Raw genomic sequence first — 288,358 nt, forward strand, 5'->3', positions numbered from 1 at the left:
TGCTCTGGGGCCCAAACAGGGATTGTCCATACCCGAGAGAATATTATGGCCGGTCTCGGAAAGGAATTCCTCCACACTTCCCCCTTTCTGTTTTTGGACAATCCATAGTCCTGGCATTGCTTTAAGGAGGACCCGAGAGGTGCACTTCAGGACACACCCTGCTAAGAGAATCATAAACAGCAATGCAACTAATATCGTTATGCCTTGTATGATTAATCCTTTTATCCAACCTGGTATGTTCCAACTACCGAACCAGTTTGAGAACCGGTCATCTTGTGTCGTGATATGATGCATGTTACTTTGAAGGTTTGCAAGTTGCTTATGAATGCTTTGAGAGTGGTCAGGTAGGTCCATACAGCACATGCCTTCAAAGTCAGTACAACCATGGCCTTGAGCTAACAATAAAAAATCAATAGCAGTGCAATTTTGCAATACAGCATGCTGGATATCATCTACATCAAGCAATAGAGAAGTGAGAATATTAGAGGTAAGATTAAATTGTTTCAAGGCCCAACAAGCAAGCCTAGCTAACTGATTATTAGCAATGCCGTCAGAGGCTCCTAGAAGGAAGACAGATAGTGCTGCTATTTCAGCTGGATTCAGCAGCTGCACGTTGTCATTACAAGTGCCGTCAAATTCTTTTAGGCTCCTCTTACCCCGACTTGTTCGGGTTGTTTGTTCAACTAGAAAATCATGAATGCTAGGGGCAAAGAGAGTTAGGCGACCCAAATAGCAAGGACCACCGATAGCTCCTTGTGGTATTCCGGGCCAGGCACGATCTTCACAGATCAAAAAAATTCAGGGGGGCAGGAGCGTATCGTGTGTAAATACTTTCCCAATGAGTGCTCCAGTTTTTACATCTCCCCAGATCGATGTGCCGGACACACTGAAACGCGGTTTGTCTTGGAAGAAAAAGCTGCGTCCTAATTTAGCCTGATAGGCTTGCTTCAGCGCTCAGAACCGAACCACTCCAGAGCCATTTAGAAGTTGCATAGGAGGGCGAATGATTTTGCATATGGCATCATGACTCATCAACTGGTTCCATAAACCAGAGACATTTTTCCATGTTCCTAGTAACAGGCTACCTAAGAGATCAAGTTCTTGCAGTCCTGCGGGGAATGGTCACATTGAGTGATCTAATCAAGGCGGCTTGATTAGCCTACATCGAAAGGCCAATCCCACCCACTGCAGATCCGTCTCATGCCACTGGGTTGTTGGTATGAGAGGGCAGAGGTATTGACGAATCTTTGAAACTCTGTTATGTTAGTGCTATTATTTGGCCAAAGTATTGGCACACCAATAAGGCACGTGCGAAATGGGTCAGAGGCACTTTGCATAGATAAACAGAATTGTGAGACGTTGGTTTTGTTAGCCCAAGTGACCCAACTTATTCAGTGTAGTTAACGTCTGTGCCACTTCAACTCCTGGTGCAAATATTGAAGCTGCAATGATTTTAGCTGGTTTCCCAAATTCTGCTCTGGAATCACACTAGCTATCATAAGCATGCGTGCTTTGCCTATTCCTGGTGTGTCTATGACTTAGGATCATGGTGGTATGAGGTAAATACATTCCTAAAGTCCCTATAGTACATAGATCTCCCCTTATATGCGAAGGAATACCCTAAGCTCTACTATAGCTCTGCAGAAGCAGTTACTGGCATATTGTTTTGGTACAGCCTTGCAGAAGCAGTTACTAGCATTTTGTTTTGGTACAGCCTTGCAGAAGCAGTTACTAGCATATTGTTTCCCTTTCTGGGAGTCTTACCATCTCGACTATGCCCAAGATTCCGCTGAGCAGGAGGGTAACAATCAGCAGGGTCATCGCGGAGAAGGGAGGCAGACACAGCACCTTCAGGGCGTCCCCTGTTTATCCACACAGTGTGCTCTGCAGCCTCCTTCAGCTCCGCTCTGAGCCATCCCTTTTACACCCTCAGCAGAGTCTATGACAAAGGTACTGACACGGCGTTGCTGCACGCGTGGCCAGTGCGTGCAACAAGGCTGCCCAGTATGTGCTCTGCTGGCTAACAGCGTTTTTTTGCGAATCGCAACATATTGTTCAATAACAATCCTCCTAGCTTCCTTTTTCAAAGTTACGCGCTCACAACTAAGTCCAGTTAGTAATTCTTTGTCATTAATTTGGTACCAGTCAATTCTTTTCCTTCCAGTAGCTACGGGTGGAATCCATACACCTTCCGATCGGAGAAAACACACAAAGCATATATACAAGCAACTTTCACACACATAATATACCTAACAATGAGAAACATAAGAACAGTTGATATATTAACATGAAATCTTCTATTACGAGTCTGTCCATTTGAACCATTCTCCTCATTCGGTGTTTCTGTGATCTCTGCTTGCTCTGCTAATTCTTGGATCTCCCCTTCTCTATTTGTAGCTTCAAAAGTCCTGGTTGGCTTTACGTTTCTTGCTGGTAACCAGTATGGACCTGTGGGAAGAACACAAACATACCCTCTTCCCCATGTAAGCAGAGGCGCAGGGCCATCCCATGAGTTGAGTCCAGTTTCTTATAACATGCTGTTGATTTTTCTGCAAAAATGGCACTGGGTTTAAAATTGTGATCCACAGCCATAGTATGTTGCCTAGAAGCAGACAAATTAAGAAAATTTAAAACATATGTGGCTTTGTCCAAGGATTCTTGCAGGGAAATATACGGAAGACTCCCCCTTTTTTGTTTATCAAGCATTTGTTTTAACATTAAATGAGTTCGTTCAATAACAGCTTGTCCCGTACGCAAATGAGGGATACCGGTAGTGTGAGTCACTCCCTGATCCTGTAAAAAGGTACTATACCGGACCATTGTCTGTCCCGAGTTTCTTCGGTACTCCCATGGTTTTCTCCAGTGTGAACAGTAGCAACAACAATGGCAGAAAACATATCAACAGTTACATGGGCATATTTAGATCAAAGAAACGATTGAATATAAGTAATATCAGTTTGCCATAATTCATTGACACATAAACCTTTTGGATTTACTCCTGCTGGATTATTTGAAGGCACAATACGCTGACGGTCAGGGCAGGCGTGTACAATCTGCTGAGCTTGATCTGCTGTCTGACCTGATGGGAAGTATCATCAACCACCAATTGACAAACTGTAGGACTAATCATCATTCCTTGAGGCAGTACAATCCAATGATATTGTTGCGTGGGTCATTCATTGTTAAGCACTGGAAACCGAAAAGGCAAATCTAGGACAATCGTTAGGGTGTAAATAAATAAAAAAGTAAGAAAGTAAAAAAAACCAGTCTTTTAAATCAATCACCATCAAATGCTAACATTCTGGAATCATAGTAGGATTTGATACACCCGGTTGTAATGCACCCATTGGTGAAATGATTGCATTAATAGCTCTTAAAACTTTTAACGTAAATCTCCATTTTCCTGATTTCTTTGGGATAACAAATATTGGAGTATTCCATAGGGTAGTGGAGGGAATTATATGTCCTAATTTGAGCTGTTCATCGCCTAATTTCTGAGCCCACATTCTGACACCCTTTATTAAATCTGCAATTGTTTTTGCCCGATTTCTGATAGGATCAAGAGCTCGCCTGTGCAAAAAGTATTCATTTGATTCATGTCAATATGGGACAATGGATGTGCAAATAGGTTGCGAGGAGTAGGGTGTGCCTATTCAAGATAAGTGATTGTCTTAGCTTAAGATCTCTGTGAAATACAAAAAACGGAAACCTGCGAAATGCCTCATGATGCTGCTAACCACCAGAGTGATACACAGAATGCTCTGTCACTACAGAGCAGAGAACTCTGGTGACAGTTCATCATGATGCAAAACGAAATAAAACGAAATTGTAAAAAGGTAGAAAAGGATGGAGAGCATAGATGCTGGGAAGCACTCTTTAGATGGTCACCTTCCGCTTCAGGATTTTTCAGCCATTTAAAACATCCTGTTATAACACTGCCAATAGCTACAGCTGCCCCAATATTGTCACCAACACTGCTGTATACATGGGCTTGGCACGTGCTTAAGAGGATATCTTCAATTACTAACTGGAATAGCAAGACATCTGCAGCAGCTGGATTTTCTGTTTGTCTCTGAACTGCTGTTTGCAGCCGATCAAGGAAATGTTCATAAGGTTCCTGTGCTCCCTGCCGAATGGAAGCAAAGGAAGCCTCCTCTGTCCCAAAAAATCAGGGACACGTCTTAATGCTCTCATAGCCAATTCAGTCAGTTGTTGGAAAGCCACTTGCTGTAACCCTGCCTGTGCCTGATTTTGACATGTGTGACATTTTATTCATCCCAAAATGTTTAGCTCTCGATTTAAGAAATTTAACACCTATAACACTTTAGCTATTGTTTCATTGGGAGATTTCCCTGTCATTCCCCCTTTTTGTTTTAAAAGCATATTCTCCCAAGTGCCATGTGCGTGTTCTATGATCGGTTGCCCAGCAGGATTGTAAGGAATACCAGTAACATGCTCAATACCTTATGATGACAAAAATACATATGTTTGATAAGAAGTGTATGCCAAAGTTCCTGCAAGCGTAAACCACAAGGATTAACACCATTCATTGGTGGCATGATCATATTTTAACAGCTAGTACACAATTGTACGATTGAGTGGGCTTGTTGTCGTGTTAAACCAAATTGTTACCTAGTAGCGTCAGCATTCTGATGGTAGAAGTCATGCAAGATTTTTGCCTGTATTAACGAGTTTGGTACCAGAGCTGCACTCGTGAGAGGCTCAACTCGCCTGTTCCCTTCTGCTATAGGCCTTGGAAGCGTGGTGTGCGCTTGCAGATGTACCATGGAATATGCATGTTTACGGTTTTGCAACACTGATATTAACTGTTCAAATTGCTGGAACAAAGGAGGATTAGTTATTTCCCGCGATGTCGATCGAGACGATCCAAGTTAAGATGTGCTGTCTCGTGGTAAAACCTGGGCCACGGGCAGCGGCGAGGCGGCCGCTCTCCAGGCTCGGCCTGCAGGGGGGGGGTTGGGTGGCGCGGGGGCAGCGGCGGCAGTGGGGGGCCAGCCCTGCCTCGCCTCAGCCGGGCGAGGGGGCGGGGGGGCGGGGTGGGGACGACGACCCAGCCGCCCTGTGCCGGCCGCCCCGCTTGTTGTTGCTGTTGCTGTCGTTGTTGTCGTTGTCGCGGCTCCGGCCGCTCGCGCTCCGTAACTGCTGCCGACCCCTCCCGCCGAGGACCATCAGCTGCAAAAGAACTGGCACGCCAGAGGAGGGCAAAGCAGGGTTAAGTTTTGGGTGGCAGGACGCTCTTCCTTGGCCCGACGACAGGGATGACGAAGCCGTACAGTCACCACCCCCCGAGTTCCCTTGGGCTGGCACTTCCGCTTTGTGCCCAGTTGGCGCTGGAGGGGCGGCGGGCACTTCCTCTGTTGTCCTTGAGCAGGCTGGGGGCCCCGTAGGCTCTTTAGACTCAGTTTTTTGTTCTGACACAGTTTCTCCCAGCCCCTCGGCTTGTTTCCGCACCTCAGTGATAGTAGAACAGGTGGGAGCTCGCATGCCTTTTGTTGGGTGTAAATGTCCGACTCCAAAGAACTGCGCAATACGGGAGGGTGGCGGCGGCGGTTCGTGCGGCTCGCCAGAGGTGTTATCCGGCTGCAGGGCTTCTATGGCCGCAGCAGCAACTTTTCACTCAGCTTTGATCTCCCGTAAGGTGTTAATTACGACACGCCACGTCCGTCCTACTTCTTTTGCTGTTTTTTCCTCTTTTCCTCCCGCTAAGGTGGTCTCCCAGAGATGTTCCCCCACTTCACGCCATTCGTCAACATTAAAGAGTAGCGGAGAGGTTTTACAATGTCCATTTGCTTTCGCCCACTTAATGAGGCTTTCTATCTCCTTAGGGTTAACCGTTTCTCCTCTCTTAGAGAGTATAATGGTTAACGACTTGATTGCCGCATCCGTATCCGTTTCCATCGCGGTCTTACCTTGCAGGGGTTCTCTCGGCCGCTGCGAAACTTCCAGGCTCCGGCGATTCTCTTCGTCCCGTGCCCTTCCATGCTGCACGTCCACAGGCTCCCAATACCGTATTCACGATGCTATGGAGACTTCCGCATTTAAGCGAGTTTATCCGCATTTAAGCGCTTTTTCCGCATTTAAGCGACTTTTTCCGCATTTAAGCGAGTTCAGGGTCCCTGCTCATGCGCCACTTGTTGCAGGAGCCCTTCTGTGGACGGCCCAGAGTCATGAACATACACCAATATGGTTAGAAGATCATGCTCCGTTTATTACAAACAACACACAGGTTATATAGCGGAATGTGGTGTGACACGACTACATACTACAATTGGCTTGCTTAGCGTAAACACATTCTCGTGGGCTATAGTGATAGGGCAGCGCTAGCAGAACACAGGTAATAAGCTCATCCCTTCAGTCTCCTCATTGCGGTCATCGGAGAGGCATCCAGGAGGCGTGCATCTTGGCAGGCTATCAGTCTACATTTCCTTTTAAGGCCATTGAGATAACTTGAAGGACAAATGTGGAGAAACCTTTTGGCTGCTGCAGCATCCTGTGAAAGTTCTTTCCCTATGCAGGCTAACTAAGAAACACCTGTAGCTCGTTACACTGGGAAAGTTACCTTGAAACAGGTGCTGTAGCATTCAGCCAATCACTCTGGGAGATGGATGGTCAAGTGACCAATAGCCTTGACCCATCTAGCAAACCATGTGACTCCTGACTATTTAAGGCGGGGTGTTTACTCTTAAGGGTGAGGCATTTCTTCCTGAGTCTTGGAGGAGTGTGGGCCTTCCTTAGAGTAAGCCTGAAGCCTTTGCATTAGGGCATTGGTCTACTTGGAGCCACCTGAAGCCTTCCAGCTGTGACAACTGGTGACCCCGACGTGATCCAGCCACAACTAAGATCTGAAGGTACGTGCTTCTGTACACGGGGCTCCAAGGGACGAACTGCAAATTAGAATGATGGGACAAAGCTCCACAAAACAAAGCATGATGTTCTCCATTCTCAAACCTGCAATGACAATCGCAGGTGCCAAAATAAGTGATGAAGCTTTCTGTGAGCTGTTAGATTGGGCGGCAGAGCATGAATGCCTGACCGACCTCAACACCCCCTTTAGCTCAGAAGTGTGGAAGCAGCTAGGGGATAAGCTCATCTATGAAACAGTATTTGGACGAAAGAACCTGACTGGTCTGCTACGTATTTGGGGAACTGTATATGATGTAATGCAGACATGGATGGTAGAAAGGAAGGAAAAAGTATTGCCAGATTCTGATGAATCCACAAGTGAAGTTTCTGAAGGGGACGATGAATTATCTGAAAGGGGACTGACCACGGGTAGTGCACCAGTTGTGCCCCCGCTGTCCTCAGATATGGAGAAAGTTGTGGGGACTGCACAGAAGCTTTACCCCTCCCTGTGACATTATGTCCAACCCAAGTGTCGTCCTCGTGATTTTTTGATGCGGGAATACTCCTCCGGACAAGACAAAGCATCGGAGCGTCCCCCACCCTTTGCCCCAACAGCCTCCCCTTCTTCTGCATCTCAACCGGCTACTTCAGCCATTACAGCAGAACGTGTTCTTCCTACTGCTCCGCCATTGGCCCCTCAACCAGACCAGGCACCACAAGGACAGTTCCCGGGCATGGCACCCTGGTTTACCGCAACTTCATGTCCTGCAGCATCACCCATAGCGCCCGGCTATCTGCCACGGGCACAAATGGAGCAACCCCGAACAACGCATTTCATAATACAGCAGGTTATGGCAGGTTTGCAAGGAATGTCGCAACAACTAACGGCATTGATGGAAATGTTGCGGCAGGTTATTGCTGCCGAATCTGTACCAGGACAACCTGGGCTGGCCGTGCCAACCGGCCCAGCAACGACCCCGGAAGTGGCGCCAAGTATGCCACTGACAACAGCAGTGGCACCTTCACAGACAGTGGTGCCGACACAAGTTTCTGCAACCCAGACTGCATCTCCATGGACTGTTCCACAACCGGCCACAGCCTCCGCCTTTACACGACCCGTTGGCCCAGCGTCTGCATCCTGTCAGAAGCCATTGGACACACCCCTGCCTGATAATGTTTCATCACTGCAGGAAGCCGTGGCGACAGTCAGACAACAACAAACATGGCCAGCCCACAACCGTCCCTGGACGCTTCCCGAATGCAAGGTGACTGTGCGTCCAAAAAATTCAAAACGGTTCTGGGAAGAAGTCAAGAGGCGGGCTCTGGAAGCTGGTGACTGGGATCTAATAGAAAAAGTTGGGTTGCCTGAAAAGGGGTCTGAGCAGATTGTTCAGGGAAGTAATGAACGAACAGAGGATCTGATCCAAGCCTTTCCAGTACAAAAGGCGCTTCCCAACTCAGGTCAAATTGACAAACACGAAACCATCGCCTGGAAGGTAGTCCAAGACCTGCAAACCAAGGTAGCACAATACGGGTTAGATTCTCCTCAGGTCATGCAGATCATCAGGATATTAAATACTGACCTACTCTCCCCATTCGACATTAAACATCTAGGTCAGGTATTATTTCAACCAGTACAATATACGGTCTTCGAGGCCAATTGGAGAAGAATGGCTGAGAGAGCTGCAGCCGGAAACATGCAATTACCCCCAACTGACCCCAGATACGGAGCTCCAGCAGATGCTCTACTGGGAGCCAATGCTTTCGCTGACCCCGATTTTCAAGCTACATGGCACCCCCAAGTTCTTGAGCAAGCCCAAAAGATCGGCGTGGGAGCTCTATTAAAGGGCATAGATATGGCTGCCCCAAAAACACGGTACGTGAAGATTTATCAGGGGCAGAAAGAACACTTTTTATCTTTTGTAGAGCAAGCTGCTGCAGCCCTCGAAAAACAGGTCGAAGATGAAAACCTGAGACAACTACTATGTAAGCAGCTGGCAAAAGACAATGCCAATGAAGAATGTAGAAAAATCATAAATTCCATGCCAGGGGAGCCTACACTAACAGAAATGATTGAAGCATGCTCTAAGCTAGAATCTGAAAGCTATAAGTCTGCTCTGGCCACAATTCTACGGCCTATGCAACCCAAAAATGCTGACCAAGAACCGAAAAGACAACCTAAGAGGGACAATAGACAAAGACAGACGAGACAAAGAAGAAACAAGGATAACAGGAGACCTGCTCGCTGCATAAGATGCGATAAGCCAGGCCATTCTGCAAGATATTGTGAATCGTTATACCATGCCAATGGCCGACCCCTGACTTGTTCGGGAAACTTCCCCAGGAGCGCAATGGGGATGTGGGCTCAGACAGAAATGTTTCCCCAGGGCATGATACCAACCCAGGCTTACTCAGCCAGCTTTCAGCCAGCACCCAGGGATCAGCCGGGGTGGATGTATGCACCGCAACAACAGTCGTCTTAGAATCCTGTCGGGTCTATAAGGTCCTCTTGGATGCATTTGGGCCTCTAGGACATGGGCTAAGTGCATTATTGGTGGGAAGATCTAGTACCACCATTCAAGGGATCTTTGTTCACCCAGGAGTTATTGACGCTGACTTCACAGGACAAATTTGTGCGATGATTTCCACGCCCACCCCCCCTGTCACAATACCAGAAAAGACTCGGATCGCTCAACTTGTACCCTTCAAATCAAGTGTCCCTAAGGCAAAACGACAGAGTCGTGAAGGTGGTGGCTTTGGTTCCACAGGACTTCCGCAAGTTTACTGGACTGCGGATATCTCCAGCCAAAAGCCACAGATGACTTGCACCTTAATATTGCCAGATGCCCAGCCGTCCAGGATTCAGCTCTGAGGTTTGATTGACACAGGGGCTGATGTGACAATTGTCTCCTTCTCTGCATGGCCTCCTACATGGCCTTTAGCCCCCGCAGGGTCAGCCATTGCAGGACTGGGAGGAACCGCACAGAGTTATCGAAGCGAATGACCTGTGGTGGTAAAGAACGCAGAGGGTCAAACAGCTACAATTCGGCCCTATGTCACTACAGCTCCACTCAACCTCTGGGGGCGAGATGTCTTGGCAGCCTGGGGAGTACATATCGGGACAAATTTTTGATGGGGGCCACTGTACTGAAGGGCGCACAATATCCTACGTTGCCTTTGTGATGGTTAGCAAACAAACCCATCTGGCAACCCCAGTGGCCCCTACCAAAAGAAAAATTAGTCGCCCTTCATCAACTAGTTAAGGAACAATTACAACAGGGACACCTTGAACCTTCTACCAGTCCCTGGAATATGCCTGTCTTCGTAATTAAGAAGAAATCAGGAAAATGGAGATTACTGCATTGATTTTTCGGAGATCTTGTAGCAATGGAAAGCATGGGGGCATTGCAGCCTGGTATGCCCTCACCCACCATGATTCCAGCAGGGTGGGAAATCTTGATCATTGACTTGAAGGACTGTTTTTTCACGATCCCCTTAGATCCTAATGACAAACCAAAATTTGCCTTTACTGTACCTGCGGTTAACAACGCTGAACCTGCAAAGAGATATCAATGGAAGGTCCTACCTCAGGGCATGAAGAACAGCCCGACTATCTGTCAATGGTACGTTGCTCAAGCTTTGTCCGGAATCCGTAAGCAGTTCCCTGAAGCATACTGCTACCATTACATGGATGATATCCTGGTAGCAGCACCCACCCAGGACGAGCTGCTGAAGATACAGCCTCGGCTACTCACTGCTCTGCATTCTTATGGATTGCAAGTGGCTCCGGAGAAAGTTCAACAGCATCCTCCTTGGAGATATTTAGGAGTCAAAATTTTGGACCAAACTATACAACACCAAGAGGTGCAATTCTCGAGTTCTATTAAGACCTTGAATGACGCTCAAACTGTTGGGCGTCATCAATTGGTTACGTGCCTATCTAGGGCTAACCACGGCGCAACTTGCGCCGCTCTTCAATATTTTAAAGGGGGACCCCGAGTTGAATTCACCTCGAAAATTGACTCCTGAAGCGCGACGGGCACTAGAGGAGGTTCAACAGGCAACATCCAAATGATGGCCAGAACGGAGATCATCCATCAAATGACCCTTCTAATGGAAATAATGACATCGGCCATCAACCTGTTCCTTCCACGAGTAGAGAATAAATTTCAAGTCTCCGTCGGAGTCAGAATGTTAGAATTAATAACTAAATGTATGACTGGTTTGCTAGATGTATCTCCCATGGTATTGCTGAAAAATCTCCCTGCTTGATTTAAACTAATCTTAAAACAAAGGGGGAATTGTGGAGAAACCTTTTGGCTGCTGCAGCATCCTGTGAAGGTTCTTTCCCTATGCAGGCTAACTAAGAAACACCTGTAGCTCATTACACTGGGAAAGTTACCTTGAAACAGGTGCTGTAGCATTCAGCCAATCATTCTGGGAGATGGATGGTCAAGTGACCAATAGCCTTGACCCATCTAGCAAACCATGTGACTCCTGACTATTTAAGGCGGGGTGTTTACTCTTAAGGGTGAGGCATTTCCTCCTGAGTCTTGGAGGAGTGTGGGCCTTCCTTAGAGTAAGCCTGAAGCCTTTGCATTAGGGCATTGGTCTACTTGGAGCCACCTGAAGCCTTCCAGCTGCGACAACCAAAAGTAATCTAGTTGGTAACCTTGTGCTCTGGGGCCCAAACAGGGATTGTCCATACCCGAGAGAATATTATGGCCAGTCTCGGAAAGGAATTCCTCCACATGCTTCCTTTTTGTGGGTTGGTGGGGGCATAGCTGTTATTTTATTAATCACATCCATCGGAATTTGACGATGCCCATCTTGCCATTTTGTTCCCAAAAACTGAATCTCCTGGGCAGGTCCCTTGACCTTACTCTGTTTTATGGCAAAGCCTGCTTTCAGAAGGATTTGGATTATCTTTTCACCTTTCTCAAAAACTTCTTCTGCCATGTTGCCCCATACAATGATGTCATCAATGTATTGCAAATGTTCTGGGGCATCACCCTGTTCCAGTGTGGTCTGGATCAGTCCATGGCAAATAGTGGGGCTGTGTTTCCACCCCTGGGGCAGTCGATTCCAGGTATACTGGGTGCCCCTCCAAGTGAAAGCAAACTGTGGCCTGCATTCCGGTGCCAAAGGAATTGAGAAAAATGCATTAGCGATATCAATTGTAGCGTACCACCTGGCTGCCTTTGACTCCAGTTCATACTGAAGTTCCAGCATATCTGGCACGGCAGCACTCAATGGTGGTGTAACTTCATTCAAGCCACGATAGTCTACTGTCAGCCTCCACTTGTCATTGGACTTACGTACAGGCCATATAGGGCTGTTAAACGGTGAGCGGGTCTTTGTGATGACTCCTTGACTCTCCAGTTGACGAATCAACTTATGGATAGGAATTAGAGAGTCTCGGTTGGTACGATATTGCCGTTGGTGCACTGTTGTATTAGCAATTGGCACCTGTTGTTCTTTGACCCTCATTAATCCCACAGTAGAAGGGTCCGTTGAGAAACCAGGCAAAGTAGACAGCTGTCTGCCTTCTTCTGTCTCTATTGCAGCTATGCCAAAAGCCCACCGATACCCTTTTGGGTCCTTGTAATACCCTCTCAAGATAATCTATGCCAAGGATGCACGGCGCTTCTGGGCCAGTTACAATAGGATGTTTTTGCCACTGCTCTCCAGTTAGCTAACACTGTCCCAGCTAAAACTAGGACACTATGATTCTATGGTTTGTTCTATAAATATTCTCTTTAGTATTTGCTTATAGAGTTTTTTGCTTAGTATTTGTCTTTTAGGTATTCTGCTTGGTATTTCTTTTAAGTGCTTTGTTTGATAATTGTCATTTAAATATTTTTTCGTGATATGGCATCAGGACTTGTAGAATTGTTTAAGAGCAAAAGTTCTTGGAATGATTTATAGGTGTCATGGTTTGATGGTGGGGGGGGTGTTTCTGGTGGCAGGAGAGGGGCTTTGCTCCCTGTGACCTCCCTGGTTTTGGAACCGGGTTAGACTTGGTTCTGGCCACCAGATCAGACTCCCATCCCCCTCAGGGTTGAGCCAATCGGCGCCTCTGCGAATTGCCCTATTTAAGTCGGGACAAAGGAACCGGAAAAGGTGCTTTGCCCAGGAGCAAAGAGAGAAGGGAGGAGGGCACTGCCCCCGCTCCCTGGCTCCCGGCCGGGCAGCTGCCTGCGTTGGGCCAGCACCACCCACTGAGGATGGCGGCGGCGGAGCCGGCTGGGGAACTCGGGGAGCACCCCATTCCTGGGGTGCCCACTGGGCTGAGTTCATCCAGAGAGGACTGAGATCTGAGAGAAACGGCCACATCGACACCAGGTCAGTGAGGATGGAGCGGGAGGAGGTGTGCCAGAGCTGAGTTTCCCCTGCAGCCGGTGGTGAGATGACAGGCGGCCCCCCTGCAACCAGGATGGCCTCGGTGGAGTAGAGACCCACTCGCAGCCCATGGAGAGGAGATGCCTGAGCCTGAGGACGGTCGTGTTGGTATGCACAACAAGGTAGAGAGGCATCTGGAGTCCGCGTGACGACCCACGCCAGAGCGAGTGGCAACAATTCCCTAAGAATCCGAGACTGTGGTAAAACCCTCACTGGAGCAATCCGATGGGGAAGGATTGCATCCTGCGGATAGGACTCATGCTGGAGAAGTTTGTGGATATTTCCTTGTGAGTAGGGGATCCACTGGAGCAAGGGAAAAGGGTGTAAGGACTCCTCCTCCTTTAAGAGAGAAGCGGCAGTAACAGCATGGGATGAACTGACCTGCACTCCCCCAGTCCCTGCCCCCCTGTGTTGCTGGGGTGAGGAGTTAGAGCCAGGAGAAAAAGGAAAGGGGGGGGGGGGGGTGGGAAGGAAGGTGTCGGTTTTAAGATCTGGCTTTGTTTCTTTTTACCCTCTCAAGTATCCGGTTTTGTTTCCCTTTGTCCTTTTAAGTAACCATTAATAAATTCTTTTGCTTTAAGAAAGACGAGTCTGTTTTGCCCGGGACCATGGTTGGTGGGTGCTCCCTCTGTTCTTGTGTTGACCCTCAGTCCCTTTATTACATTTTTCTCCTCTCCATTTACTCGAGTGAGAGACTGGCTGTGTGGAGTTTAGTTGCCGGATCGGCCTAACCCACAACAATAGGTAATATTGGAGAACTTGTTAGACAGTACTGAAAAGCAGATAGTGTTAAATACCGGAAAAGTACAGACAGAGGCAGTACTTATGATTACTATGCTTTCTGGAACTTTGGAACAGGATTTTCCTTCGGGAGACCCTGAGTGGGACCCGAATGAAACAGAACACAGGAGAAGATTAACTCGATACCAAAAAAACAACAACAAAAAAAAGAATCTGCTAAAAAAAAAATACACTGACTTGAAATTGGAAAGGGAAGCAGAACAACAACAATGCGATCCGATTTTTTTTATGGGGCAGTTGGCTCCTGATATAAGGAGAATGTTCCAAAAATTAAAAGGATTGCCCTAAATTGAAAAGTCAGTGAGAAGCTGCAAGAATGATGACTTTAGATCAATGAAGGAAACTGGAGGGAAACCCAGCTGATCCTCTGGTTACAATTAAGCTGAGAAATAATAAAGTTGAATTTTTAGTAGATACTGGAGCAACATATTCTGGTTTAAACACTTGTAGAGGAAAATTGGAAAATAAAGTGGCTAATATAATTGGAGCAACTGGGAAACAGGAAAATAGACCATTCCTTCAACCCCTAGATTTGAAATTCAGAGATAAAGTAATTACACACAAATTCTTATATGTACCAGAATGTCCAATACCTTTGTTGGGACGAGACTTGCTATCCAAACTAAATGCTCAAATAGTTTTTGAAAAAGGGGAAATCCTTTTAAAAATTCCAGAATCAAAAACAGGAGAAATATTGATGATACAAGAAAAAGTCAAAGGAGAAATACCACAAGAAGAGATAGAGTAGATGAGGCTGTCATACCTATGGTCTGGAACACAGACATACCTGGTAAATCAAAGACAGCGCAGCCTGTAAAAATAGAATTGAAAGAACAGACAAAGCCAATAAAAATCAAACAGTATCCGATTAAACCTGAGATTAGACAAGGAGTTCAGAAATTAATTGATAAATTTTTGGAATATGGAGTTCTTGAAGAATGTGAATCAGAATATAATACTCCAATTTTACCAGTGAGGAAACCCTCAGGAGAATATAGATTGGTTCAGGACTTAAGGGCCATAAATCAGAGAGTTAAAGACACCCATCCTGTAGTTGCAAACCCATATACACTTTCAACAACACTGAGAGAAAATGATCAGTGGTTTACAGTGCTTGATTTAAAAGATGCTTTCTTTTGTATACCCTTGGAAAAGGAAAGTTGAAAACTGTTTGCTTTTGAGTGGGAAAATCCACAGACTGGATGAGAAATGCAGTTAACATGGACAAGACTGCCACAAGGATTCAAGAATAGTCCAACAATTTTCGGAAACCAACTGGCAAAGGAACTTGAACAATGGAAACAAAATGACACAGACCCTAAACCTGGACACCTGCTTCTGCAATACGTGGATGGCATCCTGATTGCTACTGAAGAACGATCAACCTGTATAAAGGTAATAATAGATCTTTTAAATTTTCTTGGACTAAATGGGTATAAAGTGTCTAAAGATAAAGCTCAGATAGCGAACCCGACTGTGCTATATCTGGGCTTTGAAATTTCTGAAGGACAACGACAGTTGGGAACAGACTGTAAAGAAGCAATTTGTGGCATCTCTGAGCCAAGAAATATTCATGAACTGAGAGCCTTCTTGGGAATGGCTGGGTGGTGCCGACTCTGGATCATGAATTACGGTCTGATAGCTAAACCGTTGTATGAAGCCCAGAAGGTGGCACCATTTGCATGGGGCCCGGAACAACAAAGGGCCTTTCAGGACCTTTCAGCAGCTGCACTTTTAGATAAAGACGAGGTCACGCAGGTGGCGTAATCACCGATACCAAGTGCAGCTGCTCACTCGCTCCTTCCCCCGCCCTGGTGGGGTGGAGAGGAGAAAAATGTAACAAAAGGTTTGAGAGTTGAGATAAGAACAGTGAGCGGCTGAGTGGTAGCTTAGCTGTCAGCTGGGCTAAACCACGACACTGGGCAATTACATAACATGGGCCATAGAATTTCACCTAGCAATTCCTGTAACTAGATTAATTCAGTCTTAATTAAGCATATCTACCTCCTTGTATCCTATAAAGGAAATAACTAAAAATTGGTTTTAGCACACTGCATTTAAACATTTTGTTTCTTCTTTCTACTTTAAAAACATTTCATAAATTAAAAAATTATCCTAGGATGGAGGACATATAGGAACTAACCTGTAGGTAGAAAAACTGGACACCTAAATTATCCCTATGTAATACTTGAAGGAAGTTGTTTCATGGGAGTATAAACATACCCATATGGGCATAGGAATCTTCATATACAGAATGGACACTTTAGATGTGTAAATATGACCTTACACACAGTCACCAATTTTGAAAATACATTTTGTATGCCTAACATGCAAATATTTGTTTCTGTACATTCAGTAGGTGTATACACAAATTTTATTGGCACTATGTAAGTAGTCATCTTGAAAAATTACTGGCTATATACATATTTGATGTCCATTAAATTAGATCTAGCTACAACTTCTTGCTGCACTTTTAGATAAAAGCGAGGTCACGCAGGTGGTGTAATCGCCGATACCAAGTGAGAGCTTCCTGGCAGGCTTCTCTGTTACAATGAGCTGGCTGAGTTTATCCTGTAGCCAAGGAACATGTGCAACACAACACAGGCCTGAAGTCCAAGTTGTACATGCAGCACGACATAGCACAGGCCTGGGCCTACTCAGATTAACTATTATATGGATCACTAACTCCTAAGCGTGCAAGGCTCTTTGGTCAGGATCACTATATTCCACCCCTTGATCCACATACAGTTTACCTTTCCCAAAGATATACTATGTTTCATATTATATCAATAACATACAAGCTTCTCAAGCCCAAAGTACAAGGCCCAATAGAGCAGACATGGCCTGTTCAAGATCACTAACTCCTTGAATACAATGTCTTCCACAAGGCTCCCAATACACTCCACCCCTTCTTGATCATGGTCCTGCCTGCTATCTATCAAAGAGCCATTTTGTTATGGATATTAACGAGCTGCTTAGTAATACAAATAATACAGCTATACAGGGTAATATAATAGTAATAACAATAGTAAGCAACACTGTAGTTGAAAGCAGTACAATAATAGGGTGCATGATCAAATGTATGACAGCATTAGCATTGGAACTTATTTCCTTAAAGATATCCCACCATCGAGTTTTTGCAACATTATCAAAATGTTTGGTCATTTTTATAATTTGTTTATTTTGATGGAGCATGGATATTTCAATTGTATCATGTTCACTGATATAGTTGTGGCATCATTTGTCCAATACAATATGTTACCACCTTTTACTTGCTGTAAGGTCCATATCCCCAGGTCTTCATCACCTTCACAATGCAGGCATAAGCATTGACCTTGAGACCCTACCAGCCTTTGGGCACTTGTACTGGTTTTGGCTGGGACAGAGTTAATTTTCTTCATAGTAGCTTGTATGGTTCTGTGTTTTGGCTACTTTATGAATTTTCAGATTTGTCAGTTAATTAAAACATAATACTGACACCTTCAAGTCAGTACTGACCCAAGCCTGTTTAAAACCACACAACATAGCACTTTGAGAACAAGCCAGCACAAGTGTAGCTGCATTTGACTATGCTATGTCTGAACTAATAAGCCTGATCTCTCAAATGTTTTGCTTTTGTCAATATATTTTGCCAGATACAAGGTGACAGTTATTGAGGAGTAACAATTGCAATAAGTAAATCTAAATATAAGAACCAGTAAAGTTTTCATTATCTCTGTCTATTTTTAAACCATCTACTGCAGGAGGTTTATGTGAAGTGCTAGGACATCAATCTAAACTTAGCACATAAAATGGGTCTGGCAATCAAACCACAGTGGCTTTTCTAAAAAGCAAAATCCTGCAAAGTGGTAAAAAGCTGTAGCATGGCCATCGATTAATGTGTATTTTCACAGGCACATATAGAAATTACAGAAAAGTATTTGGGCACAGGAAAATAAGCTAAGACAATTTGAGTATCCTGACATACTACTTCATTGGTTTTGTTTTACACAATTTATTTATTTTTGTATTCTCTTGTGCTATATATAATCCAAAAGGTATTAGCCCTTCCAGATACATTTTCACAGCACTTAGGATTCAGGAACAAAATATTGTAAGCTTCGTTGCTATAGCTATATTTTTAGAAGGTCTGAGAGAACAAAAAGTTGGGCACTGGCTTAACAAGCAAAGATCAGCAACAAACAAAGCTTCTGACTCTCTGTTAGTATGGACCAAGGTGTGGCCATGAGGCTGTGCAGTGCATCCAAACAGATTGCTTCTGAATGGTGGTGTTCTTGCTTAAAATGGCTGGTTTTGAATAATTCACTTATTGATATACTATATTTTGGTTTGGTTGCTCAATGCCTCATCCAACCTGGCCTTGAACACTTCCAGGGATGGGGCATCCACAACTTCTCTGGGCAACCTGTTCCAGTGCCTCACCACCCTCAATGTAAAAAATTGCTTCCTTATATCTAATCTAAATCTCCCCTCTTTCAGTTTAAAGCCATTGCCCCTTGTCCTATCACTACACGCCCTTGTAAAAAGTCCCTCTCCAGCTTTCCTGTAGGCCCCCTTCAGGTACCGGAAGGCTGCGATAAGATCACCCCGGAGCCTTCTCTTCTCCAGGCTGAACAGTCCCAACTCTCTCAGCCTGTCTTCATAGCAGAGGTGCTCCAGCCCTCGCATCATCTTAACCTAACCCAGACAGGACATCATAACCCTCGCATCATCACCCTAACCCAGACAGGACACACAAAACAGGACAAACAAATACCAAAACCAAATACTCCAAGGAGTTAACAACCAAAGTGCTCAAAGAGTCACCAAACAAAGTCCAACCCAGCATTAGCTTTTGCCTTTGACTTACAGGCAGACGCCGGGGCTTCAAATGCAACCCAACAGGTACTCTCTGAGCCCCAACCCTGCGTAGCTTTCACTGCGCCTTACGGGCAGGCTATGCAACCCAATTCTGAAACAAGTGCCTTACCCTTTTCTGAGGAATGTTGCAAAGAGCTTTATGGGTTGAGGGTGATGGTCCTCCCCGAGAATTCCTCGGCGCCAGCCGGAGTTCGATCAGCTCTCGATCCCTTCCAGTCTCACTCGCAAGTTCCCATCTGGGTCGTCAAAACTGTTACCAGCCCGGAAGAAAATTCATCTACACAAGGCAGATAAACAGGCACTCCTTTATTCCAGCGCTGGGGACATGGGGGATAGCTGTGTCCAAGCGTGTCTGCCTTAGCATCAAAATCCATAGGTTTTTATACACTTGTTTTGTTGAATCATTGTTACATAAGTTCTTTTACATAAAATTACATATTATTGGAGTAGCCTGATCTAGTTGAGAGGTGTCCCTGCCCATGACAGGGAGGTTGGATTAGATGATCTCTAAGGTCCCTTCCAGCCTATGCCATTCTATGATTCTCGCTCTTAAATTTGACCTTTAAAATGATTGGTTTCATTAGTTACATCATCTTATCAATATTCCTATCCTATAACAATCATTGGCTAATTCTACTTATTTTTACTGATTATATTCTTTGATATTCAGATGGGAAGAGGTAACGAAGAGGGGGGGGTTTCCAAGCAGCAAAACTGGTGTCCGTGACCACTTCATTTGTTTCTTAATACAATAAAAGAACTCCCAGTGGTCAGCTGGTAAGAACTCCATGGTTCTCTTGCTTAAAACAATACACATAGAAATCCAGCAGCTGGCTGGCGGAGTCTTTATGGTCCTTGGTTTAAAACATCCAGTAATTTTCTAGTGAGGCCTCTATAGTTACTTATTAAACTTAACAATCCTAACTTACACACTTTGCTTTTTAGGGTTGTTTTTTTTTCTATTTTACTTTTCTACTTGATTATTTTATCAAAGTTTTGTAATGAAGTGTTGTGCCGAGGCTGCGTATCAAACTGTAATATCAATTTCTTCCTGAGAGAAAAATACGGGGATTACAGTTTTTAATTCGTGCTTAATTTGACTGAACTGCAGTTTACATTTAAGTACTTATTTGAAGGGACATCAAACTATAAGCGAACGATGTCAATAGGAACAAAAGTTTATGGAAGAGTTTGGAGTTTGACAGAGATCATTTCTCATGTGACAAAGATGTTCTTGAAAATTAATAATAAATTAGAAGTCATTTAACAAAAATGCCACTTGAAAACTGTTGAGATTTTCCAGTACTTAAAGGGGGCCTACAGGAAAGCTGGAGAGGGACTTTTTACAAGGGTGTGTAGTGATAGGACACGGGGCAATGGATTTAAACGGAAAGAGGGCAGATTTAGGTTAGATATAAGAAAGAAATTTTTCACTCTGAGAGTGGTGAGGCACTGGAACAGGTTGCCCAGAGAAGTTGTGGATGCCCCATCCCTGGCAGTGTTCAAGGCCAGGTTGGATGAGGCTTTGGGCAACCTGGTGTAGTGGAGGGTGTCCCTGCCCATGGCAGGGGGGTTGGAACTAGATGATCTTTGAGGTCCCTTCCAACCCTAACCATTCTATTGATTCTATGATTCTAATATTTATAAATATGTAAAGGGTGACTGTCATGAGGATGGAGCCAGGCTCTTCTCAGTGGCATCCAACGATAGGACAAGGGGAAATGGATATAAGCTGGAACACAGGAGGTTCCACTTAAACATGAGGAAGAACTTCTTCCCAGTAAGGGTAACAGAACACTGGAACAGGCTGCCCAGAGAGGTTGTGGAGTCTCCTTCTCTGGAGATGTTCAAAACCCGTCTGGACGCGTTCTTGTGTGATCTGATCTAGGTGGTCCTGCTCAGGCAGGGGGATTGGACTAGATGATCCTTTGAGGTCCCTTCCAATCCCTAACATTCTGTGATTCTGTGATTTTAAAATGGAGATAATTTAAAAATAGGCTCATCATTAACCATATATTCAGAGATTCAATGCAAACAAAACATTTGATACAAAGAAACGTTTCTAATTTGTACCATGAAAATGGAAGAATTGCCAACGTAGACCCAAAATTAGATATGCAGGAAATAAGGATGGCTGTTCAATTATTACCTTATGATAACCATTCTGGGAATAGTCAGCTTTATTTAATAAGAACTAAAAGAAAATTGAAACATGACAGAAGTATTAAGAAAATATGATTCCACTTGTTCCTTCATCCAAATATAGTAATGTAAAGCTTGTATAATGGAAGCCAACTTGTATGCCTAAACAGAGGAAAGAGGAAATGCATGGGTATTAATGTTACCTGCAATGCAAAGCAACCTGGGACAGACAGCTTTGCCTGTAAAATGAAAAGAAACGGTGTGTCGGGGCAGAGATGCAACAATTTAGCTGATGCAACAATTTAGCCCAGCGGGCAACTAAACTCCACATAGCCGTTTGCTCACCCTCTCCCACCCCCAGAGAATGGGGAGGAGAATTAAAGGGGAAAAGGGAAGGAGACTCGTGAGTCAAGATAAGAACAATTTAATAATAATAATAATATGAATCTATATATATGTATAATGACAATAATATATACAAACAAGTGATGCACAGTGTAATTGCTCACCACTCGGTGACCAACGCCCATCCTGTCCCAGCAAAGGATTCCGAAAAGGATAAGTCCTGACACCACAATCCCGGATGAGCGAGAAGCCCAAAAAAAAACCGAGAGAAAGAGAACACTCCAAGAGAGAGCCCTCCCAAGAGAGTTCCCGGAAGAGCAAGAGCACTTCTTTCCGGTCAACACTCATCTATATACTGGGCATGATGTTGCACGATATGGAGTTCTTCATTGGCCAATTCAGCCCTCAATCCTAAGACTAAGTTCAAATCATAAGAGGAATTGTGGACCCTTTGTCCCAGCTATGTTCCCCCCCAGCCTGTTGTGCTCCTTCAGGCTGGCAAAACATGAGAAGCTGAAAGGTCCTTGATGTCTCAGTACCAAATATAAATATCAGTGCGCTGTCAACATTCTTCTCATAGCGAATCCCAGACTAAAACCAAAACATAGAGCTCTTCTAGCTGCTAAAGAGAGAAACTAACTCTGTCCCAGTCAAAACCAGGACGCTGAAAGCACTCCAGAAAGCCAACTGCATCCTGGGCTCCATCCAAAGAAGCAGAAGGATACAGGCTCTTTAGGAAGGACAGGCAGGGGAGAAGAGGAGGAGGGGTTCCCCTCTATGTCAAAGACCAGCTGGAGTGCATGGAGCTGCACCTGGGGATGGATGAGGAGCTGACTGAGAGCTTATGGGTCAGGATTAAAGGGAGAGCAGGGACAGGGGACATAGTAGTGGGGGTCTGCTACAGGCCACCTGACCAGGAAGACCGAGTGGATGAGGCCCTCTACAGACAGATAGGAGCTGCCTCACATTCACGAGCCCTGGTCCTCATGGGGGACTTCGACCACCCCGATATCTGTTGGAGGGACGACACAGCAGGGCAGAAGCAATCCGGGAGGTTCCTGGAATGCATCGATGATAACTTCCTTCTCCAAGTGATAGAGGAACCAACGAGAAGAGATGCTATGCTGGACCTTGTTCTCACAAATAAGGACGAGCTGGTGGGGAATGTGGAGCTCAAGGGCAGCCTTGGCTGCAGTGACCATGAAATGGTGGAGTTCAAGGTTCTTAGGGAGGCAAGGAGGGTGCTCAGCAAGCTCACTACCCTGGATTTCAGGAGAGCAGACTTCGGCCTCTTCAGGGATCTGCTTGGTAGAGTACAATGGGATGAAGCCCTTGTGGGAAAAGAAACAAAATTGGGGAAATGGAGAAACGCTGCTTTGCAAAATTCATCTCAAAAGCTGTAATATTAACAGTAGCTCTGAGGCAAGGCACAGCTGCTGCTCCCAGGAACACAATGCAGTTGGCACGGACAAGGCCAGTCTTGGCCAAACAGAACGTATAATGTCCTTGAAATGGGGAGCAGAGTGGTACGAAGGTACCACAGCTCGTCCCTGTCCTCAAGGATAAAAGAATGGCTGGCAAAGGTAACCGCACAGTGTTGCGGCCGAGGACGGGGAAGCAAGACGCATCAATATGATGAGTAAAAAGACTTCAGCTTTATTCTGTGACACTGCTCTTTTTATAGCATAGCTCGGTTCTGTGCACGCTTTCATGCGCTGTACTTAGCAAGTTAATTGGTCTAGCACTACTGTTCACGCGACAAGCACGAGTATGATACACACTGTGATTGGATAGAGATTTCTACGTTTGTTACAATATTTTACTATTTTTGCAGTTAGTATGTTTTGCTCAGAATCTTGTTTTTCATAGTTTCATCCTTCTTGTTTTTCCCAGGGACAGTGTGTTTTTCACAGCTTCAACCTACCTTCTTATCTCAAGGACAGTGCTCTTTTTATATTCGCTGATACACATTCCTTACTGTTAACACTTTAGCTGCAACATCTCCCCCTCTTTTTTCAAAAACGGCGTGCGCTATAGCTGACAAGCGTTGGGTCACACATTGCATTAAGCATGGTCCAAAAAGCAAGAGAAAGCCTAACAACAAAAGAGGCCCCAAGCACGTTTTGATGAGATCTCTCACCCAACCATCTATTCCCCAGGAAGTCAACCATCCATCGATGCCATCTACCTCTTTCAAGGCATGTAGTTTGTCCTTTAGTTGTTTAAGTTTTCTATGCACTGACTCTCCTGGACCTGTTAAATTCATACAACACATTCCTTCGATCTCTTCATAACCATGCCCATGGGCTAAAAGCAAATAGTCAATCGCTGCTCTGTTTTGCAATACTGCATGATTGACACTTTCTACATCTTTCGTTAATTCATCTAGAATGCTGGATGTTAAGTTTATCTCGTCACGAGCCCAGCAACCTAGTTGTTTTGCTAAGGTGAGCGCTTTTGCTGCTGCTAACCCTGGGAAAAGCGTGGAGGCAGCTACTCGTCCAAATTCACTCCAAAATGTGGGATTGCCTACACTGCTACAGTCTAGATCATGTAGGCTTCTTTTTCTCCTGGTGTGATTTTCACTCCATTCTCTTAATAGGGATATATTGGGATGGAATAAGGCTAGTTGGCCTAAATAACAAGGACCTTCCTTCTGGTTGTTTTGGAATGCCATTCCATGCCCTGTCTCTACAAATTAAGAAAATTCCTTCGGGCAACCTTCGAGGTTCAGTAATGTTGCTGCCATTGCAGCTCGAGTATAGAAAGCGAAGTACCGATGCGCTGTCAAGATTAGAATCTAAGGTTGCCCATAGTTTCCTGTTTTTATTCAAGTTGTTTGGGTCTAATGGCAAAAATGAAAACCATCCTCCTATTTTCCCAGCGGTAGTGTTTGCATGCATACTACCAAGCAGGTCTAGTTCTTCTGGATTAGACTGGAGGGAAGCATTAAGTGCATGAATAAGCCGGCATTGTACTGCTCCGTCATACTGTTGAGGGGTCGCTCTATAGATCGTTGTGGTATTGAAGTTGCTATATGTTAGGTTAGTGGTGTTTACTAGCCCTCTAAAGGCTGCCACTTTCCATGTTGGTACTCCTATGAGACAGGTACGGAATGGGTTTCCAATACCACCCAGGGCTAGGCAAATTGATGACTGGTTTGTTTTGTTAGCAATGGTTACCCAAATGTTGTCTCTCGGGCTGATGGAGTTGATTCCGTAGGTCATTTGGCACCAAACTAAGATTCCTGTTACTATAGGTATTGTCTTACCAATAAACTCCTCCATCCTTGTCATGATGTCTACACTGCTTCTGATATCTGGTACCCATCACTTGTGTCTTTTGTGCTACTTCTACAACAGTCAGTAGTTTTTGTAACCTAAAGGCTGCGTGTGCTAATATAGCTTCTTCTGCACTTTCAAACAACGCAGTTAACCTTTGTCGTGAAGCGTTCTCTATTTTAAGCCAAGCAGCGAGCGCCTGGTATGGGTTAATATCTAAAGCGCGTCTACAATCTGCACAGCCTTGCACTGCATCACGTTGCAATTCATGACATATGCGACTACAACCTCCACACTCTATAGTTATAACCTGTAAATTTCTACATCTACACCTACAGTGCATTAGCGGGTATAATTTTGCAGCTTTGCGCGTGCGTATCAGACTACGGATAAAGGCAAAATCTATCTCATCTGGATCAGAGTCGTCTAATATGTTCTTTGGAAGATTTAGCACTTCTTCTATTCTTCTGCAGAGAGGTCCGAGTCTTTGGGAACTCCTGGATTGCCTCCGCCTTCGCCTTTCAGTTCGCGCGTTGGGGGACATCTCCCCCTCTTTTTTCAAAATGGCAGCGAGTCGCTTTACATCTTGATGGCACCGTTCAATAATAGCCTGACCCGTACTGTTGTACGGAACACCTTTTCTATGTTCAATTCCCCAATCCGCTAAAAATGCAGCACATGTTGTTCCTGTGTATGCAGGAGCATTGTCTGTTTTGATGACTTGTGGTAAGCCAAGGGCAGCAAATGCTGAAAGCCAATGTTGTTTTACACATCGGAAGGCGGTAGAAGGCGCTGGTGTCGCCCATACAGCTCTGCTGCAAGTGTCCACGGTGACGTGGATATGGCGCAGTGGACCAAAGGTGGGAAACTCAGTTACATCAGTTTGCCACACTCCTCTTGGTTGCAATCCTCGAGGGTTGGTGCCTTGCAGCGACGATGGCACGGGCTTGTGCTCGCGACAGTGCAAACTCTTTCTGAAGAGGTCGAGCAGATTGGTGAAAAAATTTGTGTGATCGATCAGTGACAGCGTTGCCCCTTTTTCTTTTCTCGCACGAATAAAACTCTGTGTAGGAGACTGGCAATTTCAGTTACTAGCATATTGTTTTGGTACAGCCTTGCAAAAGCAGTTTCTAGTATACTACTTCCCTTTCCGAGGGCCTTACTATTTCCACTATACCCAAGATTTCGCTGAGCAGGAGGGTGTCAATCGGCAGGGTCGTTGTGGAGAAGGGAGGCAGGCACGGCACCTTCAGGGCGTCCCCTGTTTATCTACACAGTGTGCTCTGCAGCCTCCCTCAGCTCCGCTCTGAGCCATCTCCTTTCACCCTTAGCAGAGTCTACGACAAAGGTACTGACACGGCGTTGCCGCACGCGTGGCCAGTGCGCGCAACAAGGCTGCCCAGTATGTGCTCTGCCGGCTAACAGCGGTTTTTGCGAATCGCAACATGTTGTTCAATAACAATCCTCCTAGCTTCTCTTTTCAAAGTTACGTGCTTACAACTAAGTCCAGTTAGTAATTCTTTGTCATTAATTTGGTACCAGTTAATTCTTTTCCTTCCAGTAGCTACGGGTGGAATCCATACACTTTCCGATCGGAGAAAAGACACAAAGCATATATACAAGCAACTTTCATACACATAATATACCTAACAATGAGAAACATAAGAACAGTTGATATATTAACATGAAATCTTCTATTACAAGTCTGTCCATTTGAACCATTCTCTTCATTCGGTGTTTCTGTGATCTCTGCTTGCTCTGCTAATTCTTGGATCTCCCCTTCTCTATTTGTAGTTTCAAAAGTCCTGGTTGGCTTTACGTTTCTTGCTGGTAACCAGTATGGACCTGTGGGAAGAACACAAACATACCCTCTTCCCCATGTAAGCAGAGGCGCAGGGCCATCCCATGAGTTGAGTCCAGCTTCTTATAACATGCTGTTGATTTTTCTGCAAAAATGGCACTGGGTTTAAAATTGTGATCCACAGCCATAGTATGTTGCCTAGAAGCAGACAAATTAAGAAAATTTAAAACATATGTGGCTTTGTCCAAGGATTCTTGCGGGGAAATATACGGAAGACTGCCCCTTTTTGTTTATCAAACATTTGTTTTAACGTTAAATGAGTTTGTTCAATAACAGCTTGTCCCATAGGTGAATGAGGGATACTGGTAGTGTGAGTCACTCTCCAATCCTGTAAAAAGGCACCATACTGGATCACTGTTTGTCCCAATTTTCTTTGGTACTCCCATGGTTTTCTTCAGTGTGAGCAGTAGCAACAACAAGGGCAGAAAACATATCAACAGTTACATGCACATATTTAGATCGATTAGACAATTGAATATAAGTAATATCAGTTTGCCATAATTCATTGGCACATAAACCTGTTGGATTTACTCCTGCTGGAGTATTTGAAGGCACAATACATTGACGGTCAGGGTAGGCACGTACAATTTGCTAAGCTTGATTTACTGTCTGACCTGACAGAGAGCATCATCTACTACCAATTGACAAACTGTAGGCCTATTCATCATTCCTTGAAGCAGTACAATCCAATGATATTGTTGCGTGGGTCGTTCATTGTTAAGCACTGGAACTGAAAAGGCAAATCTAGGACAATCGTTAGGGTGCAAATAAATAAAAAAGTAAAAAGGTGAAATAACCCAATCTTCTAAATCAATCGCCATCAAATGCTAACATTCTGGAATCATAGTAGGATTTGGTACACCCGGTTGTAATGCACCCATTGGTGAAATGATTGTATTAACAACTCTTAAATCTTTTAACATAAATCTCCATTTTCCTGATTTCTTTGGGATAACAAATATTGGAGGGAATTATATGTCCTAATTTGAGCTGTTCATTGACTAATTTTTGAGTTCAGTCCAGTCGCTCACCTTTTAGTGGCCACTGATCAACCCAGACCAGCTTGCCAGTCAACCAGGCCAGCTTGAGTCGGGGCTGGACATCAGTGACCTGTGCCAAAAATTTGAGGTTAGCCTCACATTCCACTGATTCAACAAATCCCGACCTCATAATGTACATGGGACATCAAAAACATATGGTTTCAAAACAGCTTGTTTGTTACCTGGGCCTACTACTAACAAGGTCTGTGCACTCTGCTGTGGGATCTGTGTTCCACCTACTCCGATCACAGCTGCCAGGGCTGTATCAGAGGCCGAGAGGGCGGCCAGTCAGGATTTTTCATTATAGATACATCAGCCCCTGTGTCAACTAGGCCAGAAAAGCCTTCCCATTAATGATTACTGTTAAAGGAGGCTGTGCAGCTGTGATTGTCTGTGTCCAAAATTCTTTTGTGATAGCAGAGTGGCCTTTATTGTTGTTATACACGCAGCTTTTATAGATTATTACTCAGGCCACGATGTGTCCATGCGGCTCTCACCCAACTGTGATTGATTACAAACAATAGTGCACGCACCTATTTTAATTTTACTATTGGCTATGCCTAAAAAGGAGCTATTTTTTACTTGCTAAACTAAACATCATTTTCTCACACACTCTATATCAACTTCCAAACTCCTCATGTCAACTTCTCACACTCCCTGCACCAGCTGTTCACACTCCCTTTTCTTTCTCATCCTCTTTATCGGTGTTTCCCAACTTCAGAAAAGAGCACAGGCTTAAATCATCAAGGTCAAACCTCAACTGTAGCTGTGTGTATGATGCCACAACAACTCCCCCCTTTTTTGTTTTTCTGTGATCATTACTTGATTAACCGTACTCTGTACCGTCTGCTGGGAGCGTGACAATAGGCAGGGGGTGATTATTGCTATGCATAAAAGAACTACTAGCAATATAATGTCTGCTTTATTAAAGATTTTAACCATCCTGTCAATTAAGAGCATTGATAAAGCAGAAGCTGTAGCATTAGTTTGTTTTGCAAGCTAACAACCCAACTTATTCAGTGTAGTTAACACCTGTGCCACTCCAACTCCTGGTGCAAATATTGAAGCTGCAATGATTTTAGCTGGTTCCCAAAATTTTGCTTTATAGTGTTCCGAGCCTACATTGTGACACACCTTTACTAAATCTGCAATCGTTTTTGCCCGATTTCTGATAAGATCAAGAGCTTGTTGGCAGTCTGTGTTAGCATTTTGAATGGCTAACTGGAATACCAACACATCTGCAGTAGCCGGATTTTCTGTTTATCTCTGAACTGCCATTTGTAGCTGATCAAAGAAATGCTCATAAGGTTCCTATGCTCCCTGCCGAATGGAAGCAAAGGAAGCCTCCCCTGTCCCAAAAATCAGGGACACGTTTTAATGCTCTCTTAGCCAATTCAGTCAGCTGTTGGAAAGCCACTTGCTGTAACCCTGCCTGTGCCTAATTTTGACATGAGTGACATTTTATTCATCCCAAAATGTTTAGCTCTCGATTTAAGAGATTTAACACCTATAACACTTTAGCTATTGTTTCATTGGGAGATTTCCCCATCATTCTTGTTTTAAAAGCATATTCTCCAAAGTACCATGTGCGTGTTCTATGATCGGTTGCCCAGTAGGATTGTAAAAAATACCAGCAACATGCTCAATACCTCATGATGACAAAAATACATATGTCTGATAAGAAGTGTATGCCAAAGTTCCTGCGAGCGTAAACCACGAGGATTAACACCATTCACTGGTGGCACGATCGTATTTTGACAGGTACTACACAATTGTACAATTGAGCGGGCTTGCTCTCTTGTTATACCAAATTGTCACCTAATAGCATTAGCATTCTGATGGTAGAAGTCATGCAAGATGTTTCCCTGCACGAGCGAGTTTGGTACCAGAGCTGCACTCGTGAGGGGCTCAGCTTGCCTGTTCCCTTCTGCTATAGGCCCTGGAAGCGTGGTGTGCGCTCGCAGATGTACAATGGAATGTGCATGTTTACGGTTTTGCAACACTGATATTAACTGTTGAAATTGCTGGAACAAAAGAGGATTAGTTATTTCCCGCAATGCCGATCGAGACGATCCAAGTTACGATGTGCTCTCTCTTGGTACAACCTGGGCCACAGGCAGCGGCCGGGCGGGGGGGGGGGGGGGGGGGGGGGGGGGTCAGCCCTCCCTCGCCTCAGCCGGGCGGGGTGGCGATGACGACCCAGCAGCCCTGTGCCGCCCCCCCCCTTGTTGTTGTTGCTCTTGTTGTTGTTGCCGCAGCTCCGGCCGCTCGCGCTCCGTAACCGCCGCCGCCCCCTCCCGCCGAGGGGACCATCAGCCGCGAACGAACCGGCGCAGCGGGGCCCGCAGCACGTCTCCGTCCTTTCCAGCCGCGGTTCGTTCCTGCACACGAGCGGCAGCGCCGAGGCAAACGCCGCCCGCGGCCCCGGCCGGCAGCAGCAGCGGCGTTCCCGGGGCGCCGCCGGGCGCGGTGGGCGGCGCGGCGCGGGGGTGCCGGTGTACCGACTTCGTTGGAAGAGGGGGAAAGCAATAAGTCTGTCTTTCGTTCGGGGCCCTGGATTAAAAGATTCGATGATGACTTTTCCAGGCCAGCAGCATCCCCACAGGTGGCTGCACGCCAAAGTTTAACGTCTATAGTGTCCCAAGTCCTTGTCAGGCCTCCAGTACATGGGCTGATACCCAAACCAGGAGTACCGGGAGTTTTATCAAGTTAGAACTGTTAGTAGTGCTGGTTTCTGTAGCACTTTGTCCCAGTCGCTTACCTCCTCCTGTTGAGGCAGTTGTTGCTTATTTGTGTGTGGGTGGTTTTTTTTTTTTTTTTTTTTTTTTTTTCAGTCGCTTACTTCTTCTTTCCTTTGGTTCCTAATTCTTCGTGTTTCTGATAATGTCTTTTGCATACCCCCCTGCAATCAGGGGCCAATATCTTTTTCTAAGTTTTAATCCACGCTCCTCTAAGAAGCTTCCCAACAACGACAATGCAACGTCCCGTTCCATCATCTCATTCCCAGGCTGTCATTGCAGCATTCCCATCCCGAACCAGACCTTGGTCTGCCTGACTCACTGGTCAGTCCGTAGCGCTACGATTCCGCCTCTCTCGGACGATCCGCCTCTCGGGCTATCCGCCTCTCTCGGGCTATCCGCCTCTCTCGGGCGCCGGGATGGCCGTCCTCTCTCTCGTCCGCGTTGTGGTCGTTGAAAACCCTCTTGATCACGTCGGGGTCACCAGATGTTGCGGCCGAAGACGGGGAAGCAAGACGCATCAATATGATGAGTAAAAAGACTTCCGCTTTATTCTGTGACACTGCTCTTTTTATAGCATAGCTCGGTTCTGTGCACGCTTTCATGCGCTGTACTTAGCAAGTTAATTGGTCTAGCACTACTGTTCACGCGACAAGCACGAGTATGATACACACTGTGATTGGATAGAGATTTCTACGTTTGTTACAATATTTTACTATTTTTGCAGTTAGTATGTTTTGCTCAGAATCTTGTTTTTCATAGTTTCATCCTTCTTGTTTTTCCCAGGGACAGTGTGTTTTTCACAGCTTCAACCTACCTTCTTATCTCAAGGACAGTGCTCTTTTTATATTCGCTGATACACATTCCTTACTGTTAACACTTTAGCTGCAACAGCACAGCTGTCAAGAAAGATGGATCGTGGCCCTGGCCTCAACAATGGTGATGGATAGAGTCATTCACCTAAGACATTTAGGCATGTCGATATTCAACAAGTTGCCAAATGGCTGGCCTTTTGGGTGACCTTTGCTCATTATAATATCATTATAATACCAAAACACACCTCCATCCCAAAAGCTACGCGCCTCCAGGTAGCGACCACCCCCCTACCGAGCATGCGTCCTGAATTTCTTCTTGTCTATACCTTTAAATCGAAGCGAGGAAAGTTTGCACCAATCCTGACAAAGATACGCTTGACTAGAGTCACCCAAGCCTCATCAAAAAAGTATAAAAATGGCTTAAGGGAAGGGGGATGTGGGCAAAGACCTCCATCAGAACGTCTGGGATCAGTCGACGGGCTGGACCTCTCTTCTCCCCCCCACTAGGGATGCTTGTTGGGTAAGAACTCTGTGTTACGCGCACTCAGTTACTAACACCTTGCTACCTATTTAGAATTATTATTTATAAGTTGTGTTTTCGCAGTCAGTCCCTATCACCGGCTATCTTCGAATCTGTGTTCTGTCACGAGCAGATGTAATAAAATTTGTCATATATATACAAATACAGATTTCCAGAAACTTCACAATTGATACAGAGAACATAAGGGATTTGGCCCATTGCGCTGCCCGTGGGGTCCCTGAACAGGTTAGGCGAAAACCCTCCGACTTAGCGGGCTGCCCAGGGGGGGCAGGCGGGTCGGGTACAAGGGTCTCGTCTTTCTTGGGAAGCTGGCAGACTGGTCAAATTGCTCCCTGACCTCTATTGACCTGACCTTGTGTCATAACGTGACAGACCTGGAGGGAAGAGGGGCCCAAGAAAGCTGGTTAATATTCAAGAATCACCTCCTCCAAGCTCAGGAGCGGCGCATCCCAACAAAGAGGAAGTCAGGTAGGAACACCAGGAGGCCTGCATGGAGGAACAAGGAACTCCTGGACCAACTCAAACACAAAAAAAAGGCCTACAGAGGGTGGAAGCAAGGACAGGTAGCCTGGGAAGAATACGAAGAAATTGTCCGAGCAACCAGGGATCAGGTTAGGAAAGCTAAAGCCCTGATAGAGTTATATCTGGCCAGGGACATCAAGGGCAACAAGAAAAACTTCTATAGGTATGTCAGAGATAAAAAGAGATCTAGGGAAAATGTAGGCCCTCTCCGGAAGGAAATGGGAGACCTGGCTACCCGGGATATGGAGAAGGCTGAGGTACTCAAAGACTTCTTTGCCTCAGTCTTCACTGGCAAGAGCTCCAGCTGCACAGCCCAAGTCACAGAAGGCAAAGGCAGGGACTGGGAGAATGAAAAACCGCCCACTGTAGGAGAAGATCAGGTCCGAGAAAATCTAAGGAACCTGAAGGTGCACAAGTCATAGATTCATAGATTCATAGATTTCTAGGTTGGAAAAGACCTTAGAGATCATCCAGTCCAACCGTCCCTAATCCCCATTAAACCATATCGCTAAGTAGATCATCCACCCTATTCTTAAACACATCCAGGGATGGGGACTCAACCACCTCCCTGGGCAGCCTATTCCAGGGGCTGACAACCCTTTCAGAGAAGAAATACTTCCTAACATCCAACCTGAATCTCCCCTGACTAAGCTTATACCCATTTCCTCTTGTCCTATCACCCAACACTAATGTAAAGAGCCCTTCCCCTACCTCCCCACCATCTTTTCTCAAGTATTTGTAGGCTGTAATCAGGTCTCCCCTCAGCCTCCTCTTCTCCAGGCTAAACAGCCCCAACTCCCTCAGCCGCTCCCCATAAGTTTTATTTTCCAGCCCCTTGACCAGTTTAGTCGCCCTTCTTTGGACTCGCTCCAGGAGCTCAATATCTCTCTTAAAGCGAGGGGCCCAAAACTGGGCACAATATTCCAGGTGCGGCCTCACCAGTGCCGAGTACAGGGGCAGGATCACTTCCCTATTCCTGCTGGTCACACTATTCTTGATACACGCCAGTATCCCATTGGCCTTTTTGGCCACCTGGGCACACTGCTGGCTCATATCAAGCCGGTAGTCAACCAACACCCCCAGGTCCTTCTCCGCCAGGCAGCTCTCCAGCCACTCTTCCCCGAGCCTATAGCGATGCTTGGGGTTTTCATACCCCAAGTGAAGGACTCTGCACTTGGCCTTATTAAAGCTCATGCCATTGGCCTCAGCCCAACGATCCAGTCTGTTCAAATCCCTCTGAAGGGCCTCCCTACCCTCGAGCAGATCGACACAGCCTCCCAGCTTGGTGTCGTCTGCAAATTTACTGAGGGTACATTCAATCCCCTCATCCAGGTCATTGATAAAGATGTTAAACAGAACTGGACCCAGCACTGAGCCCTGGGGAACCCCACTGGTGACCGGCCTCCAGCCGGATTTAGCCCCATTTACCACCACTCTTTGGGCCCGGCCATCCAGCCAGTTTTTAACCCAAAGGAGGGTGTGCCTATCCAGGCCAGCAGTTATCAGTTTCTCAACCAGAACACTATGAGAAACTGTATCAAAGGCTTTACTGAGGTCAAGGAAAACTACATCCACAGCCCTTCCCTTGTCAACCAGGCGGGTCACCCTGTCATAGAAGGTGATCAGGTTTGATTGGCAAGACCTGCCTTTCATAAACCCATGTTGACTGGGCCTGATCACCCGGTTAACCTGTATGTGCTCATTAATAGCACTCAAGATAACCTGTTCCATGACTTTGCCCATCACCGAGGTCAAACTGACAGGCCTGTAGTTCCCCGGATCCTCCTTCCGCCCTTTTTTGTAAATGGGGGTAACATCTGCCAGCCTCCAGTCCAGCGGAACTTCCCCAGTGAGCCAAGACTGCCCAAAGATAATGGACAGGGGTTTGGCAATGACATCCGCCAGCTCTCTCAGGACTCTCGGGTGGATACCATCAGGCCCCATAGACTTGTGGGCATCCAGCTGAAGAAGCAGATCCTTGACCCGTTCCTCTTGGATCACAGGAGCTTCGATTTGCTCTCCCTCCCTGCTCTCAGACACCAAAGGCCAGCTCACCTGGGAACTACTAACCTTATTATTAAAGACTGAGGCAAAGAAGGCATTAAGGACCTCAGCCTTGTCCTCATCCCTAGTGACTAATGTACCCCCTGAGTCCAGTAGGGGCTGGAGGTGATCTTTAGCCTTCCTTTTGTTGTTAATATATTTATAGAAAGACTTTTTGTTGTCCCTTACGGAGCAGGCTAGTCTAAGTTCCAGTTGGGCTTTTGCCCCCCTGATTATCTCCCTACATGCCCTAACTTCTTCCCTGTATTGATTCCTGGATGCCTGCCCATTCTTCCAAGACTTATAGACATCCCTTTTTCTTTTGAGATGTTCCCAAATCTCCTTGGTCATCCAAGCTGGTTTTCTACCCCAGCGGCTCGATTTCCGGCACACAGGGACAGCTCGCTCCTGTGCCTCCAGAATTTCCTTTTTGAGTAGTAACCATCCCTCCTGCGCCCCCTTACCCTTGAGAGCTGTCTTCCATTGGACTTTATTAACCAGACTTCTAAACAGTCCAAAGTCAGCTCTCCCAAAGTCCAGCTTGGCCGTTTTAGTGTTCCCCCTCCTAACTTCCCCTAGAATTGAGAATTCTATTATCTCGTGGTCACTATGCCCCAGGCGTCCTCCAACCTTCACATCTCCCACAAGACCTTCTCTGTTCACAAACAGCAGGTCTAGGGGAGCACCTTCTCTAGTCGGTTCACTGACCAGTTGTGATAGGAAGTTGTCCTCCACACTCTGCAGGAATCGCCTAGACTGTTTCCTGACTGCCATGTTATACTTCCAACAGACATCAGGTAGGTTAAAGTCACCCATAAGGACAAGGGCTAGTGAGTGCGAGACTTCCCCCAGTTGTTTAAAGAATAGTTCATCAGTCTCACTGTCCTGATAGGGTGGCCTGTAGCAGATTCCCACTACAATATCCGCCTTCATAGGCCCCCCTTTGATTTTCACCCACAGACATTCTACCAAGTCATCCCGCACATTTAACTCTAAACAGTTTATACCTTCCCTTACATACAGGGCAACCCCACCACCCCTCCTACCTCTCCTATCCCTCCTGAAGAGCTTGTAGCCATCCATGGTAGCGCTCCAATTATACGAGTCATCCCACCATGTTTCAGTGATGGCAACTATGTCATAGTTTCCCCGGATAACAAGGGCTTCCGGTTCCTCTTGTTTATTGCCCATACTGCGTGCGTTCGTATAGAAGCACATAAGTTGGGCTTTCGACCCCACTGCACCCCTAGGGGGGGCAGCTTTATTTCCTGAGCTGTTATTTTTGGGATTTTCTTTTACCTCCAGGCAACTTGTGTGTTGCTCCTAACTACACATATCACCCCCTACTATCACTGAGGCAGCAGGCCGAAGGCACCTGCCTACACTCCTCTCATCAGACACTGGAGGGCCGTCCTTGACTGTTAATCCTCTAAGTCTGACAATACCCCCCACCCCCTTCACATCTAGTTTAAAGCCCTATTGACGATCCCAGCTAGTTCTGTAGCAAGCAGCCTTTTCCCCCATGGAGACAAACCCGCCCCATCCCTGGATAGAAGGTCTGGCATTAAGGTCAGCCCGTGGTTAAAGAACCCTGGGACCTGATGAGGTACATCTGCGGGTCCTGAGGGAACTGCCAGATGAGGTTGCTAAGCCACTATCCAGCATATCTGAGAAGTTGCGGCAGTCTGGTGAAGTTCCCACTGACTGGAAAAGGGGAAACAGCCCCCATCTTTAAAAAGGGAAAAAAAGAAAACCCAGGGAACTACAGGCCAGTCAGTCTCACCTCTGTGCCTGGCAAGATCATGGAGCAGATCCACCTGGTGACTGTGCTAAGGCACATGGAAAATAAGGGGGTGATTTGCGACAGTCAACATGGCTTCACCAAGGGCAAATCCTGCCTGACTAATTTGGTGGCCTTCTACGATGGGGTTACAGCTTTGACGGATAAGGAAAGAGCAACTGACATCATCTACCTGGACTTGTCCAAAGCATTTGACACTGTCCCACATGACATCCTTGTCTCTAAACTGGAGAGACAAGGATTTGACAGATGGACCACTCGATGGATGAGGAATTGGCTGGCTGGTCGCACTCAAAGAATTGCGGTCAACAGCTCGATGTCCGAGTGGAGGCCAGTGACGAGTGGTGTTCCTCAGAGGTCAGTACTGGAACCGGTGCTGTTTAACATCTTTGTCGGCGATATGGACAGTGGGATCGAGTGCACCCTCAGCAAGTCTGCTGACGACACCAAGTTGTGTGGTGTTGTGGACACGCTGGAGGGAAGGGATGCCATCCAGAGGGACCTTGACAGGCTGGAGAGGTGGGCCTGTGCGAACCTCGTGAAGTTCAACAAGGCCAAGTGCAAGGTCCTGCATGTGGGTCGGGGCAATCCCAAGCACAAGTACAGGCTGGACAGAGAATGGATTGATAACAGCCCTGAAGAAAAAGACTTGGGAGTGCTGGTGGACGAGAAGCTCAACATGAGCCGGCAATGTGCGCTGGCAGCCCAGAAAGCCAACCGTATCCTGGGCTGCATCCAAAGAAGCATGGCCAGCAGGTCAAGGGAAGTGATTCTGCCCCTCTACTCTGCTCTCGTGAGACCCTACCTAGAATACTGCATTCAGCTCTGGAGTCCCCAACACAAGAAGGACATGGAGCTACTGGAACGAGTCCAAAGGAGGGCCACGAAGATGATCCGAGGGCTGGAGCACCTCTGCTATGAAGACAGGCTGAGAGAGTTGGGGCTGTTCAGCCTGCAGAAGAGAAGGCTCCGGGGTGATCTTATAGCAGCCTTCCAATACTTAAAGGGGGCCTACAGGAAAGCTGGAGAGGGACTTTTTACAAGGGCATGTAGTGATAAGACAAGGGGCAATGGCTTTAAGCTGAAAGAGGATAGATTTAGATTAAAGGAAGAAATTTTTTACATTGAGGGTGGTGAGGCACTGGAACAGGTTGCCCAGAGAAGTTGTGGATGTCCCATCCCTGGAAGTGTTCAAGGCCAGGTTGGATGAGGCGTTTAGCAACCTGGTGTAGTGGAGTGTGTCCCTGCCCATGGCAGGGGAGTTGGAACTAGATGATCTTTGAGGTCCCTTCCAACCCTAACCATTCTATGATTCTATGATTCTATGAAAGTGCAGATGTAGTCGCTACTCTTATAAGATAAAGAATATCTTCTAGACTCTGGTATGTATTTTTATTGTTATTGCTGGTATACCAGGTCTTTGTAAAATTTTGTAATACTTTACAAAGGAAATGATCGTTCTTTTTGGTTTGGTTTTTTTTTTTTTTTTAAGTGGATTTCTCTGTGTATTGGGATTATGTGGCAAGGTTTTGGTAGTGGAGGGGCTGCAGGGGTCGCTTCTGTGAGAAGACACCAGAGGCTGCCCCCATGTCAGACAGAGTCAGTTCCAGCCGGCTCCAAGATGGACCTGGTGCTGGCCAAAGCTGAGTCAGTCGGTGATGTTGGTAACGCCTCTGTGACAACATATTTAAGAAAGGGAAAAAACTGCTGTGCAACAGCAGCCAGAAGAGAAGAGTGAGAATATGTGTGAGAAACAACTATGCAGACACCAAGGTCAGTGAAAAAGGAGGGGGAGGAGGTGCTACAGGCACTGGAGCAGAGATTTCCCTGCAGCCTGTAGTGAAGACCATGGAGATGCAGGCTGTCCCCCTGCAGCCCATGGAGGTCCATGGTGGAGCAATGTCCACCCTTCAGCCTGTGGAGGACCCCACGCCAGAGTGACGTGCGGAAACAGACTTCACAACTCGGAAAGTTGTAAAGTAGGTATGTTTATTGCAGCGCTGGGTGCACGGGGGATCGCTCCACCACAAACGTGCACACCCGCCGTAGCAGTTTTCTTGTATTTATACAGACATATTCGTAACCCCCTCCCCAAAAGGGCAGTCTCTCCCAGGAGATCATTTCCATAGCCCCCGCCTCAGGCTCCTCCTTGACACGCCTCCTGGTGGTCGTGGGCAGGGGTCTTTGGGATGAAGGCCGTAGGTCTTCCTCGCTGTGTGTTTTCACTTCTTCCCTAAAATTCCTGTTTTGGCTGGGCTTGCAGAGCCAAACCGGTTCCCAGCCTGGCCTGGCCTTGAGTGGACACCTGGTTGTGTGAGGACTGCACCTCATGGAAAGGACCCACACTGGAGCAGGTCTTGAAGAACTGCAGCCTGTGGGAAGGACCCACGTTGGAGAAGTTTGTGAAGGACAGTCTCCTGTGGGAGGGACCCCATGGTGAAGCAGGGAAAGAATGTGAGGAGGAAGGAGCAGCAGAAGTAACGTGCGATGAACTGACCGCAACCTCCATTCCCCATCTCCCTGCACTGCTCAGAGGGGAAGGAGGTAGAGGAGTCGGGAGTGAAGTTGAGCCCAGGATGAAGGGAGGGGTAGGGGGAAGATTTGTTCTTATTTCTCATTATCCTACTCCATGTTTAATTGGCAATAAATTAAATTAATTTCCCCACGTCAAGTCCATGTTGCCCATGATGGTAATTGCTGAGTGATCTCTCTGTCCTTATCTTGACCTGCAAGGTTTTTGTTGTATTTTCTCCCTGTGTTTTTGATGGAGGGGGAGTGATAGAGCGGCTTGGTGGGTACCTGGCAGCCAGCCAAAAGCCCATCTCAGTGAGCAGTGTTGCCATCCTGTGTGAAGACAGTCAGGTCCAGAAGTGTTGAATTAACACTAGATATTTTGAATCGCTCAGTTGTTTTTGCATCTAGGCTCTTATGCAGTATTTTCAAACCACTGTACAAGCACAGCAACTTCCAGTGTGTTGAGAAAGTCTGGATCCAAGTACCAGAGCATCACCAAAGACTACCCCTGACTAAATCCTGTCAGAACACTACCCAATTTTACCCAGAAACTAACCCACCAGGAAGGCCCCACTTGCGGCTCGAAGCACACCACCGTCTGAATAAGCACGTGAGTAGCCAGCGAGACCTTCATCACCGTGCATACGGCGGCTAGGCATGAAAACCCATTTCCTCTCGATCCCCTGCCCCCCCCTCCTCCTCTAATGGCTGGAGCCTGTGGCACCGCCCCCTGCCTGGATCTGCTCCCCCCTCCCCAGCCCCCGCCGAGCATGCTCGCCCTCCCCCTCGCACTTGCAGCATCCGGGCTACGGTGCCTCACTAGACTTGTTCACCTTTAGGCAGCAGCGTAGCACTGAGCAAATTCCTGCTTTTATTTTTTTTTTTTCTCGCGCTGGAATGACCTGCGAGCCACCCTGCTTTCCCTACAGACCTACGCGTGTATTTACTGCTTCATTTTTTGGTAGTGCAAGGGGCTCGCACAGTTGTTCTCAACTTCGATGCCGTAACTCGGGAGAAGAATAAACTTTGGCATGATGTGAGGAGATCCGCCTTTTCCTGTTTGGTTGTTGTGGCGTTATTTTGCTCCCCCTCCCCGAGGCGAGGATGATGGGGGATTCTTTATTCTTCTCTTCCCTCCCTGTAATCCCTTACACCTCTCAGAAGGGAGCAGGAAACCTGCCCCCATCTTCTCTCCCGGCTACCTGGTGCTCCGCGAGCTGCCGCCTACACATGACGACATGACATGACATGACATGACATGACATGACATGACATATGAGATACTAAACGCGCAGGTGCAGCTCACGAATCTGCTCTTTTCTCTGTCTCTAGCTAACTCGCTTCCTCCCTCTTTTCTTCTTTGCCCCGCCCATGCAGTCGCGCGCTCTCGCTGGCTCTTGGGGGAGTGGGATGAGAGTGCGATGCTGTGTCTCTGCAGGAGTTGCTCCCCTCGCGGCCGCAGGGGAATAAGGCAGCAGCACTGGGGCCTTGTGGAGTTGCTTTAGGTGCTCGGACGGTTATTGTTCGGAGCTCGTCTCTGGTGGAGAAATCTTCCCTTCGTCCCGGCTCAGCTCCCTGCAGGCGGAGGCACGGGGAGGGGGAAGTCGTCGCCACCTCCCTGGCGTGCAGCGGTCGGCGGGGAGGAGAAGGGAGGTAGGAGGGGCTCAACATGATGGCGGCCGAGGCCGGGACTGAGGAGGGCGGCCCGGTTACTTCTGTCAGGATAGTGGGAGCCGTTGGCGGAGCTGAGTCAGAGCACTACCCCACCTTATGCCGGGGCAAGGAGCTGGGACTGCATGGCCCCTTCCTAGTGGGCTCTGGCGAGGACAGCCCGGGCGCTGGCGGTCCGGCTTTGTGCTCGGCGCTAGGGCTCCTGGCGCTAGGTTCTGGGCCTGCCCCTCTGGTGTCCGGAGGCGGTGGCGCCGTGACAGCAACTGGCCAGGGCCAGGGGCCGGAAGTGTCCGGAGGGGTGCTGCCCCCACACGAACCCAGCACTGTCGCCTTTTCCCCGCTGCCACCGCCACAGCCACCTTCTTTGGCGGGGGGGCTGGGGACCGTGGACGAAGGCGACTCGTTGGATGGGCCGGAGTATGAAGAGGAGGAGGTGGCCATCCCGCTCAACGCTCCCCCCACGAACCAGTGAGTAGCAGCGCTTCCGTGCCCCGCAGGGCGCTCGCCATCCCTGGGCGCTTTCCCCGCGAGGAGGGGGGGCGCCGCAGCGGGGAGCGTGGCGTCGGGCCTCCACTTTTTCTCAGGGGAAAATGTGCGTCAAACTCCTGTGGGAATGTCGCAGAAGTTTTTAATTAGGTTATGTTTGGAGAGAAGAGGCAATTGAAAAAAGAAACTGCAGGTCTTCATTAAGGTTTTTACTATATTTATCCTTCCGTTAGGTTAATTGTGATTCCTACAGTGCTAGTTATATAAAGAATCTCGCACTAGAGGCGGAGCAGTTCTGTGTTTGTTTTGTGAAATAAAAAAAATCAGATAATGTTATATAGAGTTCATGTAACTAGCGAGTGCTCTAAACACAACCTTTGGATTTAACAATGAACTAACTCTAGGAAATCTGCAGATTTACATAAAAAGGTTGCAAGGCTTGTATTGGAACAGCCCTCAAGCAGGTACCTTGTTCTCCCCAAAATGAAACAGTTTCAAAGGCTTAACATATTTCTAGATACCAACATAAGCAATTTATTCCTGAAGTTATAGTAAGTATAGAGGATAATGGAGTTTCAAGATACAGGATGGCAGATATGTTCAAGGTATAGGTCAAAGTTAATCTGAAAACCCATCTGAATTTAGGTTCATTTTTACCTTCTCTCATAACTCCAGTGTCAGAGAGTTAACTTCTGCATTAGTTCAGGTATTTCCAAGATTTCAGAACCCATTGCAGTTGTAAGGAGGAGGTAAACTGTAATATTAAATGATTAAAAAAAAATAATCTCTAACCTTGATAGGCTATCTACTAATAATCCTTTCCTCTTTTAACTTCTTGTGGAAGTTGATAAAGAATAAGACTGTTTTGTGAAGACAGTGTTTGAATAGTCTTAAAGTTGTACACTTCCATAAAGAGCTAGCAATAGAATCAGGCAGTTTAGATAAAGGCTGAGGAGGGAAATGGAAGCACACAAAGGTGAAGTTACTTCTTCAATATTGTGTGTTATGTCAGAGAGATACAGAATTCTGGTCGTCTAGTTTTCTCTCTGAAAGATCAGACTGCTTTTTCTGTTAGAACTGGTTATTATGTTTCTCAGAAAGTAGGGTTGTTTGGGGTTTTTTTTTGAAGTATTTTTAGAAAGGGGGGTAATTCTTGATGAATGATCATGTATTTGATACTAAGTAATTATTACTACTTTCACAAATGTAAGTGGATTTTGCTGTCAGAGTATTGTCTTGTAACTTGTATGATAGCATGAAGGTTAACTTTCATAAAAGAGGATATGAAATTTCTGACAAAAAGCATGTTCCAGGGGGAAGACTGTGAAGGCCCTAATTTTCTGTATTGGTTGATGAGGCTACTTACCTTATTAAGACAAAAGGGATATTAAGTCTTTGCAGGACCAGCATAACTGTGTAGTTGAGTATTTGCTCTTGCAGATACTTTACTATAAAAGCATCTAAGCAGTAAAATAGATTTAAAAAAATTGATTCAGAAATTTATACCTCCATCGAGTTAACTGTTTTTACATAGAATGGTTAGGGTTGGAAGGGACCTCAAAGATCATCTAGTTCCAACCCCTCTGCCATGGGCAGGGACGCCTTCCACTACACCAGGTTGTTCAAAGACTTTTCCAACCTGGCCTTGAACACTTCCAGGGATGAGGCATCCACAACTTCTCTGGGCAACCTGTTCCAGTGCCTCACCACCCTCAGAATGAAGAATTTCTTCTTTAGATCTAATCTCAATCTGCCCTCCTTCAGTTTAAAGCCATTGCCCCTTGTCCTATTGCTACACGCCCTTATAAAAAGTCCCTCTCCAGCTTTTTTTGTAGGCCCCCTTTAGGTACTGGAAGGCTGCTCTAAGGTCTCCCCGGAGCCTTCTCTTCTCCAGGCTGAACAACCCCAACTCTCTCAGCCTGTCTTCATAGGAGAGATGCTCCAGCCCTCGGATCATTTTTGTGGCCCTCCTCTGGACCCACTCTGGCATCTCTATGTCCTTCTTCTGTTGGAGACCCCAGAGCTGAATGCAGTACTCCAGGTGGGGTCTCACGAGAGCAGAGTAGAGGGGCAGAATCACCTCCCTCGACCTGCTGGCCACGTGTCTTTGGATGCAGCCCAGGATACGATTGGCTTTCTGGGCTGCAAGTGCACGTTGTCGGCTCGTGTTGAGCTTCTCCTCAACCAACACCCCCAAGTCCTTTTCAGGGCTGCTCTCGGGTGTTTCTTCGTAACCTATCCTTTTTGTGACTTAAAAAAAAGAAAAAGAAAAAAAAAGAAAAGAAGTTGTTGGCTAAATAAAAATAATCAGAAACCTTTTCCTCTTTCATGCATCTATTTTAATACAAAGTCAGTTTTTTACCATTCTCAGTTAAGTCATTTAAGTTAGCAGTATGCTGATAGTAAGTTGTATCCTTTCACTCCTGATGTTTTATTTTGTAAGCGTCCTTTCTTTGTAGTCATACCGTCTGCTTTTATAGAATTGAACTCTTGATCTTTTACCAGAACAAAGATCTGTCACCTTAATATTATAAGCAAATACCTAATACACTTAACTTCCTCTTCTCTTTTCCAAGTACCTCAGGAAGATGGGGAATACATTTTAATATGATATCTTTAATTTTCTAGCAGTGGGAGAAGTTTGTCAATATGTAACAGATTCTTTTTATTAAAATACTCAAAATCCCAAAATATGATTGATATTTATCTTTATCCTTGTAAGGGCCTAAGGTGGCACTGCCAAATTATAGGTTCAGGATACAGTAACGGATGCCAGACCAACAGCTTTAGGGATAAACAAACTATTGCTAAATATAGGTACAGTAATAATTTTTAATTTGAGTATAGAAGTAGCACGTTTATGCTGTAGCTTAATGGTAGATGGGAGGCACAGGATGCTAGGGAATAGAGTGGGCAATTCTGTGTGTGTTTTGGTCTTTTTCTCTGCACACGCTGCCCCATCTGCAAAGCTTGCTGCCAGAGGTCGATGGCAGTCCGAAATGGTGTTGCAGAAATGTCTACAAAAATAATGAATGAATGATACTTAATTTAGTAGTAAACCAGTGATATGTGAAATAGTTTAGTTGTTTATGTATTTGAATAAAAATCTTAGTTGGCAAGATATATCTTGGTGTTGCATTAAGATGGCAGAAGCAGTTCTAGTATATTCCAACACAATTCGTGTTTTCATATGGTGTTTCTTTAAACAGTGATTATCACTTTGAAATGGAAATCGGTTGAAATCAAAAGATATTAGCCTTACAAGATGAAACAGGTTGTCAAAATACTGTCTTGTTCAGACAAAAATCCTACCCACAGTAGATGTATTCTTACAGTCACTCTTGGTATCTGTTGAGGCAACATATTATTGAGAAAAAACAGTTGAAGATAGTTGGGTAGAGAAATAGTAAATAAACATGATTTGAGTGAAAGTAAAAAAATGTTTTGTCTTAATGTAGTGTGAAGTTATAGTTTCTTCAGAGGAGTCTGTCAGAGGTAGCAAGTCCAGAGTTCTACAGCATTTGTTTATTTCAGTAGCTAATAAGAAAACTTTTTCAGAAAAAAGTGCATAGTTTTACAATAATTATTGAAGGCCATACTCCATACCAAAGAATAAATGTGTGTCACATTGAAAACTGAGGGGAAATACTATTGGCATGTTTGGACTCTACAACCTCTCTGGGCAGCCTGTGCCCAGCGCTCAGTCACCCTCACAGTAAAAAAGTGTTTCCTTATGTTCAGACAGAACCTCCTGTGTTTCAGATAGTGCCCATTGCTTCTTGTCCTGTTACTGGGCACGACTGAAAAGAGCCTGGCTCTGTCATCTTTGCACCCTCCCTTCAGGTACTTATATATGTTGATGAGATCCCCCCTGGGCCTTCTCTTGGCTAAACAGTCCCAGCTCTTTCAGCCTTTCTTCATAGGAGAGATGCTTCAGTCCCTTTTTCATCCTCGTGGCCCTTTCCTGGACTCTCGCTGGTATGTCCGAGTCCCTCCTGTACTGGAGAGCCCAAAACTGGACACAGGGCTCCAGGTGTGACCTCACCAGTGCTGAGTAGAGGGGAAAGATCACCTCCCTCGACCTGCTGGCAACACTTCTAATGCAGCCCAGAATACTGTTAGCCGCCTCTGCGGCAAGGGCACATAGCTGGCTCATGTTCAACTTGGTGTCCACCAGGACCCCCAGGTCCTTTTCTGCAAAGCCGCTTTCCAGCTGGTAAGCCCCCAGCACAGGTACTACTGCCTGGGGTTATTCTTCCCCAGGTGCAGGATTTTGCACTTCCTCTTGTTGAACTGCATGAGGCTCCTGTCAGCCCACTTCTTCAGCCTGTTGAGGTCACTCTGAATGGCAGTGTGACCCTCTGGCGTATCAGCCGCTCCTCCCAGTTTGGTGTCATAGAATCATAGAATCATAGAATGGTTTGGGTTGGAAGGGACCTTAAAGATCATCTAGTTCCAACCCCCCTGCCACAGGCAGAGGCACCTTCCACTACACCAGGTTGCTCAAAGCCTCATCCAACCTGGCCTTGAATACCTCCAGGGATGGGGCAACTGCAACTCCTCTGGTCAACCTGTTCCAGTGTTTGACCACCCTCATTGTAAAAAATTTCTTCCTTAGATGTAATCTCAATCTATCCTCTTTCAGTTTAAAGCCATTGCCCCTTGTCCTATCACTACACACCCTTGTAAAAAGTCCCTCTCCAGCTTTCTTGTAGGCCCCCTTTTGGTGCTGGATGGCTGCTATAAGATCATCCCGGAGCCTTCTCTTCTCCAGGCTGAACAACCCCAACTCTCTCAGCCTGTCTTCATAGGAGAGGTGTTCCAGCCCTCGGATCATCTTCATGGCCCTCCTCTGGACTCGCTCCAGCAGCTCCATGTCCTTCTTGTGTTGGGGACTCCAGAGCTGAATGCAGTATTCCAGGTGGGGTCTCACGAGAGCAGAGTAGAGGGGCAGAATCGCCTCCCTCGACCTGCTGGCCACGTGTCTTTGGATGCAGCCCAGGATACGATTGGCTTTCTGGGCTGCCAGTGCACATTGCCGGCTCATGTTGAGCTTCTCGTCCACCAGCACTCCCAAGTCCTTTTCCTCAGGGCTGCTCTCAATCCATTCTCTGTCCAGCCTGTACTTGTGCCTGGGATTGCCTCGACCCACGTGCAGGACCTTGCACTTGGCCTTGTTGAACTTCATGAGGTTCTCACAGGCCCACCTCTCCAGCCTGTCAAGGTCCTTCTGGATGGCATCCCTTCCCTCCAGCGTGTTCACAACACCACACAGCTTGGTGTCATCTGCAAACTTGCTGAGGGTGCACTCGATCCCACTGTCCATGTCGCCGACAAAGACGTTAAACAGCACCGGCCCCAGTACTGACCCCTGAGGAACACCACTTGTCACTGGCCTCCACTCGGACATCGAGCCGTTGACCGCAACTCTTTGAGTGCGACCAGCCAGTCAATTCCTCATCCACCGAGTGGTCTATCCGTCAAATCTGTGTCTCTCCAGTTTAGAGACAAGTATGTTGTGTGGGACAGTATCAAACGCTTTGGACAAGTCCAGGTAGATGATGTCAGTTGCTCTTCCCTTATCCGTCAAAGCTGTAACCCATTGTCGAAAAAGCCAAAATTGTGGTGATGACACCAGCCACGGATCCACATTTTAACAGACTGGACACATCTGCTTCTTCCAGTGTCACTGCTCACAACTGGAAGGACAGAAGAAAAGATAACCTGTGCCCCAGATCCCCCTTACCAGCTTTCCCAGGGCCCTGAAGTCTCTCTTGATCGTCTTTGGACTTTGTGTTGCAACTTCATCACCACCCACATGGAAGAGGAATAACGGGTAGTAGTCCGAGGGCCGTACCAGGCTAGGAAGTTTCCTAGCAATGTCCTTAACCCAGGCTCCAGGGAGGCAGCAGACTTCCCTAAGAGGAGAGTCTGCCTGGCATATCGGTCCTTCTGTTCCCCTCAGATGGGAGTCACCTATAACTATTACCCATCTCTTCTTCTTTGTGGAGGCAGTCGTGATACAGGGGGTAGTCCTTTCTGACTCTGGCAACACCTCCAGTGCAGATGGACCATCAGCCACATCGTCCATCGATGGGCCTTCCGCTTCCAGAGCGTCATACCTGTTGTGCAGAGGCACCTGGGAAGGAGGGGGTTCACCTGTTGCCCCGAGCACGGACTTGCTTCCATTCATTGCTTTCCTTTAAGCTACTGCCTTCTGCCTGGTGGGGGGAGGATACTGAATCCCCTTTGTCTTGGGGTTTATTTTGTGGCTCTTCCTGGTGCTGCCTCAGGTTGGACAGAGACTGACACCACCAGTCTCTCTCTTTTTCTCGGACTCCCTGATTCTCCTTAACCTTTCTACTTCATCTCGCAGCTCTGCGACCAAGCTGGGCAGATCGTCCACCTGGTCGCACCTCTGACAGTTGTTTTCACCACTTCTGTCCCTTACCACTGAAAGGCTCTGGCACTCCCTGCAGCCTGAGACCTGGACAGCCGTGTCTTTCTGTGGGAGCTCTGTCTGCGCTCCCACATCCCTCCTGCTGGGTGCAGAGGCCTTTGCCTTCCACCGGGTGGTCACCATAGCTGATCACCTTCTGAGAGGGTGACAGCCACCAACTAAACTCACCTCTCAAGCTGGCAGCCTGACTGCACCCTTCCCCGCACCCTTCCCCACACCCTTCCTCACGAACTGCTGCGCCACGCCCTGCTTGCCCACTCTGTTTGCTGCGCTCCTGGTCCCTTGTGCTCCCTGGGCTGATTTTTGTAGGGGTGGGAGTGACCGCCATTGCTCTGGCAACGCCCAGGCCACGTCAGTGTCTCCCACGAGAGATGCCGGCTCCTGGGGGGGGTCTCTTCGCTTCCCTGGCGTTTCCTGGCTTCTTCAGGAAAAGCCCCTGTGCGCCGAGATCGGCCGCTCCGCAGCGGGTCGAGCCGGCTCTGGAGCAGCTCCCTTCAGCAACTGACTGTTAGTGACGGTTACATTGCGTCATCTGCAAACTGGCTGGGGGTATGCTCTGCCCCATCATCCAGATCGTTAATGAAGATGTTGAACAGGACTGGACTCAGTATTGACCCCTGGGGTACACTGCTAGTTACTGGCCTCCAACTAGACTTCATGCCGCTGACCACCGCCCTCTGGGCCTGGCCGTTCAGCCAGTTTCCGGTCCACCTCACTGTCTGCTCATCTTGCCCATGCATCAACAGCTTCTCTATGAGAATCTTATGAGAGACGATGTCAAAAGTCTTCCTGAAGGCTAGGTACACAATATCCACTGCTCTCCCCTCATCTACCAAGCCAGGCATTTCATCATAGAAGGTTATCAGGTTGGTCAAGCAAGACTTCCCCTTGGTGAATCCATGCTGCCTACCGCTGGTGATTTTTTCTTGTCCTTCACGTGCCTGGAAGTGTTTTCCAGGATTAGCTGCTCCATCACCTTCCCCAGGGATTGAGACGAGGCTGACTGGCCTGTAGTTCCCTGGGTTCCTTGAAGACAGGGGTGACATTGGCTTTCTTCTAGTCTTTGGGCACCTCTCCCAGTCGCCATGATCATTGAAATATTATCGAGAGTGGCCTTGCAATAGCATCAGCCAGCTCCCTCGGCACTTGTGGGCGCAGCCCATCAGGGCCCGTGAGCTTATGTATGTCCAGTTTGTTTAAGTGTTCCCTGACCTGATCTTCTTCCACCAAGAGTACATCTTCCTTGCTCCAGACTTTCTCTCTGGGACCTGGGATTCCTGAAGGCCGGTCTTGCCAGTAAAGACTGAGGCAAAGGCGGCATTCGGTACCTCAGCCTTTTTCCATGTCCTATGTCACCAGGCCCCCCGCCCCATTCAGCAGCAGGCCCACGTTTTCCCTAGTCTTCCTTTTGCCACTTGTGTACTTATAGAAGCCCTTCTTGTTGCCTTTGGTGGAGGTGATCCTTGAACGTTAACCAGCTTTCTTGGGTTCCTCTTCCCTCCAGGGCCTTACTCATGGAACTCTTCCAAGCAGATCCCCGAAGAGGCCAAGACTGCTCTCCTTAAGTCCAGGGTTGTGATTTTGCTTTTTGTGTCCTGCCCCCCCCCCCCCCCCCGCCAAACCTCCACCATCTCATGGTCACTGCAGCCAAGGGCCAAGGCTGCCTTTGACCTTCACATCCCCAATGAGCCTTTCCTTGTTTGTGGGTATGAGGTTCAGCAGAGCACCTCTCCTCGTAGGCTCCTCTGTCACCTGTGTCAGGAAGCTGTCATTGATGCTGTCCAGGAACCTCCTGGATTGCTTATGCCCTTCTGTGTTGTTCCTCCAGCAGATATCGAGGTGGTTAAACTCTTCCTCCCCTCCCCCCTTCTGTGGATGTGAGGCTAATTCTAGCTATCTGCAGCTGTGATGTAACTTGATTATAGTGTATGAGGTTTCTCTTCTGTTTCACAGTTAATGTGGTTAGCAGGTTGTGGAGAAATCTTTTGGCTGCTGCAGCATCCTGTGAAGGTTCTTTCCCTATGCAGGCTAACTAAAACACCTGTGGCTCGTTACACTGGGAAAGTTGCCTTGAAACAGGTGCTGTAGCATTCAGCCAATCACTCTGGGAGATGGATGGTCAAGTGACCAATAGCCTTGACCCATCTAGTAAACCACATGACTCCTGACTATTTAAGGCAGGGCGTTTGGTCCTAAGGGTGAGGCATTTTCTCCTGAGCTTTGGAGGAGTGTGGGCCTTCCTTAGAGTAGAGCCTGAAGCCTTTGCATTAGAACATTGGTCTGTTTGGAGCCGCCTGAAGCCTTTTTGCTGCGACAACTGGTGACCCTGACGTGATCTAGCCGAAACTAAGATCTGAAGGTACGTGCTTCCGTACACGGGGCTCCAAGGGACGAACTGCAAATTAGAATGATGGGACAAAGCTCCACAAAAGAAAGCATGATGTTTTCCATTCTCAAACCTGCAATGACAATCGCAGGTGCTAAAATAAGTGATGAAGCTCTCTGTGAGCTGTTAAATTGGGCGGCAGAGCATGAATGCCTGACCGACCTCAACACCCCCTTTAGCTCAGAAGCGTGGAAGCAGCTAGGGGATAAGCTAATCTATGAAACAGTATTTGGACGAAAGAACCTGACCGGTCTGCTACGTATTTGGGGAACTGTATATGATGAAATGCAGAAATGGACAGTAGAAAGGAAGGTAAAAGTATTGCCAGATTCTGATGAATCCACAAGTGAAGTTTCTGAAGGGGACGATGAATTATCTGAAAGGGGACTGACCACGGGTAGTGCACCAGTTGTGCCCCCGCTGTCCTCAGATATGGAGAAAGTTGTGGGGACTGCACAGAAGCTTTACCCCTCCCTGTGACATTATGTCCAACCCAAGTGTCGTCCTCGTGATTTTTTGATGCGGGAATACTCCTCCGGACAAGACAAAGCATCGGAGCGTCCCCCACCCTTTGCCCCAACAGCCTCCCCTTCTTCTGCATCTCAACCGGCTACTTCAGCCATTACAGCAGAACGTGTTCTTCCTACTGCTCCGCCATTGGCCCCTCAACCAGACCAGGCACCACAAGGACAGTTCCCGGGCATGGCACCCTGGTTTACCGCAACTTCATGTCCTGCGGCATCACCCATAGCGCCTGGCTATCTGCCACAGGAACAAATGGAGCAACCCCGAACAACGCATTTCATAATACACCAGGTTATGGCAGGTTTGCAAGGAATGTCGCAACAACTAATGGCATTGATGGAAATGTTACGGCAGGTTACTGCTGCTGAATCCGTACTGGGACAACCTGGGCTGGCCGTGCCAACTGGTCCAGCAATGACCCCGGAAGTGGCGCCAAGCATGCCACTGACAACAGCAGTGGCACCTTCACAGACAGTGGTGCCGACACAAGTTTCCGCAACCCAGACTGCATCTCCATGGACTGTTCCACAACCGGCCACAGCCTCCGCCTTTACACGACCCGTTGGCCCAGCGTCTGCATCCTGTCAGAAGCCATTGGACACACCCCTGCCTGATGATGTTTCATCACTGCAGGAAGCCGTGGCGACAGTCAGACAACAACAAACATGGCTGGCCCACAACCGTCCCTGGACGCTTCCCGAATGTAAGGTGACTGTGCGTCCAAAAAATTCAAAACGGTTCTGGGAAGAAGTCAAGAGGCGGGCTCTGGAGGCTGGTGACTGGGATCTAATAGAAAAAGTTGGGTTGCCTGAAAAGGGGTCTGAGCAGGTTGTTCAGGGAAGTAATGAACGAACAGAGGATCTTATCCAAGCCTTTCCAGTACAAAAGGCGCTTCCTAACTTAGGTCAAATTGACAAACATGAAACCATTGCCTGGAAGGTAGTCCAAGACCTGCAAACCAAGGTAGCACAACACGGGCTAGACTCTCCTCAGGTCATGCAGATCATCAGGATATTAAATACTGACCTACTCTCCCCATTCGACATTAAACATCTAGGTCAGGTATTATTTCAACCAGTACAATATACGGTCTTTGAGGCCAATTGGAGAAGAATGGCTGAGAGAGCTGCAGCCGGAAATATGCAAGTACCCCCAACTGACCCCGGATACGGAGCTCCAGCAGATGCTCTACTGGGAGCCAATGCTTTCGCTGACCCTGATTTTCAAGCTACATGGCACCCCCAAGTTCTTGAGCAAGCCCAAAAGATCGGCGTGGGAGCTCTATTAAAGGGCATAGATATGGCTGCCCCAAAAACACGGTATGTGAAGATTTATCAGGGGCAGAAAGAACACTTTTTATCTTTCGTAGAGAAAGTTGCTGCAGCCCTTGAAAAACAGGTCGAAGATGAAAACCTGAGACAACTACTATGTAAGCAGCTGGCAAAAGACAATGCCAATGAAGAATGTAGAAAAATCATAAATTCCATGCCAGGGGAGCCTACACTAACAGAAATGATCGAAGCATGCTCTAAGCTAGAATCTGAAAGCTATAAGTCTGCTCTGGCCACAATTCTACGGCCTATTCAACCCAAAAATGCTGACCCAGAACCGAAAAGACAACCTAAGAGGGACAATAGACAAAGACAGCATCTACGTTATTTGAATTAATTGCTTGTCTGATAATCAAATGCCGTCAGCGCTGTCTACAATTGATGGCAGCAGATCCTGCAATAATTGTTCTGCCAGTACAGCAGGAATACTTTGAGTGGAGCCTTACTAACAGTGCTCCTCTCCAAAGTGCGCTGGAAAATTTCTCAGGACAAATTGCATACCATCTGCCTAGCCATAAATTGCTTCAATTGGCAAGATTGACAAGCTTTACCTTGCGGCCAAAAAATAGCCGAGTGCCAGTACAAGGACCCACCGTCTTCACTGATGGGTCTGGGAAAACTGGGAAAGCTATTGTTACCTGGAAGGAGGAATCTGAGTGGCAGGTGCTGGAAGGCCATGAGTCAGGCTCAGCCCAGTTGGTTGAACTAAGGGCTGTTGCCATGGCCTTTCAACGGTTCTCGCAGGTACCTTTGAATTTGGTCACCGATTCTGCTTATGTGGCTGATATAATGCAAGGCTTAGATTGTTCACTTCTGAAAGAAGTGAATAATGCGGCTCTGTTTTCTCTGTTAAAAACCTTATGGTGTGCAACTCAAGATCGAGTTCACCCATATTACATCCTGCATGTCCATAGTCATACTAATTTGCCAGGCTTTATAATGGAAGGCAACGCCAGGGCTGACATGCTAGCTAACCCTGCATGGGTAGCACCTCAGCCCGATAAAATCGCACAAGCCAAGGCATCGCATAATTTCTTCCATCAAAGTGCACATAACCTGCAGAAACAGTTCCACTTAACGCCCACTGAGGCTCGGGACATTGTCAGTGCTTGCGCTGACTGCCATGGGCTTGCGGCACCTCTGCCATCGGGGGTAAACCCCAGAGGCCTAAAGGCCCTGCAGCTTTGGCAGACGGATGTAACGCATGTTCCTGAATTTGGCAGGTTTAAGTATGTGCATGTGTCTATTGACACTTTCTCCTCAGCTATGTGGGCAACTGCTCATACTGGGGAGAAAAGTCACGATGCCATTGCCCATTGGAAACTCGCTTTTGCGGTCTTGGGCATGCCTTTTTCTGTGAAAACCGATAATGGCCTGGCCTATGTCTCACAGAAGACACGGCAGTTTTTACAACTATGGGGTGTAAATCATACTTTGGGTATTCCACATTCTCCTACTGGCCAAGCCATTGTTGAACGCGCTCATGGCACCTTGAAGCGTGTTTTAGAAAAACAAAAAGGGGGAATGCATGGAGAAACCCCACAGAGTCGCCTAGAAAAGGCGTTATACACATTTAACCATCTTACGGTGCCATCAAATTCAAATAATCCCATTATTTTGAATCACTTTCTTTCATTGCAGTCTTCAGGCGAGACGCACCGGCCCCGAGTGAAAGTCTGGGTACAGGACCTACTCACTAAGACGTGGGAAGGCCCATATGAGCTTATTGCTTGGGGTCGTGGGTATGCTTGCGTTTCCACAGATACTGGGATACGATGGCTACCTGCAAGATGCGTCTGCCCTGACCTGCAACATCAGAAACAGAACAGGCAACGTCCGAACGATGGCCAGAACGGAGATCATCCATCAAATGACCCTTCTAATGGAAATAATGACATCGGCCATCAACCTGTTCCTTCCATGAGTAGAGACTAAATTTCAAGTCTCTGTCGGAGTCAGAATTAATAACTGAATGTACAACTGGTTTGCTAGATGTATCTCCCATGGTATTGCTGAAAAATCTCCCTGCTTGATTTAAATTAATCTTAAAACAAAAAGGGGGAATTGTGGAGAAATCTTTTGGCTGCTGCAGCATCCTGTGAAGGTTCTTTCCCTATGCAGGCTAACTAAAACACTTGTGGCTCGTTACACTGGGAAAGTTGCCTTGAAACAGGTGCTGTAGCATTCAGCCAATCACTCTGGGAGATGGATGGTCAAGTGACCAATAGCCTTGACCCATCTAGTAAACCACATGACTCCTGACTATTTAAGGCAGGGCATTTGTTCCTAAGGGTAAGGCATTTCCTCCTGAGCTTTGGAGGAGTGTGGGCCTTCCTTAGAGTAGAGCCTGAAGCCTTTGCATTAGAACATTGGTCTGTTTGGAGCCGCCTGAAGCCTTTTTGCTGCGGCAGCAGGTAACCTTTTTTCTTCAGTTAACGAGTGTCTTTTACTAATGCCTGCTCTTGAATTGTAGAGGGAAGATAGAGAAACACCTTTTTTAATTTTTTTTTTTCAAGTTGCTGGGTATTTTGCTGATTTGTCCAGATCTTATAATTTATGTACTTACACAGTAGAATTGTACATAAATCTGGCTTTATTTCTGTTTGAATAGACGGTGTTAGAAATGTTATTTTAAAATAATGATTAGGAGCAGCAGACCAAAATTGTACTTTAACCTTATGTTGGGAGTGAAGCAGTAAGTAAACTGAACATAAGTAACATATAAATGGAAGCTTCAGATTTGGAAAACCAAAAGTGGAACAACATTTGATGCTGGAAAAAGTTTGAAGAGGAAGGAAAAAGTTTGAAGAGGAATCTTCTGGTGGGTTTTTTTTGTTTTGTTTGTGGGGTTTTTTTGGGTTTTTTTTTCAGTCAGTACTTCTAATTAACATCAGTCAAAGGTTATTTAATCTAAACAGTGAACAGAGACTCTTAACCTGTACTTTATCAAGTTTTTCTTTTGTTTTATGTTGTCTCCCAGAACTTCAACATGGGACTTATGCACTTCACCTACTGGCCTACCCTCTTGAGAAGCATGCTATCATGCCATATTTCTTCACCTTTTGTCTTCCTTTTGGACTCGATGATCTTAAAGGTCTTTTCCAACCTAAGTGATTCTATGATTCCTTTTTTTCCTGGTGACTGGGGAGGAACACTAATTTAGCTGTTAGGGGGCATAGATCTCTTCAGCATAGGACCACATCTGTTGTTTCAGCCATAAATTCTTAGGATTCTTGCAGTAGTTTTCCTGTTTCCCCCGTATCTTCCTTTTTCCTTTAAAAAAGCAAACAAAAAAACCCTCTTGGTATTTATCTGGCTAGTGGGGAAAAAAAAAAACCAACCCAAAACACCAACAAACCCAAGAAAAACAAGTGATGCAAAAGAAAACAATTGTTCACTGCCAACTGACTGATGCCCAGCCAGTCCCTAAGCAACTGCAACCCCTGCCAACCTCCATCCCCCCAGATTTATTGCTGAACACAATGTCATATGGTGTGGAATATCCCTTTGGTCAGTTGGGATCAGCTGTCCTGACTGTGTCCCCTCCCAACTTCTTGTGCGCCTCCAGCCTACTTGCTGGCAGGGCAGTGTGAGGAGCAGAAAAGGCAGAAAAGTGTGAACACTGCTCAGCCATAACAAAAACATCTCTGTGTTATCAACCCTATTTTCATCACAAATCCAAAACATAGCCCCATACAAGCTACTGTGAAGAAAATTAACTCCATCTCAGCCAAAACCAATACAGTTATCATCTCTTAAAACTTGGAAAGTGAATGTTGGAAATACAAAAGTGTTCCTAGTTAGAACTAGGCAAGAAAATAAGAGGTGACTAGATATTATAGGGATCTTGTCCTTGGCAATGATGAAGGGTATAAATCTTAGTAGTAGTGAGTTACTGTTTGGAATGAGTACATTTGATAAGAGTCATGGCCAGAGGGCCAGCTTTCTTTTTATGACTAGCTAGGCAAGTTTTTTTTACTTTGATACCCTCCTATCCAAACTTTAATTATTTTCATGAGACTAATATTATAGTACCCTGTAGGTAAGACAACGTTTTGCATCTCTTCAGGAAAAAAATATGTTTGGTGTAAAGTTGAGAGATGTTAAGCATTGCTTCTAACTGAATGCATTGTGTTTGGCAGTTGGAACAGCATCAAACTTAAGTTATTGATCTTGACCTATAAAATTATAAATGGTACAGAACTTTCTAAGAGAGTGTCCTGTGACTGGCTGGGCTGGAGTTAAATTTCTTCATAGCAGCCCCTGTGGTGCTTTGTTTTGGATTTGTGGCCAACACAGCGTTGATAACACACTGGTATTTTGACTGTTGCTGAACAGTGCTTGTACAGTGTCAAGGCTTCCTCTGTTTCTCACTCTGCTCCCCCTGCCCTCCAGCAAGTAGGCTAGGGTGGGCAAGAAGTTGAGAGGAGAGACAAGCCAGACAGCTGATGGAAATTGGCCAAAGGAGTATTCCATACCATATCGAGTCATGCTCAGCAATAAATAAAAAAAAAAATGGGGGGGGGGGAGTGTTTGTGTGTCTTCCAAGGTAGCCATTGCTCAGAGACTGGCTGGGTGATTGATCTGCTTGTGGGAGGTAGCGATTGCCTTTGCATTGCTTCTGTTGTTTTGTTTTCTGTTTCCCCCAGCCCCCTTCCTTCATTCTTCCTTCACTTGTTAAAATTTATCTCAACCCATGAATTTTCTTGCTTTTGCTCTTCCTATTCCCTGCTCTGTTCTGCTGGGGGTTGAAGGGAGTGAGCAAGCAGCTGTGTGAGTGGTTAGATGCTGGCCGGGATCAACCCACCACAGACATGATCTTTCTAACATTGCCTCAAGTGCTATACAGTTGTACAGACAAAACAACTTTCACTGGTTTAACTCATTTTAATCAGGATGAGGAGAAGGAAAGGAGAGCGCTATACTAACAAGACTGCAGCTTTGCCAATGTAAACTATCTATGCAGGTACTGCTTCTACTGGTATATGTGATCTGTATAGTCTATTTGACTTTCGTTCTGATAGAAGTTCTCAAAGCCAAGTTTCACTTCTATTTCATAGAAAAAATGTTTCTGGCAAGATTTTTATCAATAGCTAAGCTGTTCTTTTTTTTTTTTTCTCTAAACTTTGCAATTTTTCATTTTGTCTTGTGTACGTTAAGCCAAAAGATCACTTTCATATCTCTTCCAAAATGCTTTTTTTTGCAACTCTTGCAAGACATGTGTGAACTGGTAGAATCAATAGGTGAATGGTCTGAAATAGTTGATAATTTAAATAGTATAAAACAGTAGCTGTATAAAAGTTTTCCTTTTTTAAGAGGTTTTGAGAACAACACTTGGCAACACTTGGCTTTGCTTCAATTGCTCCCTCCACTGCTGCTCCACCCCCACCCCCCTGTCCTGGTTTTAGCTGGGACAGTGTTAGCTCTTCTTTTTAGCAGCTAGAAGAGCTCCATGTTTTGGTTTTACTCAGAGGCTCGCTCTGAGAAGAATGTTGATAGCAAGTTGATGTTTGTGGTTGGACGTGAGACTCCAAGGACTTTTCAGTGTGCCGGAGTGCAGAAGCACGGTGGGACAAGGGGGACACGATTCCCCTTGTGATTTGTGGTGGAACTTAAGATTGAGGGCCAAACTGGCCAATTAGTATTCCATATCATACAGCATCATGCCCAGTATAAAAGTGAGGGTCAGCCGGAAAGAAGGGCTTTTGCGCTTTGGCTCTTTCGCCGCTTTTGCTCTTTTGCACTTGCTGCGCTTTTGCTCTATTGCCTTTTTTTTCCCCTCACTCTTGGAGTACTATCTCTCTCTGCCCCTCTCTATTTTGGGGCCTCGTGTTCGTCCAGGATTGCAGCTTCGGGACGAGACAGGCTGTGGATAAGAGGGGGTGGTGAGCATTTACACTGTGTATTACTTATCTGTATTAAATTGTTCTTATCTCAACCCACGGGTTTCCTGTTTATCCTTTAATTCTCTCCCTCATCCCTGGGGCTGGGGGAGGGTGAGTGACTGGCTGTGTGTGGGGTTCAGTTGCTGGAGCGGCCTAACCCACAACACCCCCCCACCCCATTTGATTGTTTAGAGTAGAAAGAGGTCTGACTAGAGTTTGGTAAATAAAAGAAAATTGAGGTAAGGGTAGGGAATGTTTGAATGATGAGTCTAACCTTTGCCTTAAACCGAAGAGTTCTTTTGTCATATTTTGCAGTCTGTGAGTTGCTGTGCATCTGTATTTGCTTTTAATAGGCTGGTGGTTTGGTCTGGAGAAGACTTTTTTTGGCTGAAATATGGTCTGATGACTGCTGTTGTTTTGTTTAGGTGTAGGCTTTGATACCATGATCTGTGTTTGTCATTTGAGAAATAGGTTATAGCCTGAATTGAAGCCTGAGTAGGCTTAAAATACAACAGCCTGAGTCAGATCAGTTACATCTGGTTCTGCTTGTTTATTGAAAATGAGCAAATTGGGGAGGAAAGAAAAAGCTGGTTATAAGAGAGCCTTTGTCCCTTTTGGATGGTTCAGAGTGCTTTCCTCCAGTTTGAGTTATTTGGGGAAACAGGTTATCTGAACCTGTGAAGTTTTAAAAATTCTGTGTATTGGAAATAAGTAATTTGAGAGAGGTGAGACATGTAAATATCTGATAACTTTATTTGAAACAAATGTTTGGAATTGCATCAGTTTTAACTGAGAACTTTCATTAGTTTCACAGGTCTGTTCTGTGAAAATAAACAGAAGCCTTAAATTCTAAGGATACCCATTGTTATATTCTTTTTTAGGTGGTATCATGGAAAACTCGACAGAGCAATTGCAGAAGAACGTCTTCGGCAAGCGGGAAAACCTGGAAGTTATCTTATTCGAGAGAGTGATCGGAGACCAGGTTCATTTGTGCTTTCATTCCTTAGTAAAACAAATGTCAATCATTTTAGGTGAGAATTAAATGTTTTCTTTTAAAACACTGTAACCTGTTTATTTGTGGTTTTAGAACTTAGTACAGTATAGAAATCAATTGTATTATAAATTGAATATTTTTTTACTTTTTATGCATGTATGGTATAGCTCTTTACTAGAGTTTAATTGTTTTTAACCATCTACTTAAAAAGTCCTTTAAAGACTAAAGAATGAAAATGTGAGGAAACCAACATCATCAGAATAGAGAAGCTTGTCTAAAGTGGTTGTGACTAAATTTACGGTAACGTGCAGGCTTCTTTTTTTAGTAATCTGAAGAAATTGTTTTGAGTCTATTCCTCAGTTATTGCAGCTCGCAGGACATACTTGAATGTCAAAGTCGTAGCAAATCTGGGTGCTTCCTTTATAAGAAAGAAATAACAAGGAGAAACAAAGAGGTTATGTATTTAATAATATGAGGATTTGCTGGAATCAGCTTTCAGTATGTGTTAGAATTAGTTGTTCTAAATACAAATAGCCCTTTATCTGAAGTTGTAACCAGGATTGTTTTACCATTAGCAGGTTATATAGAATCATAGAATGGTTAGGGCTGGAAGGGACCTTAAAGATCATCTAGTTCCAACCCCCCTGCCATGGGCAGGGACACCCTCCACTACACCAGGTTGCTCAAAGCCTCAAAATAGATCACTCTGGAATAGAAAAAAAGTGGTTTTGGTTTTTTTTTTTTGCATGGGTCTATCTTTAAATTATGTTTTGTATATTTATAAATATACTGTTTATAGTTGAGGATAGTTATTAGGAGACCTGTTTTCTTAAACTTGTTACTTGAAGTAGTCTGGGATTATGTCAGTGGGAATAGCTATTAACAAAGGCTTTGAAGAGAAATACAAGAAAAGCTGAGGTGGATAAACAGTATTTTATTATTTTCTGTGTAGACAACTTTCCTCCTAATTTCTTCTATAGAAGCTCAAGAATCTATTGTCTTTTTTTTTAAAATTCTTTCTAAGGCAGCTAACAGCATTGCTTAACTTTTTAAAAGGTACACATTACAAAATGATTAAATATTTATCTTTCTATTAATTATTAATGCATAGAAACCAATGTTGCTAAATAAAGTTGTAAGCTGCGGTAGCATTTGAGGAAAGGTGTAGCCAGCTTGCTAGGGCACTCAGTGTACCCATTCAGTGTTCTGATAAGTTAGTTAGAAGTCTGATTCTTGCAATGATCGGGTTCTAAAAAAACTCATTCTTGTCTTAATGTTCAACTTTATAATATTTTCAACAACTTCTTGGGATCAATTTCACATAGAAACTTTTTTTTTTAATTAAAGGTTGGTTGTTTCATTTTGTTAACACTGAAATTGTAATACTTGTTCATCCTTAAGTGGGATTTGAGTTTATATAAGTATAAAGTTTCCTCAGGTTGGAATATGTATGTTAATGTTAAGGTATTTTAGCTATATGTAATGGCATTTAAAAAAGTTGAGTATGTAACTATATGGAAATATTTAAAATCTTAGTTTGCTGTTAAGGAATCCTGTCATTGGCTCAGCAGGGGTGGGTATATGATTTTTCTCTCGTTAATACCTGCTTATAGATATTTGGAAAAGGATTTCTTTTATGAACTTCCCCATGCAGAGTACATTGCTTTATTTTTCTGGGATGGTTTCCAGAAACTGAGGTTAATGATGCGTTTAGATTTAGCTAACATTTGATAATCAGCTCGGGAGTCTATAGTAATTCTGTGTATTTTCTATAAGCAGCTTTTCTATAAATAAATAAAAAATTAAGTCTACCTGTTTTTTCTGTAAAATTATGCATATGTATATACACGTTCCCCCATATGTAGTATCCCCCCAAAAGGATATTCTGTCTGTGGCTTACTCGTTGGATTTTGTTTGGTTATTTTATAGATAACATTTATATATAGAAAGCTTGGTGCAATTTAAGAGGAATCATAAATCAATTGATTCCTTTTCCATACATCCATCTGTTAGTAGAATAAATAACATAGGGGAATTTGCAAGATCCAAGCTTGAATATTTGCTTAGTCCAGAAGATTAAGGAATGGCTTGCATTGTCTTGTTCAAACTACAGCTGGATTTCTACACTTCTTACAGAGATTTCTGTACTTCCTGAGCATCTGTGGAGAGAGGGTATTTTTTTGTTATTCTTTCTATTCCTTGGCAATCTAAGGGATGCTACAGAAATGCCTTTATCTTTCCAAAAGCAGAATGTGACAAATAACCTCTGTAGTAATCATCTTATTCTGTATTCAAGTCTAGAAACAATGTTTTATTTATACCCATACCCACACACACACTTAATAGAATGGCGAGGTTGCAAGTCATTCAAAACAAGCATTATGAGTTGGATAGTTTACATCCTATTTCTTCTTTTAACACACTTTTCTTAGTTTTACATGCAATTCTTTTGCAATTTTCTTTTTATTGAATTCAGTGTGTATATGACTCGTAATCTATAGACAATTCCCACCTGTTCCTATTGCAGGTGTGAAGCGTTGGGCGTCTATCAATTTAGACATTGTTTCCATCTTGGATTTTAGTGTATAAAGCTTAAAATTTCAGAGTTTTCTCATTAGAGAAAATTATAATTCACAAAGGGAGCATTTACATTGTCCTCATGAGTTTTGCTGGAAATTATTCTGGATACCTTTAATTCAGATTTTGCCAGTGTCACTTTTAACCTTCATCCAGACAAATCTGTCCTCTTCTGGATAAATCTGTGAGACTTAATGATTAGACCTTGCAAACCCCAGTCCTAATCCTAATCTTAGTGCCACTAACACATTTCTTGGATTCTGACAGACAGGATCTATCGGGTAAAGCTACATTTACAACACTTGCACTCAGATGGCTGTCCTGCTCATTCACAGGATTTTACTGTTCCCACAACAGTGACAATTGAGCAAGAAGCAGGTCGAGGGAGGTGATTCTGCCCCTCTGCTCTCGTGAGACCCCATCTGGAATACTGCATTCAGCTCTGGAGTCCCCAACACAAGAAGGACATGGAGCTGCTGGAGCGAGTCCAGAGGAGGGCCACGAAGATGATCCGAGGGCTGGAGCACCTCTGCTATGAAGACAGGCTGAGAGAGTTGGGGCTGTTCAGCCTGGAGAAGAGAAGGCTCCGGGGTGATCTGATCGCAGCCTTCCAGTACTTAAAGGGGGCCTACAGGAAAGCTGGAGAGGGACTTTTTACAAGGGTGTGTAGTGATAGGACAAGGGGCAATGGCTTTAAACTGAAAGAGGGCAGATTTAGATTAGATATAAGGAAGAAATTTTTCACTCTGAGGGTGGTGAGGCACTGGAACAGGTTGCCCAGAGAAGTTGTGGGTGCCCCATCCCTGGTAGTGTTCAAGGCCAGGTTGGATGAGGCTTTGGGCAACCTGGTGTAGTGGAGGGTGTCCCTGCCCATGGCAGGGGGGTTGGAACAAGATGATCTTTGAGGTCCCTTCCAACCCTAACCATTCTATGTTTCTGTTATTCTATGATTCTAAGCATTTCTGTACTACAATGATCCTACTTTACATCCTGATTTATATAAAATGTCAAAAAAGTGGGCCTGTGTTTATAGATTGGGCTAAATGGAAGCATCGATACATGTCTCATTTTGCCCCTTCAGTTATGAAAGTGATAATACCTAGCAGAGAAGTAGAGTAGACACCTGGGTGTGGTATCATCTTAAACTGCCTCTGTTAAATGAGACAGTCCTTGAACAGAGGCTGAGCTTAGATCTGGAATTTAAGAGTAATCTTTGTCATCAAAAAAATAGTAAGTTCACTTATTTGATGTCTTCACTAGATGGAGATATATCAGTCTACTACTCTGTGGGCCCACATTCAAAATGGAAAAACATTAGTGTTTACTAATCAAAATTAAAGTTGAGTTCCCAAGAATCAATTGCTTGAAATTAGTGTTTTGTCTACGTAGGACCAATAGGCTAGAATTAGGACAGGCAGCACCCAAAGGCACCTAGCAAGATTTGTGTCAAAACTGGCATGTACCACTAAAGTGACAACTAGGGTTTAAGTTCAAGGTAGCAAGTTTTGATAGGTCAGCAGCTAACCTGGAGCTGGGAGAAGTTACCAGGGCACTTTTAAGGCCATAGTTGGTTTTGGGGTCCCCTGTCAGGTGTCAGTAAGCTGGGATCAGTTTTGTTTCAGAAGATGTTTTAGGACATGTTTAGGATTGGTGCCAGCAGGGATCACACAGCAGTGTCAAACCATAAGCTGCCAAACAGCTGCCACATTTATTTAGCTCGTTTGCCACATCTCTAAAACTTAAGGCTTGAAATTGGACCCATTCACACATTTCCACTCATATGACTTATGACAGCAGTGCTAACAGCTAAGCAAGGTATATGGCGGGTTCTAGAGTTCAATGAATGGAGAGAAATTTGCTTTAAACATTTGTAAATATATTGTAGAAACTCATTATTTAAAATCTGGATTGGAACCTTTCTAACCTGTCTGAACATATTTTGTCTTTAAACTGTAGTAAAAAGTAGAAATGTGACTCAGTAATAAGTTTTCCAAAATGCGCTATTGGACAAATAATGTCCTTCATAATTCTGGAGACTGTAAGGGAAGATAAACAAGATTATGAATTAATTCTACTTTCCTTTGCATAGGTCACGTATGTTGATAGTGTAAGATACACATAAGACACTTCTTATATTTTACTCTTATTAAAAGTATCTTTAAATAATTTTGTTGCTAATTTATTATAGAATCATAGAATCATAGAATGGTTTGGGCTGGAAGGGACCTTCAAAGGTCATCTAGTCCAACCCCCCTGCAAGGAACAGGGATATCTCCAACTAGATCAGGCTGCTCAGGGCCTCATCCAACCTGGCCTTGAACATCTCCAGGGATGGAGCATCCACCACCTCTCTGGGCAACCTGTTCCAGTGTTCTATAACTCTCATGGTAAAAAATTTTTTCCTAATATCCAATCTGAATCTACCTCCCTCTATTTTAAAACCATTACCCCTTGTCCTATCACAACAGGCCCTCCTGAACAGCCTCTCCCCATCTTTCCTGTAGGCCCCCTTGAGGTACTGGAAGACCGCTATAAGGTCACCCCGGAGCCTCCTCTTCTCCAGGCTGAACAGCCCCAACTCTTTCAGCCTGTCCTCATAGGAAAGGTGCTCCAGCCCTCTTATCATCTTCGTGGCCCTCCTCTGGACCCTCTCCAACTGGTCCATGTCCTTCTTATGTTGGGGGCTCCAGAACTGGACGCAGTACTCCAGGTTATTAGCTAGTAAAAAGTATTTGTCTATTTTAGGGTGATTTCAGTTCAGAGACTGTTCTCAGCAGGTGTAGGATTGTGAGTGGAGCTTCAAAAAAGAACCATCTCATCATACAGGAAAGCAATGCTTCTAGTCTACACAAGTGATACTCATTGATTCCAATAATTTTTAAAATATCAAGGTTGCTCATTCAACTTGTGACTAAAATAAAATTATTTTGGTGTTTGGAAAAATTTTGAACAAATGAAATATACACTATGACCAAATTTTTCAGAAAATTTGATGCAAATTTGTGAATAGTTTCCATCAACCTGAACCTGAAAACCATAGAAAGAGTAGTAGCGAGAAATCAAAATTTACTAATGCGGTTCCTGTGTCAAGCAACAAACTCTTCTGAATTAAGAAGACAAGCATGCCATGCTGTTACATGAAGATATTATTTTTCCAATGTATTAGTCTGAGAGCAACCAAGGTCTGAGAGTAGGTTGCTCTCTCAGGTTAAATGTTCAGTAATGAAAGCTCTTGAAGATTATACACCAAGAAAGGTCATGACACAATATGATGCACGCTTCCATAATGCAGTAACATAGAACCTTTCACCTAGAAATACACTTAATCAGGAAACATAGAGGATTTTTTTACTAGTTTTTGCATAGCAATATCATATCAGTAACTTGGAGTAGATCAAAGAACTGCCTATATTACTTCCTTTTTCTGATAATGGAGATGTTATGGAACAAAATGCATAATTTATGTACTAGGAATGCCTCTAATCTTTTGTTGCTTTGTAGGTGTTTTTTTTCACTTGAAAAAAGAGTAGCAGTAGTTGCTTAAGCAATCGCAGCAAGCTTTTAGAAAAATATTCTTACAACCAAATAAGTCTTCTGTGGAGGTGGTTCATCGCTTCCTTTGGCTGCCATGGAGGAACTCGTTTAGGAGAGAAGATAAAAACAAGAGCTAAATGCAGAATAATTAGACACCAGAGATGACTGGATCAGGATTTTTTGTATACTAGAGACTGACATGTTCAGTAGTTTGTGATGCATATATAAGATGCCTCACATTTGTCATTGTTAATTCTGAATTATTAATTTTTCTTCAGTATAATTTTGGTTTTATGATGTGCGATTACATTAGTTTAATGTAAGACTTGTACAAATTTCAGCAGAAAGTAATATCTTAATAGATCACTCAAATAGGAGTCACAGAGATAAAAGAATGTTTGCATAAATATTTGCCTTGCACTCAAACAAAATATTAGAACTTGGAATTCTAAATATTAGTATTTTTAGTACCTTTTTGGTTCTTTTCATATCATTTCATTTCCTCTTCATGCTAGAACGTCAATTGAGGACAACAGCTGAAAAGCCATTCAAATGGTGTTTCTGTTCAGGCAAAACCCAAAATATAATGTTTATATCTTGAAGGCAGCCTATGCTTGTAGAGTTTTCAGTTCAGACACTCAAACAAAATGAGAATCAGTTCTACAGATGTTCTTTAAAAGAATATACTGAAATCCTATGAAAGACTATAAAAGAAACAAAATAAACATCATTTGGAGAAAAAAAAATTAATGAAAGACCTTGAGATATAGAGGACAGGAGAAAACCACGTGCAAATAAAAGGGTCTGAATCCCTTTTGTAAGGTCAAACCAAAGGTTCCGGTTCAGCAAAGAGCTTATGCTTCACTCATTCACTGTAGCTTCACTGACTTCATTGGAGATAAGGTGGAGCTTAGAGTTAAAGGGTAAAGATGAGATAAAGTTTAATGTAAGACTTGTACAAATTTCAGCAGAGAATATTCTGGTATTTTCCACCAGTTGCGCAGGCCCTGAACTTGCTAGATTTTAGGGTTTCTGATATCACCCTTTCTGGGCCACAGTCCAGGTACAGATGAACCAGGTCGAGTGATAGGGGAAGCAGGAGCCTGGCACGTTAAGGAGGTGCCTTAACGCTCTGGTCCGCTGCGTTTCACAGTCCACATCCAACTTGTTCTAGGTTGGTGTGTGGCCCGGAAAAAGGGGGAGAATCACACTGAGCAGCCCAGGATGTGGAAGGTTGCACCACCACAATCCGCCCCGTGACTAAAGTCAATTTATCTCATCCATAGAGTGGCAGTGTGGTTGCCTCTTGCCTCTCTGCCTATAAACAGAAAATACCGTAATCCAATTAAAATTTGAGGGGAATTTTGTGTTTGATTAGCCTCTATCAATTAATTAAATTTTTGTTAGGCACAGTTACGTGGTATTATATATGTGGGGAAGTTTCTGCAGTAGTGTAACTTGCTTAGCCATCTTTCAAACCCTAATATATTAAAAATGTTTAACATCAAACATAATATAAAAGCAGTCAGTATAATCACGATGAGGTGTAACAACAGGTTCAGTGTCCCAGTTGCTGTTGAAGACCAACCAAACAGGACTTCTCACCATTGGTGTTCTCCATCCCTTTTGACTCTTTTTAATACTCGATGTATTTCTTTAACATCATGATGTACCATGATAAGAGTTTTCTGTCCTGTTTCACGTGCTCATTGTAGAAGGCTGACCAAATCAGGGTGGTGGTGGATTTGTTTGATTATAGTCAGATTCATTCATGGGATGTAGGTCGTAGCTCGCGATATAACATGTAATCAAAAGATAAACCATTGTGGGTAGTTATTGGCACAGAGGAATTAAAATCACAACCGACAATCATTGAAAAATTACCTCCCCATAGATCGAGTTGATTTGTTATGTTGTAAATAAGGCCATCTATTAGTAAAGATTTACACAACGTCCGCATGCAAACGCAGCCTTTTCCAACATAAATGACTATGGTTTCAGGAGATTCATTTGGATGGATTTCAAAGTGGCAAACGTTTTTGTTCTGTGTCCAAACAAATGTCTTGAGCTTCAGGAGTATTACTTTCACAAATGAAGCTTTGCTGTTCTCTAACAATGCATGCATTTACATTGATTGTTTGCCACTTTCCTTCTTTCTGATGGGCCCACACTCTATGCTCTAAGGGATGGAGCATGGTTCCATTGTGATTCAGTCCTAACGCAATAGTTGGGTATATGTTGTATATCAAAGCATTGTGTATGGTGAGGACAAAGGCAACAATCTTATCACTTTCTGCGTGATATGTGAAGTTGACTAATTGCCACCATGATTGAAACTCTTTTTCAAACTCTGAGGCGTTTTCCCAAATCAATTTACGAATCTCAGTGGATAGGGTTCCTCCTTCTCTAATAATAGCTGCTGCTATAGATTGTGTCTACAATTGCGCTTGGATACAACTCAAGGCAAGAGAGAGGTATCACCTTGGGTTGCTCCGAGGGCTTTTACCATTAATTGATGATTGCTTTCTTCAATTCGTTCCCAATCATGTAAAAAGTCTGATAGGAGCTATTGGTTTGCCCCTTAAGGCTGATAAAGAGGACTTTAGTGGGCGTTCCAATTTGGTTAGGTCGTCTGTAGTAGCAGTTAGTTTGTTCATTAGGGCTTCAGTGTCTATGCTGTTTAGCACTCCTAATCCTGTTCCCAATAACCCTATGATGTCCCGTTGCATACGTCGGGATTGTTTTAAATATCATCCATGTAGCCGCACTACCCAGCCAGTGTTTGCAACTCCCCAAAAGGCAGAACAATCTGGTTTAGTTGCTGACGTATTGATGTGCAGTGCTAGCTCTGCTCTTTTTAGAGACCGACTAGGGTTAAAGAAAACTTACTGTTGCCCTGTATTCTTGATTATATAAGGACCTGTGTTATAGATGTGAGGAGACAGTTTAATAGGAGACTGAGTTGGTAAAAGTGGCTGTTGAATTTTGATTTTGAGCTGTGAGCCATGCTGGAACGGAACTAAGGGTCAGCCCAAAAACACGTTATGAGTGCTGAGCGGAATATGGTAAAAATGTACCAACGTTTGTGTCCATAAGGACAGACATGTATGTGTTCAAAATTGTGTTTGGGCTCACTTTTAATGTATTCTACAGTAATGTGTAAGGCTGTCGCACAATCGGTGCAGTTTTCAATTTGGCATCCTATTGAAACAGTGTCTCCACTTGTTCCTTTTAGAGACGGAATTTGCCAATCTCTGTCTTCTTCTTTTGTAATCCATTTGTTTGTGGAAGGCAAAATTATTGCATACCACTACTATAGACAAATTTAGGGATGTGACAGGAGAAGTATTGGGTACATATTCATTATAGCCTATATGAGCATGGATCCATGGCCATCCTGTTGTGCACAAGTTTCATATATTGCATGTGTGAATCATGAAATCAAATAGTAGGTCTGTGTTTTTATAGCCTCAAATACAAAATGCAATTATAGGCTTGGTAAAGGTGAAGTTGTACCAACAATCTAAATTTGGTTCTGTTATTTTGTAACAATCATTATTGTTGTTTTTCGGTTTGGAGAAATCGGTATAGAATATTTTAATTTCAGTCGGCCTATGGTAAGTGGATCCCTTGATTGCTCGGCACTCAATTTGTATTTTCTTTCCTGGCATGGCTTGGAGTGGAGCCATACATTGAGAGTCATCCCAACTCCACTCATCTTTTGAGCATGTTTCATTCCCATGTAAGACTTAGGTGGAAAGTTTTAGGTTTTCCTCGCTTTATGGTGTTTTAATGCTTCCAGTGTATCTTACTAGTGCATGGTCCCAAGGATCTTGTGCTTGAGCCATTGTGAGTATATTTATTCCAATAAGCAGGAAAAGAGAAAGTGGGGAAGGGGTGATACCTTGCCGTTGTTGTTGCCATTGATGCATATCCCAGCAGGTCAATGCAGTGGGAGAGAGGAGCGGAGATAATCCAATTGCTTCCACAGTGCTATTAGTGGGATCGTTAAATGTGTTGTTTGTTCCCACAATGTCATTGGTGAAGTTCATTATGTCTGTTAAAGAGAAAGAAAGAACAGTCTCGGTGGGGAAGGCCGAACAGCTTATCCCTTTTATGATATCGGAAAAACTTATCTGGTACTGATTTTGTATTCTGTTCCATTATTGTCTATAGCGTCTCATGCTAGAAATCCTCGTGGTTTCATTAGGATTACAAGTATTGTTCCCACAGATGGTATTTTTGCCATCACAGGCTGTCCCAGTTTTGTTGAAGCCTAGGCATACCTGTTGTTTAGGGGCTTTTCCAGAGGAGATGTTAAAAAGGCTCGAGTAATTGGACTTCCATAGGGACCATACCGATTGTTTAAATGTTGTACAGTTTTAGAAAGATGGATGTCCCATCGCCCTTCATGCGGTTTGAGATGTTTTTTCAGTAGTCCATTAGCTTGTTTGACTATACCATTAGATTGTGGGTAATAAGGTGTGTGAAATACCCATTTTATGCCTTCTTGTTTTGCCCACTCTTGTACTTTGCTAGTAAAATGTGAGCCATTATCACTCTGGATAGACTCAGGAACAGGTAAGATTGAAAACCATGAGGAGAGGCTTCGGATGGTATTTTGTCTGTTAGGCTTTTGGCATTTGGTAGCTGTAATGAGTCCAGATATTATCTCTGTACCTGTTAAGATATATTTGTACCCGGCAGAAGATTTTAAAGGATCAATGTAATCAATTTGCCAAGTAGACTATGAAGTTTTTCCTTCGCTAATGTGCAAAGATGGTGCTTTAGCAGAGTGATTTGTTTGTAACTAATTTACACTGGATGCACTCGATAAGGATGGTTTCACATGTTTTTCTACTGAGAGGCCAGCCTCAACTTTGAGCTGCAAAATAAAGTGCATCTCGGCCCATGTGACCTAATTTTTGATGTAACCATTCTCCCAATTGGTACCATGTAAGGTCTAAGGAATCTTCAATCTCTATTTTCCTAATTTTTGTCAATCCATCTACTTTTCGGTTCCAGTTTATGGCTGGCTTATTGCCGTTGGCATGAGCTTTCACCCATCCTATTTGGAACGGTGCTTTCCTGGCGATGTTTAGTAGTAATTGCTGGTCTTTGGTTCTCCAGATTGGGGATATATTTATTTTCCAATTTAGGGCTTCCCATTGACAAAGCCACTGTGTGGCACCTGCCCAAAGAGCATAAGAGTCCACATATATAATTTTTGCTTTGTTTTGTGCTGCTAAAACAACTGCTCTTGATTCTCCTACTTGGATGCTGCCCTCCCCCTCTTCGATAACTTGTTTACCAGTTTTGATTTCTCATGTGACAGATTTATATTGCCATTTACTGTCCACTCTCTTTGCTGAGGCATTGGTAAACCCAAACGCCTTCAGTCAGTGTATCTTAAGTGAAGGAGGGTGCATTTAGGATTAGTGAAGGTTTAAATGGTTGTTGTAATGCTAGCGAGTCAGTGTTAATAGGCATCTGTAACTTAGAAACTTTTGTGTGCCCTTCAGTCAATTGCATTTCATCTGCTATTCCCACTAGATAGGCATACCATTTCCTGATCCTAGATTTTTGTGCAGTTCCTTCTGGAGGAACAGTCCCTTTTAGAATTGTGTCTAATAAATTAAATGGACCTCTAATTTGAAAGGCTTGTTCTTGGTGTATTTTCTCAACTTGTTTAATTGCGCGGACTAAAGACAAAAGGCCTTTTCCCCACTCAGAATACCTTTGTTCTGTTTCTTTAAATACAGTTGAGCTAAACAACAGAGGTCATTTTAGCCCCTTAGGGCAGGTTTGAAATATATTACAATAAGCACCCTGTTCTGCAAAACCCCATTCTGCTATAATAGGGTCGTGAGGATGAACGGGTCCTAGAGGTTGATATGTTTTTAATTCCTATAATAGGGTTGTCGTGTGTTAGGCCGACCCCCCCCACACGCAGCCGGTCACTCACCCTCCCCCCACCCTCAGGAATGAGGGAGAGAATTAAAGGAGAAAAGGGAAACCCGTGGGTTGAGATAAGAACAATTTAATACAGATGATTTAATACACAGCGTAGATGCTCACCACCCCCTTGTATGCAAAGCCCATCTCGTCCCAAAACTGCAAATCCTGGACGAACGCGAGGCCCCGAAATAGAGAGGGGCAGAGAGAGAGGTAGTACTCTGAGAGTGGGAGTACTGGGAGAGAGAGGAAAAAAAGGCAATAGAGCAAAAGCGCAGCAAGCACAAAAGAGCAAAAGCGGCGAAAGAGCCAAAGCGCAAAAGCCCTTCTTCCCGGCTGACCCTCACTTTTATACTGGGCATGACGCTGCATGATATGGAATACTAATTGGCCAGTTTGGCCCTCAGTCTTAAGTTCCACCACAAATCACAAGGGGAATCATGTCCCCCTTGTCCCAGCTATGCTCCCCACTTATCCCGCCATGCTTCTGCACTCCGGCACACTGAAAAGTCCTTGGAGTTTCACGTCCAACCACAAACATCAACTTGCTATCAACATTCTTCTCAGAGCGAGCCTCTGAGTAAAACCAAAACATGGAGCTCTTCTAGCTGTTAAAAAGAAGAGCTAACACTGTCCCAGCTAAAACTAGGACAAGGGTCTTGACTGCCTCTTCATGTCCCAATTCCATGGTTTTCCCTTTTGTAGAAGTGAATACAGTGGATGGGCAATGACGGAGAATCCAGGCATGTGTTTTTTCCAGTACCCTAAGGTACCCATTAATTGTTTTAATTCATTCCTAGATTGGGGCATCTGTGATTATTCTATTTTGTCTAGTGTCCAGTGGGATTGCTACACTACCAGCAACCCACCAAGTGCCCAGAAATTTTACTTCTTTGCTTGGTCCCTGACATTTTTCAGGTGGAATTTCAGCTTTTGCTTTATGCAATACTTGCCAAACTGTTGCTGCTGCTTCCCCCACCTTTTCAGGAGAATTTCCTCCAATTAGGATATCATCGATATACTGATATAGTTCTACCTCTTCAGGGAGTGAAGTTGTCTGCAAAAATTCAGCAAGCACAGCATGAGCAATTGTGGGTGAGTGTTTGTATCCCTGTGGGAGTCTATTAAAGGTATATTGGATACCTTCCCATGCAAAAGCAAATTTTTTTTTATCCTCCTCCTGCAATGGGACCATGAAGAACATATCTTTTATATCTAGTACTGCCATCCAGGGATGTGTGGCAGCTTGTAATGTAGCTGTTAAAGTTGCAGCATTGGGGACTGCAAACATCAGTGAAGCTGTATTGGCATTTAAGTGCCAATAATCAATTGTTAAATGCCATATCCCGTCCAGTTTATGGAACTGGACAAACTGGAGAGTTATATGGGGAATGAGTTCTAGAAATGATTTGTCATTTTTCTAAATCTTTAATTACTTTAGAAATTCCAGTCCGTGCTGCAGCAATAATTGGATACTGTGAGACATTAATAACTTTTGATTCGGGAAGTACTGAGGCTGTGTGGAGCACTCGTACTGTGGCAGTTTGTTGATTTTTATTCAGGTTTTTATTAAGGTTAAGGTTGGCATTTTAACCAAACGACCACAGGCTGCCGTCTGGTAAACACCAGGTTTGGCCGTTCAAGGCATTGAAACCGAGGATATTCTCATCGTGATCTTTAACTGCGAAGCAAAAAGATGTAATACACTTTTTGCCAGGGAGCCATAAACTTTTGTGGTTTGACACACAGTACAAGTTCCTGTAACTCCAGTAATTTTAACTCTTTGCCGTCCAGGTTGCATGCCTAGCTTATCGACATCTTGTTGTGTAATTATTGAAATTTGTGCTCCAGTATCAATTAAAAATTTTGTTAATTGTTGTTGAGGACCAACTGGAATTAAAATGTAAGGACCATTTTCATTTAACCATTGATAGGCTTCTATTCACCAGACAGGCAGGCCCAATTGCCATCCAGGCACTACTATTTTTTTGATTTTTATGTCTTGTAATTCATCACCATCAGGAAAGAAAGGGTTACCTCTCTAGGAGCCGGTGACAGAGGAGTTGGAGCATTTGGAGTGTTGCATTTTTGAAATGCTTGAATTAGGCTCGGAATAATGTTAGTAGGCTGTCTGAGTTGTGGCTCTAGGAATTCCTAGTGCCCATGCTCGTTTCCACAGATCATTTCTCCACTCCTGGACCTTTAATTGTTGGTCAGAGGATTTTGATTCCTGGGAGCTGTTCTGATGTGATTGTTTAATTTGCCTAACAATGTGACCTGTATTTTTCGTTTCACTGGGAATTTAATTCCATTGCATTTCTCACGCATGTTTTATATTTTCATGTATTAACACTGCCCAGGTAGGGATCTCTCTTCACTTTAACGCTTCTTCCTCATCACCTCTAATAGCCTGTGTTAGGTTTAAGAATTCATTATGGTTTAAATCTCTTTGGATTTCTTTTCGCTTTGTAATGAAAAAATGTTTGAGTGTGTCAGGCCCAGGAGGGGGAAGGTTGCACCACCACAATGGGCCAAGTGAAGAGTAAAGTCAGAACACTGAATTTTAGGAGAGTAAAGTTTCAGTTGTTTAAGGAATTAGCGAATGGGACTCCTGGGGAAATTGCCCTCAGGAACAAAAGAGCTGAACAGAGCTGGCAGCACTTTAAGGACACTTTTTAGAACGCAAAAGCTCTCGATTCACAACATCCCGGGCAAGGAAGGCAGGAGACCAGCATGGCTAAGTAAGGACCTCCTGGTCAAACTAAAGTGTAAGAAGTAAATGCACAGGCAGTGGAAGCAAGGACATGTATCCTGGGAAGAACATAGGGAAGCTACCCAGATGTATAGAGATGGGATCAGGAAAGCTAAGACACAGTTGGAGCTCAATTTGGCAAGGAATGCAAGGAATAACAAGAAGGGCTTCTACAGGTACATTGACCAGAAAAGGCAGATGAAAGAAAATGCACCTTCCTGTTAAATAAGAAAGGACAACTGGTAACAACTGACATGGAGAAGGCTGAGGTACTCCACAGTTTTTTTTGCCTCATTTTTCAATGGTAATCTCTCTTCCCACATCTCTCAAGTCCCTGAACTTCAAGGCAGGGACTTGGGGAATGAAGACCCTCGTATTGTAGGAGAAGATCAGGTTCGAGACCGCTTGAGGAACCTGAACATACATAAGTCTATGGGACCTGACAAGATGCATCCTAGGGTCCTGAGGGAATTGGCTGATGCAGTTGCCAAGCCACTTTCCATCATATTTAAAAAGTCATGGCAGTCAGGCGAAGTCCCCAGTGACTAAAGAAAAGGGAAACACCTCGCTCATTTTTAAAAAGGGTAAAAAGGAGGACCCTGGGAACTACTGAACAGTCAGCCTGACCTCAGTGCCCTCTAAAATCACGGAGCAGACCCTCCAGGAAGCTATGTCAAGACATGGAAAACAGGGAGGTGATTAGAGACAGCCAACAATACCTCACCAAGGGCAAATCCTGCCTGACTAATCTAGTGGCCTTCTATGATGGAGTGACTGCATCAGTGGACAAGGGAAGAGCTACAGATGTCATCTACCTGGACTTCTGCAAGGTCTTTGACACAGCCCCCCACAACATTCTTGTCGCTGAATTGGAGAGATATGGGTTTGATGGATGGACTGTTAGATAAGGAATTGGCTGGATGGCTGCATCCAAAGAGTCAACGGCTCAATGTCTGAGTGGAAACCAGTAAGGGGCGTTGTCCCTCAAAGATCCGTACTGGGACCAATACTGTTTAATATCTTCCCACATAGACAGTGGGATCGAGTGCATCCTCAGCAAGTTTGCAGATGACACCAAGCTGAGTGGTACAGTTGATATGCTGGAGGGAAGGGACGCCATCCAGAGGACAGGCTTGAGGAGTGGGCCCATGAAGTTCAACATAGCCAAGTGCAAGGTCCTGCACCTGGTTCAGGGCAATCCCCAGTATCAATACAGACTGGGGGATTAATGGATTGAGAGCAGCCCTGCAAAGAAGGACTTGAGGATACTGCTGGATGAATAAATGGTCATGAGTTGGTGTCCTGGTTTCAGCTGGGACAGAGTTAGTTCTTTTTAGCAGCTAGAAGAGCTCTGTGTTTTGGTTTTAGTCTGAGACTTGCTCTGAGAAGAATGCTGATAGCGCACTGATGTTTATAGTTGGCACTGAGGCCTCAAGGACGGAGCTGCCGTGTTCTTGCCAGTGTGCAGGAGCACAACAGGATAGAGGGGCATAGCCGGGACAAAGGGTCCACAACTCCCCTTATGATTTGAACTTAGACTTAAGATTGAGGGCCAAACTGGCCAATGGAGTATTCCATATCATGCAACGTCATGCCCAGCATAAAGATGAGGGTTGACCGGAAAGAAGGGCCTTTGCTTTTCTGGGGACTCTCACTCTCAGACTGCTCTCTCTCGTTCTCTTTTCGGGACTCTCGCTTGTCTGGGATTGCGGTGTCAGGACTTATCTGTTTCGGGATTGTTAGTCTGAGCCGGGCCTTGGTCAGCGAGTGGTGAGCAATTACACTGTGCATCACTTGTTTGTATATATTATTATCATTGTACATGTATATATTCATACAGTAGTAGTATTAAATTGTTCTTATCTCAACCCACGGGTCTCTTTTTCTTTTCCCCCTTTAATTCTCTTCCCCATCCCCTGGACGTGGGAGAGGGAGAGTGAGTGGCTGTATGGAGTTTAGTTGCCGGCTGGCCTAAACCACAGCTGTCGGCAATGTGCACTTGCTGCCCAGAGAGCCAACCGTATCCTGGGATGCATCAAAAGAAGCGTGGCCAGCAGGTTGAGGGAGGTGATTCAGCCCCTTTACTCCACTCTGGTGAGACCTCATCTGGAGTACTGCATCCAGCTCTTGGGTCCCCGTCATAAGACAGACATGGACCTGTTAGAGTGGGTCCAGAGGATTGCCACAAAAACGTTCAGAGGGCTGGAACGTCTCTCCTATGAGGAAAGGCTGAGAGAGTTGGGGTTATTCAGCCTGGAGAAGAGAAGGCTCTGGGGAGACCTTATTGTGGCCCTTCAGTACTGAAAGAAGACTTATAAGAAAGATGGAAAAAGACATTTTACCAGGGAGTGTTGTAACAGGACAAGGGGCAACGGTTTTAAACTGAAAGAGGGTAGATTTAGTTTGGACATAAGGAAGATTTTTTTTTTTTTTTTTTTTTTTTTTTTTTACAATGAGTGGTGAGAAAGTGGAACAGGTTGCCCAGAGAAGTTGTGGATGCCCCATCATTGGAAGTGTTCAAGGCCAGGTTGGATGGGGCTTTGAGCAACCTGGTGTAGTGGAGGGTGTCCCTGTCCATGGCAGGGAGGGTTGGACTAGATGATCTTTAAAGGTTCCTTCCAACCCAAACCATTCTATGATTACATGCTAACTCAATATCATCACCAAAGCAGAAGTTAAACCCATGATTAACTGAAGTTAAATCTTGGGCATAGGAGAGGATCTGGAGATGTGCTCACAGTGCATTTATTCAAGGAAAGTTTAGTGTCAGCATGAAATACTGTGATTGTATGAGGCCTTGGACAGGCTACTCTGTCTCTGGGGCACTCCAGAACAGGCTGAGCTTTATCAGTACACCCTAGCTGGCTCTGTCAGTGTTGCTGGAAGGATGACAGAAGTATTGAGTTCTACACTGCTCTAGCTATGAAAATACAATCCAGCTGTTTATTGAAGCATTTTTGTAAATCCTTTACATATAACCCAGTGGTTCAATATGGTTAGATATCACAGAAGATTAGCATTTACCCAGAATTGGGGTGCGTTTGAGAAAAGAACCTGCCAGTATTTAATGAGATTTCTATAGATTTTTATCATTATTTCTTCAAGGCTGAATGCTTTGAATGCTTTTGAATTGGACTCGGAGAGGTGTAGTTCCAAGTTAGAGACTTTATCACCCACATCAAACTTAATTTTGAACCTGAGATGACTTGAAAAATCTTGTCCCTTTCTTCTGTTTACTAGAATGATCTCAAAACTGGCTCTATCATGTCTCTTTTTCTTTAAAACTTTAATTATCCATGTGACTAATTATAATAAAGAAAGAGTTATTAAACATTGTTAAAACTGTTACATTTACTAAAATGGTATAATTTCATTGCTGATATTTGAGATACCATTCTCTATATGCCATTACATTACATTCAGAATCCCTGGATAAATATTACTCTTGGAAATATCTTGGTAAAAAAATCAAGTTTAAATACTAGCAAATAGTTTACCATGCTGCTGACTCAGAGTCATTGAAGACTCTGAGTTTATACAAAGAAGTGGGAGGCACTGAAGTGTTCATTTCTTGGCAAAGCACCCAACCTAGCTTCTTCAGTAAACCTACCAAGAAGGATGAAACTCTCTCAAAAGGCAAATTTTATTTAATCTGCCTAGTCTCTGCCATTTGAGAAAGTGTACTGGATTAATCAAATTACCAGTGTGACCTTTTATGACAGTTCGGTGGATTGACCCTGGATGGTGGCCAAGTGCCCACTAAGCTGCTCTATCACTCTCCCTTCTCAATAGGACAGGGGCAAAAAATATGATTTAAAAACTCATGGGTTGAGATAAGGACAGGGAGATCATTCACTAATTACTGTCACAGGCATGACAGACTTAACCTGAGGAAATTAATTTAATTTATTGCAAATTAAACAGAGTAGGATAATAAGAAATAAAAGCAAGAGGAAAACCACCTTCTCCCTACCCCTCCCTTCTTCCCAAGCTCAACTTCACTCCTGACTTCTTTACCTCCTCTCATCAAGCAGTGCAGGGGGATGAAAAACAGGGGTCATGGTCAGTTCATAACAAATCACCTTTGCCATTCCCTCTTCCTCACGCTCTTCCCCTGTTCCAGCATGAGGTCCCACCCATGGGAGACAGTCCTTCACTAACTTCTCTGGCATGGGTCCTTCCCATGGGATGCAGTTCTTCATGAACTGCTCCAGCGTGAGTCTCTTCCACGGAGCACAGTCCTTCAGGAACAGACTGCTCCAGTGTGGGTCCCCCACAGGTCCTTCCAGTAAACCTGCTCCAGCGTGGGCTTTTCTCCATGGGGACACAGGTGTGAGCTCTTCATGGAGTCACATCTTCCTTTGGACATATCCGCTTGCTCCACTGTGGTCCTCCATGGGCTGCAGGGGGACAACTTGCTTCACCATGGTTTTTACCACAGGCTGCAAGAGAATCTGCTCCAGTGCCTGGAGCACTTTCTCCCCCTCCTTCACTGACCTTGGTGTCTGCAGAGTTGTTTCACATATTCTCACTCCTCTCTCCCAGATGCTGTTGTGTAGTGGGTTTTACCCATTCTTAAATAAGTTATCACAGAGGTGCTACCAACATCACTGATTGGCTCAGCTTTGGCCAGCGACAGGTCTGTCTTGGAGCAGTCTGAAACTGGCTCTATCGGACATCGGGGAAGCTTCTGGCGTCTTCTCATAGAAGCCACCCCTGCAACCCCACCACTACCAAAACCTTGCCATGTAAACCCAATACAGACAGAAAACTGTTTTCATAGAATCATACACTGTAGGGCCTAGTTTAATACCAATCAGTTTTAGACTTCCAAGTCTTCCAACTGAAAGTATTCTATTCTATATTGATTGTTGAGAATTCCACACTTGAAAGTTTCTTAAAAGCTTTTTCTTAAAAATCATCTCAAAATAAAGGATTGTAATGAATTATTCCTGCACTAGTTCTGATATTCTTGGGGAAGCAGTGCACTATTCTGTAAGTAGTCCTAATGAGAAGTACAGTGTATCACAGTAGAGTATACTTTATGCAGATAACAATGACATTTTATTACTTCAAGTTTAAGTTAGCAGATACAAAGCAACTATCAGGAAAAAACCATATTAAAAGAAGTATAACTAAACAAACCTGTCTCGGTTTGAAAAGACAGGGGTCTGCTAAGGAAGGCAGGAGCCTCCCTTGAAATGGAAAATGTAAACCTGTCGTGAACTGCCTGTATCTTCTCACAGTGAATCGCAACCAAACAGTTATTGCGATCACAATGTATTCCACAATCAGAAGGCTGTTTTAATCTCAATGTTATCTCAATCAGAAATCTATCCAACGGAGAGCTCCAAATCACCACTCTCTAAGGGCTCCTACCTCTCCAGTACCCAGGAGGGAAATGCCTCCCTCCCAGGAGGCGGTGCCCCACCTTTAACCATCCATGGGTCACGTGGTTTCTGGCTGACCAACGTGACTCACCGCACCTGTTTTAACAAAACACAGGTGCTTTCTATTCAACCCATACAGCAGCCAGAAGACTTCCCCGACATAAACCCCCCTCCCTCCAAATTACTAAAATTTTGAAATTAAGGGACTCTCAGGCAAAGATATGGGAGTAGGAATAACAGTTCTTTACTGGGAAGATTAAAAAGAAGGGAAAACACACACACACACAAAAATGCAATAGTACACAAAAAAAACCCACCGACAGAGTCAGAATACGACCTGACACCCTGCTGGTCAGGGTGTTGGCAGCAGTCCTCCTGGAACGGCAGACGTGGCTCTGCTGAAGCAGCGATCCTGCCGAAGGGCGCAGGCCTCCTCCGAAGGTCCAGCGGTGCTGCAGATGGGCCTGGTCTTCCTCCGGGAATGCAGCGGAGAAGAAAAACTGCTCCTCTGCAGTGTCAATGCCGACTGACCCAGGCCTCCTAGGTCTGAGAGGAAGGCACACAGCAAGCCTCGAGTGGCTGCTCTGTTCCAACTAGTCAACCAGCAGCGAGAAGTGCCTGTCTTCCCCGGTGACTGCAAGAGCCCACCCACCCGTCGCTTTCCCACACGCGGGCACAGTCGCGAGGCGCCCCCCTCCCCTCCTGGCTGAAGCATCTCACAATGGGGCTGATGTTATTCTGTGAGTCTTGGGGTAGATCCTTGATTGCCCATTAAACAGAGATAGCTCCTGGAGGGAGTTATCCATGAGTCATGCGGCAAGGCATTGATGGGCCCATTAACAGAAGATAGTCTGGAAGGAGGAGGCAAGGAAAACTGCCCCACCTGGTCTCAACAGCTCATGAGGATGGTGATAGAATACATACTTTTGGGCACATTTTACATTGTAACCTAGGACATAATCCACCCTTTATTCTATTACCATCTATATCATACTCAAATCAATATCCTCTTACAGATATATATATATATTTATATATAGAATGAAAAAACCTTACACACAGTTCTCACTTAAAATCAGGTCTCCTTGTGGTACACAACGGGTTTCCCCATCTTTCTGCATTACCCACCAAGTGTAACCAGGTCCTTGAGCAAAAACAATCCCACGGATGGGTTTGCCTTTGCCTGAGGTGGGATTAATCCAAACAGTCTTTCCTAACATACCTCTCATGCACCACAGGGACTTTATCTCCATCCACTGTGTGCAAGGGTTCAGATTGGGCAGGACCAGCTCAATTGATGGAGCCTCGGGTATTGACTGTCCAGGTGGCTTTTGCTAAGTTCATTTCCCAGTTTCTGAAGGTTCCCCCACTAAGTGCCTTCAGGGTAGTCTTAAGTAGTCCATTACACCGTTCAACCTTCCCGGCAGCTGGTGCATGGTAAGGGATATGATATATCCATTCAATACCATGTTCTCTGGCCCAGGTGTTTATAAGACCGTTCTTGAAATGGGTCCCGTTGTCTGATTCGATTCTCTCAGGGGTGCCATGTCTCCACAGGATTTGCTTTTCCAGGCCCAAGATGGTGTTACGGGCAGTAGCATGAGGCACAGGGTAGGTCTCCAACCATCCTGTGGCTTCTACCACGGTGAGCACATAACGCTTGCCTTGGCGGGTTTGAGGCAGTGTGATGTAATCAATCTGCCAGGCCTCCCCATACTTGTATTTGGACCACCGCCCACCATACCATAGGTGTTTCATTCGCTTGGCCTGCTTAATTGCAGCGCATGTCTCACAGTCATGGATAACCTGGGAGATACTGTCCATGGTTAAATCCACCCCTCGGTCTCGTGCCCACTTATAGGTGGCATCTCTGCCCTGATGGCCTGAGGCATCATGGGCCCATCGAGCTAAGAACAACTCGCCTTTATGTTGCCAATCAAAGTCTATCTGGGACACCTCTATTTTCACAACCTGATCTACCTGTTTGTTGTTACGATGTTCTTCATTAGCCCAACTCTTGGGGACATGGGCATCTACATGGCAGACTTTCACAGGTAGCTTCACTACCCGAGTGGCAATGTCTTTCCACTCATCAGCAGCCCAGACTGGTTTTCCCTTACGCTGCCAGTTTGCCTTTTTCCACCTTTCCAGCCAGCCCCACAGAGCATTGGCTACCATCCATGAATCAGTGTAGAGGTAGAGCTTTGGCCACTTCTCTCTTTCAGCAATATCCAGGACTAATTGGATGGCTTTGAGTTCAGCAAGTTGGCTCGATCCACCTTCTCCCTTGGTAGCTTGTGCAACTTGTCGTGCAGGGCTCCATACAGCAGCTTTCCATTTTCGGCTAGCGCCTATGATTCGGCAGGAACCATCAGTGAAGAGGGCATATTGTCTTTCACTCTCCAGTAGCTCGTTATATGGGGGCACTTCCTTGGCACGTGTCACTTGCTCCTCCTTTTCTTCAGAAGATAATCCAAAAGTCTCACCTTCCGGCCAGTTCGTAATTATTTCCAAGATCCCAGGGCGATTTGGGTTTCCAATACGGGCGCGCTGTGTGATGAGGGCAATCCATTTGCTCCAAGTAGCATCGGTGGTATGATGCTGTCCTGGTTTTAGCTGGGACAGAGTTAGCTCTTCTTTTTAGCAGCTAGAAGAGCTCCGTGTTTTGGTTTTACTCAGAGGCTCGCTCTGAGAAGAATGCTGATAGTGCACTGATGTTTATAGTTGGCACTGAGGTCTCAAGGACTTTTCAGCTTGCCGGGTTCTTGCCAGTGTGCAGGAGCACAACAGGATAGGGGGGAGCACAGCCGGGACAAGGGGTCCATGACTCTCCTTACGATTTGTACCTGAACTTAAGATTGAGGGCCAAACTGGCCAATTAGTATTTCATATCATGCAGCGTCATGCCCAGTATAAGAGTGAGGGTCAGCCGGAAAGAAGGGCTTTTGCCCTTCCAGGACTCTCACTTTCAGACTCTCAGAGTGCTTTCTCTCTCTCTCTCTCTCTCTCTCTCTCTGTCTCGGGGCCTCCCGTTTATCCGGGATCACGGTATCGAGTTTTATCTGTTTCGGGATTGCAGCTTCATAACGAGACGGGCCTCGGTCAAGGGGTGGTGAGCAATTACATCATACATCACTCGTTTGTATATGTTTATCCTTGTGCGTATCCGTATATATATATATTGGTAGCGGTAGTAGTAAATTGTTCTTATCTCAACCCACGGGTCTCTTTTCTTTTTCTTCTTTGATTCTCTCCCTCATCCCTGGGGATCTGGCTGTACTCGGGAATGTGCATTCTCCAAAAACCTATGGTGCCTAGGAAAGCTTGCGTTTCCTTCTTGTTGGTCGGTGGAGACATCGCAGTGATCTTATTGATGACCTCGATGGGAATCTGACACCTTCCGTCTTGCCACTTTACCCCCAGGAACTGGATCTCCCGGGCAGGTCCCTTGACTTTGCTCTTTTTGATGGCAAAGCCGGCTTCCAGGAGAATCTGGATGATCTTCTCTCCTTTCTCAAATACCTCCGTTGCTGTGTTCCCCCACACAATGATGTCATCAATGTACTGCAGATGTTCTGGAGCCTCACCCTTTTCCAGTGCAGTCTGGATCAGTCCATGGCAGATGGTAGGACTGTGCTTCCACCCCTGGGGCAATCGGTTCCAGGTGTACTGCACGCCCCTCCAGGTGAAGGCAAACTGAGGCCTGCATTCTGCTGCCAGAGGAATGGAGAAAAAGGCGTTGGCAATGTCAATAGTGGCGTACCACTTCGCTGCTTTGGACTCCAGCTCGTACTGGAGCTCCAGCATGTCCGGCACAGCAGCGCTTAATGGTGGAGTCACTTCATTCAAGCCACAATAGTCCACTGTCAATCTCCATTCTCTGTCAGACTTGCACACAGGCCAAATGGGGCTGTTGAAGGGTGAGTGGGTCTTGCTGACCACCCCTTGGTTCTCCAGCTCATGGATCATCTTGTGGATGGGGATCACGGCATCTCAATTCATCCGGTACTGCTGGCGGTGCACTGTTGAGGTGGCAATTGGCACTTGCTGCTCTTCCACCTTCAGGAGCCCAACTGCAGAAGGATTCTCCGATAGTCCAGGCAAGGTGTTCAATTGCTTAATGTCCTCTGCCTCCACAGCAGCTATTCCAAAAGCCCACCTGAGTCCCTTTGGGTCTTTGGAATAGCCGTTCCAGAGGAAGTCTATGACTAGAATACACGGGGCCTCTGGGCTGGTCACAATGGGATGTTTCTGCCACTCCTTCCCAGTCAAGCTCACCTTGGCTTCCAACAGTGTCAATTGCTGCGATCCCCCCGTCACCCCAGCAATGGAAACAGGTTCTGCCCCCATGTGTCCCGATGGCATTAAGGTACACTGCACACCAGTATCAACCAACGCTTCATATTTTAGTGGCTCTGATGTGCCAGGCCATCGGATCCACACCATCCAAAAAACCCAGTTTTCCCGTGTATCTCCCTGGCTAGAGGCAGGGCCCCTCTAGCCTTGGTTGTAATTTCTTTCCTGAGTATACATACTAGAGGTTCCTTCAAGGGGATCTGACAGATCATACCCGGCAGCTTGGTTATAGGAGGTTGAGGCTACCTTCACTTTAGTGGAATTCCCTTGGTTAATGTTTCCCTCCTTGAGTTGACGCACCCATGCTGCCAGAACAGAAATGGGTTTCCTGTCCCACTTTCCCACGTCTTCCCCATTGTCGCACAGGAAGAACCACAGGTTAGCTTGTGGGGTGTACCCTCTCTGTTGGGCTCTGACTCTGGGGCCTGTAACTTGCACTGGTGCCATATGAGAACTGTTCCTCCTCATCTCCTCTTTGAGGTCCTTAATCACGTCAGAGACATGAGCCTGCATCGGGCCATTGATCATAATTTCATAATCATAATTTCTAAGCTTGTTGGCTACAGAGCCCACTGTCTCTCAGTTGTTATCGGCATTAATTGTTGCAATGAAGGTGGTGTATTGAGATGGCCCTAGATTTGCCAGACTCCACAACATTTGCCCTGTGCACCTGACCTTGTCGGGGTCATTATCATGCTGTCCATCCTTCCCAAAGAGTACCTCCAATACCACCACTTCTCTCAGCTGCTGGATCCCTTCCTCAAGGGTCTTCCAGCACATTCTATGATGGTGCTCCTGCATTCTCTCTCTGTGGACAAACCTCTCTCTTACACTCATTAAAAGCTGCTCCCAAAGGGAAAGGGACCCTGGCTCCCTTACAAATACCTGATTCATATCTGAGTCCTGGGTCAAGGGTCCCAAATTCCTTGCCTCAGTACCATCCAGTTGCACGCCTGTACCCATAAGGTCCCAGACCCGAAGTAGCCAGGTTGTATAGGCCTCACGCCCTCGTCGTACAATGTCTTTGTGCAGATTATGGAGACTTTCATATGTCAGGGACTCGGTGATGATCTCAACTGTTGGCTCCCCTGCAGGTTGTGAGGGCCCTCCTTTCTTATCCTTATCTGGGTGCTTTGATTTTTATCTTAGACTTCCTCGTTTCCACAGGGGCGACGGCTGCTGGCTGTAGCTGCCCTTGCGGTTCAGCTGGAACCTGAACAGTTGTAACATCTGTGGGTTCCACTGCTGCACCATCAGGCTCCCTCTCCTCAGGGCAGGGAGAGGGTTTCCCATCAGCTGGGGAGGTGTATTCCCTCAGCACCTGGCATATCTTCTCCTCCATTACCCCCATCCAATCCAAGTGGTTCATTTCTGAGGTGGGCTGTGGGGCAGCATCCCTAGTCTCTGGGGCAGTGTCAGGCTCTGGGGCAGCATCCCTTCTTTCTGGGGCCATGTCAGGTTCTGGGGCAGCTTCCCTATTCTCTGGGGTAGGTATCAGGGTAGTTATCCAAGTCAATCTTCCCTTATCTCTGAATGCTAAAAAGAACAGGCATATCAGCAGCACCAACCACTGTATGATATCATTAGCATTTAGAGAAGATTTGAATCCTTCAAAAACTGGTGGGGCAGACCCAAAGACCTGGGTGAAGGGTTGGGAGAAAATTTTTCCCGGTGTCATTTCCTCACAGTAGGTACCATTAAGAAAGTAACCCGAAAAACATACAGTTAGTGTGTGATAGCTCTGAATCCATGTGCCTGCCTTCCAGAGGAAGTTAAAAATCCATGAATTCCCCACCTTATTAACCCATAAAGCGAACTGGATAACAGCCACAGTAGCCTTAGTTATAGGACCCATGTTTAGATAAGGGCCTGCAAATGGGAGAAATACAGCCACGACCACGTGCCACACAAACCAGGGTAAGCCAGACCACTTGGTGACACAAAAATTAGGTCACTCAGGAAATGTTATTCCTTTTTCTCTCGATGCCCTTGTGCCCCATGTTGAGTGCCAAAGTCTGTCTCGGTTTGAAAAGACAGGGGTCTGCTAAGGAAGGCAGGAGCCTCCCTTGAAATGGAAAGCGTAAACCCCCCTCCCTCCGAATTACTAAAATTTTGAAATTAAGGGGCTCTCAGGCAAAGATATGGGAGTAGGAATAACAGTTCTTTACTAGGAAGATTAAAGAGAAGGGGAAAAAAAAAGCAATAGTACACACACAAAAAAAAAAAACCAAAACCCTGACAGAGTCAGAATACCGCCTGACACCCTGCTGGTCACGGTGTTAGCAGCAGTCCGATCAAAATGGTGGCTGCAGTCCTCCTGGAACGGCAGACGTGGCTCTGCTGAAGCAGCGATCCTGCCGAAGGGCGTGGGCCTCCTCCGAAGGTCCGGCGATGCTGCAGATGGTCCCGGTCTTCCTCCGAAGGTCCGGCGGAGAAGAAAAAAAAACCCTGCTCCTCTGCAGTGTCAATGCCGACTGATCCAGGCCTCCCAGGTCTGAGAGGAAGGCACACAGCAAGCCTCGAGTGGCTGCTCTGCTCCAACTAGTCAACCAGCAGCGAGAAGTGCCTGTCTTCCCCGGTGACTGCAAGAGCCCGCCCACCCGTCGCCGATTTCCCCCGCGCGGGCACAGTCGCGAGGCGCCCCCTCCCCTCCTGGCTGGAGCATCTCACATGGGGCTGATGTTATTCTGTGAGTCTTGGGGTAGATCCTTGATTGCCCATCAAACAGAGATAGCTCCTGGAGGGAGTTATCCATGAGTCATGCGGCAAGGCATTGATGGGCCCATTAACAGAAGATAGTCTGGAAGGAGGAGGCAAGGGAAACACTGCCCCACCTGGTCTCAACAGCTCATGAGGATGGTGATAGAATACATACTTTTGGGCACATCTTACATTGTAACCTAGGACAAAACCTCTGACAGAATAAAATGTTGTTAAATTGTTGTTAAAAAGTAATGACAATGTCTGAATGAAGAGTGTGGGAAAGCATCCTTATCTATATGTAACTGATGTGTATTTTAGTGCAGTTCAGTGTAATCCTGACTTTAGAAGCCTTTTGCTTTTGGATTAGGCAAAAAGCCTAATCTTTCTACCCAGTCCTTGGGTTTGTGACTATACAGTAGATGAATTATTTTTTTAAGTATTTTTTTTTGTGCTGGCATTGAGAAAATGCCCTACCAAAATCATGAAAACAATTTATTTAAAAGGAAACTTAACCCCAACAAGAATAAACAGCAGATTACATCAGAAAATTGCAATATATTTCTAAAATATAGATGATAACTAGCATCTTTATTCCAGAGGTGTGATATCTACTTTCCAGAAATAGTTTCTATCCTGTCAGTAGCAAATTTCTAGTTCATTGTCTAAGCAATCATTTTTCAATAATGTAATGACCTATCTTTAAAGTTCAGCCTTTGGGATATGGGTAGCAAGGAAGGCCAATTTTAAATAGTATTTAGGTATTAATCTAGTATATTACCTGCATCGTTTTCTTGGACAAATGAGAAGATTTTATAATGATTATTTAAAGCTCAAACTGGGAGACAGATCTATGCTATTTTTACATTCTCATGAGAATGCAAAGACTACAAATTTATAGTCTGATTCAAGGTCTTTTAAAACCTGTGAGAACACTTTGGGTGAAATCAGTAGGTTTGGATCAGACTCTAATTAGGGAGAATATTTAAAATCTTCTCAGATCCAGTAACATACTACAGGGAAATCCATGAATGATTCTTATGCTCAAGCACTTTTCACTAGGCAAGAGATCGACAGTGGTGCTAATTTGAAGAGGTGCAATGCTATGCATCAGGACTTTCTCAGAACAGTAAAGTACAAATGTTACAACTGTGTGACAACTCTAAGTAATCATTCTTCTAAATTCTAGATCCTGAGAGCCAGCAAGTCAAAGTCCTAGTGTTAAAATAACAGATTGCCCTTATCCCTGCAGCTTAATAACTGATGATGTTCTTTTATGGGGGTGTAAAAATGTACCTTCTAGATAAAGAGTGTGAGCAGGCCTCTGCCCTAATTACAGTGCATTTGAGTAGACTGTGAAATCACCCTTTTCATTCCTCCTACTAAAGGTTTGCTAGGTAATGAACAGTATATACACTTACAGTGAAGTGGATCGTTGTATTATGGAGACTAAAGATTTTTCTCATTTGTCTTTTAAACCTCAAAGACATTCTTCCTTCTTAGAGACATTTACTTTTTTATTAGCATATAAAAAGTATCCTATAATATTTAAAACAAACGCCCTTTTGAAGCTTTTACATAGTATTACTGCCATCTTACCAAATCATTTTAGAAATTAAATTATGTTTCATCCTTGGTCTCAATCTGTAATACTTCTTATAGAGTTGTTATAGTGCCATGAGAGGGAATTTATATTTTAAAAAGAAGACTTAAGTCTTATGCACCCCAAGCAATAATGTGGTCACAGTTGAAAAATGCATGATTTTGTAATATTATTCATTTTGGTTTGGAAAAAAAGGAAGATCTAGGTATCTTCAGCTATCCAGCTTGCACAAGCATGTAGGCTTATAGAATGTGAAAAGTTACATTCAATCACATTAACTTGCAAGTGTACTTAACTTTGATATGAGAGGATTGAGAGAGCTTATAGAGGGACTTGCTCTCCAGAAAGGTACAGTGAATTAAATATTTAGAAATTCAAGTGGGAATCTTACAAATTCAAAATTCTCATGGGAATGTTCCTTTTTTAACCAGACTGCTAGTACAAACTTTATAGATCTAGTCAAAGAGAATTTTGCTGCTCTACCACAAGAACTTAAAAAGAAGGACAAGCGAGGTTCAGCTTTTATTAATGATGAAAAAGTCTCAAAGAACATGATATATTGAATTGGATGTCATTTGAATACTTCCCTGGCTAGAAGCAGTGAGATGCAAATAAATGTTTCTAACAGTAGTTTAAAGTTCTAGTATATAAAGTTTTTGAAGACCAGCCACAAAGAGGGAAGTAGAAGGATTTTTAAGGGAGGTATACTGTGAGAAGAAGTGCTACTCAGGGATGAGTGTGCAATACTGAACTGAAAAGACTTCACAACTGAGATATAAAGTTAAGGGGGACTACTTGAAGAATATGCTTGAGTTTCCAAAGATCATGAGATAGCCATTACCTAAGAGGTATCCATACTTTCAGAGAAGATAAATTAAATAGTTCACAGTTTGTACATCTAAAGCAAAGTGATTGTATGTTTTTCATTTACTCTGAAAAAATATCACAAGTGTCAATGGTTGTTAGACATTCATTGATCCGTTTAATCAATAGAGAAGCAATTCACTGAAAAGCTGTGGTAGGTTGATCTTGGCTGGCTGCCAGGTGCTCACCAAGTCACTCTATCACTCCTGCTCCTCAACAGGACAGAGGCAGAAAATATGATGAAAAAGCTCATGGGTCAAGATAAGGATGGGGAGATCACTCACCAATTGCTGTCACAGACAGAAAAGACTCAACCTAGGGAAATTAATTTAATTTATTGCCAATTAAGACTAGGATAGGGAGAAATCAAAGTAAGACTAAAAACACCTTCCCCCTACCCCTCTCTTCTTCCCAAGCTCAACTTCACTCCTGACTCTTCTTGTGGAGGCCAGTGATGAGTGGTGTTCCTCAGGGGTTGGTACTGGGGCCAGCGCTGTTTAACATCTTTGTCGGCGACATGGACAGTGGGATCAAGTGCACCCTCAGCAAGTTTGCAGATGACACCAAGCTGTGTGGTGTGGTCGACACGCTGAAGGGAAGGGATGCCATCCAGAGGGACCTTGACAGGCTGGAGAGATGGGCCTGTGAGAACCTCATGAAGTTCAATAAGGCCAAGGGCAAGGTCCTGCACGTGGGTCGGGGCACTTCCAAGCACAAGTACAGGCTGGGCGGAGAATGGATTGAGAGCAGCCCTGAGGAAAAGGACTTGGGAGTGCTGGCTGATGAGAAGCTCAACTCAATGTGTACTGGCAGCCCAGAAAGCCAACCATATCCTGGGCTGCATCCAAAGAAGCGTGGCCAGCAGATCGAGGGAGGCGATTCTGCCCCTCTACTCTGCTCTCATGAGACCCAACCTGGAGTACTGCGTTCTGCTCTGGAGTCCCCAACACAAGAAGGACATGGAGCTGTTGGAGTGAGTCCAGAGGAGGGCCACGAAGATGATCCGAGGGCTGGAGCACCTCTGCTATGAAGACAGGCTGAGGGAGTTGGGGCTGTTCAGCCTGGAGAAGAGAAGGCTCCCGGGTGATCTTATAGCAGCCTTCCAATACTTAAAGGGGGCCTACAGGAAAGCTGGAGAGGGACTTTTTACAAGGGTGTGTAGTGATAAGACAAAGGGCAATGGCTTTAAACTGAAAGAGGAGAGATTTAGATTAGATATAAGGAAGAAATTTTTCACTCAGAGGGTGGTGAGGAACTGGACCAGGTTGCCCAGAGAAGCTGTGGATGCCCCAGATGTCCCGGTGTTCAAGGCCAGGTAGGATGAGGCTTTGAGCAACCTAGTGTAGTGGAAGGTGTCTGTGCCTGTGGCAGGGCAGTTGGAACTAGATGATCTTTGAGGTCCCTTCCAACCTTAACTATTCTATGATTCTATGATTCTTCTACCTCCTCCCCCGAGTGGTACAGGGGGATGGGGAATCAGGGTTGTGGTCAGTTCATAACAATTCGTCTATGCTGCTCCCTGCGGAGAAGGGATTTGGAGATGTTCCTGAGACGACTCAATATGAGTTAGCTGCAAGAAGTCTCGTTTATTGTGCAGTTCTTATTGCTTATATAGACAGTTTTTGCCAATAATCCTGAGACCACACCTTTTCTACACCATTATTGGATGATACATACGCTTGTCATGTTTAACAGCCTATTTCAAACAGACACCCGCTTGGCGAAGCTCTGCTCTAAGCAAACACTACTCTCTTATCATACAGCATAGTTTTCTTATCCTATACTTCAAGGGCATTCTGCCCTTGAGGCCTAACTTTTGAGCTCCAGTCCTTATTTACACAGGGTTTTCGTCGTGCAGTCTCTTTAAAGATCCACGCTCCAACAAATTCCCCCTTTCTTTTCTTGCACGAAGAAAACCCTGCGCACAAGGCCGGCAACCCCAGTTACTAGCATATTGTTTTGGTACAGCCTTGCAAAAGCAGTTTCTAGCATAGTACTTCCCTTTCTGAGGGCTTTACTGTTTCTACTATGCCCAAGATTCTGCTGAGCAGGAGGGTGTCAATCGGCAGGGTCGTCGTGGAGAAGGGAGGCAGGCACGGCACCTTCAGGGCGTCCCCTGTTTATCCACACAGTGTGCTCTGCAGCCTCCCTCAGCTCCGCTCTGAGCCATCCCTTTTACACCCTCAACAGAGTCTATGAAACAGATACTGACTGGGCGTTGCTGCACGCGTGGCCAGTGCGTGCAACAAGGCTGCCAGGTATGTGCTCTGCTGGCCAACAGCGGATTTTTTAAGTTGTAACATATTGTTTAATAACAATGCTCCTAGCTTCTTTTTTCAAATTACGTGCTCACAACCAAATCCAGTTTGTAATTCTTTGCCACTAATTTGGTACCAGTTAATTCTTCTCCTCCCAGTAGCTCCATTCTGATTGGAAAAAACACACAAAGCATATATACAAGCAACATATACAAGCAACTTTCACACACGTAATATACTAAATCATAATAAACATAAAGATAGTTTACATATCAATATACAATCTTCTGTTACAATTCTTCTGAACCATTTTTCGCGTTCTGCGTCTCTGTCATCCCTGTTTGATCTGTCAAATCTTGGATCCCTCTTTCTCTATCTCACTTTGCTGGAATTTTACACATTTACACAATTTACACATTTATACATTTACACGATTTACACATGGCTTTCTTCATACAGTCTAGTAGTAATTGTTCTAAGATTTGAGTGATGACATTTGCTTGTTTTTCTGACCAGCAAGCTAAGTTTTCAATTTGTTTCAATGCCTGGGCTGCCGCTGCTCCAGGCGCAATTATAGATACAAAGACTTCACGCTGTTACAGACCACAGCCACACTTCATCGTTGCAGTCAGACATAAGACCTGTACTTCTTTTTGCTCGGTGCAATTGGCGTGACACATTTAGCCATTGCCTATAATTAGGGGCCAACATTGTTAGCTGGCCAAGATAGCAAGGCCCTCCATAAGCATTTTTTGGGATACCTTGCCAAGCACGGTCACCGCAAATCAGAAAAGCATTGGGGGGTAATTCTTTGGCAGTATCGTTATTCCATAACAGTAAAATTTGCTGGCTTCGATTAAATGACGACCGGGCACCATAAGCGCCGAGGCTAATTTTTGATTAGACTGTAATCCAATTTTTCCCAGGCCTGATCCGCAATATCTGTCTACTTTAAACACAAAACTTTTGTATTGATCATTAGTTGGGGACACGGCTGTCCAGCTGCCATCTTTGGAGACGTTATAGGGGAAATGCCATCCCAAGATTTGAGCAGCTTGGCTTGGAGGCTTGCTATGCTGGCGTGCTTGTCGCTAAAAACAACACATGTTTGTGTAACGTGGTTGTTGCTGGCACTACCTACAAATTTTGATCCTAATAAATTTAACTCTTATGGGGAAATATACGGAAGACTCCCCCTTTTTTTTTTTTATCAAGCATTTGTTTTAACGTTAAATGAGTTCATTCAATAACAGCTTGTCCCGTAGGCGAATGAGGGATACTGGTAGTGTGAGTCACTCCCCGATCCTGTAAAAAGGTGCTATACCGGACCACTGTCTGTCCCGATTTTCTTTGGTACTCCCATGGTTTTCGCCAGTGTGAGCAGTAGCAACAACAAGGGCAGAAAACATATCAACAGTTACATGCACATATTTAGATCGATTAGACAATTGAATATAAGTAATATCAGTTTGCCATAATTCATTGGCACATAAACCTTTTGGATTTACTCCTGCTGGAGTATTTGAAGGCACAATACGTTGACGGTCAGGGCAGGCACGTACAATCTGCTGAGCTTGATCTGCTGTCTGACCTGACAGAGAGCATCATCTACCACCAATTGACAAACTGTAGGACTATTCATCATTCCTTGAAGCAGTACAACCCAATGATATTGTTGCGTGGGTCGTTCATTGTTAAGCACTGGAACTGAAAAGGCAAATCTAGGACAATCGTTAGGGTGTAAATAAATAAAAAGAAATTTAAAAAGTAAAAAAAACCCAGATCTTTTAAATCAATCACCATCAAATGCTAACATTCTGGAATCATAGTAGGATTTGGTACATCCGGTTGTAATGCACCCATTGGTGAAATGATTGCATTAATAGCTCTTAAATCTTTTAACATAAATCTCCATTTTCTGATTTCTTTGGGATAACAAATATTGGAGTATTCTATGGGCTAGTGGAGGGAATTATATGTCCTAATTTGAGCTGTTCATCGACTAATTTTTTGAGCTCACTTCAGCCGCTCACCTTTTAATGGCCACTGATCGACCCAGACCGGCTTGCCAGTTAACCAGTCCAGCTTGAGTCGGGGCTGGACATCAGTGACCTGTGCTAAAAATTTGAGGTTAGCCTCACATTCCACTGATTCAACAAATCCCGACCTCATAATGTACATGGGACATCAAAAACATATGGTTTCAAAACAGCTTGTTTGTTACCTGGGCCTACTACTAACAAGGACTGTGCACTCTGCTGTGGGATCTGTGTTCCAGCTACTCTGATCACAGCTGCCAGGGCTTGTAACAGAGGCTGAGAGTGTGGCCAGTCAGGATTTTTCACTATAGATACATCAGCCCCCGTGTCAACTAGGCCAGAAAAAGCCTTCCCATTAATGATTACTGTTAAAGGAGGTTGTGCAGCTGTGACTTTCTGTGTCCAAATTTTTTTGTGATAGCATATTGTTATACAGGCAGCTTCTATAGATTATTACTCTAGCCACGATGTGTCCACGTGCCCCTCACCCAGCTGTGATTAGTTACAAACAATAGTGCACACACCTATTTTAACTTTACTATTGGCTATGTCTAAAAAGGAGCTATTTTTCACCTGCTAAACTAAACATCATTTTCTCACACACTCTGTGTCATCTTCCCAAACTCCCCATGTCAGCTTCTCACACTCCCTGCACCAGCTGTTCACACTCCCTTTTCTTTCTCATCCTCTTTATCAGTGTTTCCCAACTTCAGAAAAGAGCACAGGCTTAAATCATCAAGGTCAAACCCCAACTGTAACTGTGTGTATGATGCCACAATTCCCCTTTTTTGTTTTTCTATGACCATTACTTGATGAACCGTACTCTGTACTGTCTGCTGGAAGCATGACAATAGGCAGGGGATGATTATTACTATGCATAAAAGAACTACTAGCAATATAATGCCTGCTTTACTAAAGACTTTAACCAACCTGTAATTCGTCAACTCTTGAACAAGCTACCCAACCAATCCTGATGAACCTGAAATTCATTCACCCGATCTTTCAATTTCTGTATTGTCTCATGAATTGATTCTGAGTGATCAGACAAATTCATACCACACATTCCTTCTAGTATTTCACAACCATGCCTTTGCATTAGCAATAAGAAATCTATGGTAGCTCAATTTTGCAGCGTAGCATGTCTAATAGAATCTACATCAATTAAGAGCATTGATAAAGCAGAAGCTGTAGCATTAGTTTGTTTTGCAAGCCAACAACCCAACTTATTCAGTGTAGTTAACGCCTGTGCCACTTCAACTCCTGGTGCAAATATTGAAGCTGCAATGATTTTAGCTGGTTCCCAAAATCCTGCTCTGGAATCGCACTAGCTATCATAAGCATGCGTGCTGCACCTATTCCGGGTGTGTCTATGACTTAGGTTCATGGTGGTGTTAGGTAAATACATTCTTAAAGTCCCTATAGTACATGGATCTCCCCTTATATGCGAAGGAATACCCTGCTAAGCTCTACTATAGCCCCTCATAAGGTTCCTGTGCTCCCTGCCGAATGGAAGCAGAGGAAGCCTCCCCTGTCCCAAAAATCAGGGACACGTCTTAATGCTCTCTTAACCAATTCAGTCAGTTGTTGGAAAGCCACTTGCTGTAACCCTGCCTGTGCCTGATTTTGACATGTGTGACATTTTATCCATCCCAAAATATTTAGCTCTTGATTTAAGAAATTTAACACCTGTAACACTTTAGCTATTGTTTCATTGAGAGATTTCCCCGTCATTCCCCCTTTTTGTTTTAAAAGCATAGTCTCCAAAGTAACATGTGCGTGTTCTATGATCGGTTGCCCAGTAGGATTGTAAGGAATACCAGTAACATGCTCAATACCTTATGATGACAAAAATACATATGTCTGATAAGAAGTGTATGCCAAAGTTCCTGCGAGCGTAAACCACGAGGATTAACACCATTCACTGGTGGCACGATCATATTTTGACAGCTAGTACACAATTGTACGATTGAGCGGGCTTGCTGTCATGTTATACCAAATTGTCACCTAATGGCATTAGCATCCTGATGGTAGCAGTCAGGCGAGATCTTTGCCTGCATTAACGAGTTTGGTACCAGAGCTGCACTCGTGAGAGGCTCAGCTCGCCTGTTCCCTTCTGCTATAGGCCCTGGAAGCGTGGTGTGCGCTCGCAGATGTACAATGGAATATGCATGTTTACGGTTTTGCAACACTGATATTAATTGTTGAAATTGCTGGAACAGAAGAGGATTAGTTATTTCCCGCAATGCCGATCGAGATGATCCAAGTTAAGATGTGCTGTCTCTTGGTAAAACCTGGGCCCCGGGCCTCAGCCGGGTGGGGGAGGCGGGGGGGGGGGCGGGGGGCTGCGGCGGGTCAGCCCTCCCTCGCCTCAGCCGGGCGGGGGGGCGGGGTGGCGACGACGACCCAGCAGCCCTGTGCCGGCCGGCCCCCTTGTTGTTGCTGCTGTTGCTGTTGTTGTTGCCGCCGCGGCTCCGGCCGCTCGCGCTCCGTAACCGCCGCCGCCCCCTCCCGCCGAGGGGACCATCAACTGCAAACGAACCGGCGCAGCGGGGCCCGCAGCGCGTCTCCGTCCCCTGTAGCAGCGGCTCGTTCCGCACACGAGCGGCAGCGCCGAGGCAAACGCCGCGCCCGCGGTCCCGGCCGGCAGCAGCAGCGGCGTTCCCGGGGCGCCGCCGGGCGCGGTGGGCGGTGCGGGGGTGCCGGTGTACCGACCTCGCTGGAAGAGGGGGAAAGAAACAGGTCTGTCCTTCGTTCGGGGCCCTGGATCAAAAGGATTCGATGATGACTTTTCCAGGCCGGCAGCATCCCCACGGGTGGCTGCACGCCAAAGTTTAACGTCTATAGTGTCCCAAGTCCTTGTCATGTATATATTTGAAGAGTTTGCCTCCGGTACATGGGCTGATGCCCAAACCAGGAGTACCGGGAGTTTTATCAAGTCAGAACTGTTAATAGTGCTGGTTTCTCTAGCACTTTTGTCAACACCTTAACTACAGACTTATGTTCTTTTAAAGCCGTGCTTCCCATCATTCCCAGTCGCTTACCTCCTCCTGTTGAGGCAGTTGTCAATTTTTTTTTTTTTCTTCAGTCGCTTACCTCCTCCTGTTGAGGCAGTTGTCGCTTATTTTTTCTGGTCTTTAGATTCTTACTTCTTCTTTACTTTGTTTCCTAATTTTTCGTGTTTCCCGATAATATCTTTTGCATACCCCATTGCAATCAGGGGGGCTAATATCTTTTTCCAAGTTTTAATCCACGCTCCTCTAAGAAGCTTCTCACCAATCGCGACAGTGGATCATCCGGCTTTCCTCTATAGGCCGCCTGTAGATCCCGCGGATCGTCCGGCTTTCCTCTATAGGCCGCCTGTAGATCCGCCCGGCTTTCCCCTATGGGCCGCCTGTGGTCGCCGTCCCTTCTCCGCTAAAATAACACTCGTTCAAAACAAGTAATAGATGTCCCGAGCGAAACGATAGTGAGTCCAGCTCATTCTTCCTGTCCCTGTTCGGGCGCCAAATTGCGGAGAAGGGATTTGGAGATGTTCCTGAGACGACTCAATATGAGTTAGCTGCAAGAAGTCTCGTTTATTGTGCAGTTCTTATTGCTTATATAGACAGTTTTTGCCAATAATCCTGAGACCACACCTTTTCTACACCATTATTGGATGATACATATGCTTGTCGTGTTTAACAGCCTATTTCAAACAGACACCCGCCTAGCGAAGCTCTGCTCTAAGCAAACACTACTCCCTTATCATACTGCATAGTTTTCTTATCCTTAACTTCAAGGGCATTCTGCCCTTGAGGCCTAACTTTTGAGCTCCAGTCCTTATTTACACAGGGTTTTCGTCGTGCAGTCTCTTTAAAGATCCACGCTCCAACAGCTCCCTGCTTCTCACAGTGTTCCCCTGGGGTGCCTCCCATGAGAGACAGTCCTTCATGAACTGCTCCAGCATGGGTCTTTTCCATGGGGTGCATTCCTTCAGGAACAGATTGCTCCAGGGTGGGTCCCCCACAGGCCACAGGTCCTGCCAGAAAACCTGCTTCTGTGTGGGCTCCTCTCCACAGGCCACAGCTCCTGTGTGGGCTCTCAGTGGGGTCACAACTTCCTTCAGAGCACATCCACCTGCTCCAGCATGGGGTCCTCTATGGGCTGCAGAGGGACAGCCTACTTCATTGTGATCTTCACTACAGGCTGCAGGGGAATCTCTATTCTGGCACCTGGAGCACTTCTTCCCCCTCCTTCTTCTCTGAACTTGGTGTTTGCAGGGTTATTTCTCTCACATATGCTCACTCTTTTCTCTCACAGCTGTTGCGTAGTGTTTTTTATGCTTTCTTAAATACATTATCACAGAGGCGCTATCAGTGTTGCTGATTGGCTCATCTTTGACCAGCAGTGGATCTGTCTTGGAGCTGACTGGAACTGGCTGTGTCCAACACAGGGTCAGCTTCTGTGTGTTTTCACAGCAGTCACCCCTGCAGCCTCCCTCCACTATCAAAACCTTGCCATATAAACCCAATAGAAAGCTAATGGCACATCATGGGAATACAAAATCTTTTGTTTCTTTATTTGTTTACAGTAGGGATTTCTCTGAAGATGAGCTTTAGTAAGTTGCAGTTCTGTGTTTGTCAATGTCTGAGAACTGCCAGAAGCCCAACAGACTTTTTGAGGGAATGTCTTCCGCTTAGAGACTAGAAAAAGTGCAAGCAACTTCACAGTAGAATGTCATGCCTGAATCAGAATTGAGTAAGCACTTATTATTCAGATGAAATCCTATGGCTAATTGAGTTTATAAGAGATTGAAGGATATCTGTGAATGATAGAGAATCCACAGTTCTGCTGATATGGTCTTGATATGTTTCTATTAATGAACAATGCTATAAGTATATATTGCTAATATCATTACAGTTATAACTTCTAGAGGCAGATGGAGAAAATATGTCTTGCAGAAAATAGTGTCAGGATAAGGTGATCAGTGTGCATGAATCATAGAATCAAAGAACCATATAAACATAGAACGGTTTGGGTTGGAAGGGACCTTTAAAGATCATCTAGTCCATATGGCACCAATCATTCTTATCCAGCTGGACTGAGTTGAGATAATGAACTACTAATTACCAATCAACTCAGGGTACCTATCCTGCCTACAAGAGGCAGGCCATTTCCTCCTGCCTGTGGAGGATGCAACAGTGTCCTTGGTGCTGCAGCCTAGGCTGGTGAGCAACAGCTGGTGACCCCGATGTGATACATTGATGAGACCCTGGGAAGCCCCGACTCCCTCGCCGAGAGCCCTGGCTGCAAAGGAGCCTGAGCCAAAAGAGCTGGAGCCGGGAGCTTGAGCGAGAGTCCTTCGGAGAAGAAGGTAAAGCTGCAAGCCCTGATGTGGTATTTGTGGGAGGGAAGTGTGCTGGAGTTGGATGAATGGGCTGGGTCTCTGCTCACCTTAAAGCCTTTGTGAAAACAAAAAAAAATACTAAAACAAAAAGGGGGAATTATGGCACCAATCATTCTTATCCAGCTGGACTGAGTTGAGATAATGAACTACTAATTACCAATCAACTCAGGGTACCTATCCTGCCTACAAGAGGCAGGCCATTTCCTCCTGGCTGTGGAGGATGCAACAGTGTCCTTGGTGCTGCAGCCCAGGCTGGTGAGCAACAAGTCCATCCCCCTGCCATGGACAGGGACACCTTCCACTACACCAGGTTGCCCAAAGCCTCATCCAACCTGGCCTTGAACACTTCCAGGGATGGGCATTCACAACTCCTCTGGTCAACCTGTTCCAGTGCCTCAACACTATCATTGTAAAAAAAATTCTTCCTTATGTCCAATCTAAATCTCCCCTCTTTCAGTTTAAAGCCACTACCCCTTGTCCTATCACTACATGTCCTTTTAAAAAGTCTCATCCAGCCAATTCCTTACCTATCTAACAGTCCATCTGTCAAATCCATATCTCTCCAATTTACTTGTGAGAATGTTGTGGGGATCCTTATCAGGGCCTTGCAGAAGTCCAGGTTTGGTAAACCCTATAGCACAAACTGTGATGTTTCCCAAAGACTGTATGACTGGATACATACTTAATTTAAAAAATATTAAGAAATGAAAAGGTGGAATATCAACATGCACTTCCACAGTCTAGGAGCACCTAATACATGCTGTGAAACCTAAATGCCTTTGTTTTGAATGCATAGGAGGCTTCTTATTCACAAGGGTTAGGCTTAGTAGTCCTGTCAAATGCCATCTTCTGGTTTTATGCTTCTTTCCTTGGAGGTCCACTTAGACAGTGGTTCTGAGCAGGCACTGCTAATACCACAACCACTATTAATATTCAGTGGCGTTTAGATGCACAACTTTTTAAGCTTTACTTATAAAAGAGGAACCTAAAAATAATAAGGTGTTGTCAGTCTTCAGATTTCTGTACTCTATACCTTTATCATATAGAGTAGATGTATCTAAGCTAGCTTTGAATGAGTTGTCAAGATAAATTCACCTGTAGAGAGCTCTGTGTTTCTTGATGCTAATCTTCAGTGTGTCTCATAGCATATCGCTATGTCACAAAGCCACTTTGTGTTCTCTGGATTTCTCTGCAAACAAATACTGTATGAATACTTTCCAGCTAATGCAGTACGAACAGAGCTCAGGCATCTGCTACTCACTCTTTTTTATGCCACACAGCTATTAATCATAGAATCTTTTTTTTTTTTCAAGCAAGCTAAATGCAAGCTGAAATGTTCCTGGGGCAATGGGAACAGAAGGGACATAGCAATCCACAAAACAACAGACCTGAAGTGGAATCCCTTTGAGCATAGGCATGTAAAGAAGGAAGTGCCTGCAGAACAGCCTTATGGGGAAAGCTCTCAAATCTTTCCTGGTGGAATCAATATGCTTGGGTGATCCTCTGAAATGTCTGTACACTAATACATGCATGTCCTGGTTTCAGCTGGGACAGAGTTAGTTGTTCTTTTTAGCAGCTAGAAGAGCTCTGTGTTTTGGTTTTAGTCTGAGACTTGCTCTGAGAAGAACGCTGATAGTGCACTGATGTTTATAGTTGGCACTGAGGCCTCAAGGACTTTTCAGCTTCTCATGTTTTGGCAGTGTGCAGGTGTATGGCGGAGGGGGGGAGCATAGCTGGGACAAAGGATCCACAACTCCCCTTATGATTTGTACTTAGACTTAGGATTGAGGGCTAAATTGGCCAATGGAGTATTCCATATCATGCAGTGTCATGCCCAGTATAAAAATGAGGGTTGACCAGAAAGAAGGGCTTTTGCTCTTCTGGGGGCTCTCACTCTCAGACTCCCAGAGTGCGCTCGCTCTCTCTCTCTCTCTCTCTTGTTCTCTTTTCGGGCCTCTTGCTCGTCTGGGATTGCGGTGTCGGGACTTATCTGTTTTGAGATCACTAGTCCAGGATGGGATGGGCCTTGGTCAGTGGGTGGTGAGCAATTACACTGTGCATCACTTTTTTGTATACATTATTCTCATTGTACATGTATTATTCATATATTAGTAGTAGTAGTATTAAATTGTTCTTATCTCAACCCATGGGTCTCTTTCCCTTTTCTCCTTTAATTCTCTTCCCCATCCTCTGGAGATGAGGGAGGGTGAGCGAGCGGCTGTGTGGAGTTTAGTTGCCGGCCGGCCTAAAACAAGACAATGCAGCATAGGGAAAAAACAGTCCATGTGCCATTACTAGGATATGACCTCATTGGGATCATGAAGACATGGTGGGATAGCTTTCTGGTGGGTTGACCTTGGCTGGCTGCCAGGTACCTACCAAGCCATTCTATCACTCCCCCTCCTCAAATGGACAGGGAGCGAAAAACACGATGAAAGGCTCGTGAGTTAAGGACAGGGAGATCACTCAGCAATTACCATCATGGGGAAAACAGACTCAACTCAGGGAAATTAATTTATTGCTTGTCAAAATCAGAGTAGGATAATGAGAAACAAAACCAAATCTTAAAACACCTTCCCCCCACTCCTCCCTTCCTCCCAAGGTCAACTTCATTATTGGTTTTCTCTACCTCCTCCCCTTGAGCAGCATAGGAGGATGGAGAATGGAGGTTGCGGTCAGTTCATTGCACATTGTCTCTGCCACTCCTTCCTCCTCTTCCCCTGCTCCAGCTTGGGGTCTTACCTGTAGGAGACAATCCTCCATGAACTTCTCCAATGTGGGTCCATCCCACGGACTGCAATTCTTTAAGAACTGCTCTAGCATATGTCCTTTCCATGAGGTGCAGTTCTTTAGGAACAGACTGTTCCAGTGTAGGTCCCCCATGGTGTCACAGGTCCTGCCAGAAGACCTGCTCCAGCGTGGGTTCCTCTCCACGAGGCCACAGGTCCTGCAGGAGTCTGCTCCAGTGTGAACTCTCCACAGGGTTTCAGCTTCCTTCAGGCACATCCATTTGCTCTAGTGTGGGGTCCTCCATAGGGTGCAGTTGGCTATCTGCTCCACTGCGGTCCTTTATGGACTGCAGAGGGACAACCTGTGTCACCATGGTCTTCACCACAGGCTGCAGGGAAGTCTCTGCTCCAGCACCTGGAGCACCTCCTCCCTCTCCTTCTTCCCTGACCTTGATGTCTGCAGAGTTGTTTCTCACACATATTCTCACTCTTCTCTTCTGGCTGCTGTTGCACAGCAGTTTTTTCCCTTTCTTAGATATGTTGTCACAGACTTCACAGATGGACTGCTCCATTGTTAACCTCCATGGGCTGCAGGGGGACAGCCTGTCATCTCACCACGGGCTGCAGGGGAATCTCTACTCCAGCACACCTTCTTCCCCTCCTTCACTGATCTTGATGTCTGTATATTTCTTTCTCTCACATCTCACTCCTCTTTTCGCTGAAGCCGCGCTGGGTACAACTTGTGCCACGAAGTCTGGTGGCCTTGGTGGAATGAGTTCTGCTCAGCGGGCGCTCCGGGAGCAGGGAGCTTCGGAGCATTCCAAGTTGCTTCAGGCTGCAACTGCCACTCCCCACACCAGGGAAGGGTGCGTCCCAGTGCAGAAAGCTGCCTGCGCCTTCTCCCTCTCTCCGCTGCAGGTCTTGCGTGGCACATGTTTCTTTGTCCATTCTTAAATATATGTTATTCACAGAAGCGCTGATTGGCTTGGCTCTGGCCAGAGACGGGTCCGACTTGGAGCTGGGGAAGCTTCTAGCAGCTTCTCAAAGAAGCCATCCCTGTAGCCCCTCCCCTGCTACCAAAACCCTACCACACAAACCTGACACAATGGGGAACTACAGGTCATCAGCCTCACCTTGATCCCTGGGAAGGGCATTTAGCAGCTAATCCTGGAAACCATTTCCAGGCACATGAAGGACAAGAAAGTCATCCTGAGTAGTCAGCATGGATTCACCAAGGGGAAATCTTGCTTGACCTGCTTGATAAACTTCTACAATGAGATTATAGGCTTGGTAGATGAAGGGAGAGCAGTGGATATAGTCTATTTGGACTTGAGGAAGGCTTTCGACACTGTCTCCCATAAGGTCGTCATAGAGAAGCTGATGAAGTATGGGCTGGATGAGCAGATGGTGAGGTGGACTGAAAACTGGCTGAACAGCTGGACCCAGAGGATGGTGATCAGTGGCATGAAGTCTAGTTGGAGGCTAGTCAGTAGCAGTGTACTCCAGGGATCAATACTGAGGCCAGTAGTGTTTAACATTAAAGGCCTAGATGATGAGATGGAGCGCACCCTCAGCAAGTTCACATATGATACAGAGGAATGGCCCTTGTTCTCGTGGGGGACTTCAATTTACCAGATGTCTGCTGGAAATACAATACAGCAGAGAGGAAACAGTCTAGGAGATTCCTGGAGTGTGTGGAAGATAACTTCCTGACAGGGCGAGTGAGCCAACTAGGGAAGGCAACCCACTGGACCTGTTTACAAACAGAGAAGGACTTGTGGGAGATGTGATGGTTGGAGGTTGCCTTGGGTACCTTGAGGTACCCTGCCCCCTGAGCTGGAAAACAGGGACAGGGAGCAGAATGAAGCCCCCAGAATCCAAGGGGAAATGGTTAGCAACCTGTTACACCACTTAGACACACACAAGTCTATGGGACGGGATGGGATCCAGCCAAGGGTACTGAGGGAGCTGGTGGAAGTGGTCACCAAGCCACTTTCCATCATTTATCAGCAGTCCTGACTAACCAGGGAGGTCCCAGTTGACTGGAGGTTAGCAAATGTGATGCTCATTTACAAGAAGGGCCAGAAGGAGGATCTGGGGAACTACAGGCCTGTTGGTCTGACCTCGGTGCCGGGGAAGGTTATAGAGCAGATCATCTTGAGTGCCATCACATGGCACGTGCAGGACAACCAGGTGATCAGGCCCAATCGGCATGGATTTTATGAAAGGCAAGTCCTGCTTGACTAACCTGATCTCCTTCTATGACAAGGTGACCCACTTAGTGGATGAGAGAAAGGCTGTGGATGTTGTCTACCTGAACTTTGGTAAAGCCTTTGACACCATTTCCCACAGCATTCTCCTGGAGAAACTGGCTGCTCATGGCTTGGATGGGTGTACTGTTCGCTGGGTAAAAAAACTGGCTGGATGACCAGGCCCAAAGAGTTGTGGTGAAAAGAGTTAAATCCAGTTGGTGACCAGTCACAAGTGGTGTTCCCCAGGGCTCAGTATTGGGGCCAGCTCTGTTTAATATCTTTATCAACTATATGGATGAGGGAATAGAGTGCATCCTCAGTAAGTTTGCAGACGACACCAAGCTGGATGGGAGTGTTGATCTGTTTGAGGGTAGAAAGGCTCTGCAGAGGGATCTGGACAGGCTGGATGGATGGGCCGAGGCCAATTGTATGAGGTTCAACAAGGCTAAGTGCCACATCCTGTACTTTGGTCACAACAACCCCATGCAAGGCTACAGGCTTGGGGAAGAGTGGCTGGAAAGCTGTCTGGTGGAAAAGGCCCTGGGGGTGTTGGTCGATTGCTGGCTGAATATGAGCCAGCAGCGTGCCCAGGTGGCCAAGAAGGCCAACAGCATCCTGGCTTGTATCAGAAATAGTGTGACCAGCACGATTAGGGAAGTGATTGTCCCTCTGTACTCAGCACTGATGAGGCAGCACCTTGAAGACTGTGTTCAGTTTTGGGCCCCTCACTACAAAAAGACACTGAGGGAGCTGTGCCGAAGCTGGACCGACACGCTGCGGAGCGGCAGATCTCGGCACACAGAATCACAGAATGTTAGGGATTGGAAGGGACCTCAAAGGATCATCTAGTCCAATCCCCCTGCCAGAGCAGGACCACCTAGATCAGATCACACAAGAACGCGTCCAGGCGGGTTTTGAACATCTCTGGAGAAGGAGACTCCACAACCTCTCTGGGAAGCCTGTTCCAGTGTTCTGTTACCCTTACTGGGAAGAAGTTCTTCCTCATGTTTAAGCAGAACCTCCTATGTTCCAGCTTATATCCATTTCCCCTTGTCCTATCATTGGATGCCACCGAGAAGAGCCTGGCTCCATCCTCATGACAGTCACCCTTTACATATTTATAAACATTAACGAGGTCCCCCCTCAGTCTCCTCTTCTCCAAGCTAAAGAGACCCAGCTCCCTCAGCCTTTCCTCATAAGGGAGATGCTCCACTCCCTTCATCATCTTTGTGGCCCTGCGCTGGACTCTCTCAAGCAGTTCCTTGTCCTTCTTGAACTGAGGGGCCCAGAACTGGACACAATATTCCAGATGCGGCCTCACCAGGGCAGAGTAGAGGGGGAGGAGAACCTCTCTCGACCTACTAACCACACCCCTTCTAATACACCCCAGGATGCCATTGGCCTTCTTGGCCACAAGGGCACATTGCTGGCTCATGGTCATCCTGCTGTCCACCAGGACCCCCAGGTCCCTTTCCCCTGTGCTGCTCCCCAACAGTTCAGTCTCCAACTTGTACTGGTACATGGGGTTGTTCTTACCCAGATGCAAGACTCTACACTTGTCCTTGTTGTATTTCATTAAATTTCTCCCCGCCCAACTCTCCAGCTTGTCCAGGTCTCTCTGAATGGCAGCACAGCTTTCAGGTGTGTCAGCCACTCCTAGTTTAGTGTCATCTGCAAACTTGCTGACCATGCACTCTATTCCCTCATCCAAGTCATAGATGAATATGTTGAACAATACTGGTCCCTGTACTGACCCTTGAGGGACTCCACTGGATACAGGCCTCCAACTGGACTCTGTCCCATTGACCACTACTCTCTGGCTTCTATCCTTCAGCCAGTTCACAATCCACCTCACTATCTGATCATCCAGACCACACTTCCTCCGTTTAGCTGTGAGGATGCCATGGGAGACTGTGTCAAATGCTTTACTGAAGTCAAGATAGACCACATCCACTGCTCTACCATCATCCACCCACTGGGTGATGTCCTCATAAAAGGCTATCAGGTTTGTCAAGCACGACTTCCCCTTAGTGAAGCCATGTTGACTGCCCCTAATGACCCTCTTATCCTTGATATGCCTAGAGACTGCACCAAGGATAAGTTGTTCCATTATCTTTCCAGGGATGGAGGTGAGGCTGACCGGTCTATAGTTACCTGGGTCTTCCTTCTTGCCCTTTTTGAAGACCGGAGTGACATTTGCTTTCCTCCAGTCCTCAGGCACCTCTCTCGTTCCCCACGATTTAGCAAAGATGATGGCGAGTGGCCTGGCAATGACATCCACCAGCTCCCTCAGCACCCGTGGGTGCATCCCACCAGGACCCATGGACTTATGGATGGCCAGGTTGCTTAACTGGTCCCTAACCAAGTCCTCATCAACCAGGGTAGACTCCTCCTCTATCCTGACTTCCTCAGGAGCCTCAGGGTTCCAGGGCTCATCAGGATAGCCTCCAGCAGTATAGACTGAGGCAAAGAAGGCATTCAGTAACTCTGCCTTCTTCTTATCCTCTGTCACCAGGGCACCCTCCTCATTCAGCAGTGGGCCTACATTGCCTCTAGTGTTAGTTTGATCTGCAATGTATTTGAAGAAGCCCTTTCTGTTGTCCTTGAACAGGGGCTTTTCCTGAAGAAGTCAGGAAACACCAGGGGAGCGAAGAGACCTATGGTATCCTGTTATTACCCAGCTGGCATGAATTGAAACTAATGAACTAATTAACTAAGGTATAGACCCTGCCTACAAAAGGTGGGCCATTTCCTCCTGGCTGTGGAAGATGCAATGGTATCCTTGGAGCTGCAGCTTAGGCTGGTGAGCAGCATCTAGTGACCCTGATGTGATATGTCTGAGGACTGAGACTCCCTTGCTAGAGCCAGAGGAGCTGGAGTGAGAGTCCTTTGGTAAAGAAGGTAAAGCTGCAAGCCCTGATGTGGTATTTGTGGGAGGGAAGTGTGCTGGAGTTGGAATGAATGGACTAGGTCTCTGCTCACTGTAAAGCCTTCACTTTCCTCTAAAAACAAAAAATTCTAAAACAAAAAGGGGGAATTATGGTATCCTGTTATTACCCAGCTGGTATGAATTTAAACTAATGAACCAATTAACTAAGGTATAGACCTTGCCTACAAAAGGTGGGCCACTTCCTCCTGGCTGCAGAAGATGCAATGGCATTCTTAGAGCTGCAGCCCAGGCTGGTGAGCAACAGAGACCTGCCCCCAAGGAGCCAGCGTCTCTTGTGGGAGATGCTGATGTGGCCTTGGTGTTGCCAGATCAATGGTGGTCCCTCCCACCCCTATAAAAGACCAGTCTAGGGAGTGTGAGTGACCAGAGTGGGCAAACAGAGTGTGGTGCAGCAGTCAGGGTGTGGTGTGGCAGTTTGTGAGGAAGGGCACCAGAGAAGGGTGCAGTCAGTCAGGCTGCTGCTTGAGAGGTGAGTTTAGTTGGTGGCTGTCACTCTTTCAGAAAAAATTCAGCCATGGTGACCACTGGGTGGAAGGTGAAGACCTCTGCACCTGGCAGAAGGGATGTGGGAGTGCAGACAGAGCTCCTACAGAAAGATGTGGCTGTGCAGGTCTAAGGCTGTAGGGAGTGCCTGAGCCTTTCCATGGTAAGTGGTGAGAACAGCTGTGTGAGGTGTGACAGGTGGATGATCTGCTCATCATGGTTGCAGAGCTGTGGGAGGAAGTAGATGGGTTAAGGAGCATCAGAGAGTCTGACAAAGAGAGAGATAGGTGGTGTCAGGCTTTGCTTGACCTGAAGCAAGACCAGGAAGAGCCACAAAAGGAAACCTAAAATGAAGGGGATTCTGGTTCCTCACCCCACATGGCAGAAGACAGTAACTCAAAGGTGAGCCACGAATGGAAACAAGTCTGTGCTTGGGGCAACAGGTGATTCCCCCCTCCTTGCCTACCTCAGCTCCCCAGGTGCCCCTGCACAACAGATAGGAGGATCTGGAGGTAGAAGGCCCATCAATGGATGACATGGCTGAGGGACTATTGGCACTGGAGGTGTCACCAGGGTCAGAGAGGACTACCTATTGTATCAAGACTACTACCCTTCTTTTCTTCCCTGTGGAGGCAGTTATATGCAACTCCCATCTGAGGGGGACAGAAGGTCCAATATGCCGGGCTGACCCTGCTCTGAGGGAAGTCTGCTGCCTCCCTGGAGCCTGGGTTAAAGACGTTGCTAGGAAACTTCCTACCCTGGTACAGCCCATGGACTACTATCCTTTACTGCTCTTCCATGTGGGTGGTGATGAAGCTGAAACAAGGAGTCCATGGTGGATCAAGAGAAACTTCAGGACCATGGGAAAGCTGTTAAGAGTATCTGGGGCACAGGTTATCTTCTCTTTGCTGCTTCCAGCTGCGAGCAGTGACACTGGAATTAGCAGATGCATCCAATTGATTGATACATGGCTCTGTGGCTGGTGTCATGGCCACAATTTCAGCTTTTTCGATAATGGAATGGGCCACATGGCACCAGGCCTACTGGCATCAGATGGAACTTGCCTTTCTCAAAGGGGAGCAAGGGTCTGTGCACAACAGCTAGCAGGGCTCATTGACAGGGCTTTAAACTAGATTCGAAGGGGGAGGGGGGGAATATCAAGAATGATAAAGATATGCTGGAAGCACCTGAAGAACAGAAAAAGGGAATTTCAGCTGCTCCAGCCAGGAAGTCAGATTCATCTGGGGCCAAAATTAAATGCCTCTATGCTAATACACGCAGCGTGGGGAATAAGCAAGAAGAGTTAGAAGTGTGTGAGTGCCTGTTGGAATATGATCTTATTAGCATCACGGAGATGTGGTGGGATGAATCCTATAACTGGAGTGTCAGAAGAGAAGCTTACAGGCTCTTTAAGAAGGACAGGCAGGGGAGAAGATGAGGAAGGGTTGCCCTCTGTGTCAAAGACGAGCTGGAGTGCATGGAGCTGCACCTGGGGATGTGTGACGAGCCAACTGAGAGCTTATAGGTCAGGATTAAAGGGAGAGCAGGGACAGGGGACATAGTAGTGGGGGTCTGCTACAGACGACCTGACCAGGAGGACTGGGTGGATGAGGCCCTCTACAGACAGATAGGAGCAGTCTCACGTTCATGAACCCTGGTTCTCATGGGGGACTTGAACCACCCCGATATCTGTTGAAGGGACAACACAGCAGGGCATAGGCAATCCAGGAGGTTCCTGGAATGCATGGATGATAACTTCCTTCTCCAAGTGGTAGAGGAACCAACGAGGAGAGGTGCTTTGCTGGACCTTGTTCTCACCAACAAAGAGGGGCTGGTGGGGAACATGATGCTCAAGGGCAACCTTGGCTGCAGTGACCATGAAATGGTGGAGTTCAAGATTGTTAGGGAAGCAAGGAGGGTGCTCAGCAAGCTCACTACCCTGGATTTCAGGAGAGCAGACTTTGGCCTCTTCAGGGATCTGCTTGGTAGAGTACAATGGGATGAAGCCCTGGAGGGAAGAGGGGCCCAAGAAAGCTAGTTAATATTCAAGGATCACCTCCTCCAAGCTCAGGAGTGGTGCATCCCAACAAAGAGAAAGTCAGGTTGGAACACCAGGAGGCCTGCATGGATGAACAAGGAGCTCCTGGATCAACTTGGACACAAAAAGGCGGCCTACAGACGGTGGAAGCAAGGACAGGTAGCCTGGGAAGAATACAGAGCAATTGTCTGAGTGTCGTGGGTTAGGTTGAAAACTACCCCCCCCACACACAGCTGGTCACTCCCCCTCCCCCACCCCCAGGAATTAGGGAGAGAATTAAAGGATAAATGGGAAATCTGTGGGTTGAGATAAGAGTGATTTAATACAGATGATTTAATACAGTGTAGGTGCTCACCACCCACTCGTATGCGAAGCCCGTCTCGTCCCGAAGCTGCAATCCCGGACGAATACGAGGCCCCGAAATAGAGAGGGGCAGAGAGAGAGAGAAAAAGGAAAGAAAAACAACAGAGCAACAGCGCAGCAAGCGCGAAAGAGCCAAAGCGCAAAAGCCCTTCTTCCCGGCTGACCCTCACTTTTATACTGGGCATGACACTGCATGATATGGAATACTAATTGGCCAGTTTGGCCCTCAATCGTAAGTTCCACTACAAATCACAAGGGGAATCATGTCCCCCTTGTCCCAGCTATGCTCCCCTCTTATCCCGCCGTGCTTCTGCACTCTGGCACACTGAAAAGTCCTTGGAGTTTCACTTCCAACCACAAACATCAGCTTGCTATCAACATTTTTCTCAGAGTGAGCCTCTGAGTAAAACCAAAACACGGAGCTCTTGTAGCTGTTAAAAACTCTGTCCCAGCTAAAACTAGGACAGTATCCACCCCTTATTCCATACCATGCATGTCATGCTCAAACCTTACATATATACTATTCCCTTAGCCATGGGTCATCCCTCCAAAATGTGTCTTCATCTGTTACAGCAGTCTCTCAGGGCAGGAAAGATGATGTGGAATTTGCTCAGTCGGTAGAACGGATGACACGTAGTCTTTGTTGTGTGTGGCATCTGGAGCTCGTAGTTGGTGTATCCAGCTGCCGTCTGCAGGTTGAAGATGTTGATCTCAAGGAAGTTGCTGGGTGTTTGGATTCTGACGAAGTTCATTCTTCATTAACCTGGATGATTCTTAATATAATGGCATTAGTACAATGTGACAACCATAGCAATGATGGTATGCAGGGACAGGGTTATTCAGCAATTAATATCACACAATTCAATTCATTTTATCATCTATTTTCACCCAACATCAAATCCCCTTGAGGTACACATTGGACTTCCCCGTCCTTTTGCATCACCCACCAAGTGCACCCAGGTCCCTGAGCAAAAGCAATCCCACGAATGGGTTTACCTTTACCCGAGGCAGGAATAACCCAAACTGTCTTCCTGAGTATATTCCTCATGTGCACTACAGGGACTTTATCTCCTTCTACAGTACGTAGAAGTTCTGATTGGGCAGGACCAGCTCGATTGGCAGATCCTCTAGTGTTGACTAACCAGGTGGCTTTTGCTAAATGTGTATCCCAATGTTTGAAGGTTCCACCACCCATTGCTTTCAGTGTGGTTTTTAGCAATCCATTATATCGTTCAATCTTCCCAGAAGCTGGTGCATGATAGGGGATGTGATATACCCACTCGATGCCATGCTCTTTGGCCCAGGTGTCTATAAGATTGTTACGGAAATGAGTCCAGTTGTCTGACTCAATTCTTTCTGGGGTGCCATGCTGCCACAAGACTTGCTTTTCAAGGCCCAAGATAGTGTTCCGGGCGGTGGCATGGGGCACAGCATAGGTTTCCAGCCATCCAGTGGTCGCTTCCACCATTGTAAGCACGTAACGCTTGCCACTGCGAGTTTGTGGAAGTGTGACATAATCAATTTGCCAAGCCTCTCCATACTGATATTTCAACCAACGCCCTCCATACAAAAGAGGTTTTAACCGCTTGGCTTGCTTGATTGCAGCACACGTTTCACATTCATGGATCACCTCTGCAATAGTGTTCATAGTTAGGTCCACCCCTCGATCGCGAGCCCATTTGTATGTGGCGTCCCTTCCTTGATGGCCTGAGGCATCATGGGCCCAATGAGCTAGAAATTTTCACCTTTATGTTGCCAGTCCAGATCCACCTGAGCCACTTCAATCTTAGCGGCCTGATCCACCTGTTGATTGTTTTCATGTTCTTCTGTGGCCCGACTCTTGGGTACATGGGCATCTACATGTCGTACTTTTACAACCAGCTTCTCTACTCGAGCAGCAATGTCTTTCCACAACGGGGCAGCCCAGATGGGTTTACCTCTGCGTTGCCAGTTGCTCTGCTTCCATTGCCGTAGCCATCCCCACAGGGCATTTGCTACCATCCAAGAGTGGGTATAGAGATAGAGCATTGGCCACTTTTCTCGTTCAGCAATGTCTAAAGCCAGTTGGATGGCTTTCACCTCTGCGAACTGACTTGACTCGCCTTCTCCTTCGGTAGCTTCTGCGACCCGTCGAGTAGGACTCCATACAGCAGCTTTCCATTTTCGATGTTTTCCTACAAGGCGACAGGATCTGTCGGTAAACAGAGCGTATTTCTTCTCATTGTCTGATAGTTCATTATAGGGTGGAGCCTCCTCAGCACGTGTCACCTCCTCCTCCTCTGGTGACATTCCAAAGTCTTTACCTTCAGCCCAGTTAGTGATCACTTCCAAAATTCCTGGATGATTGAGGTTTCCTATCCGAGCTCTTTGTGTGATCAGCGCGATCCACTTGCTCCATGTGGCATCAGTTGCGTGGTGTGTAGACGGGACGCTCCCTTTGAACATCCAGCCGAGCACTGGCAATCGGGGTGTCAGGAGCAACTGTGCTTCCGTACCAATCACTTCAGAAGCAGCTCGGACTCCTTCATATGCTGCCAGTATTTCTTTTTCAGTCGGAGTATAGCAGGCTTTGGATCCTTTGCATCCTCGACTCCAAAACCCAAGAGGTCGACCTCATGTCTCCCCTGGTGCTTTTTGCCAGAGACTCCAGGTAGGACCATTCTCCCCGGCTGCAGTGTAGAGCATGTTTTTGACATCTTGTCCTGTCCGGACTGGTCCCAGGGCTACCGCATGGACTATTTCTTGTTTAATTTGTTCAAAGGCTTGTTTTTGCTCTGGGCCCCATTCAAAATTGTTCTTCTTCCGGGTTATTTGATAGAGGGGTTTTACAATCTGACTGTAGTCGGGAATATGCATTCGCCAGAAACCCACAATGCCTAAGAAAGCTTGTGCTTCCTTTTTGTTGGTTGGTGGGGACATAGCTGTTATTTTATTAATCATGTCCATCGGAATCTGACGACGCCCATCTTGCCATTTTATTCCCAAAAACTGAATCTCCTGGGCAGGTCCCTTGACTTTACTCTGTTTTATGGCAAAGCCTGCTTTCAGAAGAATTTGGATTATCTTTTCACCTTTCTCAAAAACTTTTTCTGCTGTGTTGCCCCATACAATGATGTCATCAATGTATTGCAAATGTTCTGGGGCTTCACCCTGTTCCAGTGTGGTCTGGATCAGTCCATGGCAAATAGTGGGGCTGTGTTTCCACCCCTGGGGCAGTCGATTCCAGGTATACTGGATGCCCCTCCAAGTGAAAGCAAACTGTGGCCTGCATTCCGGTGCCAAAGGAATTGAGAAAAACGCATTAGCGATATCAATTGTAGCGTACCACTTGGCTGCCTTTGACTCCAGTTCATACTGAAGTTCCAGCATATCTGGCACGGCAGCACTCAATGGTGGTGTAACTTCATTCAAGCCACGATAGTCTACCGTCAGCCTCCACTCGCCTTTGGACTTATGCTCAGGCCATATAGGGCTGTTAAAAGGTGAGCGGGTCTTTGTGATGACTCCTTGACTCTCCAGTTGACGAATCAACTTATGGATAGGAATTAGAGAGTCTCGGTTGGTACGATATTGCCATCGGTGCACTGTTGTATTAGCAATTGGCACCTGTTGTTCTTCGACCCTCAGTAACCCCACAGTAGAAGGGTCCGTTGAGAGACCAGGCAAAGTAGACAGCTGTCTGCCTTCTTCTGTCTCTACTGCAGCTATGCCAAAAGCCCACCGATACCCTTTGGGTCTTTGAAATACCCTCTCTTAAGATAATCTATGCCAAGGATGCACGGCGCTTCTGGGCCAGTTACAATAGGATGTTTTTGCCACTGCTCTCCAGTTAGGCTCACTTCAGCCTCTAACACAGTCAGTTGTTGAGACCCCCCTGTCACTCCAGAAATACAGATGGATTCTGCCCCTCTAAAGTTCGATGGTATCAAGGTGCATTGGGCACCAGTATCCACTAGAGCCTTATACTTTTTGGGGTATGATGTGCCAGGCCACCGAATCCACACAGTCCAGTAAACTCGATTATCCCTCTCCTCCACCTGGCTGGAGGCAGGGCTCCTCTAGTGCCTATTATCATATTCATCACAGGAATCAGCAGGATTAGAGTTAGGGTGGCTAGGAGGATCAGCCCTCCCATTTTGACTAGTGGACTGCTCACTGTAGACTGGGTCAACAGCTGTCCTGGAGGAATTGGAGAAAGTTCTATTTCTGTTGGTTCTTCCTCCCAACTGGCGTACCCTTGACTCTAAGACTGAGGTGGGTTTTCCACCTCATGGTGGAAAAATGATCATTTCCATGATCACGGAGTTAGAACCACAGCTCACCCCGTGATCTGTACCGTCTTTCTCGAGGAGGGTAACGCCTGGTTCTGACAGCTGAAATTCTAGAACGTTCAGGTGGTGGGAAATCTACTTTTTCTCTTAATTCTTGGACCTCCTCAGACAGCTTTTCCACAGCCGCAACACAGGTTCATATAGAAGTATTATCATCATATCGTCGGAGGTAGGTGACCAGATTACCTACGGATAGTGGTGTATCATCGTCTCCGAAGTCCATTATTGCCAATGAGGTGGAATATGCTGCTGGCGCACTCCGTAGAATCTTCTGCCACATTGGTCGTGTGCACCGGACGTCATCTGGATCTTCAAGTCTTGGTCCGCTTCTCAAGTCAAGATAAATCAACTCTCGCACAGCCAGTTCTCTCAGATACTGAATAGCTTTTTCTATGTTGGTCCACTTGCTTACATTACATGGCACCTTGTCCTTGTAGGGATACCTTTCTTTTATAGCTGCCAGGAGCCGTCTCCAGAGGCTGTGGACTTGTGTCTGCCTTCCAATTGCTTTATCAATGCCTCCATCCATGGCAAGGGCTCCCAGCTGCCTGGCTTCATTACCATCTAACTCCAGACTATTGGCTCCCATGTCCCAGCATCTGAGCAACCAAGAGACAATGGGCTCACCCCTAAGACAGCCGTAATCTTTTTGAATATCTCGCAGCTCGCTCATTTTTAGAGATCTGGTGGTTATCGTCTCATCTATGATGTCACTCCTCCTCCATTGAGATTTTCTCTGGGGTGAAACAGAATGCTCCAGCTTCATTTCTTGTGATGGCCCTGGTCGCTCTTCATCATCATCATCATCCTCTCCTCTGCGTTCTGACTTTCGCACACATTTCCTGGGTTGCTCTTCCTCCAATCGTTGTGATCGCCCTGGTTGCTCTTCTTTGTCTGGTTGCTCTGATGGCCCTGATTGCTCTTCCTCATTTGGTTGTTGTGATGGCCCTGATTGCTCTTCTTCATCTTCTAACTTTTGTATACATTTTCTTTTCCTTACGGGGGCAACTGATACCGTTGGAGTCTGAGTAGCTATAGTGCTTGTCATGGGAGTTGAGATGGCAAGCACAATAACCCGAGAAATAAATTGATATACACCCCTAAATGGCCGATTGATTTTGAATATATAGATAATTAAACATATATTCAGGAGACCTTGCAGGACAATCAAACCGGTTAAATTATTCCAATGATGTTCGGCATTATCAAAATCAACGTAAGCTTTTGTGAATGAAAAGTCACCGGTATAATTGGCGATGATATCTGCCAGGTGACGCTCAAAATTAATAAACGAGCTCCACATCACCATCCCCCTCTGCACCGCCGAATACAAAGACTGAGCCGGTCCCAGCACCGATGATCTTATCAGTGCTACACTGTACAGCATAGCAAAACCCTTGATTACCGATAACATACTTTTCATGCCGGTCCAATACCCAGAGCCAGAAAACCGCATAAACATTCCGCCTAACATCATATAGGGTAAATAAGGCAATAAATTATGAATGTCCGGTAACATGTATGCAAGCATAACAAACAGCATTCTGGCCAGCAACATCGTTATCTCAACCCCTTTGGGCCCCACGTTGGGCGCCAATTAAGACTGTCGTGGGTTAGGTTGAAAACTCCCCCACACACACACAGCCGGTCACTCCCCCTCCCCCACCCCCAGGAATGAGGGAGAGAATTAAAGGATAAACAGGAAACCCGTGGGTTGAGATAAGAATGATTTAATACAGTGTAGGTGCTCACCACCCCCTCGTATGCAAAGCCCGTCTCGTCCCGAAGCTGCAATCCCGGACGAATACGAGGCCCCGAAATAGAGAGGGGCAGAGAGAGAGAGAGAGAGAAAAAGGAAAGAAAAACAACAGAGCAACAGCGCAGCAAGCGCGAAAGAGCCAAAGCGCAAAAGCCCTTCTTCCCAGCTGACCCTCACTTTTATACTGGGCATGACGCTGCATGATATGGAATACTAATTGGCCAGTTTGGCCCTCAATCTTAAGTTCCACCACAAATCACAAGGGGAATCGTGTCCCCCTTGTCCCAGCTATGCTCCCCCCTTATCCCGCCATGCTTCTGCACTCTGGCACACTGAAAAGTCCTTGGAGTTTCACTTCCAACCACAAACATCAGCTTGCTATCAACATTCTTCTCAGAGTGAGCCTCTGAGTAAAACCAAAACACGGAGCTCTTCTGACTGTTAAAAACTCTGTCCCAGCTAAAACTCGGACACTGAGCAACCAGAGATCAGGTTAGGAAAGCCCAAGCCCTGATAGAGTTAAATCTGGCCAGGGGCATCAAGGGCAACAAGAAAAACTTCTATAGATATGTCAGTGATAAAAAGAGATCTAGGGAAAATGTAGGCCCTCTCCGGAAGGAAACAGGAGACCTGGCTACCCGGGATATGGAGATGGCTGAGGCACTCAATGACTTCTTTGCCTCAGTCTTCACTGGCAAGAGCTCCAGCTGCACAGCCCAAGTCACAGAAGGCAAAGGGAGGGACTGGGAGAATGAAGAACTACCCACTGTAGGAGAAGATCAGGTTTGAGACCATCTAAACTGGGAACTGGCAGATGAAGTTGGTAAGCCACTATCCATCGTATTTGAGAAGTCGTGGCAGTCTGAAGTTCCCACTGGCTAGAAAAGGGGAAACGTAGCCCCCATCTTTAAAAAGGGGAAAAAAGAATACCCAGGGAACTACAGGCCAGTCAGTCTCACCTCTGTTCCTGGCAAGATCATGGAACAGATCCTCCTAGTGACTATGGCACATGGAAAATAAGGAGGTGATTGGTGACAGCCAACATGGCTTCACTAAGGGCAAATCCTGCCTGACTAATTTGGTGACCTTCTATGATGAGGTTACAGCATTGATGGATAGGGGAAGAGCAACTGACATCATCTACCTGGATTTGTATTTATCCAAAGCATTTGATACTGTCCCACACGACATCCTTGTCTCTAGACTGGAAAGACATGGTTTTGATGGATGGACCACCTGGTGGATAAGAAATTGGCTGGATGATTGAACTCAAAGAGTTGTCGTCAAGGTTCAATGTCCAAGTGAGGCCAGTGATGAGTGGTGTTCCTCAGGGGTCAGTACTGGTCAGTTGGGGCAATCCCAAGCACAAGTACAGGCTGGGCAGAGAATGGATTGAGAGCAGCCCTAAGGAAAAGGACTTGGGAGTGCTGGTCGAGGAGTAGCTCAACATGAGTCGGCAATGTGTGCTTGCAGCCCAGAAAGCCAACTGTGTCCTGGGCTGCATCCAAAGAAGCATGGCCAGCAGATCAAGGGAGGTGATTCTGCCCCTCTACTCTGCTCTCGTGAGACCCCACCTGGAATACTGCGTTCAGCTCTGGAGTCCCCAGTACAAGAAGTACATGGAGCTGCTGGACCAAGTCCAGAGGAGGGCCACGAAGATGATCCAAGGGCTGGAGCACCTCTGCTATGAAGACAGGCTGAGAGAGTTGGGGCTGTTCAGCCTGGAGAAGAGAAGGCTCAGGGGTGATCTTATCGCAGCCTTCCAGTACTTAAAGGAGGCCTACAGGAAAGCTGGAGAGGGACTTTTTACAAGGGTGTGTTGTGATAGGACAAGGGGCAATGGCTTTAAACTGAAAGAGGGGAGATTTCGATTAGATCCAAGGAAGAAATTTTTTAGAATGAGGGTGGTCCAACGCTAGAATGGGTTGCCAGAGGAGTTGTGGTTACCCTGTCCCTGGAGGTATTCAAGGCCAGATTGGATGAGGCTTTGAGCAACCTCGTGTAGTGGAAGGTGTCTGTGCCTGTGACAGGGGAGTTGGAACTAGATGATCTTTGAGGTCCCTTCCAACACAACCATTCTATGATTCTGTCTTCAAAGAAGGGCTACGAAGCTGGTGAAGGGTCTAGATCACAAGTCTTATTAGGAGCTGCTGAGGGAACTGGGGTTGTTTAGCCTGGAGAAAAGGAGGCTCAGGGGAGATCTTATCATTCTGTACAACTACCTGAAAGGAGGTTGTAGCAAGGTGGGTGTCAATCGCTTCTCTCAGGTAGCTAGTGATAGGATGAGAGGAAATGCTCTGAAGTTGCACCCGGAGAGGATGAGATTGGATATTGGGAAAAACTTCTTCACTGAAAGGGTTATCAAGCTCTCCTGGTTTCAGCTGGGACAGAGTTAAATCTTTTAGCAGCTAGAAGAGCTCTGTGTTTTGGTTTTAGTCTGAGACTTGCTCTGAGAAGAATGCTGACAGTGCACTGATGTTTACAGTTGGCACTGATGCCTCAAAGACTTTTCAGCTGCCATGTTCTTGCCAGTGTGTAGGAGCACAACAGGATAGGGGGAAGCATAGCCGGGACAGAGGATCTGTGACTCTCCTTATGATTTGTACTTAGACTTCGGATTGAGGGCTAAACTGGCCAGTCAAGTATTCCATATCATGCAGCGTCGTGTCCAGTATAAAAGTGAGGGATAGCTGGAAAGAAGGGCCTTTGCTCTTCCGGGACTCTCACTTTTGGACTCTTGGAGTGCTTTCTCTGTCTCACTCTCTATTTTTGGGCCTCCCGTTCGTCTGGGATTGCGGTGTCGGGACTTATCTGTTTCGGGATCATTAGTTTGGGACAAGATGGGCCTTGGTCAAGGGGTGGTGAGCAATTGCACCGTACATCACTCATTTGTATGTATTTGTCTTTGTACATATATGTATTCATTTATTATTATTAGTAGTAAATTGTTCTTATCTCAACCCACAGGTCTCTTCCTTTTCTCCTTAAATTGTCTTCCTTATCCTTGGGAGTGGGGGAGGGTGAGTGAGCAGATGTGTGGAGTTTAGTTGCTGGAGTGACCCAAACCACCACACAAGCTTTGGGAGTGGCTGCCCAGGAAAGCCATTGAGTCACCATCCCTGGAGGTATTTAAAAGATGTGTAGCTGTGGTGTTTAGGGACATGGTTTAGTGATAATCTTGGCAGTGTTAGGTTAAGGGTTGTACTCATAGATTCATAGATTTCTAGGTTGGAAAAGACCTTAGAGATCATCCAGTCCAACCGTCCCTAATCCCCATTAAACCATATCGCTAAGTAGATCATCCACCCTATTCTTAAACACATCCAGGGATGGGGACTCAACCACCTCCTATTCCAGTGGCAGCCTATTCCAGTGGCTGACAACCCTTTCAGAGAAGAAATACTTCCTAACATCCAACCTGAATCTGCCCTGACTAAGCTTATACCCATTTCCTCTTGTTCTATCACCCATCACTAATGTAAAGAGCCCTTCCCTACCTCCCCACCATCCCTTCTCAAGTATTTGTAGGTTGTAATCAGGTCTCCCCTCAGCCTCCTCTTCTCCAGGCTAAACAGCCCCAACTCCCTTAGCCGCTCCTCATAAGTTTTATTTTCCAGCCCCTTGACCAGTTTAGTCGCCCTTCTTTGGACTCGCTCCAGGAGCTCAATATCTCTCTTAAAGCGAGGGGCCCAAAACTGGACACAATATTCCAGGTGCGGCCTCACCAGTGCTGAGTACAGGGGCAGGATCACTTCCCTATTCCTGCTGGTTACACTATTCTTGATACACGCCAATATCCCATTGGCCTTTTTGGCCACCTGGGCACACTGCTGGCTCATATCAAGCCGGTAGTCAACCAACACCCCCAGGTCCTTCTCCGCCAGGCAGCTCTCCAGCCACTCTTCCCCGAGCCTATAGCGATGCTTGGGGTTTTTATACCCCAAGTGAAGGACTCTGCACTTGGCCTTATTAAAGCTCATGCCATTGGCCTCAGCCCAATGATCCAGTCTGTTCAAATCCCTCTGAAGGGCCTCCCTACCCTCGAGCAGATCGACACAGCCTCCCAGCTTGGTGTCGTCCGCAAATTTACTGAGGGTGCATTCAATCCCCTCATCCAGGTCATTGATAAAGATGTTAAACAGAACTGGACCCAGCACTGAGCCCTGGGGAACCCCACTGGTGACCGGCCTCCAGCCGGATTTAGCCCCATTTACCACCACTCTTTGGGCCCGGCCGTCCAGCCAGTTTTTAACCCAAAGGAGGGTGTGCCTATCCAGGCCAGCAGTTATCAGTTTCTCAACCAGAACACTATGAGAAACTGTATCAAAGGCTTTACTGAGGTCAAGGAAAACTACATCCACAGCCCTTCCCTCGTCAACCAGGGGGGTCACCTTGTCATAGAAGGTGATCAGGTTTGATTGGCAAGACCTGCCTTTCATAAACCCATGTTGACTGGACCTGATCACCCGGTTAACCTGTATGTGCTCATTAATAGCACTCAAGATAACCTGTTCCATGACTTTGCCCGTCACCGAGGTCAGACTGACAGGCCTGTAGTTCCCCGGATCCTCCTTCCGCCCTTTTTTGTAAATGGGGGTAACATCCGCCAGCCTCCAGTCCAGCGGAACTTCCCCAGTGAGCCAAGACTGCCCAAAGATAATGGACAGGGGTTTGGCAATGACATCCGCCAGCTCTCTCAGGACTCTCGGGTGGATACCATCAGGCCCCATAGACTTGTGGGCATCCAGCCGAAGAAGCAGATCCTTGACCCGTTCCTCTTGGATCACAGGAGCTTCGATTTGCTCTCCCTCCCTGCACTCAGACACCATAGGCCAGCTCACCTGGGAACTACTGACCTTATTATTAAAGACTGAGGCAAAGAAGGCATTAAGGACCTCAGCCTTGTCCTCATCCCTAGTGACTAACGTACCCCCTGTGTCCAGTAGGGGCTGGAGGTGATCTTTAGCCCTCCTTTTGTTATTAATGTATTTATAGAAGGACTTTTTGTTGTCCCTTACGGAGCAGGCTAGTCTAAGTTCCAATTGGGCTTTTGCCCCCCTGATTATCTCCCTACATGTCCCTAACTTCCTCCCTGTATTGATTCCTGGATGCCTGCCCATTCTTCCAAGACTTATAGACATCCCTTTTTCTTTTGAGATGTTCCCAAATCTCCTTTGTCATCCAAGCTGGTTTTCTACCCCGGCGGCTCGATTTCCGGCACACAGGGACAGCTCGCTCCTGTGCCTCCAGAATTTCCTTTTTGAGTAGTAACCATCCCTCCTGTGCCCCCTTACCCTTGAGAGCTGTCTCCCATTGGACTTTATTAACCAGACTTCTAAACAGCCCAAAGTCAGTTCTCCCAAAGTCCAGCTTGGCCGTTTTAGTGTTCCCCCTCCTAACTGCCCCTAGAATTGAGAATTCTATTATCTCGTGGTCACTATGCCCCAGGCGTCCTCCAACCTTCACATCTCCCACGAGACCTTCTCTGTTCACAAACAGCAGGTCTAGGGGAGCACCTTCTCTAGTCGGTTCACTGACCAGTTGTGATAGGAAGTTGTCCTCCACACTCTGCAGGAATCGCCTAGACTGTTTCCTGACTGCCATGTTATACTTCCAACAGACATCAGGTAGGTTAAAGTCACCCACAAGGACAAGGGCTAGTGAGCGCGAGACTTCCCCCAGTTGTTTAAAGAATAGTTCATCAGCTCACTGTCCTGATAGGGTGGCCTGTAGCAGATTCCCACTACAATATCCGCCTTCATAGGCTCCCCTTTGATTTTCACCCACAGACATTCTACCAAGTCATCCCCAACATTTAACTCTAAGCAGTTTAGACCTTCCCTTACATAGAGGGCAACCCCGCCACCCCTCCTACCTCTCCTATCCCTCCTGAAGAGCTTGTAGCCATCCATGGTAGCGCTCCAATTATACGAGTCATCCCACCATGTTTCAGTGATGGCAACTATGTCATAGTTTCCCCGGTTAACAAGGGCTTCCAGTTCCTCTTGTTTATTGCCCATACTGTGTGCGTTCGTATAGAAGCACTTAAGTTGGGCTTTCGACCCCACTGCACCCCTAGGGGGGTAGCTTTATTTCCTGAGCTGTTATTTTGGGATTTTCTTTACCTCTAGGCAACTTGTGTGTTGCCCCTGACTACACATATCACCCCCTACTATCACTGAGGTCAGCAGGCCGAAGGTACCTGCCTACACTCCTCTCATCAGACACTGGAGGGCCGTCCTCGGCTGTTATTCCCTCCAAGTCTGGCAATGTCCCCCACCCCTTTCACATCTATTTATAAGCCCTATTGACGAACCCAGCTATTCTGTAGCAAAGGAAGCCTTTTCCTACCATGGAGACACATCCGCCCATCCCTGAATACACGGTCTGGCCTTGAGAAGGTCAGACCGTGGTTAAAGACCCTAGGTTGTGTTCCTCACACACTTATGTAGCCAATTATTTAAATCCTCGCTCTTTGTTTTCCATCCTGTGTCATACTCAATGATCTTTAAAGGTCTTTTCCAATCTAAATGATTCTATGATCCTAAAAATGATTGTTTTGACACTTTGCAACAAGAGCTCTGGTGAAAAGTATTATGTTTTTCCCATTTACTACATAATTTATTGGAAACTAGCATTCTGCAGGTTTCATGAAACTGCTGATTTCCCATTTTTTACCAAAAATTATAGTATTTGAGTAGATCAAAGATCTCGTTTACTACTTTTTTTCCTATGTATAGCTAAAGGAATAGTTCAATCCCTCTGTCAGTTTTTTTTTCCTTCTCCAAGTTGCTTTTCCAGATAGATCTTCACATTTTTAAAGAAGTGTTATTACTCAGGACTACTGTCCAACTTCTGCATTGCTGGAAAAATTCAAGTCCTCTGATGCCATCACTTTACATAACATTGTTTCTTTGGATTGTCTGCTCAAAAATATTGTTTCAACTTATGTACTTTTTTCCTTGTACAAATGACTTCTGTGTAATACAAACATTTTAAAAGCTGTTAACTCTCTTACCTAAATCAATTATTTCTGACTGTTTTTAGAACTTGTATTGGATAGCATGTGAACAGATATATTTTCCATTTTTGATATGACAAGTGTGTTCACAAATCTGAGTACTAAAATATGCACCCCCCCCCACCCCTTCAAAAAACTTCAAACCAAACCTGAAACAAACACCCCCCCCACCAACTACTTAAGTTAGTGAGATGAGCAATTTGTTAAGCATTATCTTTTGTGTTAAACTATTGAAATGGTTTTTTAGGTGTTTTTCCTATTTATTAGCAGGTTTTTAAATTTAGTACATAATTATTACAAAGGTATTTTTTTTACCATGGATACTGGACTAACTGTAGAAAAGTGACTAATTTTTGAACGTATTTCAGTATTCTGCACTGGATAGTTAAGTGCAGTTATTTGTTACCAGAATATATTGATACTTTGCCAAATTTATATAGGCCTATCATATAAGCTGTGTTTTCTGCGTAATAGAAGTATTAATGCTGTTACCTACTAATGTAGTATGTCATTTGTCCAGGACACTGGTAATTACATTTTTCTGTTAATTTCATTTAGTTCTAGCAAATCTGCTTACTTTTCTGTACATCTACACCTCCTTTACAGTCTTCAAATATTTTTATGTTGTGATGTTTATCAGTAGTTGCTGATGAAATATTCATTAGTTAAGGAGGGGTGTGTGTGTGTGTGTATATGAGAGAGTTTGTAATATTGCATTTTGTTGAACATAGCCTGCTTTAAAAACTCAACACTATCTTAACTTCCTTTTGAAAAATCACAAAACCAACAAAAAAACACCGCAATGATTTGTAAGCAAAAGATTTTCTTCTGTCAAGCTTCCTTTTCTTTATTAACAGGATTATTGCCATGTGTGGAGACTATTACATTGGTGGACGTCGCTTTGCTTCACTCTCAGACCTAATTGGCTATTACAGTCATGTGTCATGTTTGCTGAAGGGGGAAAACTATTCTTTCCAGTAGCACCTCCAGAGGCAAGTAGTAAAATTTTATATGTCGTTTACTTTAATGTTAATATCAGTAATCTTGCATTTGATATTCATAGTTTTCTATGAAAAAAGCATTGTCGACAGCTTCCCCTAGTTCTAGAGCTGTCACAGCATATGGTGAAGTATAAGGAATATATAAGCATGTTCTTACTGATAGAAAGTAATGATAAAAAATTGGTTTTTAATGAAAATCTGTAATGAGAAAGTTAGATATCAGGTATTGCAGTTATCTCCAAATGTAGTAATAACATTGTTTTAAGCTGAAATAAACAAGAAAACGTGTGGTTCTTGGCTAGGAAAGAGCACCATTGTAATGTAGCTAGCCTCTAGGGTTTTACACTGGCTTAAATTATTTCAAAATAATATTACTATTTTATAGCAAAGATTTCAAAATACGCATCCTGGAAATAACCAAAGTTCCTGAAAGCTGGGCTTCTTTCAAGTGACTGTCATTAAGACAATATCAGTAATTAAAAAAAAAAACCACCAAACAACCCAAGCAAAACAGCCCCCTGCCTCAAACACCTGCAGACTGTGCCCCTCCCCAGAATAAAGATGTTTCTGAATGTTAAGCTTTCATAAGTTTCCACTAAGTGGAAGCAAGCTCTAAAGTATTCTTTCATGGGAATACATTATTGGTAATTTCATTTTTGGAGATAACGTGACCCATAATGTTACAAGGCTAGAGACAAAATGAGAGCTTTTGTAGATAACTTTAGGAATTAAGGATTTCCAGCTCTTACTATTTTTGACCCTTTGAAAACGTAAAACTAGCAAGGGATACAAATGACTATTACCAGTCTTTTGACTCAGAATAGCATAATGTTAGGGAGAGGAAGTCTACACTAGAATGAAAGGGAAAATTAATATTTGCACTTCTCTTAAATTGAAGCCTGTGGAGGATAGAAGGAGAGTTCGAGCAATTCTACCTTACACCAAAGTGCCAGAAACTGATGAAATAAGGTATGGTTTAATAATAAGTAGAAGCAGTTGTGAAATTCTTGGAGTATTTATAAATACTAATGATTTCAGTATATGTCCACTATATGCAAATACTTTCCAATTGCAGCTTAGACTTAATGCTCTCAGAGGTTAAGGTATGATGCCTCTTTTTTTTTTTTTGGTCTCAAGTCTTGTCATATCTCCCCTTGTCTTTTTTCTCTTTTTCTCGCCCCCCCCCCCCCAATATTGCAATAACACTGTATTAATGTAAGGGGAGTTACATTTAATTGCTAGAACTATGAAACTTAGTTTAGAAGTAGAACATTACTAATTTCAAAGGTTTACTCACTTTGAGAAAAATGTAACATTTTGTATGAATAAATTCTGTGTGAAAATTTACAGAGAGGGACTGGTGGGAGATGTGGTGGTTGGAGGCCGTCTTGGGCTTAGCAACCATGTAATGATAGAGTTCTCAATTCTTGGTGAAGTAAGGAAGGGGGTCAGCAAAACCACTACCATGGATTTCCGGGGGGCAGACTTTGGCCTGTTCAGGACACTGGTTGAGGGAATCCCTTGGGAGGCAGTCCTGAAGGGCAAAGGGGTCCAGGAAGGCTGGACATTCTTCAAGAAGGAAGTCTTAAAGGCGCAGAAGCAGGTTGTCCCCATGTGCCGTAAGGCAAACTGGTGGGGAAGATGACTGGCATGGCTGAACAGGGAGCTTTTGCTGGCACTCAGGAAAAAAGGAGAGTTTACTGCCTTTGGAAGAAGGGGCAGGCAACTCAAGAATCATAGAATCATAGAATGGTTAGGGTTGGAAGGGACCTCAAAGATCATCTAGTTCCAACCCCCCTGCCATGGGCAGGGAAACCCTCCACTACACCAGGTTGCTCAAAGCCTCATCCAACCTGGCCTTGAACACTTCCAGGGAAAGAGCATCCACAACTTCTCTGGACAACCTGTTCCAGTGTTGGACCACCTCATTGTAAAAATTTCTTCCTTAGATCGAATTGAAATCTCCCCTCTTTCAGTTTAAATCCATTGCCCTTGTCTTGTCACTACATGCCCTTGTAAAAAGTCCCTCTCCAGCTTTCCTGTAGGCCCCCTTAAAGTACTGGAAGACTGCTATAAGATCACCGGGAGCCTTCTCTTCTCCAGGCTGAACAGCCCCAACTCTCTCAGCCTGTCTTCATAGCAGAGGTGCTCCAGCCCTTGGATCATCTTTGTGACCCTCCCCTGGACTTGCTCCAGCAGCTCCATGTCCTTCTTGTGTTGGGGACTCCAGAGCTGAATGCAGTATTCCAGGTGGGGTCTCACGAGAGCAGAGTAGAGGGGCAGAATCGCCTCCCTCGACCTGCTGGCCACACTTATGTGTGTGAAGAAGAGTACAAGGATCTCATTAGGTCATGTAGAGAGAATATTAGAAAGGCAAAAGCCCAGCTAGAACTCAACCTGGCCACTGTCATAAGGGATAACAAAAAATGTTTTTATAAGTACATTAACAACAAAAAGAGAGCGAAGGAGAATCTCCACCCTTTATTGGATGGAGGGGGAACATTGTCACCAAGGACGAGGAAAAGGCTGAGGTACTTAATACCTTCTTTGCCTCAGTCTTTAATAGTCAGACCTGTTATCCTCAGGGTATTCAGCCCCCTGAGCTGGAAGACAGGGACGGAGATCAGAATAAACCCCCCATAATCCAGGAGGAAGCAGTCAAGGACCTGCTACGCCACCTGGACACTCACAAGTCCATGGGCTGGATGGGATCCACTCGAGAGTACTGAGGGAGCTGGCAGAGGAGCTTGCCAAGCCACTCTTCATCATTTATCAGCAGTCCTGGCTAACAGGGGAGGTCCCAGACGACTGGAGGCTTGCCAACGTGGCACCCATCTACAAGAAGGGCCAGAGGGAAGATCCAGGGAACTACAGGCCTGTCAGCCTGACCTTGGCACCAGGAAAGATCATGGAGTGGTTCATCTTGAGTGTGCTCACAGGACATGTAACGTGCAGGACAATCGGGGATCAGACCCAGCCAATATGGATTCATGGAAGGCAGGTCCTGCTTGACCAACCTGATCTCCTTCTATGACCAGTGAGCTGCATAGTGGATGAGGGAAAGGCTGTGGATGTTGTCTATCTGGACTTCGGTAAGGCCTTTGACACCATCTCCCACATCATTTCCTGGAGAAGCTGACTACTCATGGCTTGGACGGGTGTACTGTTTGCTGGGTAAAAAAACTGACTGGATGGCCAAACCCAGAGAGTTGTGGTGAAAGGAGTTAAATCCAGTTGGCGGCCGATCACAAGTGGTGTTCCCCAGGGCTCAGTTCTGAGACCAGTCTTGTTTAATATCATTATCAATGATCTGGATGAGGGATTGAGTGCTCCCTAAGTAAGTTTGCAGACAATACCAAGTTGGGCGTGAGTGTTGATCTGCTTGAGGGTAGAAAGGCTCTGCAGAGGGATCTGGACAGGCTGGATTGATGGGCCAATTGTATGAGATTCAACAAGGCTAAGTGCCAGGTTCTGCACTTGGATCACAACAACACCATGCAAGGCTACAGGCTTGGGGAAGAGTGGCTGGAAAGCTGTCTGGTGGAAAAGGCCCTGGGGGTGTTGGTCGATTGCTGGCTGAATATGAGCCAGCAGTGTGCCCAGGTGGCCAAGAAGGCCAACAGCATCCTGGGTTGTATCAAAAATAGTGTGACCAGTAGGACTAGGGAAGTGATCATGCCTCTGTACTCAGCACTGGTGAGGCTGTGCCTCGAATACTGTGTTCAGTTTTGGGCCCCTCACTGGAAGACAGACATTGAGGTGCTGGAGCATGTCCAGAGAAGGGCAACAAAGCTGGTGAAGGGTCTAGAGCACAAGTCTTATGAGGAGTGGCTGAGGGAACTGGGTGTTTAGCCTGGAGAAAAGGAGGCTCAGGGGAGACCTTATCATTCTCTACAACTACCTGAAAGGAGGTTGTAGCAAGGTGGGTGTCAATCGCTTCTCTCAGGTAACTAGCGATAGGATGAGAGGAAATGGCCTCAAGTTGTACCAGGAGAGGTTTAGATTGGATATTAGGATAAATTTCTTCACTGAAAGGGTTATCAAGCATTGGAACAGGCTGCCCAGGGAAGTGGTGGAGTCACCATGCCTGGAAACGTTCAAAAACGTGTAGATGTAGCATTTCAGGACATGGTTTAGTGGGCATGGTCGTATTGGGTTGATGGTTGGACTTGATGATCTTAGAGGTCCTTTCCAACCTTAATGATTCTATGAAAATGTCTCGTGAGGGTTTGAAATAAATTGAGTCCGAATTTGCCTGCAGAAGTAGTTAGTAACAAATAAATAGTTCAAACCAAAACAATCTTGACTACTAAAGAGAATGTGAAAATTGACTCTGATAAAATTAAGAACGATATTTTTAGTGTCTTCCTTGAAATAAGGAAAAAAAGAGATGGCCAAAAGAACTTGCCTTTAATGTTCTAGCACTTTTTGTTGCCTGTGCTTAAAAACTCTGTCCTTAAAATGGAGCAAGAATGATTCCCTTTCCTTCTCCCTCTCCCTTCTTCTGGAAAGAGTCTGTATTGAACAAATGATACTTTTAAATGTGTAGTGTTAATATTTTAAAAAGTTATTGAATTGCCTCTCTGGATGCCAGGTGCCACAAAGCTGCTCTATCACTCACCTGCTCAACTGGACAGGGGAGAGAAAATATGATGAAAGGCTCATGGGTCAAGATAAGGACAGAGATCACTCAGCAATTACCATCACGGGCAAAACAGACTCAACTTGGGGAAGATTAATTTAATGTATTATCAGTTAACACCAGAGTAGGATAATGAGAAATAAGAACAAATCTAAAATCATCTTCCCCCCACCTCTCCCTTCTTCCCAGACTCAACATCATTCTCAAATTCTCTACCTTCTCCCACCAAGCAGTGCAGGGGGATGGGGAATGGGGATTGTGGTCAGTTCATCACACATTGTCTCTGCCGCTCCTTCCTCCTCACGCTCTTCCCCTGATCCATCATGGAGTCCCTTCCACGGGAGGCAGTTTGTCACGAACTTCTCCAACATGGGTACTTAACACAGAGTGCAGTCCTCCATGAACTGCTCCAGCATGGATCCTTTCCATGGGGTGCAGTCCTTCAGGAATAGACTGTTCCAGCATGGGTCCCCTGTGGGGTCACAAGTCCTGCCACAAAATCCTGCTCCTGCATGGGCTCCTCTTTCCATGGGGTCACAGGTCCTGCCAAGAGCCTACTCCAGCATGGGCTTCCCACAGGGTCACAGCCTCCTTGAGATGCATCCACCTGCTCCACTTTGGGCCTCCATGGGCTGCATGGGACAACCTGTGTCACCATTTTCTTCACCACGGGCTTCAGGGGAATCTCTGTTCTGGTACCTGGAGCACCTTTTCCCTTCTTCTTCACTGACCTTAGTGTCTGCATAGTTGTTTCTCTCACATATTCACACTCCTCTCTCTTCTGGCTGCTGTTGCACAGCAGTTTTTTCCCTTTCTTAAATATGTTGTCACAGAGGCACTACCACTGTAGCTGATTGGCTCAGCCATCTCTGCAGTCACCTCCCTACCAAAACCTTGCCACGTAAACCCAACACTCTCTCATGCTTTTTTTTTTTTCTATGAACTGCTACTCATTTCCTTTCTAATGTTGATCTATGAAGAAAATCTATGGGATGGTCTTTAATCCCCACTTCTCTTGCATTTTCATGATATATGTTACGTGGAAAGGATACAAAACCAACAGTCCTATATCTAATAGAAGAACATATGCCAGTTGCTTGGAATTAATACTGTTTCTTGAGATCAATTTTTTTCCAGATTAAAAAAAAAAGGAAGATTTGGAAGAGATTTGTAGTGATTTCTAATGATACCATCTTGGTTTCACAAGTTGATAGAATATGCTGGTTGAATTGGATTCTTGTTAGAATTATTAGCCTAAGATTACAGAGAAAGGTATATGAAGCTTTATATCCTCATTGGGGTGGAAGTTTAACCCAAGGTTGCATGTCCAGTTCATTCTGACCTATTTAAAAAGAAAATCTGTGAGGATATTCATCTTTGAGAAGACCTTCTTCTAAGCATACAAAAAGGTGGTAAGACAGGAGAGAAATCCCTGATCGTGTATTGCAAGTAGAGTTTCTTTATGTTCTTATGCATAGTAGGATCCATCAAGTCCAGTAAATGCCTAATTGCACCTACCAACTTAAGAGGAAAAAGCATTTAATTACTCTGCTATGGTGTGATGGGTTGATGTAAAGGGGTTCTGGTGGCAGGAGAGGGGGTTTGCTCCCTGTGACTTCCCTGGTTTTGGAATCGGGTCAGACCCGGTTCTGGCCACCAGATCGGACTCCCATCCCCCTTGGGGTTGAGCCAATCGGTGCCTCTGCGAACTGCCCTATTTAAGTCGGGACAAAGGAACTGGAAAAGGTTCTTTGCCCAGAAGTGACAAGAGAAGGGAGGAGGGCACTGCCCCCGCTCCCTGGCTTCCGGCCGGGGGCTGCCCGTGCTGGGCCGACGCCACCCGTTGAGAATGGTGGTGGCGGAGCCGCCTGGGGGAACTCGAGGAGCGCCCTGCTCCTGGGGTGCCCGCTGGGCCGAGTTCACCCAGAGAGGACTGAGATCTGAGAGAAACAGCCACACAGACACCTGGTCAGTGAAGATGGAACGGGACGAGGTGTGCTGGAGCTGAGTTTCCCCTGCAACCAGTGGCAAGATGGCAGACAGCCCCCCTGCAGCCAGGACAGACTCGGTGGAGCAGAGACCCACTCGCAGCCCGTGAGAAGCCCACGTTAGAGAAGAGATGCCTGAGCCTGAGGATGGTTGTGGAGAATGGGACGCACGACAAGGTAGAGACGCATCTAGAGCCCGTGTGACGACCCATGCTGGAGCAAGTGACAACAACTCCCTAAGAATCCGTGACTGTGGTAAAGCCCGCACTGGAGCAATCCGATGGGGAAGGATTGCATCCTGCGGGTAGGACTCACTCTGGAGAAGTCTGTGGACTTTCCTTGTGAGTAGGGGATCCACTGAAGCAAGGGGAAAGGGTATAAGGACTCCTCCTCCTTTAAGAAAAAGGAGCGGCAGTAACAACATGGGATGAACTGACCTGCATTCTCCCATTCCCTGTCCCCCTGCACCGCTGGGGGAGGAGGTAGAGCTGGGAAGAAAAGGAAAGGGAGGGAGGTCTTGTTTTAAGATCTGGCTTTGTTTCTTTTTATCCTCTCAAGTAACTGGTTTTGTTTCTCTTTATCCTTTCAAGTAACTGTTAAATAAATTGTTTTGCTTTATTCCCAAGCCAAGTCTGTTTTGCCCGGGACCATGGTTGGTGGGTGCTCCCTCTCTGTTCTTGTCTCGACCCTCAGTCCTTTTTATTATATTTTTCTCCTCTCCACTTCACTGGGGAAGGAGTGAGAGAGCCACTGCGTGGAGTTCAGTTGCCAGATTGGCCTAAACCACGACATATGGTAACAAGAATTGCAGGAAATATACCTTTTCTCCCTCTTAGAATACAGCTGACATGTAAAGTTCTGTGTGTCTGACTAGGCTTCTGAGATCTGCATGGTAAAATAGTTCTGTTCATAGCAAAGGTGGGACAAAGTACTCTGATTAGGTCAAATTAATGTACTATACTCTTGTACTGTAACGTACTTTTGAAGATTTTATGTGTTTCAGGGAATCTTGACTTAATTTCAGTGTTATAATTAATATTTAGAAAGCTTGAAGTATTTCAGGGTTAATTTCAACCAGTCTTCCACACAATAACTTATTGTGAACTTTGTAATAGAACTGATGTAGAATGGCCTTGCTGTTTACTGTTCATTGTTAAGATTTAGGTTCATTAGTAGCTGAATTAATTTTAAGTATTTCATTAGCCTTTTTATTCTTGCTATTTGCTTTGTGTTCAAGTTAATGTGTTTCTGTTACCCTCTGTCGCAGATGAATTATTTAAGAAGTCATTGTTATGGGGTTAACTAAGAAGGTTTATTAATGATTAAACGATGATCAAATGGTAATTAATCGATGACTGAATGAAAATCAAATGGTAATCAAATTGTGATTAAGCAATAATTGAATGGTAATTAAACAGTGTTTTAGCAATTATTTGACAATGATTTCAATTATTGTTTAAATCATCATTTAAATCATTTTTTAGACAGTGATTAGATGATGTAGACAGCAGTCAATCACTACTTACTGCACTTGTAATAATTAAGCTATAGCTGGATAGATAAATGTTGCTAGCATACAATATACTCTTAGGCCTAATGTAAATGTTGCTTACTTCATTATAGGTAGCAGATGCTGGGTAAGGGTCTCAACCTCGAGGAGCAACCTTGAGAGGTGTCCCTTCTCAAGGGAGAGATCACCGTTGTGCAGCCTGCTGCTATACAGGAGAGCTACACGAGCTCGGGGGAGGGGCTACAGATATTTATAGCGTAAAGTGATTGACTCATAGTCAAACTCCCTTTTGGTGTATGTGCAGGAGTGCAGCTGGTAGCAGTTGTAGTTTTGTCTAGTCCCAGCTCAAGCTGGTACTTAGCTCCTGATAAGATGTGGCCTAGATTCCTTAGTTCCTGAGAATATATGGCCTAGCACAATTTTCAAGGTTTGCACAGCAGGGCTGATTTCAGTCAGGCCCATTTGTTGGTGATGCCTGAACCAAAGTACTGTTCATTCAGAGAGGGTGCATCTATCCCACACTCTCAAATGTGAGATGCTCCGTAGAAAATTGCTATCTAATTTTAGATTGAACTAGTAGTTGATGAGCTTCAGTACTTCATAGCTATTGCCTGTATCTCTGATTCATCATCTGACTTGACTGAGAAGTCTTCCTGTGCTCCAGTGAAAGGTTTTCATATGACCTGATGTCATGGTTTAACCCTGACCAGCAAGTAAGCACCAACAGACACTGGAGCAGTAATTTTCCTGAATGGGTGCCTTTTGGCTGTTGTTTTTTCTTGCAGTCCCTGTACTTGAGCTTCTAGTGTCCAGGTAGGTTTACCATCCCACTTCCTTATGTCCTCCCGGTCGCACAGATAGAACCACAGAGTGGCATGTGGTGTGCACCACTGACAACCCTCTCCCTGAACACAAGAAGGCTGACTCTTGATGGCCAAGGCATTGGTCGATATGGATGAGGAAGGACCTGTCCTTCTTTAATTGTTGGGACAATTTCTCCACAGCTGAGACACGGGTCCATAGGGAGGAAGCAAGATTCTCTTCGAATTCTCAGTTGACTGGCCAATCCATCCACAGTTGGTGCCTCCGTGTCTCTTCAGCTCATTGTCACCAGGTGTTGGCATATGACATTGGTGTACTTCGTACAAACTTTTGCCACATGAACAGTGTGCACCAGATTTCATCCAGGTCTTTAGATACCTGGTTGTCATCCAGGTTGCTATAGATCACCTCCACCACAGCTATTTCCCTCAGATACCGGATACCTCTCTCAATGGTAGTCCACTTGCTTTGGAAATTTGCAAGATGTTCCTTGAAGAGATACCTGTCCTTCACACCCAACAGGAGTCGCCTCCAAAGACTGAGGACTCCTGCCCCTTTTACAGTCCCTTTGTCAGTGGCCTTATCCCTAGCAAGGGATCTCAGCTGCTGAGCTTACTTTCTAATTCCTGACTATTGGCCCAAATATCTCAGCATCGAAATAACCAGCTGAGAATTTACTTGCCTGGTTGACAGCTTCACATATCCTGCACTTGGGAAGAGGGATTGAGCGGTTTCTGTCTCATTCATGATTCTTTCAGTCTGCCTGTTCTTGTGACTGCTCTGCTGCAGAACAGGCTGCCTTTTCTGATTCTCTCTCCTGCTCCCTCTTAGGAGAAGCTTCTTCATCCCTTACTAAATGAGTTGACTTCTGCTTCCATTGTTTCTTTTTAATTATAGAGATGACTGATATAGATGAAGGCTGGGTTTCTGGTTTAGCCACAGTATCTGTATGGTTTTGGATTCAAAGATCCTCTCTTCTCCTTGAGGGTGATGAATAGTATTGAGCAGTGTTTGGGAGGTGCTGGCCAGGCCCAGCACAGTGCGATAAGTTGTGCCTCTGGAATAGCCAGGGCATCTTTTTTCAAACTTTTTATCACTTCATCAGGATCTGGGAGTGAAGTCCCAGATCATTGGAGGTGACAACCTTTCTAGATACCTGCCCATATTCTCCCACATGCCTTGCCACCCATAACCACACTGCTGCAGGGCCTGGTTGATATTCCTAGATAGTTGGTTAACCTTGGAAAAAGCTGAAACATATTCGAAAGAAATACCAATAGGAATATTTTGGTTATCCAAGGATGTTCAAAATACTGAAAAGTATTGTAACAAGGAAGAAAACATCACAGAAGAAGGTGGTGAAGGTGCCAATTCTGTATTTCCTCCACAAAAAACCTCTCAGAGGAAGTGTAATTGTTAATTGTTTCCATGAGATGGTTCCTGAAGTACAGTAATGGCTTCAGTGCAGAGCCCAAATAGGAGATTAATCTCAAGGCCAGTGTTTTAATAATAAATCTCCCAAGCAAAACACCACTAATCACTACAGAGCACAGCAAACTGCAAAAGCCAAAATCAGTCTTTAACAAGTACAGCAAAAAAGAGAGCATGGCACAGATCAGATAAACTAAGGTTGAAACAGATAAATCAATATTGTGACCAGCAACTGTTAACAGATATAATCATTATAAATTCCTTCTAATATGCTCTGGTCAAATCTGTTATTATCTCAAACCCTTTGAACCCCATATTGAGTGCCAAAAAGGAGTGTTGTGGTTTAACTCCAGCTGGCAACTAAGCACCACACAACTGCTCACTCACTTTCTCCCGGTGGGATGGGGGAAGAATCGGAAGGGTAAAAATGAGAAACCCACTTGTGGGTTGAGAATAAAGACAGTTTAAAAAGAAATTTTAAAAAAAGTAAGGAAAAAACAAACCAACCAACAAAGAGAGAGGAAAAAAACCCAAGAAAGACAAGTGATGCAAATGAAAAAAATTGCTCACCACCAACTGAACGATGCCCAGCCAGTCTCCGAGCAGTGTCCTCCCCTGCCAACCTCCACCCTCAGTTTTATTGCTGAGCACAATGTCATATAGTATGGAATACCTTTGGCCAGTTGGAGACAGCTGTCCCAACTCTGTCCTCTCCCAACTTTTTGTGCACCACCAGCCTACTCGATGGTGGGGCAGTCTGAGGAGCAGAAAAGGCATTGATACTATGTGAGCACTGCTCAGCAGTAACTAAAACATTGATGTGTTATCAACACTGTTTTAATCACAAATCCAAAACATAGCCCCATATAAACTACTATGAAGAAATTTAACTCTATCCCAGTGTCCTTTTGACTGGGACAAAGTTAGTTTTTTTTTTATCAGCTAGAAGAGCTCTGTGTTTTGGTTTTAGTCTGAGACTTGCTCTGAGAAGAACGCTGACAGTGCACTGATGTTTATAGTTCGCACTGAGGTCTCAAGGACTTTTCAGCTTGTCGTGTTCTTGCCAGTGTGCAGGAGCACAACAGGATAGGGGGGAACATAGCCAGGACAGAGGGTCCACAACTCCCCTTATGATTTGTACTTAGCCTTAGGATTGAGGGCCAAATTGGTCAACGAAGTATTCCATATCGTGCAACGTCATGCCCAGTATATAGATGAGGGCTGACTGGGAGGAAGAGCTCTTGCTCTTCTGGGGCTCTCACTCCTCTTTTCGGGCCTCTCGCTCATCCGGGATTATGGTGTCGGGACTTATCTGTTTTGGGATCGTTAGCCGAGACGGGTCAGGCATTGGTCACCAGGTGGTGAGCAATTACACTGTGCATCACTTGTTTGTATATATTATTATCATTATACATATATATATTAATATATTATTACCATCATTATTACTTTTAATTTTATATTTTTATAAATTGTTCTTATCTCAACCCACGAGTCTCCTTCCCTTTTCCCTTTTAATTCTCTTTCCCATTCCCAGGGGGTAGGGGAGGGTGAGCAAGTAGCTGTGTGGCCTTTAGTTGCTGGCTGGGCTAAACCAGGACACCCAGCCAAAACCAGTACACTGAGTCTGGGATTACACTTAAGGAATAATTTATACTAACCTTCCAGTAATGAAACTCCCTTGGACATTTTAATGCTTTGTATTTATGCTCTTATTGTAGCTAACTGCATGTCTTTTCTAGGAACTATTCTGTATCTTCTTTTTAGCACTTATCTTCATATGGAAAGACCTAAATAGTAGATATTCTACAGGCTTTATTATACAAATTAGGTTTGATCGAAGTATTATTTTCTTAGACTATTAAGGGAATCTTTGATTGTTTTTACTTGTGTTTGGTATTTGATCCCTCCTGATAAAAGAAGAATGTTACTATCTTTTAATGTTGTGTGGTGTTTTTTGTTTTATGTGTGCTTAGCACACTTTAAAGTATCTATTAGATTCTAAATGTAAATCAAAGAAGGATAAATATTCATCTGTCATAGCTACTTAAACTGTGTGAAAAATGCACATGGTGTGCTTGGAATACTGATAAATGTAACTTTCATGATTTCTTCAAATGTCTCACTGAAACTATGCTCACGAATTCATTGTGTTCATTAAACTTTATATTATAATTGTACTTCTAAGATAAATCTTACTGTAACTCTCTTCAGTTTCCTTAAAGGAGACATGTTTATTGTCCATAATGAATTGGAAGATGGCTGGATGTGGGTTACAAACCTACGGACAGATGAACAAGGTTATTGTAGAAGACCTGGTAGAAGAAGTGGTAAGTAATTTTATATTCAAATCTATTGCAGAACTGAGATTTGATTATTTTTTTATTAATTGGATGTGTGTAAGTTAACATCGAAATAAACCCATACTAGTGGCGTTTAACTGCTTGACTTATGTACTTTTCTAAACCTTCCTGCAGTAATTGAATCTGCCAGTTTTTAAATAGCGTAACAAACTTTAAGTCTAATTCAATATCCAAACAAAGTACTTATTCACATGTTATCCAAACAATTTCATGTGCGAATGAATGATACTGTGAACTTATTAGGCAGTCTCTAACCTCCCCAGTCCTGGTAAATAACTTGCTAGTCATTCAATTGCATTCTTTTTTTATTTGTTTGCTATGAAGCATTCATAAATGTATAGACTGAAATTTTGCACTGCGGTATGTCTTTTTTTTATGGGCCAAGTGTAGGTTAAAAAGTAAAAAGTATACTGGTGAGTTAATTATACCTAGAAGGGTTTATGCTAAGTCAGGAAGCTAACCAGGTGACCTAAAGATAATTGAATTACTGCAGGAGAAGAGATGATTTAATGGACAGAAGTGCCCACCTCAACCTCCCACACTTTTTTTAAAGAAGTTTGTAATGCTTTGGAGTCCTGATGATGTTTGCTTTGCAGCATATATTTGCTATTAGTGAGTTTGCTTCACCTGTTTCTCACATCTATATCAGGATGTGAATGGCTAAATTGAAATGGCAGTGTTAGAGTATCTAACTGTAGATTTCTACATTAGTGGTTGAAGTTCAGGAAAGTTGAGATTTAAGTTACCACATGTAAAGAAGGACTTGAAAAGTGACAGAAACTATCTTTTGAAATAATGTGTTATGGCTGAATTTCCACTTAGCGAATGAAGTTGAAAACCTCTTTACATGAACTGTGCAATAAGCCATGTAGTTCAAAAATGTCTTGGATGACTTAGTGCTGTTTATTTCTACAGAAGGTCTTAACCTATGAAGTTTACTTTTCTAAACTCAAGTATACTGTTGTCATGCACTTAATATGTTAATTCTCCTATTAGGGAAGAGAAGAAGATCCACATGAAGGCAAAGTGTAAGTTTGGGGTTTTTTTGTTGTTATTAAAAGCAAATCATAAAATAACTTTAAACTTTGCTAAGAGATTGGGAAGGTGAGCCAAAGCTGTGTGTACTTGTTTTTTGATCTTAAGACTTTTCTTCTATACTAGCTGTTGAAGATGCATGGTTAATTGACATGAAATCTTGTATTAGTTATGCTTAGTGTTAATGGGTTTTGCAGTGATAAAATCTTGGATGAGTCTCTGTGTGATCACTTTACCCAGAATATGTACAATGGAGGGTGTGGGTTTTCTGATTTGTGGGGTTTTTTTATACACATACAGTTTGCCATAGAGGTAACCTTTTATCAGGTCTGCTCAACTCTAATTGCAGGAGAGGGAACAAAGTATAATTAGAGGAATGATAGTGGAATAGTAAAACTTTCTCTATATTAGCCTCATGTGCTAACACTTAAAGTGAAAACCAGGAAACTGTAGAATAATCTGTTTGCAGTGAATTCCAACTTGTTAAATATTTAAAAAAACCCATAACAAAACCTAATACAATTTACAATAAAGAATGAATTGATATTATGGGAAACTGTTGATTGTTGTATTATTTTCAGTAGTAAAGATGAGTAGCAAATTAAAGTTACAGAAAATTTCTAGTAGCTAGATAACTTATCTGTCCTCCATTTGCTTGCTATAATTGCAGCTGCTGCTTCCTGTATTTATTACCCAGTTTGCAGTCTCCAAAGGACTGATGATTGAAGAAGGCATTTCTTTTTTTTTTTTTTTTTAATAGGGGAAAGAAAATCATTGGTGTGTGACTTCAGTTAACTGGTCCGCAATGTTCTGCTAGTCAGTTTGGCATAGCAGCAAGCATAACAGTAGAAGGGATGCCTTCAAATACAGGAACTTTTTTTTTTTTAAACAACGTAGTTTGTAGCAGATTCCTAGAGCATTGACGCTGTCAGTCCAGTTACTCATGCTGCTCAGGATTTCAGGGGAGGCAGGGATTTCTGTGAATATTCTAATAGCCAGAGATTGTCCTGTATAGGTAATACAGAAAGCAATTTAGAGCTAAAGCTCTATTTTGATATGTAAAAGAGGCTTTCTTCTACACACTTAAACACACACACTGCGTGCACACACTCTGCAATGAAAGGCCATATTTCTAGCTTTCCTTTAAAGGGCAGGATGAACTCTTAAGATGTAGCATTTGGTGTGCCACATGTAAACTGAATAGTCATGCAATGTCAAGCTATTTCCTGTAATCATAGGTATCAGGTTAAAAAAAAAAAAAACCTAGGTTTTATTTCCTCAGCTTCTAGCAAAATTTAATTTTAGTTCTTCTGTACAGTAACTTTCATTAATCTCTTTGGGCTCTGCATTTCACGCTTCAAATGAATGCTATCTGAGACTGACTTCAATATGCCTGTCAAATTATCTAGCATTTAAACAATGCCTTTTCATTTCTAAACACATTTGGATTTGAACATCTACTTCGTGTTGGATGCTTGTATTGAAATGAGTTTATTTATATAGCTGCAGATATTTATTTTCATTCTGTTGGTAGAAAAACAGAATCACTGAGTAACATAATGGTTGCTTATATAATCTATATGTACTAGATTTTTAAATAAAGATTAATTCATAGGTGCCAGAGATTAATTCATAGGTGTTAGAGCCTTAGATGTCACAACAACTGGAAAAAGAGAGCTGATAGTCTTGCTTTCTAATTTTTTCTCATCTTTAAGATGGTTCCATGGGAAGATCTCCAAAAGAAGCTTACAATTGCTGATGACAGGTACTTGTATTTCAGATGGAAATACAGTGGTAGGGAATGACATAAAGTAATCCTGTTTATAATAGACTGCAACAAAACCCATTTTTTCTATATGAACATATGAGCATCAGATCTGTGGTTGCTACTACATTGGAAAAAAACCTTCATGGCTGAGCACTGAATATTTTTTATGTTCTCAAGTACAGTTAGTTTCATAATTCTAATTGAAATAGTTTAATATTTTTTTATTTTTGTAATATATAAAAATAAAAAATATCTCTGGCTTCATCAAAATGCTGAGGAGAAATATGTTATGTACTTATGGGAGAATGTATTATAAACTTTTTTTAGTCTCCTCATAGAGGAAGTAATTTTTAAAATGAAAACATCAAGATTTCTGACTCATACTGTCAATAACATACCTTAAATACGAGAACAAAAATCTTTAGTGTTTTGAAAACAAACCTCCCACATGCACACCATATGCTCTTGTAAAGAGGTGGCAAAAGTGGAGATAGGTTGTCAGCTACAGCCAAAGCATTTTGCATTAACTTTGGCAGTTTAGTGCTACTTCATCTCATTTGGGTGAAGAACAGGGATCGCTGTTGAAACTTACATCAGGCTTTCTCCTTTAAGTGTGCAATTCTTGCTAATTTGTACAGAAAGAGCTTTGATAAGAGCTCATAAATGACTCTAAGATAAGTAACAGTGAATAATACTGTATGATGATATCTTTTCAGTTGGTCAGGTGTGCAGTTTTCTTGTGAGGCCTTCAGATAATACACCTGGTGATTATTCACTTTATTTTCGGACCAGTGAAAATATTCAGCGTTTTAAATATGTCCAACATCAAGCAATCAGTTTATGATGGGAGGCAGATATTATAATAGGTAAGTTTTAATAGTTGTGTGTATTTTATACTTCTGTAAAGAATTTGTATAAGATATTGCTGATAACTTACTGATATGATCATAAGATTTCAGTATTTCTTAAGAATATACTGAGTTTAACTAACTTGCTTAGCAGTTAGTTGTAAGTAAGCACATTCTAAAAGCCTTCAAAAGCTTGTGTAACTTGTTTCTTTTGAAGTATTTTTCTCCTGTAAATGATTATCTTCATCTTATAAATTGGATTATGACATGTAATTAGGAGAACACTGTGTTGTCTTGGAAGCTATTATTTATAGTAGGGAGCTTTGTGTATATGAAAGGGGAAAATTAAGATGTTAGTTTTATCAGAGACATTCAGTAGGGATTTTAAAGTATAAATAATAGAAATGGGTATTGACAGGAAAGGGAAAAATGATCTTAATTGTTGAAAAAAGTTATTAAATTAATTACCTTAAAACATGAGATTGATAGAAGAGAAGGCTCGCCGGGTGATCTTATTGCAGCTTTCCAGTACTTAAAGGGGGCCTACAGGAAAGCTGGAGAGGGACTTTTTACAAGGGCATGTAGTGATAGGACAAGGAGAAATGGATTTAAACTGAAAGAGGGGAGATTTCGATTAGATATAAGGAAGAAATTTTTACATTGAGGGTGGTGAGGCACTGGAACAGGTTGCCCAGAGAAGCTGTGGATGCCCCATCCCTGGAAGTGTTCAAGGCCAGGTTGGATGAGGCTTTGGGCAACCTGGTGTAGTGGAGGGTTTCCCTGTCCATGGCAGGGGGATTGGAACTAGATGATCTTTGAGGTCCCTTCCAACCCTAACCATTCTATGATTCTATACTTTGGTCAGAAGTGCAGTTCACTTCATTTAGAGAGATGAAACTTGGGTTGGGTTTGTTTTGCCATGGGTAAAAAAATGGTAATATGTACAAAAAGAAATGACAAGAGATAAGTTTCCCCTTTCATGGGAGAAGCTATCAATACAGCTCCGTCCTTGAATCTGTGACAACTCTATGAATAAGATTATCAAGACTTCTCAGTAGTGAACACTCACCTTCTCTTTTAATTGAGGCTATTGCCTGTCACATAATCAGAAATTTTCCAGACTTGTTCACCTAGAACCAGGACATTCTTCATCCCAATAGAGATTTTCTCTCACTTCTAGCTTGGTTTCTGAGTGGATAGAGATCCAGCAGCTAGTGTGTCTGAGAAAACGTCAAGGTCTCCTAACTAAAAAGTTCAGTGGACTTATTCGTATGATTTCAAATGGACACTGGTTTGAGACTAAGCAATTGGAACCTTATTAACTTATGTATGTCCCACACACAGGCTGCTTGAGTACCTTCTACATTAATCAGTCTGGCCTCTAGGCATCTCATTGAAAATCAAGCTAGCTGTAGTGTCAGCCTTTGATGAAGGTGAATCCTCTTTTGCCCATTCTCTAGTTACATGGCTTATTAGGAGGATGATAGGGCTAAAAACCCACACCCTAGGTCATGTCAAACTAATTAGCAAATTAGTGGAAGTCGTCTTAGTCGCAAATGGCTTTGCAACATTAGATAGTATAGCTCCAGAAGCTTACTGCAATAAGTTATTACTTTAGGAAATTAATTTCCCACTGCTGGATTCCCTTGAAGTGTATATATAAAATACATTTACCTAGAGAAGATTCTTTCCTTAATATTGGATGGAAAACAAGATTAAAAGATTAAGCATCACTAAGTTATGATAATATGCTTTTAGAGGGTTTTTTGAATATTTCAGTACCTAGGTTGCAAAGATCCTCCTCAGTGAAAGAGAACTGCTTGGCTTTGAAAGACTAATATACTCCTAGACTCAAATTCTGTCTAAGTTAGTATTTACTGAAAGTTGATAAACTTCTTGGAAGTTCAAACAGTATGTAATACAAGAAAATAAGGATGCGAAATGAAGGTGGTAACCACCTCAAATTATTTACCATAAGATCTACTGCAGGGAGCAATAATAAGAAGCAGGAAAAAAGGAATAACTTTCTGTGGGCTTTTTAATTCTTGTACTGGTTATTTGTTATGGAACTGGAAGAAGGAAGTCTTTAAATATATGAAGACTAAGGTGGATTGTTGTATGGAACAATCAGAAGTGGCTGAAAAGCATCAAACAGCATTGAATCCAGAACAGAAACATAGGAAGTATGAATTTATGCAAGATAATGAAATTATTTATGAGCATTTCTTGGAGTAGAGAGAACACTGTTTTTTTCTTTATAAGTTATCTAAAAATGTAGAGTTTGTCTTCAAGGTGAAAAACTAGAGATTGAAGAAATGCTGCTTGTTTAAATGCATCTATTAAACAGTTTTCATTTTGGTTTGTTTTTTTTTTATAATAAGCTATTTCTTTAAATGCTCTGAAGGTATCTGCTTTAAATCTGATACTAGTATTAGAATGGAACTTTTAAAAAATTGTCCTTGGTAGTAGTGTTTTTTCTCTTATCTTCTCTCTTGCTGCTTTAGTGATTGTAAGTGAGATTTAAAAAATTGATAAAATAGAGCCAATCTGTTTTATTTGCAAAGTATTGATTACAGTTATAGTCACATAAATTATAGACCAAGATTTTCCATACAAAAGTAAGAGTCTGAAGAATAGTAAGGAAACCAACTCAAAAGTTGACTATTTTATTTCCCAGGTAATTTGAATATCCAGACATGGGACTGAAAGGTCCACAACCTATATAAGCAATGCTACGTTTCTGCCTATATTCCAAAAGCAAGCCAAAATTATTCTGGGTGATCATGGGGAAAAATTCCTGGGTGCATCTCTGGAATCTAGGGTTCTGTGATGCATAGGAAGACTCCTTTTCCACTAACCTTTTCCCTTTGGATGTTCTCCCACTATTCTGTATATAAATTGCTCAAAACTTCTATTGATGAGTATAACTGACAGACTGTATTTACACTCTCTCATATGGAGGTCTGCTTTCTATTTCTTATTCTTATATCATCTCTACAAAACAGCCAATCTGTAGTCTTTTAGTTGACTACTGGAGTAATATCTACTTTTCATGCAAAAAATGGCAAAATCTGTTGGGGGTGGGGGAGGGCGATTTTACTAACTGCGTATCATGAAATCTCAAACAGAAAATATATGCTTAGTAGCCTGTGGCCACACCATCCTGAACATGTTCTATTTCATCTCATCTCAGAAGCTAAGCAACATTGGACCCAGTTAGTACTTGGATGGGAGACTGCTTAGGAATACTGAATCCAGGTATTGTAGGCTTCTAGCAAAGGGCTGTGAAGATGATGAAGGGATTAGAGTATCTATCAAATGAGGACAGGTGGAGAAAGCTGGAACTGTTCAGCTTTGAGAAGAGAAGGCTGGGGAGGGGGGGAATATCTTATCACTGTGTATAAATACCTGATGGGAGAGAGCAAAGAAGAGAGAGACTCTTTTAGTTGTGGCCAGTGACAAAAAAGAGGTAGTGGGCATAATTTAAAATACAGAAAATTCCATCTGAACACAAACCACTTTTTTTTTTCCTACTGTGAGGATGACTGAATACTGGAAGATGGTACCCACAGAGGTTGTGGAGTCTCCATCCTTAGATATTCAAAACATGACTAAACAAAGTCCTAAGCAATCTGTTCTTATTAACTCTCCTTTGAGATAGGGACTTGAACTAGATGATCTCAGAGGTCCCTTCCAATCTCAACTATTCTGTGAATAACTTGCATGTTTTACAGGGTTTTGTTCGATGTAGGGTTTTTTTTTGTGGTTTGGTGGGGAGAGTGGTTGTGGCGTGTGTTTTTTGTCTGTTTGTTAGTTTTTGTTTGATTGGATTTTCTTTTTATTTAGAATAGTTCCAGTTAGGTACTGGAAGGCTGCTATAAGGTCTCAGATCCCTTTCTGCAGGGCTGCTCTCCAGCCACTCCCCTCTCAATTCATGCTTGTGTCTGGGGTTGTTCCATCCCAGGTGCAGAATCTGGCATTTGTTCTTGTTAAATTTCATGTCATTGATGATTGCTTAATGCTTTAATCTATCTAGATCCCTCTGTGCGGCCTCTTGTCCTCTCTTGTCTCAAGAGAGTCAATAGCACATCCCAGCTTAGTATCATCAACTTGTTAATGGTGCATTCAACTCCTGCATCCAAATCGTTGATAAAAATATTGAACAGAACTGGCCCTAGAAATGAACCCTGAGAAACAGCACTAGCATCTGGCTACCAGCCAGATGGAGCCCCATTCACTCTAACCTTTTGAGCCCTGCCATTCAGCCAGTTCTTCACCCAGGGCACTGTGTACCTGCTCATCCCACAGTGGACAACTGTCCAGAAGGATGCTGTGAGGGACAGTATCAAAAGCCTTACTAAAATTCAGAAAAACTAAATCCACCACCTTCCCTTCATCCACTAGGCAGGTGACCTTATCGTAGAAGGATATTAATTAGTTTAATGGATTTCATAGATTTCTAGGTTGGAAAAGACCTTAGAGATCATCCAGTCCAACCGTCCCTAATCTCCCATTAAACCATATCGCTAAGTAGTTCATCCACCCTTTTCTTAAACACATTCAGGGATGGGGACTCAACCACCTCCCTGGGCAGCCTATTCCAGTGGCTGACAACCCTTTCAGAGAAGAAATACTTCCTAACATCCAACCTGAATCTGCCCTGACTAAGCTTATGCCCATTTCCTCTTGTTCTATCACCCATCACTAATGTAAAGAGCCCTTCCCCTACCTCCCCACCATCCCTTCTCAAGTATTTGTAGGCTGTAATCAGGTCTCCCCTCAGCCTCCTCTTCTCCAGGCTAAACAGCCCCAACTCCCTCAGCCACTCCTCATAAGTTTTATTTTCCAGCCCCTTGACCAGTTTAGTTGCCCTTCTTTGGACTCGCTCCAGGAGCTCAATATCTCTCTTAAAGCGAGGGGCCCAAAACTGGGCACAATATTCCAGGTGCAGCCTCACCGTGCCGAGTACAGGGGCAGGATCACTTCCCTATTCCTGCTGGTCACACTATTCTTGATACACGCCAGTATCCCATTGGCCTTTTTGGCCACCTGGGCACACTGCTGGCTCATATCAAGCTGGTAGTCAACCAACACCCCCAGGTCCTTCTCCACCAGGCAGCTCTCCAGCCACTCTTCCCCAAGCGTAAGTTAAACAGGACTTTCCCTTTGTGAACCCATGTTGACTGTGCCTGATTATTGCATGGTCCTTTAAATGCCTTTCAATAGCATCCAGTGTGAACTTCTCCATAATTTTTCCAGGAACTGAGATTAGACTAACAAGTCTGTAGTTTTTTGGGTCTTCCCTCACACCTTCTTGTAAATTTGAATAACATTGACTAGCTTCCAGTCAGCGGGGACCTCCCTAGGCTCCCAAGACCTTTGGAAGATGATTGATAGGGTTCTGCCATAACATCCACTAGCTCCTTCAGTACTCTGGGATGAATCCCATCAAGCCCCATGGACTTGTGAACATTCAGCTGATACAGCTGTTCCCATACAATTTCAGTGCCCACAAATGGAAAGACACTATTCCCGCACTTGCGGTCCCCCAACTCATAGGACCAGGCAGCCCAAGGTCAATCAGTATTATTAAAGACTGAGGCAAAAAAAGCATCGAATGCCTCTGCTTTTTCTTCATCCCTATTTGTCAGACGACCAACAAGTATCGGTCCAACATTTTCTTTAGAACTTCTCTTGCTATTAACGTACTTTAAAAATCCTTTCTTGTTGTCTGACACAACACTGGCCAGTTTCAGCTCTAGTTGAGCTTTGACCTTTCATGTCTTTTCCCTGCATATGCAAACCAGGGCTCTGTACTCTTCCTGCGAAGTCTGACCTTGCTTCCAGAGATCATACCATTTCTTTTTCCTCCGAAGTTCCAAGGGGGTTCCCTGTTCAGACAAGCTGATCTTCTGCTCACTTGCTTGACTTAGGACACAATGGAATCACCTGCTCCTGTGCTTTTAAAAGGTGGTTCTTATAAACTGACCAGCACTCGTGGACCCCTAAGCCCTCAAAGGCATATTCTCCAGGGACACTGCTAACCATCTCCCTGAATAGTTTAAAGTTTGCTCTCCTGAAGTCCAGGCTAGCAACTCTGCTGACCTTTTTTCTCATCACACCGAAAATTTTCAACGCAACCATTTCATGATCACTGTGGCCAAGACAGCCACCTACCATCACATCTCCCACGAGCCCTTCTCTATTCACAAACAACAAGTCTAGGAGGGCATCTTTCCTAGTTGGCTCACTGAGTACTTGTGACAAGAAGTTAGCTTCACATACTTCAAGAATTTCCCAGACTTGCTTGTCACAGCAGTATGGTATTCCCAGTTGTCATGGTTTGATGGGGGGAGGGGGGGTGTTTCTGGTGGCTGGAGAGGGGCTTTGCTCCCTGTGACCTCCCTGATTTTGGAACTGGGTTAGACTTGGTTCTGGCCACCAGATCGGACTCCCATCCCCCTCGGGGTTGAGCCAATCAGCGCCTCTGCAAATTGCCCTATTTAAGTCGGGACAAAGGAACCAGAAAAGGTGCTTTGCCCAGGAGTGAGGAGAGAAGGGAGGAGGGCACTGCCCCGGCTCCCTGGCTCCCAGCCGGCCGGGCAGCTGCCTGCATCGGGCCGGCGCTGCCCACTGAGGATGGCGGCGGCGGAGCCGGCTGGGGAACTCGGGAGCACCCCACTCCCGGGGTGCCCACTGGGCTGAGTTCACCTGGAGAGGACTGAGATCTGAGAGAAACAGCCGCATCAACACCCATGTTGGGCGCCAATTAAGACTGTCGTGGGTTAGGCTGCTCCAGCAACCAAACCTCACACAGCCGGTCACTCACCCTCCCCCACCCCCAGGAATGAGGGAGAGAATTAAAGGATAAACAGGAAACCCATGAGTTGAGATAAGAACAATTTAATACAGATGATTTAATACACAGTGTAGATGCTCACCACCCCCTCTTATCCGCAGCCTGTCTCGTCCCGAAGCTGCAATCCCGGACGAACACGAGGCCCCAAAATAGAGAGGGGCAGAGAGAGAGAGAGAGAGTACTCCGAGAGTGGGAGTACTGGGAGAGAGACGAAAAAAAAGGCAATAGAGCAAAAGCGCAGCAAGCACAAAAGAGCAGAAGCGGCAAAGAGCCAAAGTGCAAAAGCCCTTCTGTCCGGCTGACCCTCACTTTTATACTGGGCATGACACTGCATGACATGGAATACTAATTGGCCAGTTTGGCCCTCAATCTTAAGTTCCACCACAAATCACAAGGGGAATCGTGTCCCCCTTGTCCTGGCTATGCTCCCCCCTTATCCCGCTGTGCTTCTGCACTCCGGCACACTGAAAAGTCCTTGGCCAACCACAAACATCAGCTTGCTATCAACGTTCTTCTCAGAGCGAGCCTCTGAGTAAAACCAAAACACGGAGCTCTTCTAGCTGCTAAAAAGAAGAGCTAACTCTGTCCCAGCTGAAACCAGGACACCAGTTGATGCCTGGGAAGTTGAAATCCCCATAAGGACAAGGGCTACGGATCCAGAGATTTCTCCTAATTGCCTATAGAATAACTCATCGGTGCTAACATCCTGGCTGGGCAATTGGTAGTAGACACCCACTACACAATCTCCTTTGTTTTCCATCTCCCTAATTGTCACCCAGAGGCTCTCAACCACATCATCCCTGACTGTAAGGGCTGTACATTCAAGTCTCTCCCTTACATACAGTGCAACACCTCCACCTCGCCTGCCCTGCCTATCCCTCCTGAACAGCCTGTAGCCCTCCATCCAGTACTCTAGTCGTGGGACTCATTCCAAGTCTCACTAATACCAATGACATCATAGCTCTGGGAAGGGACCAGTGCCTCCAGTTCATCCTGTTGTTTTCATACTGTGTGTATTGGTGTACAAGCATTTCAGATGTGCTCCTGAGCCTTCTGTGCTCCCAGGAGCAGTGTAAATGTTCCCATTAGTGTTGCCACCCTCAAGAGATGCCATGCCAACCCTTGTCTTGCCTTCAGCTCTCCTGTTGGTATCCCCTTCCCCATCGATTCTAGTTTAAAGCGCTCTCATTCAATCCTGCTAGCTTATGAGCAAAGAAGCGTTTCCCCCATCTGGAGAGGTTGTTCTTGTCAGGCCCCAGCATACCTTGTGTTTCAAAGACTTTTCCATGGTTGTAAAAAACAAAGTTCTGGTGGAGGCACCAGTCCTGGAGCCAGATATTGATGTTTTGGACACACCTGTTTCTTCCAAAGCCTCTCCCCATTACTGGGAGGATTGAGGAAAACACTACCTGTGCTTGCTTTTGGAATATAAGCAGAGACGTAGTGTTGCTTATATAGATTGTGAAACTTCCAGTCCATGTCTGGATATGCAAACTACTTGGGAAAGAAAATAATATTTAAATGTAAGATAGCATTTATAATGCTTCACTTCTGATTTTAGAAAGTGGTAGGATAGGCATGCCTATCCTACCACATATCTCATGCCCCTTTCTCCTCTCCGCCTGTTTTCTTTCTGAAATCTAACCTTCCTAAGAGAGTTTTCAAAAACTTGTAAAATTTAGGGGAGGGGCAGCAGCACAGAATGGTGTATCTGGTGATTCCATGTCAAAGTAGAAGATAAGAAACATTGGCCCAACAGTTATACATTGAACAAGCTTCAAGTTATCTTTAATATGAGAGATGAGACAATTTGAGACTAGAAGAAGACTGGAGTTGTTGGAAGCCTTTTTTTTTTTTAACTGATAGATTAATCTGTTTTTTGATAAGCTGAACAATATGGGCTTAACATGTTAATTCTTTTTCTTTATAGTTTAATGATGTATAGAGCAGTGTTCAGTTTTCTGGATTCTTCACTATTTGAAATGTCAGCAGTTGGAATAACTCTTAATTCACCTGTTAAGTATTAAAAGAATGATACTGGTCATGACCATGAGATACTTTTTTAATTATCCAGGTAGCTAGGATCTGGGCAACCTAATAAACCCTATGCTAAACATTTTATAATTACTAAATTAATGTAGCATTGAGATTATTTTTATTTCTCTATATCAAACCAAGTTTAATCATTAATTTTTTTAATTTGTGCTTATACTTCCCTTGATGTATTTTGCATAAGTAGGATTTTGTTGCTGTCAGATGCTGTAAAAGAGTTATAAACCCTTTTTTCCTCTCCCTTAGATTCTTTTTGTGGTCAGTCTGATTTCATGCTTTATGTTTACATGTTAGATAACTTGAATCACTTGCAAATTCATTCTCAAGTATATTTGAAGATATGTGGTATCGTTCTGTTTGTAATGTTTGGCTTGTTCAGCCATTTGGGCTGCTTTAGTGGTAAGAATATACAATGACCATCTGAGTTGAGTTTGTGGGGGAGAGAAGAGGGATAAATTCCAGTACCTAAAGGGAGCCTACAGGAAAGCTGGAGAGGGACTTTTTACAAGGATAGTGATAGGACAAGGGGCAATGGCTTTAAACTGAAGAGGGTAGATTTAGATTAGATATAAGGAAGAAATTTTTAACTCAGAGGGTGGTGAGGCACTGGAACAGGTTGCCCAGAGAAGTTGTAGATGCCCCATCCCTGGAAGTGTTCAAGGCCAGGTTGGATGAGGCTTTGGGCAACCTGGTGTAGTGGAGGGTGTCCCTGCCCATGGCAGAGGGGTTGGAACTAGATGATCTTTGAGGTCCCTTCCAACCCTAACCATTCTATGATTCTAAAGAAAAAATTCTTGATCACTCCATCAAGGCATAAAGTCCTAGTCTGTATGGTACTCTAACTCCAAAATGAGTTTTCAAATACAACTCAGTTTATTCTTCAGCTCATTTTACAAAATTGGAAGAAATCAGGCAATTGCTTCTTATGTTGAGGGATGACTCCTGGTTTTTAATCAAGGAAGAAGATGAGATGTTGACAGTCAAGGTATTCTCAATTTGATGAATGAGGAAAAAATTATTAAAGCTGCTTTATTATTGATTGCCCTCAATGAGATGTTGGCAATAGCTGTTCAACATGCAAAATACAATGTGTGATTGTTTTACGCATGTGGTAAAGCTTAAATTTTTATGGAGAAAATGACATATGCATATTGCATATCAATAAAATTGAAATTTATTTGATTTTTAGTAAAACTGAGAAATTCACGTCACTTTACAAACCTGAAAAATAAAAACGTTTGTGAGAAGATTCCTTGATTTAACAAGCATACACTAGTTCATAGCTTTAGAAGTATGAGATAGAGAAAAAGCAAAAAATTGTCTTTCTATGTTTTGTTTACATGTTTTTATGATCATTTTTATAGTATCCTATATCTTTCCTTTTGACAAAATTTTATCCAATTGTAATAGGCCAAAGATTTCATCACGTGTCTTATTGATTACATTTGCACTCAGAGCTAACAGTATATGAAGTGAGAAAACACATAAAGTATATTTTGTTCTCCACAATTACTTAGTTCTTTGTTTTTAGGTTGATATTTTGTATATGAATGGTTCATCTGCGTTGATGTTAACATTGCTTCTCTTTATTACAACGTAAATTTCAATAACTGCAAAATAAGAGCAACTCAAAGATACATTGAATATTCACTTGTGGTCATTATTTCTCTCCTAATCCTTCAAAACACAATTGAAACTTGATTCTGGCAATTAGAATGCAAGCTTCCCCATAGAGGAGTGTTACTGGCTGGATAGTTAATTTAACATGATAGCTCAGTGATTTTGAAGTATAATCTGCATAATCCGAGTTGAAAAACTTTTTATTTCCCACTCCTGTTTTCCTAGAAAGAAATTATTTTGCACAGTTTGAAGTATCTCCCATTCCCCTTCCTTAGTTAATCTAGGACTTTGAAAATTATTACCAATAAAATAGCAATTTTCAGCCTGACTGGAGAGCTGGGAAATGTGCATGTGTTACTTCAATGTGGAAAAGGTAGTGTACTCATTTGGCATTGTGGTAGGTTGACCTTGACTGGCCACCAGGTGCCCACCAAGACCCTCTCTCACTCCCCCCTCAGTGGAACGGGGAGAGAAAATGAGATAAAAAAATCTTATGGGTCAAGATAAAGACAGTTTAATAAAAAAAAACACAGACCCACAAAGAATGTACGTGGAAGCAAAGGAAAACAAAAAGATTTACTCTCTACTTCCCATCAGCAAGCAATGTCCAGTCACTTCCTGGGAAGTAGGGCCTCAGTATGCATAGCGGTTGCTTTGGAAGACAAAACACCTTAATAATGAATGAACCCTCTCCTCCTCCTTTCTCTTAGCTTTTATTGCTGAGCAGACTTCATATGGTATGGAATAGCCCTTTGGTCAGTTTGAGTCAGCTGTTCTGGCTATGTCTCCTTCCAACCTCTTGCTCACCCCCAGCCTGCTGGGCTTTGAGGAGTGGGGTTGGGGAAATAGCCTTGATGCTGTGTGAGCACTGCTCAGCAGTAACCAAAAACTGGTTTGTTATCAACAAGTTCTAGCTACAAATACAGAGCACAGCACTATGAGGGCTGCTATGGGGAAAGTTAACTCCACCCTTGCCAGACCCAATACAGGCATTTTCAACAACTGATTGAAAATGTTCTGTGAAGTTTAGAATTAATATAGTACAGTTCTGTGAATTTTCTTGACTTCAGTGTATTATTAAATTTTCATTGCTGCAAATGAGATTACGATGTTTAGCACTTGTTTTTTACTATAAGTTTGTTAGGAAACGTAGTGTGATTGCATGGAAAAATCAAATTCTCATACAAAGGAAAAACTAACTGGTTTAACAGTTTAAATCTTATTTTTCTTATTTGAACAGTATTGCTGAGATCATTGAACATTATAGAAAAGAACAGATTGTTGAAGGATATTACCTTAAAGATCCTGTTCCAATGCAGGTAAAACTTCATCTCTGAGCACTTGTTATTGAAAGTATTGACTTAATCCTCAAATTTTTAATATAGGAACTGAATTACAACAGAAGTATCCATGATAGTTAAACAGCATCATCCTGTCCTGAATTTTGTTTTGAGCTTGTGTGTTTCTTTAATTTTATCCTCATATGCATTCACTTATCTAAGGTTAGCTTGTAGTAAACAGAAGATATGGTAAGCTTTGTCTGTGCTCTGGAGTGTAAATGCTGTCTTGTGCCCTCAGCTCTGTCCCTGATTGAACAAATGCTGTGCCTTAATACCATGTTGGAGTGCGGGAGGGAACTAGGATGCTCTCCATTCTTCTGTTTCTGGTGTCTTTCTTCCCCCAGAGAAAACCTATATGCATAGAAAAGCTTCAGAGATGATCAGAGGGCTGGGATTGCAGGGCAGTTCTGGAACATTGTTGTCCTGTAGCATAAATTCATCCTAAGAGACCACTGATAATAAACAAACCACATAATCTAGTTTTTCATAAAGTTATAGCTAGTTCTAAAGTATATTTGTATACTTTGTTCCCTGTCTGTTCTCAAACTTTCCTGTTTTGATGGTTAGAAATTTGGTTTCAAAATAGTTACCCCTTTGTTAGATCTATTTTATTAATACGAAGGCATTTCTTGTATTCTCCCTTAGCTCACTAAGCTGAGCATATCAAATCTGGGTTTTGTCTCTTCATAACATTCTTGTAGTTGCCCTACTACTACCAATTCCAGTGTGAGTTCATGTTTCTTGAAAACAGAAAAGCTCAGAATACCATGTCATTAGTAATTCCTTTTTTCTGTGAGAGTACTTACCAGATATAGCCTAGAACATTATCTGTGTCATTATCATAGCCACATTATATTGTTTCTTTTGGTAAGTATCAACAAGTGAAAATTTTATGTTGTATTCCTAGACTTATGCCTTATTATTCTGATCGTTCCTTTATTGCTGATTGGCTTGTCATCAATGCTTCCTAGTTGTCTGCTACTATTAACTCATGCTCTGTAATGTGGTTGAGACAAATGTGAGGAAATTTGAATTCCGAGACTGATCCTTGAAAAGCTTCACCTAGTAACTTTCCTTGTTCTCCATAATTACTTTTGGATCATGGCAATCATCTTCACTTTGGCACTTTTTATATCCACTTCTGGTTCCTGTAACTTTCTCTGTGTTGACTAATTTTCCATGTCAGACTGCATCAAATTCTTTTAAGTTATTCAGATATTTGTGACTTCCTTTGTTAAAAAAAAAATTATGTTGGTGTAATTACATTTTGGTGTGTCTTTCTCCCACATACTGTCATGCTCTGTTTTTGAAGAAAAAAATTTCAGAAGTCTTGTGTACTATTCAGTTCAATCTAATAGACTTCCTGTTTCTAATTTGAAATTTAAAGCATTTTCACTAGAGCTGTTGTTTTTGTACATTGTTTCTTTCATAGCTATGTTATGGAGATTATCTTGAGTTAGTAAAAATTTGGATATTGCTTCCATTGTGAGTCCTGTAATTCCTATTACTGAAATGTTTTTCATCTTGCCTTTGTCATGTTGTTCAAAGCCATAATTCTTATAGATATATGGGGGGAAGGGAGAAAAGTAGAGTATTTAGTATGGAGCCAGTGCATATATCACTTCATCTCAATACTATTCTCACTGCTTGACAGTTTTGCTTTTCATGTTTTCTTATGACTAAAGAACTTTTGCTGATCAACTGACTCGGTAAGGTCAAACTTGGCTCGGCTTTTGACCATTCTAGCTTGGTATTTACATTTCCAGATCTTAGTTTTCTATGTGAATTTATCCTTTTTCTATTTCCTGTTTCTACTTTCTCCTATTGTTTTTTGTTAGAATGATATTCATTTAGGACATGAGTGCTAATAAGATTAATGAGGGACTATGCAATTTTGTGTGTTAATCATTCAGTTTTAATAGTGATCTGCACCATTCTTGTTGATCCAGAGTTTATCCTTAATTACTCAGTTCCGAAAGCCTTGGTAGAAGACAGAAGCTAAATAATCTTTAAAAACTTGTGTAAATTTTGCATAAATCACTGTGAAAGATGCTGCTTCTATTTAGTGTTAAATAAATACAGATATTACTTTGTGAAAGTTGGTCTGTATTTAAACCTTATTTTCTTCTCATAATTCTATCCTAATAATTCCACAATAATAGTTATATTACATTTCTGGCAAAGGTATTAAATATTAGTTTGTTAAGACATATGAGAGAATAATAATAAAGAATCAGTAGCATTCAAAAAATTTCGGTTGCAGCTTCATAGTGTGCAATTGCTTCACAGTGATTTCTGAGCTTAAAAAAATGTTGATTTCTTCCTGTTTACCAGCATCAAGAACAAGTGCTTAATGATACAATGGATGGAAAACAAATCTACAATACAATTCGTCACAAAACAAAGGATGCTTTTTATAAAAATATTGTCAAAAAAGGATATTCTGAAAAAAAGTGAGTTCTGTTTGCCTCTATGAATTTTTTTTTTTCTAAGACATGCAGATATGGATAAATATTTTGTGTAGTACTGGTACTAGTGGAGCCAAAATTGAAGTGAGCAAAAGGTGGTAGAAAGCCTGTAAAGGGTATGAAAGGTTATTTTTCCTTAAGAAGTACATAAATAGAAGACATAATACATAAAATGACACACAATATAAAGATGTTGATTGGCAGTTCTTGCTGAAAAAATCAGAAACAGCACAAAAATTAAGTTTTTATCAAAGGTAACATTCAGATCATTAAATGAAGTACATTTTCATAAAATGTATTCATATTTAATACACAACTTGTTTAAATTTAAGCTGATCACATGGGTTAAAGAGAGCTGGATTAATGTAAATCAGTACATTCATTGGAGACCAGAGCTGGTTTAATTTTCTTATTCCAAGTTAGGTAATGTTTAATTTAAAATGTATATCTGGTGTACAAGGTACATCGGGACTTTTTTAAGGTTCTAACACTGACACAGTTAACATAGCATAGAATAATTGGATTAAAAGCTGCTTGACTCATTTCAATATATCCCTGAAGAATTACTATTGAGCAAGATTGAAGTTACGAGGAAACTAATCCCTTTCCAAGTATTATGATTTTAGTTTTTCTGTTTTCACTAAAGTTGATTTAAAAAAAAATAAAATTAAAAAATAATAACATTTCTGCATATGGCAAAGACAGTAGCTAAACCAATAAGTAACAGATAGTGATCTGGATAGCAAGCAAAAGTAAAGGTGAAAAGAAAGAAGGTAAGCATTTAAATATAGCCAAATTTAAAAGACGCATTCGAAGGAAAGAAAAACTAGATCCTCTGAACAAGCAAGGAATGCATCTCTTCTCTTGAGAGTGCTAATGCTGAGAGAAGGTGTAGAGGGATGTGGTAGGGTGAGGAATCAACTGAGATGAACTTGAAGTGAAAATCTTTACCTAAAAGGGATAATGAGATACTTTAAATGTGCAAGCAGGAATACTAAGTAGGTGTGGAGAGATGCACATAGCTGCATACAGAACAGAAATTAATAAAATCACTCTTCCATCTAGTAGAGTATAATAATGGATGTTAATGTTAGATTTCCAAAACAGTACTAGTGCTTGTTTATGAAGGGCTATGGTGGATCTATGGTGATCAAATTGAAAATTAAGGCTGAATGTTTTTCTAAAAGGTACTGTGGTTTATGTATGGATTAGCTGCAGAAAGTTCCTTATCAGCTATAATTCAGAGGACATTAAACAATGAGTGATTTTTTGTTTAGTCAGTAGCTAAATCTACATTTACTAATAAATCTAATGTGTCTTCCAACAAACCTTGACATTTAAATTTCCAATTTTTTTTTTAATGTTTTTTCTGAAACATGTGGAACTGGTCTAAATTTTTGATATAAGTTTGTTTTGGGCATGGTTGTGATCCAAGTTTGTATGCATTGTATTCCCATTTCTATTCTTCAGTCATTCTGATTTAAAATATTGTGATGCAATCTGTTATGCTGATCAGTTGATTAGAGTTTAGGAAGAATTTTCTCATGTCAAAAGAAATCTATTTCTTAATTAAAATAGCCATAATAAATTGGATCACTTACAGCATCACACATATTTGCAAACTGTATAGACACAGTCTTCCCACTGATATGAACGGAGCTCATATGCACTTGCTTAATCCTGTTGAGATTAATAAAAATATTTAGAGAACCATCTAAAATTGTACTTGATCTGTGAAGAGGGTCTGGTTTTAGCTACATGCTGCAAAAAATTGTGTATGTATACTGATGTTATTGCTTAAGTGTGATTAACTGTACATTGTTTTTTGTATTTGACAAAATCTTACTGCCCTCCTTTTCTTCATTTACAAAATTTACACTTTTTTAAAAACAATATTGTAACTTCTTACTTGCTTTCCCTACAGGTAAAGGAAAGAGATGGAAAAACTTGTACTTTATATTGGGGGAAATGATGCCCAGCTTATTTATTTTGAAAGTGAGAAACGAGCCACAAAACCTAAAGGATTAATAGACCTTAGTGTGTGTTCAGTCTATGGAGTACATGACAGTTTATTTGGCAGGTAGGGCACTGGCTTTTAATTCTTGTACATGTAGCAGGACAGTTAACTACTAGTTTGAGGCATATACAAGCTACAGACAATATGTCACTAATGAACAAGTTGGCCTGGCACAGTAAACTTGCTTTTGACACCTGAGCCCTGATAATTGTCCACGTGTGTTTTTTAGCTTTTGTGCTTACGAAATGAAAGCATTGTGACTCTTGGTTCATATGAATTTATTCCATAGTTGATGTAGATTACAAGAGCATACATAGACAGATGTAATTGATAATGGTAACTTGTTAAGCCATGGCAACTTGATTGCTAGCAGCTGTTCATAAACAACTTCTAGTAAGAAATTGTAGAACTTAGTCTTAAGATTTTCTCATGTAATATGATGTGATAATGATTTGGCCTTTTGTGTTGTCATTTTTCAATATTGTATATTAATTGTTCCGCATTTCATATTACAGACATTAAAAATATTACGAAGCAACTGTATTGAGGGTTTTAATCCTATTGAACCAAGAATTGATAAGATCAAGAATTTTGTCAATTCCAAAAGATCTGCATTCTTTTGTTGATAAGTATTATAAAGCTAAATTAGTTAGATAACTTATCAGTGCTTTTCTATTTAAGAATCAGTAAGAATCAGATTAGACCAACATTACAGCAGTAAGTTAGTTCATATAAGCAAACATTTCACAAATTATTTTTGCAAGATAATTAGATTCAGAGATAATTTTCAGTTTCATTTACTGTACTAATTTTGATTATTCAAAATATGTCAACTGCAAGTAATGTGATTATTGGCAAAGAAGTTGAGAATCAAATACTTTCTGATATCACTGATACCGTAAAAGTTGGCAGAGGAAAACCCTCTAAGACTTGTTTTGACGTTTTAGAAGACAGGCATTCTTTATTGCAGTGCTGGGACACGGGAGATAATTCCTACTTATGTGTCTGTCTAAGGCTTAAATTACAAAGCTTTTATTGTGATACCTATGCATATCATAAGATTTCCAGGAATTTGTATACATATTTAAGATGCTTCTCATAATTTATTTACATATTTTCATGTATGCTCCCTGTCCTTAATTGAGTCAGAGGGATGCTTTCGTGACCACCGACTCAATTTCCCTGTGTCCTTTGGTCTTCATCCAAGGTCATTTATCCATATTTGGCTTGTTCTTAACTTATCTTGGGGAAGCTACGGTCTTAGTTGGTACATCTGCTTGTTAACATTCCAAAGTAGCTACTATCTTCAATTGTCCATCTTCTCAGGCGCCTACTATCTTTACTGTTTGTATATCTTCTCACAAAAAGGCACTTTTAATACATCAAACTTGTCCTTAAAACACACAGCAAAGCTGCGAAGCATGCAAATAGATAAGGCTTTGGTATCATCATGGTAACTAAGATGAAAGAGGTCACATCTTTTTTTCGTTGTTAATTACAAAAAAATGTAGAGTCCTGTGTGATATAGAAGAAAAAGATGCATTTACTCCTACAAATGTTATTACTTTTATAACAGATAGAAAAAATGCATTAAACAGAAGCTCTGGTTATTCCATGCATCTAATATTTATTAAAAATATTTAATCAACTGTAAGTCTTTTCACAGAGATAATGTGAAGATAGATGTTTAAAATTAGTGGCATTTCTTAAGCTGCAAAGATCTGGTGTTCGTGCACCATCTGATTTTTATGCACTTCTTAATCATTTTGAAAAAAATCTATGCAACTATTGGAATGAGGAGCCATAGATATGAGAGTACCATTTAAAAAAAAAGTTCCTCATGTGAGTTGGCAATTATGCATGAAGCTTTGTGTAGACTGTAAACAAGGAACATTTTGGTTAATGGTGACTGTTAAGCAGCTTCTAGAAACTGTACTGTGGTTAAAATGTAGTTGGATGATAAGTAACACTAAAAGTGTAAGTAGAAGAAGATGTATGGTTGCACCTGCTTAGGAAAGCTCTTGGTGAAGAACTGTAGCTGAAACAAAATTCCTCTTATATTTTAAGTAGGTGGTTAAAAACTATCTTTTCCCTTTTCTCGGAAGTAGTGAGGGCTGTAGCTGTGTTTTCTTTGGTGACAATGATTTAAGTAGCCCCTGACCTGGCTACTTCTTGTCTCTCCCTCTCCCCAATCCTCCGTGGGCAAGGCCACAAAATGCCATGCCAGTATTTCCCCAAGCAATGGATGAGGGGAAGGGAAGACTGAAACATCATTTGAAGTGAAATAAGATTCTTCATGTAACCCTGTGTTGGGAGAGCTAAATTCCCTGAACATAATGTGGAAGACCATGAAACAAGTGTGCAATTTAGCTTGTAATGTAACAGTACAAAATTTTTGATACTTCTTGACAAATTAGTGTAGATACATAAAATGGTGAAGAGTTATAATTGCATTTAAAGCTTTAGAAGTTTATGTCACACATGTTCAATGATTAGTAGTGATCTAATACACGTTTTATTGCTTGTGAGAGCTGTGGAACACTTTCAGATAAGGAATTCCTTATGTTAATATAGTTAACTGAACTACTAAAACAACAAATCCATAATGCATGATTAATTGGTTGGGAACTAATGCTGAACCGTGCATCATTTAAAATGTTTGTGGGAAATAGTCCGCATTAAAGTCTTTTATGTTATCAGGTGTATTTTGCCTCAACTGTCAGTGTTTATGCATATTCAATGCAACTGTTCTGAGTTTCTTAAATATTCTGAAACAATAGTGAACTGCAGTGCAATTTTCTTGAAATTACATAATTCATTCAAACCAAAATGCACTTTTGAAGCATGTAGAAACTTTTCTTGTTGGGGTTTTCCTGTTTTCAAGTGTGATGATGCTATTTTTGTTTTTTTTTTGTTTTTAAGGCCAAACTGTTTTAGATAGTAGTTCAGCACTTCAGTGAAGAGCATTATATCTTTTACTTTGCAGGAGAAACTCCAGAACAAGCACAGGTGAGAGCTTTTGTTGGTAAATATAATTTTGAAAGTAATTTTTTGTTTGTAGGGTTTAATGATATTATCCTTCTCTAATAGAAAGCAAGCATGCCACAGATGGTGGCTATGTCTACATTAGCAAATATTACCATGCAATGTATCAGATCTGTAAGGGAAATGGTTGGTGCTGAGGATCCAGCACCTACATTACCTGTGCTTCAGAGATTTTACTTTGGACAAGTTTTAGTCTGGTCCCATGGACTGAGCTTCAATTAGATATTCCTGGAGAATATCTTTTGGAGTAGTTCAGTCAAAAAAAATTGTTTGCTCTCCAATGCTCTTCCATGTAACGAACCAGAGCATGTTAAGTGGGAGTTTTGCTTCAAGAGCACGTTCCTGATATGAACTAAAATGCTAATGCAGGTATGCCCACCAAATCAAAATCTATTGAGCCTTTTACAGTTATTTGTCTCCATAAATTGGTCAGTGTTTATAGTCTTAGGCCCTGATCTTGCATGAAAAAAAGAGAGTTTTTTTGTTTTACAGTGGCATCATTTAGTTATTAGCTCTCTAGCAGTTAATGTTTTCTGATTAAGAATTGTAGGAATGGAGTCTAATTCTCCAAAAGTCACTCACCACAGAAGAGCATATGGAAGATGTGACAATGTTCTTATTCATTAAGTTATTTTGGTATCCAGAGCTCTGAAATATACCTGTTGTGTCAGAAGTTAAGCTATGTGTTTGATTTTATTTAAGAATGTGTAGGAGGCAGAATATCCTGTCCTGTTTTCTGAACATTTGATATAATCTGCTTTGGTTTAGATTTACTTAACACTTAAGCCGTTCACTGTGTTTATACAGAATACTGGTGTCACGTTTTGAGGTCAAAAGACCAGTCTATCAGCCCAAGTCAGGCGAGACCCTTGGGTCCGATCCCCCTGCCTTCCCTGGCAGCTCAGTGAATCGGAGGGTGGTTCGTCTGGTTTATCGTGGGATCCGTCACTAATAGACGAACAGGAGGTAATTGGCCAGTATACCAGCTCCCAAGTTAGGCGAGACCCTTGGGTCCGATTCCCCCTGCCTTCCCTTGGCAGCCCAGTGAATCGGAGGGTGATTCGCCCACTTATTAGGGATCGTCACTAGTAGTAACTATGGGCCAACTCCTTATAATAATTCAAAAGTTTCCGGAAACTTACATATATATTTATTGTGACAGAATACAGGTTCGAGGATAGCCGGTGATAGTGACTGACTACAAAAACAACTTTAATTGAAATACTGCAGTGATAACATAAGACTATTACTGATCAGTGATAATATTAAATAGCTAGCAAGATGTTAGTAAGTAATTAATTAAGTGCACATAACACAGAGTTCTTACCCAATAGGCGTCCCTATGGGGGGAGAAGAGGGTTCAGCCCATCGACTGATCCCAGACGTTCCAATGGGGGGGGGCTTCTCCCTAACATCCCCTTTGTTTGCTGCCATTTTATACTTTTTCATATTTTAGGTGGAGCTCGAGTGACTCTAGTCATACATAACTTTTATTAGGATTGGTGTAAATTTCTCTCGTGAGGAGTGTTCACAAATTAGGATTGGTGTAAATTGCTCGTTTGAGGGGTGGTCGCAGCTCGGAGGCGGGTGGAGGTGTGATTTAGTAGCTGAAGGACACAATTTCGCCATCACTGCTGAGGCAGCGGTTGTGATTCACTTCCCTTGATGGCATTTTATGGTTATCTTTACAGGCGCCTCTCATCCCTGATAACAGGGATGAGCCGTGATACCTCCGTACCACTCTACTCCCCATTTCAAGGATATTGGCCTTGTTTGTTCCTGGGAGCAGCAGCTGTGCTTCATGTCAGAGCTGCTCTAATATTAGCTGAATTCTGGGGAACAATATTCTCCCATTCCCCTCCAATTTCAGTCATTTTCCCACAACTGGGATTTTTTTTATAAAGTTATTCTGTTTCGGGCAAGTCAGATGTTTTACTGATACTTCTGTTCTCAGAAGTTACAGCCGTCTGTACCTTGTAACATTTCACAGAAGAATAGTTTGTTGGTATACTAAAGAAAACTTGATGGATTTCATGTAATATAAATATCAAAGCAGCTGTCCAATGGATTGCATGTTGTCTGAGGTTGTACAAACCATTAAGTGAATGTAATGTAGAGTGTAGCCTCTATGCTAGTGTCATTGTGCATATTATGGTGCATTGCTCATACTTACTGCTGTAAACTTTGGTATTTAAGGGGATAAATTTTCCTGTTAGGAGAGGGAATAAAGATGGCTTTGTATCTAGAAATATTTAGATTAATTTAGAGTATTTAGTAGGTTCTATGGTTATTTATTTGCTTTTCCTTATTGAATAAGAAAGCAAGCTGATAAAAATGTGATGCATAGTTGACAGTTGTTCCTTTGTGGATGGCTTTGAACACTAAAACTTTACTCCCAAGTGATTTACTGAGAATAGCTGCAATATAGAATGTACCTGTATTTAATGTGGAAGGTAATAAAGGGTAAGACTGAAAATGTTTATTCTTTAATGGTATTATTAAATTGTACTTTAAGAGTAAGTAGCAGATTTTTGAACTACACCCTTATGAACGTTAGTCAAAGCCTAAATTTTGTGCTTCAAAGAGCTTACAAAATTTGGGAGCAGTGGGTGTGGAAACATGAGAATGAGGCTGTAGCATATCTTCCACCTTCAAAGTATCTGCTCCACTTTATGTATTTGTGAGCAGAGGTAATGGGGGTGTAAATTATACTTTTCATTGTTTTTCTGTTATTGCAGCTTTGTTTTTGAAGCATATGGAGTAAAATACCACTGCAATATAAAAATAGAGGAGAGAATGATCAGAATGGTTTGACTTGTTGACTGTTATTTCTCAGAAGCAGCCAAGTCTTGCTTCATTTTATATACCATTTTTATTTAATTCATATGACTAATCTGAAAAATTGATAAAGGTCACACTGTATATCCATTAGTAATGCTGATATTTCTAAAAGAGAAACTTTCAGATTTGCAAGTGCTTTATTTAGTTTTACTGAGAAAGATATGAATTTTGTTTCACTATTCAAATTTTCATACTTTGAATTGCATACAAGTTGGCTTTTAAGCTAAAAAAAAAAACTTCAGATACTTCAATGTTTTTTGGTTTTTTTTAGACATGTCTGTTCTACTGCAAGAAGCTGAATCTGACTTTTTGTTACACTGTTTTGTGCCCTTCTCTCTTAGGACTGGATGAAGGCTCTGCAGATGTTTGCAGTTTAGAAAACACAGTCCAGGAACATCAAATAAACGTCTACGTCAGGTGAAGCTATTTAGATACAAGGGGGAGAGGTTGTCTCCTTGTTGCAAAATGATGATGATACATCTCAGAACTTTCCTTTCAACAACAGTAAACCCTGCATGTACTTTCTTTTCTTGGAGTTATGCAGTACCTTTGTTAAACCAACTAGAATGACTTCCACTTTTATAATATCTAATACACAAAAACCCAAAATGATTTTAGGCATTTGGCAGATGCTTTGCTAGGTATTAATTCTGACCACATTTGAGTAAAAGTGTCAAGAATTCAGCATTTGTATTGTCTTAACTCTTACAATTCATTAGATTTGACAGACTTGTGTCATGTAACCAAAATACTAGTATGACTAATGTTCATTTTTCAGTGACAAATACATGATCAACTGTGATTATGGCTTAATTTTTTTTTTCTCTTGAGAGTACTGTTGTGGCCAGAATTTCTTTCAGAGATAAAGGACAGATAGTCATAAATGGCTACATCAGTGATGATTGGAGAATAACAGGAATCAAGAATCCCTGGTATCTTTGAATGCTACGAATATTGGAAGTAGCTGTTTTACCAGTCTATAGAAAAAGGAATACAATTGTTTTTTAGGAAATGCATAATTATTCTGTGGTCACATTAAAGATGATTGAATACTTCTGAAGAACCAAACTAAATTGGGTAAATTGATATATGAACTGGCAGAAGAAATTGGGAGCCACAAAAGCGAAGCAACTACAGAGCGATCATCTGAACTAATTCTGTACTTCCAAAAGCAAAGAAAATGTTAGGCTTTGTGAAGGAATAGAATAGAAAATAGATGCTATTTAATATTTATGATATTCTTATTTAGGAAACAGTTAGTTTTGATCATCTGTATCAAAATGCATAAAGGAAATGAGAAAATTGAGTTTCCAAGTGCTATTATCTTGAGAATCTCTAGTACAGACTAATATCTTCTTTTAACAGGGAGAAAACAGTTGTGTGTAAACACGGGAAATTATGTAATCTACTGTAATTTAGAATAGAATAGAATAGAATAGAATAGAATAGAATAGAATAGAATAGAATATTTCAGTTGGAAGGGACCTACAGTGATCATCTAGTCCAACTGCCTGACCACTTCAGGGCTGACCAAAGCTAAAGCATAGTATTAAGGGCATTGTCCAAATGCCTCTTAAACACTGACAAGCATGGGGCATTGACCACCTCTCTAGGAAGCCTGTTCCAGTGTTTGACCACTCTCTTGGTAAAGAAATGCTGCTTAATGTCAGTCTAAATCTCCCCTGATGCAGTTTGAGCCATTCCCACACATCCTGTCACTGGATACCAGGGAGAAGAGATCAGCCTCTCCCTCTCCACTTCCCTCCTCAAGAAGCTGTAGAGAGCAATGAGGTCACCCTCAGCCTCCTTTCTCCGAACTAGACAAACCTAGAGTCCTTAGCCGCTCCTCATAGGCCATGCCTTCCAGTCCTTTCACTAGCTTTGTTGAATGCAGTTTGCCCTCTTAGCTGCCAGGGCACACTGCTGACTCATATTGAGCCTAATCTATTAGGAAAGCACCAAATATGGCATTGTTTGGTGTTGTCCATGGCTCTTACTCAAGATACAAGTCTTTGACTTCAGTACAATTTTCTATGCATAGAAAATTTAGTACTTGCAAATCTTAATGTCTCGTAGTGTTGGTTTTAAAAGTAAAAAATAAGATGAGTTAAAACTATGGTGCTGGAGGTTTATTTCAAGTTATTTGAGTTGCTCTTAATTTGTCACTGGTGTCTCTTAAAATCTTGTTCCATTATTCCTGTTCCCTGCTATTTCTATTAGGAAATTATATTTTGTGTTTAATATTTATACCTTAACATTAAGCCTTCACATGGGGGGGGGGGGGGGGGAGGGAATTCTATTCTTTCTTTAAAAAAAAAAAAAAAAATAAATTTGTGTATTTCTTTAGGTCAGCAGTCTTATTTTGCATGTAGAAGAAGCTCATACGCTCCAGTAAAACACTTTACTAATCCATATTGTAACATCTACTGAACAGTGTCCAGGTAGCAAAAACACATATCAGGGAAGGTCAGAACCCTGTATGGTCAGAAGAATTTGTCTTTGAGTAAGTCTTAATCTTATTGAATTACTGAAATTGTCCTGAAATTTGGATTACATTTAAGATTCTTTATGCTGTACTGCTTTGCATATGCTTTTAAAAATACTGTACGCAAGGGTAGAGTTTATGTATGCATCTAAGTATACATAAGTTAATATAATTATCTTGATAATGAGAACTCAGGATTGAAATAACTTTAGAATAAGTTTAAATGTTGGCCAAGTATAGTATTAATTAAGGCTTTCTGTCTTTTCCCCTAGTGATCTTTCATCTGATATTAATAGATTTGAGATAAGTCTTAGTAACAAAACAAAGAAAAGTAAAGATCCAGATATATGTAAGTATTTTCTGTAAAAGATGCATATATTTGTAACAATGGATACAATTTTCATTGTTCTTGTCAAACATTGTCACAATAGAATTAAGTATTTTGTGTACCATACAGCTGTATTGTTATGTTTGGATGTCTGTTACTGACTCTACATTAATGTTTTTACAATAAGAACTACATGTTTTTAGTAGTAAAATGCACAGTAATCCAGTCCTATGTATCTGATGGCTTTTCTAGCTCTATTGTAGTATACCTATTATGTTATACTGTGACCATGTTACCCCCCCCAAAAAAAAAGTGGAAAGAGAAGCTGTCAGAATTAATCTGCTCCATAAAATGTTATGTTCTGCTAAATTAATTTCTTTAATCTGTTTTAAGCACAGCTGTGTGGAAATTTTTTGTTCTTTTCAGGTTTTTTGTTGTTTCCAGTGAGAAAGAAGGAGGAAAGATAGTACTTAAAATAAATAAATAAAGATCCAACATGACAGTCTGTAGAACAAAATTTGCCTCTAACTAGAAAAGTTTCTGCACAGCAGAAGGAAAAAGGATGTATTTCATTTGACAGACAAAAGGAATTTCTAATTACAATCATAGAATCATAGAATGGTTAGAGTTGGAAGGGACCTCAAAGATCATCTAGTTCCAAACCCCCTGCCATGGGCAGGGAAACCCTCCACTACACCAGGTGCTCAAAGCCTCATCCAACCTGGCTTTGAACACTTCCAGGGATGGGGCATCCACAACTTCTCTGGGCAACCTGTTCCAGTACCTCACCACCCAGAGTGAAAAATTTCTTCCTTAGATCTAATCTAAATCTGCCTCTTTCAGTTTAAAGCCATTACTCCTTGTCCTGTCACTACACACCTTGTAAAAAGTGCCTCTCCAGCTTTCCTGTAGGCCCCTTTAAGTACTGGAAGGCTGCTATATGATCACCCGGGAGCTTCTCTTGCAGGCTGAACAGCCCCAACTCTCTCAGCCTGTCTCATAGCAGAGGTGCTCCAGCCCTCGGATCATTTTTGTGGCCCTCCTCTGGACTCGCTTCAGCGGTCCATGTCCTTCTTGTGCTGGGGACTCCAGAGCTGAACACAGTATTCCAGGTGGGGTCTCACGAGAGCAGAGTAGAGGGGCAGAATCACCTCCCTCGACCTGCTGGCCACGCTTCTTTTGATGCAGCCCAGGATACGGTTGGCTTTCTGGGCTGCCAGCACACATTGCTGACTCATGTTGAGCTTCTCATCCACCAGCACTCCCAAGTCCTTTTCCTCAGGGCTGCTCTCAATCCATTCTCCGCCCAGCCTGTACTTGTGCTTGGGATTGCCCCGACCCACGTGCAGGACCTTGCACTTGGCCTGGTTGAACTTCATGAGGTTGGTACGGGCCCACCTCTCCAGCCTGTCAAGGTCCCTCTGGATGGCATCCGTTCCCTCCAGCGTGTCCACAACACCACACAACTTGGTGTCATCTGCAAACTTGCTGAGGGTGCACTCAATCCCACTGTCCATGTCTCCAACAAAGATGTTAAATAGCACTGGCCCCCAGTACTGACCCCTGAGGAACACCACTCATCACTGGCCTCAACTTGGACATTGAGCTGTTGACCACAACTCTTTGAGTGAAACCATCCAGCCAATTCCTTATCCACCGAGTGGTCCATCCATCAAAACCATGTCTTTCCAGTTTAGAGACAAGGATGTCGTTGTGGGACAGTATCAAATGCTTTGGATAAGTCCAGGTAGATGATGTCAGTTACTCTTCCTCTATCCATCAATGCTGTAACTTCATCATAGAAGGTCACCAAATTAGTCAGGCAGGATTTGCCTTAGTGAAGCCATGTTGGCTGTCACCAATCACCTCCTTTTCCATGTGCCTTAGCATAGTCGCCAGGAGGATCTGCTCCATGATCTTGCCGGGCACAGAGGTGAGACTGATGGCTGTAGGTCCTGGGTCTTTCCTTTTTAAAATGGGGGCTATGTTCCCCTTTTCCAGTCATTGGGAACTTCACCAGATTGCCACGACTTCTGAAATATGATGGATAGTGGCTTAGCAACTTCATCTGCCAGTTCCCTCAGGACGTGTGGATGACCTCATTGGTTCTATGGTCTTGTCCACCTTCAGGTTCTTTAGATTCTTTAGTGGGTGGTTCTTCATTCTCACAGTCCCTACCTTTGCCTTCTGTGGCTTGGGCTGTGCAGCTGGAGCTCTTGCCAGTGAAGACTGAGGCAAAGAAGTCATTGAGCACCTCAGCCTTCTCCATATCCCAGGTAGCCAGGTCCCCCATTTCCTTCCTGAGAGGGCCCACATTTTCCCTAGATCTCTTTTTATCACTGATATACCTATAGAAGTTTTCTTGTTACCCTTGATGCCCCTGGCCAGATTTAACTCTATCGGGCTTTAGCTTTCCTAACTGATCTCTAGTTGCTGGGACAATCTTTCTGTATCTTCCCAGGCTACCTACTTGTTTCCACCCTCTGTAGGCCTTCCTTTGTGTCCGAGTTGGTCCAGGAGCTCCTTGTTCCTCCATACAGGCCTCCTGGTGTTCCTACCTGACTTTCTCTTTGTTAGGATGTACCGCTCCTGACCTTGGAGGCGGTGATCCTAAATATAAACCAGCTTGCTTGTGCTCCTCTTCCTTCAGGGCTTCATCCCATTGTGTGGAGAAATTTTCCAGCTGCTGCAGCATACTGTGAAAGTTCTTTCCCCATGCAGGCTAGCTGAGAAACACCTGTAGCTTGTTACATGGTAAAGTTGTTTGAAACAGGTGTTGTAGCATTCAGCTAATCACTCTGGGAGGTGGATGGTCAAGCGACAATAGCCTTGACTCATCTGGTGATCCACGTGATTTGTGGATAAATAATTATTTAAGGTGGGGCATTACCGTTTAGGAGGAGGGCTGTTTTTTCCTAAAAGCAGGGTGCTTTCTTTCTGAGTGCTGGAGGTACATTGGTCTGCTTGGAGCTGAAGCTTTCTCCTTGTGACTTTTGGTGACCTTAATGTGATCTGACTGCAACTGAAGTCAGAAGGTATGTGCACTCCATCCTGGGGCTCCAGGGACAGAACTTAGACTAAAAAGATGGGGCAAAACTCCATGAAAGAGAGCATGATGTTTTTTGCTTTCAAATCTGTGATAATGGATGCAGGAGCTGATATAAGTGGTAAACTCTTTATGAATTGTTAATTTGGGTGGCAGGACATGAATGTCCAGTGGATCTAACACTGTTTTAGCCCAGAAGCCTGGAAACTGCTAGGGGATAAGTTAATACATGGAGTTGTGTTTGGAGATAAGAGTGTAGTTGACGTGCTACTTACATGGGGGATCCTGCATGACATAATGCAGAAATGGACAGCAGGGAAGAAAAGGAAAAGAATTATGGGCTGATGAATCTGCGGATGAAGGTTCTGAAGGGGACGATGAGTTATCTGATGGGATGCTGACTCTGGACAGCACAGGCAGGGTACCTGCTGCGTTTCCACTGCCCTCAGAGACTGAGAGAGTTGTGGGAACTGCATGGGGATCCTACCCCTCTCTATGGGATTAGAGAGATCCCTCACCCTTTGCCCCAGTGGCCTGCCCTTTCTCCTCTGTGCTACAGCTACCTGTACAGCCAGTTACTTTAGCTACTACAGGGGGGTCTGTCCTTCCTATGGCTCCGCCATTCGCTCCTCAACCGGGCCAGGCACCCATGCTTGCTGCTGCACAATCGGCCCTGGCGGCGCCACAAGGACCGTTCACGCTGTTCCTGGGTGTGACCATAGTGCCTGGTGTTCTGTGGTTCCGTTTCTGGCACCTTCGTGTCCTGTGCCATTGCCCATAGGGCTTGGCTATCCGGCACATGCACCAGCATCCGGGCATTCTCCAGTACAGGTGCAGACGGTGCAACCACCAATGGTGAATTTCTTGACACACTAGTTATGGCAGTCTTGCAAGAAATGTCACAGCAATTGTGGTACTGACGGAGGGTGTGGCAGGCTGCTACTGCTGGACTTGCGCCAGGACGACCTGGGCTGGCTGTGCCAACCGGCCCGGCAACAGCCCTGGAAGTGGCACTGAGCGTGGTGCTGGCAGCCCTGGTGGCAATGGTGTGCCGCAAGCTGCCATTGCCGTGCGTAGCTCCGCAATGTCCACAGCCTCCGCCACTACACTGCCTGCTGGCCGGCGCTGTACCTTGCCAACCTTCTCATCTGTGAGACCATCGGACATACTTCTACCCGACGATGTAAGCAGTGTCCCTACAGACACGCTTACTACACTGCAGGAGACTGTGGCGGCAGTCAGATGCCGGCAACCAGTAACACAGCTGGCCCACAACCGTCCTTGGACGCTTCCAGAATGTAAGGTGACTGTGCGTCCGAAAATTCAAAATGGTTTTGGGAAGCAGTCAAGAGGTGGGCTCTGGGGACTAGATTTAATAGAGAAAGTTGGCATGCCTGAATATAAAAGGGACCTGAGCAGGTTGTTCAAGGAAGTAGTGAACCCACAGAGGATGTTATCCAAGCCTTTCCTGTGCAGAAAGCTCTTCCTAACTTCATGTTTGTCAGACTGACCTGAGTTATCTGTTGGAGAGTGGCTCAGATCTACAGTCCCAAGTGGCACATATGGGCTAGGTTCTCCTCAATTCATGCAAATTATTAGAGTGCTGAATACTGACTTGCTCTCCATGATATAAGCATTTAGGTCAGGTATTATTTCAACCTGTACAATATTCAGTTTTTGAGGCCAATTGGAGAAGGATGGCTGAAAGAGCTGCAGCTGGGAATATGCAACTACCTCCAACTGATCTGATATGGAGTTCCAGCAGATGCTCTTATGGGAGCTAATGCTTTCTCTGATCCTGATCTTCAAGCTACCCTGGCATCCTCAGGTCCTTGAGCAGGCTCAGAAGATTGGTATGGGAGCCCTATTAAAAGGCATGGACATGGCTGCTCCTAAAACATGATAGTGGAAATATCTCAAGGACAGAAAGAGCACTTTTATCTTTCGTGAAAAAGATTGCTGCAGCCCTCGAGAAGCAGGTCAAAGATGAGACCCTGAGGCAGCTATTGTGCAGACAACTAGTGAGAGATAATGCCAATGATGAGTGTAGAAAGATCATAGATGCTTTGCCAGGGGAACCCACACTAACAGAGATGGTTGAAGCTGCTCTAAGGTAGGATCTGAGGATCATAAATCGCTCTGGCTGCAGTTCTGGGGCCTATTCAAATCAAAAATTCTGATCGGGACTAAAAAGGCAACCTAAGAGTGAGAGCAAGCAGAAACAGACCGGACAAAAGAGGAAAAATAAGGACAACAGGAGAGCTGCTCGCTGCGAGAGATGCGATAGGCCAGGCCATTTTGCAAAATACTGCGAAGCTACATACCATGCCAATGGTCGACCCTTGACGGTTTGGGATACTTGACCAGGAGCGCAAAGGGGATGTGCGCTCAAACACAAATATTCCCCAGGGCATGGCACTGACACAGGCCTACTCAGCCAGCTTAGAGCCAGCACCCAGGGATCAGCTGGGGTGGATGTGCACACCGCATCAACAGTCATCATAGAATCCTGTTGGTGTTTATAAGGTTCCCTTGGATGCATTGGGCCCTAGGACAGGGACTGAGTGCATGCTGGTGGGAAGATCTAGTGTCACCACTTAAGGGATCTTTGTACACCCAGGAGTATTGATGCTGACTTTACAGGCCAGATTTGTGCCATGGTTTCTACACCCACCCTCCCGTCACTATTCCTGAAAAGACTCAATTGCTCAACTTGTGCCTTTCAAGTCGTCGTGTGTTCCCAGGACAGAACAACGAAGTCGTGCAGATGGTGGCTTTGGATCTACGGGACTTCCAAAGGTCTTCTGGAGTGCAGATATCTCTAGCCAAAAGCCGCAGATGATGTGTACCCTAATCCTGCCAAATGCCCAGCCGTCCAAGATTCAGTTCCAAGGCTTGATGACGCAGGCACTGATGTGACACTCATCTCCTTCTCTGTGTGCCTCCTACGTGGCCTTTAGCCCCTGTGGGGTCAGCCATTGCAGGGTTGGGGGAACCCACAGAGCTATTTAAGCAAAAGACCTGTGGTGGTGAAAAATGCAGAGGGGCAAACAGCTACAGTTCGGCCCTATGTCACTGCAGTTCTGCTTAACCTCTGGGGCGGGATGTATTGGCGGCTTGGGGGGTACGGATTGGGACAGATTTTTGATGGGGGCCACTGTACTGAAGGGCGCAGAGTATCCTATGCTGCCTTTGCGGGGCTAGTAAGCAAATCCATCTGGCAACCCCAGTGGCCGCTACCAAAGAGGTTAGTTGCCCTTCATCAGTTAGTTCAGGAACAATTACAACAGGGACACCTTGAGCCTTCCACTAGTCCCTGGAATACTCCTGTTTTGTAATTAAGAAAAAACAGGAAAATGGAGATTGTTGCAGGATCTCGGAAAATCAATACAGTGATGGAAAGTATGGGGGCATTGCAGCCTGGTATGCCCTCACCCACCATTCCAGCAGGGGGGAAATCCTGATCTGATTTGAAGGATTGCTTTTTCACTATTCCTTTACACCCTGATGACAAGCCAAAATTTGCCTTTACCGTGCTTGCAGTTAATAATGCTGAACTGCAAAGAGGTATCAATGGAAGGTCCTACCTCAAGACATGAAGAACAGCCCAACTGTCTGCCAATGGTATGTTGCTCAAGCTTTGTCCGGAGTCGTAAGCAGTTTCCTGAGGCATACTGCTACCATTACATGGATGATATCCTGGTGGCAGCATCCACCCAGGACGGAGCTGAGGATACAGCCTCGGCTGCTCGTGCTCTGCATTCTTATGGGTTGCAAGTGGCTCCGGAGAAAGTTCAACAGCATCCTCCTTGGAGATATTTAGGAGTCAAAATTCTGGATCAAACTATACAACACCAAGAGGTGCAATTCTCAGGTTCTATTAAGACCTTGAATGATGTCAGAAATTCCTGGGTATCATCAATTGGTTACGTTCTTATCTAGGGCTAACCACGGCACAGCTTTCTCTGCTCTTTAATATTTTAAAGGGGGACCCCGAGTTGAATTCACCTCGGAAAAGACTCCTGAAGCACAGCAAGTGCTGGAGGAGGTTCAACAGGCTGTTTCTGCTCGTCAGGTTTATCGAGTGGATCCCTCCACTGGTATCACTGTTTTCATTACCACTCCAGATTTTCATCCTACAGATATCATTGGCCAGTGGAATAAACAGTGGCCTGACCCTTTGCATATTCTGGAATGGGTCTTTTTGCCACATCAGCCAAAAAAGACACACCCACATTGTTTGAATGATCGCTTGTCTGATAATCAAATGCCGCCAACAGTGTTTGCAATTAATGGCAGCGGATCCTGCGACAATTGTTCTCCAGTACAGCAGGAACACTTTGAGGTGGAGCCTTACTAACAGTGCTCCTCTGCAAAGTGCACTGCAAAACATTTCGGGACAGATTGCTTATCATCTGTCCAGCCATAAATTACTGCAATTGGCAAAATCAACAAGCTTTATCTTGCGGCCAAAAATAGTCGGGTGCCAGTGCAAGGACCCACTGTCTTCACCAATGGGTCTGGAAAGCTATTGTTACCTGGAAGGAGGAATCTGAGTGGCAGGGCTGGAAGGCCATGAGTCAGGCTCAGCCCAGTTGGTTGAACTGAGGGCTGTTGCCATGGCTTTCAGTGGTTCTCGCAGGTACCTTTGAATTTGGTCACTGATTCTGCTTATGTAGCAGATATAACCCAACGCTTAGATTGTTCGCTTCTGAAAGAAGTAAATAATGCGGCTCTGTTTTCTCTATTAAAAACTTTATGGTGTGCAATTCAAGCTCGAGTTCAACCCATATTATATTCTGCATATTCATAGTCATACTAATTTGCCAGGTTTTATAACAGAAGCAATGCCAGGGCTGACATGCTAGCTAACCCTGCTTGGGTAGCACCTCAGCCTGATAAAATTGCACAAGCCAAGGCATCGCATAGTTTTTCCATCAAAGTGCGCATACCCTGCAGAAGCAGTTCCACTTAACGCCCACTGAGGCTTGGGACATTGTCAGCGCTTGCGCTGACTGCCACGGACTTGCTGCACCTCTGCCATCGGGGGTAAACCCCAGAGGCCTAAAGGCCCTGCAGCTTTGGCAGACGGATGTAACGCATGTTCCTGAATTTGGCAGATTTAAGTATGTGCACGTGTTATTGACACTTTCTCCTCAGCTATGTGGGCGTCTGCTCATACTGGGGAGGAAGGTCACGATGTCATTGCCCATTGGAAACTTGCTTTGTGAATCTTGGGTGTACCTTTTTCTGTGAAAACCGACAATGGCCTGGCCTATGTCTCACAGAAGACGCGGCAGTGTTTACACCTATGGGTGTGAATCATACTTCTGGGTGTTCTGCTTTCTCCTACTGGCCAAGCATTGTTGAACGTGGTCATGGCACTTTGAAGCATGTTTTAGATAAACAAAAGGGGGAATGCATGGAGAAACCCCACAGAGTCGACTAGAAAAAGCGTTATATACAATTAACCATCTTACAGTGCCACCAAATTCAAATAATCCTGTTATTTTGAATCATTTTCTCTCATTGCAGTCTTCAGGCAAGACACCTGCCTCGAGCAAAAGTCTGGGTACGGGACCTACTCACTAAGATGTGGGAAGGCCCGTATGAGCTTATTGCTTGGGGTTGTGGGTATGCTTGCGTTTCCACAGATACTGGGTACGATGGCTACCTGCAAGATGCGTTCGCCCTGACCTGCAGCACCAGAAGCAAAACAGGCAACCTCCAAGGCAACCTTCAATGATGGCCAGAATGTGGATCATCAATCAAATGATCCTTCTGATGGAGATAATATCAGAAATGTCGGCCATCAGCCTGGACCTTCTACAAGTAGAGATTGAACTTTAAGTCTCTTATGGAGTCAGAATCGTTGAGCCCTTAAGGCTATTTATAATTAATGATGGAATGTATAACTGGGTTTGCTAGATATATCTCCCATGGCATTGCTGGAGAATCTCTCTGCCCACCTTAAATTGGTCTTAAACAAAAAAGAGGACTTGTGGAGAAGTTTTCCAGCTGCTGCAGCATACTGTGAAAGTTCTTTCCCGTGCAGGCTGGCTGAGAAACACCTGTAGCTTGTTACGCTGGGAAAGTTGTTTTGAAACAGGTGCTGTAGCATTCAGTCAATCACTCTGGGAGGTGATGGTCAAGTGACCAATAGCCTTGACTCATCTGGTGAACCACATGATTTGTAATTAATTAAGGTGGGGCATTTCCTCCTAGAAGGTGGAGTGTTTCCCCCTGAAAACAGGGCATTTCCTTCCTGAGTGCTGGAGGTGCATTGGCCTGCTTTGGAGCTGAAGCCGTCTTGTTGCGACACCATTGTACTCTAGCGAGCAGATCCCTGAAGAGGCCAAGTCTCCTCTCCTGAAATCCAGGGTAGTGAGCCTGCTGTGCACCCTCCTTGCTTCCCTAAGTATCTTGATTTCCACCATTTCATGGTTGCTGCAGCCAAGGCTCTCCTTGAGCATCATGTTCCCCATCAGCCCTTCTTTGTTGGTGAGATCAAGGTCCAGCAAAGCACCTCTCCTCGTTGGTTCCTTTACCATTTGGAGGAGGCAGTTATCATCCATGCATTCCAGGAACCTCCTGGATTGCCTATGCCTTGTTGTGTTGTCCTTCCAACAGATATCAGGGTGGTTGAAGTCCCCCATGAGGACCAGGGTTTGTGAACATGAGGCAGCTCCTTTCTGTCTGTGGAGGGCCTCATCCACTCGATATTCCTGGTCAGGTGGTCTGTAGTAGACCCCTACTACTCTGTCCCCTGTCCCTGCTCTGCCTTTAATCCTAACCCATAAGCTCTCAGTTGGGACCTCATCTGTCCCCAGGTGCAGATCCATGCACTTTAGCTGGTCTTTGACATAGAGGGCAGCCCCTCCTCCTCTTCTCCCCTGCCTATCCTTCCTAAAGAGCCTGTACCCTTCTATTGTGACACTCCAGTCATAGGATTCATCCTACCACGTCTCCGTAATTGCAGTTATGACCTTGTTCTTGCACAGTTCTATTCATTTGAGCCAGAAAATTCTTTATCTGAGCTAAAGCTTTGGTTAGTAAAAGAACCTTTGAAAGGATAATTCATGAATGGAGTAGTTGGATAACTTTTTTTGAAGTGTTTTGTAGTTTCCTTCTTTCTGTCCAGATTAAGGAGATTGTGCTACCTTTAGATGTATCCAACTGGTAGAAGGTTATAGATGGCTTCCTTATCTAGGTTAAGAGGATTGGCGATGTTACTTGATTATGGTTAGGTAGACTCTTGGAGTGTAACCTAACAGTCCTTTCATTTGTGATAAGGATTAGACCATATCAAATTGAATTAACAAGCATCTCTGCCTACATCCCCATCCCTATTAAATATTTGAAGTATATGGGGGGGAAAAACTGAGCTAAAAGAATCATAGAATCGCATTAGTCTGGAAGGGACCTTAGAGATCATCTAATCCAACCTCCCTGTCATGGGCCGGGGTGCCTCTCAACTAGATCAGGCTACTCAAGGCTCTGTCCAACCTGGCCTTGAACACCTCCAGGGAGGGGGGCAACCACAACCTCTCTGGGCAATCTATTCCAAAGTCTCACCACCCTCGTACTGAAGAATTTCTTCCTAAGATCTAATCTAAATCTGTTCTCCTTCATCTTAAACCCATTTCCCCTTGTCCTATCAGTGGACACTCTTGTAAAAAGTCCCTCCCCAGCCTTCCTGTAGGTTCCCTTCAGGTATTGGAAGGCAGCTATTAGGTCCCCTCAAAGTCTTCTCTTTTCATCTTATGAAAAGAGTTCATAAGTTCTCTTAAAAGAGAACTTATCCAACTTGCCTGTGTGCTGTGTTGCCTAAAACTTTAACCTCTCCAAAGCAAGGTTGGTTACCTTTCTGAACATTTCTCCTTTATAGCCGCACTTATTAAATGAGGATTGCTCTGAAGTGGGAGTAATGTGAGGCTCATCTTCCCAATTAACCCATTAAGTCAACTTTCCTGCTTGTTTTTCCTGTCATATAAAGCAGATTGAGGGCTCAAAAATCTGATATTGATTTCACTGCTTTTTCTTCCATAGTAACACACAAAACTAAGTACCAAAATGATACAAGTATGAAGGCTATTTTTTTTAGTATTTGTGGTGGGTTGACCTTGACTGGCCACCAGGTGCCCACCAAGACCCACTCAATCCCCATCCTCAGTGGGATAGGGGGAGAAAATAAGATGAAAAACTCGTGGATTGAGATAAAGGCAGTTTAATAAAGAAAAGCAAAGGCCGCACACGAAAGCAAAGGAAAAAAAAAAAGATTTACTCTCTACTTCCCATCAGCAAGCAATGTCCAGTCACTTCCTGGGAAGTAGGGCCTCAGTATGCATAGCGGTTGCTTTGGAAGACAAAACACCTTAATAATGAATGAACCCTCTCCTCCTCCTTTCTCTTAGCTTTTATTGCTGAGCAGACTTCATATGGTATGGAATAGCCCTTTGGTCAGTTTGAGTCAGCTGTTCTGGCTATGTCTCCTTCCAACCTCTTGCTCACCCCCAGCCTGCTGGGCTTTGAGGAGTGGGTTGGGAAATAGCCCTTGATGCTGTGTGAGCACTGCTCAGCAGTAACCAAAACTGGTTTGTTATCAACAAGTTCTAGCTACAAATACAGAGCACAGCACTATGAGGGCTGCTATGGGAAAGTTAACTCCACCCTTGCCAGACCCAATACAGGCATTTTCAACAACTGATTGGTTTCAACAAAGGCTTCACTGTAACTTAAGTTCATAATATAGCCTAATGGTTCAATATATGTTTCTAAGTAGTAGAAAGTGTTCCTTTAAAGGTCTTTGAATATAAATTACAATAACAAGTATCCTGCAGTCCATATATTGATATTTCTTTTTCGAACTTTAAGATCAAAGCAAGATTTATATTATCACTAGGAAGTGCTACTGTATAATCATGAGAAAAATTAATGCATGGCCAGCAGATTGAGGGAGGTGATTCTGCCCCTCTACTCTGCTCTCGTGAGACCCCACCTGGAATACTGTGCTCAGCTCTGAGGCCCCCAACACAAGAAGGACATGGAGCTGCTCGAGTGGGTCCAGAGGAGGGTCACAAAGATGATGCGAGGGCTGGAGCACATCTTCTGTGAAGACAGGCTGAGAGAGTTGGGGTTGTTCAACCTGGAGAAGAGACGGCTCTGGGGTGATCTTATAGCAGCCTTCCAATACTTAAAGGGGGCCTACAGGAAAGCTGGAGAGGGACTTTTACAAGGGCATGTAGTGATAGGACAAGGAGCAATGGTATTTAACTGAAAGAGGGCAGATTTCAATTAAATATTAGGAAGAAATTCTTCACTCTGAGGGTGGTGAGGCAGTGGAACAGGTTGCCCTGGGAAGCTGTGGATGCCCCATCCCTGGAAATGTTCAAGGCCAGGTTGGATGAGGCTTGAGCAACTTGGTGTAGTGGAGGGTTTTCCTGCCCATGGCAGAGGGGTTGGAACTAGATGATCTTTGAGGTCCCTTCCAACCCGAACCATTCTATGATTCTGAATCCTGTATCTCACTGTTCCTGTCAATGAGATATATATGCCTTATATGCACAAGCAAAACAATAAAGAAGCACATTGCTTGGTTGAGGACATGAGAACTTTGCTCAGAAGAAATATTTTGGGAAAATCAATTGATTATCTGGTCTAAAGACAGTCCGATCCACACTTGTGATAAGTAGCAGATGATGATGAATTTGTTTACCCACTACTTGACTGACTTGAATGTGTTACCTTATAAATTCATCAGTTCTAAAGGATATGAAGTCTGTATTAGAAATGTGATGTTGTTATGTTCCATTATCTGATTATGCAAATGATGTCCCAACATATTGCTGAATCAGTTCAGTGGAAAGTCCTACTAGAACTGTTCATAGGTTTTGTAGAAATTGAAAAATCAAGTATGTGATGGTGGTTTCAATTGTGTTTTGGTTTTAGGGGGGGGTGTTTTGTTTAAATGTGAGAGACTTGATTAAAAGTAGATTTAATTGAGAGTTGCAGAAAAAGGATGTTTGCTTGTAAGTTCCAGGCAGTCTGACAGGCTAAATGTGAAACTGAATCTGTATATCTCCTCTTGGAACTTGGGGTGTATCATAGGTAGAATGGTGTCTCTGCAAGCATCTGAGCCCTTTCTGTGTGAAGTAACTCAGTTCAGGAGGGCATGTGCTTATTTTGGAACGGTCGGTGGTATGACCGCTGCAGCTTGCTAGTCAGCTGTCAGACTAGACTTTCAATTACATTTGAATAGGCTGGTGCAGGTCATTGCTTAGTAGTTTTAAGGTATCAAAACCACAAAAAGGTGAATTAATGATTTTGTCATTCTTGGTTGACTTTTGTCATTATTTGGGCAGTAAGCTGTCTGGAAATGCTTTTTTATATAGCTTGCATACCTGGGAATTCCAAAATATTAAAGAATACATCTGGCAACATTTGAGAAAGATGTAGCAATGCTAATAGTAAATACTAAAAGTAATAACAATGTGGTTCAAGAGTAGACCTGATGGAGGTATGAGCCCAAGACTTCGAAAGACGACAAGGAATTCTAATCACTTTACCTGTTTTAATTTTCTGATTGCTGTCTAGGTTTGCTAGGTAGCTGGAGGAGAGGTGAGCTTTTTCCCCTATTGGGTGTTAAAAAGAAACTTTGTTAATTTCTGTGTGTATACATTATTTACAGCATGCTTTATATTTCAGCTTCAGTTTTCAGGAGTCTGTTAAACCATCTAAGAGAGAATCTGTCAATACATTTGATGGTACAAATTTTGATTATTTTTTTTAGTACTCATTTGCTGAAACAAGATGATGTGCTGAAAACAACTTTTTTTATTCAGTACTATTTTGCTGGAGATAACCTACTTAACAATGCTTTTTCCTAAAGTGTTTATGCGTTGCCAATTAAGCCGATTACAGAAAGGACATGCAACAGATGAGTGGTTTCAACTCAGTTCTCATATACCACTGAAGGGTATTGAGCCAGGATCTTTGCGTGTTCGAGCACGATATTCTATGGAGAAGATCATGCCAGAAGAGGAGTACAGTGAGTTTAAAGAGGTATTAATTTTGTTTCCTCAGTTTTTCTGTCAAAATTCACTTTCTCTGTTTGGGAGAGATTTCAATAACACTAATAGACATTGCTAAGTAGTATTTGTAGTGACTGTTTTGCTAGGACAAGTTTCTGAACACTATTCCGGTTTTCTTTCAGCTCATACTCCAGAAAGAGATGCATGTAGTCTATGCCTTATCACACGTTTGTGGACAGGATAGAACACTGTTGGCTGGCATTTTATTGAAGATTTTTCTTCATGAAAAGCTTGAGTCACTATTGTTACGAACACTGAACGACAGGGAAATAAGCATGGAAGGTATTGTACTAATTACACTAACATTTACTGAAACTCTGGGGAGGGAAGGGCCCCCATGTCTTTGTTTCTGTCTCCTCCCTTAATTACATCATATATCGAACTGTGAACGAACCATATTTTTCCTCTGCTTTTGTTGTCTCCTTTCCCAACTTTTCATAGAATCATAGAATGGTTTGGGTTGGAAGGGACCTCAAAGATCATCTAGTTCCAAACCCCCTGTCATGGGCAGGAAAACCCTCCACTACACCAGGTTGCCCAAAGCCTCATCCAACCTGGCCTTGAACACTTCCAGGGATGGGGCATCTACAACTTCTCTGGGCAACCTGTTCCAGTGCTTCACCACCCTCAGAGTGAAAAATTTCTTTCTTATTTCGCTTTATTTTTTTTCAGATGAAGCTGCTACTTTGTTTCGTGCCACCACTTTAGCAAGTACACTTATGGAGCAATATATGAAAGCCACAGCAACACGTTTTGTTCACCATGCACTGAAAGACAGTATATTAAAGATAATGGAGAGCAAGCAGTCCTGTGAGGTGATACCTTGAACTATGTTTTTTGAAAAATTTTGATTTGTTGAAATGATGATCTACTGATTGTTTGCTTTGGAAGTATTTATTAATCCTTCAGAAATATTTTCAATACTGGGACTGAACTGATTATGAGTTTTTTTTCTAAATGTTAACTTGAACAATGTTCACAGCATCATTTTTCAATAAGTTTTTTAACTCAAATTTCTTTAAATTATGTATTTATTCTTTAGCAATTGTAGGTTCTTTTGTAGCAGTTACTGAGTTATCTACCCTAAATAACTTATGGTAAGCTCCAGATATACTAGAAGTCAAAAGTCAATATCTGAACTTAGTTTCATTTTAAAGCTCCCTTACATTAACTGCTTGTGTTAGATCCTATCTTTCTTTCTTAAAGGACCCTCCTAACATCTATTTCACTTGAACTTAATTATGGAAAGAGGGGGATGTCCTCTGAAGACTGAATTAAAAGATATGAAAATATACGTAGTTTAAAAAAGATGGGTCATTATGGATAGTGTTAAATGTCTGCTGTTAAAAGCATAGTGCACTAGAACTTAAAAACATTGCTTTTTCACATTAGTTTCCTGGCTAGCCCTTGAAGCAGATTTGTAAGTTCTGTAAAAGTCTGAGATTTGTACAGCAGTAGAATATTTAATTTATTTTGAAATAGTATTCAGTGTGTAATATTATCAAATTATATATGTAGTTCTATTTAAGAGAAGAAACTTAATATTTTTTCCCTTTTGGTTTTAGTTAAATCCCTCAAAATTAGAAAAAAATGAAGATGTAAACACTAATTTGGCACATCTATTAAGTATACTTTCAGAATTGGTGGAGAAAATATCATGGCTGCAGAGATACTGCCTCCGTAAGTTTGCACTCTTCTGTTCAAATTTGTACTTGAAAATTTCTGTTTGTTATTTACATTGCACTGTAAAATAGTGTTCTTATTGCTTTATCTTATACTAATCAGTCCTAAGACTAGTTTCTTTAGGGCAGTTATATGTACAGAGAAAAAAAAAATAGCACTTGAATGAATTGTGCTTTTTGCACATGTGGTCAATTGATCTTAGCTGGATGCCAGGTGCCCACCAAGCTGCTCTATCATTCCCCCTGCTCAGCTGGACAGGGGAGAGAAAATATAACGAAAGGCATGTGGGTCGAGATAAGGACAGGGAGATCACTCAGCAATTACCATCACGGGCAAAACACTCAACTTGGGGAAATGAATTTAATTTATTGCCAATCAAAATCAGAGTAGGATAATGAGAAATAAAGCAAATCTTAAAATACCTTCCCCCCACCTCTCCCTTCTTCCCAGGCTCAACTTCACTCTCAGTTTTCTCTACTTCTTCCCCCTGAGCGGCGCAGGGTGATGGGGAATAAGGGTTGTGGTCAGTTCATCACATATCTCTGCCGCTCCTTCCTCCTCGTGCTCTTCCCCTGCTCCAACATGGGTCTTTCACACAGGCTGCAGTTCTTCATGAACTGCTCCAGTGTGAGTCCCCCATGGGGTCACAAGTAATGCCAGCAAATCTGCTCCAGTGTGGGCTCCTCTCTCCACAAGGTCACAGGTCCTGCCAGGAACCTGCTCCAGTGCAGGCTCTCCACGGGGTCCCAACTCCTTCAGGCGTATCCATGTGCTCTGGTGTGGAGTCTTCCATGGGCTGCAATGTGGATATCTGCTCCACCTTGGACCTCCATGGATTGCAGGGGGACAGCCTGAGTCTCCATGGTCTTCACCACAGGCTGCAGGGGAATCTCTGCTCCAGTGCCTGGAGCACCTCCTCCCTCTCCTTCTTCACTGACCTTGGTGTCTGCAGAGTCATTTCTCTCACATATTCTCACTCCTCTCCTCTGGCTGCTGTTGCGCAGCAGTTTTTTTCCCCCTTCTTAAATATCATAGAGGCACTACCACTGCCATTGATTGGATTGGCCTTGGTCAGTGGTGGGTCCATCTTGGAGCTGGCTGCCATTGGCTCTATCGGACATGGGGGAAGCTTCTAGCAGCTTTTCACAGAAGCCACCACTGTAGCCCCCCGCTACCAAAATCTTGCCGCGCGAACCCAGTACAGCACAAAAGCTTTTGACTCGCACATATGCTTTTCTTTGAGGGAGAAGCTACTTGATCCAAGGGGTCAGGGAAATAAGAAAAAAAAAAAAATATCGATATATTATCTTCACAAAGAGGTAGATGACAGTACTAGTTAGCAGATAATTGTATATATTTAAGTTGAATAGACTGGGGGTGCGGAAGAGGTTGGGAGGGCACACAACCAGAACAGCTGACCCCAACTGACCAAAGGGATATTCCATATCATAGGATGTCTGCTCAGCAATAAAAGCTGGGGGAAAGGAGGAGGAAGGGGGCTGTTCAAGTTTATGACATTTGTCTTCCCAAGTAACTGTTATATGTGATGAGGCCCTGCTTTCTCAGGAGTGGCTGGAAATCTGCCTGCCGATGGGAAGTAGTGAATGAATTCCTTATTTTGCTTTGCTTGCATGTGCAGCTTCACTTCACCTATTAAACTGTCTTTATGTCGACCCATGAGTTTTTCTTGCTTTTGCCCTTCTGATTCTCTCCCCTATCCTGCTGAGGGGGAGTGAGCAAGCAACTAGGTGGGGGCTTAGCTGCTGGCTGGGGTCAACCCACTACAGAATGGCAGAATAGCACAGAAGTTTCTTTTGTGTCAGTGATGGCAAGGTTACCATTAAAAGCTTCATTCTTTTAAGTATATATTTTAAGTATATGGTGTGTCTCTTAACATTTTCTGAAATACACGAGTGCTCCTATTTTTTGATAGGAGAGGACTATTACTTAACTACTTTTAAACACCTAACCTGTATTTATGGATACACAAATTGTTATTAATTCAGTTAAAAAGTGGAAAAAATAAACAAGAAAAAAAAGCCACAAAGCCATCTTTTTTAAAAAATTTTTTAAAAGGAAACACTACCTAAGAAATAGGAAAAAAAAATATTATAAACCATTTAATGCATATGTGAATAATCATAATTTTACCTGCACAAATAGGATAGTGTATTAGTCAAGAACTTTCTTTGCCATTTGTAAATGGATGGTCATAGCAGATTTTAAATTAATTTAAAGCTTATGTCTGAATTATAAACTTAGCATTGATAGTTCTGCATTAAGCAGGAGGTTGGACTAGATCCTTTCTGACCAGCTTTTTTTATTCAGTGAAGTTTTTAAATGAAATTATTGATTAGCTATTATTTTTACAGGACGTTGAGATATATTTATGGATGCTTGCAGAAGTCTGTTCAAAACAAGTGGCCAGCTAATACCACAATGAGAACAAGAGTTGTTAGGTAAGTTACTTGTCACTTTATTCTATGCTGAAAATAATCTTTTAACATCTTATTAGTCATACTTCAGTGTGCTTATCTATTTTTTTATTTTAGTGCCAAAACTTTATAGTATTTATATAGGTTACAAGAATATTTAAGATCATTATGGTACTGGGGCATGATATCCCAATTAAGGATTGAGAGCTTGCTAGATTCTTAGTCATGCTGTTGGAGCCTTGCTAGAGGTGTAGTATAGAGGTCAGTGTAGCTATACTTAATAGCTTTAACTTTACATTTACTTGTATTTTGTTAAGTTTTACAAACTAATCTAAAATATTGATTTCCTTTTTCATGTTGGGAAAAATAAAAAGTTCTCTCAAAATGATAGTTAACCTTTGTGATACCTCTGGAGAGCAGTGACCTCTGAAGATGATGTTCCTGTCATATGCTGTCTGGGAGGACTGTGCTTTATCCAGGGACTCCTATGTAGTGTATGTTAATTATTGGAAAAATCTTACACATGCTAAGAAATGCAGACATAACATGTTAAGGAAACTAATACCTTCTCAGAAAGGTGATTGGACTGTCATTAGATTTCACTGAGGTACTGTCTGCATTGGAATATATAGTTCTCTGCATCAGTGAAGACTCCCAGTGCTGATCACTCAGAATCAATATACAGCGTTCATTTCCGAAAATACATACTTCTATGCTGTCCTAGTTTTGTTTCATTTCTCTGCTCCAGCCCAATCATGTTGAAACATTCCAGAGCCTCTGTAAAACTGTTGCCAGCTACTGAACCTGGCTCCAAGTAAAAAAACTCCAGTCTGCATTCATAAATCAATCGAATAAATAGTTCTTCCTTAACACTATCAGTTGCCAGTGCAGGTCAAAAAATCTTTGACAAAAATGGGATCTTGACACTGTTGTTCTAAATGATACTGAGGGTTTAAGGGTATCAGAGCCACATCTCTCCTACATTTGCTTTACCTTATTTTGCAAGCCTAGTTTAACCAGTATCTGGCACTAATATGATTTGCTGACGTTAATCTCCCATTGAACAGAGTCTTCCAGATGATTTGTTATTGGCTCTTTTTTATCACTTTGGCTGGAGGCAGAAATGAAGACACGGGAGCCCTTCCTTCCCCAGAGTTTCAGTAAATGTTAGTGTAATTAGTACAGTACCTTCCATGCTTATTTCCCTATCATTTAGTGTTTGTAACAATAGTGACTCAAGATTTTCTTGACGGAAAATCTTCAGTAAAATGCCTGCCAACAGTGTTCTGCAGGGGTTTTGCCTTCAAATTGAGGCTGCTCTTATCAGAGGTGTTTGGGCTAGCCTATTGCAATGGTGTAGAACTTAGAAGCAAATACCATGTCTCTTTCTGTTCCTCCCCATCTCCAGAGAGTGCCATGTGGCTTTCCTTAAGTGGATACAGCTGACATAAAGAATTTTCCTGGAGTTTCTGCTGGATACTATAAATATTGGATCCCTTTCTCTCATCATTTTAGCCTTGATAAGTGGATACTTGTGACTTGTCTCTAGAGTACAAGTCTTTTTGCAGCCTCCAATGAAGAATATTATCTTTTATTGCACTGGTTTTGGTCCAAGAATTATTACATATTCAGAGACAGGTGGATAGTTTTTAAGTGTCTGGGTAGCTTCCCTTCTATATCATTCAGAAAGTGCTGCCATTTCTGTCTGGTTGTAAAAACCCATGCATAGGTATTGACTCATTCTTAATTTAGACAGCTTGACCAGTGTAAGAAGTATCAAATCTTCTGTATCTGCAAGGTCCATTACCCCAGTTGTCTTCAACTTCAGGCCATCTACAAGAGAAATTGGTGTATGTGCCATGACTTCAAATTTATTTACTTCCTCATAGCTTTAAGTTCATCTCATAGAAAATATTTTTGTTTCACACTGGGCCAGGAGTGTTTTGTCAGCCCATAATCCATGATTCTTGGAGAAATAGGAAACTTCTATAACACAAGCGTCTAGGACACATGAAAGGTGTGTTAACCTCACTGCTACATGTGTCACTTTGAATTAATAATGGACAATGCCATCACCGTATACTTAACAAACAAGGTAGTGCAATGTCCACTTCCATTCTTCTGTAAGTGACTGGGCTTTGGTATTGCTGTAGTGAAAAAGCAGTCTGCTGGTAGTGTCCATGCACTCTGAACAAAATGAGAAGTGAATTGGCATCACGGAGACGTGGTGGGACGACTCCTATGACTGGAGTGTCAACATGGAGGGGTATAAGCTTTTTAAAAAGGACAGGAAGGGGAGATGAGGAGGGGGTGTCGCTCTCTACGTCAGCAACCGGCTGGAGTGCGTGGAGCTTCGCCTGGGGTCGGAGGAGGAGCTGACAGAGAGCTTATGGGTCAAGATTAGAGGACGGGGACGGATAGGGGATGTTACGGTAGGGGTCTGTTACAGGCCACCTGGCCAGGAGGACAGAGCAGATGAGGCGCTTTATAGCCAGATAGGAGCAGCCTCGCGGTCACAAGCCCTGGTCCTCATGGGGGACTTCAACCACCCTGACATCTGTTGGAGAGACAATACGGCAGGGCACAGGCAGTCCAGGAGGTTCCTGGAATGCGTGGACGACAACTTCCTCCTGCAGGTGATAGAGAAGCCGACAAGGAGGGGTGCCATGCTCGACCTTGTGCTCACCAACAGGGAGGGACTGGTGGGCGATGTGAAACTTAAGGACAGCCTTGGCTGCAGTGACCATGACACAGTGGAGTTCAAGATCCATGGGGCAGCAAGGAAACTATACAGCAAGCTCTGTGCCCTAGACATCAAGAAGGCGGACTTCGGCCTCTTCAAAGACCTGATGGGCAAAGTGCCGTGGGAGGCGGCCCTGGAGGGACGAGGGGCCCAGGAAAGTTGGTCCACATTCAAGGAGCACCTCCTCCAAGCTCAGCAGAGGTGCATCCTGATGAAGAACAAGTCGGGCAAAAAGACCAGGAAGCCCGCGTGGATGAGCAAGGAGCTCCTGGACCAACTGAAAATGAAGAGGATAGCCTATAGAGGGTGGAAGCGGAGGACAGATAGCCTGGGAGGAATACAGAGAAGCTGTACGAGTGACCAGGGATCAGGTGAGGAAGGCTAAAGCCCTGAAGGAATTGAATTTGGCAAGGGATATAAAAAGCAATAAGAAATGCTTCTTTAGGTATGTAGGGGACAAAAGGAAGTCCAAGGAGAATGTAGGCCCCCTCCGGAAGGATACTGGTGCTCTGGTTACCTGGGACATAGAGAAGGCTGAGTTACTCAATGACTTTTTTGCCTCAGTCTTCACTGATAAAGCCTCTTGTCTTACCACCCAAGCTGTGGAAAGAACTAGCAGGGACTGTGAGGATGAACCACCGCCCACTGTACTTGAAGAGCAGGTTCGGGAACATCTGAGGAACTTGAAGGTGCACAAGTCCGTGGGACCTGATGAGATCCATCCGCGGGTCCTGAAGGAACCGGTGGATGAAGTTGCCAAGCCACTGGCCATTGTATTTGAGAAGTCGTGGCGGTCTGGCGAGGTCCCCGATGACTGGAAGAGAGGGAACATAACCCCCATTTTTAAAAAGGGGAACAAGGAGGACCCAGGCAACTACAGGCCGGTCAGCCTCACCTCTGTGCCTGACAAGGTCATGGAGCAGATTCTCCTGGGAACCATGCTAAGGCACATGGAGAGCAAGGAGGTGGTGGGTGACAGCCAACATGGCTTCACCAAAGGCAGATGGTGCCTGACCAACTTGGTGGCCTTTTATGATGGGGTGACAGCATCGGTGGACAAGGGTCGACCAACAGATATCATCTACCTGGACTTGTGCAAAGCTTTTGACACTGTCCCGCACGACATTGTTCTCTCTAAACTAGAGAGGCATGGGTTTGATGGATGGACCACTCGGTGGATAAGGAATTGGCTCAATGGCCGCACTCAGAGAGTAGTGGTCAACGGCTCGATGTCCAAGTGGAGACCGGTCACGAGTGGCGTCCCTCAGGGGTCCGTGTTGGGCCCGGCCCTCTTCAACATCTTTGTCGGTGACATGGACAGTGGCATGGAGTGCACCCTCAGCAAGTTCACCAATGACACCAAGCTGTGTGGTGCCGTTGACACGCTGGAAGGGAGGGATGCCATCCAGAGGGACCTCGACAGGCTGGAGAGGTGGGCCCGTACCAACCTCATGAAGTTCAACCAGGCCAAATGCAAGGTCCTACATCTGGGTCATGGCAATCCCAGGCACAAATACAGACTGGGCGGAGAATGGATCGAGAGCAGCCCTGAGGAGAAGGACTTGGGAGTACTGGTGGACGAGAAGCTCAATATGAGCCGGCAATGTGCTCTTGCAGCCCAGAAGGCCAACCACATCCTGGGCTGCATCAAGAGGAGCGTGGCCAGCAGGTCGAGGGAGGTGATTCTCCCCCTCTACTCTGCCCTCGTGAGACCTCACCTGGAGTACTGCGTCCAGTTCTGGAGCCCCCAACATAAGAAGGACATGGACCAATTGGAGAGGGTGCAGAGGAGGGCCACGAAGATGATAAGAGGGCTGGAGCACCTTTCCTATGAGGACAGGCTGAAAGAGTTGGGGCTGTTCAGCCTGGAGAAGAGGAGGCTCCGGGGTGACCTTATAGTGGTCTTCCAGTACCTCAAGGGGGCCTACAAGAATCATAGAATCATAGAATCGTTAGGGCTGGAAGGGACCTTCAAAGGTCATCTAGTCCAACCCCCCTGCAAGGAACAGGGATATCTCCAACTACATCAGGTTGCTCAGGGCCTCATCCAACCGGGCCTTGAACGTCTCCAGGGATGGAGCATCCACCACCTCTCTGGGCAACCTGTTCCAGTGTTCTCCAACTCTCATGGTAAAAAATTTTTTCCTAATATCCAGCCTGAATCTACCTCCCTCTATTTTAAAACCATTACCCCTTGTCCTATCACAACTGGCCCTCCTGAACAGCCTCTCCCCATCTTTCTTGTAGGCCCCCTTGAGGTACTGGAAGACCGCTATAAGGTCACCCCGGAGTCTCCTCTTCTCCAGGCTGAACAGCCCCAACTCTTTCAGCCTGTCCTCATAGGAAAGGTGCTCCAGCCCTCTTATCATCTTCGTGGCCCTCCTCTGGACCCTCTCCAACTGGTCGATGTCCTTCTTATGTTGGGGACTCCAGAACTGGACGCAATACTCCAGGTGAGGTCTCACGAGGGCAGAGTAGAGGGGGAGAATCACCTCCCTCGACCTGCTGGCCACGCTCCTCTTGATGCAGCCCAGGATGTGGTTGGCCTTCTGGGCCGCAAGAGCACATTGCCGGCTCATATTGAGCTTCTCATCCACCAGTACTCCCAAGTCCTTCTCCTCAGGGCTGCTCACGATCCATTCTCCGCCCAGTCTGTATTTGTGCCTGGGATTGCCATGACCCAGATGTAGGACCTTGCATTTGGCCGGGTTAAACTTCATGAGGTTGGTACGGGCCCACCTCTCCAGCCTGTCGAGGTCCCTCTGGATGGCATCCCTCCCTTCCAGCGTGTCGACGGCACCACACAGCTTGGTGTCATCGGCGAACTTGCTGAGGGTGCACTCCATGCCACTGTCCACGTCACCGACAAAGATGTTGAAGAGGGCCGGGCCCAACACGGACCCCTGAGGGACGCCACTCGTGACCGGTCTCCACATGGACATCGAGCCGTTGACCACTACTCTCTGAGTACGACCATTGAGCCAATTCCTTATCCACCGAGTGGTCCATCCATCAAACCCATGCCTCTCTAGTTTAGAGAGAAGAATGTCGTGCGGGACAGTGTCAAAAGCTTTGCACAAGTCCAGGTAGATGACATCCGTTGGTCGACCCTTGTCCACCGATGTTGTCACCCCATCATAAAAGGCCACCAAGTTGGTCAGGCACGATCTGCCTTTGGTGAAGCCATGTTGGCTGTCACCCACCACCTCCTTGCTCTCCATGTGCCTTAGCATGGTTCCCAGGAGAATCTGCTCCATGACCTTGCCAGGCACAGAGGTGAGGCTGACCGGCCTGTAGTTGCCCGGGTCCTCCTTGTTCCCCTTTTTAAAAATGGGGGTTATGTTCCCTCTCTTCCAGTCTTCGGGGACCTCGCCAGACCGCCACGACTTCTCAAATACAATGGCCAGTGGCTTGGCAACTTCATCCGCCAGTTCCTTCAGGACCCGCGGATGGATCTCATCAGGTCCCATGGACTTGTGCACCTTCAAGTTCCTCAGATGTTCCCGAACCTGCTCTTCAAGTACAGTGGGCGGTGGTTCATCCTCACAGTCCCTGCTAGTTCTTTCCACAGCTTGGGTGGTAAGACAAGAGGCTTTATCAGTGAAGACTGAGGCAAAAAATTCATTGAGTACCTCAGCCTTCTCTATGTCCCGGGTGACCAGAACACCAGTATCCTTCCGGAGGGGGCCTACATTCTCCTTGGACTTCCTTTTGTCCCCTACATACCTATAGAAGCATTTCATATTGCTTTTTATATCCCTTGCCAAATTCAATTCCTTCAGGGCTTTAGCCTTCCTCACTTGATCCCTGGTCACTCGTACAGCTTCTATGTATTCCTCCCAGGCTATCTGTCTCCGCTTCCACCCTCTGTAGGCTAACCTCTTCATTTTCAGTTGGTCCAGGAGCTCCTTGCTCATCCACGCAGGCCTCCTGGTCTTTTTGCCCGACTTGTTCTTCATCGGGATGCACCTCTGCTGAGCTTGGAGGAGGTGCTCCTTGAATGTGGACCAACTTTCCTGGGCCCCTCGTCCCTCCAGGGCCGCCTCCCACGGCACTTTGCCCATCAAGTCCTTGAAGAGGCCGAAGTCCGCCTTCTTGAAGTCTAGGGTACAGAGTTTGCTGAATGGTTTCCTTGCTGCCCCATGGATCTTGAACTCCACCGTGTCGTGGTCACTGCAGCCAAGGCTGTCCTTAAGTTTCACATCACCCACCAGTCCCTCCCTGTTGGTGAGCACAAGGTCGAGCATGGCACCCCTCCTTGTCGGCTCCTCTATCACCTGCAGGAGGAAGTTGTCATCCACGCATTCCAGGAACCTCCTGGACTGCCTGTGCCCTGCCGTATTGTCTCTCCAACAGATGTCAGGGTGGTTGAAGTCCCCCATGAGGACCAGGGCTTGTGACCGCGAGGCTGCTCCTATCTGGCTATAAAGCGCCTCATCTGCTCTGTCCTCCTGGCCAGGTGGCCTGTAACAGACCCCTACCGTAACATCCCCTATCCGTCCCCGTCCTCTAATCTTGACCAATAAGCTCTCTGTCAGCTCCTCCTCTGACCCCAGGCGAAGCTCCACGCACTCCAGCCGGTTGCTGACATAGAGAGCGACACCCCCTCCTCGTCTCCCCTTCCTGTCCTTTCTAAAAAGCTTATACCCCTCCATGTTGACACTCCAGTCATAGGAGTCGTCCCACCACGTCTCCGTGATGCCAATAAGGTCGTAGCCCTGCTCATGTGCACGCATCTCCAGCTCATCCTGTTTATTTCCCATGCTGCGTGCGTTGGTGTACATACACTTCAGCTGGGCCTCCGACAAAGCCGACTCGCTGGCTGGAGCGACAGGGGTTCTCTTGGATGGCAGTGTAAGTTCGTTTGAACATACCTGCGATCCTTCCTCAGCCTCTGGACCCTCGGTGCTGGCACTGGTGCCATGCTGACAGCGGTATGAATCTGACTTCTTGGCTGGAGCGGCTGGAATTCCCTTCTTCTGTTCTACAGGTACTTCCAGCATATCTTTATCATTCTTGATATTCCCCCCCTCCCCCTTCAAATCTAGTTTAAAGCCCTGCCAGCTTTTGAGCTAAGACCCTGGTTCCCCTCTGAGAAAGGCATGTTCCATCCGGTACCATCAGACCTGGTTCAGGGAAAGCCTCCCCATGATCAAAGAAACCAAATTTCCGTCGGTGGCACCAGCCTCTGAGCCATCTGTTAATCAAATCTGATTTTCTGTTCCTCTCTATGTTCTTTCCTGCCACTAAAGGGATTGAAGAAAACACTACCTGGGCTCCTGACCCTTCGACCAATCGCCCCAATGCCCTGAAGTCCCTTTTGATGGCCTTTGGACTTCTCTCTGTTAGCTCATCACTACCAACTTGCAATACCAGTAATGGATAATAATCAGAGGGCCGTACCAGACCAGGGAGTTTCCTAGTGACGTCCCTGACGCGGGCCCCAGGGAGGCAGCAGACTTCCCTGTGGGTTGGGTCTGGTCGACATATTGGCCCCTCTGTTCCCTTCAGAAGGGAATCACCTATGACAATTACCCTCCTTTTTCTTTTAACAGGGGCAGTCAGAAGTCGTGGAGCAGACTGACTCCCCTTAGGCAACCCTCTGCGTGGGCCCTCGTCTATGTTTTCTTCTTTTGATGAGGTTTTAATACCGATGGCAGTCTGATCCGGCTTTGGAGACACCTCCAAGCAGGGACAGCCATCACCCTCCCTGTCATCTAGTTCCCCTTGCAGAGCACTGTACCTGTTGCATAAGGACACCTGGGGGGGCAAGGGAATTGCTATTCCATTGCGCTTGCCACGCCGAGCAGGGACCTTGTGCCATTGCTCCTTGTCCCCTAATTCCTCACATTCCCTGATCCCCTTTACCCTCTCCACTTCTTTCTGCTCTGCCACAACCAGATTATGGCAGCTGTCAATTTCCCTCTCGCTTTCCCTAATTATTCTTAACCTGCTCACCTCCTCCCTGAGCTCCAGCACTTCATCCTGGAGCTGCGCCACCCGGCTTAGCAGGTCATCAACCTGCTCGCACCTCACGCAGCCATCCTCAGGGTTGCTCCCAGCTACCAAGGATAAGCTGGGAGAAAGATGGGGAGAGGCTGTTCAGGAGGGCCTGTTGTGATAGGACAAGGGGTAATGGTTTTAAAATAGAGGGAGGTAGATTCAGATTGGATATTAGGAAAAAATTTTTTACTATGAGAGTTGTAGAACACTGGAACAGGTTGCCCAGAGAGGTGGTGGATGCTCCATCCCTGGAGATGTTCAAGGCCAGGTTGGATGAGGCCCTGAGCAACCTGATCTAGTTGGAGATATCCCTGTTCCTTGCAGGGGGGTTGGACTAGATGACCTTTGAAGGTCCCTTCCAGCCCTAACCATTCTATGAAGTAAAGGGTGACTGGCATGAGGATGGAGCCAGGCTCTTCTCAGTGGCATCCAACGATAGGACAAGGGGAAACGGATATAAGCTGGAACACAGGAGGTTCCACTTAAACATGAGGAAGAACTTCTTCCCAGTAAGGGTAACAGAACACTGGAACAGGCTGCCCAGAGAGGTTGTGGAGTCTCCTTCTCTGGAGATGTTCAAAACCCGCCTGGACGCGTTCTCGTGTGATCTGATCTAGGTGGTCCTGCTCTGGCAGGGGGATTGGACTAGATGATCCTTTGAGGTCCCTTCCAATCCCTAACATTCTGTGATTCTGTGTGAATTAGATTGCTTTAGTTGGTCCATATGTTGTTTCATTTTATAGCAGTCTTCCAGAATTATAGTTAACCTGAGATGGATATCTTTTACTTCAGCTGTCAACAGAAAGGTAGATTTTTCTCATGCAAAACTGTAGGCTATTTTGGGTTTCTGTTTAATAAGTTTCTAGTTCTGCAGTCAAACTGAACACTTTTCCTTAGCTTTCTAGATTGTCTGGATGGCAGCAATTACTTCTGTGAGGAAAGTAGCTGATCCAGTATTATTCTTCTAGGATAATAATGTACTGTTATCAGAATATGGATCAATTCAAGCTGAACTAAGGCCATGTTGCTGCCAAAAGAGAGGTTCCATTCTGACTGTGCACTCTTGCTCTCCTTATATTGGCTTGGGGAAGTGAGTACCTACAGGATGAATTACTTGCTGTAGTAGACAGTGGAACACTTGTGGGAGGCAGGAGACGAAGTGCTCCTTTTTAAAGCCAGTGTGGTCTTAGACTACAGGCTTCGGTATGGCTTTACAATTAAGTTTTTCCCAGGTGGTTTCAAGATTCACCTTAATTGGGAAATCAATATGCCTGGTTTTATTTCAGTTTTTATCATAGCTGAAATCATAACAAGACATTCTTAATTAACAAACATATTCATGGAGCACAGGTTGGTTGGTTGTCATCTATCTCAAAAAGATTTCCACACTGACTTAAATGCTTAAAGACTACATAATTTTACATTAATTCTTTAACTTTATTATTGAACAAAATACATTTTTTTTTCCATTCCAGTGGCTTTGTTTTTCTTCGACTGATTTGTCCTGCTATCCTGAACCCAAGGATGTTTAATATCATCTCAGGTGACTATGCTTCAGACTGAATTCATACTTTATGTAGTAATAGGCATGAACTTACTTTAGTGCCTAATTTAGCAAAATATGAAGTCTTTTGAATGCCATGTCCAAAGTCATGTTATCCGTATCAACTGATTGACTTTCTCCCTAAGGTAGCCAGCATATGGTTTTCACCCTCAAAGGTTAGACAGTGTTTATTTCCAATGTCTTGTTTTAAAGTAAAAAAAAAAAGAAAAAGAAAAAATGAATGTTAAAGAAAAGCGTTTCATAAAGAAAATTGCTGTGGGTTAACTCCAGTGGGCAGATAAGCACCCCACAGTCGCTTGCTCACTTCCCTCCTTACCCTCAGTGGGACGAGGGAAGAGGAAAGGAAGAATAAAAACAAGAAAACTTTGGGAGTCAAGATAAAACAAACAAACAAAAATTAAATAATTGTTTAATAAGTGAAGGATAAATGGAATAAAACAAAACAAGTGATGCAAAGGCAATCACACCACCTCCCATGGGTAGACTGATGCTCAGCCAGTTCCTGAGCAAAAGATGGCTAACACCCACAAACCCCACTCTTTTCCCTTTTATTGCTGAGCATGACGTTATGTGGTATGGAATATCTCTTTGGGTAGTTTGGGTCATCTGCCCAGTTGTGTCCCCTCCTAGCCTATTGCACACCCCCCAATCTATTCACTGGAGAGGCAGAGTGAGAAACAGAGGCGGCCTTGATACTGTGTGTCTACATTTAGCCTATATCCGAGGCTAAACAATAGCCAGTTGTTCTATTACTCAATGACCCCTCCCCGCTCAAGGAGGGGAATCAGGAAAAGGAAGGAAGACCCGTGGACTGAGATAAGAACTATTTAATAATTGAAATTAAAAAAAAATATAATGATAACAATAATAATACATACAGACAAGTGATGTATAGTGCAGCTGCTCACTGCTCCTTGACCAATGTCCAGCCCATTCCTGGCTAGTGATTCCAGAGCAGGAAAGTCCCGAAACTACAATTCCAGAAGACAGAGAAGAGAGTAGGCCTCGGGAGCAGAATGACAGGCAAGACCCTCCAGGGAATGCGGCCATTGAGAAAGAGAGACCTTCCCCAACAAACTTTCCAATTTATAGTGAGCATGACATTACACAGTATGGAATACCCATTTGCCAATTAAGGTGTCAATTACCCTGGCCACACTCATCCCCAAGTTCTTGGACATCTGGGTCGTTAGCAAAAACAAGTTGAAAAGTCCTTGATCACTATGGATACCTGCATACCACGGCTGGCTACAAACTAAACCAGAGTGTCTTATCAACTTTGTTCTCACCAAATCAGGTGCCGCAGTCGTCTTAAAAATGCATCTTACTTTAGAAATGTAGCTTTTCTGAACAGAAAATTGATTCTATTATTCTATCCCAGTGAAACCAGGATACTGTGTAAACACCTTTCAGGAAAAGCTATAACATTAGTATGTTATCAGTACTGTTTTGGTCAAAAATCTAAAACAGCACCATATGAGCTGCTGTGAAGAAAATTAACTCTATCCTAGCCAGGCTCAGTACAAAAGTGTTACCCTGTTTTTTGATGCTTTCTTTGTAGAGTGCATCTCTATCAGTAAATAAAACAGTGACAGAGACTATTCCTGTTTGCTAGAACAGGACTGTGAAATTGTTATACTGATTTGTAGCACAGTTCTGGCTGATAGCATTCTCCTAAACAGTTCTTAGGTGTGATTTGGGTGTTGGCATGCATCAGGGACCACATTTGACACAGTTGGTGTGGGGCTTTGTTGATGTCCTGGTTTCAGCGGGGACAGAGTTAATTTTCTTCTTAGTAGCTAGAATAGTGCTGTGTTTTAGATTTAGTAAGGGATTTGGTATGACAAGAATGTTGATAATATACCGATGTTTTTAGTTGTTGCTAAGAAATCAAGGACTTTTCAACTTCCCATGCTTTGCTAGTGTGCAGGTGCACAAGAAGTTGGGAGGGAGCATAGCCAGAGTAACTGATCCAAATTGGCCAGTGGATATTTCATACCATATGACATCATGCTCAGCATATAAAACTGGGGGGAAAAAGAAGGGAGGGGAGGGGATGTTTGGAGTGATAGTGTTTGTCTTCCCAAGTAACCGTTATGTGTGATGGAGCCCTGCTTTCCTGGAGATGGCTGAACACCTGCCTGCTGATGGGAAGTGATCAATGAATTCCTTGTTTTGCTTTGCTTGCATACATGGCTTTTGCTTTCCCTATTAAACTGTCTTTATCTCAACCCACGAGTTTTCTCACTTTTACCCTTCCAATGCTCTACCCCATCCTGCTGTGGAGGGAGTGAGAGAGCGGCTGTGTGGTGTTTAGTTGCCAGCTGGAGTTAAACCATGATAGTTGTGAATCTTTAACAGTGAGGGCATGGATTATTCCAGGGCAGTTGGCTTAAGCACCTAGAAATGTTTCTGAGCATTTCAACTTACAGATGTAGCTGAGGTCTTACAGATGCAACAACTAGTATGTTACTGTTGTTCTAGACATAAGGCTGTGTTGATGGGATTTCAGGCTTTGCTGTATTTTTTTGTGAGGGGTTGACCCTGGCTGGATGCCAGGTGCCCACCAAAGCTGCTCTATCACTCCCTCAACTGGATGGGGGAGAGAAAATATAATGAAAGACTCATGGGATGAGACAAGGATAGGGAGAGATCACTCACCAATTACCATCACGGGCAAAACAGATTCAACTTGGGGAAATGAATTTAGTTTATTAACAATCAAATCAGAGTAGGGTAATGAGAAATAAAAACTAAATCTTAAAACACCTTCCCTCCACCTCTCCCTTCTTCCCAAGCTCAACCTCACTCCCAATTTTCTTTACCTCCTTCCCCTTGAGGAGCACAGGGGGACAGGGAACAGGGATTGTGGTCAGTTCATCACATGTTGTCTCTGCCGCTCCGTCCTCCTCAGAGGGAGGACTCCTCGCATTCTTCCTCTGCTCCAGAATGGGGTCCCTACCATGGGAGACAGTCCTCCACAAACTTCACCAATGTGGATCCTTCCCATGGGCTGCAGTTCTTAAGGATCTGCTCCAGTGTGGATCCTTTTCATGGGATGCAGTCCTTCAGGAACAGACTGCTCCAGCGTGGATCTCCCATGGGGTCACAAGTTCTGCCAGAACACCTAATCCAGTGTGGACTCCTCTCTACATTGGTTCACAGTTCCTGCCAGGAGACTGAACCAGAAGAAGCTTCCCATGGGATCATAGTGTCCTTCAGGTGCATCCACATGCTCTGCTCCAGCATGGGATCCTCCACAGGCTGCAGGTGGATATCTACTCTACCATTAAACTCCATGGGCTGCAGGGGGACAGCCCAGCAAGATAATGGAGCCGATCCTACTGGTGAGTATGCTAAGGCACATGGAAAATAAGGGGGCGATTGGGGGACAGTCAACATGGCTTCACTAAGGGCAAATCCTGCCTGACTAATTTGATGGCCTTCTATGATGAGGTTACAGAATTGGTGGATAAGGGAAGAGCAACTGACATCGCCTACCTGGACTTGACCAAAGCATTTGACACTGTCCTACATGACATCCTTGTCTCTAAACTGGAGAGACACGGATTTGATGGATGGACCACTCGGTGGATGAGGAACTGACTGGATGGTTGCACTCAAAGAGTTGCAGTCAATCGCTCGATGTCCAAGTGGAGGCCAGTGATGAGTGGTGTTCCTCAGGGGTCAGTACTGGGGCCAGTGCTATTTAACATCTTTGTCGGTGACATGGACAGTGGGATCGAGTGCACCCTCAGCAAGTTTGCTGACGACACCAAGTTGTGTGGTGTTGTGGACACACTGGAGGGAAGGGATGCCATCCAGAGGGACCTTGACAGGCTGGAGAGGTGGGCCTGTGAGAACTTCATGAAGTTCAACAAGGCCATGTGCAAGGGTCCTGCATGTGGGTCGGGGCAATCCCAAGCACAAGTACAGGCTGGGCGGAGAATGGATTGAGAGCAGCCCTGAGGAGAAGGACTTGGGAGTGCTGGTTGACGAGAAGCTCAACATGAGCCAGCAATGTGTACTCGCAGCCCATATCCTGGCTGCATCCAAAGTGTGACCAGCAGGTTGAGGGAGGCGATTCTGCCCCTCTACTCTGCTCTCATGAGAGCCAACCTGGAATACTGCATTCAGCTCTGGAGTCCCCAACACAAGGACATGGAGCTACTGGAGCCGGTCCAGAGGAGGGCCACGAAAATGATCTGAGGGCTGGAGCACCTCTCCTATGAAGACAGGCTGAGAGAGTTGGGGCTGTTCAGCCTGGAGAAGAGAAGACTCCGGGGTGATCTTATTGCAGTCTTACAGTACTTCAAGGGGGCCTACCAGAAAGCTGGAGAGGGATGTTTTACAAGGGCGTGTAGTGATAGGACAAGGGGCAATGGCTTTAAACTGAAAGAGGGGAGATTTCGATTAGATATAAGGAAGAAATTTTTTACATTGAGGGTGGTGAGGCACTGGAACAGGTTGCCCAGAGAAGTTTTGGATGCCCCATCCCTGGAAGTGTTCAAGGCCAGGTTGGATGAGGCTTTGAGCAACCTGGTGTAGTGGAGTGTGTCCCTGCCCCTGGCAGGGGGTTTGGAACTAGAAGATCTTTGAGGTCCCTTCCAACCCTAACCATTCTATGATTCTGATTCACCATGGGCTGTAGGGGAATCTCTGCTCTGGTGCTTGGACCACCTCCTTCCCCTCCTTCTTCACTGACCTTGGTATCTGCATAGTTGTTTCTCTCACATATTCTCACTCCTATCCCCCAGCTGCTCTTCTGCAGCAGGTTTGGGTTTTTTTCTCCTTCTCAAATATGTTATCACAGAGGTACTGTTGCTGCTTGGCTCAGCCTTTGCCAGTGGTGGGTCCATCTTGGATCCGGCTGGTATTGGTTCTGTCGTAAATGGCAGAAGCTTCTAGCAACTTCTCACAGAAGCCACCCCTGTAGACCCCCTCCCACTACCAAAACCTTGCCACGCATACCCAATACATCCTTATGGGAGGAGCAAAGGAAAGACAAAAAATACTGGTAGAAAAACTGTAGTATTAAAACATTGGGACATCTGACTTAGTAATTTTAAAAAGTTTGCATATAGAATCATAGAATGGTTAGGGTTGGAAGGGACCTCGAAGATCATCTAGTTCCAACCCCCCTGCCAGGGGCAGGGAAACCCTACACTACACCCACTGTCCATGTCACCAACAAAGATGTTAAATAGCACTGGCCCCAGTACTGACCCCTGAGGAACACCACTCGTCACTGGCCTCCACTTGGACATTGAACTGTTGACCACAACTCTTGGAATGCGACCATCCAGCCAATTTCTTATCCACCAAGTGGTCCATCCATCAAAACCATGTCTTTCCAGTTTAGAGACAAGGATGGCATGTGGGACAGTATCAAATGCTTTGGACAAGTCCAGGTAGACGATGTCAGTTGCTCTTCCCCTATCCATCAATGCTGTGACCTCATCATAGAAAGTCACCAAATTAGTCAGGCAGGATTTGCCCTTAGTGAAGCCATGTTGGCTGTCACCAATCACCTCCTTATTTTCTATGTCCCTTAGCATAGTCGTCAGGAGGATCTGCACACACTTCTAATTCTTCTTGCTTATTCACCATGCTGCGTGCATTTGCATAGAGGCATTTAATTTGGGCCCCACATGAATTTGACTTCCTGGCTGGAGTGGCTGGAATTCCTTTCTGCTGCTATTCAGGTGCTTCCAGAATATCTTGATCAAGCTTGATATTATCCCTCTCCCCCTTTGAATCTAGTTTAAAGTCCTGTCAATGAGCCCTGCTAGCTGTTGTGCTAAGACCCTTGTTCCCCTCTCAGAAAGGCAAGTCCCAACTGGTGCCAGTAGGCCTGGTGCTGTGTGGCCCATTCCATTATCGAAAAAGCCGAAATTGTGGTCATGACACCAGTCATGGAGCCCTGTATTAATCAATTGGATGCATCTGCTAATTCCAGTGTCACTGCTTGCAACTGGAAGAATAGAAAAGATTACCTGTGCCCCAGATCCTCTTACCAGCTGTCCTATGGTCCTGAAATTTCTCTTGATCCACCTTGGACTCTGTGTTTCAGCTTCATCACCACCCACATGGAAGAGCAGTAAAGGATAGTAGTCTGTGGGCCGTACCAGGGTAGGAAGTTTCCTATTGACATCTTTAACCCGGGCTCCAGGAAGGCAGCAGACTTCCCTCAGAGCAGGGTCAGCCCAGAATATTGGACCTTCTGTCCCCCTCAAATGGGAGTCGCCTATAACTATTACCCTTTTCTTCCCTGTGGAGGCAGTCTTGATACAATGGGTTGTCCTCTCTGACCCTGGTGACACCTCCAGTGCCGATGGTCCCTCAGCCACATCATCCATTGATGGGTCTTCCACCTCCAGAGCCTCATACCTGTTGTGCAGGGGCACCTGGGGAGCTGAGGTGGGCAAGGAGAGGGGTCACCTGTTGCCCCGAGCACGGACTTCTTTCCATTTGTGTCTTACTTTTGAGTTACTGTCTTTTGCCTTGTGGGGTGAGGAACCAGAATCCCCTTCATTTTGGGTTTCCTTTTGTGACTCTCCATGGTTTTGCTTCAGGTCAGGCAGCGCCCCACACCACCGATCTCTCTCTTTCTCAGACTCCCTGATGCTTCTCAACCTTTCTACTTCCTCCCACAGCTCTGTGACCATGATGAGCAGATCTTCCACCTGGTTGCACCTCACACAGCTGTTCTCACCACTTACCATGGAGAAGCTCAGGCACTCCGTGCAGCCTGAGACCTGCACAGCCACGTCTTTCTGTGGGAGCTCTACCTGCACTCCTACATCCCTCTTGCTGGGTGCAGAGGTCTTTGCCTTCCACCGGGTGGTCACCATAGCTGAGTTTTTTCTGAGAGGGTGATGGCCACCAACCTAACTCACCTCTCGAGCAGCTAGCTGACTGACTGACTGCGCCCTTCTCTCGCGAACTGCCGCGCCACACTACGGGTCACTTGTGTTCCCTGAGCAGGTCTTTTATAGCGGTGGGAGGGACCGCCATTGCTCTGGGAATGCCCAGGCCATGTCAGTGTCTCCCGAGAGAGATGCCGGCTCCTGAGGGGGGGTCTCTTCGCTCCCTTGACGTTTCCTGACTTCTTCAGGAAAAGCCCCTGTGTGCCGAGATCTGCCGCTCCACAGCGGGTCGGTCCGGCTCCGGCACAGCTCCTTCATCGACATATGTTCTACTTTATCTTTGTGTCGTTGTCCTCCCTCCTTTTTTTCTTTTCTTTTTTTTTTTTTTGGCAAAGGTCATCCCAACCTAGAGGGCATTTGGTTTGCACTAGCTATTGTTTTTCCTCCTTTCCTCCCTGACGCCGTCTCAATTTTACCTGTAAAATGCTGGTTTGGAAAAATCACTCATCAGAAACTCTTTGGGGAAAAAACTTTTCCTTTTTCACCTTTATAGGCAGCTTTTCAGACAACATAGCAAGTTTTCTGTCCTCTCTCTTTAAGCTATACTAAATGTGAAGGCTTGAGTCAGTCCAAAAGTTCCTTTCTCCCTTTAATCATTTTCATACATACTTTGGGGAAAGCATTTAAGAACCATGGCCTCGTATATGGTGATCCTTTCTTTAGTATTTTTATCATCTTCAGATTTGTGAGTTACATATTGTTGTGGGTTAGGCCGCTCCGGCACCCAAACCCTACACAGTCGCTCACTCCCCCACCCCCAGGGATGAGGGAGAGAATCAAAGAAGAAAAAGAAAAGAGACCCGTGGGTTGAGATAAGAAGAATTTACTACTACCGCTACCAATATATATATGTACAGATATGTACAAGGATAAATATATACAAACGAGTGATGTACGGTGTAATTGCTCACCACCCCTTGACTGAGGCCCGTCTCGTCCCGAAGCTGCAATCCCAAAACAGATAAAACCCGATACCGCAATCCCGGATCAACAGGAGGCCCCGAGACAGAGAGCAAGAGAGAGAGAAAACACTCCGAGAGTCCCAGAAGGGCAAAAGTCCTTCTTTCCGGCTGACCCTCACTTTTATACTGGGCATGACGCTGCATGATATGGAATACTAATTGACCAGTTTGGCCCTCAATCTTAAATCCAAGTACAAATCGTAAGGAGAGTCGTGGACCCCTTGTCCTGGCTATGCTCCCCCCTTATCCTGTTGTGCTCCTGCACACGGGCAAGAACACAGCGAGCTGAAAAGTCCTTGAGACCTCGGTGCCAACTATAAACATCAACTTGCTATCAACATTCTTCTCAGAGCGAGCCTCTGAGTAAAACCTAAACACGGAGCTCTTGTAGCTACTAAAAAGAAGAGCTAACTCTGTCCCAGCTAAAACCAGGACATATTTTCTAACTTGAGGACTCCATTGAGACCACTGTGTCTTTAGCTGTAAATGGAGTTGTTATCCATAAATTTGTGTAATCCCTTTTAAGTTTGTCTGTAAGTGTTAGTCCTGTTTAGAAGTTCAGATAAATTTACTTTAGCGAAAGTGAGGAATATTACGGACTCTATATAGGGCTGTTAGAGTTGTTAAAAGAAAAAAAATGGAAAAAAGAAAGGAGGCTCTTTTTCTTTTGGTGCAAAGCTTCTAACGTACTTCCTTGCTGTAATTGGGCGAGGAGGGGAAAAGAAAATTTTCTGAAGGCTGGAGCTATAGACAAAGTTCATTTTCAGCAGCAATGTGCCTATCCTTTCACCTCAACAACTGTTCTCAAAAATCTTTGCTAAAAAAGATAAGTCCTTTGTTTCAACCTTCTTAGTTGTTTTTTTTAAAGAATACACTTCTTCAGATCAGTTCTCTTCACCTGAACTTCCAAATTCTAAGACTAGTAATGTTTTCCAGCATTGCTTCTTCAAAGGGATGTACAGTACTAAGCACTATATGATATGAACAACTGAGATTAGTTGTATTGATTAGTGCTTCAGTCCAGCTATGTCTAAAAAGTTGGAATTTATTTTTTAATTAATCGCAATGCTCAGTGTCGTGGGTTAGGTTGAAACCCCCCCACACACACACAGCCGGTCACACCCCCTCCACCACCCCCAGGAATGAGGGAGAGAATTAAAGGATAAACGGGAAACCCGTGGGTTGAGATAAGAATGATTTAATACAGATTATTTAATACAGTGTAGGTGCTCACCACCCCCTCGTATGTGAAGCCCGTCTCGTCCCGAAGCTGCAATCCCAGACGAACGCGAGGCCCCAAAATAGAGAGGGGCAGAGAGAGAGAAAAAAGGAAAGAAAAGCAACAGAGCAACAGCGCAGCAAGCGCAAAAGAGCAAAAGCGCAAAAGAGCCAAAGCGCAAAAGCCCTTCTTCCCGGCTGACCCTCACTTTTATACTGGGCATGACGCTGCATGATATGGAATACTAATTGGCCAGTTTGGCCCTCAGTCTTAAGTTCCACCACAAATCACAAGGGGAATCGTGTCCCCCTTGTCCCAGCTATGCTCCCCCCTTATCCCGCCGTGCTTCTGCACGCCGGCACACTGAAAAGTCTTTGGAGTTTCACTTCCAACCACAAACATCAACTTGCTATCAGCATTCTTCTCAGAGTGAGCCTCTGAGTAAAACCAAAACACGGAGCTCTTCTACCTGTTAAAAACTCTGTCCCAGCTAAAACTAGGACACTCAGCGAGGAAGGGGGCAGAAAGACAAGAAGATCAAAGCATACAGATAGACAGTGAAGAGTATAAAGCATTCTTATGAAGCACTGTGAAATTTAGAGTTTGTATAATAACCATGTCAGTTTTGGAACATTTAAATGACCTGTAAGTGGAAAGCCAGATTTGACCATAACTGTTTAAAAACAAACCAAAAAACCTTATGCTTAACACTAATCTCTTAGTTAAAACAACTTTTTCCAACAAGTGATTGTACTAGGAGTTTCTAGCATTTGATTTGTGCAGTAAATAGCTATATTTTCATGGAAATACAAGCCATGATTGTATGCAATGTTTAGTCTCTTTTCCTGGTAAAGTATAATTTACATAACAATGCAGGACCTACTTATATGGGTATATGCAAATAAGGAAAAGGGTAAACTTAATTATTTTCTTAGATTATAACAACAAATACTCTTCCTTTTAACAGAGCTGATTGATTTTTGTGAAAAGGCTTTTCACTTAATTCATAAAACTTTTGTTAACCTTAGGCTTCTGAGAAACACTTTATTTTGCTTACTTTGTTCTGTAAGAAACTAGTACAGAAAGTCAGATATTCATATTAATATTTTTGTGGACATAATTACTAAAACAAAAAAGTTTACTTGATCATGAGATATTTTCCACATGCAGTTCTGTTACAGCATTCAAAGTATTTAATTCCATTGTAAATAACTGTCGTGATTTAGCTTGGCCAGCAGCTAAGCTGCCACATTGCTGCTCGCTCACTCTTCCCCCTCGCTGAGATGGGGATGAGAAAATCGGAAGAAAAAGGGTAAAACTCATGCATTGGGATAAGGACGGTTTAATAGGACAGTACAAAAAAATGAGAAAGGAGTAATAACCACAATAATACTAACAAAAGTACAATACAAAATGAGTGGTACAATTGCTCACCACCCAGAACCCAGCCCACTCACAATCTGCAATGCCCCTCCCCCAGATAGCTCCCCCAATATATATTCTGAGCATGACATCATAGGGTATCGAATATCACCCTGGCTAGTTTGGGTCAGCTGCCCTAGCTGTGTCCCCTCCCAGCTTTCCTGTGAAAAGTTAACCCTATCCCAGCCAAAACCAGGACATTATCCACCCCTTATTCTATACCATCTGCGTCATGCCCAGATCATACATTTTCCAATTAATCACCACTGCTTTTCAAAGAATCATAGAATGGTTTGGGTTGGAAGGGACCTCAAAGATCATCTAGTTCCAACCCCCCTGCCATGGGCAGGGACACCACCTTCCACTACACCAGGTTGCCCAAAGCCTCATCCAGCCTGGCCTTGAACACTTCCAGGGATGGGGCATCTACAATTTCTCTGGGCAACCTGTTCCAGTGACTCACCACTCTCAGAGTGAAAAATTTCTTCCTTATATCTAATCTAAATCTCCCCTCTTTCAATGTAAAGTCATTGCCCCTTGTCCTATCACTACACGCCCTTGTAAAAAGTCCCTCTCCAGCTTTCCTGTAGGCCCCCTTTAGGTACTGGAAAGCTGCTATAAGATCACCCTGGAGCCTTCTCTTCTCCAGGCTCAACAGCCCCAACTCTCTCAGCCTGTCTTCATAGCAGAGGTGCTCCAGCCCTCAGATCATTTTCGTGGCCCTCCTCTGGACTCGCTCCAGTAGTTCCATGTCCTTCTTGTGTTGGGGACTCCAGAGCTGAACACAGTATTCTAGGTGGGGTCTCACGAGAGCTGAGTAGAGGGGCAGAATCACTTCCCTCGACCTGCTGGCCACACTTCTTTTGATACAGCCCAGGATATGATTTGCTTTCTGGGCTGCCAGTGCACATTGCCGGCTCATGTTGAGCTTCTCATCCACCAGCACTCCCAAGTCCTTTTCCTCAGGGCTGCTCTCAATCCATTCTCCGCCCAGCCTGTACTTGTGCTTGGGATTGCCCTGACCCACATGCAGGACCTTGCACTTGGCCTTATTGAACTTCATGAGGTTCTCACAGGCCCACCTCTCCAGCCTGTCAAGGTCCCTCTGGATGGCATCCCTTCCCTCCAGTGTGTCCACAACACCACACAACTTGGTGTCGTCAGCAAACTTGCTGAGGGTGCACTCGATCCCACTGTCCATGTCTCCAACAAAGATGTTAAATAGCACTGGTCTCCCTCGAGGGCTGCCGACTCCTGGGGGGGGTCTCTTTGCTCCCTTGGTGCTTCCTGACTTCTTCAGGAAAAGCCCCTGTGCACCGAGATCTGCCGCTCCGCAGCGGGACGGTCCAGCTCCAGCGCAGCTCCCTTCGGCGACTGATGGTTAGTGACGGCTTCATGGGCCCAATGAGCTAAAAATTTTTCACCTTTATGTTGCCAGGCCATCGAACCCACACAGTCCAATAAACCCTATTATCCATTTCCTCCACCTTGCTGTAGGCAGGATCCCTCTAGTCCTGGTCACAGTATTCATTGCTCACCTTTTGTAAAAATGAACTAGAAGTCCCTTCATGTTGCTGTATGTCGCTGTTGAGATGGACACAACATACACAGGTTCAAGCAGTATTGATTTATTATATAATTAATTAATCCCATCCTTGCAAGTTCCAGCACACCTTTATACTAATTCTAACAGTGCACGCGACATAAGCAATTAGGTGGTTGGTTAACTACAGCTGTTCACGCGCCTTAGCCTAATACATGATTGGTGATCACGCGCTCTATATCATCCAAGCCAAATTCATTACATCACACAATTAGTGCAAAAACACAGTCCAGTCTCTTATCATACAGTTCCTCCTTATCTTACGGTTCCCTGGCTCTCCCAGGCACCTGCAAGTTGTTTTCCACTTCTTCTGTTCAGGGAGTTTTCAGATCTGCAGGGGTACACAGCAATTTCTCCAAGGCCAGTTTCTTCATCTTCTGTCCTGGGATCCGCGGACCAGCCGTAGTTCCCACAATTCCCCCTTTTTGTATTTGTGCTAAAAGAAATTGCTCTGACAGCTTGCTGCAGGGCCCTTTGCAGCAAACTGTCCAGACAGGGCAATATTAATAACACAACTACAACAACGATCAGAATCAGCAACCTTGTTTTTAGCAATGATAACAACCAGCTGGGCAATCCCCATCCTCTGAGCAATTTATTCAGCCAGTCCCATACAAAACCACATTCCCTCAAAATCTTCACATCTATCTCCTTGCACTAACAATAAAAGACAAACAATTGCAGCTCTATTTTGCAGTGTAGCATGCCTAACACTATCAGCATCAGTTAATAAATCACTCAATACTATTGACGTAGCATTGGCTTGCTTACTCAGCCAACGTCCATCCTTCAACGAGATCAGCTTTCCACCACAGGCCGGACACGACGAGCAGGAACCCACCGGGGACCACCATCTGTCGAGGCACAAGCATACCCTCGACCCCAGGTTATCAGATCACAGGGATCAGACCACTGACCTGTCTGTAGATCCCGAACCCTAACTTTGGCTCCTGGGGACATCCCACAGGTGGTGGTTAGAGAGCCAAAGTGACGTATTATCGGGGGTTCCTGAGAATCATCAGAGACCTGTAAAAAATTCAGGACATACATAGCTTTGTTCAGTCGAGCCTCTGGAGGATCCCCTGCCATTCCCCCTTTTTGTTTTTGCAGAAGCCATTTTAATGTGCCATGAGCACGTTCGACAATACCTTGTCCAGTGGGAGAATGAGGGATACCAGTAACATGAGTCACACCCCACAGCTGTAAAAATGAATTAACCTTTTGAGATACATAAGCTGGACCATTATCCGTTTTTATCTGATGCGGGACTCCAGCAATAGAAAAAGCCCGTTGCCAATGGCGAATGACATCTTTGGCAGTTTCTCCCGCGTGAGCAGTAGCAATGATGACCGAAGAAAATGTGTCAATAGATACATGGACAAATTTTAATCTGCCAAATTCAACAATATGAGTAACATCTCTTTGACAGATCTGGAGGGCCCATAACCCTCTAGGGTTGGTCCCATAGTAGTGAGGGACATGTTGGCCTTGACAGTCAGGGCATGCAGCAACAATAGCACGAGCCTCAGCATTGGACAAGTGAAATTGTCATCTCAGGGCTCGATAACCCTGATGAAAAAATTGATGAGAAGCAATAGCTTGTTGTTTAATGTTTGGAGTAGGTCCCATTGCTACGCCTGATACTAGTGCATCTGCTCTTGCATTTCCTTCCACCAAAAACCCAGGGAGGTTCGTATGACTCTTAATATGTAATACATAATAAGGAGAATGTCGCTTTTGAATTTCAGTCCATAATAGTTTTAAAATTCCAAAAAGTTTTTCTTGAGTAACATGGCTAAGGACAGCCTTGTCTAACCGTTGCACTAACCCAGCCACATAGGCCGAATCAGTAACAACATTAACAGGACAAGAAAATTGTTGAAATACCATAGTCATGGCCCTCAATTCAACAATCTGAGGAGAGCCTTCCTGGTGTTCCACTCGGTTCTGCCATTGATGTCCATCATACCAGGCAATAGCAGCCTTCCCTGTTTTTCCTGAACCGTCAGTGAACACCGTGGGACCAGGCACAGGGTCAGATTGACTTAATTGTTTTTGTGCAAATCGAATCTGGCCACCCATTTTTATTAATGGATGTGAGGGCAGGTGATAACTAATTTGACCTGTATAATTTGTCATTGCTGCTTGAAGTGCTGAACTGTTGGCAAGGCACCATTCAAAATATTCGCTTTTTACTGGTATCACAATGTTCTCAGGATCTCTTGCCAACAATTCTACACAGCGAGCTCTAGTTTTCATAATAATTTGAGCTAAAAGTTCAAAAAGTCCGGGAGCAGTTTTTTTAGTTTTAAAAGGCAAAAAAGCCCATTCTAAAACATGCAAAGGATCTTGCCAATCAGAATTCCACTGTGCAAGCATTGCAAAAGGTATCAGATCATCTATCAAAACAAACACTTGCACTGATACAGTTAGATTGATTCTCCATACATGTTTCTGCATGATTGCCTGTTCTACCTCTTCAATCACCTGTTTTGCTTCTGGAGTTAGAACTCGTGGTGCAGAAATGTCCGAGTCCCCTTTTAACAACTCCAGGAGCGGTTGTAATTTGGAAGACGTCAAGCCCAAATAAGGTCGGACCCAATTAATCATCCCTGCTAGTTTTTGTACGTCATTCAGGGTTTTTACCTTTATTTGCAACTGAATTGGTTGTGGCATTACCGTTTGATCGAACACCTTTATACCCAGGTACAGCCATGGCTGCTGGCGTTGCACTTTTTCTGGGGCAATCACCAATCCATGGTATTGTAATGACTTTCGTGCTTCAGCCTCCATTTCAGCCAGCATTACCTGTGAAGGTGCGGCTAGTAAGATGTCATCCATATAATGATAACAATACCCTGATGGAAATGCAGCTCGAATAGGGCTTAAGGCTTTTGCCACGAACCACTGACAAATAGTGGGTGAATTTTTCATACCTTGTGGTAAAACTTTCCAATGATACCTTTTGGCTGGTTCACCGTTATTCACTGAAGGCACTGTGAATGCAAATTTCTCCATGTCCTGGTTAGCAAGAGGAATAGTAAAAAAACAATCCTTTAAATCCAATATTACAATTTCCCATTGCATTGGAATCATAGTTGGTGAGGGCAACCCTGGTTGCAAGGCCCCCATTGTTGCCATCACCTCATTGATTTTTCTTAAATCATGCAATAAACGCCATTTTCCTGATTTCTTTTTTATCACGAACACAGGTGTGTTCCAGGGGCTGTGAGAGGCTTCTATATGTCCTGCTGCCAATTGCTCTTTAACCAGAAGGTGCAGGGCTGTGAGTTTTTCTTGATTGAGGGGCCACTGGTCCACCCAAACAGGCTTTTCTGTTAACCATGTTAATGCCAGTGTGGGCTGTGTCACGCCCTGCAGCACAGTGACCCCTGCTAAAAATCCGTTGTAATTCTTACACCCCATTGTCCAAGGCAGTCCCTCCCCCACAAATTTAAGGGTGCTGCGGTCACATATGGTCTAATAGTGGCCTTCTGTCCCTCAGGGTTACTAATAAGGACAGGCTTGGCGGCTATAAAACTGTTAGCAACCCCCCCAAGACCCATTACTCCCGCACTATTTGACACTAGAGGCCAGGTGGAAGGCCAATCATGCTGTGCAATGATAGTAACATCAGCTCCTGTGTCCAACAAACCCGTTAGTTTTGTCTGCGATGGGGTTGCATGATCCATTGTAAGTGTGCACGTCATTTGTGGTCTCTTGTCGGTGACAGTCTGGGACCAAAAAACAGATGGTTTCCCCGTAGATCCAAATCCGTTGTTGCCGCGAACAGTTTGCTCTGTTTTAGGAACACAACTCACAAAGGGCACAAGTTGAGCAATTCGAGTCCCTTTAACAATAGTTACTGGTGGTGTCGCAGTAGATACCATAGCACAGATCTGCCCTGTATAATCAGCATCAATCACTCCTACATGCACTATCAACCCTTGCAAGGTGCCACTTGATCGTCCTATGAACAAAGCACTAAGTCCTTTACCGATTGGTCCCCATGCATCCAAAGGCACTTTGTGAATTTGACAATTATTTATTGTTACTGTGTTGGCGATGGATACATCCATCCCGGCAGCTCCGACTGTCTTTCCTGATAGTTTGTCGCATAAGTTTGCGGATTGGTCTGTGGATGCTGCATTGCTCCTGCAAAAGGGTTGCCAGGACTGTAGGGCATTTGTGTCTGCGCGTGCCCCCTCGTGCTCTTTTTGCCGTTTCCCGGAATTGGCTGACCGGTAGCATAAAACTTTGATCGACATTGTTTAGCAAAATGACCTATTTTTCCACGTTTATGGCAAGTAACTGGCACTGAGCCATTAACTTTTCCGGCATTTATTGTCAGCCTTTGGCCTTTCCGTCCTGGGCACTCTGATTTTATGTGTCCCAGGTTTCCACATCTATAACACTTCTGCTCCTTAACACGCAAGGCAGCTAGGGCGGTGGCCAGTGCAGTCATTTTATGCTCTACAGACCCGACTTTAGCACACGCAGTAACCATTTCCTCTAAGGAGGGGTCCCCCGGCAATGTCTCAATAACTTTCTGACAATCAGGGTTGGCGTTATCTCTCGCCAACTGCTTTGTTAACAGGGCTCGCAAACTGTTGTCAAATACTTGTTTTTCTATAGCCCCTTGCAATTTTTCCACAAATTGTAAGAAAGGTTCCCTGACCCCTCGTTTAATTGTTGAATACCTTGCCTTAGGCTCCGCCATTTCTGCCGTGCGCATCAAAGCTTGCATCCCTATTTGCTTAATTTGCACAAGAATTTGGGGATGCCACTGTGCTTGAATTGCCGGATTACTAAATATCTGACCCGTTCCCGTCAACACATCAGTACCTACAGCGTGACAAGGGTCACCTTGGGGCAATTGCATATTTTGCAATACCTGATGATCAGCCAGTTGTTTCCAAACATTCATAAAAACCGAGTGCTGTACTGGCTGAAACATAATTTGAGCCAAATGTTGAAAATCATACGGCACCAATACCTCTAAACTCAATAATCGCAACAATTGTGTCACTGCTGGGGAATTCGGTCCATACTGAGCTACCGCCTTCTGCATATCCTGTATAACTTTCCATGACCACTCCACATGTTGATTGGGCTGATTAGAGCCCGGGAGGACTAGCTCCACAGGGAATGCACTAGGCCCTCCCCCCACTTCCATCACAGACGGATCTTTATTGACCGGTGTCCCCAGTGTTTCAGTCAAGTCCCAGTCCCCGACCTCCATTGCCTTTTTCCTAACCGCGTCCCAAAAATGTACTGCATTACGCGGCTGAACTGTCACTGTAGCAGGTGGCAACACCCACGACTGCGGTAAGGGAGGCCGATACGGTAGACCCCCCTGTTTTCCCACCCCCTTTGCAGAAACAGAGGGCATCTCAGCAAAATCTGTTACGGAATCCTCCTCCTCGTCCCTCTCCGGTAAAGGGGGATATACCTGATCCTGTATTTGTTCACCCTCTGTTGCCTTAATATCAGAGGAATTCAGTGGAGAAGAAGGGAGAGAGCATGTTTCGATATTAGGTTTTGCGTACTTTTCTTTTGCCTCTTGCAACTGCTGCCAAGGCAACTTATAAGGAGTAAATTTTTCCACCGCTTTTAGCTGTGCTGCAGGGGATACATATGTTCCTGAGGATTTTTCCGCTGCTTTTAGCTGTTCTGCGGGGGATACGTACGCTCCCAGGGAGTCCGGCTCCACTAAACGAGCGGATTTCAGCAACCTTTTTCTCGGCTTAGGCACAGGCGGTAACCTCCCAGCTGAGCTGTCATTCACTTCAGAAGTCTCTCCCACAACCTCACTTACTGCAGAAGAGGTTATCGGAACAGAGTCCATCTTATCCTCTGCTTTATCGTGCTCAGACTTTAAGTCTTTCAAGGCCTGTAAAAATGATCGCCACATTGTCAATAAGCCCACAGCTTCTTTTTGCCCACTGGTAGCAGCATCAAATAGTTTCTTCCCCAGGGCTTGCCAAACAGGCACACTGAATGCTGTGGCAGAGTTCGCTTCAAGCCCTTGTCGCTGCGCCCACAATAACATTTTTTGGAGGTTATTATTAGATACTTTCAGTCCTTTTCTTCTCAATATTAACATCCACAAAGAATGGACGGCTTCCTCCTCCTTTGTGAGGCTATTTCCCATTATCCCGTTCCCAGCGGCTCACCTGTCCCAGGTGTCAAAGTCTAAGTCGATCCGGATCAATTCGCAGCTTCCCCGCCGCTCTCAAGCTACGCTGGGCTCCGTCTCCACCGCACTTTGCCCTGCAGTCCAAAAGTTCGCGTCCTGGTGAATCACGTTGGGGTCACCAGATGTTGCTGTATGTCGCTGTTGAGACGGACACAACATACACAGGTTCAAGCAGTATTGATTTATTATATAATTAATTAATCCCATCCTTGCAAGTTCCAGCACGCCTTTATACTAATTCTAGCAGCGCACGCGACATAAGCAATTAGGTGGTTGGTTAACTACAGCTGTTCATGCGCCTTAGCCTAATACATGATTGGTGATCACGCACTCTATATAATCCAAGCCAAATTCATTACATCACACAATTAGTGCAAAAACACAGTCCAGTCTCTTATCATACAGTTCCTCCTTATCTTACGGTTCCCTGGCTCTCCCAGGCACCTGCAAGTTGTTTTCCACTTCTTCTGTTCAGGGAGTTTTCAGATCTGCAGGGGTACACAGCAATTTCTCCAAGGCCAGTTTCTTCATCTTCTGTCCTGGGATCCGCGGACCAGCCGTAGTTCCCACACCTTCAAGAGAATCAGAAATGGGATCAGCCCTTCTATACTGTCTGGGAAGCTGCCCGCTGGAAACTGGAGCGGCATTTTTCCTGGAAGAATCCCCTTTAGTGGTTGTTTTTTCTTTCAACTCCTGTACCCGTGCCTTTAGGGTCGAGGTAGGTTTTCCGTTCCACTTCCTCATGTCCTCTCTGTGATCATGCAGGAAAAAACACAGGTTACCTCACAGTGTGTGCCCTCTATATTGTCTCTCTTGATCAGAGGAACTCTTATTTCTAATAGCTGAGATATGGGTCCATACAGGTGGAGAGTGGGACATATCTTCTTTGAATTACTGGAAGTCCTGGGACAGTTTCTATACAGCTGCAACACATGCTTGTACAGAAGAAGAGAGACTTCCTTCATATTGCTGGAGTGTACCAGCCAAGTCATGCACTGTTCGTTCCTTGCCTTCTCTTCAGGACATTACTGGATACTGGATACCTCTTTCCATGGTGGTCCACTTGCTTGGATGACATGTAATATCATCCTTGAAGGGGTACCTGTCCTTCATGCCTGATAGAAGTCGCCTCCAGAGGCTGAGGGTTCGTGGTTTTCTTCCAATTGACTTGTCGATGCCTCCTTCCCTAAACAAGGATCCCAGTTGCCTAGCTTCCCTACCCTTCTAATTCCAGGCCATCGGCTCCATTATCCCAGCATCGGAGCAGCCAGGTGACAATGTTCTCTTTTGGATGGTGGCTGAAATCCTTTTGCATATCTCGCAGCTCACCCAGGATAGGGATCGGATGGTTACCGTCTCATGTGTGGACCCTGCTCGTCCTCTTCCTGTTCTCTTGATCACCCTGGTTCATTTTCATCCCTCACTAAGCAAACTGATTTCTTTGTGCACTTCTTGTGTGATCTGATCTAGGTGGTCCTGCTCCGGCAGGGGGATTGGACTAGATGATCCTTTGAGGTCCCTTCCAATCCCTAACATTCTGTGATTCTGTGATTCTTTTTCTGTATAGGGGCGACTGATACCGGAACAGATTGATTCTCTAGTTCAGCTGCAGTGCCTGTCATGGGGGTTGGAGTAGACGCAGTTTTTGTTGTCAGATCCAGGGACCATCCCTTTGAGGATGCTGAATAGTGTTAAACAAGGCAGCTCAGTAGGCATGGGCCAGGCCCCAGCACATTGCAGTGATCTGTGTCTCCCAGGAATTGCCAGGGTGACAGCATACTTTTTCTAAAGGTTCTACTAGTTTTTCAGGATTCTGCACTTGTTCAGAGGTGAAGTTCCAAAACGCTGGAGGTGCCAACCGTCTTAGGTGTTTGCCCATGTTCTCCCACCCACCCTGCCACTTATAACTATCCAGCCTCAGAGCAGATCTCTGTGTGATATTTTTAAATAGTTGTTTAACCCCAAACAAGGTCTGAAACACCTTTGGGAGACATAGCAATAAGACCATGCTGACTAGAACACTCACAGTGTTCAAAATCCTCAAAGGCTGTTGTGATTAGCCTGAATGAGGAAGGAGGAGTGAAAAAACAGGGGAAAGTATCCTCCCCTGTCTTCCCCATAGATTGAGGAGGTGGTGCCCGAGATGCGGGCATGACGCCAATGCCATGTACGTGTACCAGCTTAGCCTCCTGGCCAGTACTGTTATCATGTCGTAAGATGATGTTACACAGAACAGCAAAATGAGAGCCCTGATCCCTCTCCCAGAGGTGATAAACAGCACCGCAGCGAATACATAGGGCATATAAGGAGTTACATAACACCACCATGTGAGCAACCAAAACAACATTGTGACCAGCGACTATTTAATTAATACAATAAACACGTGTAACAAAATTTGTTTTAACACGCTCTAGTTGGATCTGTCGTTATCCCAAACTTTCGTGCCCCACGTTGGGCGCCAAAAAGGACTGTCGTGGTTTAGCCCAGCCAGCAGCTAAACTGCCACACATCCGCTCACTCATTCCTTCCCCTTGGTGAGATGAGGAGGAGAAAATCAGAAGGAAAACGGTAAAACTTGTGGTTTGGGATAAGGACAGTTTAACAGGACAGCAAACAAAAAAAAACAACCGAGAAGGGAGAATAACCACAATGATACTAATAAAAGAACAATACAAAACGAGTGGTACAATTGCTCACCACAAGGAATCCGGAACCCAGCCTGCTCTCGATCTGAGATGCCCCTCCCCCAACTAACTCCCCCAATATGTATTCTGAGCATGATGTCATATGGTATTGAATATCCCCCTGGCTAGTTTGGGTCAGCTGCCCTAGCTGTGTCCCCTCCCAACTTCCTGTGAAAAGTTTAATCTATCCCAGCCAAAAAAGTGTAGAAGATAACAGATAACAAAGTGTAGAAGAGCTTATCTTTCATGTGACTACTGGACGTTTTAAATGAAATGGCCAGTAACTCTCTGTGGAGAAACCTTTTGGCTGCTGCAGCATCCTGTGAAGGTTCTTTCCCTATGCAGGCTAACTAAGAAACACCTGTAGCTCGTTACACTGGGAAAGTTGCCTTGAAACAGGTGCTGTAGCATTCAGCCAATCACTCTGGGAGATGGATGGTCAAGTGACCAATAGCCTTGACCCATCTAGCAAACCATGTGGCTTCTGACTATTTAAGGCAGGGCATTTCCTCCTAAGGGTAAGGTGTTTCCTCCTGAGCCTTGGAGGAGCGTGGGCTTTCCTTGGAGTGGTGCGGGCTTTCCTTAGAGTGGTGCCTGAAGCCTTTGCATTAGAACATTGGTCTGCTTGGAGCTGCCTGAAGCCTTTCAGCTGTGACAACTCTCTACTTCGTATTCCTTTCTTTCAGATTCTCCTTCCTCTACTGCTGCAAGAACGCTGACGCTGGTCGCCAAGTCTGTGCAGAATTTAGCAAATCTGGTTGAATTTGGAGCTAAGGTGAATATAATATTACATAGAACAGTCTAGAACTGCATTTCCAATATATTTCAATGTTCCTGTTTAATACAGACAAAAATCTTTTGCTGTTTTCTTGTGCAAATCCTGATGTGTGACCTGGGCATCTTCATCAGCGAGAAGGCCTTGTTCCTGCAGTTTCTTCTGTTCTCTTCAGTTGAAGCTCAATAGGATATTGTTTTAAACTAGAGCAGTAGCATAAAGTCTGGCTGAATTGGAAAGAGGAGTCAGTCATTCTCAAATGAGTCATCTAGAAACTCATGTGAATGATTTGGTATATACCATGAAGATTTTGAATCTGGTAGTATGAACAACAGTGACCTGTTAAAATAATTGATGAACAATGACCATACTAGTAGGTATTATAAAGAGTGATGCAACCATATTTTCATGCTATGAGAACAGAGAGACGTTTGTTCCAAAGACAACAGGAAGTATGTGGACTGTTTTTTCTCTGTCCATTGCCAAAAGGGTAGCAGTCATACTCTAGTATTCATAGAATATCTAAAGTTGGAAGGGACTCATAATGATCATCATGTCCAACTCCCTGCTTCTTGCAGGACTACCTAAAATTAAACCATATGACTAAGAGCGTCATCCAGATGCTTCTTGAACTCTGACAGGCTTGGTGCCATGACCACTTCCCTGGGGGGGCTGTTTCAGTGACCAGCCACCCTCTCAGTGAAGAACCTTTTCCTAATTTCCGATCTGAACTTCCCCTGGTGCAGCTTCATTCCATTTCCTCATGTCCTATCACTGGTCACCAGAGAGAGGAGATCAGCACCTCCCCCTCTGCTGCTCTCCTTGAGGAAGCTGTAGGCTGCCATGAGGTCACCTCTCAGCCTTCTCTTCTCCAAGCTGAACAAACCAAGTGACCTCAGCCACTCCTTGTTAAGTCTTGCCTTCGAGACCTTTCGCCATCTTGGTCGCCCTCCTCTGGACACACTCTAATAGTTTGATGTTCTCCTTATATTGAGGTGCCCAAAACTGCATACAGTACTTGAGGTGGGGCTACACCAGTGCAGTGTAGAGTAAGACAATCACCTCTCTTGATCAGCTAGCTATGTTGTGCTTGATGCACAACTGAAAAGAAGAACTAACTCTGTCCCAGCTGAAACCAGGACAGCACCTCAGGACATGGTTGGCCCTTTTGGCTGCCAGGGCACACTGTTGACTCATATTCAACTTGCCATCAACCCAAACCCACAAATCTCTTTCCATGGGCCTGCTCTCCAGCCTCTTGTCTCCCAATTTGTACATATAACTAGGATTACCCTATCCTAGGTAGAGAATTTGGCACTTGCACCTCTTTTATTTGTACTCATTTTCATATTGCTTGACATAATTTTGTAAATCAGTTTTACAAATTGCACTAAAAAGCCTCAGCTTTTAATAAAGTTTCTATTGCATCACTAAAAGAATACTGGCAACAATTGGTCTGTTCTGATTCCCAGGTCACAACATGGTTGAACAATAAAAATCTGTTGACTTAAGCATAATGAAAGAAAGCGAGTTCAGGCTGCCATTATAAAGCCATTTATCTGACACTCATGATTTGCAATGTAAGTGTTAACAAATGAATGAGAAGGAGGGCACTTATGTCCTGATGTTACCTCTGAAAGTGTTTTCTCCATTATATAGCTGCAATCAAAAAAAGAAGGCCACGTTCAATATTTCAGAAATGTAAAATTTCATGTCACAATGCATATATCAACAATTTCAGAATCCATCTGGAATACAAAAAAAGTGTAATCTTTTGACTGGTTGTACACCGGTCATTATAAATTCACTTGAAAAAATAAAATCACTCCAGATGACACATTTGTGTTTTGTAGTGTCATTTGTCTCTCATTACAATATGTTCACTTCAGGTACAACTATTAAATTGGTATTGATTTATTCTAATAAATACTTTTAAAAATTACTAGGAGCCATATATGGAGGGGGTAAATCCATTCATCAAGAGTAACAAACATCGCATGATCATGTTCTTAGATGAACTTGGGGTAAGTGGTTTAAAAAAAAAATATTGGAAGTTGTATAGCAACATTGTAAATTAAAATTCTTTACAGTTCTTGTTAACTAACTCAAAAATGCATCAGCTTCCACACAATTTTGAATGCTTATTTACTGAAAAATTTCTTATGAATGTTTAGGAACTGCAGATTGCTGGCCTGTTGCACAGAATTAAAACCAATCAAATGTCCTGTTAGAAAGATTTTATTCATTTAGTACTACTGTAGACATGAGATTTATTTGAGCTTCTCCCCAAGGATTAGGACTTTTGGCCAAAAATGCCAATCTTTTTAAAAAATATTTTAAACTAAAAAATTCTTATGTGTAATTTGTCATATGGTTTTGACCCAAGATTGAAAAAATTGAAGTTTTAAAAAATATTATGTTTCATTTTAGTTATAGATTACCAAATGTCTTACTGCATGAATTCTAGATATCGTAGTTTAAAAGAAAATAATAATTGCTGTTCACTTTGAAACTGTTACTGTTTTGTGTATGATAGCTATAACAAGAGTTAGGAGCTCATTTATGTGTATATGTATATGTTTAAACCAAGAATTTTTTTTTAAATGAAGATTAAAGAAATATGCCTAGCTTCCTGAATTGATTCATTAAAAGTGACCTAGAAGACATCTCAGACTATTTTGACAATCTATAAGAATGAATGTTTTGAAGTGTGTCTTTCAGGTGGATTGCCATATGTCACCTTTTTCTGGGTAAATGGCAACTTCTGCATATTATGATATACTGCTTTTTTCTTTAAATGGCAGATTATACATGAGGACTCAGGAAACTGTCGGGTTTTAAAATAACTGATTAACCTGCTGGTTTAGTTACATTGTTTTTATTAGTGGATTTACTGACTTGATAGTTTGGGATTTTTTTTGGTGTCCATTTTTGCTGAACCTATTGTCTGATTTAAATTTTTTTTTAAAAAAAACACCTAATGGATGAATCTCCCTCATTTGAGGGGAGGATATAATATTAATCTATTTTCTCAATATCTTTCTGGTCAGCTCAGAGGTAGCATAGCAACATCAAACCTTTTAGTAGGACCCTCCTAGTAGGAATAGGAATTGCTATATATTTAGTAATCTCTCCATGTAAAATGTATAACCATAATTAAAATGTTTTCATAAAATTGATGCTTGTGGAGAGGAGGAAATATATAATTTGTATTAGATAACATGGACAGAAGACTTAATTGTGAAGAAAAACATTGCAATACTTGCTTGCAGTATCAAAACAGCTATCGGCAGGTCTGTAGACCTGTAATTTAATTTCTCATATGCGTGGCTACTCACCATTCTAAGTCTGCTCTCATAATTTTTGTTAAAGAATGTTCCTGAGCTTCCAGACACTACAGAGCACTCTAGAACTGACTTATCTCGTTATCTGGCAGCCTTGCATGAGATGTGTGTGGCACATTCAGATGAACTTCGGACACTAAGTAATGAGCGAGGTGTAATGCAGGTAAACTACAATGGTTAACAAAAATCACAGGTACAGATAGCATGTCTTGAGTTATTGCTTAATATTGTGATTCTTTTTTAATTTTTCTGTCCAGCAGTATGAGTGATAAATAATATGTACATTTCACTAGGAGGTTGCTAGTTGTAAAGGTAAAGTAACTCAAAACTATGAATTAAGTATTTATACAACAAAATCAAAGATGTTTTAAAGCAGTGGGCTGGGGTTTTTTGGTTGGTTTTACGGTGTTTTGTTTTGTTTTGTTTAGTTTTCAGGTGAAGTTTTTAGTTTCTAGAGGAAGCCTAAACCCAAGACATTGCTATCTCCTGACAGACTCTAGTTTTAGGATCTAGTTCTTCTAATTGAGAACTAAATAACTAAATTTACTTTCTTTAGCTTTCTATCACTACTTCATTTATGCTTCCTGATTTATTACATTTGTAAACAAACATAGCAAACTTCTCTAGCAAACACTATAAATGAGTGTTCTGTTCCAACTATTAAACTTCTATACAGCTTTTATGAAAACTTATTTTTTAAGAGGAAAAAAATTCACATGACTTCATGCATTGTCTCAAAATACTACAAAAGTTATATACTTGCCTATGGTCTACTAATTATTAACTTCAAGTCAGCAATTCTACTTATTGTACAATATGTTTTGGTATGCTTGACTAGTATACTGTGCTGTGCAGAAGATAATTTATTCTTCCGTTTTAATGCTGATGATTTGGGGACAGGGTTAGTTGTACTATAGAAAGCCTTTTTGTTTAGAGATGGTCTTCCTTAAAATTAATCAGTATCAGCTTAAACTATTTAATGACTCATTTTTGAAGAATTGGTTTCTAAAATAGTTTTTAATTTAATTGCTTCAAAATAACATTGTAATCAGATTTCTTATTATTCTCATGGTTTAAAGACTGGGCTTCCTATATCCCGACTCTTTGAAGGCCTTAATTTAAACCCAGATAGACAATAAATCTATATTTCTTTCTCCTGGCAGCAGATGTTACTCAAATAATGCATTTTTTGGCAGTAATGTTTTTTAAATAAGGGGATTACTGGGAACTCTTATGGTGGTTTTGCAAAAGGTGAAAATATATTTGTATTTAATCATCTTTGACAGAAGAAAGCTCAAGGAATTAAAAATGAGATAATGCTTCATTATATCAGTTCAAAAATAATCCAGTTTAATAACTACTACAATTTACCTCTTCAGTGGCATATGAGGGAAAAAAAGTCAATCATGTTCAAGTTCATAATTCACTTACAGCTACTGCTAGTCTTGATAAAGCAAAAAGGATGGCTAGATTGCCAAGGCAGGATGGTAGAAGTTTTCAGTACTAAATATGTGTTGCTTACAGATAAGGGATATAATTTCTTTCACAAGACCTGTATCTGAAGTACTTAATGATTACAGATATGATACTGTTTCCTCAATATGCTTATATTTCTACTTCAGAGGAGTAATTTCTCCTCATGGGTTTCCATAAAGAAAACTCTTGATTTTTTTTCCCTTTTCTTTCTGTAAGTGCCCTAATGGTTCAGGATCACCCTGTTGTAGTTGAACATAGTCCTACTATAGTGGAAAAATGATTGAACTCCTGACAGTGCGTTAGCAATACAATTTCTCAGCCTGTTTTATGTGTATGTTCAGTTGTATTTGGTTTAGTTTAATGACCAGGTTTACAGAAAGTTAAAAGAAAGAGGATAGTTCTGCCTGTGCAGAAGTGAATTGTATTATCACCTTTTTTTTTGTCATCGGACTTTTTTCTTTCATTTTCTTGGCCCAGTTCTACACTTTCACATGGGGAAAATACCTGAGAATGGATTTTTGGTTTACAGATTGTTTTTAACAGATAGGAGATCTCTCTTTCATTTTGAAACTCTCAAGTTAAATTGGCAAGACTTAATGGGTCTCCATGGGTGCAGATAAATTTCATATTGCTGCTTTACAGTTGCCTTTTGAAGTAATGTCTTAGTGACTAGGGAACTGGAGCTGGCAGGGGGTTGGGGGTGTGTGTGTGTGTGGTTTAAATATATTTTAAACTACCTAATTCTAAGTCTGGTAAGTTAATGTTCAAGATGCTTCTCAAGCAAGATGGGTTTTGGGTTTTTCTAGTTGCTAATGTAGGGTTGTACTGTTTTTTTTTGTTGTTTTTTTCTATAGCATGTTCTTAAGAAGCTGTTGGCTATTACAGAACTGCTTCAACAAAAACAAAATCAGTATTCGATGAATAACATCAGGTAGCAGCCTTCTACCTGAATTCTGCATGGATCCAGCATGTCTAACATGACAACTCACACAAGAATCACTTTTTTTGCTCTTGCCAAAAATAGCACACCCTGTCACATTCCCAGTGATGTGTGAACTATGCAAAAAGCAAACAAAGATTCTGTTAGTGAATGATTGTACCAGCAGCTTTTTAAACTATCTGTGCAGGATATTTGCATTTTTTTCCACTTGGAACCAGTTTTTACAGCCTCTGAGCCTTGGTGTACAGTTTACCTTCTGCAAAGAAAATGCTGTGACTGTCTTGAACTTTGAAAATTATTTTCAACACCTGCAATTGTCAAAATTTTTCTGTCTTTCTGTTGGAAAAGAATTATCAACTGACAAGGAAAGAAATGCATTGTTTTGACAGCTAAATGTAACTGGATAGCATTTCTTACTGCAATTTCTGACTGGTTACAATTATTATGACTTTGACTGTCTCAACCACTTGAACTTCTATTTACAATTTCCAGAGTTTGATGGTTATGGTAAGAACAATCTTTCCTGTATACCTTTTATACCATGTTGTTTCTCTTGCTGGAATCATGTCAAAAGAATATGCAGAAGCTTGTCAGCTTTATTCTTTAATGTGCCATTGATTCAGTCTAAATAATTCTTCCATCAAAGACTGTGTATCCATCCAGGTAAATCACAATGCTTTTGTAAAATGCTTACAACAGTGAATAATTGGAATTCAGTAAATTTATTATCACTGTATCAGACATGCATGCATCCATTAAATCATTTTATAAAATATGTATTGGTTGGTCTTGTGTGTAATGTAAGGCTACCATGAATCTTATTTTTAAACTTGAAAAATAAGTTTTTTAAATAATCAAGCTGCTGATAGACTCTATGGAAACTGACTAACTTTGGGTGCAAGTATTAGAACATTGTAAAAATGAAATTTGGATAACAGATATGGTTGGCTATTTATCCACTATGTATAAAATGCACTGATAAAAATGACTAGGTAAATCTCAAAGTTGCATTTAGGTATGTATATTAAAAAATTGACACCACTACTTATTTCCTAAAACAGTGTGTGAAAATTAATGTTGTAGTTTATCCCTCACCAGCAGTTTAAGTACCACACAGCTACTTGCTCACTTCCCCTCCCCTCAAAAGCAGGACAGGGGAGAGAATAGGAAGAGAAAAAGCAAGAAAACTCAGAGACTGAGAAAGGAAAGATGAAGAAAAACAGAACGAGTGATGCAAAGGCAATCATTCACCACCTCCCAGAAGCAGACTGATGTCCAGCCAGTCTCTGACCAACAGCTACCTTCCCCCCTAGAAAAAACCCTTCCCTCCACTTTTATTGCTGAGCATGACATTATATGGAACGGAATATCCCTTTGGCCAGTTCAGGTCAGCTGTCCCAGCTGTCCCCCCTCCAAACTTTTTGCTCACTCTCCAGCCTACTCCCTGGTGGGGCAGAGAGGGAAAACCAGAAAGCCCGGACACTGCTAATGCTGTTCAGCAATAGCCAAAACACTGGTGTGTTTTCAAGATTGTTATAGTCACAAATCCAAAACACAGCACTATATGGGCTGCTATGAAGAAAGTTAACTCCATCCCAGCCAAAACCAGTACAATGAAATACTTTGACCTAGCTTTGGACAGCATATAACTAGTTGAAGTTTGTTTTTTTAAAAATTATTCTCAGTAGTAGTAGTAGTATTCTCAGTAAATTATTCTCATGTACATTAGTCACAGTAATCTAATCTGAGATTATAGCTGCAGGATCAGCAGTTGCAGCAATAGGTTAAGTCACACAACTATGATTGTTCTATTAACATCCTATGAACCTTAAGCACTGCCCTCAGGGACAAAGGAGCTAAACAGCTGGCAGCTCTTGCAAGAGCTCTCAATTGCCACATGTAGGAAATTGGGCAAAGAAGTCAGGAGACCAACATGGCTCAATAAGGACCTCCTGGTCAAACTAAAGTGTAAGAAGGGAATGCACAGGCAGTAGAAGCAGAGATGTGCATCCTGAAAAGAACATAGGGACGCTGCCCAGATATGCAGGGAAGGGATCAGGAAAGCTAAGGCACAGCTGGAGCTGAATTTGGCAAAGGATGCAAAGAATAATTAGAAGGGCTTCTACAGGTATGTTGGCCAGAAAAGGAAGATTAAAGAAAATGTACCCCCCCAATAAATGAGACAAAAGAACTAGTGACAACCAACATGGAGAAAGCTGAGGTACTCAACAATTTTTTTTGCCTCAGTATTCACTAGCAATCTCTCTTCCCACATCTCTCAAGTCCCTGAACCTCAAGGCAGGGACAAGGGGAATGAAGTCCTCCTCACTGTAAGAGATCAGGTTTGAGATCACCTGAGGAATCTGAACATACATAAAACCATGGGACCTGATGAGATGCATCCCAGGGTCCTGAAGTAATTGGCTGATGTAGCTGCCAAGTCACTCTCCATAATATTTGAAAAATCATGGCACTTGGGAAAAGTCCCCAGTGATTGGAAAAAGGGAAACATCACACCCATTTTTAAAAGGGTAAAAAGGAGGACCCTGGAAACTACCAACCAGTCAACCTCACCTCCATGCATGGTAAGATCATGGAACAGATCCTCCTGGAAGACATATCGAAGTGTATGGAAAACAGGGAGATGATTAGAGACAGCCGATATGTCTTCTCCAAGGGTAAATCCTATCTGACTAATCTAATGCTCTTCTACGATGGAGGGACTACATCAATGGACAATAGAAGAACTATGGATGTTATATACCTGGACTTCTGTAAGGCCCTTGATACGGTCCCCCAAAACATTCTTGCTGCTAAATTTGAGAGATATGGCTTTGAAGGATGGACTCTTAGATGAATAAGGAATTGGCTGGATGGTTGTGTCCAAAGAGTCAATGGCTCAATGTCCAAGTGGAAACCAGTAATGAGTGGTGTCCCTCAAGGATCTATACAGGGACCAATACCGTTTAATATCTTCATCAACAACATAGACAGTGGAATTGAGTGTACCCTCAGTAAGTTTGCAGATGACACCAAACTGAGTGGTGCAGTTGATTTGCTGGAGGGAAGAGGAACCCTGAAAGGCTTGAGGAGTGGGTCCGTGTGAACCTCATGAAGTTCAACGAGGCCAAGTACAAGGTCCTGCACTTGGGTCAGGGCAATCCCCAATATCATTACAGACTGGGGATGAAGGGATTGAGAGCAGCCCTGCAGAGAAAGACTTGGGGATGTTGGCGGATGAAAAGCTGGATATGAGCCAGCAATGTGCACTTGCAGCCCAGAAAGCCAACCATATCCTGGGCTGCATCAAAAGAAGCATGGTCAGCAGGTCAAGGGAAGTGATTCTGCCTCTCCACTCTGGTGAGACTCCACCTGGAGTACTGCATCAAGCTCTGGGGTCCCCAGGACAAGACAGACATGGACCTGTTGGAGTGGGTCCAGAGGAGGGCCACAAAAATGATCAGAGGACTGGAGCACCTCTCCTATGAGGAAAGGCTGAGAGAGTTGGAGTTGTTCAGTCTGGAGAAGAGAAGGTTCTGGGGAGACCTTATTGCAGCTTTTTAATACTTAAAGGAGGCTTATAAGAAAGCTGGAGAGATACTTTTTACCAGGGCCTGTAGTGATAGGACAAGGGGCAAAGGTTTTAAATTGAAAGAGGGTAGATTTAGATCTGACATCAGGGAGGAATTTTTTACAATGAGGGTGATGAGTCACTGGAATAGGTTGCCCAGAGAAGTTGTGGCTATCCCATCATTGGAAGTCTTCAAGGTCAGATTGGACAGGGCTTTGAGCAACCTGATCTACTGAAAGATGTTCTTGCCCACAGTGGTGGAATTGAACTAGATGATCTTTAAAGGTCCCTTCCAAACCAAACCATTCTATGATTCTATTACCAGAGCTGTCGTCTCCTTAGATTTATCCAGTTTGTGAAGTGACAAGTTTGACATTAGCTACTGCTGTGCTCTAATCCTAAACTGTTTCTAAACCAAAACTCTCCCCTCTGCAACAGATTTATAAAAGCAAACATTTCAAATTTATGTTTGACTTTATATTGATGAGTTTTTGGAATGGAACTACAGCTAGTTACTTAAGCAAAGTCTAGCGCTTTATTGTAAGATATTACAACTGACAGAACAAATACCTCACACTACAGAGTAAGGAACCTGTGGTAGGCTTTGAGAGTTCAGTTAACACATGCCACTGAAAAGTAGGTACCCTGAGTAGGTCCTTGCACTCTGAATTGCAATGGTTAAGATTCCATCTTCCTTCAAGGTTATAGTGAATCCATAAGATCATCATCAGTCTATTCTTTCTAATATAAGGAAAAAAGACATACATTGAGCTGTGTGAGCAGTTGGTATGTTTCACAGTGAGGAGGACCAGGCAATACATAACTACAGGTACACGGTACTGCTGCAGTGTCAAATTAACTTCTATTATGTATGCCAGTTGAAAATTTAAGTAACACAGCTATATTTTCATGTTGATCTCTTTCAACTGTATCTACTATTGGCAACAGATTTAAATATCAAGTTTAAACTTTTTTTAACCTTAGTTTTAAAAAATATCAAACACATGTTTTGTCATGTCCACATTATTTGATATTTATTTGTCTCCCAGGACACTTCTGGAGGAAAAAGCACAGACCAGGGACAATGGTTACTTATGTTACACATTCCATTCTACTTCTGACAACCAACATTGACAATCTTAGTTAACTTATAAGACTAGCTGAAACTAGAAATCAAAATTACTACAAGCCATACACAGAATTCACTTGAGATAAAATGTATATTCATTAAGTACATCATGAGAGATTGAAAGAAAACTTGACCTCTAAGACAATGGACAACAATTGCTCAACAACCTAAGAAGATATTTTCTTTCCTTAGCCTCCACACAGTCTAGATTTGAGCTCAGACTTTCTTGCGTTGCTAAATATGAGTACAACCTAAAGAGTTTCTTCAGGCTTTCCCTAATTCATTGCAAGATTCCAATTATGTTTTTCTTCCTGGGATCATTAAAAATGTCTCTTGCCCCTTCAGCAATATTACCCACTGTATTCAGTGTTTTTTTCAGGGGAAAAATAGAAACAAGAAAATGCATCATAGGGAAGATTTTATTTTCAGCTAATGATGACTAATCCCAGAAAACCTCCTGGATCCAGTCCAAATTTTTGCTTCTGCAAACATGCCATAAATAAATAAAAAACAAACAAAAAAAACCTAAATTTTTTACTTTTTTATGCCCAGGATTTAATGTGTAGTTGTAGTATTCCATGAACACACTAGAGCATAGAAAAACATTTTAACTAGTGTTGAGTAATCACTTTAACCTTAAACCCAGTTGCCTATGCCTTCTCTAAAAGCTACAAAGTCCCAATCATTTTAGCAACCCTTTTTCATCACCTATTTGAGGTTTAGCTCATCTGTCTTCATTACTGAGAACCATGCACAGAATTTCAGAACTCATATTGGGACCTTTTAATAATAGCTTGTCCTTTTTATGGCTTCATTACTTTGTCAGCTTAGTCATCTACAGTCAGCCAGTACCCTTTGGATTTCTTCTATCATTCCCCATTTGATCTCTTCACACCACTTATGGTCTTTGTATTGATATTAACTAATGACTTAATCTATAAACTGGTAAATCCCCCAAAAGATAAGTAGATTAGAACCAATTGTGCACTAGTATATAATTATACTCTAATTACTTGCAGCTATAAATATCAATATCAGCTATCTTCAGCATTAGTGAAGCCTCAAGGTGTAAACAGTGTACAGGTACTAATAGTTTTCAAAAAAAAAATAAGCTTAATTTTCCTTTGTGTACATGAACGGGCCAGCTCAAATCTGATCCTGCATATGATAATTACTCAGAAATGAAACTAAATAAGTATAAACCCTTAGAATTTAAGATGCATTCATATTATTTTTTTAAATCCTAAAGTTTCAAGAGCTGTTTATTATATAAGAGCTGATCAGAGAAAATAAGAGTTGAGTTCAGTTGGAAGGAATCTACAATGATCATCTAGTCCAACTGCCTGACCACTTCAAGGCTGACCAAAAGTTAAAGCATGTCTTAAACACTGACAGGAATGGGACATCGACCACCTCTCTAGGAAGCCTGTTCTAGTGTTTGACCACTCTCTTGGTAAAGAAATGCTTCCTAACTTCAAGTCTGATCCTCCCCAGACACAGCTTTCCCACACATCCTGTCACTGGATACCAGGGAGAAGAGATCAGCACCTCCCTCTCCACTTCCCCTCCTCAAGAAGCTGTAGAGAGCAATGAGGTCACCCCTCAGCCTCCTTTTCTCCAAACTAGGCAAACCTAGCATCCTTATCCACTCCTCCATAGGACATGCCTTCCAGTCCTTTCACCAGCCTTGTTGCCCTCCTCTGGATGCATTCAAGTATTTTAACATCCTTTTTAAATTGTGGGGCCCAGAACTGCACACAGTACTCAAGGTGAGGCTGCACCAACGCTAAATGCAAAGGGATAATCGTGTCTTTTGAGCAGCTGGTTATGCTGTGTTTAATGCACCTCAGAATGCAGTTTGCCCTCTTGGCTGCCAGGGCACACTGCTAACTCCTATTGAGCCTGCTGTCAACCAGCACCCCCAGATCCCTTTCTGCAGGGCTGATCTCCAGCCACTCCTCTCCCAGTCTGTTCTTGTGCCTGGCATTACTCTGTCCCAGGTGCAGAATCTTGTCCCTCAAGAGAGTCAATAGCACATCCCAGTTTAGCATCGTCAGCAAAAATGCTAATAGTGCATCCTAGATCTAGATTGTTGATAAAGCTATTGAACAGGCCTTAGAACTGAACCCTGAGGAACACCACTGGTAACTAGTCACCAGCCAGATGTAGCCCCATTCACTATAACCCTCTGAGCTCTGCCCTTCATCCAATTCTTCACCCAGCACACCGTGAACCTGCTCATCCCACAGTTGGACAACTTGTCCAGAAGGATGCTGTGAGGGACAGTATCAAAAGCCTTACTAAAATCCAGAAAAACTAAATCCGCCACCTTCCCTTCATCCACTAGGCAGGTGACCTTATCATAGTGTCGTGGGTTAGGTTGAACCGCGCCCCCCCCACACACAGCTGGTCACTCCCCCTCCCCCACCCCCAGGAATGAGGGAGAGAATTAAAGGATAAACGTGAAACCCGTGGGTTGAGATAAGAGTGATTTAATACAGATGATTTAATACAATGTAGGTGCTCACCACCCCCTCGTATGCGAAGCCCGTCTCGTCCCGAAACTGCAAATCCCGGACGAACACGAAGCCCTGAAATAGAGAGGGGCAGAGAGGGAGAGATAGTACTCCGAGAGTGGGAGTACTGGAAGAGAGAGAGGAAAGAAAAAAAAAAGAAAAGCAATAGAGCGAAAAACACAGCAAGCGCAAAAGCGGCAAAAGCCAAAGCGCAAAAGCCAAAGCGCAAAAGCCCTTCTTCCCGTCTGACCCTCGCTTTTATACTGGGCATGACGCTGCACGATATGGAATACTAATTGGCCAGTTTGGCCCTCAGTCTTAAGTTCCACACAAATCACAAGGGGAATCATGTCCCCCTTGTCCCATCTGTGCTCCCCCCTTATCCCGCCGTGCTTCTGCATTCCGGCACACTGAAAAGTCCTTGGCAGCTTGTTATCAGCGTTCTTCTCAGAGTGAGCCTCTGAGTAAAACCAAAACATGGAGCTTTTCTAGCTGTTAAAAAAAAACCTCTGTCCCAGCTAAAACTAGGACAGTATCCACCCCTTATTCCATACCATGCACGTCATGCTCAAACCTTACATATATACTATTCCCTTAGCCATGGGTCATCCCTCCTAAATGTGCCTTCATCTGTTTTAGTAGTCTCTCAGGGCAGGAAAGATGACGTGGAATTCGCTCAGTCGGTAGAACGGATGACATGTAGTCTTTGTTGCGTGTGGCGCCTGGAGCTCGTAGTTGGTGTATCCAGCCGCTGTCTGCAGGTTGAAGATGTTGATCTCAAGGAAGTTGCTGGGTGTTTGGAATCGGTTCTGATTCTGACGAAGTTCATTCTTCATTAACCTGGATGATTCTTAATATAATGACATTAGTACAATGTGACAACCATAGCGATGATGGTATGCAGGGACAGGGTTATTCAGCAATTAATATCACACAATTCAATTCATTTTATCATCTATTTTCACCCAACATCAAATCCCCTTGAGGTACACATTGGACTTCCCCGTCCTTTTGCATCACCCACCAAGTGCACCCAGGTCCCTGAGCAAAAGCAATCCCACGAATGGGTTTACCTTTACCCGAGGCAGGAATAACCCAAACTGTCTTCCCAAGTATATTCCTCATGTGCACTACAGGGACTTTATCTCCTTCTACAGTACGTAGAAGTTCTGATTGCGCAGGACCAGCTCGATTGGCAGATCCTCTAGTGTTGACTAACCAGGTGGCTTTTGCTAAATGCGTATCCCAATGTTTAAAGGTTCCACCACCCATTGCTTTCAGTGTGGTTTTTAGCAATCCATTATATCGTTCAATCTTCCCAGAAGCTGGTGCATGATAGGGGATGTGATATACCCACTCGATGCCATGCTCTTTGGCCCAGGTGTCTATAAGATTATAACGGAAATGAGTCCCATTGTCCGACTCAATTCTTTCTGGGGTGCCATGTCGCCACAAGACTTGCTTTTCAAGGCCCAAGATAGTGTTCCGGGCGGTGGCATGGGGCACAGCATAGGTTTCCAGCCATCCAGTGGTCGCTTCCACCATTGTAAGCACGTAACGCTTGCCACTGCAAGTTTGTGGAAGTGTGATATAATCAATTTGCCAAGCCTCTCCATATTGATATTTCAACCAACGCCCTCCATACCAAAGAGGTTTTAACCGCTTGGCTTGCTTGATTGCAGCACACGTTTCACATTCATGGATCACCTCTGCAATAGTGTCCATAGTTAGGTCCACCCCTCGATCGCGAGCCCATTTGTATGTGGCGTCCCTTCCTTGATGGCCTGAGGCATCATGGGCCCAACGAGCTAGAAATTTTTCACCTTTATGTTGCCAGTCCAGATCCACTTGAGCCACTTTAATCTTGGCGGCCTGATCCACCTGTTGATTGTTTTCATGTTCTTCTGTGGCCCGACTCTTGGGTACATGGGCATCTACATGTCGTACTTTCACAATCAGCTTCTCTACTCGAGCAGCAATGTCTTTCCACAACGGGGCAGCCCAGATGGGTTTACCTCTGCGTTGCCAGCTGCTCTGCTTCCATTGCCGTAGCCATCCCCACAGGGCATTTGCTACCATCCAAGAGTCGGTATAGAGATAGAGCATTGGCCACTTTTCTCGTTCAGCGATGTCTAAAGCCAGTTGGATGGCTTTCACCTCTGCGAACTGACTTGATTCGCCTTCTCCTTCGGTAGCTTCTGCGACCCGTCGAGTAGGACTCCATACAGCAGCTTTCCATTTTCGATGTTTTCCTACAAGGCGACAGGATCCGTCAGTAAACAGAGCGTATTTCTTCTCATTGTCTGATAGTTCATTATAAGGTGGAGCCTCCTCAGCACGTGTCACCTCCTCCTCTGGTGACATTCCAAAGTCTTTACCTTCAGCCCAGTTAGTGATCACTTCCAAAATTCCTGGGCGATTGAGGTTTCCTATCCGAGCTCTTTGTGTGATCAGCGCGATCCACTTGCTCCATGTGGCATCAGTTGCGTAGTGTGTAGACGGGACGCTCCCTTTGAACATCCAGCCGAGCACTGGCAATCGGGGTGCCAGGAGCAACTGTGCTTCCGTACCAATCACTTCAGAAGCAGCTCGGACTCCTTCATATGCTGCCAGTATCTCTTTTTCAGTTGGAGTATAGTTGGCTTCGGATCCTTTGTATCCTCGACTCCAAAACCCAAGAGGTCGACCTCGCGTCTCCCCTGGCGCTTTTTGCCAGAGACTCCAGGTGGGACCATTCTCCCCAGCTGCAGTGTAGAGCACGTTTTTGACATCTTGTCCTGTCCGGACTGGTCCCAGGGCTACCGCATGGACTATTTCTTGTTTAATTTGTTCAAAGGCTTGTTTTTGCTCTGGGCCCCATTCAAAATTATTCTTCTTTCGGGTTATTTGGTAGAGGGGTTTTACAATCTGGCTGTAGTCGGGAATATGCATTCTCCAGAAACCCACAATGCCTAAGAAAGCTTGTGCTTCCTTTTTGTTGGTTGGTGGGGACATAGCTGTTATTTTATTAATCACGTCCATCGGAATCTGACGACGCCCATCTTGCCATTTTATTCCCAAAAACTGAATCTCCTGGGCAGGTCCCTTGACTTTACTCTGTTTTATGGCAAAGCCTGCTTTCAGAAGGATTTGGATTATCTTTTCACCTTTCTCAAAAACTTCTTCTGCTGTGTTGCCCCATACAATGATGTCATCAATGTATTGCAAATGTTCTGGGGCATCACCCTGTTCCAGTGTGGTCTGGATCAGTCCATGGCAAATAGTGGGGCTGTGTTTCCACCCCTGGGGCAGTCGATTCCAGGTATACTGGATGCCCCTCCAAGTGAAAGCAAACTGTGGCCTGCATTCCGGTGCCAAAGGAATTGAGAAAAACGCATTAGCGATATCAATTGTAGCGTACCACCTGGCTGCCTTTGACTCCAGTTCATACTGAAGTTCCAGCATATCTGGCACGGCAGCACTCAATGGTGGTGTAACTTCATTCAAGCCACGATAGTCTACCGTCAGCCTCCACTCGCCATTGGACTTATGCACAGGCCATATAGGGCTGTTAAAAGGTGAGCGGGTCTTTGTGATGACTCCTTGACTCTCCAGTTGACGAATCAACTTATGGATAGGAATTAGAGAGTCTCGGTTGGTACGATATTGCCATCGGTGCACTGTTGTATTAGCAATTGGCACCTGTTGTTCTTCGACCCTCAGTAACCCCACAGCAGAAGGGTCCGTTGAAAGACCAGGCAAAGTAGACAACTGCCTGCCTTCTTCTGTCTCTACTGCAGCTATGCCAAAAGCCCACCGATACCCTTTTGGGTCTTTGAAATACCCTCTCTTAAGATAATCTATGCCAAGGATGCACGGTGCTTCTGGGCCAGTTACAATAGGGTGTTTTTGCCACCGCTCTCCAGTTAGACTCACTTCAGCCTCTAACACAGTCAGTTGTTGAGACCCCCCTGTCACTCCAGAAATACAGATGGATTCTGCCCCTCTAAAGTTTGACGGTATCAAGGTGCATTGGGCACCAGTATCCACTAAAGCCTTATACTTTCTGGGGCATGATGTGCCAGGCCACCGAATCCATACAGTCCAGTAAACTCGATTATCCCTCTCCTCCACCTGGCTGGAGGCAGGGCCCCTCTAATGCCTGTTATCATATTCATCAGAGGAATCAGCAGGATTGGAGTCAGGGTGGCTAGGAGGATCAGCCCTCCCATTTTGACTAGTGGACTGCTCACTGTAGACTGGGGCAACAGCTGTCCTGGAGGAATTGGAGAAAGTTCTATTCCTGTTGGTTCTTCCTCCCAACTGGCGTACCCTGGCCTCTAAAGCGGAGGTGGGTTTTCCATCCCACCTTCTCATGTCTTCTCCATGATCACGGAGGTAGAACCACAGCTCACCTCGTGATCTGTACCGTCTCTCTTGTCTCTCTCGAGGAGGGTAACGCCTGGTTCTGACAGCTGAAATTCTAGAACGTTCAGGTGGTGGGAAATCTACTTTTTCTCTTAATTCTCGGACCTCCTCAGACAGCTTTTCCACAGCCGCAACACAGGTTCGTATAGAAGTGTTATCATCATATCGTCGGAGGTAGGTGACCAGATTACCTACGGATAGTGGTGCTTCATCGTCCCCGAAGTCCATTATTGCCAATGAGGTGGAATATGCTGCTGGCGCACTCCGTATAATCTTCTGCCACATTGGTCGTGTGCACCGGACGTCATCTGGATCTTCGAGTCTTGGTCCGCTTCTCGAGTCAAGATAAATCAACTCTCGCACAGCCAGTTCTCTCAGATACTGAATAGCTTTTTCTATGTTGGTCCACTTGCTTACATTACATGGCACCTCGTCCTTGTAGGGGTACCTTTCCTTTATGGCTGCCAGGAGTCGTCTCCAGAGGCTGCGGACTTGTGTCTGCCTTCCAATTGCTTTATCAATGCCTCCATCCATGGCAAGGGCTCCCAGCTGCCTAGCTTCACTACCATCTAACTCCAGACTATTGGCTCCCATGTCCCAGCATCTGAGCAACCAAGAGACAATGGGCTCACCTTTAAGACGGCCATAATCTTTTTGAATATCTCGCAGCTCGCTCATTTTTAGAGATCTGGTGGTTATCGTCTCATCTATGATGTCACTCCTCCTCCATTGAGATTTCCTCTGGGGCGAAACAGAACGCTCCCGCTTCATTTCTCGTGATGGCCCTGGTCGCTCTTCATCATCATCATCCTCTCCTCTGCGTTCTGACTTTCGCACACATTTCCTCGGTTGCTCTTCCTCCAATCGTTGTGATGACCCTGGTTGCTCTTCTTTGTCTGGTTGCTCTGATGGCCCTGGTTGCTCTTCCTCATTTGGTTGTTGTGATGGCCCTGATTCCTCTTCTTCATCGTCTAACTTTTGTATACATTTTCTTTTCCTTACGGGGGCAACTGATACCGTTGTAGTCTGAGTAGCTATAGTGCTTGTCATGGGAGTTGAGATGGCAAGCACAATAACCCGAGAAATAAATTGATATACACCCCTAAATGGCCGGTTGATTTTGAATATATAGATAATTAAACATATATTCAGGAGACCTTGCAGGACAATCAAACCGGTTAAATTATTCCAATGATGTTCGGCATTATCAAAATCAACATAAGCTTTTGTGAATGAAAAGTCACCGGTATAATTGGCGATGATATCTGCCAGGTGACGCTCAAAATTAATAAACGAGCTCCACATCACCATCCCCCTCTGCACCGCCGAATACAAAGACTGAGCCGGTCCCAGCACCGATGATCTTATCAGAGTTATACCGTACAGTATAGCAAAACCCTTAATTACCGATAACATACTTTTCATGCTAGTCCAACACCCAGAGCCAGAAAACCGCATAAACATTCCACCTAACATCATATAGGGTAGATAAGACAATAAATTATGAATGTCCGGTAACATGTACGCAAGCATAACAAACAGCATTCTGGCCAGCCACATCGTTATCTCAACCCCTTCGAGCCCCACGTTGGGCGCCAATTAAGACTGTCGTGGGTTAGGTTGAACCGCCCCCCCCACACACAGCCGGTCACTCCCCCTCCCCCACCCCCAGGAATGAGGGAGAGAATTAAAGGATAAACGTGAAACCCGTGGGTTGAGATAAGAGTGATTTAATACAGATGATTTAATACAATGTAGGTGCTCACCACCCCCTCGTATGCGAAGCCCGTCTCGTCCCGAAAACTGCAAATCCCGGACGAACGCGAGGCCCCGAAATAGAGAGGGGCAGAGAGGGAGAGATAGTACTCCGAGAGTGGGAGTACTGGGAGAGAGAGAGGAAAGAAAAAAAAAGAAAAGCAATAGAGCGAAAAACACAGCAAGCGCAAAAGAGCAAAAGCGGCAAAAGCCAAAGCGCAAAAGCCAAAGCGCAAAAGCCCTTCTTCCCGTCTGACCCTCGCTTTTATACTGGGCATGACGCTGCACGATATGGAATACTAATTGGCCAGTTTGGCCCTCAGTCTTAAGTTCCACACAAATCACAAGGGGAATCGTGTCCCCCTTGTCCCATCTGTGCTCCCCCCTTATCCCGCCGTGCTTCTGCACTCCGGCACACTGAAAAGTCCTTGGCAGCTTGTTATCAGCGTTCTTCTCAGAGTGAGCCTCTGAGTAAAACCAAAACATGGAGCTTTTCTAGCTGTTAAAAAAAAACCTCTGTCCCAGCTAAAACTAGGACACATAGATACCAAATTAGTTAAACAGGACTTTGTCTTTGTGAACCCATGTTGACTGTGCCTGATTATTGTATGGTCCTTTAAATGCCTTTCAGTAATACCCAGTATAAACTTCTCCATAATTTTTCCGGGAACTGAGGTTAGATGAAGAGATCTGTTGTTTCCTGGATCTTCCCTCACACCCTTGTAAATTTGAATAACATTGACTAGCTTCCAGTCAGCGGGGACCTCCCCAGGCTCCCAAGACACTTGGAAGATGATTGATAGAGGTTCTGCCATAACATCCACTAGCTCCTTCAGTACTCTGGGATGAATCCCATCAGGCCCCATGGACTTGTGAACATTCAGCTGATACAGCTGTTCCCATACAATTTCAGTGCCCACAAATGGAAAGACACTATTCCCGCACTTGCGGTCCCCCAACTCATAGGACCAGGCAGCCCAAGGTCAATCAGTATTATTAAAGACTGAGGCAAAAAAAGCATCGAATGCCTCTGCTTTTTCTTCATCCCTATTTGTCAGACGACCAACAAGTATCGGTCCAACATTTTCTTTAGAACTTCTCTTGCTATTAACGTACTTTAAAAATCCTTTCTTGTTGTCTGACACAACACTGGCCAGTTTCAGCTCTAGTTGAGCTTTGACCTTTCATGTCTTTTCCCTGCATATGCAAACCAGGGCTCTGTACTCTTCCTGCGAAGTCTGACCTTGCTTCCAGAGATCATACCATTTCTTTTTCCTCCTAAGTTCCAAGGGGGTTCCCTGTTCAGACAAGCTGATCTTCTGCTTCACTTGCTTGACTTAGGACACAATGGAATCACCTGCTCCTGTGCTTTTAAAAGGTGGTTCTTATAAACTGACCAGCACTCGTGGACCCCTAAGCCCTCAAAGGCATATTCTCCAGGGACACTGCTAACCATCTCCCTGAATAGTTTAAAGTTTGCTCTCCTGAAGTCCAGGCTAGCAACTCTGCTGACCTTTTTTCTCATCACACCGAAAATTTTCAACGCAACCATTTCATGATCACTGTGGCCAAGACAGCCACCTACCATCACATCTCCCACGAGCCCTTCTCTATTCACAAACAACAAGTCTAGGAGGGCATCTTTCCTAGTTGGCTCACTGAGTACTTGTGACAAGAAGTTAGCTTACGCATACTTCAAGAATTTCCCAGACTTGCTTGTCACAGCAGTATGGTATTCCCATTTGATGCCTGGGAAGTTGAAATCTCTCATAAGGACAAGGGCTACAGATCCAGAGATTTCTCCTAATTGCCTATAGAATAACTCATCAGTGCTAACATCCTGGCTGGGCAATTGGTAGTAGACACCCACTACACCATCTCCTTTGTTTTCCATTTCCCTAATTGTCACCCAGAGGCTCTCAACCACATCATCCCTAACTGTAAGGGCTGTACAGTCACACCTCTCCCTTACATACAGTGCAACACCTCCACCTCGCCTGCCCTGCCTATCCCTCCTGAACAGCCTGTAGCCCTCCATCCTAGCACTTCAATGGGTTAAATTCTGTATTACTTAGGTAATTAGAAATCATAAGTTAAATTGTATTTTAAATTCTGTATTATGCTACTTATAGATTGTACTACATTGATTCTGCTTGTAGAAATCCCGTGCCGTTCTAATCTTAAATTCTGTGCTGTACTAATGATAATAACCTGTTAAGAAAATGAAGCTTTAATTGTAACGACAATTTAGCGCTGTCATCATTCTGCCAAGGATCCCTAAAAGAATCTGTCTGTCCCCTTAGTGCTGAGTGACAAGCACAGACCCCTTCTGGTGCTTTCCTCTTTGATGGACAATCTTCCCCAAGGCCTCCAGAACTGAGTTTTATTGCATAAAGAAGCACTTACTTCTTTGAAAGAAGTTTAGGAAAAGAACAAATGGTAATCCTCAAGTCATAATGATACATCTTGGCACACCTGGAATAGCATTTTTTCCTCTCTCTCTGGCTTCTTCCAGCTTTGTAATTCCCTATGTCATTGCAGTTGTGTGGGTTTTTTGGGGGTTGGGTTTTTTTGCTTCTGATTCCACAGAGCTTTAGCCCTTCAAAACAGCAGCTGGTTGAGTCATGTTTGCATGTTTGAGGTCTTCTCATAAGTGCTCTTACTATGACTCCCTACTCCACTGTTGTGGTTTTAGGCTGATCCAGCAACTAAAACTCACACAGTCTCTCCTTCTCCAGTAAAGTAGAGAGGAGAAAAGAAAAAAAAATAAAGGGACTGAGGGTTGAGACAAGAACAGAGGGAGCACCCACCAACCATGGTCCCGGGCAAAACAGACTGGGCTTTCTTAAAGCAAAACAGTTTATTAATGGTTACTTAGAAGGACAAAGGGAAACAAAATCGGTTACTCAAGAGAATAGAAAGAAACAAAACCAGATCTTAAAACCGACACCTTCCCCCCCCCACTTTCCTTTTCCTCCCGGCTCTACCTCCTCCCCCCAGCAGCACAGGGGGCAGGGACTGGGGGAGTGCAGGTCAGTTCATTCCGTGCTGTTACTGCTGCTTCTTTCTTAAAGGAGGAGGAGTCCTTACACCCTTTTCCCCTGCGCCAGTGGATCCCCTACCCACGAGGAAAAATCCACAAACTTCTCCAGCGTGAGTCCAGCCCACTGGAAACAATCCTTCCCCACAGATTGCTCCGGTGTGGGCTTTACCACAGTCTCGGGTACTTAGGGAGTTGTAGCCACTCGCTCTGGCGTGGGTCGTCACGCAGACTCCAGATGCCTCTCTGCCTTGTCGTGCGTCCCAACACGACCATCCTCAGGCTCAGGCATCTTCCCTCCACGGGCTGCGAGTGGGTCTCTACTCCACCGAGGCCATCCTGGTTGCAGGGGGGCCGCCTGCTATCTCACCACCAGCCGCAGGGGAAACTCGGCTCCGGCACACCTCCTCCTGCTCCATCCTCACTGACCTGCTGTCGATGCAGCTGTTTCTCTCAGATCTCAGTCCTCTCCAGGTGAACTCAGCCCAGTGGGCACCCCGGGAGTGGGGTGCTCCCGAGTTCCCCAGCTGGCTCCGCTGCTGCCATTCTCCATGGGTGGCGCCGGCCCGACGCAGGCAGCTGCCCGGCCGGGAGCCAGGGAGCGGGGGCAGTGCCCTCCTCCCTTCTCTCCTCGCTCCTGGGCAAAGCACCTTTTCCGGTTCCTTTGTCCTGACTTAAATAGGGCAATTCGCAGAGGCGCTGATTGGCTCAATCCCGAGGGGGATGGGAGTCTGATCTGGTGGCCAGAACCAAGCCTAACCTGGTTCCAAAACCGGGGAGGTCACAGAGACCAAAACCCCTCTCCTGCCACTAGAACCCCCACCCCCTCCACATCAAACCATGACATCCACCTATTCCCCAGTGCAGTTCATACTCACAAGCCAAATCTGCCTGGAATTTTTGATAGTGTCATGTCCTTTTTGCCTCAAGGGAGGTTGAGTGAAATGGACCCAACATCGGACTCAAATAGAAAAATAACTGATATCTTTCCAGGATTCTGAAAATATTCTGTTCCTACTAGATACTAGGAATATTTGAGTAGGCCATTATTTAAATTTAAATTCAGAATAAAACTTCCATTGCCTTCAGTATGCGCTAGATGGGATTCTTACTATCTCTTTATAATACTTTCTCACGCTTGGATCTTAAGGATGTTGAAAACAGTCCTTGTGTGTTTTTCCAGTCTTTGTTACATTTAGATTGACATGTAACTGTGCTATTATTGGTACTGTAATGTATGAGAAAAAAAAAAAGACTGTTTTTGCTTGATCCTATAGTGAATGCAGAGTCAGGATGAAGGAATATAATGTGTCATTTCCTTTTCCTTTTTTTCTCAGTGGAATATTTGGAAGAGGAGAAGGGCTTTTAGTATCTTTGCCTAAAAATTCAGTTACTCTATTCAAATCATAATCAAATGTACAATCACATGAGAAAAGATGTAACTTAAATCTAAAGAATTATCCAGAATTATATTCCTGTCAACTTCCATGAAGGAAAAGTTGTAGTTCCTAAAGTACAATCCAGTAGACTGGGAAGTAGAAATTAGGACCTCTGTTGATGACCCCACTATCTTAAGTGGGACACATGACTTTTCTTCAGTTTTCCCATATTTCAGTTGAGGTTGATGCCAATTAACTTTGGTGTTGTTTTTTTAAAAAAAAAAATATAAATGAAAAGTGCTATACAATTGATATCTGAGTGTTAAAGAACTATGCTGATACTCTAAAGGAGATCTAAACCATACTCAATATACATAGTGTAGATTACAGTGTTTTCACTGTAATAAACCAAAGATGGAAAAAATGCAGAAAAATTAATGTCACATGTATCCTAAAATTATGGAGGAGCTGCATTTCGCCAAATAATAAAAGAAAACTTATTCAAGATAATGTGGATGGTGAAAAGCCAGAGCAAATCTATGATATAAGGAGGGCAGAGGAGTTGTCCTCTATGTCAAGAAATGGATAGATTGTGAAGAGCTATCTCTGAAGAATAGCCATGAGCAGATTGAAAGCTTATGGATAAGAATTAGAGACTGAGGCAGCAAAGGGAACCTTGTGGTTGATGTTTACTACAGGTCACCCGATCAAGGGTAGCCTATTGACGAAGCCTTCTTACTCCAGCTACAGGAGGCATTGCACTCACAGGTGCTCATCCTGCTGGGGGAATTCAACCGCCCCAACATCTGCTGGGAAAGTAGCACACTGAGCTGTAGGCAATCCAAGAGACTCCTGGAATACACTGAGGATAACTTCTTAAGCCAGGTAATAGGCAGCCCTACCAGAGGGGGTGCGATACTGGACCTGTTGGTCACCAACACAAGTGAGCTAATCGATGATGTCAAGATTGGAGGCAGCCTGGGCTGCCGTGATCATGCACTGCTGGAGTTCACAGTCCTGGGGGATATGGGACAGGTAAAGTCAGGACCCTGAATTTTAGGAAAGCAAACTTCCAGCTGTTCAAGGAATTAGTCAATAGGACCCCCTGGGAAACTGCCCTCAGGGACAAGGGAGCAGAACAGAGCTGGCAGATCTTTAAGGACACTCTGTGGAGCACAAGAGTTGTCAATCTCCACGTGCAAGAAATCAGGAAAGAAAGGCAAGCGACTGCAATGGATGGGTCAAGATCTGCTGGTCAAACTAAAGGGCAAGAAGGAAATGCACAGGCAGTGGAAGCAGGGACGGGTATCCTGGGAAAGAGTATAGGGATGCTGCCTGGTTGTGTAGGGATGGGGTCAGGAAGGTCGAGGTGTGACTGGAGCTGAACTTGGCAAGGGACGCAAAGAATAATAAGAAGGGCTTCTATAGGTAGATCAGCCAGAAAAGGAAGGTCCAAGAAAGTGTACCTCCCTCAATGAACACGACTGGCAAACTGGTAACAACGGACAAGGAGAAGGCTGATGTACTCAACAACTTTTATAACTCAGTCTTCACTGGCAAACTCTCTTCCCACATCTATCAAGTCCCTAAACCTCACGGTAGGGGCTGGGAGAATGAAGTCATTCCCATTGCAGGGGAAGATCAGGTTCGTGACAGCCTGAGGAGCCTGAACATAGAGAAGTCTATGGGATCTGATGAGATGCATCCCAGAGTCCTGAGGGAATTGGCTGATGTAGTTCCAAGCCACTCTCCATCATATTTGAAAAGTCATGGCAGTCAGGTGAAGTCCCTGGTGACTGGAGGAAACATTGCACACATTTTTTAAAAGGGCAGAAAGGAGGACCCTGGGAACTACTGACCAGTCAGCCTCACCTCTGTGCCTGGGAAGATCATGGAACAGATCCTTCTAGAAGCTGTGCTAAAGCACATGGAGGACAGAGCTACAGATATTGTCTATCTGGACTTCTGTAAGGCCTTTGACACAGTCCCCCACAAAATCCTTCTCTCTGTATTGGAGAGATATGGATTTGATGGATGGACTGTTCGGTGGATAAGGAATTGGCTGGATGGTCACATCCAGAGAGTAGTGGTCAACGACTTAACATCCAGATGAAGATCAGTGACGAGCGATGTCCCTCAGGGGTCCATATTGGGACCAGTATTGTTCAATATCTTCATCAATGACATAGTGGGATCAAGTGCACTCTCAGCAAGTTTCAAGATGACATCAAACTGGGTGGCGTGGTCGACATGCCCAAGGGACAGGATGCCATTCAGAGGGACCTTGACAAGCTCAAGAGGTAGGCCCATGTGCACCTCATGAAGTTCAACAAGGCCAAGTATAAGGTCCTGCACTTGGGTCAGGGAAATCCCCACTATCAATACAGGCTAGAGGATGAAGGGATTGAGAACAGCCCTGAGAAGAAGGACTTGGGAGTACTGGTGCATGAAAAGGTGGACATGAGCTGACAATGTGCACTCACAGCCCAGAAAGCAAACTGTATCCTGGGGTGCATGAAAAGTAGTTTGGCCAGCAGGTCAAGGGAGGTAATTCTTTGCCTCTACCCTGCTCTGGTGAGACACCACCTGGACTACTGTGTCCAGCTCTGGAGTCCCCAGGACAAGAAAGACATGGGCCTGTTGGATTGAGTCCAGAGGAAGACCACAAAAATGATCAGAGGGCTGGAACATCTCTCTTATGAGGCTGAGAGAATTTTGGTTGTTCAGTCTGGAGAAGAGAAGACTCTGAGGAGACCTTATCAGCCTTTCAATACTTAAAAGGGGCTTATAAGAAAGATGAGGACAGACTTTTTAGTAGGGACTGTAGTGACAGGACAAGGGGCAACGGTTTTAAACTGAAAGAGGGTAGATTTAGATTAGACATAAGGAAGAAATTTTTTACTATGAGGGTGGTGAGACACTGGAACAGGTTGCTTGGAGAGGTTGTAGACGCCTCAAACCTGGAAACATTCAAGGTCAGGTTGGACGTGGCTCTGAGCAACCTGATCTAGTTGAAGCTGTCCCTGCTCATTGCAGGGGAGGCTGGACTAGATGATCTCTGAGGTCCCTTCGAACCCAAACAACGTAGAAAGGTTAAGAAGCGTCAGGGAGTCTGATAGAGAGATAGACTGATGGTGTCAGGCTCTGTCCAACCTGAGACAGCAACAGGAAGAGCCACAAAAAGAACTCCAAGACAAAAGGTATTCTGTACCCTCACCCCATCATGCAGAAGACAGTAGCTTAAAGGAAAGCAATGAATGGAAGCAAGTCCATGCTCAGGGCAACAGGCAAACCCCCTCCTTGCCCACCTCAGCTCCCCAGGTGCCTCTGCGCAACAGGTATGAGGCTCTAGAGGTGGAAAGCCCATTGACAGACGATGTGGCTGATGGTCCATCTGCACTGGAGGTGTTGCCAGGGTCAGAAAGGACTACCTCCTGTATCACAGAATCATAGAATCATCTGGTTGGAAGAGACCCTCAAGATCATTGAGTCCAACCGTTCACCCTGCACTGTCAGGATCCCTAAACCATGTTCCTCAACACCAAATCCACATGGTTTTTAAACACCTCCAGGGATGGGGACTCCACCACCTCCCTGGGAAGCCTGTTCCAATACTTCACAACCCTCTCTGTAAAGAAATTTTTCCTGACATCTAACCTAAATTTCCCCTGGCGTAACTTGACGTCATTCCCTCTCGTCCTGTCATTCATAACGTGGGAGAAGAGACCGACCCCCATCTCCCTACAACTTCCTTTCAGGCAATTGTAGAGAGCGATAAGGTCCCCCCTGAGCCTCCTCTTCTCCAGACTAAACAGTCCCAGCTCTCTCAGCCGCTCCTCATAGGACAAGTTCTCTAAACCCTTCACTAGTTTCGTTGCTCTTCTCTGAATCCGCTCCAGCACCTCAATGTCCTTCTTAAAGTGAGGGGCCCAAAACTGGACACAGTACTCAAGGTGTGGCCTCACCAGTGCTGAGTACAGGGGGACAATCACTTCCCTGCTCCTGCTGGCCACACTGTTTCTGATACATGCCAGGATTCCGTTGGCTTTCTTGGCTGCTTGGGCACACTGCTGGCTCATGTTCAATCGGCTGTCGACCAGCACCCCCAGGTCCTTCTCTGCTGTGCAGCTTTCCAGCCACACTTCCCCAAGCCTGTAATGCTGCAGGGGGTTGTTGTGGCCCAAGTGCAGGACCTGGCACTTGGTCTTGTTGAATTTCATACAGTTAGCCTCGGCCCATCGATCCAGTCTGTCCAGGTCCCTCTGTAAAGCCTCCTGACCCTCAGGCAGATCAACACTACCTCCCAATTTAGAGTCATCTGCAAACTTGCTGAGGGTGCACTCGATTCCCTCATCCAGATCATTGATAAAGATGCTAAAGAGAACAGGCCCCAACACTGAGCCCTGTGAATCATGACTGCCTCCACGAAGAAGAAAAGATGGTAATAGTTATAGGCGACTCCCATCTGATGGGAAAAGAAGGACCAATATGCCAGGCAAACCCTCCTCTTAGAGAAGTCTGTTGCCTCCCTGGGGCCCGGGTTAAGGACATCGCTAGGAAACTTCCTACCCTGGTACTGACTTTGTATCACCAAAAACCCGGACAGAAACTCTCTAACAGAGTTTGCAGTGTTAGAAAGCGGCATTACTTTATTGTGGCTTCCAGTACTTGAAGGGGGCCTACCAGAAAGCTGGAGAGGGACTTTTTATGAGGGCATGTAGTGATAGGACAAGGGGCAATGGATTTAAACTGAAAGAGGGGAGATTTCGATTAGATATAAGGAAGAAATTCTTTACATTGAGGGTGGTGAGGCACTGGACCAGGTTGCCCAGAGAAGTTTTGGATGCCCCATCCCTGGAAGTGTTCAAGTCCAGGCTGGATGAGGCTTTGAGCAATGCTGTGTAGTGGAACTTGTCCCTGGGGGGTTTGGAACTAGTTGATCTTTGAGTTCCCTTTCAACCCTAACCATTCTATGATTCTATGATATAAGGGTAAAAAAACCTATTTGCCTATGTTTTTAAAAGCAATCTATCTAAACTCTTATAAGGTCACATAATTGGAATTTTGTGAAGCTATTTCCTAAGAAAATTATCTTAAGATACAAATAGTCTCAAACTTTTGTAATTGAGTGTGTTTTCCTCATTTCAGGTTTACAGATGCCTAACATTTATGAATCACAGAATGGTTTAATGTGGAAGGGACTTCTGGAGGTCATCTTGTACAACTCTCCTGCTTAAACAGGGTAACCCAGAACCAGTTGCCCAGGACCATGTCCAGATGGCTTTTGAATATCTCTAAGGATGGCGATTTCACAGCCTCCCTAGGCAACCTGTTCCAGTGCTTGGTCACCCTCATAGTAAAAAAGTGTTTCCTTATGCTCAGATAGAACCTCTTGTGTTTCAGTTAGGTTTTCATTTTTCAGAATCTGAGGGGCTGTTTCCATTCAAATCTTAGTGATTTGGACCCAATACTTACTGGTTTTGGAGAGATATAATTCATCTTCGGGGTGATCTTATAGCAGCTTTCCAGTACCTAAAGGGGGCCTACAGGAAAGCTGGAGAGGGACTTTTTACAAGGGCGTGTAGTGATAGGACAAGGGGCAATGGATTTAAACTGAAAGAGGGGAGATTTAGGTTAGATATAAGAAAGAAATTTTTCACTCAGAGGGTGGTGAGGCACTGGAACAGGTTGCCCAGTGAAGTTGTGGATGCCCCATCCCTGGAAGTGTTCAAGGCCAGGTTGGATGAGGCTTTGGGCAACCTGGTGTAGTGGAGGATTTCTCTGCCCATGGCAGGGGGTTTGGAACTAGATGATCTTTCAGATCCCTTCCAACCCTAACCATTCTATGATTCTATCTTTCCCATAATTCAGTTAAGAATAAGAATAATTACTTTCCTTTTAAGCCTAACTGCAGATACTAACCCTTGTTGTGTTGTCTAGGAAGATGGTGATACATTCAGAGAAAGAAATAATGAGTTAAACTTGTTGATGTTCTTGGAAAGGTTTAGAAGCCTGAGAGAGGAAAACACAACTCCACAATTTATTACCACGTCCCATATAAAAGTGTTGTTAATATTTCCTATATTTAATTCTACTGAGTTTGTCATTAGTCCTAAATCTGATGTCTGAAATACTATGTTTTAGTCCTCACTCTGTTGAATATATGAATATAATACTATAGTTTCTTCTAATTGACTTCACAATATTTGACTATTAATTGTCCTAACAGCAGTTAGAACCAGAATCTTACCTCTATTTCTTACGCTAGGTAGCATTTTAATTTTGATTTAGTCTTGTATTGGGTTTACATGGCAAAGCTTCAGCAGCGGGGGTGTTGCAGGGGTGGCTTCTGTGAGAAGCTGCCAGAAGCTGCCCCCATGTGAGACAGAGCCAGAGCCAGAGCTAGCCAGCTCCAAGATGGACCCACCAGTGACCAAAGCTGAGCCAATCAGCAATGGTGGTAGCACCTCTGTGATAACATATTTAAGAAAGGGTAAAAAACACTGCACAACAGCAGCTGGGATAGAGGAATAAGAACATGTGAGAGAAATAACTCTGCAGACACCAAGGTCAGGGAAGAAGGAGAGGGAGGAGGTGCTTCAGGTGCTGGAGCAGAGATTCCCCTGCAGCCCATGGTGAAAACCATGGTGAAGCAGTTTGTCCACGTGCAGCCCATGGAGCTCCATGGCAGAGCAAATAACCACCCTGCGGCCTATGGAGGACTCCACACTGAAGCAGGTGGATGTGCCCTGAAGGAAGCTGTGACCCCATGGAGATCCCACACTGGAAGAGACTACTGGCAGGAACTGCAGCCTGTGGAGAGGAGCCGATGCTAGAGCAGTTTTTCTGGCAGGATCTGTGGCCCCGTGGGGAATCCATGCTGGAACAGTCTGTTCCTGAAGGACTGCACCCCATGGAAAGGACCTATGTGACAGCAGTTCTTCAAGAACTGCCACCCATAGTGTCATGGTTTAGCCCAGTTGGCAACTAAATGCCACACAGCTGGTTACTCACCCTCCCCCACTCCTGGGGAATGGGGAAGAGAATTAAAGGGGAAAAGGAAATGAGACTTGTGGATTGAGATAAGAACAATTTAATAATAATAATAACATAAAATTAAAAGTAATAATGATAATAATATATGCAAACAAGTGATGCACAGTGTAATTGCTCTCCACCCAGTGACCAAGGCCTATCTCATCTCGGCAAATGATTTCAAAACAGATAAGTCCTGACACCGCAATCCTGGACGAGCGAGAGGCCTTAAAAAGAGAACGAGAGAGAGCACTCCGAGAGTCCAAGAGAGAGAGTCCTCAGAGGAGCTAGAGCTCTTCTTCCTGGTCAACCCTCATCTATATACTGGGCATGACATTGCATGATATGGAATACTCCATTGGCCATTTTAGCCCTCAAACATGAGACAGTAATCATCCAATCTCTATCCCTGGGTGAGCTTTGAGTTATACGAAAAGATTTCAGCTGCCTTCGAAAATGAGAACATTGTTACCTGGCTGCTCTGATGCTGGGATAATGGAGCCGATGGTCTGGAATTAGAGGGTAGGGGAGCTAGGCAGCTGGGATCCTTGTTTAGGGAAAGGGGCATCGACAAGGCAATTGGAAGAAAACCATGAACTCTCAGCCTCTGGAGGCGACTTCTCTCAAGTGAGAAGGAAAGTTACCCCTTCAAGGATGATATTACATGTCACCCAGGCAAGTGGACCACCATGGAAAGAGGTATCCAGTACCTGAGGGAGTTAGTTGTGCTGGAGATGATTTACAACCATTTGAATAATGAGCAGTTATCCACAGATCCAGATGAAGTCCTATGCAATCAGTACATGTGGTGGAAATTTCTATGGAGTGCACCAGCACTCGTTGGCAGTAATGTCCTGGAGAGAAGGTGAGAAATGGATGGTGGCAAATGCCCTGTGGGGGTGGCTACAGCAGTGGAAGCAGAGCAACTGGAAACGCAGAGGCAAACCCATCTGAACTGCCAGGTTGTGGCAAGACATTGCTGCACGAGTAGAAAAGCTAGTTCATAGATTCATAGATTCATAGATTCATAGATTTCTAGGTTGGAAAAGACCTTAGAGATCATCGAGTCCAACCATCCCTAATCCCCATTAAACCATATCCTCAAGTAGCTCATCCACCCTATTCTTAAACACATCCAGGGATGGGGACTCAACCACCTCCCTGGGCAGCTTATTCCAGTGGCTGACAACCCTTTCAGAGAAGAAATACTTCCTAACATCCAACCTGAATCTCCCCTGACTAAGCTTATGCCCATTTCCTCTTGTTCTATCACCCATCACTAATGTAAAGAGCCCTTCCCCTACCTCCCCACCATCTTTTCTCAAGTATTTATAGGCCGTAATCAGGTCTCCCCTCAGCCTCCTCTTCTCCAGGCTAAACAGCCCCAACTCCCTCAGCCGCTCCCCATAAGTTTTATTTTCCAGCCCCTTGACCAGTTTAGTTGCCCTTCTTTGGACTCGCTCCAGGAGCTCAATATCTCTCTTAAAGCGAGGGGCCCAAAACTGGACACAATATTCCAGGTGCGGCCTCACCAGTGCCGAGTACAGGAGCAGGATCACTTCCCTGCTCCTGCTGGTCACACTATTCTTGATACACGCCAGTATCCCATTGGCCTTTTTGGCCACCTGGGCACACTGCTGGCTCATATCAAGCCGGTAGTCAACCAACACCCCCAGGTCCTTCTCCGCCAGGCAGCTCTCCAGCCACTCCTCCCCGAGCCTATAGCGATGCTTGGGGTTTTTATACCCCAAGTGAAGGACTCTGCACTTGGCCTTATTAAAGCTCATGCCATTGGCCTCAGCCCAACGATCCAGTCTGTTCAAATCCCTCTGAAGGGCCTCCCTACCCTCAAGCAGATCGACACAGCCTCCCAGCTTGGTGTCGTCCGCAAATTTACTGAGGGTACATTCAATCCCCTCATCCAGGTCATTGATAAAGATGTTAAACAGAACTGGACCCAGCACTGAGCCCTGGGGAACTCCACTGGTGACCGGCCTCCAGCCGGATTTAGCCCCATTTACCACCACTCTTTGGGCCCAGCCATCCAGCCAGTTTTTAACCCAAAGGAGGGTGTACCTATCCAGGCCAGCAGTTACCAGTTTCTCCACCAGAACACTATGAGAAACTGTATCAAAGGCTTTACTGAGGTCCAGGAAAACTACATCCACAGCCCTTCCCTCGTCAACCAGGCGGGTCACCCTGTCATAGAAGGTGATCAGGTTTGATTGGCAAGACCTGCCTTTCATAAACCCATGTTGACTGGGCCTGATCACCCGGTTAACCTGTATGTGCTCATTAATAGCACTCAAGATAACCTGTTCCATGACTTTGCCCGTCACCGAGGTCAGACTGACAGGCCTGTAGTTCCCCGGATCCTCCTTCCGCCCTTTTTTGTAAATGGGGGTAACATCCGCCAGCCTCCAGTCCAGCGGAACTTCCCCAGTGAGCCAAGACTGCCCAAAGATAATGGACAGGGGTTTGGCAATGACATCCGCCAGCTCTCTCAGGACTCTCGGGTGGATACCATCAGGCCCCATAGACTTGTGGGCATCCAGCCGAAGGAGCAGATCCTTGACCCGTTCCTCTTGGATCACAGGAGCTTCGATCTGCTCTCCCTCCCTGAACTCAGACACCGAAGGCCAGCTCACCTGGGAACTGCTGACCTTATTATTAAAGACTGAGGCAAAGAAGGCATTAAGGACCTCAGCCTTATCTTCATCCCTAGTGACTAACGTACCCCCTGAGTCCAGTAGGGGCTGGAGGTGATCTTTAGCCCTCCTTTTGTTATTAATATATTTATAGAAAGACTTTTTGTTGTCCCTTACGGAGCTGGCTAGTCTAAGTTCCAATTGGGCTTTTGCCTCCCTGATTATCTCCCTACATGCCCTAACTTCCTCCCTGTATTGATTCCTGGATGCCTGCCCATTCTTCCAAGACTTGTAGACATCCCTTTTTCTTTTGAGATGTTCCCAAATCTCCTTTGTTATCCAAGCTGGTTTTCTACCCCGGCGGCTCGACTTCCGGCACACAGGGACAGCTCGCTCCTGTGCCTCCAGAATTTCCTTTTTGAATAGTAACCATCCCTCCTGCGCCCCCTTACCCTTGAGAGCTGTCTCCCATTGGACTTTGTTAACCAGACTTCTAAACAGCCCAAAGTCAGCTCTCCCAAAGTCCAGCTTGGCCGTTTTAGTGTTCCCCCTCCTAACTTCCCCTAGAATTGAGAATTCTATTATCTCGTGGTCACTAAGCCCCAGGCGTCCTCCAACCTTCACATCTCCCACAAGACCTTCTCTGTTCACAAACAGCAGGTCTAGGGGAGCTCCTTCTCTAGTTGGTTCACTAGCCAGTTGTGAGAGGAAGTTGTCCTCCACACTCTGCAGGAACCGCCTAGACTGTTTCCTGACTGCCATGTTATACTTCCAACAGACATCAGGCAGGTTAAAGTCACCCATAAGGACAAGGGCTAGTGAGCGCGAGACTTCCCCCAGTTGTTTAAAGAATAGCTCATCAGTCTCACTGTCCTGATAGGGTGGCCTGTAGCAGATACCCAGTACAATATCCGCCTTCATAGGCCCCTCTTTGATTTTCACCCACAGACATTCTACTAGGTCATCCCCAACATTTAACTCTAAACAGTTTAGATCTTCCCTTACATACAGGGCAACCCCACCACCCCTTCTACCTCTCCTATCCCTCCTGAAGAGCTTGTAGCCATCCATGGTAGCACTCCAGTTATACGAGTCATCCCACCATGTTTCAGTGATGGCAACTATGTCGTAGTTTCCCCGGATAGCAAGAGCTTCCAGTTCCTCTTGTTTATTGCCCATACTGCGTGCGTTCGTATAGAAGCACGTAAGTTGGGCTTTCGACCCCACAGCACCCCTGGGGGGGAAGTTTTATTACCTGAGCTGTTATTTTTGGGATTCTCTTTAACCTCTAGGCAACTTGTGTGTTGCTCTTGACTACACATATCACCCCCTAGTATCACTGAGGCAGCAGGCCGAAGGCACCTGCCTACACTCCTTTCTTCAGACAATGGAGGGCCGTCCTCGGCTGTTAATCCTCTAAGTCTGACAATACCCCCCACCCCCTTCACATCTAGTTTAAAGCCCTGTTGATGATCCCAGCTAGTTCTGTAGCGAGCAGCCTTTTCCCCCGTGGAGACAAACCCGCCCCGTCCCTAGATAGAAGATCTGGCATTAAGGTCAGCCCGTGGTTAAAGAAGCCTAGGTTGTTTTCCTCACACCACTTTTGTAGCCAATTATTTAAATCCTCGATCTTTGTTTTCCATCCTGTGTCATGTCCTGGAGTCGGTATGATAGAAGAGAATATTACTTGGGCCCCTGATCCCTTCAACATTCTTCCCAAAACCCTGAGATCTTTCTTAATAGTCCGGATGTTTCTTTTCCTAATGTCATCCATACCAACTTGGAAAATAAGAAGAGGGTAGTAATCAGTGGGCCTGACTATAGATGGGAGTTTTTTTATTACATCCCTAATTGTTGCCCCAGGAAGGGAGCAGACCTCCCTGTGTAAAGGGTCAGGTCTACAAATCTGGCCCTCCACACCCCTCAAAAGGGAGTCGCCTAAAACAATCACCCGCCTTTCCTTCTTAACTGAGGCTGTCTTGATGATACGTGTGGTCCTAGGGAAGGATACTAGCGTGTGTGTATCATCATCCTCCCTGGGTGTTGGTTCCACTTGCAGAGCTTCAAATCTGTTGTGTAATGGAACCTGGGAGGTAGTTGCAGGAGCAGAGGGGGCAGGCTTGCCGCGCCGGGCAGGGACCTGCTGCCATTGCTCATTCCCACCTGGATTCCTCTTCCCGGCCAGGTGGGGAGAGGTTGGGGGCTCCTCAGTCTGAGAAGCTGTGGTAGCCTGTTGGGTCTGCGGGAGGGAGCACAGAGTACTGGTCCATTGGTCAATCTCCCTCTCGCACTCCCTGATGGCCCTCAGCCTGCTTACCTCCTCTCTGAGCTCTGTCACCAGGCGGAGGAGTTCCTCCACCCTGGCACAGCTCCCACAAGTGAGTTCCCCGGTGGCGACCTGAGCCAATACACTTGGGGAACAAGACCTGCAGCTTACCTGGGTGGCAGCGTGCACCCAGCGGGGGTCCGTATGGGAGGCTGCGTCGGTCCTGGCTGGCACCGGGCTGGAGGCAGCCTTCGCTTTATGCCTAGTGACCACCATGTCAGTCAGGGACTTCCGACCGGGCTCGACGCTCTGCCTGCTTGCTCTGTCTGCTCGCCCTGCCTGCGAGTTGTAAAGGTACATCACATAGATGCTCATTTACCCAAGAGTCGGGCCACTGAAGGACACCAAAACAACTTAAAGATAAGCAATGACCTTCTGTAGTGTGAATCTTCATCTCCATGAATTTCAAAAAGTAATATCTGTAGTTGATGATAGCCTGCTGCATTGCATGTGGTATAGTTTGAATGATTTTCAGCTTTCAATAACTGAGAGCTGTTATGGAGTTCTTCACCTCCCTCCCCTCTCCCCCAAGGGCTTCTGCAATCAATTCCCTGAATAGCTGAAATTATTTTCTTTTTAAGTTTATCATTTTTACTTCTTTTGTTTTCTTCCCCTGTTGTACTTTCCCTTTTACTCCTCCATCTCTCAGATATAAACAGTAAGACCAGGTAACCCATTTTTGGTTGCATTATTATTATTATTATTAAATTTTATTAATCCACTTTTTGGCTTTTGTCACTGTTCTTTTCCAACAGCAGCAGAAAGACTGTCTCGTTAATTTTAAAAATCAGTTTCTAGGGATATTTCTTTGCAAATTAGATGCCATGTCTTTTCAGCAGTCCTTCCTTGAAAGGCATGCTCTAACAGCATATAGAGGTCTTTCAGTCGCTTCCTACATTTGTTTGTTTGTCATGCTGTCTGATAAGAATATCAGCTGTGACTCTGCAGGTTTTGTGTTGCTTGTTATCTGGCAGGATTATTAGCAGAACGGGATAAGCATCAGGTAGCTTGAGGAGCCTTTAGCAGTCTTCGGTAGACTACTTAAGGAATGCGTCTCTGAAGTGGACAAGTAAGTTGTCAGAGAACTATTTCTGTCCCCTTTAGAAGGGGGACTCTGACTGCAACTGGTTTATTTTAGGAGTAGCCTTTTGAGACTCTAAACAAACATAGTTCCTCCTCATCTAGATTAGGCAGCAGTTGTTTTGGTAGGGAAGGAATACTTGCTGCTTTGTGAAGTGGCAGCCAGTCTCATTTCTGGTGGGGGGAAGATGAGACTGTTCTCTCTCTTTGATTTTTCTTTTTCTCCCCTTTCTGTGTTGTTTCTGTGGGTCTCTTGCTGTCGGTTGAGTTCTCTGTAGTGAATATCTCTATGCTTCTTGCTGGTGAATTCCTTATGTCCCTGGATGTTTTGCCATGGAGTTTGCCTTCTCTCCTAGCTTGCTAAGCTGCTTTCTTAAGAACTGTGCAACACCTATCACTATTCCCTGCTGGAAGCCCTTGGCTGTCTCCTCTCTCCAAGGGCATGCAGGTCACCTTCCTTGTTAATCAAGATCAGGGCCTATGTGGATTCTTCCAACATCAGTACCTCTGTCAGGGCAGAACCCACACAGGTGTAGGAAAAGCAAGTGTCAATGCTAATGAAGTTCACTTTTCCATCTGTTGTACGTTTGGCCCTCTAAGGCATCTTTAACACCACAAGAAAATCTTGGCTTTTTCTGCTAGAGCACTGATGATTTTCTCTATCTAGCCCACAACCTGGAGGGCAAGTTGAAATCTCATTATTTTAACCTTTTTTTGACAGGGCTTGTTTTGCCCAAGTTGTGGCAGGGATTACCATCCTTTCATATGAACAGGGTGTGAACATGTTCAAGTCTCTCTCCAGCTTCTTTGTGAGCGATATATCAGGCAGTTATACTAGTTGCTAGGCAACATTTTAATATTTACCTCCAAGCCTGACATGCATTCATGTGTTGCATCAGGAGACGTAACCTGTTCTGTAGTCAGATTGTCAGGCTACAGCAAATACATTATGCAGGGTTTTTAATAGCTGTATATTTTTTGCTAACTCGCTCAATCCACAAAAGAAGAAAACCAAATCAACCTACAGTTAAAGGAAGTAATCCAAAATAGACTTATGAGAGTCAGGTTGTATGGATTTTTTTTAAAAAAATAGGCTTGTATGGTAGTTACCAAAACTTATGTAGATATCAGAAGCTTGTTGTATTGTCAGTCTGAGGTTTAGTGTAGTGCCAGAACTTGAGTGCTAAAGGACTTGGAAGGACAAGCCTCCTTTCTCCTTGTAGAGGCTCTTTTAGGGGGTGTCACGTTGTGAAGTTAAAATGACCAGTCTGTATAATAAGGTCAAAAGTTGCTGGGACTTTTGTATATATATATATCTTTGGCGAGTACACCAGTTCGGTAGTACTATAGCCCAACCTCCTTATAATAAGGGCAAAAGTCTTAATAAGTTCTAAGCAGTCTAAGCACAGGGCATTTGCTATTGCAGCTGATCTTTATATATAAAGAAGGCAGCACAGATTTTTCTGGCTCCCTCAGAGACACAGTATGCCTTCTTTCATTATAGAACTTTTTTTTTTGCCTGAATTTCCAATATTCAGGATCTTTAACTGTCCAGAGTCTCCCCCCCGTGGGAAAATAACTGAAATTGGGGAAAATGGAGAAATACAGCTTTGCAAAGTTCAGCTCAAAGGCTGCAATATTAAGAGCAGCTTTGAATTGAGACACAGTTGCTGCTCCCAGGACAGACACGGCCTGCTGGTCAGATGAAATGAGCAATGTCTTTGAAGTGGGGATTAGAGTGGTGCGAAGGTACCATGGCTCATCCCTGTTATTAGGGGCAAAGAACATCTGGTGAAGATAACCGTCTAATTGCCATCAAGGAAGATGGATCGAAACTGTTGTCTCAGGAAATCTTGTCCTTTAGTTGAACTTTGCTCATTATAATGTCATTATAATACCAAAACACACCTCCACCTCAAAAGCTACCGGCCTCCGGGCTGCGACCACCCCTCACTGAGCAGGTGCCCTGAATTTCTTCTTGCCTATACCTTTAAATCGAAGTGAGAAAAGTTTACACCAATCCTAATAAAGGTATGTATGACTAGAGTCACTCAAGCTCCACCTAAAAGAAATGGAAAAGGTATAAAATGGCAAAAGACAAAGGAGATGTTAGGGAGAAGCCTCTCCATCGAAACGCCTGGGATCAGTCGACGGGCTGAACCTCTCTTCTCCCCCCCACAGGGACGCCTATTGGGTAAGAGCTCTGTGTTATGCGCACTTATTTACTAACATCTTACTAGCTGTTTGGTATTATCACTGATCAGTAATAGTTTTATATTATCACTGAAGTATTTTAATTAAAGTTGGTTTTTGTAGTCAGTCACTATCACTGGCTATCTACGAATCTATATCCTGTCATGAATAAAATCTTATATATACAAAAGTTCTGGAGGGAACTTATTATCTTATGTTAGGGAAGTGTCATGGTTTAGTCCAGCCAGCAGCTAAGCAACCACACAGCTGCTCGCTCACTCCTCCCCCCCCAGCAGGATAGGAGAAGAAAATTGGAAGAAACAGAGTAAAACACGTGGTTTGGGATAAGGACAATTTAATAAAACAGTGTAAAAAACACAAGAAAATAGTAAAAGCAACAATAATAAAACAATGTAAAAACAAACAAAAAAAGAAGAACAACAATAATAACAATAAAAAGAGAGAAGTACAAAAGCAGTACAAATGCTCACCACGCTGACCGTGGAACTTGGAAGCCCAAACCCCCCCCATGCAGCCCAGCCCACTCATGATCAGAACAATGCCCCTCCCTCAGCTAGCTCCCTCAATTTATAGTCTCAGGGCATAATGCATATGGTTTTGAATAACCCTATGACTAATGCCAGTCAATTGCCCATGCTGTGCCCCCTCCCACTTTTCCTGTGAAAGGTTAACTCTATCCCAGCCAAACCCAGGACATTATCCACTCCTTATTTTGTAACATTTGCGTCATGCTCAGCTCATATATTTTCCAATTGATAACCACCACTGCTCCTGTCTTTTATATATATATATGCAGATATCATCCCCTTAGTCTATGGGCCATCCCTCTAACATGTCCGTTGAGTTCATTCAATCCATGACTTTGAGGCTCCATCTCGAGCCTCGGGGTCCCTGCCCATGGCAGGGGGGTTGGAACTAGATGATCTTTGAGGTCCCTTCCAACCCTAACCATTCTATGATTCTATGGTCTGTCATAACAGTCTTTTAGGTCAGGAGAGATGGTGTGCAGTGTTAGGATGTTGCACGCTGCATCCGGAGCTTGCAGTTGGTGTATCTGGCACCATTTTTGTCTATGAGTTCAAGATGTCAATCTCAGGGAAGTTGCTGGACACCAGTTGCCAAAGCCCATTCTAGCTCCATCATTACTGCACTCTGCTCAGTTTCATCAAAGTCCATCCTTTACTAATCCATGTGAATCTTACTGTAGTACCATTGATATAAACATACAGCAACAGTAGTAATGATGACATACAGTAACAGGATTAGTTTGCAACTAACATAATACAATTTAATTCACTGGCTATTCTCTTCCAAAATCAAATCCCCTTGGGGTACACATCAGATTTGACCATCCTCCTGTATCACTCACCAAGTGCAGCCAGGTCCTTGGGCAAAAGCAATCCCACAGGTGGATTTGCCTTTGCCTGAGGCAGGACTAACCCAGACTGCCTTCCCTAACATATTCTTCATGCACACTACAGGGACTTTATTCCCTTCTACAGTATGTGGGAGTTTTGATTGGGCAGGGCCAGGTCAATTGTCAGAACCTCTAGTGTTAACTAGCCAAGTGGCTTTTGCTAAGTGAGCGTCCCAATGTTTCAGAGTTCCACCACCCATTGCTTTTAGTGTAGTTTTTAGCAATCCGTTGTACCGTTCAATTTTCCCAGAGGCTGGTGCATGATAGGGGATGTGATATACCCATTCAGTGCCATGTTCTTTGGCCCGAGTGTCTATGAGATGGTTACAAAAATGAGTCTCGTTGTCTGACTCAGTTCTTTCTGGGGTGCCATGTCACCATAGGACTTGTTTCTCAAGGCCCAGGATGGAGTTCTTCAGTTGCCCAACTCTTGGGTATGTGAGCATCTACGTGACATACCTTCACAACTAGCATTTCTACCCGTGTAGCAATATCTTACCACAATGAGACGGCCCAGATGGGTTTGCCTCTGCATTGCCAGTTGCTCCGCTTCCACTGCTGTAGCCACCCCCAACAGGGCATTTGCCACCATCCATGAGTCACTATAGAGATAGAGCACTGGCCACTTTTCCCGCTCAGCAATACCTGAAGCAAGTTGGATGGCTTTCACCTCTGCAAACTGTCTTGACTCACCCTCTCCTTCAGAAGCTTCTGCAAATCATTGCGCAGGACTCCACACAGCAGCTTTCCACTTTCGATGTTTCCCTACAATGCAGCAGGACCCATCCGTGAATAGGTCATGTCGCTTTTCACTCTCTGATAGTTTATTATATGGTGGGGCCTCTTCGGCACATGGCACCTCCTCCTCTGGTGACATTTCAAAATCTTTGCCTTCTGGCCACTTTGTGACCACTTCCAAAATTCCCGGGCGACTGGGGCTTCCTATTTCGACCCTTTGTGTGATCAGTGCAACCCACTTACTTCACATGGCATCGGTTGCATGATGTGTAGAGGAGACCCTTCCTTTGAACATCCAACCTAGCACTGGCAGTCAGGGTGCCAGGAGGAGCTGCGCTTCAGTACCAACCACTTCAGAAGCAACTTGAACTCCTTCATACGCTGCCATGTGGATACTAAAAGGCTAGAAGCAGAAATTTTCCAGCTACTGCAGCGTCCTGTGAAAGTTCTTTTTCCCATGCAGGCTAGCTGAGAAACAGTTTGAGGTTTTTGTAAACTAAGACTTTATCTTGCACCTGTAGCTTGTTATGCAGTCTTGCATGGATGAAATGGTGTTGTAGCATTTAGCCAATCACTCTGGGAGGTGGATGGTCAAGTGACCAATTGCCTTGGCCATCCTTGTGAACCATGTTACATATATATACGGATTTGTAATTAATAAACGGCTGATACTGCTGCTCCTGCTGTTGGCGTTGGTATTTTCTCCTGCACCTGAATTCTGTGTCGTTCTTCTCTCCGTCCCCGGCACAGCAGCAACACTGCCACAATCTCCTTTTCAGTTGGAGTATAGCAGGCTTCGGATCCTCTGTACCCTTGGCTCCAAAACCCTAGGGGTCAACCTCAAGTCTTTCCTGGGTGATTTCTGCCAGAAGCTCCAAGTAGGGCCATTCTCCTCAGCTGTGGTGTAGAGCACATTTTCAACATCTTTTCCTGCCCAGATTGGCCCAAGGGCTACTGCATGAACAATCTCCTGTTTAATTTGTTCAAAGGCTTGCTTTTGTTCAGGGGCCCATGTAAAATCATTCTTCTTCCAGGTCACTTAGTAGAGAGAGCTCACAATTAGGCTGTAACTTGGAATGTGCATCCTCCAAAAGCCCACAACGCCTAAGAAAGCTTGTGTTTCTTTTCTACTAATTGATGGGGACATAGCTGGTACTTTGTTGATCGCTTCCACTGGGGTGTGACAACACCCATCTTGCCATTTTATTCCTAAGAACTGGATCTCCTGTGCAGGTCCCTTGACCTTACTTTGTTTTACAACAAAAAACGGCATCAGAGCAGCCAAGTGACAATGTTCTAATTTTGAAGGTGGCTGAAATCCTTCTGTATATTTCGAAGCAGACCCTGGGAGAGAGATTGAATGATCAGTCTCGTGTGTGGGCTCTGCCTCAACCTCCTCCTGTTCTCGTGATGACCCTGGTTCATTGTCACCCCTCACAAACCCAATTGATTTCTTTACGCACTACTTCCGTACAGGGGTGACCGATTATGGAAACAGGTGGGTTCTCTGGTTCAGCTGCAGTGTGTCATTTTGACATCAGATCCAGGGACCTCCTCTTCTCTTTGAGGGTGCTGAATAGTGCTAGACAAGGCAGCTCGGTAGGCATGGGCCAGGCCCCAGCACATTGCACTGATCTGGGTCTCCCAGGGATTGCCAGAGTGGCAGCACACTTTTCCCAAACGCTCTATTAGTTTTGCAGGATTCTGCACTTGTTCAGAGGTGAAGTTCCAAAACACTGGAGATGCCAACTGTCTCAGGCATTTGCCCCATGTTCTCCCACCCACCCTGCCACTCATAACTATGTGGCCTCAGAGTGGATCTCTCTGGGATATTTTTAAGTAGTAGTTTAACTCCAATCAAAACCTGAAACACCTTCGGGAGACACAGCATTAACACCACACTGGCTAGGACACTCCCAGAGTATTCAAAATCCTCCAAGGCCGTTGTAATTAGCCTGAATTAGAAGGGCGGGGTGAAGAACCGAAGGAAGGGACCCTTCCGTGCCTTTCCCAGGGACTGGGCGCGGTTACCGGCCAATTGCGAGAGGTGGCGCCCGAGACACGGGCACGATGCCAACGCCACGTACACGGACCAGCCCATCCGCGTGGCCAGCGCCGCGATCGTGTCATAAAGCGATATGAGACAGGACAGCACAATGAGAGCCCGGACCCCTCTCCCAGCGGTGATGAACAGCACCACAGGGAATACATAGGGCATGTAAACATTTACGTAACACAGCCACGTGAGCAGCCAAAACATCATTATGACCGGCAACTATTTAACCAAAACAACAAACAGGTGTAACAAATTTGTTCAACACACTCTAGTCTAATTTTGTCGTTATCCTAACCCTTCGTGCCCCACGTTGGGCGCCATAAAAGACTATCATGGTTTAGCCCAGCCGGCAGCTAAGCAACCGCGCCACCGCTCGCTCACTCACTCCTCCCCCGCGGTGGGATGGGAGGAGAAAATTGGAAGAAATAAAGTAAAACACGTGGGTTGGGATAAGGACCATTTAATAAAAGACTGTAAAAAAAAATAAGAGAAAATAGTAAAACCAGAAATAATATCAATTAAAAAAAAAAAGCAGTACAAAAGCTCACCACGCCGACCGGGGAATCCAGACCCAGACCCACCCCCTCCCCCGCCCCCGCGCGCAGCATAGCACACTCGTGACCTGAACGATAGGAAAAAGCCCCTCCATTGCCTAGCTGCCTCAATTTATAGTCCCAGGACATGACGCATATGGTATCGAATAGCCCTATGATTAAATCCGGTTAATTGCCCGAGCTGTGCTCCCTCCCACTTTTCTTGTGGAAGGTTAACTCTGTCCCAGCCAAACCCAGGACAGAAAGGCAGTCTGGATTAGTCCTGCCTCAGACAAAGGCAAATCCACTCTTGGGATCGCTTTTGCCCAAGGACCTGGCTGCACTTGGTGGGTGATGCAGAAGGATGGGGAAGTCCGATGTGTACCCCAAGGGGATTTGATTCTGGGAGAGAATAGCCAGTGAATTAAGTTGTATTATGTTAGTTGCTAAGTAACCCTGTTAGTGTATGTCATCAATACTACAGTTGCTGTATTCTATATCAATGGCATTACAGTAAGAATCAACCAGATTAATGAAGGATGGATTTTGATGAAACCGAACAAAGTGTAGCGATGATGGAGCTAGAACGGACTTGGGCAACTGATGTCCAGCAACTTCCTCGAGATTGACATAGAATCATAGAATCATAGAATGGTTAAGGTTGGAAGGGACCTTAAAGATCATCTAGTTCCAAACCCCCTGCCATGGGCAGAGAAATCCTCCACTACACCAGATTGCCCAAAGCCTCATCCAACCTGGCTTTGAACACTTCCAGGGATGGGGCATCCACAACTTCTCTGGGCAACCTGTTCCAGTACCTCACCACCCTCAATGTAAAGAATTTCTTTCTTATATCTAACCTAAATCTGCCCTCTTTCAGTTTAAAGCCATTGCCCCTTGTCCTATCACTACATGCCCTTGTAAAAAGTCCCTCTCCAGCTTTCCTGTAGGCCCCCTTTAGGTACTGGAAAGCTGCAATAAGATCACCCCGGAGCCTTCTCTTCTCCAGGCTGAAGAGCCCCAACTCTCTCAGCCTGTCTTCATAGCAGAGGTGCTCCAGCCCTCGCATCATCTTCGTGGCCCTCCTCTGGACCCGCTCCAGTAGCTCCATGTCCTTCTTATGTTGGGGACTCCAGAGCTGAACACAGTATTCCGGGTGGGGTCTCACGAGAGCTGAGTAGAGGGGCAGAATCACTTCCCTCGACCTGCTGGCCACGCGTGTTTGGATGCAGCCAGGGATACAGTTGGCTTTCTGGGCTGCCAGCGCACATTGCCGGCTCATGTTGAGCTTCTCATCCACCAGCACTCCCAAGTCCTTTTCCTCAGGGCTGCTCTCAATCCATTCTCCGCCGAGCCTGTACTTGTGCTTGGGATTGCCCCGACCCACGTGCAGGACCTTGCACTTGTCCTTGTTGAACTTCATGAGGTTCTCACAGGCCCACCCTCTCCAGCCTGTCAAGGTCCCTCTGGATGGCATCCCTTCCCTCCAGCGTGTCCACAACACCACACAACTTGGTGTCATCTGCAAACTTGCTGAGGGTGCACTCAATCCCACTGTCCATGTCTCCAACAAAGATGTTAAATAGCACTTGTCCCAGTACTGACCCCTGAGGAACACCACTCGTCACAGGCCTCCACGTGGACATTGAGCCGTTGACCACAACTCTTTGAGTGCGATCATCCAGCCAATTCCTTATCCACCGAGTGGTCCATCCATCAAAACCATGTCTCTCCAGTTTAGAGACAAGGATGTTGTGTGGGACAGTATCAAATGCTTTGGATAAGTCCAGGTAGATGATGTCAGTTGCTCTTCCTCTATCCATCAATGCTGTAACCTCATCATAGAAGGTCACCAAATTAGTCAGGCAGGATTTGCCCTTAGTGAAGCCATGTTGGCTGTCACCAATCACCTCCTTATTTTCTATGTGCCTTAGCATAGTTGCCAGGAGGATCTCCTCCATGATCTTGCCGGGCACAGAGGTGAGACTGACTGGCCTGTAGTTCCCTGGGTCTTCTTTTTTCCCCTTTTTAAAGATGGGGGCTATGTTTCCCCTTTTCCAGTCATTGGGAACTTCACCAGATTGCCACGACTTCTGAAATATGATGGATAGTGGCTTAGCAACTTCACAGAAGGCAAAGGCAGGGACTGGGAGAATGAAGAACCGCCCACTGTAGGAGAAGATCAGGTTCGAGACCATCTAAAGAACCTGAAGGTGCACAAGTCCATGGGACCTGATGAGGTGCATCCGCGGGTCCTGAGGGAACTGGTGGATGAAGTTGCTAAGCCACTATCCATCATATTTGAGAAGTCGTGGCAGTCTGGTGAAGTTCCCACTGACTGGAAAAGGGGAAACATAGCCCCCATTTTTAAAAAAGGAAAAAAAGAAGGTCCGGGGAGCTACAGGCCAGTCAGTCTCACCTCTGTGCCTGGCAAGATCATGGCGCAGATCCTCCTGGCGACTATGCTAAGGCACATGGAAAATAAGGGGGTAATTGGTGACAGCCAACATGGCCTGACAAATTTGGTGGCCTTCTCTGATGGGGTTACAGTGTTGGTGGATAAGGGAAGAGTGAACGACATCATCTACCTGGACTTGTTTCTAAATTGAAGAGATATGTATTTGATGGATGGACCAGTCAGTGGATAAGGAATTGGCTGGATGGTTGCACTCAGAGTTGTGGTCAATGGCTCGATGTCCAAGCAGAGACCAGGGACGAGTGGTGTTCCTCAGATGTCGGTACTGGGGCCAGTGCTATTTAGAATCATAGAATCATAGAATCATAGAATGGTTAGGGCTGGAAGGGACCTTCAAAGGTCATCTAGTCCAACCCCCCTGCAAGGAACAGGGATATCTCCAACTATCCAAAGATTTAACATCTTTGTTGGTGACACGGACAGTGGGATCGAGTGCACCCTCAGCAAGTTTGCTGATGACACCAAGCTGTGTGGTGGGGTCAACATGCTGGAGGGAAGGGATGCCATCCAGAGGGACCTTGACAGGCTGGAGAGGTGGGCCCGTACCAACCTCATGAAGTTCAACAAGGTCAAGTGCAAGGTCCTGCACGTGGGTCAGAGCAATCCCAAGCACAAGTACAGGCTGGGCGGAGAATGGATTGAGAGCAGCCCTGAGGAGAAGGACTTGGGGGTTCTGGTGGATAAGAAGCTCATCATGAGCTGGCAACGCGTGCTTGCAGCCCAGAAAGCCAACTGTATCCCTGGCTGCATCCAAACACGCGTGGCCAGCAGGTCGAGGGAGGTGATTCTGCCCCTCTACTCTGCTCTCGTGAGACCCCATCTGGAATACTGCATTCAGCTCTGGAGTCCCCAACACAAGAAGGACATGGACCTGCTGGAGCGCGTCCAGAGGAGGGCCACAAAGGTGATCTGAGGGCTGGAGCACCTCTGCTATGAAGACAGGCTGAGAGAGTTGGGGCTGTTCAGTCTGGAGAAGAGAAGGCTCCGGGGTGATCTTATAGCAGTCTTCCAGTACTTAAAGGGGGCCTACAGGAAAGCTGGAGAGGGACTTTTTACAAGGGCGTGTAGTGATAGGACAAGGGGCAATGAATTTAAAGTGAAAGAGGGCAGATTTAGATTAGATAGAAGGAAGAATTTTTCACTCAGAGGGTGGTGAGGTACTGGAACCGGTTGGCCAGTGAAGTTTTGGATGCCCCATCCCTGGAAGTGTTCAAGGCCAGGCTGGATGAGGCTTTGAGCAACCTGATGTATTGGAAGGTGTCCCTGCCCATGGCAGGGGGGTTTGGAACTAGTTGTTCTTTGAGGTCCCTTCCAACCCACATCATTCTGTGATTCTGTGTTTACTTATTTTTTTTTCCTATCCTGCCACTGTTTCAGTCATTTTTAATACTTTTGGTTATCTACAAAGCCCTATTTAGTCGGATATCTGTACTGACTGATGCAGCAGGCTAGTGGCTGCCAGGCTTTCCCTTCCCCAATGATGAGATCTTTCTTTTTGTGTTTACAAAAGTACATTTAGTCTGGTGTTACGAAGCTCTTTTTCTGTTTCTCTTAGCCTAAAGAACCCTTGAGCAATTCTAAATTCTAATGGTGCAGTTAAAATTGTAGAAAAAAAGAAGCAAAATCTCAAACAACACTCTGTCCTCATCTCTCTCCCTCCACCACGTCTCAGTTTTTACATGCACTTCTTTTACCAGCAAGGCACAGTTCCACATTTTGTTGCTGGCTCTTAGAGGTTTAGTTAGGTTCTCAGCAACGCTATTTATACACTCAAGTTTTTCAGAGCTGTGTGCTTTACATAGCTAATGAAAAAGGTGACATAACCATAGAAAAAAATATTGATATTATTCATGAGATGCTGAAACAGAAAAAATGGAGCAGTGCATCACATCAATTCCACCACATGATGTTATTTTAAACTTGTTTAAATGCAACTCAAACTTACTGAGCATATCATCCTGCAACTAATGTTTATCTTCTTGTTATAATCAGATCAAACAAAATTCAGTTAGGAAATTACTCAAAGGTTGGCAGTCACGGTTTTCAGGAATAGGCCGTTAGCACAACTGTCTCTGATAAAATCTACTGATACAGTTGGGGAGGTGTGGAATCATACACACAGTTACAGTTGGGGTTTGACCTTGATGATTTAAGCCTGTGCTCTTTCTGAAGTTGGGAAACACCGATAAAGAGGATAGAAAAGAAAAGGGAGTATGAGCAGCTGGCATGGGGAGTGTGAGAAGCTAGCGCAGGAGTGTGAGAAGCTGACATGGGGAGTATGGGAAGATGATGTGGTGGACGAGAAGCTCAATATGAGCCGGCAATGTGCTCTTGCGGCCCAGAAGGCCAACCGCATCCTGGGCTGCATCAAGAGGAGCGTGGCCAGCAGGTCAAGGGAGGTGATTCTTCCCCTCTACTCTGCCCTCGTGAGACCTCACCTGGAGTACTGCGTCCAGTTCTGGAGCCCCCAACATAAGAAGGACATGGACCAGTTGGAGAGGGTCCAGAGGAGGGCCACGAAGATGATAAGAGGGCTGGAGCACCTTTCCTATGAGGACAGGCTGAAAGAGTTGGGGCTGTTCAGCCTGGAGAAGAGGAGGCTCCGGGGTGACCTTATAGCGGTCTTCCAGTACCTCAAGGGGGCCTACAGGAAAGATGGGGAGAGGCTGTTCAGGAGGGCCTGTTGTGATAGGACAAGGGGTAATGGTTTTAAAATAGAGGGAGGTAGATTCAGATTGGATATTAGGAAAAAATTTTTTACCATGAGAGTTGTAGAACACTGGAACAGGTTGCCCAGAGAGGTGGTGGATGCTCCATCCCTGGAGACGTTCAAGGCCAGGTTGGATGAGGCCCTGAGCAACCTGATCTAGTTGGAGATATCCCTGTTCCTTGCAGGGGGGTTGGACTAGATGACCTTTGAAGGTCCCTTCCAGCCCTAACCATTCTATGATTCTATGATTCTATATAGAGTGTGTGAGAAAATGATGTTTAGTTTAGCAGGTGAAAAATAGCTCCTTTTTAGGCATAGCCAATAGTAAAGCTAAAATAGGTGCGTGCACTATTGTTTGTAACCAATCACAGCTGGGTGAGGGGCGCGTGGACACATCGTGGCTAGAGTAATAATCTATAAAAGCTGCCTGTATAACAATAATAAAGGTCACTCTGCTATCACATCTACGGAGTCCGTGCATTCAGCCACCGCAGGGAGGGGCAATTTACTTTCATGTTTTATTTAACTGGAACAATGCTTAATGACATGCCCATCTGTACAGTGGGCCATATGGTCACTGTCACTTCAGAAATATGTTCTGGATCTGCCAAAAACTAGTCAATGATATCTTGAGGTTAATTTTTCCGATATCATATACTTGCTGAAACAGTAAAGCAGTCTACCAGTTTTGCTATCTATGTCTTCCCTTGATAATTGAAAACATAATTATGATACCTCTAATGATAATTTAATGCGTTGTTGTGTTCCTCTGATACCCATTCCAATTTCAAGTTAAACACTGTGGAGAATGTATCTATTCTCCCCTACACTAAATATTTAGATGCATCAAAATAATGATTACATAGGCTTTGTATGGCTATTTAGCATACTCCACTGAGGGGAGAATAGGCAGACATATTTTTGTAACACAGGACAACTGGATTCTATACCAGCTATGCTATGACATAGTGGGTGAATCATTTGATCCTTCTATAACTTTATTTTCTTGTCCATGAAATTGAAAACAATCATTTTTTAGATGGAGGTGTCTAAGTTAGTAATCTCATTCATTCTTGTTTTTTTTTTTTCTTAACAGTTCAATTTAATTTTTTTAATAATATCCACTGATATCACTATACTGAGATTCTGGAACTCAGCCAAGGTAATGAAATGCAATGTATAAATGACCTTTGTCTCTAAAGAAGAAAAATATTTTTCATGTATTAGTCTGTGGAATACCGCCCAAGCTCTCATCCACTGCTTATGTTCAACAAGAACTGCTGCTAATTTAATTGTCATGACAACCATATCTCAACTTCCATATTTTCTTCCTCAAACTCAATTTGTTTAGGAATATGAAACAATTCAGAGGTTTATGTGTGAATCTCAAATAGAAATAAGTTCAATGAGAAGAAGTGCAAAGGGGAACAAGAGGAACAGTTCAACAAGGGGAAGTGCAAAGTCCTGCACACCTGGGGAGGAACAATCTTATGCACCAATATATACTGGGGGCTGCCCAGCTGGAAAGCAGCTTTGCAGAAAATGACCTGAGGGTCCTGGTGGACGTCAAGTTGAACATGAGTCAGCAATATGCCCTTATGGCAAAAAAGGCCAACAGCATCCTGGACTGCAGGTCAAGGGAGGTGATCCTTCTCCTCTACTCAGCACTGGTGAGGCCACACCTGGAGTCCTGTGTCCAGTTCTGGGCTCCCCAGTACAAGAGAGACCTGGACATACTGGAGAGAGTCCAGCGAAGGGTCACAAAGATGATGAAGGGACTAGAGCATCTCTCCTATGAGGAAAGGCTGAGAGATGTGAGACTGTTTAGCCTGGAGAAGAGAAGGCTCAAGGGATAGTCTTATCAATGTATATAAATATCTGAAAGGAGAGTGCAAAGAGGATGGAGCCCAGCTCTTTTCAGTGGTGCCCAGTGACAGGACCAGAGGCAATGGGCACAAAGGTGGTTCCATCTGAACATCAGGAAACACTTTTATACTGTGAGGGTGGTCAAGCACTGGAGCAGGTTGCCCAGAGAGGTTGTAGAGTCTCCCTCCTTGGAGATATTCAAAAGCTGTCTGGACATGGTCCTGGGCAACCATCTCTAGGTGACCCTGTTTGTGCATGGGAGTTGTTGAACAAGATGACCTCTGGAGGTCCCTTCCAACCTCAACCATTCAACCATTCTGTGATTCCATGAAGCAAATATTTCTGGCCATCAAAAAAAAAAAAAAAAAAAAAAGAAAATAGTAGCTGGTAACTTAGAAAAGATTTTGATTGTACTATTTTAATAGTAGCAAAACGATTACTATTTAATTTTTATAAGTAACTTATAGTCTAATTATTGTATACAGCAGCATATCACTTCAAATGGCTATCATGAACTTAAAAGAAATCTAAAATGCAAAGCAAGAAAAATGTAGAGTCGCAGCCCAGGTTTCTCTTCTACTAATATGCATATCTATTTTGTAAGGGTTGCTCCCATTGGTACATAAGTACAGTTCATCAAATCCAGTATCCTGTCTCCAACATGATTTAATACCAGATGCTACAAGGCGCAACTGAGCAAAATCCAGAATTTCTATTCTTTAGTAAAAAAAGTCTAATGTTAGTTTTTCTCTGAAAATGGGATCCGAAGAGGATATATTTTAAAATTTATTGCTGAATAGAAAGCTTTGATTTGAAAAAAACAAAATTGGATGTTTTTCCACTAAATCAAAATATTTACCCCATTTTATATAACTGAACACAAGTCCTTCATTCCGCCACACACACACAGTTCAATATTAAATTTCATTCCTGTAGGGTGGCATATTGTTCAGTGAAAGTTAAAAATCAATGCTCCATTCCCCTCATTTAAAAACAAACAAAACCCCAGCCCCTCCCCAGCACTCTCTAGTGGACTAGCCCAATGCAGAAGTCATAGCTTGGAGATGGGAACAGTGAATTCTTGTTATTGGGACTAGCAATATTTTTCAGATGTGAATGAGAGTGAGGATATTTTTTTCCTCTTATTGATTTCTAAACTAAAGAGTTCTAATAGTTAACTCCTTCATGTTGAAACTTTTCCATATCTGAAGCTATTATATTTTTTTCATGTCTTTCAATATTCTTTATAGGCAGAATGCAGTGTTCAAGGAATGACATACCACTTATATACACAATGACACCGATATTTGCAATTATGTTTCCCATCCCTTTCTTCAGCAGAGGTTAACATCCTCCTTACCTTTTTGATTACTGCTTTACACTGAGCAGATGTTTTCATTCAACTGTCCACAATGACATCTTCTGCTCAAGTGATACAATACAATTAATTTGGAATATATAACTTTGTATGAGAATTTTAAATTGCCCCATTATTACTTTGCAGTTGTCAATACCGAATTTCATCTGCTATCATGTTGCTCAAGAATTGGCTACCTCTGTGTACATTTCTGAGAGAATAATATAAACACATAGTTCAAATATATTTGGAGTGTGAATCTCTCTGGAAACAAAGCGGAACTATTTTGATGCAAAACAGAATTCACAACAGTGGGAAATTATAACAAGAAAACTAGAGGGGGGAAAAAAACAAACAAAAAAACCCCACAGGGACCATAAAGGATTTTCCTTATAATCAGCATCTAGCAAGCAAAAAATCTTATTTTCCCAGATGTAACTATTATTTCCCAGATGTCACTATTATTTCCCAGATGTCCTTTAAACATTGTCTTATTTGCCTTGAACATCTTTAATGACAGAGAGGCACTGCTTACATAGTTCTTTTTGCCTGCAATATGAAGCCAATGAGTGTTTTATTTTTCTACCTCTTGATTAGTTTACCAATTGATGCACCTTTTACTAAGTTAAGGTGCCCTAAAAGGAACACAAAAGGCTATTTAAAAAATATTTTTATTGGGTATGTATTAAAAATGTTGAATAGCTGACTGTGATGGAACATACTCTTATGTTTTATGCAACCTAATTCCACAACTCCTAGTTTTTAAATCAATTTGATCCCACTTATTGCTATTTAATATCAATTTGTTCTTACATATGTATATTGACATCTTCATCTCTGGAATCACTCTTTAGGTATTTCCATGTTACTATCCATGGTGAAAACTTGTTTAGAGAAGTCATTCCTGGATGAGATTCTGACTCCTTTAAGGTCAACAAAAGCTTAGTATTTAATAGGGTCACAAATTCACTTTACGCATCCCTTAACTTCTGGTGGAAGATGACAGGGTGAGGATTATTAGGCTGTTGAGCTAGGTTAGTTCCATTAACTTGAAGTAAATGGAAGACTTGGCTGCTCAGAACCTGTTAAAGTCAGGCACACTCATTTCAAACTGGATTTTTTTTTTTAAAGGTTTATTTCTTTTTCTCCATAATATGTTCCTTAATTGCTTCCTGAGCCCAGCACAAGGTTTCCACTAAAGAGCATTTGGCCTGCCATAATATTTTGCTGCTATGGACAGGTTTTGAACCCTGTGGAGCTAGGAATATGTTATAGAAGGAGTTTGATTAGCTGTATTCTTCTCTCTGAATAGTCTCATTTTGCATTAGTAGCTAAGGTAGTTGAAGCTGCAAGAGCTGACCAAGAGCAAACTTTTTGATAAAACTAATGCTGCTAACACAGAACTAGCTGAATCTGGTAGATGCGAGCGAAACGAAAAATATAAGGACCAAGGAAACAATTTTAAGAGAATGAGGCAACTTCAGAAGGCGGCCAGCCCAGCAACAAAGAAAACCAATAAGAAATCAAGAGACCACTAACCAGAATTAAGTGATTGGACTTGGGGATTGGGTGCTGAGTGGTACGGGTATGATTGGGGGGTGCGATCTGGGGTAGGGGTCCCTCTCTGGAGGCACCCAGCTCGAGCTGTAACCTGAGAGCTGATAAAAGAGGAACTGGGAACCTTGACTCAGACCTTACATTAATCAGTGGGATCCTATGGTTGAACTCTGTTATGGAGGCTGGCGTGCGAAAATCCATAAAAGTTTGGTGACCCAGATGGGACCCTAGGCGACCACCGTTGGAACGTCTCATCTCCAAATGTCCAATCGGCATCAACAGGTGAGTTCACCTGGAATCTTTGGCAGCGGGAGGCACCAAACCTGCTGAGTCTTAAATTCACGCTTCAAAATTTTAAATTATGGTAAAATAGTGCACTAAAGGAGGATTGCGTGGCCTGATCACCGTAAGACGTAAAATTTCAGAATGAGTGTCCTGGTTTCAGCTGGGACAGAGTTAGCTCTTCTTTTTAACAGCTAGAAGAGCTCTGCGTTTTGATTTTAGTCTGAGACTTGCTTTGAGAAGAATGCTGACAGTGCACTGATGTTTATAGTTGGCACTGAGGTCTCAAGGACTTTTCAGCTTGCTGTGTTCTTGCCAGTGTGCAGGAGCACAACAGGATAGGGGGGAGCATAGCCGGGACAGAGGGTCCGCAACTCTCCTTATGATTTGTTCTTAGACTTAGGATTGAGGGCCAAACTGGCCAGTGAAGTATTCCATATCATGCAGCGTCATGCCCAGTATAAAAATGAGGGTCAGCCGAAAAGAAGGGCCTTTGCTCTGCCGGGGCTCTCACTCTTGGACTCTCGGAGTGCTCTCTCTCTCACTCTCTATTTTCGGGGCTCTCGCTCATCCAGGATTGCGGTGTCGGGACTTATCTGTTCCGGGATCGTTAGTTCGGGACGAGACGGGCCTCAGTCAAGGGGTGGTGAGCAATTACACCGTACATCACTCGCTTGTATATATTGATCATCGTACATATATATATACATATATTCATATATTAGTAGTAGTAGTATTAAATTGTTCTTATCTCAACCCACGGGTCTCTTTTCTTTTTTTCTCCTTTAATTCCCTTCCTCATTCCCGGGGGGTGAGGGAGGGTGAGCGAGCAACTGTGTGGAGTTTAGTTGCCGGAGCGTAGTTGCCGGTGCTTCGAGGCATCTCCTTCTCCTGCATAGAGAAGGAGATGCCCTTAGCTGAGATTTTAGAAAACTGGAAAAAAATAGATGGTATTAAAGGTCTATCTAAAAAAAAAAAAAAAAAAAAAGAATGGCAATGCTATGTAAGGAAGACTGGCCAGCACTTACAGGAGCGGGGTTATGGCCCCATGAAGGATCCTTTGAATTAAAGAAATTGGCTATGCTCTGTAAAACTTTGAAAAATGAAAAATCTCAGCAAATGGATTATTGGTATGTATTGGATAATTGAGCATATGACTGCCATAAAGATGATGGTCAAAAATGAGTAGGAAAACCTTGAGGAGGAACTTTAGCTGCAGCAGTTGTGATTTAACCGATGAACCTGCAGAGCAGATCTCTGCACCGCCCTATACTCCTCCCTCTGTATCACTTGTTCATTCCCTCCCAATTTCCTCTGCTGTCCCCACTGCTTCTGCTGGGCTTTACCCTATGATTTCTAATGTTATCCCTAATTTTCTTGCAATGCAGCCGGGGAGGATGGGGGAGGGTGGGGGGTGTGTGTGAAATGTTCCTCCCCCCACCTCGTGTTACATGTATACAGCCAACAGCCATCACCCCTGGAACCCCATGGATTTGGGTTTGGTTATGTGGGTGTCCTGGGTTTGGCTGGGATAGAGTCAATTTTCACAGGAAGCTGGGAGGGGACACAGCTAGGGCAGCTGACACAAATTAGCCAGGGCGATATTCGATACCGTATGATGTCATGCTTGGTGTGTGTTTTTATATATATATATATGGGGAACTATTCGGGGGAGGGGCATCGCAGATCGTGACTGGTCTGGGCATCGGGTTCTGGGTGGTGAGCAATTGTATCACTCATTTTGAACTGTTCCTTTATTAGTATTATTTGGGCTATTAATCCCTTTTCTCTCTTTGTGCTGTTCGATTAAACTGTCTGTATCCCAACCCACGAGTTTTACTCTTTTTCTTCCGATTCTTCTCCCCATCCCAAGAAGGGGGAAGAAATGAGCGAGCAGTGGCATGGTAGCTTAGCTGCCAGCTGGGCTAAACCATGACAGTCCTTTTTGGCACCCAACGTGGGGAACAAATGGTTGGGATAATGACAGATCTGACTAGAGCGTGTTAAAACAAATTTGTTATAGGCATTTATTGTATTAGTTAAATAATCACTGGTCATAACGTTGTTTTGGTTGTTCTCATGGTTGTGTTATGTAAATCCTTTTGAATTGGCATCATGCCTGTTTCTCGGGCGCCACCTTTCAGAATTTATTAGTAATCGCGCCCAATCTATGGGGAAGACAGGGGAGGATACTTTCCCCTGCTTTTTCACCTCCCTCTTTCTCCTTCAGGCTAATTACAACAGCCTTTGAAGATTTTGAATATTCTGGGAGTGCTCTAGCCAGTATGCTCTTATTGCTATGTCTCCCAAACGTGTTTCAGGTCTGGTTTGGGGTTAAACAACTATTAAAAAATATCACACAGAGATCCGCCCCGAGGCTGGATAGTTATGAGTGGCGGGGTGTGTGGGAGAGCATGGGCAAATGCCTGAGACAGTTGGCACCTCCAGTGTTTTGGAACTTCAACTCTGAACAAGTGCAGAATCCTGAAAAACTAATAGAACCTTTGGAAAAAGTATGCTGTCACCCTGGCAATTCCTGGGAGAAACAGCTCACTGCAATGTGCTGGGGCCTGGCCCATGCCTACCGAGCTGCCTTGTTTAACACTATTCAGCACTCTCAAAGGGAAGAGAAGATCTCTGCATCTGATGACAAAACGACAGGCACTGCGTCTACTCCAACAACCATGACAGGCACTGCAGCTGAACCAGAGAACCCACCTGTTCCAGTATCAGTCAGATATATATATGAATATATACAGAAGAAGTAGTACACAAAGAAATCAGTTTGCTTAGTGAGGGATGAAAATGAACCAGAGTTATCACAAGAACAGGAGGAGGAAGAGGCAGAACCTACACATGAGACGATTACCATCCAATCCCTAATCTAAGGATTCCTGCGGGGAAGTATACGAAACATTCCCCCTTTTTTGTTTATCAAGCATTTGTTTTAATGTTAAATGAGTTCGTTCAACAATAGCTTGTCCCGTAGGCGAATGAGGGATACCGGTAGTGCGAGTCACTCCCCAATCCTGTAAAAATATAGCAACCCACCGTGAAGTATATGACGGACCATTGTCTGTCTTGATTTTCTTCGGCACTCCCATGGTTGCAAAGCAGCGAAGCCAGTGAGTGACGATATTCTTTGCTTTTTCTCCAGTGTGAGCCGTAGCAACAAAAAAGGTGGAAAACATATCAACAGTTCCATGCACGTATTTAGATCGACGAAACGATTGAATATAAGTAACATCAGTTTGCCATAATTCATTGGCACGCAAACCCCTTGGATTTACTCCTGCCGGAGTATTTGAAGGCACAATACATTGACAGTCAGGGCAGGCGCGTACAATCTGCTGAGCTTGATCTGCTGTTAAAGAAAACAGTTTTTTCAATGAGTGAGCATTTTGATGGAAAAAAACATGTGACAAGCGAGCTTGTTCTAGACGACGAGGTAATACAACCATCATGGTTAATGCATCAGCAACTGCATTACCTTCTACAATTGATCCTGGCAAGGACGTGTGTGACCGAACATGTAATACAAAATATTAATGTGTTCTATTTTTAACAAGTTTTGCCAGGGAAAGCAGCAGATTAAACAGTGATGGATTATCAACTGATCTGATAAATGCAGTGTCAATTCATTGGATGATACCTACAACATAAACTGAATCTGCTATGATATTCAATGGCTCGTTGGCAAATAGTTTAAATGTATGGACTGCTGCTGCTAATTCAACAATTTGAGTTGAGCCAGATACTGTAATAACAGAAGAATTCCAATCAGCATCAGACTTATCTTTCCATATGACTGCTGCTTTCCCAGTTTTTCCTGAACCATCAAGAAACACAGTTCTTGTGCCAGTTATAGGAACAGATTGTAATAATGATTGTGGCTGAATTGCAAAATCTTTTAATGTCTGTAGCAATTTATGTCGTGGTAAACTATAAGATATCTCATTATTGAAGTCAGCCATCGCAATCTGAAAAGAAAGACTATCATGGTGTAAAACAGTAAATTCATCCTTAGAAAATGGTACATGAATAATCTGAGGGTCACATCCTGTTAATCGTTGACATCTCAGTCGTCCTTATGCTGTAAGACGAACAAGCATGTCTAGCACAGTGGTGAGTGTTTTAGAAAACGAATGAGGGAGAAAAAAACACTCAAGTATTCTAAGGCACATCGAATTCTCAGCATCGCCTGTATTCCATTGTCCCAACAATGCATAAGGCTGAAAGGTGTCCAAAATTAGAAACAAACGGACAGGAAGTTTTATATTAATTCGATGAGCAAAAGTAGTGTTCATTTTGTCTGTAACCAATTGAAGAGCTTCTTTAGCAGGTACTGTTAGTCTGCATACAGAGGTCAAGTCAGGGTCTCCCTTGAGCAAATTAAACAAGGGAGAAAGCTCTTCAGTGGTTATGCCAAGTAAGGGCCTGACCCAATTAATGCTTCCGAGCAATTTTTGAAGATCATTCAAAGCATTAACATTTGCTACTAATTGAATATTTTGAGGAAAGATCTGTGATTCATAAAGTTTCCACCCCAGGTATTTCCAGGGAGCCTCCAATTGTACCTTCTCCTCGGCAATCCATAGGCCGTATTTATGTAAGATGAGCTCGGTGGTTTCAATCGCCTGCTGCAAAGCTTCTTTTGCTTCTGCAGCCAACAAAATATCATCCATATAATGATACACTATAACCTTCTTGTGTACCTATCTGACCTGACGGAGAGCATCATCTACCACCAATTGACAAATTGTGGGACTATTCATCATTCCCTGAGGCAGTACAATCCAATGATATCATTGCATGGGTCGTTCATTGTTAAGCACTGGAACTGAAAAGGCAAATCTAGGACAATCGTTAGGGTGTAAAAAATAGTAAAAACCCAATCTTTTAAATCAATCACCATCAAACGCCAACATTCTGGAATCATACTAGGATTTGGTACACCTGGTTGTAATGCGCCCATTGGTGACATGATTGCATTAATAGCTCTTAGATCTTGTAATAATCTCCATTTTCCCGATTTCTTTGGGATAACGAATATTGGAGTATTCCATGGGCTAGTGGAGGGAATTATATGTCCTAATTTGAGCTGTTCATCGACTAATTTTTGAGCCCACTCCAGCCGCTCACCTTTTAATGGCCACTGATCGACCCAGACCGGCTTGCCAGTCAACCAGTCCAGCTTGAGTCGGGGCTGGACATCAGTGACGTGTGCTAAAAATTTGAGGTTAGCCTCACATTCCACTGATTCAACAAATCCCCACTCCATAGTGTACATGGAACATCAAGAACATATGGTTTCAAAATAGCTTGTTTGTTATCTGGGCCTACTGCCAACAAGGATTGTGCACTCTGCTGTGGGATCTGTGTTCCACCTACTCCGATCACAGCTGCCAGGGCTTGTATCAGAGGCCAAGAGGGCGGCCAGTCAGATTTTTTTACTATAGATACATCAGCCCCTGTGTCAACTAGGCTGGAGAAAGCCTTCCCGTTAATGGTTATTGTTAAAAGAGGTCGTCCAGCTGTGACTTTCTGTGTCCAAAAAATTTTTGGTTGGCCTGTACTACCAAATGCTCCTATACCTCAATCTGTGTTACACAATGGAGGTGATGTGGTGCTTCGAGGCATCAAAAGCAATTCTTTCCCCAGCCGGAACAGTGCATGGTGGAGAAGGGGTCCATGTCATGATTTTTATTTCCCCTTTATAATCAGAATCAATTACCCCTGGGAGTACAAACAATCCTGACTTCGTGGTGGATGATCGTCCCAGCAATAGTGCACATAATCCTTGTGGTATAGGACCAAAGACACCAGTAGGAATTAAAAGCACTGACGTGTCAGTGATTACTGTTGATTTTGCCGTGGCCAAATCCAGCCCTGCACTTCCTGAGATGAAGGGCCAGAGGGCAGCGACAGTGACAGATTGTTCAACCCGCCTGGACCCTGTGTCCAAACAGGGTACATTACAGGTTGAATGGCCCTGTTGTAAGTTTTCAGGGCACTGGGTTGCTGTTGTGGTTTAGGCCACTCCGGCAACTAAACTCCACACAGCCGTTCGCTCACTCCTCCCATCAGTGAAGTGGAGAGGAGAAAAATGTAATAAAAGGACTGAGGGTCGAGACAAGAACAGAGAGGGATCATCCACCGACCGTGGTCCCGGGCAAAACAGACTCGGCTTGGGAGCAAAACACTTGAATTTATTAACAGTTACTTAGGAGGATAAAGAGAAATAAAGTCAGATCTTAAAAACAGCACCTTGCCCCTCTTTCCGCCTTTCCTTTCTTTCCGGATCTACCTCCTCCCCCAGCAGCACAGGGGGACAGAGAATGGTGGAGTGCAGGTCAGTTCATCCCATGTTGTTACTGCCGCTCCTTTTCTTAAAGGAGGAGGACTCCTTGCAACCTTTTCCCTTGCTCCGGTGGATCCCCTACTCACGAGGCAATCCATAGACTTCTCCAGCATGAGTCCTACTCGCAGGATGCAATCCTTCCCCATCGGATTGCTCCAGTGCAGGCTTTTACCACAGTCACGTATTCTTAGGGAGTTGCCACTCGCTTCGGCTTGGGTCGTCCCACGGTCTTTAGATGCGTCTCTACTTTGTCGTGTGTCCCATTCTCCATGACCTCCCTCAGACTCAGACATCTCTTCTCCAGCATGGGCTTCTCCACGGGCTGCGGGTGGGTCTCTGCTCCACCGAGTCTGTCCTGGCTGCAGGGGGGCCGCTGCCGTCTCGCCACCGGTTGCAGGAGAAACTCAACTCCAGCACACCTCGTCCCGTTTCATCTGCACTGACCCGGTGTCGGCATGGCCGTTTCTCTCAGATCTCAGTCCTCTCTGAGTGAACTCGGCCCAGCGGGCACTCCGGGAGCGGGGCGCTCTCCGAGTTCCCCAGATGGCTCCGTCGTGGCCATCCTCAGCGGGTGGCGCCGGCCTGGCGCGGGCAGCCCCCGGCCGGGAGCCGGGGAGCGGGGGCAGTGCCCTTCTCCCTTCTCTCCTCACTCCCGGGCAAAGCACCTTTTCCGGTTCCTTTGTCCCCAACTTAAATAGGGCAATTCGCAGAGGCGCTGATTGGCTCAACCATGACCTGAGGGGGATGGGAGTCTGATCTGGTGGCCAGAAACGGGTCCGACCCGGTTCCAAAACCAGGGAAGTCACAGGGAGCAAATCCCCTCTCCCACCACCAGAACCCCTTCACACAAACCCAGCACAGTTGTGCACCCCTTTTTCCTGTTTCACGAAATAGATTTGCCTTGTTTATCAAACTTAGATCGGCATTGTTTTACCCCAGTGATATCCCTTATAACAACGTGGGCAGAGTTGAGTCGGAACTCCCATTTTGCCTTGATTTCTATTTTTAGGACAATCTTTTTTGATATGCACTTCTTGTCCGCAAGAGAAACATTTAACAGCTGCTCGGGCCGTAACCATCTGTTGTGCCAAAGCAGCTGCCAATATTTCTGCCTTATAGTGTTCCGAGCCCACATTCTGACACGCCTTTATTAAATCTGTAATTGTTTTTGCCCGATTTCTAATAGGATCAATAGCTCGCCGGCAGTCTGCATTAGCATTTTCAATCCCTAACTGGAATAGCAAGACATCTGCAGTAGCCGGATTTTCTATTTGTCTCTGAACTGCCATTTGCAGCCGATCAAGGAAACGTTCATAAGGTTCCTGTGCTCCCTGCCGAATGGAAGCAAAGCCTCCTCTGTCCCGAGATCAGGGACACGTCTTAATGCTCTCATAGCCAATTTAGTCAGTTGTTGGAAAACTACTTGGTGTAACCCTGCTTGTGCCTGGCCCGTAGCATACAGACCTTCTCCCAAAAGCTCATTCTGACCCACATTAATTCCGTTGGTCATATTATCCAGAGCCTGCACAGAGGCAAGCTCCCTCAATTCAGTTAACCATACGGAATACTGGGTAGCCAATAACACCAGTCGCCATACGGATTTCCAATCAGTAGGGGTCATAGTATATGATTTCCCAATGGCCTGAAATAAATTCATAGTGAATGATGCGTGAAGTCCATAGTCCTTAACAGGCTCGCGCACCTCTTTAATGAGTTCACATGGCAAATGCTCAAATTGCGGAGGTGCATTAGGCCTATAGATCACGGACACTGCTTGCAGAAGCTCCACATCTCCTTTCTTTAGTGCTTTCGCACGACATTTATCTAATAGTCCCGTAGATGTCAGCAGAGGCACACACTGAACCCTCTCCTTTACATGCAAGCCTGACCGATATGGAGAAGGGACGAATGGAGGTGCAGTCGGTGTCAGCGGGGGTGTTCGTTGTCCCAGTGTTCTGGAAGGGGGTATTCTACTCTGACGCTGCAGACTTTCTTTAACAGTCGATGCTGCATCAGGTATGGCATTCACAAGAGTTAAAGGTGGATATGAATCAAACTCCTGTTCCGGATCAACGGACCCTGTATCAGAAGGATCTGTAAGCAACGGGTCATCCCCAGCTGGGGACCCTCGAGGATCGAGCACCTCATCATGTTCTATCTCCTCCTGTAGCAGTTCAAGAGAGGAATCATCTTGAGATACGACCGGTCTATCAGTTGTAGAACATGGAGGGGGCACCGCAGCAATTTGCAAAATGTCCCCTGCTGGGCATAAAGGTGTTACTGCTACATAAACTATGCTCCATGTCACTAATAGTTCTTCTGGAACATTTAACTGTGAATCCCTTTTTGTTTGAAGTTCCTCTCCAACCTTTTGCCATAAGTTGCTATCATAGAATCCCGTAGCAGGGAACCAGGAACAATTATTCCGGACCCATACAAACAGTCTGACTAACTGTGAGGTCTGGACCTTGAACCCCTGGTCATTAAGAATTCTCTGCGGAGTCTCAGTGTGTAATTTCTGGTCTTGTGTAGCAGTCTGCCCCATCGTAGCGGCAGAGAAATTTCCCCACAGCTGCTCACCTTAGTCGTCCAGCAACAGGCGATCTCGTTAGCAGTCTGCACGTGCGGTTCGGCAGTCATTCTCCGTCCAGCTGGGGTACGCCACCGGTCTGCCTCTTTAAGTCGTTCTTCTCTCCAAACCCAAATCGGGCGCCATTTGTAGTGTAAGAAGCACACGGACTCTGCAAATGCTAGGGATAGAACCAAAGTTTATTCTCCCTTTACCATATTTATAGCATACAGAGCCCCTTCCCATCCTCCAATACACAGTGGAATCGTGTATTTCTGTATTTTTAAGTTTTAGGCAGCAGTCCAAGCACGTACACAGCTCCCTGTTTATACCAGGTGTTCTTATCACGGGATGTGCACGGCCTTGATGCCAACCTTGCTGCATGCTCCACTTTCTTGAACAACAGCGATATCCCTTGTTTGGTTTCTGGAACATCTTGATGTTATTGCAGGGCTCAGAGATGAACAACAGCCGTGAGAACCCTGTCTTTTCCCATATCTCAGAATCCTCTTCTCTATCCACAAATCCCTATCTCTGAGAGAGCTGCAAGATATGCAAAAGGATTTCAGCCATCATCCAAACAAGAACATTGTTACCTGGCAGCTCTGACGCTGGGATAACAGGGCTGGTAGCTTGGAATTAGAGGGTAGGGAAGCTAAGCAGCCGGGATCCCTGTCTAGGGAAGGGGGCGTTGACAAGGCGATTGGAAGAAAATCACAAGCTCTCAGCCTCTGGAGGCGACTTCTGTCAGGCGTTGTTGTGGTTTAACCTGACTGGCAACTAAATGCCACACAGACGCTCACTCACCCTCCCCCATCCCTGGGGAATGGGGAAGAGGATTAAAGGGGAAAAGGGAAGAAGACCCATGGGTTCAGATAACAATTTAATATTACTACTACTACAATGAATAATAATAATAATAATTTTAAAGAAATAATGATAAAATAACAATACACAAATATATATATTTTAAATGATAATAATATATGCAAACAAGTGATGTTTCCCACTGACTGGAAAAGGGGAAACATAGCCCCCATCTTTAAAAAGGGGAAAAAAGAAGACCCAGGGAACTACAGGCCAGTCAGTCTCACCTCTGTGCCCACCAAGATCATGGAGCGGATCCTCCTGGCGACTATGCTAAGGCACATGGAAAATAAGGAGGTGATTGGTGACAGCCAACATGGCTTCACTAAGGGCAAATCCTGCCTGACTAATTTGGTGGCCTTCTATGATGAGGTTACAGCATTGATGGATAGGGGAAGAGCAACTGACATCGTCTACCTGGACTTATCCAAAGCATTTGATACTGTCCCACACGATATCCTTGTCTCTAGACTGGAAAGACATGGTTTTGATGGATGGACCACTCGGTGGATAAGGAATTGGCTGGATGATCGCACTCAAAGAGTTGTGGTCAACGGCTCAATGTCCATGTGGAGGCCAGTGACGAGTGGTGTTCCTCAGGGGTCAGTACTGGGGCCAGTGCTATTTAACATCTTTGTTGGAGACATGGACAGTGGGATTGAGTGCACCCTCAGCAAGTTTGCAGATGACACCAAGTTGTGTGGTGTTGTGGACACGCTGGAGGGAAGGGATGCCATCCAGAGGGACCTTGACAGGCTGGAGAGGGTGGGCCTGTGAGAACCTCATGAAGTTCAACAAGGACAAGTGCAAGGTCCTGCACGTTAGTCGGGGCAATCCCAAGCACAAGTACAGGCTGGGCGGAGAATGGATTGAGAGCAGCCCTGAGGAAAAGGACTTGGGAGTGCTGGTGGATGAGAAGCTCAACATGAGCCGGCAATGTGCGCTGGCAGCCCAGAAAGCCAACCGTATCCTGGGCTGCATCAAAAGGAGCGTGGCCAGCAGGTCGAGGGAGGTGATTCTGCCCCTCTACTCAGCTCTCGTGAGACCCCACCTGGAATACTGTGTTCAGCTCTGGAGTCCCCAACACAAGAAGGACATGGGTCTGCTGGAGCGGGTCCAGAGGAGGGCCACGAAGATGATGCGAGGGCTGGAGCACCTCTGCTATGAAGACAGGCTGTGAGAGTTGGGGCTGTTCAGTCTGGAGAAGAGAAGGCTCCGGGGTGATCTTATTGCAGTCTTCCAGTACTTAAAGGGGGCCTACAGGAAAGCTGGAGAGGGACTTTTTACAAGGGCATGTAGTGATAGGACAAGGGGCAATGGCTTTAAACTGAAAGAGGGCAGATTTAGATTAGATATAAGGAAGAAATTTTTCACTCAGAGGTTGGTGAGGCACTGGAACAGGTTGCCCAGAGAAGTTGTAGATGCCCCATCCCTGGAAGTGTTCAAGGCCAAGTTGGATGAGGCTTTGGGCAACCTGGTGTGGTGGAGGGTGTCCCTGCCCATGGCAGGGGGGTTGGAACTAGATGATCTTTGAGGTGCCTTCCAACCCTAACCATTCTATGATGTTATGATTCTATGATGTACAGTGTAATTGCTCATCACCTGGTAACGAAAACCTGTCCCATCCAGGCAAGCGATCCCGAAACAGATAAGTCCCAACACCGCAATCCCTGACGAGTGAGAGGCCTGAAAAGACTGAGAGAGAGACAGAAATCTGAGAGATCGAGAGTCCGAGAGAGTCCACCAGAAGGGAGTTCCAAACTTCCTAGTCAACCCTCATCTGTATACTGGGCATGACGTTGCATGATATGGAATATTCCATTGCCCCATTTGGCCCTCAATCCTAAGTCTACGTTCAAATCAAAAGAGGAGTTGTGAATCCATTGTCCAGGCTATGCTCACTCCCCCAGCCTGTTGTGCTCCTTCACACCGGCAAAACATGGGAAGCTGAAAGGTCCTTGATGTCTCAGTGCCAACTATAAACATCAGTGTGCTATCAGCATTCTTCTCTTAACAAATCCCAGACGAAATCCAAAACACAGAGCTATTCTAGCTGCTCCGCTAAAAAGAAGAACTAACTCTGTCCCGGACGAAACCAGGACAGGCATGAAGGAAAGGTATCCTTTAAAGGATGATGTTACATGTCATGCAGGCAAGTGGACCACCATGGAAAGAGGTACACAGTACCTGAGGGAATTAGCAGTGCTGGAGGTGATTTATAGTCATCTGAATAAGGAGTAGTTGCCCACAGATCCAGATGAAATCCGATGCACACAACCCCGGGCCTGTGCGAACCTCATGAAGTTCAACAAGGCCAAGTGCAAGGTCCTGCGCATGGGTCGGGGCAATCCCAAGCACAAGTACAGGCAGGGTGGAGAATGGATGGAGAGCAGCCCTGAGAAGAAGGACTTGGGGATGTTGGTTGATGAGAAGCTCAATATGAGCCGGCAATGTGCGCTGGCAGCCCAGAAAGCCAATCGTATCCTGGGCTGCATCCAAAGAAGCGTGGTCAGCAGGTCGAGGGAAGTGATTCTGCTCTCATGAGACCCTACCTGGAGTACTGTGTTCTGCTCTGGAACCTCCAACACAAGAAGGACATGGAGCTCTTGGAGCGGGTCCAGAGGAGGGCCACAAAAATGATCCAGGGGCTGGAGCACCTCTCCTGTGAAGACAGGCTGAGAGAGTTGGGGCTGTTCAGCCTGGAGAAGAGAAGGCTCCGGGGTGATCTTATAGCAGTCTTCCAGTACACCTAAAGGGGTCCTACAAGAAAGCTGGAGAGGGACTTTTTGCAAGGGCGTGTAGTGATAGGACAAGGGGCAATGGCTTTAAAGTGAAAGAGGGCGGATTTAGATTAGATAGAAGGAAGAAATTTTTCACTCAGAGGTTGGTGAGGCACTGGAACAGGTTGTCCAGAGAAGTTGTGGATGCCCCATCCCTGGAAGCCTTCAAGGCCAGGTTGGATGAGGCTTTGAGCAACCTGATCTAGGGGAAGGTGTCCTTGTCCATGGCAGGGGAGTTGGAACTAGATGATCTTTGAGGTCCCTTGTCGGAGAGCAGATCCTTGAAGAGACTGCACGAAGAGAATCCTGTGTAAATAAGGACTGGAGCTCTAAAGTTAGGCCTCAAGGGCAGAATGCCCTTGAAGTACAGGATAAGAAAACTATGCTGTATGATAAGGGAGTAGTGTTTGCTTAGAGCAGAGCTTCGCTAGGCGGGTGCCTGTTTGAAATAAGCTGTTAAATATGACAAGCGTATGTATCATCCAATAATGGTGTAGAAAAGGTGTGGTCTCAGGATTATTGGCAAATACTGTCTATATAAGCAATAAGAACTGCGCAATAAACGAGACTTCCTGCAGCTAACTCATATTGAGTCGTCTCAGTACTTCTCCAAATCCCTTCTCCGCATTATGGCGCCCGAACAGGGACGGGAAAAAAAATGAGCTGGACTCATCGTTTCACTCGGGACATTTATTACTTGTTTTGAACGAGTGTTATTTTAGCGGAGAAGGGACGGCGACCTTCAGGCGGCCCATCGGGGAAAGCCGGGCGGATCTACCCAGGCGGCCTATACAGGAAAGCCGACGATCCGCAGGATCCACATTCAGGCGGCCCATCGGGGAAAGCCGTGCAGATCTGCATACAGGCGGCCTATAGGGGAAAGCCGGAAGATCTGTAGGATCCACTGTCGCGGTAAGACGATGGAACGGGACGTTGCATTGTCGTTGTTGGGAAGCTTCTTAGAGAAGCGTGGATTAAAACTTGGAAAAAGATATTGGCCCCCCCTGATTGCAGGGGGGTATGCAAAAGATATTATCGTGAAACACGAAGAATTAGGAACCAAAGGAAAGAAGAAGTAAGCGACTGAAAAAAAAAAAAAAAAAAAAAGCGACAACTGCCTCAACAGGAGGAGGTAAGCGACTGGGAACAATGGGAAGCATGGCTTTAACAGAACATAAGTCTGTAGTTAAAGTGCTGACAAAGTGCTAGAGAAACCAGCACTATTAACAGTTCTGACTTGATAAAACTCCCGGTACTCCTGGTTTGGGTATCAGCCCATGTACTGGAGGCAAGCTCTTCAAATATATACATGACAAGGACTTGGGACACTATAGACGTTAAACTTTGGCGTGCAGCCACCTGTGGGGATGCTGCTGGCCTGGAAAAGTCATCATCGAATCTTTTGATCCAGGGCCCCGAACGAAAGACAGACTTATTTCTTTCCCCCTCTTCCAACGAAGTCGGTACACCGGCACCCCCGCGCCGCGCCGCCCACTGCGCCCGGCGGCGCCCCGGGGACGCCGCTGCTGCTGCCGGCCGGGGCCGCGGGCGGCGTTTGCTTCGGCGCTGCCGCCCGTGCGCGGAGCGAGCCGCGGCTGGACGGGACGGAGACGCGCGGCGGGCCCCGCTGCGCCGATTCGTTCGCAGCTGATGGTCCCTCGGCGGGAGGGGTCGGCGGCGGTTACGGAGCGCGAGCGGCCGGAGCTGCGGCAACAACAACAACAACAACAACGACAACAAGGGGGGGCCGGCACAGGGCTGCTGGGTCGTCATCGCCACCCTGCCCCCCCGCCCGGCTGAGGCGAGGGAGGGCTGACCCCCCCCCCCCCCCCCCCCCGCCCCACGCCGCTGCTGCCCCCCACCCGTCGGCCGCGCCTGGCGAGCGGCCGCTTGGCCCCGCCCCCCCGCCCGGCCGCTGCCTGTGGCCCAGGTTTTACCACGAGAGAGCATATCGTAACTTGGATCGTCTCGATCGGCATCGCGGGAAATAACTAATTCTCTTCTGTTCCAGCAATTTCAACAGTTAATATCAGTGTTGCAAAACCGTAAACATGCATATTCCATTGTACATCTGCGAGCGCACACCGCGCTTCCAAGGCCTATAGCAGAAGGGAGCAGGCGAGCTGAGCCTCTCACGAGTGCAGCTCTGGTACCAAACTCGCTCATGCAGGCAAACATCTTGCATGACTTCTACCATCAGAATGCTAACGCCATTAGGTGACAATTTGGTATAACAAGAGAGCAAGCCCGCTCAATCGTACAATTGTGTACTAGCTGTTAATACATAATTATGCCACCAGTGAATGGTGTTAATCTTCGTGGTTTACGCTCGCAGGAACTTTGGCATACACTTCTTATCAGCCATATGTATTTTTGTCATCATGAGGTATTGAGCATGTTGCAGATATTTCTTACAATCCTACTGGGCAACCGATCATAGAATACGTACATGGTACTTTGGAGAATATGCTTTTAAAACAGGAATGATGGGGAAATCTCCCAATGAAACAATAGCTAAAGTGTTATAGGTGTTAAATCTCTTAAATTGAGAGCTAAATATTTTGGGATGAATAAAATGTCACACATGTCAAAATCAGGCACAGGCAGGGTTACAGCAAGTGGCTTTCCAACAACTGACTGAATTGGCTAAGAGAGCATTAAGACGTGTCCCTGATTTTTGGGACAAGGGGAGGCTTCCTCTGCTTCCATTCGGCAGGGAGCACAGGAACCTTATGAGCATTTTTTTGATCAGCTACAAATGGCAGTTCAGAGATAAACAGAAAATCCAGCTACTGCAGATGTGTTGATATTCCAGTTAGCCATTGAAAATGCTAACACAGACTGCCAACAAGCTCTTGATCTTATCAGAAAGCGGGCAAAAACGATTGCAGATTTAGTAAAGGCGTGTCACAATGTGGGCTCGGAACACTATAAAGCAGAGATATTGGCAGCTAAATGTTTTGGTCAACAGTAATCACTGACACGTTGGTGCATTTAATTCCTACTGGTGTCTTTGGTCTTATATCACAAGGATTATGTGCACTATTGCTGGGACGATCATCCACCACAAAATTAGGATTGTTTGTACTCCCAAGGGTAATTGATTCTGAAAAAAAAAAAAAAAAAAAGAAAAAAAAAAAAAAAAAATAAGAGGCCAAACAAACAAACAAAACAAACCACCAAAATGCTAATAACTGCTTCTGCAGGGCTATAATAGAGCTTAGCAGGGTATTCCTTCGCATATAAGGGGAGATCCATGTACTATAGGGACTTTAAGAATGTATTTCCCTAACACCACCATGAACTTAAGTCATAGATACACCCAGAATAGCTGCAGCACGCATGCTTATGATAGCTAGTGCGATTCCAGAGCAGAATTTTGGGAACCAGCTAAAATCATTGCAGCTTCAATATTTGCACCAGGAGTTGGAGTGGCACAGGTGTTAACTATACTGAATAAGTTGGGCTGTTGGCTTGCAAAACAAACTAATGCTACAGCTTCTGCTTTATCAAAGCTCTTAATTGACAGGATGGTTAAAATCTTTAGTAAAGCAGACATTATATTGCTAGTGGTTCTTTTATGCATAGTAATAATCATCCCCTGCCTATTGTCACGCTCCCAGCGAACGGTACAGAGTACGGTTCATCAAGTAATGGTCACAGAAAAACAAAAAAGGGGAATTGTGGCATCATACACACAGCTACAGTTGAGGTTTCACCTTGATGATTTAAGCCTGTGCTCTTTTCTGAAGTTGGGAAACACCGATAAAGAGGGTGAGAAAGAGAAGGGAGTGTGAACAGCTGGTGCAGGGAGTGTGAGAAGTTGACATGGGGAGTTTGGGAAGTTGATATAGAGTGTGTGAGAAAATGATGTTTACTTTAGCAAGTGAAAAATAGCTCCTTTTTAGGCATAGCCAATAGTAAAGTTAAAATAGGTGCGTGCACTATTGTTTGTACCCAACCACAGCTGGGTGAGGGCCGCGTGGACACATCGTGGCCAGAGTAATAATCTATAAAAGCTGCCTATATAACAATAAAGGTCACTCTGCTATCACAAAAAGAATTTTGGACACAGACAGTCACAGCTGCACAGCCTCCTTTAACAGTAATCATTAATGGGAAGGCTTTTCTGGCCTAGTTTACACAGGGGCTGATGTATCTATAGTGAAAAATCCTGACTGGCCGCCCTCTCGGCCTCTGATACAAGCCCTGGCAGCTGTGATCAGAGTAGGTGGAACACAGATCCCACAGCAGAGTGCACAGACCTTGTTAGTAGTAGGCCCAGGTAACAAACAAGCTATTTTGAAACCATATGTTTTTGATGTCCCATATACATTATGAGGTCGGGCTTTGTTGAATCACTGGAATGTGAGGCTAACCTCAAATTTTTAGCACACGTCACTGATGTCCAGCCCTGACTCAAGCTGGTAAGCCGGTCTGGGTCGATCAGTGGCCATTAAAAGCGAGCGGCTGGAGTGAGCTCAAAAATTAGTCGACTGAACAGCTCAAATTAGGACATATAATTCTCTCCACTAGCCCATAGAATACTCCAAAATTTGTTATCTCAAAGAAATCAGGAAAGTGGAGATTTATGTTGAAAGATTTAAGAGCTATTAATGCAATCATTTCACCAATGGGTGCATTACAACCGGGTGTACCAAATCCTACTATGATTCCAGAATGTTAGCATTTGATGGTGATTGATTTAAAAGATTGGGTTATTTCACCTTTTTACTTTTTTATTTATTTGCACCCTAACGATTGTCCTAGATTTGCCTTTTCAGTTCCAGTGCTTAACAATGAACGACCCACGCAACAATATCATTGGATTGTACTGCTTCAAGGAACGATGAATAATCCTACAGTTTGTCAATTGGTGGTAGATGATGCTCTCTGTCAGGTCAGACAGCAGATCAAGCTCAGCAGATTGTACGTGCCTGCCCTGACCGTCAACGTATTGTGCCTTCAAATACTCCAGCAGGAGTAAATCCAACAGGTTTATGTGCCAATGAATTATGGCAATCTGATATTACTTATATTCCATCGTTTAATCGATCTAAATATGTGCATGTAACTGTTGAGATGTTCTCTGCCTTTGTTGTTGCTACTGCTCACACTGAAGAAAACCATGGGAGTACCAAAGAAAATTGGGACAGACAGTGATCCAGTAGGGTGCCTTCTTACAGGATTGGGGAGTGACTCACACTACCGGTATCCCTCATTTCACCTACGGGACAAGCTGTTATTGAATGAATTCATTTAACATTAAAAAAAAAAAAAAAAAAAAAAAAAAAAAAAAAAGGGGGCAGTCTTCCGTATATTTCCCCACAAGAGTTAAATTTATTAGGACCAAAATTTGTAGGTAGGGCCAGCAACAACCACGTTACACAAACGTTGTTTTAATCTAAGTGACCATGGTGAGTCCATCCACGAACAATTGCAATGGCTTGGAGAGCATTCGGGGAGAATTGTGGTAGAGGATTGTATATTGATATGTAAACTGTCTTTATGTTTCTTATGATTTAGTATATTACGTGTGTGAAAGTTGCTTGTATATATGCTTTGTGTCTTTTCTCCGATCGGAAGGTGTATGGATTCCACCTGTAGCTACTGGAAGGAAAAGCATTAACTGGTACCGAATTAATGACAAAGAATTACAAACTAGACTTAGTTGTGAGCACGTAACTTTGAAAAGAGAAGCTAGGAGGATTGTTATTGAACAACATGTTGCGATTTGCAAAATCCACTGTTGGCCAGCAGAGCACATACTGGGCAGCCTTGTTGCACGCACTGGCCACGCGTGCGGCAACGCCGTGTCAGTGCCTTTGTCATAGACTCTGCTGAGGGTGTAAAAGGGATGGCTCAGAGCGGAGCGGAAGGAGGCTGCAGAGCACACTGTGTGGATAAACAGGGGACGCCCTGAAGGTGCCGTGCCTGCCTCTCTTCTCTGCGATGACCCTGCCGACTGACACCCTCCTGCTCAGTGGAATCTTGGGTATAAAGGAAATAGTAAAGCCCTCAGAAAGGGAAGTAGTATGCTAGAAACTGCTTTTGCAAGGCTGTACCAAAACAACATGCTAGTAACTGGGGTTGACAGTCTCGTGCACAGGATTCTCTTTGTGCAAGAAAAGAAAGGGGGATTTGTCGGAGAGCAGATCCTTGAAGAGACTGCACGAAGAGAATCCTGTGTAAATAAGGACTGGAGCTCTAAAGTTAGGCCTCAAGGGCAGAATGCCCTTGAAGTACAGGATAAGAAAACTATGCTGTATGATAAGGGAGTAGTGTTTGCTTAGAGCAGAGCTTCGCTAGGCGGGTACCTGTTTGAAATAAGCTGTTAAATATGACAAGCATATGTATCATCCAATAATGGTGTAGAAAAGGTGTGGTCTCAGGATTATTGGCAAATACTGTCTATATAAGCAATAAGAACTGCGCAATAAACGAGACTTCCTGCAGCTAACTCATATTGAGTCGTCTCAGTACTTCTCCAAATCCCTTCTCCGCAGTCCCTTCCAACCCAAACCATTCTATGATGCTATGATTCTAAGAGTATAAGTGATAGAAATCGTTGATTGAGATAAAGACAGTTTAATAGGTAAAGCGAAAGTCACGCACGTAAGCAAAGCAAAACAAGGAATTTGTTCACTGCTTCCCGTCAACGGTCAGGTGTTCAGTCATCTCCAGGACTCCATCACACGTAAGAGTTACTTAGGAAGACAAAACGCCATCACTCTGAATTTATCCCACTTTGTTCTTCTTCCCCCAGCTTTATATGCTGAGCATGAGGTTATATGGTGTGGAATACCTCTTTGGTCAGTTGGAGTCAGCTGTCACAGATATGTCCCCTCCCTAGTTCTTGTGCACCCCCAGCCTACTCACTGGTGGGGTGGGGTGAGAACCAGAGAAGACCTTGACTCTGTGTAAGCACTTCTCAGCAATAACAAGAACGTTTCTGCATTATCAACACTGTTTTCAGCACAAACTCAAACCAGCTTATTTCCCAAAAATCAAGGTTCGTTTGCTTGGTGTGCATTAAGCCAGTCCACACACTGAGCCAAGACATTGCTTTATTGTAAAGTTGTGCAAGTTTGGGTGCTTGTCCCAAGACAGCACATCCCTTCCAAAATACAGTATGTATTAGCATATTTAGATACTCAGTGTTATTCTCTTAAACAATTGGTTAATTTTTTCTCGCCTAGCATGTAAATTACTTCACATGCTCAGTCCTTTGCCTCCGCCCCTTTCTTTTGGGTCTGGGGTATGTTTAGAGTAGGTGGCCCGTGAGTCGGTGGTCACGATCTCCCTCTGCTGGAATTACCTTTTCCCCCAGTTACCGCCGTTTCTTGCTTACTTAGTAATTGTGGTATTCTTCCCATCTCGTTAACCTTTTCTCATAACAAGATGTTTTACTTATCAGTCTTTGAAGTCCTCGCTTTGGCTCCTTCTTTAATGATTAACAGC

At 44.5% G+C, this 288,358-nt stretch overlaps 3 protein-coding genes and 1 pseudogene across 3 annotated transcripts; 1 reads left to right on the forward strand and 3 right to left on the reverse strand.

Moving 5' to 3' along the window:
* Positions 1-40,239: 40,239 nt before the first annotated feature.
* Positions 40,240-220,223, forward strand: LOC147526202 (ras GTPase-activating protein 1-like). The gene is given in 35 exon segments (XM_086630192.1): positions 40,240-40,709; positions 58,196-58,345; positions 122,506-122,606; positions 122,609-122,640; positions 123,548-123,618; positions 135,257-135,343; positions 135,345-135,372; positions 136,402-136,433; positions 138,156-138,205; positions 138,925-139,020; positions 139,023-139,074; positions 150,828-150,906; positions 153,262-153,380; positions 153,537-153,538; positions 155,320-155,355; positions 155,358-155,475; positions 158,335-158,345; positions 158,348-158,421; positions 161,640-161,665; positions 161,667-161,715; positions 163,646-163,682; positions 163,685-163,723; positions 163,726-163,801; positions 164,056-164,132; positions 178,046-178,218; positions 178,370-178,529; positions 178,920-179,062; positions 179,813-179,900; positions 179,903-179,927; positions 182,303-182,389; positions 192,587-192,654; positions 214,380-214,468; positions 216,415-216,492; positions 217,841-217,975; positions 220,143-220,223. Coding segments are annotated over 35 exon segments (3,039 nt in total).
* On the reverse strand, positions 195,835-199,529 carry LOC147526203 (uncharacterized). Its single transcript, XM_086630265.1, has 3 exons — positions 199,398-199,529; positions 198,516-199,082; positions 195,835-195,978 (listed from the first exon to the last, which is right to left on the reverse strand). Exons 1-3 carry the CDS (start codon positions 199,527-199,529, stop codon positions 195,835-195,837), a joined length of 843 nt encoding a protein of 280 aa, XP_086486391.1.
* On the reverse strand, positions 208,852-210,964 carry LOC147526204 (endogenous retrovirus group K member 8 Gag polyprotein-like; annotated as a pseudogene).
* Positions 220,224-271,958: 51,735 nt separating the features above from the next.
* Positions 271,959-277,226, reverse strand: LOC147526205 (endogenous retrovirus group K member 5 Gag polyprotein-like). Its single transcript, XM_086630306.1, has 2 exons — positions 276,146-277,226; positions 271,959-272,077 (listed from the first exon to the last, which is right to left on the reverse strand). Exons 1-2 carry the CDS (start codon positions 277,224-277,226, stop codon positions 271,959-271,961), a joined length of 1,200 nt encoding a protein of 399 aa, XP_086486432.1.
* Positions 277,227-288,358: the final 11,132 nt, after the last annotated feature.

This window comes from Tauraco erythrolophus, chromosome W (genome assembly GCF_009769465.1).
Source record: "Tauraco erythrolophus isolate bTauEry1 chromosome W, bTauEry1.pri, whole genome shotgun sequence".
Lineage (NCBI taxonomy): Eukaryota > Metazoa > Chordata > Aves > Musophagiformes > Musophagidae > Tauraco > Tauraco erythrolophus.

Coding starts and splice junctions, on each gene's coding strand:
- LOC147526205 (XM_086630306.1), bottom strand. CDS start 277,226: ATGGGGCAGACTGCTACACAAGACCAGAAATTACACACTGAGACTCCG. Junction 272,078..276,145: donor GAATGAGCTTTTGGGAGAAG/GTCTGTATGCTA, acceptor CTGTTATTACAG/TATCTGGCTCAACTCAAATT.
- LOC147526203 (XM_086630265.1), bottom strand. CDS start 199,529: ATGGTGACCACCCGGTGGAAGGCAAAGACCTCTGCACCCAGCAAGAGG. Junction 199,083..199,397: donor AGTGCCTGAGCTTCTCCATG/GTAAGTGGTGAG, acceptor TCAGCTCCCCAG/GTGCCCCTGCACAACAGGTA. Junction 195,979..198,515: donor CACCAGGCCTACTGGCACCA/GTTGGGACTTGC, acceptor GTCCCCCTGCAG/CCCATGGAGTTTAATGGTAG.